The sequence below is a fragment of the Indicator indicator genome, chromosome 14 (assembly GCF_027791375.1).
Source record: "Indicator indicator isolate 239-I01 chromosome 14, UM_Iind_1.1, whole genome shotgun sequence".
Classification (NCBI taxonomy): domain Eukaryota; kingdom Metazoa; phylum Chordata; class Aves; order Piciformes; family Indicatoridae; genus Indicator; species Indicator indicator.
This window is the reverse complement of record NC_072023.1, coordinates 10,770,566-11,049,826: the sequence shown is the minus strand read 5'-3', so window position 1 is coordinate 11,049,826 and position 279,261 is coordinate 10,770,566. Positions and strand designations below refer to the sequence as shown.

Below are 279,261 nucleotides of genomic sequence, written 5' to 3'. Positions count from 1 at the left end.
GTTGGGAAAGGATCCTAAGGTTTCACCCTCATGGTCCTACTGGAAATGTTGCACTAAGAACACATTCACAGTTTCAGGGTTTTTTTCCCCCTTAAAAATAAGGCAGAGTGAAAAAAATTAAAGTCTTTGGAGAGTCAGTGAGATCCTTGGAGGATCAGAGGGTTTGGGTTTTTTTGGTTTGGTTTGGTTTTGTTTTCTGAGACTACTTGGGATGGAGCTCTTTGGAGAATAGGCTTTACAGAGACATTTCCTGCACCTCATTGTTTCAGCCAGGTAATACATATAAAAATGTTACAATGCAGGTGCTCCAAAGGGAAAGTGTGTGTAAGCCAGGCTATGGGACAGCACCACCATATGTGCTACCTGGCACATTATGCATGTGAGACAATATCTACATAGTTAAATCATATCCCTCTTTTCTTTCTTGATTTTTTTATCCTAGGTTCAGTGTGACAAACTCACCCCCTCATGAAAGATTTGGCAGCTCCCTCCAAGTCTTGAACCCTATCCAAGTGATAATTATATCTGTTTGAAATTCAGGAGCCAAGAAGTAGCCCCCAGCCACTCAACAAAGGCTGCTCCAGCGCTCCGAGGAAGCGGTGCCGACACTTCCCTTCTCCTTGTCTGCCTCCTGCTGAAACACATTTGCAGAGTTTCCCAAGCCTCTAAGGCTTTTCCAGAGATCTCGTGGAACCAGACCCAGTATCTCATGAAGTATCATTGCATGCAAAGACAAAGAGATACCCTCACAGGCATAGTTAATACAGACAAACCTTAATGGCTTTTTTTTTCCCCCTCCAGTTGCAAATGTATAATTAATCTCAGTTCAAATTTACGTGTTTGATCTGCTTCTTTTAGGCTTCAGATATCTTTGAAGGAAGGGGAAACTGAATTTGGATTTGATTTGGAATACGTAGGATATACTCAGTGTTTACTTGAGCAGATCCCCTGTGCCCAGTGCTGGTCAGATATGGAGGTCTCCTGGCTTGCAGACTTTGGGCAAGAGGGCAGGGGCTGAGGTGCTTCCCGAACTGGGCTGCATGATTCCCTTCACCTCAAGCCACCATTTCTCTGGGGCTCCCATGAGTGGTGAAGGCACCTGCAACCCAGTGGTGGAAACCTTCTGCAGACAAGAGGAGCTAATCCTTTTGCAAACAGACCCTGCAAGTCCACACTCCTGCAGTAAAAGAAATGAAAGGCACAGAGATGAAAAACATATCCACTTCAAACAGGGAAATTTCCATTTGAAGTGCTGTCTTGAGTCAAATCCTCCCCAGAAGCAGCAGCACTTTTTTCCCCCCCTCAGTAGCGTGTATCAATTTCTTCCAACAACACTTTTGTGGCTTCAGGATAAACAAGCCCAACTCCATTGGTATTATATTTTACAACTACAGACAGACCATGGAGATTAAAATCCTTTGGCTGAGTCACCAAAGATGGAGCGGGGGAAGGTGGGTCTGCTGGACTTTGTGAAAGGAGGGTTGGACACAAAACAAGTGGAATCCAGCCTTTCATCCAGGATGCTGACATGAAGGGTGGGCCTTGCCCCATGCCAGGAGGAAGGAGGATGCAGGCAGCAAGGGCAGGGCTAAGGGGAGACTGGCACAAAGGGCCCTGTGTGCCTCAGAGACAGCAGATGTGGCTTCTTGCCCTTGCATGGCAGCTGCCCTGGGGCTGCGGAGGCCCTGGGGCTCTTCTCACTCCTTGTGGTGCAAGATTGTGGTAGTTTTAGGCTGTACCTTTGACATTTTTTCCACAGATTTTGAACAGAAAGTGGTAAAACGTAAATAAATCACTACTGGGCATAAAAAGGAAAATAATAATTTATCATTTCCCTGGCAAACACGAGTAGCTGAAGAAGAAAATAATTTCTGGTTGATCCACAAGGGTTTTGGTTTGTTTTGTTCTCCTGCTGGATACAAAGGCTTCCCTTAAGTGTTTTCTTCCCTAAAGTGTGACATTTTGGTTTGATCTCCAGATTTTTTTTAAGTCCTTCATGAAGTAAAGTGAAACAAAACCCTCATGTTGACACACACTGCTTAAATGTTTCTGGATGAAAACTTCAGTCAAACACTGTCCCTTTTTCCAGACCACCCTCCTTTTGCACCTTCTCAGCTAAACCCCTGAGGAATTTCATCTGAAGTCTATATGAATAAAATATGCTTCAGCAGCAAACCCAAAATCTGGAGGAAACCCACCCTGTGGCACCTGGAAAACTGCCTCCACTGGGAGGATAGCCAGAGGGATCTGATTTTGACTGCTGGTGGAAATCTCTCTGCTTAAGTTTGCCTCATGCACAACTTCAATCCCTTTGTTCAACAGGAACTGGAGCTGTCCAGAAGCTGCCACCAGATTATTTCCTTTTAGCATGCATGCCTTTTTATTGCATCAGATTATGGGTTTGCACCTCATCACCCAGCCCAGCCACCACTCCTCCACACTAGACATTACCCTTAAAAGTCAGGGAGACAGGGGTAATTCTGGCCTAACACTGGGGCATTCAGCAGAAGTCTTTCAAGACCATTTTTGTTGTCTACACAACTGAAGGTGTCAGAAAACTTTGTAAAATTGCTTCACACCCAGAACGTGTTCAGAGTCTAGATAAAGGAGGGTTAAAATCCTACAGGACTGCCCCAGCCCTTTTCCTAAATATCTTGCTCCAAGTGATACTGGTCCCTGCTGAGACAGGCTTGTAGAATCCCTAGAAGACTTCCCTACCTCTGCAATGGGCATTAATGTTAAGACTAACTCAGTTATGAGCTCCCATTTCTCCTTTGTGGATCTATTTTTCTCATGGCTTTTTTTTTTTTTTTTTTTTTTTTTTTTTTTTTGTGGGGGGTGGGGGGGGGAGGGGGGTGCTAGAGGGGGGAGGCAGCAGCATAGCCTGGATGCTCAGCAGGGCACTTCCTTTCCTCAGCAGATTGGTCAGATGCTGGGCATTGCATGGGGTGACTTCAGATTGCAGAAAGCAATTCTGGTCTCCCAGGCTCTCCTCCCAGCAGTTCTTGTCTATATCTCACCTGTTTACTAGCTTTAGCCTGCTCCCATGCTGTCATCTCCTCTTGCAAAAATAAATCCAGGATGCACCTACATCAAGCCACTCAGGGAGGCTTTGAATGTGAGGAAGGAGAGGTTGCATCTTCACCCTTGTGATGGAGACACTGGGACCCAAACACCCCTTTGAGCATCATGATGCTCTTTCAGCTTCTGTCCCTCAGCACATGAACACATGGAGATGGCAAACACAAGGCATGTTAAGCATTTCACTCTAGGTCCTATATCCTCAGAACACAGACGAATTTAGAAACCTCACTGGCACTGAACTCAAGGTGAGGACCTGTTGCAGAGGCTCTTCTTTGTAGCCAGAGGACTGTGAGTAGCTTTTTTTAAAGTTTTGTAATGACTGCCTGAAACTCTGAACAGCTTACAACGTCTTCTGCTTTCAGTTTAGATTGTCAGAGAAACGAACACTTCGTTCCAGCAGTCGCCAGAAGCTGCAGGGGAAGTCAGGCATGCAAGACAGCGATGTGCCTGCAGGGCTAGCACGGAGCATGCTCTGCAGGGAGGCACTGCCCTGCTCAGCAACCCTCTTAGGTGTAGAAGGAGATGATCCCTGAATCGGAGCTTGGTGTTTCGATACGAAGAGACCAATAAAAACTGAGAGTAAAGGAAAATATTTTTATCCTTGTTTGCAGACAGGGCATCGAGAGGCAAGAAAATGCAGTGACTTGGCACAAGTCTTGGACAAGTCTGTGATGAATAAGAGCACTGAAAGCTGTTCTCTGGAGATGTACCCAAATGCCTCAGCCTTACACCGAACTTTTCTCTCCAGGAATGATTCTGCGACAGAGAATTCACTTTCTGCCCAAGGAACAGGGAGAAAAAGAAGACAGCAATGGTGCTGCTATTGATAATCATCAAATGGTTTGAATTCCTGCCTGAGAGACAAGGAAATGAGTATTTGTCTCACAAACAAGCTTCATGTTTTTCAGTCAAGATAAAACTTCTGCATCGTCCACTGACCATTAAAGGAAGAGCTTGAGAGGTCTGGCAGGAAGAGCAGTCAGAAGCTTGCATATCTTCTGAGCTAACAGGATTTGTGCTGGCCTTGCCCAGGTTACCTGGAGCCCTGGGATTGAAGTGGGGAGAGATGGGGGGGACAGGAGTGACAAGCCCTCTCCAGCACAGTGTGTAGACCCTAGCATGCCACATGCCTGTGAACAGGGGTCTCCTTCTCTGCTTGCCCCTCTGATGCCCAGCTGGATGCCTGATGGACACTGCAACCCCCCCAAGGCCTCTTCCCTTATGGGGGATTCTGTTCCATGGAGGTGCCCACTGGGGCTGCAAGGGCAGGAGAGCACACAGTGCTGCTTGTACTGCCCTATCAGCACCCAAAGTTACCTCCTGCCAGCACAACCCTATGTGCAGCATGGGCTGGGCAAGGAGGTTTCCATTGGTGAAGTTTCCCCTCTGCCCTAGAGCTAAGTCTCCCCACCACAGGCTTTGGCCCTGCAGATGCATTGAGGTTTATGCCAGGAGGGAGGTGGACAAAATCCTTCCTGGGCTAGGCTCAAAATATACAAATACTCAAAATGGAGAAGAAAATACCTCCCCCCCCCCCCAAAAAAAAAACAAAAAACCAAAACAAACCCAAACCTTAGAATAAAGTGCTCATCACAATCCTTTTCTGAATCTGCCTGATAAAAAACACTATTAGAGGTGAATGGAGAAAATCGCTTTAGCAACAGCTACAGTATAAATACTCTCAGGGGAAAATAATAATTTATAGTCATACTTTTTTCTTCCTCATCCAAGAAGTGGTTAAGGATTTGGCAGGGCAACAGTGGAAGAACTGATCAGCCTACCTATGATTTTAAAGCTTGATAACTTGTCTGTGAATGCCACAAATTTATATCCCAACAATAATAAGCATTAGTCAAAAGTAAAATAACCAGTTTGCCTTTTTTTTTTTTTTTAAGGCGATTAAAAGCACAAACAGGTTACAATTCTTAAAAGCCAAAGGCTTTGTAACCAGGTGATTTATCAGTAAGACATTCCTCCAGCTGGGAAACTCACCTTTGCCTTCTGCTTAGAACTGTAAAAAAAAGTTAAGGAATGTTATTACTTTTTTGTCAGTATAACCTAGAGCCTGCTACCTGAGGACTGAACCAGAAACAAAGCACAGTGCTGGTATCTGGAGACTGACTGCTGCAACCTGAAGGGCTCATAGCTGCTTGCCACAGGGAGCTGCTTGCCACAGGGTGTAGGGAGGTTTTGGTGATTGGTCTGTATCCTTCCCTCTGCCATGGGCATCAAAGAGCAACAGTTTGGGGGTAGAAGCACACTTGGGTGCTGGTGCTGACACAGAGAAGTTAAGGCCGAGGTCTATGCAATCCCTCACACACTGCAGGCTAGGCAGGGTTCAGAGATCCAGATGCTCTTCCACCATTTCAAGTACTCTTTTAGCTTGCTTTTTGTTTCCCTTCCTTCCCCCTTTAATTTTGTCATGAAACCTTAATGCCTTGTCCTCAAGTGTGCATATTCACATCTGCTGGCAGGCTGCTGTTCTCCCTGGGTGGCTCTTCCCTACAAGGGTGCTCAGGTTGACAATCTCCTACCACTTAATTGACTCAAGTAATAAGCTGCTCTAACACATCAGGGCTTGGACCTTATCATACACACACCCACTGCCACATCTTCCCCTGAGGGAGCTGCACCCTCCCCTCCCCTTGGGTGCCTGGGGGGGCTCCCTCCCCATCTATTTCGTCTTCCCCTCCCGATGCTTGGCATGGGAACAGGTTCCTCGGGTTCGCACATCAGAGGGAAGTGCAAAAAGCTTGACCTACTTGACTTCCCAACACATGCAGGCTTCCTGGAGCTAGGAATGAGAAGGGAAAGAGCCTGGGCTCCCACCTCACCTCCCCAACATGAAGCACAGCTTGTGCAGGCATAGAAAAAAGGGATCAGTGCCTCAGTTCCATCAGGCAGCAAGGGAGGGAAGGAAGGAGGAAAACATTTTCCCCACTTCCATCCACCTGCAGGGCGAGCCTAAGCAGGCAGCAGGGTAATGTCTGTAGTTCAGCTGGGGTGGAGGAATGGGGGGGAACAGCAATCCAGGCTGCTCCTGGCACCTCTCTTTAGGAACAGGCTCCACCACAAAAGGCTGATTCAAACACCTCAGGATGTGAGGGCAGCCCAGCCTCTGCATGTCTTCTGCTAAGCTAGTAAATGTTAGATTAAGCGCTGTCAGATGAATCTGTTTCCCTTTCCTGGTCCTAATCTCTGCAATTAAAACTAGTGATTATTTTGGTTTCTGAACTTTATATACAATGTGGACCATAGCAGTTTCCTGCTTTGGGAACAAGGGTGCAGTAAGATGGGGATGTGCTCAGCACCACAAAAGCCAGGAGCAGCAGCATCTCAGACTGGGGGTGCTTGGTTGGTGCCTGAGAAGTTATTTATCTACCTGGGGTCTTTTCTGTGCCCTTTCCTCTCCCATCTCATGTACCTGTCAGTACTCCCCTCATTCACTTCATTGAATGACCCCTATCCTCCTGTTATGTATTACAAATAAAACAAAACATACCACCAGAAACCACATAATTCTTGGTGGTTTGCAGGTGCCAGGTTACCATCTTCCCCTCCTTCCCACAGTGCAGAGGATGCAGCACCTGTGCCCAGTGTTGCCCTGGCTGGGCAGCTGCAGAGATCCTGCTTTTCTACCATACACCTCCCACAGTCACCTCTCCAGGCAGAAACCCAGAGGTGCTGGGGCTCAAAATCCCTTGCCCTAGGACAGGGCTCAAGAGAGCAAAGCAAATGCCAGGTACAAGCAGGGCCCTCTGCTTAACTGCAGCCTTCCTTCTGCAAACAGGGGAACGTGTTGGCACATGCTGCAGGAGAGATATTGCTTTGTCTGACTGCTTTGAAGACTGTCAGGTGGAGGGAGAAGAGGCCAGTTAAGTGTGTTTATGTTTGAGAGGAACAAAGGACAGCGGAGGAGAGGGTGGGGGTGCCTCTGCCAGAGATGTGTCAGAGATCACTTGTTCCTCCTGGGCCAGAACACCAGCCTGGGACCACCAGCAGAGGAGGAAGCAGGGAGAGGAAAGTTAGAAAAAAAAAAAAAACCTCCCAGGACTTAGGATGGTGGTAAACAGGTTAGAGACCAGGCTCCCAAGCAGTGGGATGTGTGATACAGCACAAATACACCACAGCAGATAGCACTGCAAACCTATACCTTGCTGGGTCCTGGTTTCCCTTGTGGGAGGCTGAGTTAGGGGATTTAGAGAGCTCTGGAGCACACAAAGTTTAACCAATTGAAAGAGGAGGCCATCAGCTGGACTCCAGCTCTGCCATCTATTACAACAGGTGAAACTCTATGGGGGGAGGCTGCCTTCCTGGAGGGGTCTCACACAGCCCAGGAGCTGAGTGCAGCTCCTACTACTTCACACCAGCAAATGGCACTCCCCAGCATGGAGGATGCATTTAGAGGACTTCATGAAAGAGCACCCACCAGCAACAAAAACCTGAATGTTTTTCTGTTTGCTATTTAATGCTATGCTAACAGTGACAGGAACCACACCTGCACAAGCCCCTGAGCACACCATGAACATTCACTTACCTGCAGGAGATGAAGCATCACCCAGCTTGCTGTTGCTGCACAGCAGCAGTCCCTGTAGCAAGTCTTGTGAGCATAGAGAGAAGGAAGGTGCCACTGCAGCCCCCACCAGAGATCACAGTTACAGAGTGTTAGGGATTGGCAGGGATCTCAAATGATCCTCTAGTCCAATCCCCCTGAAACACCAGGGTCACCTAGAGTAGGTCACACAGGAATGAATCTGGGAAGGATTTGAATGTCTCCAGAGGAGATTCCACTACCTCTTTGGGCAGCCTGTTGCAGTGTTCTGTCACCCTCATAGTGAAGAAGTTTTTCCTTATGTTTACATGGAGCCTCCCATGCTCCAGGTGGCACCCATTGCCCCTTGCCCTATCACTGGATATCACCAAGAAGAGCCTGGCTCCATCCTCCTGACAATCACCTGTTACATCCTTATAAACAGTAAGGTCACCCTTCAGTCTACTCTTCTCCAAGCTAGAGACCCAGCTTCCTCAGCTCTCCTCACAAGGAAGATGTTCAACTCCCTTTATCTGCACTGGACTCTTTCAAGCCTTGCCCTTCTTGAACTGAGGGGCCCAGAACTGGACACAATATTCCACAATATTCAGCAAGGCAGAGTGGAGGACAAGGAGTACCTCTCTTGGTACCCCTTCTAATACAGCCCAGGATGCCATTGGTCTTCTTGGCCACAAGGGCACATCACTGGCTCATGGTCATCCTTCTGTGCACAGGTATTTCTGAATTCCCAGTAATAATCCATGAAATCAGATATAGTTCAAAACCCACACTGGTTCTTTGGTGTCACCAAAAATGCTTCTGCAGACCCACTTGTATTTCAGCACATTATTTTTAATACTGTGTGCCTCCTCCACCTATCAATTTTTTCACATGTAGTTTTTGAAATGCAGGTTTAAAAAGGCTAGTGGGCAGCCCTACTTGGAGAAAAAAAAAAACCAGATTTGCTTAAACATAGATGATTTTCTAATTCAAAGAGGCGGAAGATCTATTTTTACTCTTATTTTTTCACTTGGTTAGGAAACCAGCATTCTTCTCCATACAGCATAATATAATAACTGAAGTCTTAGTAGTAGCTTTGCAACAGGAAACCAAAACTGACAGCACTTCTTGCATGTTAATGCATGAATGGTGATGATTAGAAGACTTAAGGCATACACATGGATGCACTTCCACTGTACAGTTGTTCTGTTTGTGAAAAAACGAGGTCTGTCTCTTAACAGCAAGCCATCTGTGTTTTGAGAAATGCTTATTTTTAATTATGAATGTTGTAAGAGTTCCCTAGCATTCCACATCAGAGAGTCTGAAATATTTATAGACAGAAACTCCTGCATAGAACGTCCATGTCTGCAGATGATTTGAGACCAACAATTCGTCTTTCGGTTACTGGAGGCTAATTCACATTTCTAAATAAAATGATTTTTGTTTTAAACTCAGCAACTATGTCTCAGACCTGGCATCCTGGAACAACTCCACTGGAAAGAGCAGGGAGAAAAAAGAAACTGTAAAGTCAGAGCCACAAGGACTCATACCAGTGACTATTACTGCATATGCTGCTTCTGAACGTGCAGCAAATACAGTATTTGAACTTTAGAAATCAAAAAGCACAAAGAAATTATCACAGTAAAACGCCATTACCCCTCCTGAGATCAACAGGTTTCAGCTAAGATCCTAAACTTAAAGGGCTGTTTCATCAGAAGGCACTGGAGTCCATCAATCACTACCTGCTCCTTTTACGTGAGTCCCTGGCAGGGCTCCACTCTTTGCTTTGAGGTTTTCTTTTCCTCCCGCTGCCCTCTTGTGTCTGCAATACAGGCTTGCAGGCAAGCTTCAACTCCTAGCCGGTGAGGTGAACCCAGCAAGTCCTCAGAAAGACAAATTTGAGCTATCACACTCTTTGTCATAACCAAGCTGAGGCAACAGCGTTGTCTTGTCCCTTTCTGGCACCCTACAAGTAATTCTGCCATCTGCACACTTCCTTGCAAGATCCATCATCTGAAGTCACAAAATGTGATGGTTTTCAAGCTCATGTACATACTTAAAGGTGGGACATCAGACATCTTATCTGCAGAATAAACATGACACAGTGCAGTGGCCATCTTCCCATTTTATTTGTAATCCCCCAAATAATCCAGTGGGGATGGGCAGCTTCTCCTCCACTCTTGGTTAAAGTATGTAAAAGAAACATCAGAAGTCACCATCATACTGGGTCCGACCCTGCAATTGGACCTGCTTAAATCAGAGCTGCAGGACAGTGAGCAGGTGTTATCCAATCCAACCTTAATATGCTTAGGACTTTGCAAAATGTTGGATTAGCACATCTTTAAATTAAGTCATAACTTTTATTGGGCAAACAAAACCTCTCAAGGCAACATGCTGAGTCTCACTAGCATTTCCACAAGGCTGTAGAACACCTACTTGTACTGAGCCAAGTATACCAGGTGGTGCGTTAAATGGGAGAGGATGGAGGAAGAGGGGAGGACTGTGCCTCAAGCCTAGCTAGTCCCTCGCACCCCAAGCAGGAGACCACTCCCAACTCCAGATTTCTTACCTGATTGCCAAAAAAACATGCAACATTATAGACTATGCATAAAGGTATCTGCAAACAGAACAACCTCTCCCTGCCCAGAAGCACTATACCCTGCCTATCAGAGTACTTCTATATGCAGAAAGAGCTCCAGGCACTCAGGTGTGGAGACAGCAGGTCTGGTTCATACACCATCTTTGCTGATGGAGTGGTCTTGCAGCACAGCAATGAGTGACAACTCAGCAAGTCTCAAGTCCTACCTGCAGAATTATCTGACTGCATGTAAAAACCAAGACTTATGTATTTCTTTGCCCTTTCCTCACAAGAAAATAACACCATACAACAAGGAGTGGCAGGGCATTAATTATGCCTATGAGGTGTTGAAAACAGGGGTTTCCTCAGCTGCTCTGTTTCCAGAACAAGGATGGGATATCTGAGCATTCTACAGAGTCCAAGAGGTATGGGAAGATGATGGTTCTAGTCAGTTCTGTGTAAGGCCTGAAGATGTTGGTGTGTTTCTTCTGCCTTGTCAGTTCCTAGCCTTTTATAACAGCAATAGGTCTCAGTTTAATGGCTTTCTTGCTGATGCCAGCTGCATGGCAGGTGTTAACTACATCTGTCACATTCTTGTAAGACTCTGGTGCCTGGAGGGGGAAGAGAGGAAAAAAAAAACAAACCAACAACAAAACTATAAACAATCCAAAGGCATAGGATGTTAGATGTAGGCTTTTGATATCCCCTCTTCTCTTTGCAAAAAATAGAATCATATAAATTGAGGGTGCAGAAGTAGGTGAATATATTGAGAATCTAGCCAACTTATGTATCTAAGAAATCTATGAGACACTTAGCTTCCCAAATAAACTTTCACTGTATTTCAGATAAAATACTAGCTATTTTGGTTCAGTTTTCCCTATAGCCCACCAGTATGTGAGAACACAAGCCTTACTGTCTGGCAGGAAGTCACTCCAACTTCCTCCCTGGAGACTGCCTTTAAGATTTATCTTCACTGCTCCATAGGGTTGAACTCTAGAGGTTCCCCCTCTAGCATTCTGATAAGGAAGCTGCTCTTGAATAGAGACTTTAACGGGATCAACATGTTTGTACAACACCAACACCCACAACAGCATAGTTCCAAATGATTAACACCCTTTTCTATGAGGGAGGTTGAGAATAGAAAAGACGTATTATTGTGTTAACACAGAGGAACTAGAAATCATAATATTTAAAGTTTTCTAGCCATTTAGAGTTCTCTTCTTGAGCAAATATAGGAATTCATCTTAAAAGAGGTGGATCTCTCATACACTGCTAATAATCTACACTGCAAAATGAGTTTAAAGCTGGGAAAGCATCACTTAAGAAGAGAATTCAAAAACATAACTACTTTTGTCATGTTCACACAAAGACTTTCCAGGGTTGATCTGTATCACTAGGCAGAAGCAGAAAAAGAAATACACTCCCCAAAACCTGTCAAACACATGTCCCCTTTCAGCAAGATTTTAGGGACTGGGAAGACTTCACATTATTTTCAAAAAAATTGGGTAGCACCATTGTGAATTGCACAGGCTGCATGTTCACAGCACTAGTGATCACCCAGCACTGCAAAAAATCAAGTCAGGGAAGGTCATTCAACCAAGCAAGACCTCCTTTTGCCTCTCAGATAATGAAGTAGCCAACTCACTTCTTCCATGACCAGTTTGGGAGAAGCAACACGGATGGCAATGCCCATGTCAGCCAGCTTGTCCAGCACATCCTGAAAGTCCAAGTTGCGTCGAGATTTGGCTCGAGACAGCGCACGACCCTAGACAGAAGTTTTGTCAGTTCTCATTTTTGTAGCTGTTTGGAAAACCAGAACTTTTTCATATTAAAGAAAAACATTACTACATTATAAGCAATGACAGAACGGCTAAGGGCACAAACTAAAGCAAGCCAGAAAACAGGAAATTAATTTAGACTTTAGGTGATGGGCTTCTGCAAAATCTGCTATGGTATGATGGCTGGGAAAGTTCCATGTGTATAACATGCAAGTCTGCAAATTTCTTTTTACCCAAACCACCTGTCAGTATTCAGGACTCAAGAGTTTTACTGGAAGCTATTTATCCTCCTCAATCATTCTTGTCTCACACTGTAAGTAACATCTTCTAACTACTGATGGAGAGTCTCAGCATAGTTAAGCCTTCTTATTAGCTCAAAGATAGCAAAATTTGGTAAAAGGAGCTCATTCTCCACATCTTCATCCTAACCTTCACCTTGTATAAAAGAGTCTTCCCTCAGTCTTCTGCAATAGTTAAAACTATTCAGTAAGGGACAGAGAGGACTTCAGCCTGCAGTCACCCTGGACTTGGATTACTGTGGCAAGGCTACTCTCTACTTGTATAACCAACAGATGAATCATATACTGGACACCTTTGAACAACTTTCTCTGGATGACAGTCCCATTAAAATCCCTTCCTGAAACGACTTTCTACTTACAGCTCCATGGCAGGTAGTTCCAAAGGTCTCAGTCATGCCTTGCTCTGTGCCAGTAAGAACATAACTACAGGTGCCCATAGTCCCGCCGATCAAAACAGGCTGTCCAGTCAGCTGTGGATGCAAACAAGCATTAATTCACCAAGAAAAAGCCTGAAGAACTCATTCTTAATAAAAGTCTGAGGGGAACCACGTCTCCAGAAAACGATGTCACATTCCCATTCCCTCAGAGCAATGCCTCCTTGCCTCACATGCCTGGTATCCAGAATTCTGGAGAACTAACTGCACTGAAATATGAGGACCAGCAGATCAAAAGACTTGTTTTCAACACAGACAGACAAAGCAAACACTGATGCCTGCCCTAAGTATGAAACATTTACCTCCTCTTGTTATCTTAGAACCTCTGTGGGTGTGGAGCAGAAGGAGCTCAGTGTCCCACACTGAACACACAAAAAGTCAGAGTATCACCATCCCACTAGGTTTCTAGTTCTGTTAGCTGAAAAAAAGAACTCACAGCATTTGTCTGTCTGTCAGAGACCCTAAAACTGCCCAATTAATCCAGAATTATCTTCTGATTTCCCTTTCCCACAGCTAAACTTACTTGATAATCAACAGCAATAAGAGGATGGTGTGGAGGGAAGGCCCTGGTTGATCCCTTTCTGTGCACCAGCAGAGTGCGCTCCTTTCCATCCACTACATGCTGCTCCACTTTGGCAATGTTGTGAGACACATCATAGATAACATGCATATCAAGGTCATCTGGGGTTGTGTTGAAGACTTTGGCAAAGGCCTAAAAAGAAAGCAAACCAGCACTTGAAATACAAGATGATAACTGCTGTGAACCTGTGGAAGATTTACAATCTTTTTAGGAATCAAAAGCAATTAATCTACCTGAAAGTGTTTCTGACTGATAAGCCAGTGACCTAAACACTTGGTGTGGCAGGTAAGAAATTTCAGTCTACTTCAGCCACAACAGAACTCAATACAAACCACAGTGCTGAGTGTCACAGAACTGGACAACCTAGATTGTTTATTGGCTCATTGGCAGTTTTAATGATGGAATTCAATCAGATATTAGCCAGCCAAATTCTTGCAACTCTCAAAAGATGGCTTCAGCAGCTTAAGAACAATTTTCTTTGTATCCTCTTCTTCCAGTTCAAGGCATTTTCTAAAATCCAGCGATGCTGAGAGGTTTTAGATGGATTGGCATGGCTGCAGCTTTGGGTAAATCTCTCCAGAAAACCAAGTTTAAGCAGCACAAAAATGAGAACTACATTAAGTAGTGCAGCTATTCTGTGTTCCATCTGTCTGGCATAAAGCAGAGGTGTGCCAAAGTATCAGCAGAGACAACTCCACTCATACCTGTCTCGTTAGGAAAGTCATAGAAGAGCGGTTGACCCATGCGTAGTTTCCTGCTGCTGCCATTCCCTTCAAGTAATCCTGTCCCTCTGCAGAGGCAATCCTGGCACAGGCCAGCTGGCGATCATTCACTATGATCTTGTCCCGTTTCATAGCTTTTTCCATAGCCACCAAAGCATCTGGGAAATAAATGCAAGTCTAAGTGAGTTCTTCTTCTTGTTTCAATGTGTGAGATTACCATGCAGGACTACAATTTATGTCCTAAAACTGAAGGCATCTATCAACTGAATGGTGAAACCTATGGCTTCTTCTCAAATGCAAAAGCGAGTAAGTGGCAGAAGAGCATCAGTTGTTGGCTAAGAGCATTCCCTATGACTATCTTCAGAAGGAAAAGTTAAGAACCTCAGGTATTCTGAAAGACTCAAAAGTATTTACCACTTAGACAAAGGCAGTTCAATCTAGTGCTAAATTCTAATAATGCCAGCACTTCACTTGGGTTCAAAACAGTAAAAGCAGATGTAAAATCTTTTTTGGGAACCAAAAATGTAGTCTCTTCTTTTTCTGCTACAGGAATGTCTGCCTCTGTTACAACAGAGATTATGGACTCACTGTCCTAAGCAAGTACATATAAAGACAGGTCTGCCACCAGAGGATTCAGTGAACGTCACCATATTCTCTGATCACAGAATAGTATTTAGTTTGGAAGGGACTTCTGGAAGTTGTGTAATTCTATCACTTGCTCAAAGCAGCAATGAGGTTGCTCAGGGTCTTGTTCAGTTAGGTTTTGAGTATCTCCAAGGATGCTGGCTCTACAACCTCTCAAAAAAACGTGTTCCAGCATTTGACCACTTCAATGGTTAAAAATACATGACAATTCTAGTACCTAATTGGAATTTCCCATGGTCTAGCATAAGTCTGCCATCTCTTATGCTATCATCATGCAGCTGAATAACATCAAGATCAATACAAAAATCAAGACAATTAACCCAATGGTTTTAAAGTTATCATTGCTGCAAGATTGGAGCAGACAAAATTCAAGGCAAGCCTTGTCAAGGGAACTCAGAATAAGCTCAGCAATGACACCCTAAGAAATGCTATTTGGTGCTGCAGTTTACTGCCAACAAGAAGACCAAGCTGAGGAGTTTGCTTCACTCCAGGTCTGTACACCAGTCAGATCGTACCTGTGGCAACCTGGTGGCCCAGACCTCTGCTGCCACTGTGGATCATCACGCACACCTGCCCCTTGTGGTCGATGCCCATCTTCCTGGCTGCATACTCGTTGTAAATGTCATCCACAACCTGGATCTCGGCGTAATGATTTCCTGCTCCCAGGGTTCCCAGCTGCCAATCACAACGTAGCGATCACACAATGCTCGCAAAGCAGCCTTGGAGACAGCTGTGGGAATACGGGCAAACGGAACTCTTGGAACAATCACAGCACTCCTGAAACATAGCCTTACCTGAGGCAGGCCCCTCTTCTTTGCTCTTGAGGAGACCTTGTTGGGGTCAGCCTGCAGCATTCTTCCATATTCCTCACAGTGTTCCTTGTCCTCTGCCCAGGCATAGCCTTCCCGGAGAGACCAGTCCACACCCATCTCTAGTGCCTCTTCCAAATCCCTGCAATTATCAAACACCTACATAAGATGGTTATCCTTGGATATACTTAAACCACCACTGGATGTGGCCATGAGCTGCTGATGTAACTTTTATGTTAGACCTACCTTCAGACTTAGCCCTCCTTCCTGCAAGGAATTTAACAAGATGACCAAGAGAAACCATCCAACCTAAACCATTATGTGATTTTATGATCAACCCTCAACTCCCCTAACAAGTCCAGCTTCTTAATACAACATGAAAATGAATCTCTACAAATATGTTCAATTTCGATAGGTCATTACTTTTTCCTTATCATAGTGTGGAAAATGTATTTTCTCTCCCATCCCTTTCAAAAAAATACCTTTACATTCAAGGAGGTTTTCTGTCAGAAGAAACAAGAACCTTCCACGAATTTTTGGTTATTTCAGGGTTTTAAATAGCTGACTTTGTGCACTGATGACTGTAACAGTTCTCCTGGTGAAGCACACACACAGGAAGAACGCAAAGCAGTTTGGAATCATTTTTCCTTTCTTAAAAGTGTCTTTGCTGACAGAGAGTATCGCTGTGAACTTACACCTTCTTTCTGACACAAGACACTGATGATTCTGTCATCAAAATAAACATCCAGAGATGCCCTCTCTAGTGATGTGCACAAAAAGTCATTCTCTTACTTGGCATTCATGGGGATGACACCTTTGGAGCCGACACCAACAGGAATGTGGTCAAACATAGCCTGGGCAAGCTGCTCCTTCACAGGCTGCACGTCACTTTCATCCAAATTTGTACGTAGCAAGCGGACACCGCAGTTGATGTCAAATCCGACACCACCTAGACGTGGAGAAAAAGCCTTGGGGTTAATACAGAAAGCATGTGCTACTGGTGACAGAGAGTACTGCTGTGAACTTACACCTTCTTTCTGACACAAGACAGAAGTGTATTAAACTTCATTTTAGTAGATTTACACGAAGCCTTGGATTGCAAGACAGCCAAAAAACGTGGTCTTGCAGAGAAAAACTTGAAAGCTCTTGAAAAAGCAACAGTTTTTCAGTCTTGAGCCTATGATGTGCAGGGCATAGCTGTACAATTGCCTACAGAGCTCTGTGTTTACAAAATTGCTCCAGCAAGTAGACAAAGAGAAGTAGATGTAATTATAAAGCATACTGTCCACAGAAAGCAGAGAGGATGTTCTTACTCTTCAGAAGAAAAGTGACAGGTATTAGCATGGCTACCTGATCCAAGATGTTTCAGAAAGAAAGTCCTTTTTGAATCTTCACTTGAATAAATGGTAATTAGTGATAATGATTAAGTGATAAATACTTTCAGGGAATATTAAACTTCAGTGCTTAGTGTTTAGCTTAGCTTTTAGGTATTAAATAAAAATAAATACTGCAGGGCAAGGTCTAATGTGAAATTTATTTACTAGCAAAGGTTCTGGTATTAATTAGTGTCAGAGTGGGGATACCAGACTAAGAGATATTGCATTTGAGTCAATCTGCCTGAAGGAAACCCAAAACGTGAATATCATGTGTCATGAAAACCACAATAGCATCTCCAGACCACCAGTAAATAAAGACACAAGTGTTCATTAAAAAGACACACACATTTTAAGGTGGTATTTTTAATAAAGCATAGAAAACATGTTTTCAAACATTGTTCAAAGGAAAGCAACAGTTCTTTATCAACCTGGTGAAAACAAAGTTCAAAGTCTTGTGCTCTCCCTTCAAAACTGGCAGGGTATTATAAGCCCAAGCCAAAACCACAAGGGCAATTCTCACTATTGTTTAGATGTTTTCAGTTTAACCACCTGCTCCATAAAGATTTTGAGTGCATAAATTAAGCACCTTTTAACTTCATACAATTCTCATGTTTATTTTTTTCTTTTTTTTTTTTTTTTTCCTTTCCTTTTGGGTCTTACATATAAAGTACTATAAGGATCTGCCACTTCAGAAAATATTTTTATGCCATTCCAGGTATTTCTCAGTGCTGGGTATATCAGTCTTCCTTACCTGGTGAAACCACTGCTTCAGGATCATTCATATCAAAGGCAGCCATGTTGCCAATGGCAAACCCATAGCCAGAATGGACATCTGGAAGACCTATTGATCTCTGAAAGAGAATGAAAGAAATGTTAAAAGTTTACAAAACTCTATGACTCTATGTTGCACAGGGTCACCTCAGTTATACTCTGTCTTGTGGCAAACAAATGTATTAAAGAGACATAGATGGAGTAAATAGAATTCAGGTACAGCTACAGGACAGATAGTCAAAGAAAGCAGAGAACACATCTCACCCTGAAGCAAGCACCTAGTGGCTAGTCAGCTGAGAAGCCTTCTTGGTTCCACTGACTAGATCAGAAGCTGAGAACACCTAAATGTAGGAATATGATCTCAAACTGAATTCTAACCTAAGTTTTTCTTGGATTCAAAAGTCCACGCATGAAGGTAATAACTCACAAGTAGCATAAAGCAGAGGCTTAAGAGTGAAGATGTTTGTCTTTACCAAGTTCCATCTAGAGACACCTGCAACATTTAAATACTGTAAGAACATTTAAATACTGTAAGAAGGGAAGAGTTCAGTGCTATGGAATGGAATCATAAACTAGTCAGCATTTTCTCTTCATAGCTGCGTCATCAAATCTTGACCAAAGATTGCACCCTGCAGGCAGAAAGAAGTCATCCTTCTAGAATGAGATCCTGAGAGGACAGGACAAGATAGGAGCGGTGTCACTTTAATTTATACAAGAACTCTTTTGATTGATCCTCTTCTTATTACTTCTAACTTAAAGAATCTAAGAGCACGCTTCTGCCCAGCTCCACAAGTCCAAAGTGTATCTAGCCTGACAAGTTTAGATTAGGACAGCACTCCACAATGTGTTTAAGCAGACAACAAAAATAAAAGCCCCAAACGCTCAGAAAGCTGTTAGAAACTGGAACTTTTCAGTATGTGTTAAACTGTCACCATACATTAAAAAGAACAATACTTGGCAGTGGAATTATGTTCTTCTTCTGCCTCCTCTCCCCATCACCAAGAAATCTCTTGGTTTGGAAATAAAAAAGTGAAGATTTGAATAGACAGATGATCACAATATCTCTCCTATGAACTAACAGCCAAAATTCCCATTTCAGATGGTTGTTACCAGTCTAGCTTACACCCCTTTGGTTGACCACTGAGGCGTTTTAACAGCACGACGCAATGCTTTAATTACAGATAGAAATCCAAAACTTTTGCCAAGTTCACCAACAGAAACAAAACACACAAAAAAATCCATTATTTGTCACTTAATATATACCATATTGAACAAGAAAAAGATTATGTCCACATCATACTTATCACTTCTTGAAATGTGACCCAGCCTGCTATTTTCCTCCCATATCATCATATCTGATGCTTTGCTTCCAAAAGTGCATGGGGCGAGGGATAGGAGTTTGACTGCACAGGAAGGCTCACTACCAGCATTAGGGCAACAACATGAATGCAGACAGCAATATATCTTCCTGTGCTCTTCTCACTTCCCCAAGCACTACAGGTCAGCAGAGGCAAATCAAAACAAAACAGACTGTATGAGCCACAGAGGAAAGGTGGTTTAAGCAGAAACAGCAGAAAGCAATGCTACAAAAGCTTCAAGTAGAAAGGCAGTCAATTATGTCAGTGGGTACTTCCCTTTCTGACAACTTAGTTTTATAACCTATCCTTGCAAGCACTCCTTTATCAAAAAACAGGCTCCTAACACAGACTTTCTTGGGAAGAATATTGGTCCATACGCCTTCTAATGACAGAGCTCCCATTTGTAAGGCAATAATCCCTGGCAAACAGGAACAGAAGAAGAGTAAATTTTCAGGGCAGTTACTCACATGCACAATGCCAGGTAATGCAGCCACATTCCCAATCTGTTTCATAGCAGGCAAAAAGCCACCTGCACCTGAAAAAGCAAGGAGAAATAAAAGTCATTAATCTGATAATTTACTATAGCAATCACAATGAACCACTTTCTGAAGAGGTTCCTCAAAACACTGGCAACTCAGAAATCAGCCACCAACAGGTATTCTTAGTATAAAGTGCCTACCATTATGCATGATCTAGTTTCATTAAATAAGTTATTAGGTTGAAGTCCTTCTTCCACTGTGTTAATACCAATGCAGAGCAATCTATGGTAACAGCAGAAGCATGTTATCACCAGTCCAGCTGTCAGATCTGGATCCAGCCCTGTGGTCCAGTGTTGCACAGAACAGACACACCTGACCTACAACCCCCTACTGAACTCTGAGAGCAGGTATTCTGGGAGTGCTCTGGAGCACAAAAGGCTGCTGGCAAGTAGCCAGCAAGTAGCCTCTGATTTGGGCAGAGGACATGATAGAGCTGCAGGCAGCAGCCCCGTGCATGGTCACCAGCTCACAGTGGCTGGCAGGGCAGAAAACCATGAGTTTCGCTGTTCACTGCCTCTCCACGCCTACCAGCTGGGTCGTGTCCTGGGCTTGCTGCAAATGCTCCTGCTCCGACCTGGCCCCTTCAGGGCCCACAGACAGGGTGGTGTGAACCTGGGCGCTCAGTGAGAATCTCGAGGCCACGTCAAGGAGCGTGTGGGAACACTCCCTGGGTCAGATGGCCCCCAACCCACTCCCCTCCACTAGACGCACCTCCACCACGGCAGGCATTGCGCAGCTCCTCGAACATCAGCTTCTCCAAGGCGTCGTTCACGTAGAAAACACCCTCCACCTGCGGGGAAACCTGTCAGGGCGGCCGGCACCAGGTCTGGTGACCTCGCCGGGCCACCCTCTACCCCCGTCAGATGGGCCGCCCCCCACGCCGTCGGATGGACCACCCCTCACCCACGGGGCTCCTGGTTGAGCTCAGCCACCCCAGCACGCACATGCATATTCGGCACGAAGCCCTTCTTGATCCGCCAGCAGTTCTTGTCGATCTTGTCCAGGTACTGCAGCTCATCATTGTAGCTTCGGCTCATGGTGGCGGCAGTCCCGCTCGACAATTCCGCGTCACCACCACTCGTCCGATGGCAGGAACCGACGGCGGCCGCCGAGGGTCACGACGCCTCAAACCCGCAGACGGTGAACGGGAACTGCCTAGGGTCAAACTTCCTCCGCAGGAGCTGGCGGCTGCCAGCACCCCCTGGCGTCCCTCCGCGGAGCGGCTTTTACGCGACAACGGCGCTGCCGTAGCCCGTTCTGCGCGTCCCGGCTGGGACATGGGCGGGGTGACCACTCGCGTCCTTCGCCACGGGTGGGCAGAGGCCCTCTTTGGCCAGCCGGCTTGCTTATGCCCTGTCGCTACCGCACCCCTGCCTCAGGCCGAGCAGGACTCGACACCATGAGGCCTGAAGACGCTCCAGCCTGGCGGAGATGCGGGGTCCCGTCCCGTCCCCAGCGTAGGGCAGGCCCCAGGTTCGTCTCGTTAGGATGGCACCAGGGCCATCCCCCACAACTGAGCTGCTGGGGCAGGCCGAGAGAGGTAGCGGGCACTTGTCAGGTGATGGCATGAAGGCGAGCACAGGTCGAGGCCACGCTGGGGTGAAGGAATTTGGCCTGGCCACCTCCTCCCTCACAGTGCATGCAACTTTTGGTCTGTTTTTGCAAAAGGAACAAGTTTTTTTCACCTACCTCTGGCCAAAGGAAACTGTGTTTGTGCGTGCTGTCCCCCTGGGGCAGGGCAGGACAGTTTTGGCCTGCACGGTATTTAGGTATCACTCTACTGCAGGTAGATGGGTAGAGTTTGCTCAACTACAGCAGTCAGGCAAAAGCTGCCTGCACCTCAATTCCATTTCTCAGCATGAGCAAAACAGCCTTTTGCTGTATCATCTCGGCTTGAAAAGGGCTCCTGCTGAAGAGTGAGAGGCATGGGGATGGTTATGGTATGGGCACCATGCCAGGTGGATGGGGCTTTGCTCCAGGGTTTGGGCCTCACAAAAGCAGCAGAACATAGCAAGACATGGCATCCTCTCCTCTGTTGCTACTAGTTTGGGAGGCCTGAGCCTAAGCATTTCAGGGCAGGCATATCCCTCTGCAGAACTGTGTTCGGATTTGCCAACTAATAAAGCATTGAAAAAGGGGAGAAAGAAAGAAAGAGGGTAAGACAACATACCAAAATGAAGTAAGAAGTACTGTAAGTATTTCAAACCAGAGAAATACTGACAATGTTGGAGGATTGGACTTGTAAGACTTACACAGAAATACTCAAGGAGTTAAATGCATCTAGCCTAACGGATCAGTGATAAACAGGACGTGACAGACAAGCATTTGAAGAGCTGTATGGCAGAGGGACTATCAAAGCAAGAGTAGTGCCACTTTGTCTCTCATCCTGATCTGTTTCTGCATCTTTGTTAAGATTTATGTTTAAAATTTAGTTAAGACGCTGCTAAAATCTTAGTTCCCAGAGTACTCGGGATAGTTTACAGTTTGATTTGATCTGGAGAGGGCTCACTTCATCCTCAGTGCATCATGTTCAGAAGGAAATTATTTAAGATCATTACAGTAGAAACATTAGCAGGCATGCCTGCCCTAGCAGCATTTTGAAAATGTATTTTTCTTTCTTTTTGGAGACTGCGGCAGCTTTCTGGAAGCATACAGACAAGACTATATTTCAATAAAGGCACTAATCTTAAAAACATTTTTGCATCAGTTTAACTTCAGAATAAATAATGCCAAGCATGTGTCATACGTCCTCCTCTGAGTCTGCTTGGCCCTACCATTACACAGCCTAATTATTTTACAGCTGATGACGGAATCACCAGTTGCCACCTCACATTGTCCCTTGTACCCAGCTAGAATGACATTGCCCTTGTCAGAGTTCAGGTTACACACTTCAAGAGAACTAGACAGTTTTTAGCCTTCAGAGAAACATTACTGAAGTTCATGCTTAACAAATGTTCTCTTCTTTAGCGTTTGTAGTGGATATCAGAAGAAATCAACATGTACCCCTGTGGAGAGAAAAACAGTCACTGAAGTGCTATGAATTACAAAATCAAAGTGTGTTTCTTTTTTTTTTTTTCTGTTTTGGTTTTTTGTTTGGTTGGTTTTGGTGGTTTGTTTGTGGGGGTTTGGTGTTTGTTTGTTTATTTATTTCAGAGCAATAAGCCTGCAGAGGGCAGACCATCACAGGCTACTATGGTTATCTGTGGAAAGTGGGAAGAAGAATTGTCTTTCTTCCTCTTCTTATTGACCATAGCCAATATGATGGGACTGGAAGTGGAAACCATAGAACCATCTTTTAAATAGGAATCCCATTTATCTTAATTGGATATAGGAATTCTCCCTAATTGGCCTATAAGGCTGTTGGCAACTGGTGCCACTAAAAGCAGTCTCCAAGCTGTCATATTTTGTAGGGACTGCCTAGCTGGCTGCTGCCAGGCATAGGGAATGCAGGAAAAGATTAAAAAAAAAACAAACAAACTCCTTTGTGTTTCCTTTCCCGAGTTGTGCTTTGGGATTAACCACAAACAAGGATTTGAGACTGTCTATGCAAAGATGAAAATCACTAAGAAGTTGGCAAATAAGTGGAGAAATGGAACTGGCTTCCCCATTTTCTAAGAGTCTGTCAGCAATGCCCTCGTACTCATTGATTGTATAGCAAGATGCTTTATGTTCACACTATGGGCTAGAGCATGTTGCAAGAGGCAAAAAATGCAGGGTGTTTTGGAGAAGAAAAACCAGAAAGCAACAAATGTTCTCTGAAAGCTAAGTAACTACTTCTGACTATGGCCTCAAGTTGCACCAGGGGAGGTTTAGGTTGGATATTAGGAGAAAAATTTCTCTACTGAAAGAGTGGTGAGGTGTTAGAACAGGCTGCCCAGGGAAGTGGTAGAGTCACTGTCCCTGGAAGTGTTAGAAAAGACATGTAGACATGGCACTTCAGGACATGGTTTAGTGGTCATGGTAGTGTTGGATTGATGGTTGGACTTGATGATCTTGGAGGTCTTTTCCAACCTTAATGATTCAATGATTCTGTGACTAATAACCTCAGTCATCATCACTAATTACTAGCAAAATCCAGTCATCTAGGTGCACAAAATTGAACTCCCTTCCCTCTCATATTTCAGCTATTCCTGCTGAATTCAACAGCACTGTATGGATAGCAATAACTGATAAACCCGTTTTCACAGTTCATCGTAACTTTGAAGGCTGAGCAAGCTGTGCATTTGATCACTCCATGCTTCTGGCTCTAATTCAGTTCTAGCCTTTCTTCTCAAAAAAAAGAAGACAAATTTCTTTCTAATAGGATTTTAACATTATTACAGATCTAATTTTAAACTTATTTTAAAGAGCTTATTAGTGCTTAACTCACTCAAATCCAGCAAGTTTCTGGTACAGACAGAAAGTGAATAAATGCATAGTCAAAAAAAGAAAATAGGAATAACTCTTTGATGGGTGTGTCAAAATCTCACCTGTACAATTGTAATGTGAGGTCTCGTAAGGGTAACATTGGCCAGACTGGGAAGAGGGAAGCCTTTTGACAGTTTAGCTTAAAAAAAAAAAAAAAGGACAAACATAATGACTTAGGTATGCATTGGAAAGAACAAGCACCTACTCTTTGATAACCCTGTTTATGCAGAGATTTTTAGTTCGTTTACAAAAATTAACCTCTGAGTCTTCACAAGCAGCTCCATGAGGTCGATAAGAGCCCATTTACAAACAGGAAGAGTTACAGATGCTGTTCTCCTGCCCAAGTGCTGCAAACCAAGGCATTTCATGTTCATTACATGAGCACTACATACTCAGTGATTTCTCCTGAGTGACCCCAGGGATTAATACAGCTCTAGCATTGTTAGAACCTGTTCCCATTTGTCTCCATTAATTAAGGAAGGCAAAGTTCATCTCAGTACAGAGGGCTAGGACAAAGCTATCTCTCTCTCCAGGGCCTTAAAGAAGATTTATGAGAGGCAAGAGCCCTGTGCTGGTCGGACAAAGGGGAATACATTTCACACACTGTGGCTTCAGGCAGGTGTGTAGACTAGGAAGACATGCTTCTAAGTGAAGCATCAGGGCTACCTTGAGTGAGGCAAAGGCAGATGAGTTACGAGTTTCCAAGCCCTTTTTCCAGAACAGTGCCAGTGAGAGGGCAGAGTTACACCCCTTACAGATCAGTCTCCCTCTTCCACTGCTTACTGGCTGATGGTCATTTTTCACTCAAGTTCATAGGAACTGGAAACTTAAGTAGAAAGTCAGCTGGAATTCCTAGAACAGCCCACTCTGCTGGAAACTTTCACCTGACAGAGTGAAATAAAGCTTTACCATTAGCTGATGGAATGACTTCAGTCTGTAAAATGTAAGACAGGATGTTCTCCAGGAGCGAGATCTGCCATGGACAAGAAAACCAAGTTAGCCATCACTTCCTGATAGCAGCAGAAACTGTCATGCCCTAGTCCTGGATGGAGCTAGGCTCATGTTCAACTTCCAGCTCTCATTAAGCCCTGAAGAGTCATAAGATAAAGTGACCTTTGGATCTTAAGTATTTTGAATGATGCAAAAGGAGTAAGATGTAAAAATGCAAAAGGAGTAAGATGTAAAAATGCAAAAGGAGTAAGATGTAAAAATGCAAAAGGAGTAAGATGTAAAAATGCAAAAGGAGTAAGATGTAAAAATGCAAAAGGAGTAAGATGTAAAAATGCAAAAGGAGTAAGATGTAAAAATGCAAAAGGAGTAAGATGTAAAAATGCAAAAGGAGTAAGATGTAAAAATGCAAAAGGAGTAAGATGTAAAAATGCAAAAGATAATGCTTGGACATCATTAAAACCAGTCTGTTTCCATTAATTGCGAGATAATTTATCACAATAGCAAAGACCAGGACAGTTTTAATCCTTTCTCGTTAGCTACTCAGACCTCATTGATTATACTCAGAATTAAATGACTCTCTGCAGAGGTAGGCTTTTCCTCTGCAAGGCTACAACTACACTATTTCAGGCATGCTGAGACCAGTATTTTGGCTACAATTCCACACTGTAATTCTGAGCATCTGTGATGAGCACCAGTGCACCACAAGGAGCAGCTCTGCCTTGGTCCTCTGTATGATCTCTTACCATGCTGCTCTCTCTGGTGCTGTAGTTCAGGTTGCTGCTGTGCATTTCACTGTTAGGATTCAAGAGATTTCTCTGCTTACTGATGAAATATGATACATCAGTGAGGGAAACTACAAAATATCATATTTTCAGAGCACTAACTTGCCCTGAAGGATATAATTTTAAGGCCACAGCAGAGAGGTGGCTGACAGAAGACAGGAAAAGAGCCACCCAGGAATGAAGGCAAATTATACAGAAATCCAAATAAAATTTAGCTGCTTACTCTTTGTCCTTGATATCACTGATATTCCTGGTTTGCATTTCTTATGTGCTTAAACTATCCACTTACCTCAAAAAAGCCAACATTGGAATGGGCTAGAGAGAACTGGAGCCTGAGGGAAGCAAGTGAAACAAGATGAGTCACTAGAAGGAGTAAACACATGTTATTCTAGTCATGTACTGGTCTCTGTGCCCTGACAAACTCTGCATATTCTTAGCCTAAGGGACTTTTGTGAAACCAATGTCTCAATTTCCAGATGGGTAGAACTAGTATACAGAGCTTCTCTCTCTAAAAATGTGGTATGCTAGATGTTTCTGGTTTCCAGCTTTCTGACTTGGGAGTTGCAGTGCCTTAGCTGGGGAATCCCTGCTGTAAGAATAGCAGTGTAGGGGAACTGCAGAAATCCAGATTCTTTGAGTCCTGGGCCCCTTTGCACTTTGCTAGTGGCACAGGTGAGCTAGAAAGCAGTTGCATCTCACCAGCTGGAAAAGGATGAGAGAAGCTCTCAAATTATTCAAGGTCATCATAACTGCCCTGAACACTTCATTTAGCTAGCTCAGAGGGGTAAGTAATGTCAGGAACAGAGAAGTCGAATGAGACCACTGCCCTACAGCAATCCACAGTCCTTGGGAACTATGGTAGTTGTTCCAGAAGGCTTTCTGAGTCCTCTAAATTGTACAAGTACAGCCATACAGAGGGTTAGAGCATCTAATATATAGGAACTCACCAGAGAAAAACATTCATTAAGTTATTGTTATCTGACCATGTGCTTAAACTGCTAATGTTGGGAGGGCTCACACTCCCAAATGGCAGCATGGGCTGGAAAGGATTTGCAAAGTTACCTATTCAAACACAGCGAGCCCATCAGTTTATGGTCAAATATATTTGGAGCAATGCTGGTGTTGGCTGCCTGCAGAAGAAAGAAAACATGAGTTGCCAGACAAAAACCCAAGGACTCTTGCTGTGTTTGTCACAAATACAGAAATACTCTCTTCCAAGTTATGTATAGAAGCTGTTTCATGTAGGTGCAACTTTCTCCCTAGCCCACGGCCCATGCCATGCTTCGTATAGTAAATGTCTGCTCTGAGTGGCACTGACAAGAGCTGAAATGGGGGTAATGAGATTTCCCTAATCAAAGACATTTTCAGTTAAATGAACAAGTTGCCAAGAGGCATGATTCATGCCTGCAGAACTGTCATTCCAGAGAACAAAACTCTGGTTTAAAGTCACTACATGTTTGGGGTTTTGTCCAGCTATAGGAAAATGTTTTTTTTTTTTTTTTTTTGCCATGGAAATGTCCTGTAGGTTAAGTGAGGCCACATGGACACCACCTGTGACTAAGAGGAATCTGCATGTTTAAGTACTAGAAACCTGGCACTTTGTTTCTTGTACAGAGTTTTAACAGAAGGAATGAACAAACATTTAACTCCCAGTTAAATGTCACCTTGTTTGTTGTACTTACCACATTCATTGTGAACAAGGACTGGGTGGTTGAGTCTGGCAGAACAGCAAACACCTCCATGGAGCCCTGAATCTCTGCTATGAAGGAATCTTGCTGTAAGCTGATGATAGGCATTTCAGTAGCCATTAGCTTCAGCATCACTGGGTAGGGCGTAACTGAATATTCTCCTACCTGTAAGGTTCCAGGAAAAAAACAGACAGAAAAAGGCTTTTCTTGTAAACCAGATCAGAATACTGCATTTTCTTATTCTTGAAGCAATCATTTGGAAGCAGTTCCTTAAGACTAGGTTATGGACTGTTAACATTCTTTCAAGCAAGCAGGAAGTAGAGTTTTTCTGTGGTGATAAATTACCAGTCTTGGGCACATCAGCAGTGCAGTGGAAAGTTCCTTCCACTCTAGGAATAGAATTTCTCCTCTATCACTTTGAGAGACATTAAATATTCATTTGTATACACAGGAAAGGAATGAAATATGAATGTGGTATTTAAGTCACACAATAAAAGATTTCAGGAGTCATTCACTTTGAGATTAATCCATCTGATGAGACAGGTTCTTGCTCTGTACTGTCCTCAGAGAAGCCTCACTCTGTCCATCGCCTGAAGAGCAAGTAGGCCTCCCATGTTTATTACTTAGAACAGTGCTTACATTCTGTGTCCTGTTACATTCATCTCTTCTCCCTAAAATAAATGGAAATCCTGTGCATCTGCCTTGTCTGTTCCATAGATGTAATATTTCCTACCATTCTGTTAGCTAATTTTCCTGCATGTGGCCATTATAGTCCCTTCCTAGGTCTTTAGGTAAGATCTTTCTGCTAGTCAGTCACAGGCCAGCAGTGGAGCAAAGACAATTACGCAGGTTTGGGCAGGAGAAAGATATTATTTCTGAGCTGAGGCCCTCCCAAAAGTCTCTCAAAGCAGGACTTGTGACTGGAAGCTTTTTCCTGATTAGAGCTGGTTTTAGGTGGGAACAGCTGTAGCTTGGGCACAATGCCCAGAGTAAAGACTGATATGCAAGATTATGGGCCACATTTACAAATCATTCAGCTCATTTTGGGTGGGAGGTGACAAGTCCCATCTGCTTTGTTGTTATCAGGTATACATGTGCCCATTTCTATAGTGCAAGAGCCCTGTTTACCCTACAAGCCTTTAGGACACACCAGTAGTGATGTGTCCGATACCCACACCAGGTGGTTTCCTAAGAGTTTGTGGAAGCAATGATACTCACCTCAGGAATGACACTTCCAAATATCTCTGTGTTTATATTAAAATAGCTGCAAGTCTGGAGGAAAAAAAAATGAAAAACAAACAAACAAAAGGAAAAAAGAAAAACAAAACAAAAAAACCCCAAACAAACAAAAACCCCCAAAGATACCCCCCCAAAAAAACCCCAAAACCCACAAACAAACAAAAAAAGAGAGAGAGAAAAAAAGTGAGAAAACAAATAATGTTACCAGATTTGACCTCCATGGTCAGTTTTTCTCTAAATGCATTATTTTCATTTCAATGAATCTTTGGTTTTGTACCTCTCAGAAATATTCTTTAGGGACTCAGTATACTTCAAAATGATTCCCAGTAATATGTGCCAAAATACTTCCTGGGAAAACAAATGCTTAATATCATTATAATTAGGGCTGCAAACTATAGATTTTGGGGAACTTATTGAACCTTCTGTCGACATTCTAGCCAAGTCTGCTGGCCTCCAAACCACAGCTATTGTGCTTTGACATATGCTTGGCTTCCGTGGCCCCTTTGAAAGCACCCCTTCCGTGGATACTTTCAGCCTGTAAGACTCCTTAGAAAGTTGCTGAGGAAGAGTCTATGCCTCAGGTCTACAAAAACCTTTCTTGTAGTAAAGCTGCCAGTATTTGGTACCTTGTTCAGTGGAACTAGGCACCCTGCCTGCGGCTTGAAGCATCTGTATAGAGCATAACAAAAGAGCATAACAGTACTTTAGTGTTTCTGATCTACTACCTTAGGACTTCACAGGCCACTTAGCAACTTTATACTTAGAAGTTTTTATGCCATGTACTGACAACTGGCAGGTCAAAGCCCTGTCTCCCGTGATGTCTTGCCCCTCTGACCCAGTTCCTCTGCATCCTACTCACCTCCTCTGCAATGGTGATGTTGAAGGCCCCTGCAGTGTAGTAAGCAAATGAGGAGGTCTGAAAGAAATACTCAGAGAAGGCAAGGTAGAGCATGGAATCACTTTGGTCTGGGATAACAAAGGGAGCTGCCACACAGGAAGGGCCAGTGTGGTTTCCAGATGGGTAGACTGTCCCCTGAAAGTGATTGTCAGAGAGTTTAAAAAAAAAAAAAAAAAAAAAAAAAAAGGTCAAAATTGGACTTTAAAATGACTGCAGAAAATGAAGACTGCTATCTTTCCCCCTGTTCAAGCTATTAATTTGGCATACAAATGAGTACATAGGCTTTGTGGTACATCCTGAAGCCCTCCTGCTTTCAAGCAGGTAGTGAACACAAGTTGCAGAGATTTGACACCTTCACAGATAACATCTGAGATCTATCTTTTGAGATGCTGACCAGCTACTGAAGACAGTTTACCACTTCAGAAAATGAAAGATTCTAAATCAAAGGTCTACATATTGCATAAAGAGCATGACTAAGGCTCCTTCTTATTGTAAAGCTTTCTGCTTTCCACATCTGTAGGAATTTGAATATGAGAACTGCCACCTAGAGCTATCCAATGGTCTCAATTACAAGATGGATCTTAAGACCAGAGGTCTTTCTAGGTTAGAGTCAGCACCAGAACCAATCTGGTCACTTGTGCTGTCAAAAGAATATCTATGAGAGTGAGAGTTATCTCAGGCAATCCTAAAAACACCTATGTTGTCTTTTGCACTACTCATGATACTAGTCAAAGCTTGCACATCTAGTACTTTCAAGTGCATCCAGATAAAATGAAAAGGTAAAACTGATCTGAAGTGAGGAATGTATTTGGAGATTAAGGTTTTTTTTTCTACATCTCTTTTATTAGTTCCCCTTTTCTGTTTAATCTGAAATATTGAGGGTTTTTTGTGTCTTTGTTTTCTCAGCTTCTCCCCAACTATGTATAATTTTTTTGTTGCCTTTTGAAGACTAGGAAAACACAAAGTGCTGAGTTGCTTTGCCCATGACCTTCCCATTCAATCCTCACCTGCTGGATTTAACAGTCACTTGCTTGTATTTTTCCCCCATGACACATCTTAACGTTGGAGATGAGCCTTGGTAAACAGACATGGCATTACCTCTTTAGTCTACCTCAAATCCTTCTTAAAATTGATTTGCTACAAGACCCAGAAGAGCTTGACAGAAGCTGCCAAGCTGGAATGCTGAGACCAGGGTCTACCATACAGACTGACACTGCCTTAGTGTTCCTGCCTCTCATTTCCCTGTTGCCTCTTACCCTCAACCAAATCACCTCACACAGAATGACAATTCAGTTTTTCTAGAATTAGAAACTAGTCTGATTTTAATTTCAATACACAAGGAGACTTTTTCCTTTATTTGAAAGAAACTTTCAGGTCTTCAAACTCAGCAGCACTCCTTAGGCTCCCATGCTTTTTAAGGGCCTTCTGTCTTCCCACTCAGTGCCAGAGGCTTAATTCTTGCTTTTATAGTCTTTGCTCTCTCATCTAACAGCAGCCTCATCTAGTTACTGCAATGTGCAGAAATGTTCCCCTGACTGACTGAAGGAAGAAGTCCCAGATATTAATCAACAGCCAGAGAAAAATGAAGTTGAATACTTTTAATGTCTCCTTTCCCTTCCTCTTTTTGGTTCTAACTTACTTACTCAGCTTGTATTACTCTCTCTTGGCTAGAACTCAACAGCAATTAAAAGAAAAAAGATGTGGCTTTTAAATAATTAATTTTATAACAGGATTGTTAAAAATGATTACAGTAACAAATGCAATAGTGCTTTGAAATATCTGTCTTCTCAGTGTCCCAAACAGCAACCATGCTTGTTGTAGAAATAATAAACCCCATAGCAATTTCAGCTAATAGCTCCACAAGAAATTACCTTTAAGTCCAGGTCAATGAATGGTTGGGACACTGCTGGAAAGCTATTTAAGGAGTAGTCTATCTTGGCCAAATCATCAATTGGCATCAGGACTGTAAGGGTGATTGATAAGAAAAAATACCAATATTAAAAAAAAAAAAAAAAAAACAGAAAAAAAATTTTGTATACTTAAAACTAAGTTCCTGAAAGAGAATGACACAGATTATTCCAAAGCATAGGGAATAACACCACCAGGGACCTCCTAACATGAATTCTGACCTAAGGCTTGATGTTTCTACTGGCATCTGCTTTAAAGCACCTTCTTTACTTTGTCTAGTGTCTTTTTCATTGTGGTCTAACAAAGCCAAACCAAAGCAAACCCAAACCCCAAACAAACACACACACACAAAACCAACCAAAACCCAAAAGGAAATGGCCACACCAATGCTCCAGGGTATAAGGAGGTGTTTGGATTTTTTGTCAAGCAGTTCTGAGAGCATTCAGAGTGCCTCTAGCTTGCAAATACTTTCCCAGAAAGGTTGGAGCCTGATCTGCTTAGATACTTGTGCTTTGCACATGGTACCTGCCCAACACTTTGGGTGTGTTAAACACCTGCAAACCTAACCCAAAATGGTTCAAGTGAGAAGTTTTTTTATAGGAGCTTTTCATTTTGGTAAGTCTGATAGATAAGAAGGGTTTAGTTAAATTTCCAGGCAGGCTAGGAGAGCAGGCTTCAGCTTGTAAAATGCTGTGTGTGCAGGAGGACTCAGCATGAGAAGGAAGGGGCAGTTGCCTTAGCATTAGTGCTGTGTGTCCTCTAAATGGCATTTCAGACAACAGAAATGCACACTGCCACATTTGCAAGTTGAAAATAGCTCTTAAGTTCTTGACTTCTTGGAAATACCATTTTCTGTCCAAGTACTATACCCTTTATTTAACTGTGGTCCTGTAAGCAAGGTAACAGACAGATCAGAGGGCCTGATACTGCTCCTGGAGGTTTTGCTGAGCAGCTGCTAAGAAAGCTGCAGAATTTCACTGAACAGAAGAAAGCATAGTGGAAAGATATCACTAATAACTCACCATTCAGTGATTGGAGGTCTTCATTGATCAGCTGGATCCCAGATCTGATGTTGGGACATGACTGCATGAAAGCACATTCAAGTTATGCCCTTATTAGAATGGACCTGCAAGCACCTCTTTCCTGTGTGCTAGCAAATCTTTCTGCTTATGTGACACACATTACAGCATGCTTTTGAAAATGCCTAACTTAGCCTTTCTTTAGCTAACTGGTTCCCCAAGGTTCCTACTCGGTGCAATGTAAGCACATCCTAGGTCAGAACTGGTTTTAGGCAGCAAAGTGAGCAGTTGTCAAGGACAGCCAGATGGGGGTGACAAAACCACAGCCTTAACAGCACAAAAAGGTGACAGAGATCTCACCTTGGTCTCAAAGAAGAGATTCCAGTCCTGGGGCAGAATCACAGCCTCTGAAGCTCTGTCCCCTCTCAGAGGTCTTTGACAGGTTCTCATCAGAACTACTCACCTCTCTGATATGATGAAGCTTAAATATGTCATACTATCAGGTGATGTACTACAGTGTTTCTGTGCATCACCCAATATGTGTTTTATCTCCTAAGTATAAAAATAACCCCAAACCCAGGATGCTTTTAGGTACACAGTGAGAAACTTATTCTGCACTGGAATAGGGAAATAACCACATTTTCCAGCCCTGCTGCTGCCTTGGTTGAACCTAGCTGTGGACTAGTCAATATCTTAGCCTTGGTCTTGGCACTGTATGTGGAAGCATTTCTGGCTGGCAGAATGCTGACTGTGCTCATCAGACCATAATAGGACTATATCATTTTTCTACTTCTTCTTTTGCCAAGTTTACAGCACTGATTTGTGAAAATCATACTCTTTAACCCCCTCCCCTATGCAATTTGAAGGGCTTACATTAGTGACCAAGCTCCTGTGAATGGGTTTCTTCAGATACTTGATAAAGAAGTTATGCAGGAAGCTAGAGGCAAGGAATAAAGCAATTCATGGGTCAAGTACTGCAGTCATTAACAGGAAATAAGATATCTGTGCAGAACATGACTTTAATGGCCTCTGAGTGTGATATTTTAATGCACAAGGGAGCTTTCTGAAATGCAACAACTATCAGAGAGACACCATTTAAAAAAGAGATAATTTTACCACTAGGCATCTAAGCAATTACCTGCAGTAGATTAGACTTCATGAATAAGGAATTCTTCATATTATTACCATCATGTATGTACAAACACAGAATAAATTAGTAGTCTCTGCATTAGGAACTTCCAATAAGTAAAAAACAATCAAACAAACCAGCCCAAAGCCAGAGTTGTATCCAGACAATGAGAGAAATACAAGAAAACAATGAATGGATGTTATACATGGTTGCAACCAGAAATGCAACAGGGTTCTGTTCAGTTTTTATAGCACTGCGATTGGAGCACTTGAAGCATAATATAAGCACTGCTACCTAGAGCTGAAGGTTAGAGCAGTATTTGGAAAGACTGAGTGCTGAAGGGATTGTTTGATGCTGACTTTATCCTCCAGTTACAGTGTGCACAAAGAGATCAAACGTGGCCAGTTTAAACACTGGAGCAGGGCACTGATTTTCAGTTGTGGTGCCTATAGATGCCTAAAAGCAGTTCTGGGTGTCCTATTTTGTGACCTTATCTCTATGTCATTCATTGAGAGTTATTTTCTCCCAGAATATATACAGATCTCTTCCACTTACCCACTTTTTCCATTCAACTTGATGTCTATGTCACCAGAAGTTGTCCGGCAGCTGGTAAGTGATACTGATGCATGACCTGTGCTATCCAGGGTTGTTGAAAAGATTGCAGTAACAAACACCTTTGAAATGTAAACTGTGCTCCTTCCACTGTCTTTGCTGCATAAAGTAGAAATAAATAACTGAACCCCCCTTATTTTTAACAAATATTCAAAACATTAATTCTTAAACAGACTCTTTTCTGTTCAGTGAAGTTGTTTATCTCAATACTTTCTACTTCATTGGTCATAATGAAAATAGATTCTAATATGCCTGCAAAGAATCAAGTGTTCCACGCAGATTTCCAGATAGGAGTTTTGGAAAATGATGGATTTGGGAAGGCAGATAATTCACTATTGTAAAAAGTATTTTGTTCCGTTTCCCAGACCTGTGCCCACAGCAGTGGGAGCTGGAATACTCCTGATAAAATATAGGGCAAGAGATCTGTACTGGGATCTAGACTATAGATATGAGAAGGGTCAATGCAAATCTGTCAGGATCTGAAGTGCCACAATGGGCTCTGTGCCCTCCTCCCCACCTCTCCTAGGGGTTTGGCAGCCCATGCTCAAGACCACTTCCAATATGGTGAAGTTGTGCTATTTTGGATCATGTTGTTCATAGCTTGCTATGAAAAGCCTAATTGGGGGTCTCTAGGCCACAAGTGCAGATCAGAGACTGCTGTAATTCAATTAGTTTGGCAATACAGATAATGTGAGCTTTGAGGAAGAGGAGAGGGATTTCTTTCTTCTGAAACAGCCTGGGACTAGGAAAGTATGGGATTGCTCTGAAGATATTGCCATTTTCTTCTTAATTTTCCATCAGCTTTTGAACTGTATCTCTTGAAGGCATAGCACAGGCTTTCTAGCAGTGTAGCTGCACTGGGAGGGCTTATTATACTGGATTGTGATCTATCATACTACAGTTTTTCTAAATGTGTCATTAGCTGTCAGGCTGGACAATGACAGCATTCTGCTACTGCATCAATCCTTTACTCTTCACAGAGGGGCTTCTCAGCCATAGGCTCTTTATTAGTGCTCACAGCTGAGGGGCCAGGAGCTGTCTCCCACCAGCAGCCCTGTTGAGAAAGACCAGTTTGTGCTCCTAGGTGACTGCTACAAGCTGTTAAAGAGCACCTTTGCCATGAAAAACTGAACTTTGCATTTTTATCTTTATAATTTCCATCAAGAAAAATCCCAGAACACATGAGGCTGTACATACAACATCCAGGTCCTTATGTTCCAGTTCATATTGATGGTTAGAGAAGCATTTCCAATCACCAGTTTTATCCCAGTCCCAGGCATGAGGGAGATGGAGGCACTGGGGAATTCAACAGCAGTGACGTGTATACTAGAGGGTGAGGAAGATAAGAGGGAGAGAAGAAAAGGAGAAGTTTGTATTTCACAAGTCAGGGTGAACACAAAAGAAGATTCAAATTTCAAGTCAAACACAAATTGCCCCTGGAGAGAATACTTACCTTGAGATATTGTATTTGACATGACCAAGCCCATATTTCTCATAGCCACTCAAATCAGGAAAACGCTCCTTCACCATATTCTGCTTCAGGATTTCCAGCCCAATCTCCTTGGCTATAGAAAAACAATGATCAGTTCAGCTGCCTTCGATATATAGTTACATGCTTCCAGCATAGGAGACAGTATGAGCAGAGAGTCAGAAAGAGGATATCTAATTTGTGATCCCACAGTGTTATTTCAGATCTCATTCCTAGTCATAGCAAGAGTTGAAACTACTGATTCCATATCTGAAATCAAATGAACCTCAATATGATGTACAATGCTGTCAAGTAGCTTACTGGATCTGCTATATTGTGCTGTTATGCTTGCCTTTTCTTTATAGCCCGTGGTCAGGTAATTTCCTTCCACTGCTGTTGTTTCCAAGATGTCTGTTATGCAAGAACTGAATGCAGTACCACCACCAGATTCTTAAAACATCATACATACCATATTCCAACCCCTTCTGAGTGATCCTCACTTTGACTCCAGGGTTGGCACTGAGTTGCCCACTGAGCAAACTTAAGAGAAGGAGATAACAGCAAATCTTCACCATCTTCCTTGTTTTTTTTTTTTTTTTTTTTTTACAGGATCTGTTAATAAATATTTATAATGATAGTAGAAGTTCATTCTATGTCATGTGGTGGCTGTACTCCCTTTTCCCTTCCTGCAGTGAGCCATTCTGACACCAGATTTCCCTCCAGAATGGAAAAAGTTAAAAGCTCCACAACCATGGAAGAGAGGACCTGTTCTGCAAAGCCTGCTGGAGAAATAAAGCTCCCTGGGGTAGAGGAGAAAAGTCAGCCTATTCACTGTCCTAGGGAGTAGAGAAAGCACTTGGGCTACATCCTTCTGGACAAATCCTGTTGAAAGAGAAATGGCTCTGAATTTTCAGTTTTGTTTTATTTTTCTCTGGTTAATGAAATAAGTAGCTTATTTTTCCCCCCAAATGTATGGAGCTCTCACTGCCTCTTGGTAATTCATCAATTGTTACTGTGTCCTAGCACTTTGGAAAAGCTGATCAGCTCATTTAGTCACAGACATAGATACCTCCACTTTAGGAACCATTTATTAAGATCTTAGCCACAACTTTGAGAAGCCCGTTGTGTTCACTCACAACAGTAATGATCATGATTTAAGCAAACTACAAATTTATGAGATAACATTGACTTACTTTTAGTGTAAATTTCAAGTAATCCCATAGAACACCTTTGCCTTTTAGCAAGACTAAGATTTTCTTCTTAGCTGACACAAATTCATTCTATAATTTCATGTGTAGAATGAAATCAAAGTACTGGAAGGAAGTGTATCTTCAACTTATGTATAGCTCTTATATCTTAAAATCTCAAAATTAAGCCAGATTTAGCCACATCTAGCTTTTCCCAACAATATCACTCCACAACAAAGAGTAATCACAATATATTTGTCACCATACCTCTCCTCCAAAGGCTGAAGAGAAGACTTGCTGTACCAGACCACAAGGCTACGGATGCAGCCACAGCTGCTGCTTTTAAAGGGAAGATCTGTGAGGCTGGAGAGAACCAATTGCTACCACCTTCAGCAGTATTACTCACACAGGGAGTGGCTTCTCCACTAATCATTTTCCCAGATATTTTGGGTGTCCTGACTTAAATCTATCACTAATTCCATTTAGGGGATAAGCAGAGGGTAGTGTAAAGTGTTGGGAGGTGTGCTCAAGTGCTGGGATGCTGATCTTGTCGTGACATGCTGCCTTTGAGGCATACCATTTCAGCACTGGCTTTTCAAATGGACCTGAGAGGAAGAAGCCCCAGTGCAGGTTCTATTCCAGTAGTGTCACAGCACTGATACTCATAGCCAGATCTGTATTGTGAAGGAAAGAAATGAATGTGCCATTGCTAGGAAGAAGACATAGAAAACAACTGTCTAAACTCACCTCTGGTGAAATTGGTCAGGATATAAAACCCCTGAAATTATACAGCATTTATATTATCATTTATATATACTATGGTGTGCATATATGGTGCAAATATATAGCATCTCGTCCTTGCAGTTAATACTTTCTATTTCTTCTGCTTTCTTATGCAGTTAATCAGTACTTTAGTTAGCCAGTACCACTAGGCTTGTCAAAGAGGTGATTTAATCAGTTAGCTTGCATGTAAACCAAGAAAATTCCTTCAGGCATGGAGCACTTTGCTGAACAATCTGAGTCTCTTCATTGTGCAATCCATGAATAGAAAAGGGTAGAGACATTTGTCACTCAGTCAACAAATACTCAAACTTTACACGGATTTAACATTCATAGCAGGGAGTCACATGCGTAATAATTTCATTATTTATATCTCTGGCAAGTGAGGATGAATACAAATCACACCCTCAGTTACATAAACCTCTCCTTTACATTTTTGGGCATAAGTTCTGCAGTTCCTTCAAGCCAGAGAAAAGCTCCACTGTTTCCATCCATACAGATCTCCAATATTTATAAACAACTGAAATATCTGAAAACTATCTCAGCTTATCCTCATCATACTCTTTTCACCTTTTATGGTTCTTCTAATGGAGTACCACCCAGGTCAGATAAAATTTTCATCAAAAGTTAGCAAAGACAAAGACTTCTAGAACAGTTTCATCATTTCTTTCCACAAATACAGCATTAAAAGCCAAATATCTGCTTGCAGACACATTCAGATTTCACATTCAAATATACTATATATAGTTTCCATACCCAAATTTTTCACCTTACAAGGTATTACAAAAAGCTTCTAAAAAGACTGTTAAAACATTTCAGTTATCTCTGCTGAACCATCAAGCTTCAGCCTACAAGTGAAAAGGGATAAAGAATGTGATTCCTTTTACCCAATATACAAGAAAACTAATGAGCTTATCAGTATGGCAATCAATGGAGGCTTGCTGCTGCACCTCCACAGATCACTTTGGCTTTGCATGGTTCCAGTTGTTGCATTTGGCTCAGTGCTCTAGTGGTCCCCTTTCCTTTCCACCCCAATTCTCTGCCTCCCCAATTCTCCCCTTGCTCCACGTGCTGTAGGCTGTGGCACATGGAGGGATGTGCATCATTACCATTGTTCTGTCAATTGAGAAATAGCAGATCAAAAATGGTATACTGCCCAGTAGGTAAGTATAGCATGATAGAGGGGAACTGCTGGTGTATACAGTATCCTCTTTAGTCCTAGGAGAAACAACTGCTTTGTTTGTGAACAACAGCCAGAGCACTAGAGCGTGAGCAGAAGTGTTGTGTTAAGCCATGGATCTGGTTTGAAAAGGCCCATCTAGTCATGGCACTTGTTGGTGGATGCTGGAGCATGTGTCTCATTGGAAGAGAGAAGCAATAGGCACCAGATCTTTAGTGCAGAGGAAAGTTCCTGAAGTGCTATCAATGAGGGACACCGAACTATGAAAAAAAAAAAATCTCAATTTGAGTTCTTTTTTCACTTTTCACAGAATACAATGAATTGGAAATCCTGCTGTGATTCTAATGCATGGTTCTAATATTCTAAGCCATGGTTCTAATATTACAGAATCTAGTTCCTACAAGGCAACAGAAGAAAGACTACATTTTTGTCTTGTGTTTAAAAGGGACATCCGGAGTGACTGTGAAGGTCTTAAGCTCCCTCTTCCTCATGTTTGTAGTGAACATCAGTGGAAATCACCAGATGATCCTGAGGGAAGAAGAATGTGAAATTTCAGATGGACATAATCAGGGTCAGTAATGTGAGACTAGCCCATGGTAAGCTCTTCAGCAGGGCAGGGCTACTAAAGGGTTTATGGCTTCTGAACTTTAGTTAACTTTCGAGTAGGTATGGGCTCTGCTGTAAGTTAATACAACCCTCCAAAAGGCTGAGTAACACCAGAGACACTCAGCCTTCTTAGAGTAGTGAGGATTCAGGAACTCATTGCTCCTAAGCCCTGCCGGGGATAGCAGAGCTTTCCTTATGGTGTCCCCATACCATAGGCTGGCATACCCTAAAGAACTGGGGTACTCTTTATAACCTACAACTGCCAGGGGTGGTGGGGATGATGGACTCATTTTTGATCCAAATTTTGGATTTTATACCTAGTGTATACTTACAGCTTTACTATTAGCAACATTAGGACCACCTAAGACAGGATGTGCAGGCCTGCACAAATGCACAGGCCTGAAAAAGAAGTAATATTCTTTAACAAGGAATCGGGCTTCTTACCTGATTAATTTTTATTACAGGTCCAGCCAGGGTAGTATGGGCCAAGTTAAAAGGAAATCCGTTTGCTAGTTTATCTTTGGAAAGGACAAAAATAATTACATTTGAATGTAATAATAAAATTAATTTCAGAAGCATCTTTCTCAAGGAACTCAGTCTGTTTTGCAATTTCCCTTTAATGAACCAGCCTTCCACTTCTCAAGGGAGCTATTATTCACATGTGTTAAGAGGCAAAAAATCCTGTGAAAAAGTTGCATACAAACCTCTTACAATCTCTCATCTGTCTGACACTGGGATCTAACTGCTTTTGCTTCTCTCCAGCTACCTGCCCTTCAAGATCTGGTTTCTGCTGTTTCCCACTCTCATTCACCACCTTCCTTTCAGTTTCCTCTCTACTCGATTCTCTAGTCCTGTTAGTCCCTCTTATTTATATCTATCCCTAATTTCCTGGATCAAGCTCCAGCTCTATTTCCTTTTGCATCCCTCCCTTTCAGTTTCTTCCACTTCTCCTCATCAAAATCTCATTTCCTACCCCAGTGGGCTCCTCACCTCTGTTTACCTCTTAGGCACCTTCTGTACTCTTCCACCTGCTTCCTTCCACCTTCACCTCTTTCTTCATCATCCCTCACTCTATGCATTCCACTGAGATGGTTTTCTACTTTGTTCTGCCTGGGGCAGCAGGTGAAGCGTGAAGGCAGATGGAAGTCAGAGATGTTACCCCAAAGCCCCAAGATGCAAGCACGCTTCTGTGCTTCCTCTGTCTGGATCATGGCTTGACTGTGTGTCAGAACAAGCTCAAGCATGTCTCAGTTCTGCTGCCACTGCTGCAGAGTGTCTGGAAGGGTGCCAAGACTTGCTCTGGCCCAGCCCTTTATCCAAGGACCGAGACTTAATTCCAGCACTCTCCAGATCTAGCCAAATGGACAGAAAGCTTCCAATAACACAGTCATAAAGCTGATCACTCCCTTTTATGGTTTCAGTCTTGCTTTCCCACCAATTATGCTCAGGAACTGCCCACAATCCTTACCATTGATTACTGGGATTACTGTATTCCATAAAGCATAAGACAGAAAATTCTCCATCAGTGATGTCAGCTGTGAGAGGAGAAAATACACTTGGTAGTTAATGGCTGATGCCTATGAGATTGCAACTTGGCAGGGAAGATGAAGGGTTAGAACTGGAGTGACAGGTAAAAATATTGGAACAGAGCTTGGCAGAGAAAAAGATCTTTTGTGGTTTAAACTGCAGCTGAACAATGCAAAAAAGAGGTGTCAATTTTTCTTACAGTAAGTGAAATTGAAGTTGGGGTTTTGTTGTTTGTGTTTTTTTTTTTTTTAATGTATATTAAGTATTTGGGTTCAATCTTGACTTTAGGAATGATATCTCTTCAACCTCATTTCAGCTGCCAGGACTCAGTCCTCAGAAGTGAACTGTTCTCTGTGTGGCAAGATCTGCCCTGCCCTGGTGCTCTGTCTTATGCCACAGTGATTAGCGTCCTCCCTTCACTTGAAGCTGTAGGTTGGGCTGAGCTGCTGCAGAGTCACAGTGACCATTTCTCATTCTGCCATGAATGTTCTAAGCAGTGGCATGGTGTTTATTTCATTCCCTATTTTTGAATTCTCTGTTTATGATGTTTGGTTGAAGCGATTCAAGATACTTTCTAAAACTGAGCTTAAGCCTGACTTTGTACTCCCTGCAACTGCTGTGCCTACTTCATCCAGCTGTGAATTTAGGCTGACTGCCAGAAACAGCTACAAGAGGTGTTGGCCCCATGTCTGCCTTTCTGCTGCTAGATTATAGAAGGAAACAGAATCAGCTAAGATGGCTTGCTAGGTCACACATACCCAGGCAGACATTTCTCTTCGTTTCAAGCAATATTACACAGTAATATCTTCATAACATTTTGAGCCTCTCATGAGACAAAAAGAAAAAAAAAAAAATCACCACTCCAATAGGTATTTCCTCTTACTGGAAAAAACAACCAACCAAACACACAAAAAACCAATCCCCTCACAACCAGAGAATGTACTATTTCAAAGCAGAAGAGTAGTGGCAGATGAAATCCCCAAGACAGACCAAGAACTGTCCAGCAACAAGTTCAGATGAATTTCTTTAATCTCTGAAGTGCTCAGCTACCTTTCCTAGGCACTGTAACCATGAACATACCTCAGATGAGTGAAGAGTGGAATGCAGTAGGGAGAACTGGAGCCTGAGGAAAAGCAGTAAAAGAGGATTCACTATAAAGAATGAAAGTACAAGTTATACACACTGCTTGAAGACTAATCTGTGGAATTTCATACTGATTTTGTGCTAGTTACAGTGATTCAGTGCAGCATTTGCACTCTGACAGCTCTGTTTATGATGCTCAGATATGGCATAGCAGCAACATTTAGAAGGTTTCAAATAAACTACTGGACTTCATGCTCTAACTTACTGTCTCCAACAGACTAAAACAGATCCCTTTAAGATAACCAGTAAATGGAACACTGTCACCTGGAAAAATATTTAACCTATGGAGAGGGGTACTATCACATTGTACAAGAGACATGGCTACTCCACAGTATTACTGTATTTCACCTGTGAGACTTAGACCAACCAGTTGAAAGCATCTTGCTTCCTTGTGAGAAAGAAGGGAACTAATTTTCTTTTTTTTTTTTTTTCATGGTGAAACAAGCATTGTGAGGCTGACACAATGAAGTTCTGCTGTGTCCTAATGTTGGGATTGTTAAGGTTGCTTTCCAAATTTTCCTTGGTTACCTCTTCAGAAGTAATGAGATAATCAACTTCTGTTTGGTTATTGTCAAATTGGCTCTGATACTGGCTGTCTGCAGGGAAAAAAAACAAAAGAGTCTTCTGTGACTGTATACACAGCTAGATACTGTTTTAGATAAAGGCACAAATGCAATTGCTTTTGTGATTGGAAACACAATGTCTAAACTTTTTACTTGGCCAATACATGTAGATAGTGCAGTCATTCGTGAATTTGCTGCCTTCTGCTAGCAACTAAGATTGCATGAGTGGAGTGATAATACTGCCCTGATTGCCTCCTTATCATTAAGATCATTTAAGTCCTTGCATGACTGACAAAACTGGTTCACTTCCAACCTAATGAAAAGATGCCTGGGGTCACACAGAACTATTTTATAACAAACAAGTTGGGAAGACTGGGCACCAGATGGTAACGTATGTATACATTACAGTTTATTGAATAATCACTCAACCTCCCACGTGGAAAAAAGGACTTTAATAAGTTGCTCTCTGCAATTGCCTATTAAATTCTACAGTATGTGGTGCATGTTTGCTCCCTGTGAAATGCAAAACAAGAGTATGCATATTGTGGCAGACCAGTATATGCTATTTTATACTGATCTCTATGATTTTCTAAGGACCTGGAAGATTACTGTGTGATTTGTTCAGCCCCAGCATCGAACGTTATCATCTAGCTCATGTTACTTACTAGATTCCCTGTGAAGATATACTGGGTGGTTGAATTTGGCAGAACAGCAAACACTTCTACACGGCCAGTGATCTGTAGGATGCATCTGTCTGCATTTAAACTGACTGCAGGTGGTGATGTAGCCATCAGCTTCAGCAGCACTGGGCATGCTATTCTGTAACTCAGAGCAATCTGTGGAATTTCAAAGAGAAAAAATATTTGAATGCAGTGCTAAGCTTTTCCTAAGCTCCACTTTCTGAGACTGCATCACAATAAGGTGCTATATACTGATACCCTTGTGAATTAACCTATGTTAAAACCACTTCATTGTAATTACACCAACTGAAATGACAAGATTAGCATTACATATACTCTTAGTTTCAGAGACCACAGAACAAATGATAAAGTTTTAAACCTACTGATATTGAACACACAGAGAGAAATTAAAGGTTGTTCCTGAAAAAAGGTATTTTATGAGGAGAGGATTAAAACTGCATGTTAAAGAACTAAGGGAAAAATTAATGACCCTGACAATACAAAGAATGTGGAAAAGAGGCAGCCTGCTAAAAGAGGACATCTTTTGAAAAGTAGAAAAACTCCTAGAGGACAAAGCTTTAGCTTGCAACACCACAGATTGGAAAATATTAGGGATTTTTAAAGAATCTCATTGCATTTTAATTCCTTGTATCACATTTATAAACTTAGCTACTCATGACTATTACTTCCCACTGTATGTAATATCCAGCAGTAATATATCATGTATCTTTGCACAGAGAAGTCAGGCTACCAATACCAGATATACCACTACCTTCAACAGGAATAAAAGGAGACTGACTGTCTACACTTGGTTTTTAGAACTGTTTCAGAGGCCAAGAGCAAATCCAGCACTCAGAGGGATAGAGAATGACTAAAGCATAGTGTGACACAGTTAGGAACAACTATATCACACAAGAGTTATAATGGGCTAGACATGTCTGTTTGAATCTGGCATTAATCATAAACCAGCTCAGTTTCCTTGTCTCCTCCATACTTTCAGCCAAATGAGCTAGTGCACAGACAATACCCATAAGAAACATTAACTACTACTTTTTCTTAAAAGGTCTGTAAAGGTAAAAGTACTCACCTCAGGAATAAAATCTTTGAATAAGCCGATATTTAGGTTAAAAGTAGTAGCAAGCTGTAAACAAATGAAATAAATGAGATCATTATATCAGCTTGAAAATTTGTTTTTCCTTGGGAAAAAGACCCCACAACATATATACTTTATTTTATATAATCTATGTTTCAATTTAGTAATTCCTTGCCCCAGAATGATTCCTAAGGAGCCCAAAATGCTCTTTACAACAGAAGAGACAGATTTCTCATGGACATGTTTTGAAGCACATACAAGTGAACAAGCATTATTCTTTGAAAGAACAGATGTGGCATCCTGCTTACTTCCTGCCTTTGGACTTTCTTAGATGAATACTCTGAATCTGTCAGAGCCAGGACTCAGAAATCTCATTTGCCCTTTTTGCTGCTGACCACTGTGATGATGTTTATCAGCTCCATATGCGTTATGGGTTTTTATAAAGACCTTAGCACTGTTTCAGTTAGCAGAACTTTTAATGCCAGTGTGGAAACAGCATTTCTCAGAGAAGTCTTTTATGTCCCTCACCCACAGCTAAAAGCTTAGTTTCCTTGTACCTTCTTGCCCCATTTTGCTGCTCTGTGAAGTCCAAGGGTTTATTCTGGCTCTCAACATAGAATTTTTTATTGAACTCTATGCAGCAGGATGTACACTTATTCCTGTCTTGCCCTTTCCTATGAGAGATCCATGAAGAGACAACAGTTTTTAGTTCTTTCTGCCACTCCTTGCACATCAAGTCTCTGATGTTCATATCTGTCATCCTTGCCTAGAGCTGCCAACAAGTGAAGACTTAGGTTTGAGGGAGACTTTGACTACTCTAAAGGATGACATACAGAAAGGATGTCACAAATGCCTCCTAAAAGTGTGATCTAAATCTGTGTGAAACGGCAAACATAATGAGTTAGCCTCCTTTCCTGACTGCTGAGATTTGTCATTCTGTTACATGCAAATTATAATTACCTCTTCAGAGATGGTGATGCTAAAGGCCCCTGCTCTGTAGTAAGCCAGTGAAGCAGACTGAAGAAAATAACTGGAGACACCCAGGTATAGCATGGAATCATCCTGGTTTGGGAGAGCAAATGGAGCTGGCGCAAAGGGAGGGTCTGTGTGGTTTCCTACTGGATAGACTGTGCCCTGCAAAGAGTCATAATCAAGTATTTCTAGTTGTAAACATTTGTATGTGTTAGAATGAATTAGCAGTGGTTGAAAAGAAAGAATTTTTCCTAATTTGAAGAAAAGCTTGACATTAAAGAAAAACTAAAGCAAGCAGCTAAGTTTCTGATATGCCCTGAAAAATCAACAAATTCAGGGTCTTTTGGAAAAATGCAGGAAGGTCTCCATCCTTTCAAAGTTTGAATTCGAGCATTCAAGTGATTATGCTGAACTGCAGCTATGAGACACACAAAAAAATCCTCTGCACCACAGCTTGCTTTCTCTTGCGGCAAAGGTACATTTTTCATTTAATTCTAAGGATTACATTACAGGACAGTCTTCAGGCACACCCCAAAAGCACTGGAAGGAGGCTTTTAAACCACCCAACTCTTAGCTTTGATCCAGCAACAAGTCTTCAAGACCTAGTCTGGGTGCTGCACAGATCTGGGATCTTGGCTTAGTTATATTAAGAAAATAATTCTTCCAATGTGAGAAGGTATGTGAGCTCAGGGCAAGAAAAGTAAGAACAGACAGTAAGCAGTGTAATTACTAACACTGTAACAGTTAATAGCTGAAAGATTCAAGAGGAAAAATACTGCCATGGAAAGTTATAAAAGCCTAAGAAAAAAGTTGTGAGTTAGAAGATGGTAACTCAGAGCCAGCAAGAATCAGCCTGTTCCAAGTAATACTGAAGACCACTAACTTCCTGAACTGACTTAAAAAGACTAATCCAGTATCTTATACAGGTATCATCATGTTAAAGCTTAGCTTGTCAGATCTAGTTAGTTGTAGTAGCTCATAAATAATTGCTTAGTACTTTTAAGTTATGTATATCCCGTTTTCAGAGTGGTTTTTATGCATGGTAAAAGTTGCTTAAACAAAATAACTGAGAGAAAGAGTTTCAACCACAGCTCTAGCACATCTTTCTTAACTGAAGACAGTTCTGAGAGCCATAGGGATGCTTTGAATTGCAAGGACTGATGAAGCAACACCAACTGGAAAAGTTGGGTGTTGCTGAGATCTGTCTTGTCAACAAAGGTGAAAATAGATAAGAAAGGAACTGCTGTGTGCTGCTCCAGGGCTGTCTGTGAGAAGTTTTTTTTTGGGTGTGACCTGCACATATACAAGATGCTGACTCAAAACAAATGCTTTGCATTGCAATCACATTGCTAGCCATTATGGATAATGTATCACTGGTAACAAGATCAAGAAGCAGTAGAAGAGCTGTTTGTTTTAAAATCACTTCTATGCTGTTTATAAAGCACCTCTGAAATAATTTAATTCTAAATGATAGTTTTGGTTAATTAAGAAATGCAGTTAATTTATCAAACAATTGTTTATATCTTGACCAAAATATCTTGTTGATTTTCTAATTAAATATTGGAGAAGCTGAATAAGACTGTAGTGAAAGAAAATTAATCAACACAAAAGAGAACCAGAGAAGTCTTAGAAAGTACACTAATATTAAAGACAAATTACCTTCAAATCCAAGTTAATGTGTGATTTGAAGACAGCTGGAGAACTAACTAGGGAATAGTCTATTTGTGCAAAGGCATCAATCTGGCTTAAGACTAGAAGAATGATGGACAAAAACAAAACAGCTGTTATTATAAAACCACATCACAAGCAGTTATTGTTTAGTTAAAGGCAAAGGCATTATAGAAATTATGAATGTGAAGAAGAATGGTGAGAGAAGGAAGAAGAAAAAAAAAAACCAAACACAGCTTGTTGTAAGGGAAAAAAGTGAGAGTATTCCCTCTGGAAAAGTCACCGATTCCTCCTGGTTTAGGCCTGGTTCTCTTGTTGTTCATAACTGAACACAGTCCTCAGAAATCTCTCCCATGCAGTGAAAGGAGACTCTAGGGATATTTGTTTAGTACAATGGAGGGCACTTTATTGGACAGTATGATTCAAGTCTTTCTATGCAAGGCACTCATGCAACTTCAGCTTGATTGTTATTTTTGATTGGACTGTAAGGTCTGTTCATACTGTATAAAAATCAGATTCCTTCAATATGATAGCACAGTTGGAGTGCCCTTGAGCCTGTTTAGCTATGTACTGTACAAGAAAATGTTATTCATCACCATGATTTTCAATAATATTTGCCATTGCTTGGCACATGGCAGGTATAGGCTCTTTAAGGCAAAATGAAAGTCTGCTTCTGAATAGCAGAACAGGTAACAAATATCCACAATGCAATGTGGAGAGTAGGAACAAACTCTCTGACCGAATTATATGACTTAGGTGAATTACATGAATTTGAATTGGTGAAAACTACAAATATTCTTAGCCTGAGGAAAAAAAACCCCAACAAATACAGCAATAACAAAAGGGGGTAAAAAAAGGCTGTGGGATTTACTATAGAACTAAAAATCTTATGTACAGATATATACTTATTGGTTTTTGGACACGGATGTCTATGGTTTTCATGTCTCTGCAAGAGTGACACAGAATTGTTATTGGTGTAAGGAGAAACATACTTAGCAGGACACTGTCCTCCTGCAGCTTCTTGTTATCTCACTGAACTCAATTTCATGACATGATGTGCTAAATTTATGAGATCTGATGGGGTTGTTTGCCATCTTTTTTAGTGGATTACTGCTAACTCAGGTTTTCTTATGTCCACACTACCAAAAGCATAAAGAATCAGTGCAAAAACATTCACCTCAAAACTTGAAGTAAGTTACACAGGTCAGCTACCACAGATTGAAGAATTACAAGTGACCTGCTATGGACATAGAAGAAATCTAGATATTGAATATAAGGTACATGCAAGAGATCTGGAATAGGTTAAGGTACAGAACAATGGGTATATTTTTCTTCCTTCCTTCCTTCATTTTTTCATACCTTGAACACAGGAATGCTTTGGCATCTAATAAAAAAGGCTACAATTTGAGTACTATGAAGATTATTTAAACTCTGTTATCACCAACTCACCCTTCTGCTTTCTTATATGTGCATCCATCATCTGTACTTTGTATTCAATGTTTTGGCATAGCTATGTGAAAAGAGAGACAAGTCAGTAATGTAAGGCCTGTACTTCAACTCCTCCCTTCACTAGCTGAAACCATCTTTGCAAACTCACGTTTTGATCCAATGTGGTGTGAATGGGCTTCTCAAGATAACCAGATAGAAAGCTGTAGAGCCAGCTGGAGGAAAGGAAATTAACATAATGACCTTTTACCATGGATTGAAACCTTTGAAATATGTATCTGGCAGATGGGGGCATCAATGTCATTTATATTAGTGAGACCTGATTACAGGGATATTGGTAGACTGTGCCATTGGCTGCTTTTATTAATTTGGAAGTCTCAGTCAAATGCTAGAGGTTCTCAGTGTCATAAGAGATATTTAAAAGGCAATCTGCAAAGTAGTGAATGTTCATGTTAACATGTTGATGCTCAGTTAGCCACATTTTGTCTTGGAGAAAAAAAAAAAATATCCAGAAAATCGAAGTGAGGAAAACTATAAGTATTGTTCCATATTCTTCTTTGAAAGTTTTATTCTGAAATTGCAGGTTGGCTTCTCAAAAGGCATAATCAATCTAGACCACTTTCCTATCTGCAAACCTCCATTTGCAATCTTGTATTCTTTAATATTCCCAAATGGCATTTTTTTAACATGCTCTATGTTTAGTCAGCTCATTTGTTGGCAGATGCACACAGAAACATAGATTACCATGCCCAACACACTCTGCAATGGAGCCTGGCTTTGAAAACAGACATTTAAAATCTGTTTTCCTAGTCTTCAATAGTTGCATCCTGTAATTGGATACCTGAAAGTCAAAATTTGAAAAGTGGCTCTTACTCTACAACCCTGCTGCTTCCCACAGAGTAAGTAGAAAATCTGCTGTACATACCTAGATCCTCCATTTAACTCAGCTGTTACACTATGAATGTTCAGCTGGCAATCATGCAGCAAAACGGACAAGCGGCCTGTGCTGTCCCTTGACACTTTGAAGATAACTGCAATAAACAGTCCTGAGATGGACACAGTAATTCCTCCTTGGTCATTCCTACTTAAAAAAAAAACAAACAAACCTCAGTAAAGGAACCATCTGCTTTAAGGAACAGTTTAAGAAACTCCCTGTAAATCAAGTTTGAAAGGACTGTTTGCTGCTATCATCTAGAACGAAGGTTTTCTAGGGATTAAAGTAGATTAAAGACATGCCTGGCATTCAAAACCAGATTATATCCATGAGCTTCCAGGACATGAATTTTCCAGAGTTGTGCAGGATTTGACAAGTTTGCAAAAATGTGACAATTTCACAGCCATTCCAGTCCTTCATGACAGATCTCCTTGAAAGCCTCTGGGACTGCATCAGTAAATGTCAATAACCTAATAAATATATAACTCAGTGGTTCTCCTTTGCATTTGTGTCACTTTCCTCTTCCCTAGCAATTTTCAATAACTCCTTAAAATGTATATATTTCTTCATTCTTAGTCCTGCCCCAAAACATTCATTCTGTCTCCACTCTATAAAAATTCTTTCTAAGACCTCAACAAAGATCCTTATACCTAAATTCAGGCAGGTGTAGGTATTAAAATTGGAAGGTAGGTATTAGAGGTAGAAACAGAGGGATAAAACCATCACAACTAAAAGCTGTGATAAGATCCATCTTACTGACCCAGGAAACAGCCCAGAAGGAGTGGGTTGTCCATGGTCTCCCTTGGAAAGCTCATTTTCAGCTGGGCCTTTTTACTCTGCTATGCTGAAAGCAACATGTAGGACCAGGAGATGGAGGGGATAAAGAGCATAGCACATTCTGGATCTGTCTAAACTGACAGCCATTCACAAAACTTCTATTAAATGCAGCTGCACAGATTATTTCTTCTGCTCCTAAAAAGCAAGAAAAACACTGCACCTCCTAAACTCTACCAAAATGGTCTTTGACCACTTCCACCATGATCTGCTCTGTCAAATCCCACATGCCGGCTCCCTGACTCGCTTGCTGTCTGTGAAGCCTTTGGAGTTTTACACATCTGGGGTCTCTCCAAATTATGGCCATGGCCTCAGCCTTCAGCAAGAGGGAGAACTGTCATTGTGTTTGGGAACAGCTGATTTGCCCTGCTGAACACAGTATCCTTTTCTTCACGATACTGGTATGACAGAAAGAACAAGTTGGGAGCACAGTGACAGAGGTTTCCAGCCAGCAGCACTGAAACTGAATGCAGAACTGCATGTCTGTGCTACTTTGAAATCAGGACATGCTGTGAAACTTGGTGCCTGGTGATCCATCCTGCTATGCTATCTGACTAGCAAATAGAGCAACACCTCCTGCGGTTGCCATTTATTACATTAATGCAAACTGTACACTTTTCTGATATCTCAGAAGTTTTATGCCATCCTCTGGCCTCAAGAAAATCTGGAATATTATATTAAAAGTCTATAGCAAAAATACTGAGATAAAAAAGTGGAGAAATCAGTATGCAACCATGTTACCAAAGACAATCTCATACTGTACAGGCTCAGTTTTCCATAGTGACCTGAATTCTAGTTTCTGAAGTTCTGAATGTTTGGCATTGTGATGGTGCCCTTCTTTTAATAGGAGTACTTTGAGAAACAATATGCACTGTACTGTAGCAAATAGGTAATTAACTACAGTGTCAACCCTCCAGTTATACCACAAAGAAACCTAAAAAAAACCCCATGACCACTGCAAACTCTGTAGTCCTGAATATTCATGTAGTATCATGAAATAGGCAGTCTGGAAAAAAACTGAGCATACTAACAGACGTCTGATGTGATACTTCCCAAAGAGACAACCTGTGGGGTAGAATAATTTAAAACAAAAAAGTATTAGTTGGTAGGGGATGTTTCCATGCTAAGAAGTTTATTCAAATAGATTGTTATTAAATGCTAAAGCATATCTGACCCAAAAAATAGTAACTACCAAGTTAATTTCTTAATCTCATTTGCAATTCTTTTCCCAGAACTGCCTCCCTCCCACCTGCATGTCTCCAAACATTACTTACAGAAGCCATGTGTTCATTCTCCAGTCTGCACTGATTGTAGCAGAAGCATGTGCCACTGACAGACTAATGCCAATGCCAGGAATAAAGGAAGCAGAAGTTTCTGGGAAATCTACAGAGTTAATTCTGAGCCTACAGAATGCAGAAAGGAGGATATTAAACTGCATGTCAAAAGAGTAAGGAGAAGTTCTGATCACTGAAAACCCTTCTGCTTTGAAAGGCAAAGTCTATGCTTCAGTAAAAGAATTTCTCAGAAATGGCTGACCCTTGTATATTTTAGGAAAGACACTTGTCTTTAAAGTGAAGCATGCTTGCTGGGAGAAAACAAAGTGTGTTAAATCCAGATGCTGCATCTATAAATAAATATAGGCTGCCTGAATGCTGGCATTTGCTGAAGAACATCAGTTTCTCTGTGCCCACTCTGCTCCCTTGCCTCAGCAAAGGGCTCTGAGAAGATCTGTTTTTTCTAAACAAAATTGTACTTGAAGATTTCCCTGGCAAAACAAATGTTTCTGACAATCCAGGATACTGTCTTGCAAATGGGTATGCTGAATTGAGCTAAACTGACAATAACCAGGCTAACTCAGTTCAGAAGCAAATGAAGCTGTATTTACCAGCAAAACTACAATCTATAATGAAATGCAATGAATACGTACAAATATACACTATTCACAACATTTACAAATATATCAACAGAAAAACACAACAAATCCCCCTAGCCCCAAAGGGGCTGTGCTTCTTCCCCCCTCCTTCCCCAGACCCCTCTGGCAGAAGGAAAAAAGAAAAGAAGCAGAGAGGTTTGTTAAACTTAGCTTGTCAAGGTCAATGTGCCAGTATGTTATCTGCAGAAAAGAAGCACAGGACCGACAGACTGAGAGAGACTGCCCATACCTTGTTTTGAGTACTGACTCTTAAACATTTTTATCTCTCAAATGGAAGTGTTTAGAATAATCATTATTTTGCTTTCTTACACCCAATAGTGATTTATTTACATTCTTTCACTTTTCTGCTCGAACTTTGTGAGAAGAAATTAAAGGTATAGCCTTAAAACTATTGCAAGTATACATTCCTCATTGTTTCCTGATATCTTGCAGAGATCTCTGAAACAACTGCCTTTAATCTACTTACCTGGGGCAGAAGGCACCAGTTACTTTTAGTTAAAATTACAATAATTTTCCAATAACATTTTGATCAGAAGTAAGGTTGCCTTTAGAAATTTGTCTGCAGCAAGCCAAAATCAGATTATCCACTGGGAAGATCATAGAATCATAGAATCATAGAATCATAGAATCATAGAATCATAGAATCATAGAATCAAGAAGGCTGGAAGAGACCTTAAAGATCATCGAGTCCAACCTGTCACCCTACACCTCATGACTATCTAAACCATGGCACCAAGTGCCACGTCCAATCCCCTCTTGAACACCTCCAGGGATGGTGACTCCACCACCTCCCTGGGCAGTCCATTCCAATGGCCAACCACTCTCTCTGTGAAGAACTTTCTCCTCACCTCCAGCCTAAACCTCCCCTGGCGCAGCTTGAGACTGTGTCCTCTTGTTCTGGTGCTGGTTGCCTGGGAGAAGAGAGCAAACCCCTCCTGGCTACAACCTCCCTTCAGGTAGTTGTAGACAGCAATGAGGTCTCCCCTGAGCCTCCTCTTCTCCAGGCTCAGGGGAGTCCCAGCTCCCTCAGCCTCTCCTCATAGGGCTTGTGCTCAAGGCCTCTCCCCAGCCTCGTTGCCCTTCTCTGGACATGCTCCAGCAATTCAACATCTTTCCTAAACTGAGGGGCCCAGAACTGGACACAGTACTCAAGGTGTGGCCTAACCAGTGCTGTGTACAGGGGTACAATGACCTCCCTGCTCCTGCTGGAGCAAGATGGCCAATTTAAAGAACTATGGTTGGGAGAACTAATTGGAATTTTGAAGATGACATACTAATTTAGGTTAGAATGCGACCTCAAGAGATTTTTTTCCTTCAACCTTCTACTCAAAGCTGGGCCAGCTCAGGGGCCCTACCCATTTGAGCCTTCAACACGTCTAAGGACAGAGAATCCCAAACCTCTTTGGGCCCTTGTTCTGATGCTCCCTGGCATTTTTTACTAACTTCTAACCTGAGCTTTTCTTGGCATAACGTGTTTCTGTTGTCCATGACTCTTTCACTGTGTATTTCTAAGAAGAATCTGACTATGATTACCACTCAACAGTGGAAGACATGCAGTAAGACACATGCACCTCCACCCTCTTCTTCTCCAGACAGCTCTCTCAGATGTAGGAATTAAGGTTGCAAGGATGGTATAATACAAAAATGTTGGAAATATTAGGTTTAGATAAAGGATGCAGGCCCCATCCATCAGAAAGTACACGAAGTCTCCCAGATTGGTATTTCTTGCTCCATGCCATTTTTAAGGAAAAGGAAAAAAAAATGCTCCTGAGCAGCAGAGCTTGTCTTGATAGTAGTATTAAAAGACCAAAGTTTCTGGTTTTCTGTTTATAGCCTATTTGAAAAGCTTGAACTAGAAGATGGAATTGAAGGCTAGGAAACTCCTGGATGTTCCTGGTACAATGATTTTCCTCTGCAGGAAATAGGTATCAAGCCCTAGCCAATCAAAATATTGATTTACTTTTGTAAAAGTCATCTTCCTGCCATATCAGCATAAATATTCTCCTATTATCCCTTTTCCAGCTTTTTCTCATTCAACACAAATTACTTTCACTGCTACAGGTCCTTCATAGTGGCAGATAGTTAATAATGATTCTTCCCTCCTTCCCATCCACTTCCTCTGCTGTCATATACATGCTTACATCTGCCTTGCCCCAAACTGTGAGGCAAACCAACTAAAAAGATACTCAAGGTGGTCCTTGAGAAGGAGGGACTTAGAAAACAAATCAATATCTGGGCAGTGGGAGCTGACTTAGACAGACCACTACAATTTTATGCTGAACAAAGAAAAAAGGCTGTGTACTTATTACTACGCAGTAGCAACACAATAAGATGTTTCACACTAAAACTTTGAAATGTACTTCCTTTACTTACTTTGAAACTACATAGCTGATTGTAACAATTGAGAAATTCTCCTGTCCACTCCAGCCTGGGAAAGTCTCTTTCAATACTGCTTGCTTCAGGAGCTCCATCCCAATCTTCCTGCCTACAAGGGAACAGCGAAAAGCACCTGCCTTGCGGATTGGATTCAGGCACCCAAAAGTCCAGATATATTGCCAGATAATTTAATAACTTTTAACATCGTTCATAAAACTGTGTGATTCTTAAACCCTTACCTAGACCTCCTTCCAATTACTTACACACCTATTTAGAACTTCCATCAGCCTCACATACAAATCAATTAACCACGATCATCTTGTCCCTGAGTTGTATTTCATATTCTAGAACTGTTGTCAGGGTTCTGAATCTGTTACACTTCACTTCACTGACAGTGTAGAAAGCCTTGGAAAACCTTGGTCATCACCATTATTTCAGATTGTGTCATACTAGTTTAATGAAAAACCCAGTTAGGAAGTAGCAGGATGGCTTCTATATGTAGTGTTTACTTACAGAAAAAAATGTGATATCCATCAGAAGTGATAGTTGCTTGTGTACAGGGAGTTATTTGAGGTTTATTGACAATACTTTAAAATGTTTTCTTCCCATTTCTTTCCCAATCTTTTACGAAATAGAAGCAAATTATTATTCCCTGGGAATTCTTTCTTCCAAAGCAAAATACGGGCTCTGATTGAAATAACTTAAAGCTCTCTTAACAGCTGTCAGTGAAGGCAGCCAGTAATCCCAGGTGGAATTTCTCTTGAGGTCCTTGCAGCAGGCCACAGCCTTCAAATCTCACATTAAGGGAGAAGACATGACAGGCACCATGCTCTTCAAATACCACCCTTGGGAGGTGCACTGTTAATGTCTGTTCTTACTGTTAATGTGGAGCTGTGCAAATTTAGCCTGTTCTTTCAGCACTTGAAGGCCATACTGAAAGTCACAAAAACTGCTGGGCTCAGTAAGAAATAACAGGCTGAGTTCTTACTTCTACAGCACTGATAGATCCTTAGGGAATGACTTTTCCTGTGTGTTTTATAAAAAGATATGGAGATCAGTTCTGGTTTGGGTGACTGATGTTTGCCCTGCACTTCTCAATTCCTCAAAAGCCTTTAAAACAATGCTCATACAGAAAAATAAATGGACCTGATCCTTGCTTTCATGTCTAAAGCATAAACCCTGAGCTTCTACTTTTCATCTCACAACTCCATTGTTTACCTGTCAGCATGTTGATTACATAAATGATGATTAATTCTTAGCATGACCCAGCATTTGTTGAATTTGTGGCTGGTTAACCTTTATTACTAATATTAATTCTGTAAACACTTGAAATGCCCTCCATACCCATGGAGTAAGTCTTGGGTAAGACAGTGAAAGTAAGGGAAATGTACTGTGGAAATTGTTGATACTCTGTTAAGGGGCAGAATTATGGCAGTTACTACACCACATCAGATGAAGGAATGGGAGTAAAGGTGTGCAGCTATGTGGCTGTTTTCAAATGGTAAGCTTTTTTCTAGTTATGTCTTATTACCTTCAATTAAATAGTGCAATTTCAATGAGTTTTTGGACACCTTTAGAAAAGAAGCAATTACATGTGCATCTCATTCTAAGAAAGTAGACAGATAAAAGGAATGTTGTAGAAACACCTGGACTGTAGGAGAATGCAATCACCAATGCAAGGATAAAATCACACCTGGGGTGAACAAAAACTAAGGAAATAAATGAAAGAAGAGACAAAAATGAAAGAAGAGACAAAGGGTGTTCCTGATGTGAGGTGACAAAATTAATTTTGTCTATTTTGGTACTTAAGGGGCTTGTTACTACATTGCACCTTTATTAGGGAGCTATATTCTATGCCTAGAGTATTTGTCACAAATTAACTTCTAGCAATGTTAGACATACCATAGTCCAGCCCCTTCTGAGTAATCCTCACTTTAAGACCAGGATTAGCCTCAAGATGCAAGGACATCCAACACAGCAGGAAAGAATACCATGTATATAACATCTTCTCACCTTTGCCACAGAGACCTGTTAACAACATTTATCACAGAATCACAGAATGTTAGGGGTTGGAAGGGACCTCCAGAGATCAACCCTAACCTCCCTGCCAAACCAGGATCACCTAGGGCAGGCTGCACAAGGGTCCATCTAGGTGGGTTTTGAAAGTCTCCAGAGAAGGAGGCTTCACAGCATCTCTGGGCAGCCTGTTCCAGCGCTCCATCACACTCACCACAAAGAAGTGTCTCCTTGTGTTGAAGTGGAACCTCTTGTGTTCTGGCTGGTACTTGTTGTACCTTGCCTTATGACTGGGCATCACCACAGAGAGACTACCACCTTCACCTTGACACCCACCCCACAGATATTTATAGACAAATACCTATATATATATATGAAACGGTGTGGGAGCTGAGATTTCTGATAACTCCGATAGTGCTTTGTCAGGCATTACCTTCTGAGGAGCCTGAATGGTTCTGTTCCATTACTCTGTGCTTTCCCCATACCCATGTCATGGCTGGGTTTATTTTAATGTCTGTCCTACCTCCTGCTAAGTGAGTATGAAAGAGCATTTCCAGCCAAGGAGAAGCAGATCTATCCTTTTTACATGCACAACCCCTATGATATATTGGATTTCTGAGACCAAAAGTTTTCCATCTAAATCAGCTGGTCTAATAAAACACAGTAGGCTGCCCTACAAAACTTTTCTCTCTGTTACACACAAACCTTTGACTTAACCCAAACACTGATTTATGAGATTGACTAAATCAGGTCCCATGAAAAGGGAATGTGGGGGTAAATTCAAAGCACACGTGAGAATTACATGCTGATCTCACAGGAATAGAGAAGGGCCTGCAGCACAGTGAGACTGTGAGTCTCTGTGTGGCAGGACATAAGCACATGACACAATACCAGGCAGTTGTTTCTATAGAGTATAAAGGTATTTACTATTAATCTATATTCATCTATGAGGACTGCTTAGAAGCACTGATGCAGGTGAGGTACCTCATTCTCATTGAATGTCATTGCCACCGAGGAACAGAAAACAGCAATATTAGCCAGTGTTGTGCTTTGCAGTTAATGTGCTCCTGTTTGGATCTTAAATGTATGCCAGGTGAGAAGCTGAAAGAACAATCAACAGAACTGCTATGGAAATAAAAGATGGTAAAATTTCACATTGCTTTCTCAAGCTGACAAGCTTTACTTTTGCATGCCAAGGATGATATTCTTGACTTCATCAAAGCCTCAAGTCTCTGACAGATACTAGGACTGATTGTACAAGGTTAGTCAGATGACTGAGACCGAACTAAGGAACTTGTCAGCTGCCTGATAGTCTGAATCACAGCTGCCAGTAGTATTGTCAGTGACAATAGATGGCAGACAAATTGCTCTGACTTATCTTCAGCAACTGAGCATACCTTGACCAATTCCTTTACATAAATCATTCTCTTAATTATTTTGTCTTCTCAGAGATAGTGCATTTAAGTACTTTAAGTAGAGGAAAAATGATGAGAAACATCTTTGTTTCAGTTTGTGTATCTGTCTCACCCTAATGAAGTACTCACCAGTCCATAGATACCACGTCTGGTTTCTCCTTTGTGAACAGTGCAAAAACTTTCAATAAAACTTGCAACAAAGATTATAGCTGAAATCTGCCTAAGAACTAAGAAAGCTTCTGATGAAAAAAAAAACAATGAACACAATTGTCTTGTATAGGTTTGACACAGCCATAAACCACATTATCTTAAACTGACCAACTTCTGAAATAGAGTATCATCTCTGAGAAAGAATTTTGTCCATGTCTTTCCTTAGTCCTGCACAAAACTCTCCAATTGCAGCCCACAGAACAATTGCTTTGACTTATAAAAATTCAGAAATTAAACTCCAATAGTTAACAAACACAAGATAAACAGTTCTCAAGCATGTCAGCAAATACTACCCAACCTGAAGTCCAGAAGGAGCACCTTAGTTTCATAAATATCTCTGCTGTTACCACAGAACTGGGACTGGATTTTCCAGTGTCTTGCTTGCTCCACTGTTTCTAGTTACTCTGCAGCCCTCTCAAGAACAGGTAGGCTTTCTGCAGTTTGCTCAACAATGCCAAATCAAAAAGGACTTAACAGCTTCATGATTTTAACCCTTCTTATTCACTGATACTCCATATGGAAAATCACCTCTGAGGGAAAAGGGATGTGAAATTTATATGGTTCATAGGTGAGATAGTTTGACAGGAATGCTCAAAGAAACCAGCAAATGATACAGAGAGGAGTTTGCTAAATTACCTAAAGGCAGGTGATCGTCACCTCTCCAAAACCACTGGTAATACCACAAGTTCCTCTTCATGGTTTCCTCCATTCAGTGTGGAAAACAATGCTATCCACTTCCCAACTCAGGAGACAGCAGGCAATCTAGCTTAATGAAATCCTCAAACAGAATCCATAGGAGTCAATGGCCACCCCTGCCTCCATGGATGTGAGTAGGTCTGGAACCCTCCCAGTCTTTTTGAGGCTTTGCAAAGGCACTGTGCTACCACAGCTTTTCCTAAGCATGGCTTGCCTATAGATGCCCTTCATAAGGACTTTCACAGCTTTGGAGCAGTTGCCAGAGTACTACTTATCTGTACCAGGCTGCAAAATAACTTAACATAGCTGCAGTGCCTACCTAGGATTAGTTAACAACCACCTGATGAGCTGATGAAAAACTGCATCCATGGAGTTCTTGTTCTAGCTCTCCACTCCACCCTCAGGGCTATGAACTGCAAGGGTGCTTTTAAGCTGGTCCTCAAGACATAGGGGAAAAAGTAGGAAATACTGAGATCTTGAACAGGAATGCAGGAGGCACTACTTGTGATCTGCACAGATATAGACCTGAGCTGATCGTTTGTGTAGGTCTGTTCTAAGCTTTCTTTGCTTTTCTTCCAGTTGTTTGACTCAATCATTAGTCTCTGTACAACCATTCAGTTACTTTCATGGAGCTGACAGCAGCATGAGGCACTCTCTCAACCTCTGCAGCATCTACCCTGATTTTGTGTAAATTCAAATCCTGTAAGAAGTCACCATAGATTCCCAGAAGGTGGATGCAGTAATCTCACTAAGGAAAATCTGACCCCTTTGGTCCATCACAAAACATAGGAAATCTTTCTCTGAGAATCTTCCCCTATGGGTGGAACCTCTATTTACTACCCAGAGACATACAATTTTGGTCTGGTAGTGCAAAGGTATCAAACTCTGGTTTTGATATGCCACTTCAAAGACTTCTGCTCTGCACACAACTCTCAGCAATTCAATACTGAAAAAAAAAAAAAAACAAACCCAAACCAATCCAAGAAAACATAGGGGTAGCTAAGCAGGTCAGAAGCAATCTGGCAAACCCCAGAAAACCTACTGAAATGATCTTTGCTCAATGTCACCAAGATTTTCATCAGAAACAGACAAGAGCCACATAAGCAAACTTCAGACACTGAAGAATTGTCTGCAGACAGCCAGCCTGAAATGGTGTAAAGCAGAGCTCCACTGTGTTAACTATAAAGCACTCACATAAAATATGAGCTTTTATGAGTGAAGCTGACCACCATCAAGCTGCAAGAAGCTAGAAGGTTCTTTCCACTGGCTTTATTTTGAACCTCCACTGGCACACTTAAAATAATACTTCAGACTTTCACAGGTCTCCTGATAATACTCACAAATACAGAAAGAAAAATAATGGAAAAGGTCCACTGACTCAGAGCTTTATTATGATACTCAGCTTTCACCAAAAAAACAAACCAAAACAAACCAACCAAACAAAAAAAACCCAAAAAGCAAATTAAGTAAATTCCATGAGGTATGTAACTGAACCAAAGAGACCTTTACTTTTTATAGGTCTCCTCTGCCACAGGAAGTTGACTGCAGGTCAACAGGACTACAGCCATACTAAGTTTAAAATCACAGAAGCATAGAATTGTTCCGGTTGGAAAAGATGATTATTGACTCCATTAAACTATGTCCCAAAAATTCATCAAGAGAAACCACTAGGGCTATCAGGAAGTGTTTACTTCTTTGGGTTCTATTGATTGTTTTGCTCTGATCATATGTGGGAGAAAAATCTTCAGCAAAGTACTTTGAGTTGAGAAACCACATTGTCTTTAATGAACATTCTGAGCTGCTGTTAAGGAACTTTCTTTGGTCAGCATACTGCACATTATTTTAATAAATAAGACTTAAAAGGGTGAACTATGCTGAAAATAAAAATTCTTATGTATAGAAGCATTTCTTCAAGCTTCTAAGTACACAGATTTCTGTAGTATTTTCACACAGTGGCCTTTCCAGACTGAGGTCAACACCATACGTGTCCATTGGAATTCTCTTGCCTTCTCATACTAGGGAAGCCTCCTTCAGCCTCCCTAAAAAGTGTGGACTAAGCAGGCAGTGGGAACACAGGTGACTGGGGCTAGAACAAGAGTCAGGTAAAACAGACCACATCCATAGCCAACAGAAAATGGTCATAATGTTGAAGTAGCAGTGTACTTTGGATTTAACTTTCTTCAAGAGAGGAAAGCAGGATTTCTGACAGGCATGGTGCTCTTTATCCCTTCTCATGTGTTCTCCTTTCTATGCTCTTTGTCCCTGCCTTTGCCACTTCCTTCCACTCTCATCCTCTATGTAGATGTGGCGCCTAGCGGAGTTGGCTGTGCTAGGTCAACCGCTAGATTACTTAAAAGTCCTGTCCAATCCGAATGATTCCATACACTGAAGGGAAGAGAAGGAGCCCGGCAAAATCTCTCAACACGGAGGCAGGCAGCCAGTGCGCAGAGACCAAGGATAAGCCACTGAGGGGGACGAGCTATAGCTGAAAGAGCGGGACAGCAATCTGAATAACGAAGGCGAGCAGGAGCAACGGCCACCGCTACCTCCCCTCTACCGACAGCACCGGAAACAAGGGGCACGGTAATTCCTTCCGGCGCAGGCACCGGTTCAGCCGAACACCCAATCATCGATGCAGGCCGGGAAGGGCGGCCCTGCGCGCAGGTCATGACGTGGCACGCCGAGGCACCGATCTGGCGTGAGGCCGGCGGCACGCTGAGGAAACGCCTCGGGCCCCGGGGGCGGTGCCTGGCGAGCTGAGGGGCGGTGCCGCGCCAACCAAAACAACGCCACACCCCGGCAGCCCTTGCGCCTGCTGTCTACCGACACTATCACCGTCGCCGCCACTCGGTGGGGTCTGCTAGGGGCGCGAGGTGGGTGCGGAGAGCCACCTCCGCCTCCGCCATGAAGCTCCGCGTGCGGCTGCAGAAGCGAACGGCGCCGCTGGAGGTGCAAGGGGCGGAGCCAACGCTGGGGGAGCTGCGCGCGCAGCTGCGCTGGGCCTTGCTGCCCGCCTGGGGGTACAGGTACCGTGCGGGGCGGGGAGCTGGGGGGTGGGGGGGCGGGGGGGGGCGGCGGCGGCGGCGGCCGCGCGCTCGGGCCGGCAGGGCCCTCACCACGTGGTGCGAATATTGGGGCGGAGCGGTCCGGCCCGGCGCATATCTGAACCCCTTACCCCGCCGTATCAGTGCTACCCCCTGCTGGTTGGGCGGTGGGTGCTGGCGGCTTTGCAGAGCCGCGGAGCGTATGGGTGCTCCTCCGGCCAAGAGTGTAGGGCGCAGAGGGCGGGTGCTGAGAGGAGGGGGCTAGGGCAGCCTGGGGCGACAGGCGCTGAGCTGCGCCGCCGCGTGCGGCGTAAGGCTTGCGCTGCGAAAGCGCTGTGGCCCGTAGGTGCGTGTGCGGTGTCCCGCAGCGGGTCTCCGCCCCGGGGGCCTTAAAAGCTTGTCGGCATTGAGGCTTTACTCAACAAGGCGCGTTGCTAAAGCTCGTGCAGTGAGACAGGGCTCACCAGCGGCGCCGGCGGGGCGGCAGGTAACGACACCTGCGAAGGGTTTTGCTTCCCGGCTTGTTCGCTGCAGAACGGGAAAGTGAGACTTGGGAAAACGCTGGGCTCTGAAACGCGGGTTGCAGCTCAGTCAGAGTTGATCTGACTTTCTGTGTGGGCTTTACGTTACAAAAAATGTGTGTAGCTTGCCAGTTTTGCAATTCTGCAGTCGTCCGAAGAATCTCTGGGTTTAAATTCAGTAAATGCTTTACGAAGAATTTAGGGCAGCCTTCATAAGAGAGTGAAGTCTGCAAAATCAGTTTAGGAAGCGCCTGCAGAAGGGGCTCATTTCCTGAAGCAGTTTTAACGGGTTTGTATTCACAATCCCGAAATTGGATATGAGTGAAACTCTAGCAGTCTAAGCTGGAGAAATTGGAAGTTGCTGCTTGTCTTGCCATAGCAAGTTTTCTAGCTGATACTGGATAGCTGCTTTGGTTCTAACAGACTGCATTTCTGTTTGGTCATTTTATTTGGTAAATGCTTGCTCCGAAGCATCTTATTGCCCTCATTTACAGCTAGCTTGCAGTAGGGCAGCTGCTGACCTTTTGAAACTTAATATTTTGCTTGATTGGGCGACAAGTTGGTTGAATCTGCAATATTGTCTTATTCCTTAAATAATTTTGGCCAGTAGTTAAGGCTTGTTTTTCTAGGTGTGAGATCTTCCAGTTTGAAGGGCACTTGTTTGCTGTCCTTCTTAACTGTTTTATGAGCAGTCACTGCATTTAAGATATATCAACCACATAGCTACAGCTACTTAAAATGCATGTGGAAACATGGAGGAAATAGTTTCAAGCCATATTTTTTTCCTCACTTTTCCATTAATAATTAACCATATATCAAAAGATTCAGCCCTGTGGCTTAGTACTGTTGTGGTATGCAGTATATGTTTCTTAACTATGCCTCTGTGTTGTTACCCATATGTAGCCAAACATGTTTACTACTTTTTTTTTTTTTCTTTTCTGCTTGTAGTTCTGATACTGAATTTTCAATAACATTGAATAGAAAAGATGCTCTTACAGAAGATGAGAAGACCTTGGCTTCATATGGGATTGTTTCTGGTGATTTGATATGTTTGTTACTAGAAGCAGATGGACAACCCAACCTACCTCCTCTTCCTTCTACTCCTTCTCCACTTCAGAATGGTCGTGAGCCATCCACCTTGATCCCCAACAAAAGTCAGGCCAAGAGTCCAAAAGAAAGGGGGCAGAATGAGCAACCTGACAACCAGAAAGTTCAGGTGGAAGTTCAAAAGAGTGATGAGAGAGTAAGTATGTGACTTGTCCTGTACAACACTGTGCTGGTTTACCACCGCCTGCTCTCACAAGTCCTGCTCCCCCTGCTGCCGCTGGGAAAGAAAGTAACACAAAAAAAGTCTCTGGGTTGTGATCAAGAGTTCACTGGATATGATACGCTGTACAATTACCTTAGCCTATATGCAGAAGAATGCAGCAAAAAGCAGATGCAGCAGCAGAAGTCAGTGATTAAAAGGGTTCTCCCCACCCAAGCATATAGCAGCCCCCAAGCGCACATCAGTCTGCCCAACAGACTGAACAGGAAGCCTCTCATGTTACAATCTGAACTTCAATCCCCATGATACTTTACTCCAGCCAGCAGTTTTGTTTTGAAGCTGGCATGATGGCAGTATGGTATTGAATATCAGCAGCAGATTCAACTGAACCCAAGACAAACACAAGCTGTTGTGTCAGCTGCTGTACTATACAGTAGAGAATCTCTTCAGAATGTTTTGTTCCTTGTCTGATATTTAGCCAATTATTTGAATGGAAATATCTCTCCATTCATTGATAGCTGTGGCACCGAAGCTATTTCAGACACCTTGACTTCTTTCAGATTTGACATGTTTGCAAGATTCAGTGGTTTTTCTGGAAGATGTGCTTTCCATAAGGAAGTTAGGGGGATATTTGTTAACCTGCCTCAGTGCTGTCTTTCTGAGGAAACTGATTCGAGGTACTGAAGAAATGCATCAGGCACTACCTGTCAGAAATGCCGCTGGCATGATGAATGCATGAGGCCTTTATGATGGGTTATAACAATTCCCTGTGATTCAGACATCCTGCCATGGAGTGAGACCTGCTTGTCTTGTGCATGGAGGTTGTGTTGCTGAGATAGATGTGCATCTACAAAGCATTAGCAGAAGCTGTGACGTGTATGCTTTGTGAAGCTGATAGGCACATTTTTTCATATTACTCAGTGATTGTTTTCTGTGAGACATTACCTACAATAATAAAGCAGGTTACAGCTCCTACCAGCTGCAGTTTCTGGGTCCTTTGGTGGATGGAGTCTCCTAGACTAGATGAGACTCTGCATGTACAGCCTAGTGCCATGGTCCATCTCATATGATCCTGTCTGTTATAGTCAGGAGGTTGAGAAGGTGGGAGGAAATGGTCTTCCAACATTTTTTCAAAACAAGTAGTTTTTGGTTTTGGAATGAATTTTGAATACAAAATATTTCCTAATACAACTTTTCTATGAGGTCTTTAAAAAATACTGGTTCAACATATGAAAATTGATTTAGGATTAAAACAATAGAAAGTAATGAAAGTAAGTGTAGTTGGGCGATTGTATATGCAGTCAAATAATAGAACCTTTTCATGAAGGGCTTGCATTATAAATATGAAAAATTACAGAGGCTCTGTGTATAACCACAGTCTCCAGCTGGGGTGCTTGAAAATGGGAGATGTAGAACTTGCATGAGAAACAAGCAGAGTACACTTGGTGCCTGTGAGGACTGGAATAAGCAGGCAAATAATGTTGGTGTATATAGAGGTATAATTTTCTGAAAAAAAGTATGTTTTCCTTTCTCTTTGAAGGCAGGATCCAGCCTAGAATTTCCTTCTGGATTAGTCCCAGAAGACGTTGACTTGGAAGAAGGTACAGGTTCCTATCCCTCTGAACCCATGCTGTGCAGTGAAGCTGCTGATGGTGAAATACCACATTCGTTAGAGATGCTCTACCTTTCTGCTGAGTGTACCAGTGCCACTGATGCTTTGATTGTTCTAGTACACCTTCTCATGATGGAGGCAGGCTATGTGCCTCAGGTAGGTGCACAACCAATCAGGAAACTTCTTGGTCAGTATGAGAAAGCTGTGGAATATCATGGGAACATGTGATGCAAGATACATCTGAAGATCTGCTTTTGGCTTTGTATCTGTCAGCAATAGAGGCTTCTTCTGTAAATTACCTGACCAGTTAGCCTTAAGGCTAAAAGACTAGAGCAGCTTTTAGGTGTGATAGAGCTGTCCTTGTGCTTTTTCAGTCCTCAGCCTCACTGGGACCCAGCTGATAACCTGATTCTCATTTATACTGTCAAACTTGTATAGGTGTTCTTAGATTACAGCACTTCTTGGAAGCACTGCCTTAAGCATCAATATCATCTCAATTGTGTCCTGTTCAAAGGGTGGTTAACAAGGCCTAGATCTGGTGAAATACTGCCTCCAATTCTGTATTGTCTTCAATTGTGTTAAGTTAGGCTTTGATTCCTCTGATCTATGGAGGTATCATGCTTGAGCACCTACGGCAGTACCTCTGTACAATGTAAGAATTCACCTTTTCCCCTTAGATTTTTCACATTTCCATTGTGTGCTTACTAATGCATTGCTGAACATGCCAAAAAGAAAAAAAAAAAAAAAAGACTTGGATCTCAGGCAAGATGTTCAAATTCTCATGGTTTTTCTTGCAGTGAGGCTAACTAAGCACATGTAGGGGGTTAGTTTAGGTTTCTGGTTGACCAATACCAGTTCAATAAACCAGCTACTTTATTTGCCTCCCCATACCATCAAGTATTACCTGAAGAAAATATTTGCCATTGAGAAGAGAGTTTGTTTGTGTCAGTGGGTAGGCTTGAAAGTAGGAAAGATGATTGCTGTGCAGATTCAAGAGGAAAGAGAGTTGATGCCTGTGATTGTTGTGTCCCCCTGTGGGACTCCACCTGAACCTTTTCATGCTGAAATTGAAGAACTGCTAGTGCACTGAGCTTGAAATGCATTCAAAAAAAATCTGATTCTTCCAGCCATGTCAGACCTCACAAGTTCACAGGCAAGGTGCAGTAAATTAACATGCATGCAGGAGATGTCAGAATGCTGGAGCAACTGAGAGAATGAAGTACATGTCTCAAAGAAATGGGTGTGAGTCTGCTCACTGTCAGGAACTGCGTCGGGACAAAAAAATTACTGAACTTCTCCATCAATTTGCTGTTAGTCTTGAGAAAAGAGCATATAATCATGCAGTTACTGTCTGTATCATAATGCACACTGAGACTAGCTAACATTTGCAAGCAGCATTCTAGCATTTCCTAACTTCTCATTCTCTTTTTCATACCTTATTCTTTGTATATTGGTAAAATGTGGCAGTGTGTTATCTCTTCACATTTTTAGGGAACAGAAGCCAAGGCAGTGTCTATGCCAGAGAAATGGAGAGGGAATGGTGTTTACAAGTTGCAGTACACACATCCCCTTTGTGAAGGAGGTTCTGCTGGTTTGACTTGTGTGCCTTTAGGAGATCTTGTTGCTATTAATGGTAAGTCAGTCAAGTTTTTATCCTGCATGCACATTGCTAAATATCGCCATTGTTTAGCAAAGGAAAACTTAAATGCTTTTATGCACTCTGTTTGGAACGACACTTTGATTATCCAGATTGCTGATGGGCAAGAAATGCCACTTCAGAAATGTTCTCTGTTTCTGTGATCATAACAGATCAAAACTTAGGAGCTTCAGCTGGCCTTTTCATTGCAGTCTTGTAAAATCTGTTTCTTATCTCCTGTCATAGGAACTTCAATGTACAATGGCAACCTTTGAAATAGGCAGATTTTCTCCAGCTCATGTTCTTTGCAAGACTTATAAGCAATATCAGGACTACGTATTCTTTAGCTTTTAATGTGTAATCTTTCGTGTAGCACACCATCAGTTTAGCTGTGGTCTCAAAATTAATTTAAGCTATTCAGTCCAGAAAATTTAGGGAACTCCATAGTTTTTTGAAGTGACTTCCATATCACATAGTGGTTGGGGCTTTTTGTTGCTGTTTGTTTGGTTTTGTTGTTGCTATTTTTTTTTATGTTTGTCTGTTTTGTTTGGGTTTGGACTTCTGTTCATGTTTTATTTAGTGTGGGAGTAATTTCACGTTTTTGCAGAACCAGTATTAAATTTGGACTTTACTCCAATTTAAAGGGATCTTTGGTTAAAAATGTTACATTTATTTGTAGAAATTATAACTGATGATGGCAGTATGTACAAGCACATAAGTTTTCTTGCAACATGTACACATTCTGCTTAAATGTTTTAACCAAGTTAGATTAAAGTTAGTTTTGGGACAGTTTAACAACTACCATGCCTGCTGTTTTCATGTAATAGGCTTGTTGAGGCTTTTTCTAGTAAATATTTCTTTAATGTCTGGGTTATAATAATGGCTCATTGTGTACCTCTTTTAGTTAGAAATGCTTGGGTTTGGTTTCTGGCACCAAGATCTATCTTTATTCACTGCTATTTTAAATGCCACTCCCAAAATTTTTGTCTAGCTGCTTGCTATAGTTGCATATTGCTTGAGGGAATATGATCAGGGATGAAAATAAAATGCCTTTGAAGGATAAATCAATAATGAAGTGATCTTTGTCATCTGTGTGTTTTAAATTTTGAAATGTTTTGTTTGTTTTTGTTTGCAGCAACGCTAAAAATGTACAAAGAGATTAAAGGTGTTAAGAGGATACAACTATTGCCAGCATCCTTCGTTTGCTTTCAGGAGCCAGGTATGATTGAGCTAGGATATTCATAGTAGTAAACTGAAAAGTAGGGAAGTCACACAGTGAGTAAGGATATTCTTCAGTAGAGGACCAAATAGGTGAAGAATACCAAACCGATAAAAACCCCAACAAAAACCCAACCAATCTTCCCTGCCAAACCTCCCTATGGTTACCATTTAGGTGAGTCATAGCTTTGTGATAAAAGGAGTTCAGAGTATACACATTTTCTCACCTTTTGCTGTTGAAACTGTTGGAATTTGATTACCTGTGTATGGAAAGAACCTTGCAAAGCTGGAGTCATCTTTTGCCCAAAATGCGTGTTATCTCTGAACTCCTAAGCACGAGTGAATTCCTGGGGTATCCGTGCTGGATTATATCTCCTTTCTGTCTGGCAGTTCAGGACTTCAGAGGCTGGTGCTTGGTCTAGTGGAAGGTGTCCCTGCCCATGGTGGGGGGTTGGAACTAGATAACCTTTAAGGTCCCTTCCAGCCCAAACCATGCTATGAATCTATGATGGTACCTACACTCCTGTTGTGTGACTGTGGTTGTTAACCTTCTTTTTGTCAGAAAATGTACTGACCACACGTCTCTCTCTAGAATGCCAAAATTAGAGGTGAAATTAAGGCAGAGGAGGAGAGGGCTGATAGCTGTGGATCCTTGTAAGCACAGACCTGATTAGCTTTTTGTTCTCTGAAGTTCATGAACTGCTTTGTTGGCAGTTAAGGCTGACTCTGTGTTGCACACAGTGTCCTGGGTAGCCCCAGCCACTGATGTACAAGTCTAAGAGGAAGAATTACTTGAGCTCTGAAATGTCTGTAAAACATCTGACTCTTCTAGCTTCTACCTTTGAGAACAGAATGGGAAAAGATTCCTATCAGAAAAATGACTATTGCAGGCTTTTACAGCATAGGTGCATGTTACACGTGAGCTTGGCAATCTGACAAAGGAAGCTCTGACAGCTTGAGAGTCAGCTTTTTCTCTTAATGGTGCTTTTTAAGGCCAAAGGAAAGCCTGGCATGACTGTTGAACATCTTTGCTGATGAACTGCGTGTTGCATGACTGTTACATTCTGGCTGCAGAGCTGCTCCCATCACAATTACAAGCAGATTAGAGTTCTGTTTACAAGAAAACCATGATTTTTGCTATTTTTATAATTTTTACATTATAATCTCCTGAAGTTGAGGTTTTTGCCTCTTTTTTTTTTGATAGAAAAGGTTGCAGGTGTTTACAAAGACCTTCAGAAATTATCCCGTCTTTTCAAAGACCAACTGGTTTACTCTCTTCTGGCTGCTGCCCGACAAGGTGAGAGAAAATAATTACAACTAGAGATGGTACTTCCATTTTGGAGGACAGAAGGAGGGAGGTCTCACTAAAGTCTTGTAGGAAAAGTGTTAGAAACAGCTGTTCAGTGATTGGTATGTAGAGAGTAAGCATAAAGGAATTTGTACATTCTGAATAAATTATAGTAATCTTTCTATCCTAGAAAATGTTAATAAAATTATCATTTATTTGGTTTAATTTTTGATTAGTTTCACTTAAGAGATTGGAGTGGCTGTTTTCCATGCTTAATGATGAGAAAATCATACCACAATAATTCTGTGGCAGTAGTTCTGTAGCTTTAATCCATTTCTTTGTCAAAGGAGAGAAATTTATATAGCATCATATTTGGAAGTGTAACCCCAGGAATGATCTTCTCAGTAACCATTGAGGGCCCTTGGAAAGAATGGTAGGAAGTAACCTAAGCTGGTGTTTGTGGAGCAGTAGGAAGCCATGCTCTCCGTATAGGTATTGCCATAAAAGGCCTCAGATATTTATACTGAAGACTATTCAACGGAATTCCCTCTAGACTTCAGTGTGGGAAGGTTTTATGTGAAGCATGTGCACTGTAATTAATGTTGTTTTTTGTGGGCTCAAGGAATTGGGCAGGTCTCTTTGCTTATTCCTTTGTTCTATAGCCTATAAACATAGTTAGGTGTGTGGAATGTTTCTTAGGCTTACAGTGACTAAAAGTGGTCAGTATGAAATGCCATTTGCCCTATTTTTTGCACTCTGTAAATAGTTGCAAGAGATCTCTTTTACAAGAAGTCACCTCACAGTGCTTTCCGAGAAATGTGGAGTAAGTGGGGCATCAAAGGGAAGTGGTTTAAAGGGAATATTATAATGTCCATCCTTTCTTTTAGGGTCTTTAGAAGTAGAGTAATTTAATGCTTCTGTTTTCTCCAATTTGTAGCTCTGAACTTGCCAGATGTGTTTGGGTTAGTGGTCCTTCCTCTTGAGCTCAAGCTTCGTATTTTCAGACTTCTGGATGCCCGTTCTCTCCTCTCTCTATCTGCCGTTTGCCGTGATCTTTACGCGGCTTCAAACGACCAGCTTCTGTGGAGGTTCGTCTATCTGCGAGATTTCCGAGGTAATGCCGAGGCACATCTTTTTCCTAGTTACATTCTCATGTGAACAGAGGCATTAGATCTCGCAGACCTTGATCAGAAGCCCCTCAGACAGCCACTTAGGAATTTTAAACACCGTGAGTCAATGCAGTCATTTGTGATGCTAACCAGTACAGCTGGTCAGGTGTCATTCAAGTGGATACAAAGCTTTCTGTCATGAAAACTGATGACAGTCTGCTGAGCTGTTACTGATGAGCCATATAGTTCTTGCCGTGGTCTAGTGCAGACTTCCCTTATCTCCATGTGTTTCCCTGGCTGCCTTTGTGCACTGGCTATTGTAAATACTAGGAAGTGGAGATAAGAGATACTCCTGCTATTATCTCTCAAGAGATTGAAGAAATAAAGTGATTAAGCAGAAGTTCTGTTAGAAGTCAGAGATGGGATAGTATTTCTGGGATTTCTCTACTTAGTAAGTTTTGGAGTTGATGCTTTATATAGAATTGGTGTACAAGTGGATTGTCCTGGAGCTTTATATTATTTTATCTATGAAAAATGTAGTGAACAAAAGTGTTTTTTTTGGTTTTTTTTTAATCTCCTGATTCTTCTGCAAGTTCTGACAAAACTGTGGGCATCAATGGTGTAAACACTCCTTAAAAATAAAATAGGTTGCTCTCTCTAATTATTCCTTCTCTTTGTAGATCCTGTTACAAGGCCTCGTGACACAGACTGGAAAGAAGTAGGTGGCTTTTTAATATAATCTCTCTGAAATTAGTTTTCCATGGCTAATTTGAGGATAAAACACAGACTTTGGGAGGCAGTAGCATTGAGATACATTTTATTTGTAAAGTGTAGTGTTTTGTGTGTGCATATTTTGGTCAGAGTAGAAGAGAACAGCATTACCAAGTCATGTGGTGCATTCCCAAATCATGGGGTAGAGGTCTTCCAGAGGTGTATTTGGTCTTTGGCAGGGAAACTGCTATTCTGGGTTCTAGTCTGGTGAGGAGTGCTTGTTTGAGAAGTGCTGCGGAACTGAATGCAGTTGCTGGAGCTGGAGCTCAGCGCTTGCAGAGCTTTAAAATGTCTTTTTTTTTTTTTTTTTTCCTGTCTGCAGCTATACAAGAAAAAGTTAAAGCAGAAGAAGGAGGCGCTGAGATGGAGGCACGCAATGTTTCTGCCCCCTACACCTCATCCAGTCCCCTTTCATCCCAACCCATTCTATCCTAATCCTTTTCCTCCTAACCCATTTCCATCAAACCCTATCTATCCCCCAATGGTCATTGGTGGAGAATATGATGAGAGACCAACACTTCCATATGTTGGAGACCCAATTAACTCACTCATTCCAGGCCCAGGAGAAACACCAAACCAGTTTCCTCCATTCAGACCACATTTTGACCCAATTGGCTCCTTGCCTGGAGCAAACCCTACACTTCCAGGACGAGCTGGTCCCAGTGAGAGGTTTCCACCTAGGCCTAGCCGGGGCCGCCCCATGGACATTCGCCGTGCGTTCATTTGATTACTGATTTTCCTTCAGTTAGTTTTCTAGTTCCTGATCTTGCTTTCTAACTGCAGGAGATTGCAAATCCCAGGCACTAACGTCTGCCTCTGCAGATTGGGGTGAGAACACATGGGCATGGTAATGTTTCCATGACAAAGGCTGGGTTTGTTTTATGCTTTGATAGTACTGTACCAACTGGCAATGGCACAGAGCTGCAACTTAGAACAGTTTGTTCTGCATACACATCTCCCCATCCCAATAAGATCATCTCTGAAGTGCTAGAGACCAGAAGGGTACCAGCCAAATATTTGCTGCATCAGATAAAGAGCACTTTAAATACTAACCATAGATTTGTCTGTGTTATTTGAAGAGTTTCATTAAATTGCCAGAAAAAAAGTTGTTTCAAATCTACCTGGCTTAATATCTTTATTACCAAAAAAATCTACTGTGTTCCACTTAGAACAGGATGTTACCACTGTTAGAGTAGATGAGTGTAGAAACTTTGAAAAATGACATTTCCTTCTTCCTTTAATGTTTTATTAGGTAAAAAGAAGTTTTACATTGTTACTTAATACACAAAGAATACAGGGAAGGGATTTTCTTTACAGTGGAAATACTGGAACACAAATCATTTTACAACAACTGGGTAAAGACATGCTACAGTGCAACTCGGAAGTCTGAAGCAGAGCAATTTTTACAAAGAACTAGCAGCAAAACTTTGTTTTTTCTTGTTGACTTTTCAAATAAAGTTTAAGTACATGGCTGCGTTTGCTGCATATGAACTAAAAATGGTGCAGAAGTAAATCTTTTCTCCTGCCTGACGTAATTACATAGGCTCACCTGGTTGCAGTGGAAATGGAAAAGTAGAATGATTTCTCACTTTACTGCATTATTAATTCCATTACTTAGGTATTGAAATATACCTTGCCCAGAGGAAGTGTGTTGTAGCATGTTACGAGCACCTTTCAAGTGTTCTCTTATGAACAAATGAGCAACTAACAAGACCACTGTTAAGAGTCTGAGATGTGCAGGTTGATGCTGGAGCTCAATTAAAGGAAGACTAGAATGATGAAACTGCTAGAACTTTTCAGTTCTTACATATTTTGGTAAGATGGGTTGATTTCAGTGTTTCTGTAGAAGTAAATGGTACTGATGATTGTTGTAGTGGCTGATAATGTTTCCTAAAATCCTGAAATTCCAACAGTGGAAACGGAGTGACATTTCCTGTGAAATACAAGCTCTATCAGTAATACTTACATGCTTTTTCAGGTGATATTTTCAGTGATTTATCTTGTTTTGTACAAAATCAGCTGACTCAAGTGTGGTCAGGAAGTTCTGCTATTAACTCCAGTGGAAGTAAAATACAATACTTTATTTTGCTGTCAGAAGTTGTATTGCTTCTTTCTTCCCTTTTCTACTTCACAGAAATGGCATACCAGTGCAAATCCTGATGTAATCAAACACCTAGGAGTGCATTTGTAGAGTCTGGGAACAGTGGTTTCCTTTCAGTACCATTTGAATGTTTGAAGAAATGAGCTCAACCTTTTTACAGTCAACTACTAAGTGACCTGAAGATACTCCTTCCTTTTCTTCATTGTTCCTTTACGTTGTAGTGAAGGTAGGGTGAGCCAAAGATAAAGGAACCTGAGCTACCCTGAACTGTCGAGTTCCCTTTATTCGTAAAGCAGGGTATGAAATACAAAGTGACTATCTCAAGACCAACAGTATAAACCTAGAAGAGAAAACAGAGGGCATAATTTTCAAATACCTGCTTGTTTTATTTGCCAGCTCCAAAGTCAGGTATGTGTGTCACTGCTGTTTATGCACTTTATGGAAGAGAAATCACAGAAGATGAAATGCCTGATGAGCATTTCTTACCTGAACTGTTCTTATGTATCCAGCACTGTTAAAGACTTGCTGCTAACAGTCTCTTGGAAGTAGGTAACTCTTGTCCTTGGCTTTTCTATTCATTGTTTTATTCATGAAACCTGAACCAACCACGTGAAGTAATGGGGTCATACACAGGGGGTAAGATCATGTACCTCCCTGTGATTAGTGAAGAAAACACTGCTGCAGTTATAAGCAGGACTGATAGTCTTTATACAAAACTAATTAGTTGCATGGGACTTTTAAGTGACGTTCCTTCTGAAATACCTCACTGAGGTATTACAAGAAAGTCCAAGTGTCTCTCAGTTGAAAGCAGAATGTAAACTAGTTTTCCAGGTGGTGAATATGAGTGGGTGTCTTAGGTGTGTCCCAGCATTTTTTTTTTTTTTTTTTTTTTTGGGCTGGATCCAAACACACAACTCTTCACGTTTCCTGCCTTCTGTGTGAAGAAAATTAAAGCTTGCAGGACAAAAGGGAAGCTCTGACCAGGTGCTTAGTTTTCACAGCTGTGTGAAAGGGATCCCAAGGCATGGTGTGGGGCACGTCTGCCCTATGATTTAAATGTAACATATTCACCAAATTTTCTGTTGTCTTTTTACTGTCCCTAACTCTGGCTATTATATTTAGATACCCAGATACGTCTTGGGTATACCTTAGTTCCCCCTATAAATGGAGGATATACCCTTCATATTCCCACTCTCTTTTGCTTTCTTAGAATGGAGGGATTTTGGCATCAGGTTGTAACCTGAACGGATGTTGATGCATTTGTGCATCTCCTACTGGCCACAACATTTAGTATGTGAGCATCATAGTTGGAGATTGAAGTGTGCTGCAGAATATTTATAGGGCACAGTATAGAGTTTCATCACTTGGGAAATCAACTCTGTTTTCATTAAAGCATTTCTGGGCATAGAACTGAAGATGCTTTTCAGGAACTATAGGAATAACCAAGTTCAGCTGAGAGTGCCTGTTGCTTTTACTTGTTTTTTTGGAATCTGGTGCTAGGAGGAGGGGAGGTACCATTCTGTTTGCTTGTTCCTTGAAAGATGTCAGCTGAGACCTTACAGGCAAATGAAGAGATCTAAGTCACTGCTGGATATCAGGTCAACAGTGCTATCCTGTTACTGCGGTCCACTGGAGAACAGCCCTGCTGTGTTGAAATGCAGCATCAGCAAATGATCCAACCGTTGTGGTTTCTGTGATGAACCGAGGTTGATTTATGGGGCCTTGCCTTAGTAGTCACTAGGTACTTGTGTTTTTGTGTAAGTTGTGCTGGTAAGAGAGAGAGAAAAAGATTCAGGGGATAGAGCAATTGAGGATTCTGGCAGTAAACTTCTGTCTATGCATCTCTAGTGACCGTTTAGTAGAGAAAGACATAAACCACGCTGAGGGAAGTGTTACAGAAGGAAATCCTCTCCCATTAGGGTTGTATTACCTCTTCTCCATATAGTGGAGCCTGTTAATCTGCTATTGTTTTTGCCAGTGGGACAGTGCTTGCTCAGAGCCGTTTGTCACTCTTTTATTGCTGCTGGAGACTGCAAAACAGCAGGGGCTGTTTTTCTTCTCTATGTCATGTATTTATGATGCTACATTGTAAACTGTTTAGCAGACCTGGAAGGACAACAGAGAACTGAGAGAAGAAAATAAATCATCAGAGAATAAGGTGGTTCTGTAATACTGAACTTGAGGTATAAATCACTGATCCAGATGAGTCTCTTGAGAGCCTCCCAACCTGGAAAAGCTGTGCTGTTACTTGCCTGAAAGTGCACAGGTCACAAAAGCCATTATATGTGTAATGGCCTGCTCAAGGGTAGGTCTTACAGGGCCCAGATGACTGCATTGGATTTAGATATTCATTGCAGGTACTATGCAGGAAGGAATTCCGTGTTTGGCTTCATTCCCACCAGTGAATCATAAGATCCAAGATGTCAAATGCTGCTGTTGCTTTTGCTGCTTTGTGGATCTGCCTGTTTAAGCGACAGCAGAGATCTGTGCTTTTAACTCAAATGTTATTAACTTGCTGACCTCTCTGCCACCCTGGGCATTCTTAAGTGTCATCAAGGTGGAGCTGCTAAAGGAAGCACAAACCCAAAAGTCTGGCCTTGAAGCTGTATGCATGGCTTGTGACTGAAGTACTTGACAAAACTTGAAGAAAAGTCAAGGAGGTGGGATGGGAACTGGCGCCTGCATTAAGTGTTTTATAAATAGAACTAGGAGGGCAGAAGGGGCAGGTTCTCAGCTGGCAGGAATAGGCACAGATAGACTGATATACCCAGGGCAGTTATTTCAGTAGTGAATGCAGCTTGTGCCATTCCTGGGTTTTGCCATGCCCCTGTGCAAGCTTCAGTCTGTGTTGCAGGCTTTAGAGAAAAAGCACACCTGGCAAAGATCCATTTCTGTCTTCTCTGGAAGAATAATTCTTGGGTGTGGTTGGGGAGGACTGATACTGATCATTATCTGCTTGGGACAGTCCCATACATGGCCTTCCATGGTTTAGTGTCTCTGGATGGACCCCAACTCATCTTATTTGTAAAGGATAGTTTTCTTTTTCTATTGCAGGTTTGCCACCTTGTATTCAATTTGCACTCACCCCAGTGAAGTCCATGGGAGTTCAAGAAGGGAGATAGGATTTTGCTCCATCTCTCTGTCCACTTGGTATTATGGAACACTCAGCACACAAGTCTGTGCACTTCATCAGCTCTGCTATTAATTAAGCTTGTTCCTGGGGGATGTACTTAGCCAGATGTGATCAAGTCAACAAAGTGCTTGGAGTTTAGCTGGGGTTTATCTGGAATTTGTGTGAACTGTGAACATGAATTCTGGTGTTTCCAAGGGCAGGGGAATGAGTTGTTCTTTTTGTGTGGAAGGTTCATTTCTCAGATTATTTTTGAGCTAAAGCTACAGGGTTAGAATGTGATATTTTTCTTTCAGAACTCAGGAATCACATGCAAGGGACATAAAAACAAGGCATGAAATGTGATGTTTTATCTGCTATGAGCAGAGAGATCTGGAATAAACTAGCAGTTCATCTGGATGACCTGCTCATGTGATCTTTGGTGCTTGCTAATGCCTGGTACTGTATTTAATTTGAATGTAGTTTTGCTCTGAAAAGTGACTTCTTACAAAGCTGGTATCATGAAGTTCCAGAGTTCACTGTGTTTCCATGCTCAAACATGCTTACTTTATCAGTCAATGAATACTTATTCTTCACTCTGTCTTTGCACATGTGTTTCTGAAACAAACCTATACATTTTTTTTTAGCTGAGTCTCAACAAGGAATCAGTAATTGGAAGTTAGCAGTTGTATTGACTATCTACAAATCAAAATGAATTCTCTTTTACACTGTTGTAAATGTTGATTCCACAGGGGTTAGCAAGAGTAAAATTTGCTTTACAACTCAGTCATTTGAATAGATGTGATAGATGAACAGTGCCACTTCTATACAGTCAGTTTTCAGACCATTACTAGAATATTTTCTGTGTATTAAAACAACTCTAATTTTCTGAATTCCCTTTACCCAGGTGTTAATTGTAAATCACTGGGTATCACTGGGAGTATTCCAGGAGGACATCAGTTATGTTGATAGGAAGAGTGAGGCCTGGCAAAAGCACAGACCCAGCTGCAGGGCTGTTAATCGGAAAACAGGCTAGCGAATGATTTCCTCAGGTTGCGGATAGTCTCAGCTTTTGCTTCGTCCTCGTTGGCATTTCCCCGCTGAGATGACTCAGATATGCTGAATGTGTTTGTCAGGGACTGCGATTTGCTGAAATGGAAAACAGAGGTCAGGCTCAGCAGGAGAAGGTGGCACTTCAAAGCTGGTTGCTGATGCTTTGTGTTCCGTCACACAAACAAAGCCAAGGATAAAAGCCGAGGTTAGCAAGGAGAATCTCCATATGCTAAGACATCCTGGAAGGGGGGAAGGCAGTGGGGGTGAATGAGGATGGGACATGGGTAGGTGGCTCCAATATCACAGTACAGACTAGTAAGTGTTTATGAATACATCTGACTAAAAGTATGCAACTGCCTTTTGGTGATGCTGTTGTGAGGAACAGTTAAGTCGTTTCACTGCTCGTACAGAAGAATGGATTCATACTGAGGGCCAGCTGTCTCTCATCACCAGTACCATGAATGACGGTCCTGTCTTTTCAGATGTGTCAGCATGAGAGGTTCAGCAAGTTGGTTGCCTGCAATGTGTGCAGTTGCTTGCCCTCCCTGGCATGTCTGCCCTTACTGTCAGCTGTGTTATGCAGGTCTTTTGGTTGGCTGCACTGCTCCCATTTGGTTTGTATCTGTCCGTGTTTTAAGTTCAGATCACTGTGCTTTTGAAGTAAATCTCCCATTTTTCCTTTTTACCATGCTTTGTCCCCAAGTGACAGTCCTGATCAGTAATAGGTATTCAGCACAAGACCTGACTCTGAATTAAAGTTCCTGAAGTATGTATAGTTGGCAACTGCACCCTTACCACTAACATTTTGATCCTCAAGTACACGGCTCTTGGTTTGCCTTGCTAATGCAGACATCATCACTGATAGCCTGCTCCAGAACATTACTCCTCTTCTGCATAGAAACTGCCTTCTCATTCCTAGCCTATGTTTTTTTCTGGACTGTTCATATCAGTTTGCTCTTGTGTCAACACCAAATATTTTTTTGGCAGTCTTTCCCACCATGGCCAGACAGATATGCTCCATGAAGGGTGTCAGAAAACGTTCCTACAAAAATTCCACAGTAATTCAGTGCTGGATCTGAATTATGTTCTGCTCCAGAAGAGAGCATAAACATAGTCACCAACTGGAATGTTGTATATATGATTAGGGCCACTTTCACTATGCATTCACCGTGCCATTTTGCTACCAATTGCAAAAAAATTGCCTGCTAAAGAACCTTGTGTGACTCTTGCATTCAGGGAACATGAAGGAATGACTCTTGTTGAACTTTGTGTAGAATAACATGCTGGAGTGTGCATGCTGCTGGGAAGGTAGTGGCTGTGTTGATATGCCTGGGGTAGACCATACAATTAATAACAAGCACATGGAAAAAAGTACAACTTGTTCTTCCTGACCACAGGTCAGCAGTGGCCTGTTATGCCTAGACATGTATGCCACTGAAGTTGCCCACAGCTGTCCAGGCCTTTGTCCCTGGGGACTTACTGCCTGACAACAGATGATATGCCTTGATGATAGCTCAGGCTACTCTTTTGACAGCCATATTCTCATATCTACATATATCAGTGGGTTAACAGAGCACCTACTTCAGATGTGGGTGTGGGGTGGCTTGCTGCTTGGACGTTTCAGTGGGGCTTGGCTGGTTAGGAGCTCGGCCTTGAGCAGGAGGTCTAGGTTGCTGTGGAGGGAAAACGCCTGCCTTGGAAGCTTGGACTGGGGAGGACCCGGTTGCTGATCGGACTTGCTGTGGAGATCCAGGGGACCTTTGCTGCTGAGGTGAAGTGGACTGGGGACTCTGGGGCTGCTGTCCTTGAGGAGAGAGCCGCTGCTGTGGAGGTGCATTTGTCCGTGGAGGCTGAGATCCCTGAGGCTGGCGTGGTCCACCTGAAAGGGGGACATGGACATAAACGTGAGGAAGTGCATGTGGTGGACAACAAGCAAGGAGCATCTATATGGAAGAATGGGGTTTGCTAAGACTCTTCAAAGAGGCTTCATGCAGAAGGATAATGGAAAACCTCTCTTACAAGCCTAAAATTGGTGTCATGCCTATCTCTCTACAGTTGTTGTCCATTTCTCTACCTTCTGGAGTACAAAAGAAGATCTACCACTCTCCCTAAAGGGAGTCACTTCAATGTGCTGTACTCTTCTGTGTAACTAACATTTCTTACCCTTGGCAAGCACTTTCTGCATTGGAAAGGAAGGGTCACTGGAGAACCAGCTCTGCAGAAAATGAAAGCTCAATCTGCTGGTTTAGATCAGCAGTGTCTCCATAGGCTCAGCAGTTTGATGTGTCTCTATATAACCTATCACTATCCATGAATCTGTTCCAGCAGTGTCAGCAGGTGGCTTCAGATGTATTGGTAGCAGACTCTGAAAACTGAAGAGCATGTGGAAAACAATGGGATGTGACATGAGAAATTTTTGGACATGACAGATAGCAGTGTGAGAAGCTGACAAAAGTTACAGATAGTATTGTGAGGGCTGGCTGGATTTCACAAGTGATGAAGGGGGAGTTATGTGAGAAAAAATTTCACAGAGAGTTGAAGGGGAGTAGTAGAGACAGATGGGATGTATTGTGCTGCAAGGCCAACAGTTCATATCAGTTATACCATGTAACACCAAGATTACAATAGATGTTTTTAGTATCAGGAATGCTAAATTTTGGATACTTCAAAACCATGACCAACAAGGGAAAGGTAATTAAAGGTGAGTGTTAATTTGGTAAGAGATTGGAATGGAGAAAGGAAGGGACAAAAATGGCAAAAAAGGTCTAATTGTTTATGTGAATTGAGCAGTTGAGGTAGTCTGGGTACCCATGGGGCAGCCCTGTGTTTCATTGCCTCAGTGTAAGTCAGGGCAACAAACCAAAACTGTTGTTCCGACCAAGCCACACCAGTTTCTGCTGTCAGGAGGAGCTGGGTGTGTGTTCTTGCTGACAGAGGAACACTTGGGCAGATGGGTCAATGATCAGCTTGGTGTCTGTTCTAGGCCTGACAGCACTAGTATCATCCCATCACTTCTTAACACTTGTGCACAGCTTTGTGCCAACACAAATACTCTCTCTGCCCAGAATCCTTCACCAATACCAGTTCAAGTGTCCTTGTTTAGTTGAGCCAAGTTTGACCAGCAATATCAGCAGGACCTGTACCAATTTTTCATCCCACTTTCTGAGCTGCTGCTTTAACAGCACACTGAATTTGCTTGTCAGTGAACCGGAACATTAGAGTAACCTTTTATTTAAAGGTAAACCGATAGATCTCACAGTTGATACTGACACGCGACCCAAAGAACTGTACCTTGGGGAGGAGGCCGTGGTTGGGACAGTTGTCCAAGCTGAGGTCCAGTCTGAGACTTCACTGATGCAGGCTGAACTTGGGGAGGCTAGAGGAAAAAAAGCCATTCCAGTTAATAGAGAGTCCCCAAAGAGAAGCCCTGAGGTAATACAGGAACTGCGGAGTCATGAAGTGTTCCTTAAATACACACACACACAGAGGCAGCATCTGGCTGGTAAAATCTCATGGGACTGAAATGGAGAGCTGAGTAATAAAGTGCACAGAAGTTGTTTCCTCACAGGGAATAACAATGAAGTTACAGTTTAGAATGTTTTTAGGCTATCAGGAATTACCAAATGTGTAAGGCCTGAGGGGATCTCTTAGTCCCATCTCCTATTTTGGACAGTTGCCAGCACCAGATGTGTCAAAGGAAGGAGGGATGGAAGCATGGAAACATCTATGGAGCAATCATCTCTTTGCCCTAAGGGATCTCCTCTTGATTGCTAATAAGCAAGGGCCAGCTTCAGCCCTGAAGCATGAAGTTTATTATCTGCTCCAGAAAATCTTTGCGACATTTTCACGTATTTTTTGTTGATATTTACAACCAGACCCTTCAAGGCTGGCTCAGCTCTCAGACTCACCACTTTTCCCATTTCTTAAGTCCATTGCTTTGTTCTGAGTTTTGAGAACAGTTCTCACAACCTGCTCTTGGTAGACCATTATTTTGCAAACTTTTACTGCCCTCTCTCTCATTCACCTCCTTTCTAAAGCCTTGCAAGAGACTGAATCCCTTTGGTCCCTCCATGGGAATGTTTCCAGGCCCCTGACTGTTTTCATCACCCACTTCTCTTTCCCAGCTTTGTGATTCCTTCTGCAGATGCCAGAGGCAGTTCTGCTTACATTATTCCAGACAAAGAAGTATCTGGGTTTTCTGTATATATCAGCAGCTCATTTCTCCTGTATCCTAATTTTTTGCTTCTTTCATCAACACAGTCATAGGCTGAGCAATGGTTTTCATTAGCCTGCATGCAACAGTCTTTCTCAAGGGGAACGGTTAGTGCCACTGGCAAGGTCTACATCTTATTTATGTTCTCCCTCTCTCTACCCTCAGCTTAGCTTACCTTTCAGTCTTCTATATGGAGTTTCATTTGCTGGTGTGGTGACTTATCATACATAGTTGTGTCAGATGTTCTTCACTGCCATCCCTGGTCCTGACTAGTGCAAATAAGTTGGTGCCATATGCACTTTCTTCTCTCTCACGGTTTATTCTTTTTGACAGCTATTTTAATAAGCAGATTAAGCAACACAGAACCATTGCACAAAGGGCTGGTCCAAAGTTAACAAAAGTCTGAGTAAACCTGTTGCACAAAATTGTTTATGAAAGAAGGAGAAGCTGGAGACAGATAGGCTGGTACTTGCTGGATTATTTATGTGGAGAACACAATGATAAAAGGGGTCTTCAAGGCTTCTGGAAGGTCAGGAGAATGAGCTAAGTGATTCTGGAAACAGGAAAAAATGTTTCATGGTTGGAAGCACTGAAATGAGTTTTTACTGACTAACATGAATGCAATGACGTTACCAGCCTGTATTTTGCACTATTTATCTAGGACTTGCAAAGGTACAGGGAGGACCATCTGGGAATTTTCCATTCATGGCTTCTGATGCTGCATTGTTTGGGACACTAAATCTTGGCTTGGTGTTGGTGGAAATATACTGTTCTAATGCTTTGAGACAGCCTGATTAGACCAGTCAAAGAACAGAAATCCTGTCTCACATTCACCTCTATGGCCTTTGCCTAAAGTCAACCAAGGTTTCTCAGAGATGAAGGGGTGAAGGTCAGTCCAAGGTCTTCCGCCTTTGAAAAGGAAACTAGAGGGAAAGAATGGAGTTGGGGCAGAGAGGCAAGGGGATAACTGCAGTTGTAGCCATGAAACCAGATTTAATGCTGTAGGCATGAAAGCAAGTTTGTCAGTAACATCCTGTCTTGGGCTCAGACAACCCAATTATCAACATGACCAGTCTTAGTATCCTTTAAGTATCCTCTCTACTAATTGTTTGCAAGAATTAAAGTCTCTCATAGTTATGTTTTTATCAGAGGACAGCTTTTGTTCCACAATGAAACTTTGAGCCCCTGCCTGCTTGATTTCCTTGATAGATCATCTGTTACCTTGCCTAAGGCTTTTTGAAAATTTAGCTACATTCTTTTGACTGATTGCTTGTTATCTACCACTATGAAATAATTCTCAAAGAAATGAGGGGAAAGAATCAAAAGGAAACGAATGGGACATTCTTATTTGAAGAAAAAATAAAGTGCTAGATGCTCTTAAGTAGGAGTTCTGGTTATTAGTCTTATTATTCTTATATTATTGTCTGAGATAATTCATTAAGGCCCACAATTACTTGTCTGCATTTTTCTACATCCATGTTACAACTTTTTACAAACATATTTTGTAATTTTTGTACACCAATCCTCTATTTCAATGAAACTGCACATTTTTTCTTGGCAGCTTAGTCACTCCCTAAGTTTTTTTAAATATCATTCATTACAGATTTAAACACTGGTTTTGTTCTCTCCCATCTTTCCAACTGGGAAATACTATATCTAGTTTAAGAAGTTACTCACTTTCAGCAATTAAATTTACTAGAATCACCACACTGTCTTTGTTGTCTTCCTTTCTCCCTTAACTTTGGATGATCCATAGAGGCCACCAATTCTTTGTCAGGGTTCCACCTTCTGATGAGCTCAAAGAGTTTGTTTCATTCCTCCCTCTATCTGCTCTTCAAAATCAATTTCTATCCTTTTTGCATTTCTTTTTATTACTCTCAGGATGGTGCATAAAGGTATTTTTAAATGTCAGATTTCCAAATTTGGAAGATATTTTTTTTCTCTTTATTTTGTACGTCCTCTGTCACTTTGCCACTTAACCCTGGAAGTTTGTCTTGTGTTCCTAGTTAAGGAGCAGATCAGACAAGTATATGTGCATTCTGTAAACCAGTGGTCTCTCAAATAACGTTCAAACAGTTTTAATGTTAGGGAGTTGGTTAATTTTCTCACTTTGTGAAAATCATCTTTTTAAACTGCTCATGTCACACTGTCACTTTTAAATACTTCACCTGTCCCTTGGACATCAAACCTAATTGGAGATATTAGTTTTCTGTACCTGGGTGATTCTTAAGGCTAGGTGAAGGTGCTGCCTATTGTGCTTTGATTTTGCAATCCCAGGAAGCAGACACAGAGATGAGGAACTCTTTCTGTGCTATTTGACTTCCTTTGTGATAGATGTAGCCTCACGTTATTATGATTTTTTACATCTTCTGGCAATGCTGAGCACTCAGTTTCAGAATTTGTCAGTTTTTCTTGATCCAGAGACTAGTACAGACAGTTCCAATAATCTGTACAGATATTTTGTGCACACCCCTAGGACTCCAAGAGTTCACGTTTGTATGCATTCAGTACTGCTGTCTTTGTATTCAGAATTTTCTTCATTCAGTGGAAGTCTTCACCTGTAGCTTTAGTTTTACATCTCATTGGCTCTCATGTAAGTACTTCTCTCTGCATTTTTACAGTTGTGTTATAGCATTATGATAATAATTGTATCAGTTTCTGCAATATTAATTGTACCAAGTTCTTTATAGCAAAAAATTCTAGTTAACTTGTTTGTGATTTTCATTTTCTTCATTTTGTAAGTTATATTTTTGATGAAGACCCTTTTCTTATTTAACTCTTCTGTTTGACACCCTATGTCTCCAAGGCTGTTTTTTTTTGGGTGTGTTTATGTTCTTATTTTGGTCCTACTTAAGGGCTTCTGTAACTCAATCCAATTCTGTACCAGTATATTACAGGCATGGAAAACAGATACATCTGTCCATGTTCTCAGTTTCTGTTGCCTTCCCCTTTGCTCTCAGTTTATACACTCTATATGTTGGTTATTTCAGATAGCAGTTGTTGATTCCACTTTGGCCAGAGTAAATTCTGCCCTTTCCATATTGCTTTCCCTGCCTCAAAACATTCTTAGTGTCTATTAAATGTTTACCCCCACACTCTAAGTAAAACCTGGAGTTACCCCTCATGCCAGGGATCTGGTTGAGCAGGAGTGGGCTGTCTGTCATGTGACAAAGGTAGAAGTTGTAAAGTGCTTTCTCCTATTTTTTGTCGCCAGTGGAAATGGAAGCTATTCCTTGCACTGCAGTCAGTATCATCCCTCAGCCTGCTTTCTCTCCTGTCTTTTCTTTTACACAGATTTCTTGTCCTCAAACCTTCATGCTGGGTTCCTGCGAGATACTGAAAGAGATGTAGCACATACAGCTGGAGACACAGATTATGTTCTGGTGGGTTTCATTTATGTAGAGCTGCCACTGGGAAATACGACAATAAGGTTAGATGCATATGATACTGAAAATGAATGTACGTGAAAAGCACCAAGGGGTCAGTTTAAATGCAAAAATGTCAGATTCTTAATGAATTTAGCATTGGTTAAGTCTCCTGATGAAAGGAGTGAAGGGCATCTCCAAAGAAGAAAGGAATGGAACAACTCTTGGTGGAGATTCCCACTTTCCATTTTGGAAAGCATGGATTTTAAACAGGGATGCAAAAACTGGAATGTAACTTATCCTGAGGGGTGAGGTTGGTCATTACAAGCTCTTCTAAAAATGGCTGTCTTCAATACATACCTATGAATTTAGCAAGCCAGAATGTCTAAGATGCATAGCCAACACTACTTACTAGCGTGATGCTACAGTTGTATGGAAGGAGAGAAATGGAGAGACAGAGGTGTTTCTTAGGGGCATCCACTTCAAAGAGTCTATGAGAGACTGTTCAGGTCTTTGAGATGTTTGACTGTCTGACACCCACAGGGAGGAGAGAGGAAAAAGATTTCAGCAAAACAACTTGGCCATAAAGTCTCTCTTTGCTCATACCCAAGGCCGCAGTGGTGATGGCGTAGATCCAGCAGTGATGGCAAGTTGAGTCATCTTGGAAACCACCAAATCAGCTATAAGCTGTCTATCCTCTTCCACATGCTCTCCAATAAGGGGCATTGAGCTGTCCATAACCTGCCAGAAGAGGAAAAACCAATAGTTATGAGGAGATTTCATGGTGGCAGATGCCTGTTTCCACTCATCTCTCACACCAATTTTGTCTCCACAACATTGTCCCCACCTTGTCACCAGTCCCCTCCATGCTGAAACATGCCTGACTTTCCTAGGTGTGGGATTTTGCTTAGTTTTTGCTGTTGTAAATGACACATACTTCCCCTACTCTCCATCTTCCTTCCTTTCATAGCTTGGAAGCCAAGCCAAGCCTTATGGTGTCTAGAGGCTTTTGAAATCAATTAAGCACAAACTTGCTTCTTCACATGTCCTAGGGTGATGCTTCTCATGGATGAGGTCTATCTGGCATTGTCTTACAGTGTTTGGGGGTGACATCGCAGCAGAAAGAGGGAAGGGAAGCCTGAGGAGATGTGAGCAGCAGGGTCTGAATGAAACTGGGAGACATTTGGTATTAATTAGTGCAAAGCACTGCACCCTGAAAGGGGAAATAAACAGCACAGATGTGTAATGAATAGGATATCACCAAAACAATAGCACCCAGTGCAGGAAAGTAACCTCATTCTCTTCTTGCCCTCTTAATAATTGTTGTGATACAACTATTTCCTAAGCAAGTGCTACCACTGTGCTGCAAAAGCTGGAAAGCAAAACTGCGTGGATGTAGGAAGGAAACTGTCAAGGGGTCTTTGAGGTAAGAAATGATGCTACAACAACAATAACAATGAAAACACATCAGACACTCAGCTGTATAGCAGCCCTAACCATAGTTTTCAACAGTTCATCATAAATCAAATGCTTTGCAAACATTAGCTAAATCCCACAGGAAGAACTGCACTATGACGAGGTTAAGATTCAGCTGGAGTAAACATAATTGTACCAAAATATCAGGAGTAGAAGAGTTTATTTTATTTTACTTTTATTTTTAAACCAAACATTAACCCCCCCCCTGGAAATGCAGAGTTAAAGGTTGCATTGCTCAAGAAAGGCACTGACTCATGCTCAGATAACAATCAGAAGTGCACTCCACCCTGGCAAGGCTTGGGGAGCCAGTCTTGGAGTGAAATGGAAAGTTTTGCACCCTTTTATTTTAAATTTAAAGTCGAATAAATCAGTGAGAGGAGTTCACCGAGTTTGTGCTCTTGTACATTCTTGCAGGAATTTGGATTCATTTTTATGGGCGTCTCTTATGAATGCTAGAGGAGCTGCAGAGGAAGTTTTAACTGGAGTTGGCATGAAGAGTGAGTTGGTGTTTATAGCCATGGCCTGTTTGACCCAGGAGGTGAAAGGAGTAGCTCAGAAAGTTAGATGGTAGTGCTTAGCTAAATAGACAACGTGGCTTTTCATTTCGCTGCCCACTTTGCTGTTTCTCTTTTGAAAAACGAGGTGAGGAAAGGTGATGTTCCCAGCAGTCTCAGGGAACAGCCAGTTCCCGTCTGTGTCTGAGTAGCCAGACGCACCGAGGAGTCCTTCAGCAGGTTCCTGCACAAGCTTCCCTTCCCTCCTCTCCCACCTTAAAAAGAATCTCATTTCATTTAGCAATTCCAGTTCAGGGTCGTGAAAAGAGGTCTCCCAGCTCCCCGCAACGCGCCATGGATCTGTCTGACCACTAGAGGATGCCATTACTCTGCTAACAGGATGGCCAGACAAGCCTAGTTCGTGACTCCACCACCCTCTCGGTGAGTGACTTGAGGTACAGCTCTGGCCAAAATATCCCAAACCTCTAATTTTCCAATCTTAAGGGTTGTTTTCCCTCATTTCTGTGGTAGCAATGGCTGGAGAGGAAGAATCTGTTTTATAAAACAAAGGGGAAATGAACCCTAGAACAGGTCGCACTGGTGAAGGTGCACCAGGGATGAGAGTACCTGCTGTCCTGCTGTGTAGAGTCTGCCTGGAGAATGTAAGCTGTGGGAGGTTGCAAATACGGGAATGAACAATCACATGCATAAGGGAAGGCATTTGAAAATGGCAATGATTTCTCTGGGCAAAATGACACAGCCAGTTGTTATGGAACTGAAAAGGAACATGAGAGGTCACCTTGTCCTCCAGGAAAGGGGAATTGCTCTGGAACTGGATAGATGCAAAGGTTAATTCTGAAATAAATGAAACAACTGAGAGGAGTATGTGAATCACAGACAGATTGCACTCATCTCTTCCTGGGGAGATCACAGAACAGCTGGGTAAGACAAGAGGACGTTAGCACACATGGACCCAGCCTTTGTAGCTGCCCAAGGTCAGTAGCTGCTTCTGATGCAGCGGCTGTGGCCTGATAAGGTGTCCGAGGAGGGAGCGGAAAGTGACCAGACAGAGAAAAGCTTCAGGAAAACCCCATCTCAGTCCTTCTCCTGTGCCTATCTGACACTGAGGCCTGAAAGCTGGATTTGTTATTCCACGCTCTGATGTGTGAGAGGGGGGTATTAGGTGATTTTTAGGGAAGGAAGGAACCAGATGATTAGACATATCAAAAGAAATGATATGACAGCAAAGCAGGAATGGGCAAGGCTTCTTGCAGAGCCGCAAGGATTATGTCTTGTAACGCAGCTTAGCTGTATGGCAGGTAGGGCTTAGCTGATCCAGGAGCAAGCATAGATCACACGGATCATTTTACTTGTCCTTTACTAGCTCCATATTTGTCATCATAGCAGAGATATGGAAAAGGGTTAGATAAAAAAAAAAATGTTTGAGAGGGAGAGAGAGAGAGAGAAGAGAGGTTATTAAACCATACACACTGCTGAACTCTTGAGAATCTGGCTGCTAGTAGTGGTACTGAGCTTGCTTTAAAGCAGGGCGGTGGGGGGGAGAAAGTAGCAGCATTTACTATTAAATTTGCATCTGTCTTAACAGAATGAAACTCTGAAGAAATCTCTTGAACTTTCAGAAGTTTTCAACATGAGCCATGACAATGACATGTAAGCGTGCTACTGTTTTGAATGGCTACTAGGTTTTGCTGTTTGCCACAGGAGAAAGAAAAAAAAAAAGAAGCTCAGGGAACAGCAAATACCATGGGTGCAAGAGTACTCTTGTGCTATGTTGGTAACTCATCTGTCTTAATCTGATTCTGTTTGCAACAAACCACTGTGATGAATGTCAATTCATGGGACTGCCCACCACTACCTCTGCAAATCTTTCCTAGAGAACTGCTGTGCACTGTGAAAATTAATTGCTGCCTGCAATTGCATTGTGCAAATTCCTTATTTGTTCAGCGCAGTTAGGCGTGCTTTCTTCCAAAATGTCAAAGCACACTGCTCCTTCTTACCAAGAAAAATACAACTGTCTCACTGTCAAATAACTTTTTTTCTCCCAGAATCAAAAGAAAAAAGCAAAATAAAGGATCAGTTTCAGACCAAGAAAAGTACCACGGGAAGTAGGCTGGAGGCAATTAATTACTTGTCAGTATCTTGCTCAGATCTGCTTAAAGTAGAAAAGGTGCCTGCTTGGCTTTGTTCTGCTCTTTTTATTGCACCCCTCTACTCCTTTCCCAACAATCTCTATCAGCCTGGCATTTGAAGGCCTGCTAGATGTTGGTACATCAGGCCTGCTCAATCAGGTTCTCCAATGGGATAATTCGGCATGATCCATCTGAAGCTGTTGTGTTTGTCCTGATCTGTGTCGTATTAGTTCTGTTGCTTTTTACCTTAATCTCAGAGAGAGGAGTATTAGCATGAATTTCTCTGTGTGCAAGCTGATGATGGCTATTAGCATCTGGATGTGCTTTTCATCCAGTTAGTCACACACAGGGGCAGATGTGAAAACCCGGAGGTATACCCAGACAGAGGCATAAAACCCTTAAGCACAGAATAAGCCATATCTGCACGTACATAGGCTTATGTGCAAGAATAGAGGCAGGGATATGAAAACCACATCTCATGTCTGACATGAGATCATGTAGAGTCATCTCAAGCAAGACTGTTTCCTTGCTCTTCCCTTCTTGCGTGTGCATGGAGATATAAAGGTGTGCAGCAAGGGAGACAAGTCTGCTCTGGGAGATGCTCGTCTAGGTGCTGCTCTATTGCATATAGAAGCACAACCATCAGCTGTGGCCCCATCACTGAAGGAAAGACAGAGGCTCCCCAGTACTACTGGCAAGCATACTTAGATCACATGGACTTTGACAGGTCACTGTTCCCAGGAGAACAGATACATAATGCAGGAATGAGCAGTCGCTGAAGGGCTCATGTGGTTCTCATCAGCGTCCCAACCCTCAGCGGGTGGGACTGCTCTCCCACACATAGCTTTCCAGTGTGTCAGCACCTCTGCATGAAGCTGTAGGCTGGCTCTGCTCATCTTCCTCAGCTTGTCCATGCTGGTGGAGTTTACAGCAGGTCAGATGCTGTGCCTTCTTGAGTCAAATAGTGACAGAGACACTTGCTAATTTGCCAGATTTTCTCTCCCCTAGAGCGTCTCTTAAATTTCCACTTTGATTTTCTGGCCAGATATTTTCTTCTCTGCCCTGTTAGAGTGACCTGAATGTGCTATTTACCCTACTCCCACGTCTGCCTTCTGGCCTGGCAAAGAGCACATTGAGCTCTCAGAGCCACGGTGTCCAGCTCTGAACACAGAAGTTTGTAGTCCACACTGCTCATAATAATTCTGTGATGCTTTGTGTTGCTGGTCTGTTATTGTAGTGAATGCTGATTAGGCAAAAGATTTTAGAAAATACACCTGTTTGGGTTTTTTTCTAAATTAAATTGTTCTTGCTACTTACGGACTTTTTTTGCTACACTCCCACAATTTATTTCACTCTTTTAAATTAGATGCAGCTAGGATTTATTTATTTTGAATGCTGACAGTGACATTTGCAGGCTATTTTGTGCTTGATAAGAAGGTGGCTTCACACCTGTCTCATGCTAGTAAGGTTCTGTACCATGGGGATTTATCAGCTGGAAATGTGTGGCAAAGCAGTCTGTGGCTCTCCATTTGATCAGATGGCTCTGATCAAATAAGACCTCTCCTATGAGGGCAGGCTGAGTGAGTTCATCTTGGAGAAGAGAAGGCTTCAGTGAGACCTTATAGCATCTTTCCAGTACCTGAATAGGGTCTACAGGAAAGCTGTAGAGGAGTTATTTACAAAGGCCTATGCTGACAGGACAAGGAACAATGGTTTTAAACTAGAGCAGGGTAGATTTACATTGGACATTAGCTCTTCACTATGGTGGTGAGACACAGCAAGGGCTTGCCCAGAGAAGTTGTGGAAGTGTTTTAAGCCCAGGCTCAATGAGGCTTTGAGCAGCCTGGTCTAGTGGAATGTGTCCCTGCCCACGGCAGGTGAGGTTGAGGCTAGATGATCTTTAAGATCCCTTCCAACTCAAGCCATTCTATGATTCTATGATTTTCTCTCACAGTTCACGTTGAGAAATGAAGTCACTGACACTTTGCTGCATATATGCCAGTTTAGCTGGGACTCTAAATTGAATTTTGAATATCAGTGGGCCACAGCTTGGAGGATACATACAGTGGGGCATGGAACAGAATTGACTGCTGGACCATGCACACAGGATTCAGCAAGCACATTGGTGCATGTGAACTGTGAGGGAGTGTATTTGCAGATAGACTTCCCAAAAGAGATTTGTACTCAGGTTCCCCATGCTCTCACCTCAATGATATAGTCTTTTCCATCTTTACTGTGGACAGCTTTGACAGCGCAGATGTCAAGACCTCCAAACATTTCTGCGCAGGCATCCGCCCAGAGTCTGTACCTGCAGAAACCACAAAAGCACAGCCTAGGATTAGCTGTCATTGGATAGCCCACCCAACAGAGCCACTTACCCTGCTGTCTGTAGGAGCACAAAAAGATTCAGGAGCCCTTTTCATCACAAGGCATACCTCATATGCTTTGCTGCATCATTGCCTCCACCTCTTGCACAGGAGATGGAGTGGAAAAAAAAAGGATCTTGCCTAAGGTTTCCCTCCGTTTCAGATTGTTTCAATCCTGCCCTCAAAGCTACCTTAAAATGTTTCGTTCCCTCCTTGGTATTTACATTAGATTTTCAGTTGGTTGTCATTTAGCCAAGCTATAAATATTTAGCTCATTTAATCTCCCAGTAGTGTTGGCCCCTTAGCGTTTGTATTGGCTTTGCCTGAAAGCTCTCCATTATGCAGGCAGCTTTCTCTGATAAGATGTCCTGCACATTTGGGCTGGAATATGATTGCAAAGTGAGTGCAGAATTTAGCAAGTGGTAGCTACTCCCTCCCTGATCTGTAACCCAGTGGCTCCTGGTTTTTACAATTTACTCTTTCAGTTCCATCCTTTTACAGTCTTCTGCCTCCCTTCCATCCCTTGGGCATTGCTCCTAGCTAGGCAGTTGCATCACAAGGACAAGGCACTATTTTTTTAGAGGGAGAACTACAAACTGCAGCCCTTTTCTCTAGCCATCCCAAGATGGTACTGTGAGCTGGTGTGAGCTTAGCTATCCTGGTGTCAGAGGAGGAGAGAGAATGACAAGAGGCGTATTAAGGGGGCACTGTATCCCCCCTGCTGTGGAAATGAGGAGGGAAGGAGGTGGCCTGGTTTTATTTCCTGTGCAGCTGCACTGCAGTCCTGACCATTTCAATAAAAATAATAATCTCCAAACAGCAGATCTGTAAAGCAGGACTATGAAAAGCTGTAGAGAGGGGAGGCAAGGCCACAGTCTCATGAAAACACTGACATTTTGCAGACCCTGCAGGGACTGGAAAAAGAACTGTTTTGAGCAAGTTTATGTCCTTGAAGCCAGCCAGAGTCCCCATAGCTTGACAATACAATGATCAGCTTGTGTGAACACAGTGTGTGTGGGAAGAAGCAAGAATATGGACTTTCTCCAGCTCCTTGTTATCTCTCTTCAAACATGGTGCCCAAACCTGGACAGACTTAGAATTAATCATGATCCCAACAAACTGGAGGTATAATCTGAAAAATCCTTAGATTCACTAGGGATGAGTGTCTACACATAATCTACTGGTTTTATAAACCTATGAATAATTTACTTAAATAGAATGGAGAACAAGTGACTTGCTAGCAGTTCTGCAGAACAGAGTCTGGGAATTACAGCAAAGCATACGTTACCATGAGTCAACAACGTCACAGAGTTGCAAGATTAGCCAATATCACAGTGACCTGAATATACAGAAGCACCATCTGCAGATTTTACTTTGTAAGATGCATGAGGCAATCCCTTCTGCTCTATTCAGCAGTTAAAAACATTAGTCAAAAGTGCCCACTTTTGGGAGACTAAAGCAAAAAAGTGCTTTCAACACTGACAGATTTTTTCCCCTCTGTTGAGCAGAATAAAAATGCTTTTCTGTTCCTGACTCTCATTAGTAATGTACTTAGAATAACTTCTTGTTATTTCTTATTTTGTGCTGTGACTTTTCTGGTTTTATACCTACATGGTTTGTGCTCGTCTGCTTCACCTTCACATGCTGGTCTTTTTTTTCCAGTGGTTACCTTCACTAAAGATGTAATGATTTAGAAATGTTGCTCTCTAGCTGTACTTTTAGCCTGTTCTCCAAAATTGGACAGTTTGCCTTTGTGTCCTTAATATATTTTAAGGAAACACTTGGTCTTTTAAAATCCTTTATCCAGCCTCTTGGGAGACCTCACTTACCAGTTCTCTCAGTTAACCAAAGTCTGAAATAAAGTTCCTCCCTTCCAACCCAAGAATAGCTGATACTGTCTTGAAACTCTCTTCCTTACCTCTCTGTCATTGCAATCTGTTCTAGCATCGCAGAACCCGTGTTTGCCTTCCAGTTTCCAGAGATGGACGTCCTCCTAGGAAAACAAACCCAAAATGTAAGCTGAACTTGAAAATACACTCCTGCCCCATTCTCCCTCATACTGTAGTCCTCATTCTTGACTCAGTGCTTGTACAAGAGGGGATGAGGTGATGTTCTTCCTCACAGAAACCTTTCCATGTCCTACCTCAGCAACACTTCATACAGGATATGTTGTTCAGACTTATGAAAAACTGAATGAGGAGTCAGACAGGGAAACCTCCAAAGAATCTTGAGCATGCGTCCAACTCTGTGAGCACCTAAGGCTGAGGAGAGCTGAAATGTCTGTAGAAGATCTCTGAGCTAATCACAGAATCACAGAATGTTAGAGGTTGTAAGGAACCTCCAGAGATCATCGAGTCCAATCCCCCCTGCCAAAAGCAGGACCACCTAGGGTAATCTGCACAGGAATGCATCCAGATGGGTTTTGAAAGTCTCCAGAGAAGGAGACTCCACAACCTTACTGGGCAGCCTGTTCCAGTGCTCTGTCACCCTCACTGTAAAGAAGTTTCTCCTCATGTTGAGGTGAAACCTATGTTCAAATTTGTATCCATTGTTTCTTGTCTTATTACTGTGCACCACTTTGACTGTTGTGTGCCCTTTAATAGTAAGGTCAGTGTTAGACCCTCAACCTCTCCTTTTATTTTGACATGGAATTCTTAGGATTACAGTTTTGAGTTCTGTAATATTTTCTGAACACTTAGGTTCAGAAAACTGCCCTGCAGTGGCAGATGGCATCCACAATCCCATCAGTAATGATGAGAAATTCCAGAGTCTGATTAGTGACAAGATGATTGGATTTAAGTGTTTGGAAAATGTACCTGGCATACCAAATGTAAGCAGCTGTGTTGGCCCTAAGAAAACCAAACCACAGCAAGGAAACTTGAAGTGCAAAAGATCTCAAAATGAAAACTCTGCTTTAGATGTTGGGCTGATTGGTTTGACTTTATGCCTACACATCTCCAGCCAATATTGGGCATAAGATACAAAATATATCTCTCATCTGTATCTCTAACTTTCCTGTTAGGGAACTTTCCTGGTTTTAAATGGAAAAGCTTCATATGAAGCCCTCTGAACCAGTCACCAAATTCCTGTACTACAGTCTCTGTCAAGACCACTGCCTTTAAAGCATGTTTGGGCGGGTCAGCAGTCAAGAGTGCCACCAAATTCAACTGAAGTGAAAAGAGACACCACAGGCAAAACCCTTTCCTTAAGGGTGCTCTGCTTCAACCACCTTTTTCTTAGAAACTGAAAGTAAAAGTGCTTTCAATCACCCTAAACATCAGGAGGGCACAAGAGTGTACAGTCAGTATCTTAAGGGAAAGGACCTTTGGCTTTTAGAGATCAGTTGATTGAACAGATCTGTGACCAAGACACCCTTCAGCTTTGCTTAGGGTAAGTGGATAGACTAGCACAAAAATCACAGAATCACAGAGTGGTAGGGGTTGGAAGGAACCTTTGGGGATCATCTAGTCCAATGCCCCTGATAAAGTAGGTTTGCCTAGATCAGATTGCACAGGAACACTTCCAAGTGAGGTTTGAAAATCTCCAGAGAGTAATACTTTACAACCTTTTTGGGCAGCCTGTTCCAGTGTGGCAGATCATGATCTGCTGGTGTCCTATACTCACCCTCTTCCAGGCTGGGCCATTTCAGTCTAAAAATAGCTCCAGTTTGGACACAGTTGATGTCGTATTCCCTACAGAGAACAGTGAACTGCATTTGAGGTGACAAGATCAGAAGTCACACTCATGGGACTAGAAGGGAAAGGCTATTACCCTTTTACTAAGAGCTAGTTGCAAGGAATATTCCACCTCTGAAAGTCAGCAGCTGCTGACTTTATTCAAACATTTCCTGAGTCTTAATCCTTCTGTTTGCCCCCAGCTGGGGTGAGGGTAGAAGCATAATTTCTGCCCAAATTTCCCCTGCTGCATGAGCCGTATTTGTGTTTTCTTTTCACCAGTATTACAATGACAGTCAGAAACATTTGGTGGAATTTTAGGCATGTATCACATGCTGCTTATCTGCTGCTTTGAGACTGGCCCAAGGCATAGGCTAAGTAGGTGTTTGTTAGTACTGTAGATCTGGAGTTACTACACTTAAGTCAATGGGAAACTGAACTCAAGTCTTGGGTCATGGGCTGGAAGGAAGTGCATTGAACATCTGGGGTGGGGAGGAATGCATGAGTCACCCTGCAGCATCCTCCCTCTGGCAGATGCTTGGTGCAAAGTAAACACATTCTGGAGAATTCTGATACACAGCCTTCTCTCAGAAGCAAGGGGGCTTTTAAAGTCTATATGTGTGTGTGAATGTATAAAACTGGTGGGTAGATTCCATGGTTCACAGATCAAAGCAATTCAGTTAGTATGATGCTACTGCAGATGCTGTAATTGCCTTTAAGGCTGAGATTTGCAGGCATGACTGATTTTGAGTCTTCTATTTGAGAACTTTGTGACAGCTCTGATATTTTGGGTGTTTTTACCTCTGTTCTTGAATGTAGTAGGGACTTAGTGATACCATAGAAATACCCTTTCATTCAGTCTGATGTTGGAACAGAAGGAAGAAAGCCTGATGGGACTGACTCTCCCAAACTCACATCCATAGAAGGCTCTCTCAATATAAACCAACCTTCTGAGTTATGAAGTCACTGGGTGATTTTGTTGCTTGCTTTCTTTGCTAATAAGCTTCATTTCTCATTAAGGTGTTCGTCATTCATGGCTGTTTTAATGTGAAAACCATTTTCATTTAGTAAACAATTGTTTGCACATCTCTGTTCCCAAGTGGGATTAGCTCTTGGTGTGATGCTTTCTTTCCTCATTCATCTGGTATTATTTCTGATCTGCATGAGTGCATGGTGAGTGCAAATAATAAACAGGGAGAGGATATGTTCAGGCTAACTGGGGCTTTGTTTCACTTAGAGGCAGGCTCTGGAGCCAAGGCTGGGTAGGTTGGCAGGAACAGGGAATTTTAATTGATATTTTAAACCTTCCTTCCTGTGGCCAATTTGAACCAGACTCCCTGAGATGTTAATATAATATTAGGCAACTGTGCTATTGTTGATCTGATCAGATTTAAAACAAATTTTCTCTCACTGAGTTCACATGAAGTAGTTGAGCATCCCACAAGTCCTTCCTATGAAGAATGGGACTCAGTCATTATCTAGTTTACTTAAGTATCTCTGTGCTAGGAATCCAACCAGGAATTTTAGGCAAGTATAATTGAAAAATATGTGACTGTGTACATTTGATTATCTCATTTAACTGTGTTTCACTAGAAACATAGCTAATTATGTCCCAGGGATTGTGAACATGGACCCAAAACTCGCAGTCTGGTAGCTGTTAGGTAACACATGAAATCTATCTATTGACCTGAAGAATGTACCGCTGGAGCTGTCTACTTGTCCAAAATTTTGTGGCTTCTGGAGAATCTGTGCTATTTGGCTTTTCTAACCTACTGGTTTGCAGTAAGAAGAAACAGGTGTCTTACTGACTGAAGTGGTTACATCTTTAATTGAGCTTGACCATTACTGAAGTTTGGCTGAACACTTTCTAAGATTTTTAAACACACCAATGTCGAGGGTTTCTTTCATGCCACCTCCTTCACTACCCCATGGGGCAGGGAGGAACCTTGGGGCACCCACAGAAATGTCTGTCCTTCTCTTTTCCCTCCTTCATATGCTTCAAGAAGCACACATGCAAACTGCCCACAGAAACCCTGCATGCTGGCCAGGCAAGGCCTTTCACACCCAGTGCTGTGTGTTCCTCATGTCCTCATGTGACTGCAGTGCTGTGATCTCCAGCTGGGGAGAGGATGGGGTGTTGCTATGGGTTGGATGCCACAGGACTTCATGAGTTGCAGCTGGCTCAAACTTTTTTATTGTTTCGCCCAGGTGGGAAGGAGGTGGGTTCAGTTCCCACCAGGGTACTGGTATCTGAAGGGTTTTGTTGGGAAGGATGAGACCTTCATGGGAGAGAGGTTATAGGTGATGGCAGAGCACTGTTGGTATAGTAGGAACTAACTGAATCTCAGAAACAGTTAGCAAGAGATTTACCTTCCAGAAACAATGAGTGGACAGTGAGTAATGGAGAATATGGTTGGTGGATGTGGCATCTGGGTTCAGAGGTGGGAGAAGAACAGCAGGGCTATTCTTCAAGGAAAATAAGTCAGCTTCCTACTCCTGCCCAGAGCAGACACTGGCTGAATCACATCCACAGCACTGTCTCCCCTCTGTCTCACTCCCACACAGCCATACACTCACATGTACGCCTTGTAGTTGCTGCCGATTTTCTGGATTCGGATGTCGTACTTGGAGTCAATGAAGGGCTCGGTGGTGGCATAGGTTTTTGCCATGGCTACTATGCTGGCCATGTCCCGGAAATCATGCTGGTTCTCGACTTTGACCTTGATTGCCAAAATCCAGTGAAAAAGTGACAAGAGCAAAAAGAACAGCAATACTTTGTGAGCAGAAGTCATCCCCGCACCTGAACAGTACAGTGTCAGTTCAAACCCGTGCAGATGAAGCTGAGGGGAGAGTAGGGATTGTGTGATTTGATGAGTGAAGCTCCCCAGACCAACCTAATGCAAAGCAAATCAACCCCTTTCTCCTTCCTCATGCACAGGCCTGGTAAACCTGGCACCAGGGAGGTAGCTAGACCTTTGCCCAGATTGCTCTTGATAGTTGCTGCTGCTTCAGAAAAATATTAAATCGTTTAAGGGTCATTACTTTGTTCAAACGTTGTGCCATGGATGAGTTGAATCTGCTGCTATTATTCATACCAGTGGTCTCATTTAACAAGGTTTAACAAGGCCAGCTGATGGGTTCTGCACCATGTAATGCTACAGGCTCGAAGAAGGTTGGTTGGAAAGCTGCCTGGCAGAAAAGGACCTGGGGGTGCTGGCTGACAGCTGGCTGAACATGAGAGAGAAGTGTGTTCAGATAGCCAAGTCAACCAATAGCATCCTGGCCTGCATCAGGAATAGAGTGGCCAGCATGAGTAGGGAAGCGATTGTGCCCCTGTACCTGGCACTGGTGAGGCTGCACCTCAAATACTGTGTTCAGTTTTGGGGCCCTTACTATATGAAGGGCATTTAGTTGCTGGAGTGTGTCCAGAGAAGGGCAAAGAAGCTGATGAAGGGCCTGGAGAACAAGTCTTATGAGGAGTGGCTGAGGGAACTGAGGTTGGAGAAGAGGAGGCTGAGGGGAAACCTTCTTGCTCTTTACAACTTCCTGAAAGTTGTAGTGAGGTGGGGTTTAGTCTCTTCTCCCTAGTATCAAGTGACTGAAAGAAATTACTTCAAGTTGTGCAGGTTTAGATTAGGAAGAATTTCTTTACTGAAAGAGCAGTCAGGATTTGGAATAGGCTTCCCAGGGAGGTGATGGAGTCACTGTCCCTGGAGGTGTTCAAAAACACGTAGACATGGCACTTTGGCAAATGAATTAATGGCCGTGGAGGTGTTAGGTTGACAGGTGGACTCATTGATCTTCGAGGTCTTTTCCAATTGAAACAATTCTATGATTCTATGAGAAGCTGACTTTTCACTGATTTGTATTCAGTTATGAGAAATGCTCTGTATCTTATAAAAAATCAATAAACTGAAAGAAGGACCAAAAGAGTAGAAGATCTAATGATATGATCAAGTCTTTGCAAAAGCTCACTGATTTGGGGAGAGGAAAACTGAACAAGCAGGTAACAAGAACATAGTGGACAGCTGAATCTCATTCATATTATCAATCCTGACCTTTAGTCTACTGGCGAACACTTGTCTGGTGCATCAAAGAAACTCATGCAAGTGTGGTTCCCTAGAGACAGATGGATGCAGGGAGGGTGGATTAGTTGGTGGAAAAAGGGACCAACACTGTGTAAAAAAGGTGAGGAAGTAAGTGACTTCTTTTTTGTATTACCTATACTTTGTGGTTTACTAACACTTAGAGATCAGAACTGGGGACCAGAACCCTGCTTTGCTCAGTGTACTCACTCGTGACAACAGACTCTGCCCCATAAGAGAGTCCCAGTTGTGTCAGTGTGTGTGTGTGTGTAAAAAGAGGGTGATGCCAGACTAAGTGGAGTCAGCTGAAGGAAACTCATGCAATGGTATTTGGTGTTTCTTTGCAAAGAACAAACAAGTGGTTTTACATATCTGCATTCAACCATGAGAGGGCAGGAGCCATCTTCACTAGAGAACAGAGCAAGCTTGTTTCTAACCTGGTTGACTCTGTTAGACAGTTCTGTGTAAGGGCCAGCTGTAACATGAGCCAAAGATGCAGCCACATCCTGGTGCAGAAAAGTTCTTGAGAAATGGACAGGTTGTGGGAAGGTGAAAAGTGCAACTAGTTCAACCCAAGACCATTTCTAGATGCCTGAATAAGAAGAAAAAAGACCTGGTCTTTGCTGTTTGTTTTGCTGAGCGCCAAATACTCCTAGACCTCTGCACTTTTGCTTTGCTGAAAGCTATGCTCTCACTATTTAGGGATCAATAAGAAGGGGAGCAGAGGAAGGTGACAGTCTGTGGGGTGGTAGGATAAGCAAAATGAGGGAAACGACAATCAGAAAGGGGAAATGTAGAGGTGACCATTGCACATCATCCAGGAGAAGCAGCTGTGTCTGGGCTGTGTTGTTCTCTATGCCTGAGTGGGGCTACATGTCATGCTGGCTGCTCCTGGCAAGACAGGGCAGGGTGAGGTGGTAGGAATGTCCCAGGGAGCGCTTTACACGGGGGGAACCCCCAGCCTGGGCATAGCTTGCAGAATATTGGGGGTAACAATGCAGGATATGTTGGGCCTGAGTATTTTTGTTGCGTAGATAAGAGGTGAGCTGGGCTGAATGACATCAAGCAAAGAGAGTCCCACCCAGATGAGATGACTGCATGAGGGACTGCATGGGCAGGCAACACATGGTATTATGATGTATTCTCCTGGACCTCTTTGGCAGTGGGAAAAGACAAAAGCCATGATATAATGACCTACTTGGAACAAAGTAATTTGTGGGATCTGAAACAAAGTGCGGCACTTGTGCAACAGATGTCTTTGGGCCCCAGCTGGAACGTTTGCATTCCCAGCCAACAAACATCTATCTCAGAAGTAGAGGAAGGGATGCTGCTTCCCTCTCCAGATTGAAATGAGACTGTATTGTTATTGCTAGAAAAGAGCTGTATGCTCTTCTGGTTAAATGGGATTTTTCCTCAAAAATACAGCATATTATTGAAAGGAAGGGCTCATTTCTTCCTCCTCTTCATCACCCCCTCTTTATGAGGAGAGAGAAAATAATTTGGCCTGAGGATTTTTGCTTGGATAAATAAGCAGTGTCACCAAGGACAGAAAGTAAGAAATGAAAAACAAAGATGATTCCCACAGTGCTACACCATTGTACGCAGTCCTCAGGAAACAGTTCTGCCATCTCCCCTAGCCAGTGCCAAAGCCCTTCCCATGGGTTTCTCAGAGAGAGCACTTCACACTGGTCCCCTTTTAGGAGATCACAGCCTTATTTCCCATCAGACACCAAAATAATCACTACACCAAAGCTGAAATTAGAGCCACCATTTGTTAATTGTTAGAGCCAGCCAAATTTGACAAAATAACAGCCGTGCCCTGGGTTAATGCTGGTTTACTCCAGAGTACAGCTATTACTTCATAAACAGGAAGCACTCAAGTTACAGTCAAATTAGATTTATTTTTCTGCCTTATCTCTCAAGCCCACCATTTTATTAGCTTTCTACTTTTGAATTTTGTATAATTCGTTTCCTCCTGCCTTGTAACCTTTTCACATGTCAATGAAGTATCCATTCTCCTAATTGGAGGAAAAACTCTAGAGATAACCAAAGCCAGGGTGGATGTAGTGTGACACCAAAGGGCATTTATTCAAGAAGGGACTATTGAAAATCATTCTAGAGCAAACAGTTACCAATTTATCTAGTAAGAGCTGAATATGTATTCTAAAATGGCAGGTTGGCCTATGCATGAAACAGAAAAGAAGCTGGAAAGAGATCAACAGGAAGCCATTTCTCTCTCTCTTTGTGCCTTTTTTTTTTTTTAAAACCTTCTTAGGGTAAGTGCAATATCCCATTAGCTGCACAGAGGAGTGCAAACATCACATACAAACACAGCCCTTGCCCTGGTGGCCTGTTTGCTTAGCTGTGCTGGCTGTTTGAGCAGCAATAGATTCATTCTGGAGGCATCAGCTGCTGCTTGCTGTAGCATTTTAGTGACCTGTTGTGAAGAGTTTGGTCCAGTGTGTTGACAAATGCCTTTTCTGAGTAAGAAATCTCCCTGGGATAGTCCCTGCTTCCCTTCTGGCTTTCTTCTCTAATCCAGGCACTGGTTATGCCATAGCATGCTCCCTGTTCCTTCATTGGAGAGGGGAGTCTAGCTGGATCCCTGGGGAAATACTCACACAGATGTGACTGACCCTTTGCCCTTTGACGGCATCTCAGAGGCTGATGATAAAAGACCTGCAACTGGCACCTGTTTCCATTCTCAACCTGCCCAAGAGGCACTGATCTTCCTGCCCTTGGCTGGAAGGTGGTTGGAAGGACATATCAAGAACAAACATTTCTGCCCCATCCCTGCTGTGGACCTTCTTTTGAGGCCTTCCTGCAAGACAGGATTTTGGAAGATGGATCCTGGCTTTGTTAAAAACCCATCATGGATATTTTCCATGCAGTCTGAGCCACTGCTGAGCACAGCTTCCTGAAGCAAAGGACCTGGGTAGATATTTCTGCCTTCCTCTCTCTTGTAGTTCTCAAATCTAATGTCTCTTGTATATGCCAGATGTTCCTGGACACCAGTGTCACAGGATTATGGCACTCCTCTCATCTTTAACTTAAGAACTGCAAAGGATTGCCTTATAGTCCCCTTTTCCTTTCATTGGTTATGTGGCCACATGAAAACGTTGTCAGACAGCCCAAGTGGCAGAATTATAGTAGTCTGCTAGGGCTGCCCTAGCCTTGCTTCTCTGGGTGTCATCCAGAGTTAACCCTGCCTTACAGGTTAAACCCACACCACTTTGGAGATGGTTTGCAATAGCAGTTTTTGTGTTCAGCTGGAAGGTAACTGTCCAAGGCTGAGCCAGGGCCGGGCTTGGCAGTGTGATGTTTGACTGAGCCTTAGCAGGCCTGTGAAAATGCACGGTCTGAGTGTTTTCTCCAGAGAAATTGGCATGGCCACACAAAACTTGTGATTTTTTGTCCATTTCAACCTGTGCTTAGCCTTTCTGTAGTGACTTTACCATTTTTGGGTAGCAGGTCTTCAGGAATGTCTCTGCACAGAGAGTTTCCCAAGTCTCTCCTTTCCCTTAACCCAAATTATAAACCCCTTCTCAGAAAATATCTGATTCAATCCACACACATTCAGGTTAGGCCTTACTTTGACCTACCTCAAAATAATAAAGACACAGGAGATTCTGCATTTCCTTATTACTCTCACACTAAAGTTCTCCAGATGTTACTCTACTTTTAACGCACTGAACTTTGCAATTGCTGCTAACTTCCTAACAAAGACCTGCTCCCAGCCCCAGGTGTTGGCAGGCCTGCATCATTTACCATTTTCTGTGTCCAGCAAAAGCTTCCAGACTGATGTGCAAGAAATGGGGATGCTTTTGCTATTTTGAAGATGGGTGGTACCTCCTTGCTCATGAGTCAGTGGGAACACACTGATTGGGCTGCTCCGTTATGAATGTTACATGTCAAGTCATTATTTGTCCTCTGTAAAAGAAAATATTTGTTCCTTGACAAACCAAGGCAGCCCTTTCCCCTTCCTTTCCTCTTTAGCACACTAGATTTTCAAAGCTCTCAATTTTGGAACATTCTATTTCCAGTCCCGAGAGAGACAAGGTGACGAGCTGTCCTTCCTGATAAAAAGCTTGCAGTATTTTTACATTACAGAGTGGCTCTGTTTAGTTTGTGCTATATTTATACCAGGGGGGGAAAAAAAAATTGTAGAGAAGTCTTTCCCATCCAGTAAAAGAGAAAATAACTCTGACCACATTATTATGAACAACAAGTTTTTCTTCTACAATGTAATAAATTTATCTGAGCCAGGATTTGTACTGGGGAGGTGTTTTCATAATTATAGAGCAGAAGGGGACAGGAGGTGACTCTTCAACTGGCCTAATTAGAGAGGTCTAAAAATAAAGTAAGAGTAGCAATATGTATATTTATCAAATCCATATAAATATATATAAAGCACACGAAGAGATACTGTTTTCTCTCTCTTTGCAGAGCTGGCAGTTGCTTCCTTCTCATGATCTGATCAGGAAGAGGTGAAGAGGCTCTTTGAGTGAATTTGTAGTGCTGGGCACTGTTCCTAGGGCACTTTAGGGTCATGTTAGCACACAAATGGCAGATATTAACACACTCAGAGCTTTATTCTTCTCCATGGGCTCTGGCATTATGAGATCCGGAGTCAGGAAGAAGTGTTATTCTTTTCTCACTGTAGTGCTCAGCCTGTTCAATAGAGACTTCCAATCACTTCTGGAGTAGTTAGGCTCAAACTACACAAGCTGCACAAAGTGCCTTGACCTCTTAGGAACTGCTGGGTAAGAAGCAGTTCAGTTCTGCTCAGGGAAGGACATCTCAGTGTACCTCTGTGGCTTCCCTGAAAGTGTCCTTGAGTACTATCAACCCCATGAAGCTGGACAAATTAAATACAATATGAGGGAGGTCCTTCTTTGCCAATTCCGTTGCACACCATTGTCTAAGCAGTATTTCTACAGATATTTTGTATCGATATGGTATTGGACTAGCAGCATGCAGAACACTTGATCTTAATAGTGCCAGCAAAACACTTCCAAGTTTTGGAAGGAGGATAAGATGATCATGGGACAGGCTGAGGGGCATATGTCCTGTTTTCAGATGAGAGGATTTCTGAGGCCCCATTGCCTCTGTGGGTGAAGGCTGTTCCTGGTATCTCTGTTCAAGTCAATAGAAGGGCTGTTGTTTCTGGGTTTCTCAATGGAAATTCCAAAAGATGAGTTTTACTGCAGATTTGCTTTTCTTCACCTCCACCTGCACTTCACATGCACTTATTACTTGGCAAGAGCATTCTCATCAGTAATGGTATACTGCCATCCCTTTTGGTTCTGACCTTGAATGCTAACTGTTCCTCTTCCAAGCTAAAGACAGTCAGTAGAACAGTTATTTTTCATTTTAGCTACAGAGATTCTCTGTTCAACCCACTGATTAAAAAACATGGTTAGTGAATTTTGGGGAAATGTTGTAAAAACAAACAAAATGTGAAAATGAAAGTCTGACTGTCACAATGATGCTCTTTCTAGCCATTACTTGAAAATAATAAATAACACTTCTTGTAGTGCCAAAAGCCTTATGAGTGTGAATTAGCAATAAGCATCAGGTAATTATTATAATCCCTCTGGTCTGTAATGCAGAGAAACAGAAGAAGAACTGTGACATGACACAAATCTCCCTGCAAGTCAATGGTGGAGCTCTTTGGGGAAGTGGCCTTTTCTGTGTCCAGAGTTCTGCTGGCTCCTAGCCACTGCCTCTGTACAAAGAAAGAATAACTGTGTCCGGACTTCCTATCTTTGCTCATTCTTCTAAATCTTGATGCCTCCCATTACATGTGATTTTATCATTAACAACAAGAAAAATGTAAGTACTTCCTTGACAATTTCTGCTGGTATTGAGATCATAATCTGAATGCTCTCATCCTTTGAAGCACCCATTATAGGTACAAATACATGGCTTGCTATCTTGGCATCCTTTGTTGCAGTAAATACTATTTTTAATACTCACAGGTGTACTTTGGCTAGAGGGAGGTTATTTTATCCTTTGTTTCTCCACCCACTGCTTTTATACAAAACATGACCCGATGCAGGTGCCTTATTAATATTTACTTTCTTACACTCATCTAAACCCAAAGCAAACCTCTCTCTTTTCATATTACGTGTATGTTACAGCTAAAGATCTGCTATTTCCTGCTATCATCTCTGCTTCTGAAGACCCGTACAAAGAAACCCTTTAGCTCTCTGTAATCTTATCACCATTTATTGCTTTTACATTATGATGGCTAAAGCTACCACTGTGTCTCCTGGAAACTTGCCTTTTCTGAATTACTTAATTGGAGGTTTGAGACTGTTTTTTAACCTGTAAGTGTTAATTTTCTGGTATACCCATAGTCTGCCTATCTGTATTTCTCCTCACATTTTCTGTGATTTCTTTCTGTTAGTCCCACTTGGGCTTGAACCTTATTGTCTTATAACCAAATTTGTTACTTGTCTTTTAAACCAAGTGATTTGTTCTTCAAAAAGGCTAATTTAAGTGGTCTTAACTTTCCTTCAGGCTGCTTGTGGCTGGAGTAGGGCCCAAACTAAAATCATAACATCAACAACCCTTCCTTCCTGTGCCTTCCTCGTCTACTGAACAGAGCAGTGTTGAATCTCTGTGCCCAAATCCACATCCAGACTTTGCTAGTAGTCCCTAGTAAACTTGGCCTCAGACCAATTCTTTCTTCTAAGACGCTGGCTGTCAGCCTATCTTCACCTGGAATGACTTCCTACTTACCTTCTGTGTACCACTGCATGCAGTTGTGCCTGGAGTTCGAATAGAAACCCTCTCCCTATAATTTGTGAGAGCGAAAATCAACATCATTAAAGAATAAAAATGGAGGGAAAGTGAGAGGTGGAAGAAAATCTGGTGTGTGGTGCAGAAAACAATAGCAAAATATTCTGCTGAGAGTTTTGTCTGGAAGCACTGCTAAGCCTGGGGTACTTTTCTTTGATTCTGCCCTCATTTCTGTAGCCACTGAGGGTCCCTTGTGCACAAGAGAGACACATGAAGCCCTCCCTGCATTACAGGTGAAGTTGCAGATTAGTTAGACACTCAGGATTGCAGGGTCTCAGAGAAATGTAAAGCTTTCTTCAGGGAGAGGTTTCTTCCTCCTGATTTGTCCTGACTAGATTTTGCTAAAGAAATCCTACCTAGAGACATGTTCAGTGGCTCACTCTACAAGCAGCTCTAGGCTGTCTGTACTCTAATTCAATGACACCTCTGCCTGTTTAACGTGTGCACCACCAGTATTCTAACAAACATTTCCTGCTTATTTAAATGTTTGTACTTTGATGCTGAAAGCCAACTCCACCACTAGCCTAGGGATTTGAACCCACTTCCTCTCCAGCAGCTAGCATCCAGTCAGGGGAACTTGCAACCAAAGGAAGAAAGATTATGGGAGTTTCCATGTGCAATCCAGGAAGCCAGAAAGAGCCTCTGTTTCCAGAACACAAGCAAACAAGCTGTACCAAGTTTAAGTTTGACATCTCTATATATAATTTTCAGGCAAAGTATGAAGCTGGGAGAAGGTCTGTCTGCTTTAGGTAAGCACTGTGACAGGGGTGTCAGTTATGTACCACCCATTTAGATTCAGAGATGATGTATTAGAATTTCTTGTTCCAAATCAAGTTTTAGACAGGTGAGAGTATGGTTTTTAAAAGGTATATGCAAGAAAGAGGAGAATTAAGTGCAGCTGGAATATGCTGCTGATGCCTCACTGAAAGAGGAGCCCAGTCACCCCAAGAAACAGGGGCTGCTAATTCACTGGGGGAATAAAGATCCCAGAGAGCCTGGGAAAAACAAACAGGTCCTTCTGGGGAGTGAACTGTTTTTCAGGATTCCTTGGCAGGCAACCAACCACTCTGCTTTGTAAGGTCTTGTTCTTCCTTGGAAGGAGGAAAAAAATAACTGAAGGGCTCCTATTTTGTTGAATAAGGTCATCATAATGTGCTCAAAAAGACCAGTGCCACTGCTCCTCATTGTGAGAGTTATGGGGTGTAGCTGTACATTACAGGTGCTTGAATAAACAGCATTACCACGTTCAGGAGAGCAGAAAATGAATAAATGACAAGCCTAATGACTTCAGCCCAGCCAGCTTTCCCCCCACTCTTCACAACCCCCCTTCCCACATCCCAGACGTCCTCTAACCCAATACCACTGCTTGTCTCCGGGTGCGTGACAGTGGAAAAAGGCCTTTTCTCCCACAGGAACAGCCCGTGCAACCCAGATAGGCTGTGGGGAGGTTTAACCCTTTTGCTGGCTGGCCACACTCTCTGTTACAAATACTGGAATGCTGTGCCACATGTATGTTTCTGTTAAGTGAGCTATACATATTTTTTCCTTTTACTTACCTTCCCCATTCCAGCATGAGCATGTCCCAGCTTGACCACCACAGGGAAATTCGGAGTTGTGAGCTGAAAGACAGAAGAAGGAGCTCCTCATTAGTTATTTTTTAACCAGCCTCTCTATCTGAAATAGTTTACTTTTATTTAGTAGCTTTTATCCCCTTCCTGGATGTCGATGGGAGGATTTAAAAATAGTTAAATAAAGATTGTCCATGTGGTAGGATAATAAGCACTGGGATCCATGTGATCAGAAATGCAAACCAGGCAGAATTCTTCTTCTGATCCACTTTTGCTGCCTGATAACAGTAACCTCTAAAACCCTTTTCATGTTTTCCCATTGCTTTTCCTCCCATGTATGTGTGTACACTCATATGCGTGTAAAAACAGCTACAGCTACAGGCCTGAGTAAATGAACACTTCAGTATGCTGAAAAACATTCTAATTGTGAGAAAGACAAAGGTTGTTTGTTTTTTTCCCCCACACAGACTGCTCTGGCATTTAAAATGAGTGTGAGCAGTTCTTCAGCAGCTCCCGTTTCCCTTCCATTAGCAGTGGTGGGGGCAAGGAGAGAGAGAACAGGGGCCAACGCTTGGGTGCAACTCACAAAGTCCATCTATTCATAAGGCCTCTTCCTCTCTAACTTCAGAGGTGGGTGTAGGGAATAAAAGAAAACAAAGAAGGGCTGGAATCAGCAATAAAAATAGATGAAAAAAATTATGTCATGTCTTGCTTGGTGTTTACATCAGGCAGGGTCCTGCCATCCAAACCATGCAAGCGTGTCTTAGTGCACATGTGGGATTTTACTGGGAGAACTTCAAACATCATCTCTGCCTTCTATTGCTTGGTTTGATGCTCATGCAAGGGTTCACTTGGAGTGATTGGCTGAGACCTGTCTAGCTGGGCTGATAGGAAGTGCACATGCCAGGAGTAACCAGAGTATATACACCACACCTCCTCTACACCTCTGCTTGATACCTCTGTGATTTTCATCTTGTCCTTCTTGTCATCTAAATGTTATCCCTTCAGTACATAGCCTGTTTTTTTTTAATTGCATATTTAATTTTCTTTGATGAGAATTCTTTTAAAAGACTTTTTTGTCTTTATCCAAATGCCTGAAGTGACGATCTCTATTCATTAAGCAGTTAACCTGGAGATCTGGCAATGGTAGGGAGCTGTTTTCTGACAGATAAATGGCTCTCCTATTTATTTAAGTTTGAGAATAGATAAACAAATTGTTCTTGTGCTAATTACCAATTGTCTGTATGGGCAGGCCCTACGCCCTAAAGATAGAATAGCACTGCAGACTCCATCTGTGGCAGCTCACTATAAATAACAAAATTAGTAATGAACACTGCTATGTTTTGCTATTCAGATGCTTATATAAAGAAGTGTCACAGGAAAGGGGAACAGTGAGTGCAGCATGTTCTCAAACAACCTGTGACACTTGCGAGGACCTTCAGGCAGAAAGCTGCAGAATCCTCTTTGGACCACAGAAGGGCACACAGCTGCAATAGCTCACAGTCCTGGCACAGGTGGGGACCAGAACCTGCTGTTTCAGAAGAGGTAAGAGACTGTGATAGGTGGCCCTCCTGAAGCTCCACAGTTCAGCACATGTTCAGGCACAGGAGTTTGTGCTCTATTTCCCCTTCACCTTTCTGGCTGATTGTAAGAGCCTGAAACTTAATTTGCTGCTGGCATAAATGAATCAAATGGAGGACTGCACCTGAGGCTTACTGAAGATGGGGATATGGATGGGCTGTATCAGGCCTTTAATGCTGGAAGATGAAAGGTAACCTAGCAGTAAGGGCACCCACCTGCTTAGGCTCTGGGAGACCTGGCTCACTTCCCAGTTCTGTCATCCATGCCCCATGCACACTGTTTGAGCCAAAGTGCTTGCAAGCTCTGGCCTCTGTTCCCTGTTTGTGAGCGGAGGCAGCAGCTGTTCCTACTGCACAGGAAAAGCAAGCTGCATGCTGTGAGCCATCCTGACACCCTGGCAAGGAGGCCAAAAAAGTGTGCATGGTAGATAATGTTGTATCACCAGCTCAAAGCAGCTAGAGGCAGGAAGTGATGACTCTGCTGCCCTGTTTGTGTACCCTACCTGTGGGTTTTGCTGGGGGACCCTGGTTCAAGCATGGAGCACAGAAGTGGGAAGCATCTGTTTTCCTGTGTACATGCAAAGAAAGTTTGGGATTCAATAAACAATCCAAGTTTACTGCTAGCCTGCAAGAAATCACTGGCAATGACAGTTCTCTGTGCAGGCCTCTCCTTTCCTCTTCTTGGAAACATGAGCTCAGCTTTCTTGGTAGGGCTTGGTCTGATCCCACGCAGGGGTGACCAGCTGGTGCCAGAGCATGCTGGAGTCACAAGCCACTTGACCTGGCCAAATTGCATGGGGTTTGGTGTGAAACACAGGTTTAGACTTTAAATGGGTGGCCACCTTGCTGGGAAAACTGTAGCTGCACGAAAAGGCTGGCTCATGGTTTGCCAGGTATCTGCTTTTGCCTCTGAAACTACACCAAAATTCTGTGTAAGTGAATTTGCCTTATGAGAGAGAGCAGCACATACACTTAACTTCATTTTATAATAAGTTTATCTAGTGACAATGGAGTGTCCTTAGTCTGTGCTGAAGTTAAGTGGAGTTGAAAGGTCTCAATAGTTCACAGGACTAAAGCAAGTAGAGTCCATAACCATCTGATAACAGAGCTTGGAAACCCTTGCTGAAGTGGTGGAAGTAGGCTGAACTCCACTGGAGTCAGTGGGGATACTCAGAGCTTCCACCTGAGTCCTTTTGTGGCTTGAGTCCCATTTCTGGTGCTGCTAAGGTGGCCAGCCAGCATCCTTGGCAAGTACCCAGGTAGACATGGAAGATGAAGAAAGGGAGAATGATTTATACACACGGCTCTGAGGCGATTCACACACAGACGTGGTAAGATGTTCTGGGGTGGCCACAGCCGCCACAAGGGCAGAGCCCTGAGATGAGTGTTTACACATACTTAGTCATAGGTTTCCTGGGAAATAAGATGCCTATAATCAAATGATAGCACCAGGTTTTAATAAGAAAAGCATGTTTTTACCAAAATCATGCAACTAAATATGTCTCTGTTTTTCTGTGTGTTTGAGTTGTAAGGACCCTTTTGTTCTTGGGAAATGGGGAAAACCACTTTGATGCTTTTAAGATGTGCATGAACTCTTGACAGGACAGGTATAGAGACAATCTCTGCATGTTTTGGGCTATGACCATAGCACTGCAACTAGTTCAGAGATGAGACACAGGGTGTTAGCTCGTATGCATAACTCAACCCTTTGAATTAAAACCCTACAAATGCATTCCCAGAGACTGTTACACAAAAAGCCTTGTTACACAAAAGCAAGGTTTTCATATGCATCTAGAACTTGGTGTATGAAGATGCCCATTTAGAGTCAAGCATGAATTTGAATACTGAACAAGAACTCAGCAAAGCTGAGTGAAGGGAGATTTTATTTCCAATTTACAGCAGTGGTGGCCCAAAGTATAGAGTTTTAGCCCTTGATTTTACGAGCTCTTCTGTGTGTGAAGGGTCACTGCAAAGATCACTTTTCAGTTAATGAGTATTTTGGCACTGGTGTGTAAAAGTGAGTGCTGGTATGCATACATTAGCCTTTATTTGAAAACATGTGGTTGTAAACTATGACACTTTCCCCTTCACGCTCTGTCCCACTTTCACCACAAAGAAAGAGGTTTGCAGTACTCCTTGTAAATATATGAAAGGTTTCTGCAGTTATTACTGGTGGAGCAGTAGAAAAGTATTGGATCTAAATGGATCTGAAGGGAGGAATCTTAGATGAAGCCTGATCTATCCCATAAACAACACGCTTTCCACTTTTTTTTTCACTGAGATCCTCAAGACAGCTGCTGATCTGTGATTTTGTGTACAGTTCTGTAAGTCCAAGTCCATAATGCAAAATGTCTCTTTTGATTTCCTTCTGCCATGTGCAGTTTTGTGCATTAGTTCACATTATGCATCTCATCTCATATGATGTACTTCCAGTTTCCAGTATAATTCTTTCATCTGCAAAGACTTTCCAGTCAATACTAAAATGAATAGTACAGGTTGCAGTGACATCATGGATAATATTAGGTAGGACCTGGGGAAATGGGAACATTAAAACTTTGGTCTCTTGGCACCAGAATTGTAGTACCATATGCTCTGGTGTTTTCAATCAGGCCAGAAGCCCCCGTAGCACAAGGTATTGTAATCTTTGTTTCACCCATACCCTAGAAGTAATACTGTGATTTTTTCAAGCTTTTGTACTGTAAAACTGACCTTTCTGTTTATTTATCTGCCTTTACTTGTATGATGACAGAATGTGTTCTAGGTGAGTACCTAACGGATTATGGGAGTGCTGTTCATGCACTTAAGAGGTAAATGCTGAAAGTTATGTGTGTGGCACTTCCCTGGTGTCAATTAAGTTGGATGAGCAGTGAATATATATAATTTCCTGTAAAAGCAGGCAAGCTGATTCAAAGCTACAGGAAAGAAATGATGTCATGACATGATGTCATTGTGTTTATGGAACTGTCTTATTGAAAATCTGAGCTGAAAATCAGCATTGGTTGCATGCCAGCCCTGCTGGGCATGGCAAAGTCAGGGCCATATAGTGAAATATGGAGGTGACGCAGTAGCGCTCCCTATTATTCACTTATTCGTGAGTTGATGTAATCACCAACTGCATGCAGCATGGCTTCCTCAGTGGATTAATACTGCACCCCATAGAGTTTTGTGGTGGCCCATGACTGTGACAGACAAGTTCTTCCCATCTGCTGCTTTCCAGATCAGAAATAGTATGAGAAACAAGAAGCAATGGTGGCAGAACATGTTGATCAACGTTGCTAGCATTAACATCTGTGCTTTATTAAAGACACATGATATGGATTCTTTTAAAACACATACATGTGTATCCATTACTGTATTACAATTATAGCACAAAGAAGAAAAAAATAATAAGCTGGGGAAAGAGGGCCTATGGTACCAAGGCAGCTCAAGTGAGACCTGAGGAGGAGTAGGCATCCTTGAGGGTCACTGAAGGAAGGAGAAGATAAGGGTTATGATGAGAAAAGTGATGATACTTGTGACAGGAGAAGTTCAATAACAACTGAATCAAGACAGCAGGACTTGAAGCAGTATGGTGATTGTTAGATGGGATGGCAGCTGGCATACAACAGTGCTCCTTCTAGCAAAAGAGGAGACAGCATATAATTTTAGGATGTGTTAAATTTTACAGTGCTCTGCTGAGCTGGGGTGATGAAATCAGTGCTGTGGATGAGGTGGATGATTTAGTCCACAGTAGTTTCAGTAACAGGCAAGGGAGGCTTATAAAATCAAATGGGAATAAGCTAATACACTTGATGCAAAGCACTGTGAGGGTAGAGGCCAAAGTTTTAGCAAGAAGGCTTTGGAGGTGGCATAAAGAACTGGCAAGGATGGGGCTGTTTATTACAAGATTTTGTGGGAGAGAAAGAATGCAATAATTTGAAAGGGACCTCACTGCTGCAGGTCTGGATATCTGCAAGAGCAATGGAAGAACCAGGAATGAGAGCAAAGCAAATGGTTAGATTTAAGAAGCTTTAGAGAGATGGATTTTTCATTTCATTTAGCACTGGAGATGAGACCTCCAGCTTCAGGTAGGAATGAACGTAGAGAGTAACTAGGTAGAGATATTGCATACATCTTTTTTTGCTACTAACTGAAGTCAGCAGTGTCTTAGGGAGTGAAGATACCTCAGGGTGGTAAAAAATTATTTTTTGATTCTATCATTGCTTTTAAAAGGCACAACACAAAAATTAAACCAAACCAAACCAACTAACCAACCACAGAAAAACAACCAACCCCAAAGAAAAAAAACAAACAAACAACCAAAACACAGCAAACCCAAAACCCCCCAGAAAACCCAACAGCAAGATGACTTAGTCCCCACATCCTTGAGCAAATAAACCACAAGCCAATGTTACAGGGTTTATACCACTTGCTGTGGTTAGAACAGGTCATGGAAGTGAGTAGAAAAGGTTAAGCATGAAATGAACCTTTTCCATTAATTCCCTCTCTAATATTACTTCTCCTTTATAAGCAACAGGATGCTTTTGTGTTCCCAGTAGTCCCCCTCAGCATTTGGATGATAAGAGTGTGAACATCTGATATTATTCTAATGCTCTTGGAACTTCAAGTGTGAGATATCAACATATTCAAATAAGCAGATGCTCAGCAAAAAAAAAAAATGTATTATGTATGTGTAGGCATCTGTGCATGCTTATATTCACACACATACCTATCAGTCCTGGTCAGTAAATCTGCAATACCACATCAGAAAATAGGGGCAAGTTTTTAAAAGGTTCTTATAAGTACATAGACAATTTTAATTTCTTAATGTGTGATGTTCACTTAGCCAGTATTTTGCAGTGTTGCCTTTAGGGAAGCCTCTTCTTTTTCCTTATTTGCTGGGAGAGTGACTGCATTCCCCCCAACTCCTTACATTGAAAAATTCTTTAAATATTTTTTTTCTGGCATGCAATGAAAGAGAAGAAGAAACTCATAAGACTCCTCTTCCTCTTGATCTGAATTGAGTATATTTAGCTTTGTTTTTCTCTAAACAGAAAATTCCATTTCTCACAAACACACTGCAGAAGGAGAGATGGTGAATATCAGTTGTTGACAAAGTGGGGAACTCACTAGAAATTTTCTTTTGGTGAGTTACCTTTGGAAAAACTTAGTGCCTAAGATGTGGTAGAAGATACAAGGAGACATGGGGTGGGGGGGAATGCTGTATGAAGTTATACTGGAGTCTTCAAAGCTGTTCTCTCTTTCAAGAACCCCTGAAGTTCACAAGACGTTGGCCAACAGAGGTCTCTCTTTGTACAGCAGGCTTGACAGTTGCTTTTTTTGGGGCAGACTCTGGATTCTCACTGAATTCAAAACAAGCAGCATGGGGTTTCTTTGGAGAGAACAAAACTTCCCTGAACTTCACAGTGGAAAACAACTTTTAGCAACAGGCACCATAGGAGTAATTAGGTCTCATTGAAGTGGATCATTCCTCTGTTACTGCTAGTCTCTTAACCTCAGCATGCAGTCTGCTGCAGGTGCTTTCCTGTCTCCAAAGTGAATATAGTTCTCACCCCAGCTTTTACATAAAATGAAGCTGCATGCCTGGACTGCAAAGCTCAGGAGAATCAGACATGATTCCAAGGTCTTGGTTGTGATTTCACAGCCTTCTATAGCACCTTTGAGAGTGGTGCAGTTATGTCAGTGTAAAATGAGAAGATACTCCTAGTCTTATTACTGTATTTATCAAGATATATTCTACCTGACCCAGAAATGGCTCTAATGTCTTGTTGTAAGTCTCATGCTGTTGTAACTGTGCCAATGACCCTGTGCAGCCTTGGCTGACATTGCCATGTCAGATGCCTGAAGGAAGAGGGCCACAAGCAATGAGCCATGGATGCAGCCTAGTACAGAGAACAGGATACCATGGTCCACTGGAATATCTGAAACACCCTCTGGGCTCCTGAAAGCTGCTGGGCAGTGGGTCACTGCCTCCTTCCTTCTTGCCATTCTTCAGCACTCAGAACTATAGAAATAGCAGAGAGAAGCAGGAAGTCACAGCTGCACTTTTTGGAAAGATCCCTGGTTTATTTCTATACTTTTTAAAAAGTGCATCTTGATGAATGCCCCAGAGCATAAGGTACTTAGAGAAGAATGAGGAACATGAGAATTGTTACCCTGCAGCTGGTATCTCAAGGTATGTCTATACTAATAAACAGAGCAATGACATAGCAAGGACAATGGCCCTAAATTGCCTATGCTGTTAAATTGTTAGACTGATCTCTGGCACATTCTGACTCTAGCCTTCTCCCCAAACAATTCCTCAAACATGGAAACCAGTCTAAATCTGCAGTCATACACCACAGGATACTCTGGAGGCTAAAAGAGCTTGATAACATGGTTGGGGTTGGTTCATGCCCTATCTTTGTATGCTCTCCCATTAGTGTCTTAATCCAGTTGTAGAGACAAATGCTCTATCTCATGTCTTACAATTCCCATATATATTTTCCACTGATTCCCTTTTTCAGACTAAATTCATGGTGTGTGCATTTTCCACCTACAGCCACAGGTAATTACACTAGATTTCTTTTTTCCAGTGACCTGGAAAGTCGTGTATTACCTCACGTGGGAAATATTTATGCTATGGGCCCAGTTTGTCCTATTTTACATCTAAGTCTTATTTTCAGTGTTTTGAGCCCTTAGGCTCATGTAGGAATTCAAATACTTCACTAATGTGGCCTGGAAGTGAGATAACCATCCCCTACTTTTTGTGCTCTGGGACATAATGTGGGGAGTAAGTGTCTCCAAAGCCCTATGGACCTACTTCTTCCATGGGCTGCATATGGAGTTGAACACTGGCAACAGCTCTTCTGAACCCTAAAGTTGTTGTGGCATATTTTGTGGGCATCTACAGCAGGTGGGGCCAACTATGAGCCTTTTTCTTCCTACGTGCTTGTTCTCGTGCTTCACAGTTTCAAGTTTCTTTCTCCAGATAAAAAAACTTCTGTGTTTATCCAGACTAATTTTTGATTCACGTCAGAGACACTGAAGACATGAAAGGCAGGCATTGTATCCTATGATTGAATTATCTCTGTGTCCCTTGAGATTTCTTACAAACTTTCAAATTACAGCATTTGGTAGGAGCCAAAAACTATAAGAAAGGCTTGATCTCGTCATATCTCCAAACCCAGCAGTTTCTCGGGAAAGAAAACGATGCTTCAAAGTGCAAACTTCATTTTGCAAAATGGAAAGTGCCATGTTTCAACAATCCTGTGAATGAGCACTAATTCACCTTCTTTCTTTCCTTTCTTGTTTGGTTGGTGTTTTTTTGGTGTTTTGTTTTGTTTCGTTTTGTTTTGTTTTAAGTCCAAAGGGGATATGAAATGAAATGCTTTCAAACTGTAAACCAGAAGTTTTTCTGACATGAATTTTACTTCTCCATCTTCCATTCTTAGAGATTTTGTCTTTGAGTTAGGGAAATAATCCAAAACCATGACACTGCTCAAACTGAGAACCCCCTTTCCTATATAGGCTTTAAGTGCATGAGCCCAAAATGTCACCACATGGGTACTTGTCCCCCCTCTTGAGGCTTACTCCATGAGATTATACACAATCCTGTGCCATCTGTTTCCTAAAGCCGTTAGGGCTTCTAACGAAGTGGAAGAAACAAATTCAGTGGGTGCCCTGTGCAAATATCCTATATTCAGACCTTGTCTGTGGCCAGAGTGCTAGCCAACAGCCTAGTCTACCATTAGGTGTCAAAACCAGCTGGGAAGTTGAGCAGGCTCCATGCAGGACATAGGCAGTTATTTTCAGCTGGGAATGGCTTCTGTTTATATCTTTGCTAGCTGTAACAAGAAAAGGGATCCTGAAGTGAATGCATTCAGGGGAAGACAGAAGAAATCACTGCGTGGATCAGCTGTTTTCATCTTGCAACCACCACCTCAGTGGCATTTTTCCTTTGCTGAGCCTGCACGTTGATGTGTCGCAGGCTGCGGCAGCCAGGAGTGGCAAGCAGCACGAAGCAGAGAAATTCCTTTTGGAGTAATACATAAATCTTCCTCTTCAGCTTGGTCAGGCCTGGAATGGCAAAGGGTGCTGTGGTCTCTGTGACCTGCTCTTTCTGTTTTGCCTAGAGAGAAAAGGTTTGCCTTTCACTGGAAAAAGATTTCACTGATTTCATTTGTGAGGCAGTATCTTCAGTTCTTTGGGATAAGTGAGATGAATGCGAGTGAGCTGATCCACACCCAGTACAGAAAGGCATTTGTTTCTTTCCCAGGCACGTTACTGAGGCTGTTGTGGGATTCAGGTAGGATTTTGGAATGTGGGCAGAAACCTGCATGAAGGTAAATGGGAATGAGCCTGAAAGAAGGACATTGGGCTCACACCTGTCACTCTAGCTGGAGGCACAGCATGTGAGGCAAGAGGAGCAGAAATATTGCTTGCCTCCACTGCCTGTTGTCACCGAATGTGCTGTCCCTCCATCGTGACATGAGCATCGTGCTTGCCCAATGGCAAAGTCTGAAACTGGTTTGGACAAATGGGTACTTGTTTCCTTGTTTCAATTCTACCTTTTTAATTCCCACCAGACTTCATGTCGTTCAATTAGTTCCCAAAACTGATTGCTGAATTCTTTCAGAGTGGTCCTGGCTTTATTTCTTACCGAGGAAGTGCCAGCACCTCAGAAATGCAGCAGATGAACTTTGCTGAGCTTCTGTGCTGAAAAAATGGTTGCTATCTAAATATATAGACCAAACTTCAGGGAAGTTTGCACTGACAAACAAAAATGTGTTTGCTCTGTCAAAGAAACTAAATAATCCTTTAATCTATTTAGGACTACTCAAAACCTGTAAGATAAAACTTAGTCTCAAGTGGGAGAAGCCAACTGAGCTTTACACTTTATTTGCTTTTTTTTGTTTTGTTTCTTAAATTCTGAAATCAAAGAGAAGTTTTGCATACATTTATCCTTGTGGGCTTCTCAATTGATGGGTTTTTACCCATCGGTTTTGGGCAGGACAAGGGAGAAGATGTTCAAAACTTCCCTTGCAGAGATGGCTCAGCTAATTCCATGCTCAGAGAGGAGCAAATGTCCAGGCTGTGTGTTTGTATATATTTGGACTTCAGTAGCAAGAATCTCTGATACTGGAGGTTGAGGACAGACTACTATTTCATATGCATTTTGTAGACAGCCCTAATTAGCTAAAGTAGTTTGTCTACATCATAAATGTAAAGCAGTGCACACTGAATTTGTCTCTAATTGTGGCATTGCTGTGGTGATGGGTTGCAGACTTTTTTTTTTAACTTTCTCATTAGTACTTAGCTTTAGGCATTTGTGAGAAACCACAGCCTGCAAAAGCTCCCACTCTTGTCCTCTTAATTTTGACTCACAACATTTTAATGGATGAACAGAAAGGAAAGAAAGCCTTTGGTTCTCATACCATTCAGCCAACCTCCGGCTGGCACTGGCATTGTTTGGGAACCCTTGTGAGGATGAAAGCAAACTCTGTACAGATGTGGCCTCTTCTGAGACTGCTCTTTGAGGCCTGTTGATTCCCAGAACAAAAAGCACGTGAAGAGGGAGACTGGCAGGGGATTTCCATGGAGCTCTGTAAGGGAAGTTATTTTGAAATGATCTTGTACCACAGGGGGCTAGCGATAGTCCTTGGTGGGAGGGGTTCTCAAAAGCACGAATGCTGCTGTGACCCTTTGTACTCAATGAATTTTGCCATAACTTCACCAGGACTGAAGCTGGCACATCTGCTCCACACAGTGAGATGCTGTGTGGAGATCCTTTGGGCCAACAGGCTCATGAAGTACATCGTGGTGCAGGCTCACTACTTCGCAGCTGGGAAATGTAGAGGTGGATGAATGTGGCAGAAAGCAAGCCACATGTAGATGGCTTATGCAGGGACAGATTGATTTTTTTCTGTTCTCAGACCTTTCTAGGGAGAGAGAGAAGGGCTATCATACATGGATCTGCTGTTGTGTATTTTTGGACCTTGGTCTCCACCTGTGAGAAATTAATGGGGTGAAGCCATCTGGTTGGGTATCTCTGTGCCTGCCATGAAGACATGCTCGTGGAGCACTTATGACAAATTTTGTCCTTTCTTCCTAAACCTTCACACAGGGAGTTTATGAGGCATGATATGCAAACCCTGCCCCATGAAAGGATTAACCAGCTCTCAGAAACTGGGAGTGGTAAATGAGGTCCCTCCTGAAACTAATCCCACTATGAGTACAACCGTTGATTAAAATGAGGCTTTGGATGGTAAAACTGTAACCGGGGCAGGAAATTTGATTACATCCATCGAGCCCTCTGACTTCATGCGGCTAATGCTGTCCTGAACTCATCACTATGGCAGCATGGCATCTCACACGTTAAGGCTGAAACCCTGCCTGCACTGAAGGCAATAGGAGTTACCTCATTCATCTCAGGGAGGCTATGGTTTCTTTTGCAATGTCTGGTAAAGAATGTTTATCTCAAATTCCTCTCCCACCCTGAGGTATTTTCACTGTTTTATTGCTTGATGATGCAACTTGCAAGCAGTCTTGTGAGGATGGCCTTTTGTGCACAAAGTTGAGGCCAACTGAGAGTAGGAAGGCAGCTGAGAGGCTATAGTCAGTCACCCAGCTGATGACACAAAGTCCCATGGGGACATGGACCAAAGCTGCCTCAAAGCATGCCCATGGCAGGGAGAAGCGAGCTCATCTGGGAACTTGGAGCAGTGCTGGGAAAGCTTGGAAAGAGGGTAAACAGCTGACACCTCCCCTCTTATCTCTTCCCACACATCTGCAAGGTCACAAACAAGATCATTAAGCAAAAGCTGGGACTCTTCCTCTCTAGGGTGGCACAGCAGCACTGTGCCACAACAGCGCTGGCCTGGGACCATGGGTCTTGTTTGCCCCAAAGTTTCTGGGTTGACAAGGTAACACTCAGAAACACAAATCATTTCTATATGTGATTGCTTTCTTTTATGTCATAAGCTAATTGCTTCCTTGTACCACAATGTCTTCCAGCTGTTGGTCTTTATCTGTTCCTGTGTTTCTTCTGCCACTCTGGTGCATCAGTAATTCAGAAATGGTTCCCACGTTTCCTCTGCTACTTCAAAAGGAACAAGAAAACAAAAATACTCTCAGGCAAAATCTGCTTGCTCCTAACTGTATTCTCCATATGAGAGGCTCCAAGGTCAAATTCTGTAAAATATTACCTATCAAAAAGGTTACTTTGCATTTGCTGATGCAGAGCTTCTTGGTGACGCTGCACGTGCAGAGGCTCAGAAAGAACCAGGACAAGCTACGCCATGCAGTCTGTGGCAAACTCAGCTTTAATCATTTATGTTGTGAGACTACTTGTCCAAGCTTACAAAGACTGCCCTTGTCTGGGAATAAGAGAGAATGGGGACCTTTTATTTTGTTTATAAAATTTGATGTGATCCTTCTGTATCTCCACTAATAGATGACAATAATTATATTGAATTCAGTCAGATTGACTGGGATGTTTAGAGATATGCTTAAGTGGTACACAAGAGTAAATAAACAGCCAGAGATCAGATTTTCAGAGCTGCAAGCAATCCATGCAAGAGGTGAATTAAACAGGTCCTTCTTCTCCAAGCACAGCCTTGAAACACTTCCTAACTCCCAGGAGCAAATTTACAATTATTGTGCTTTCAAAACATAGAGTAGTGCATCAGTTTTAAGTATTTTTAACTGCAAATAGGTTATGAAGAGAAAGCAAAGAGGCATGAGGAGTTGCCCAAGGAAGTGGGTGAACTTGGCAGTGAGGTTCAAAGCTGACCTTTGCAAGAGCTGTATTAATCACTGGCTAAGATAACATCTGACTTATAACTTCAACAGAAGACAGGCAGCTGAGTTTATGGAAAGAGTGAGGGAGAATATTTCAGTGGATTGGGAGGAAGAAATGGAAATGGCTTTATGGGGTAGGTGTGAATTGCTGGCTCAATGGAGTGATGAAGAGTCTTTTTGCGTTAATACTGTGTGAGTGCAACAGGAGGCAGGTGCCCATGGACACCCTGATCCTCAATTCCTGCTGCCCTCCTTCACTTACAGCTTGTTGATGGGAAACAGAGATGTGAAGAATTAAATACCCAGGTGCAAACTGAACCAGCTGTGAACTTCAGTGACCTCTGTTTCAGGCTCATTAGTTTGATCTGTCTTGGTACTGTCAGCTGGTGGCCAGAATTTTTCTCCCAAGGAATAGCCAGCAAGAGAGGTCTATTGATTGCATGATAATGTTCATGAGCAGCGTGAATTGCTTCATGCAGTTTACAATGCTGTTGGGCAAACGTATCTAGCAAGGAGCAGGACAGATTTAAACTGTGTATTAAGATTTTATAAAGCTAAGGTTTATGCTGAGTTCAGATGACATTAAGAAAGCTTAGTGTTATTGATATCCTCACCATTTTCTCTCTGTGGAGAGAAATTGCCAGTGGAGAACGGGTACTTTGGCCCTTTGAGTCATGCTCAGGGCATGAACCTTACCACCATTATGTGGCATTTGTGTTAGCAGCAGTGCCAGATTGGGACTTTTCCTCTTCTGTGAACGATTGGCACCCTGAGCTCATGTTAGATATATCTCAGTGACATTTGAATAGGATGGTACCATGTACATCAAGTGAAGAACGGGGTTTTAGGCTGGTAGAAATGTGCCTACATTGAGACTTTGTGCAAGCAGAAACGTTGTAGGCCTTTGTACTGTTCTGTGGAATGGAGAAAGTCTCACAAGATACCATGTTTTTTAATAATGAGGGGCTTAATAGTGGTCATAGATTACATTGAAAACCACTCTGTGTGTTGTCAGGTAATAAGGTAACAGCATAAGCTCATCATGCAGTAGCTCCTGCTCACCCTCTTTTCTGCAGATACAGCCTGAGTTGCCAGGTTTGGAGAAATAATGGCTTAGGTCTAGGGTTCAATAGAGCTTTGAGAAAACAATTCAGCTAAAGTGAGCACTGACTGAAAGCAGAGGGCACCTCCTCTGGTGAGTGCTACTCTGGTGCTGCTAGCATAGGGCTGAGATCTTCACTGTGCTAGGCATCCTACAAAACTATAAGGCCAAGACCCAGACACCCAAAACAGGAAGGCAGGCATGTGCAATGTACTGGGAAGGTGGTCAGCACATATGAGTATACATCAAGTTGTGATAGAAAATTTCCACTGGTCTTTATTAGTTACTAAGCTAATGAGGGGTAGATCCTTCTAGCCTGGTGTAACCACTTCTGAGAGTCACTGTTTGGTAGTCAGGAGCCATTCTGGGTCATCTCTAGGCACATGGAAGAGAAGGTGGTTATCAGGAGTAGTCAGCATGAAATCATGCTTGAATAATCTGAGCATTCTATGATGTTGTAACTGAATGCAGGGAGACCAGTGGAGGTAGTCTACCTTGACCCTAGCAAGGCTTTTGACACTGTCTCCCATAACATCCTTGTGAGCAAGCTCAGGAAGTGTGGAATAGAAGAACTAACAGTGAGATGGGTTATGAACTGGTTACACAATAGAGTGCAGAGTGGTGATCAATGGTGCCAAGTCCAGCAGGAGACCTGTAACTAGCAGAGCCCCCCAGGAATCAGTGCTGGCTCCAGTCCTGTTCCAGAGGTATTTTTTGGACCTTTTTGGTGGTTTTTTGCTTTGACCTATGATCAATATATACAATTATAAATTAAACTCAGAGCATATTACACTGAATGCTGTGCAAAACATACCCTGCTTTAAGCATTTACAGTCAAAAGACACAAGATGAAGGAGAATGATCTTCATTCTGGGAGTGAAGAACTGAAACACTGGGAGATGAAGTGCCTCCCATGGATTAAACAGGCAATCTGTGGCAGAGCCAAGAATAAAATCCAGATCCCACTAAAAGAACCTAACCAAGAACATCCTTCCCATTGAGCAGTTTAATTAACGTAAATTAAGGAGTAGGTTAACTCAACATGTTTTAAATTTTACGTATGTACTTCAGAGAACACAATAACTACATTTTATAATCTAAAAATAAAGAAACACATATGTCTGTCAGAAAAACAACAGGCACACTCACAAAATAGTTAATCCCTTTATTATATGTTGTGTGAAGTCCTTCGTTAGGACTAAAATAGTGATGTGAAGTGAAAGAAGAAGGCAAAGAACTCTCTCCTTCTGTGCTAGTTTATTAGAATTATAAATAACCCTTCTTTTAGGTCTGTGCTGTCTTAGTGCCAGGGCTCTGTGTAAACAGAAGAGCCAAATGACTGGTTCTTTAAGCACAGATTATGTCAAATCAGCCACATTCTCAGTCAGTGCAGTGATGTTCAGCAGGCAAGAGGCAGAGCTGAGAATCTGCTGTCACCTAATAAGTACATTTGAAATGGTCCAAAAATGGAAGGAGTCTGGAAAGCACCTGAGCCCTCCCATGCACTGAATTGGAAGATGAGATCAAAAGAGATACAATAGCAAATCCCAGTCAAGGGGAAGATGCCTTTTAAGCTCAACAACAAATCTGTCTAGTCTTTGAAGCTGGCTATAGTGAGAATTCCTCCTTAAAATTAAGACCCTGGAATAATGTAGGAAAGCTACAGATGAGTGACAATAGGATTTAATGAGTAAAAGAGACAGAAGAACTGATTTGGACCTCATGGGAACATTCACAGCGCCTATTTTACATGCAAAACACTTGCACTGAATTAAGCTAAAGCAATGTAAGCCAGCTGGAAACTGATCAATGGGGCTGATGCTTACAGCAAACAAGAGGTTATTTTTCAGAGGCTGCATACCAGCCAAGGGCCACGTAGCCCTGGTCAGCACAGATTCACGGGGAAGGTCAAAAGGCAACAGCTCTTGTGGTAACCACTCTTGCAACTCATTATGCAAGCACAGCCGTGTGTCTGTATATCACAGCCCTCCCAGACCACAGCATCACCACCCCTGACAATAGAGTACTGAGCTGGAGGCAACTACCCCTGCAGATGAGAGTGTACAAGTTGGAGCTCGGTATTATGCTAGAAGTTGTATGCATGACCAGGTCAGTGTAGAGCACAGGATGAACAATTTGCAAGTCTTCTCTGTTGGTGCATGTTTTGTATATATATCAGCTTTTGCTATCTTGGGGTCTCTTGTGCAACTCTTTTCCCACAGTTAAAGTGAAATTAGAAAATTTGGCAGATGTCTGGCTTTTGTCTACAGATTTGAAAAGGCACAACACTCTCTTCCTGTGACATTGCTACCAGTATGACACAAGCTCTGCTCTGATTTTCACTGAGGCAAATTTATGCACTTTTTTCCTCTGTGAGGAATCTCAGTAAAATGTCAGTAATATTTGAAGCACTCAGCATTATGTTGAAGATTGTACTTTGAGACAGGAGCTCAGCAAACTGGAACCTGGTGGCTGCATCCTTCCAGCCACTGTATCCTTTCCAGGAGAAACTGCTCCTGTTGCTCTCTGCTTTCCTTCCATGCTCAAAGCTTGAAGGCCTTTATAAAGTCTAGACAAAGCCTACTCCTATGCCCAGGTTCATGTTACTAGCTGCTGCAGAGATGGGAATGAGAGGCTGAGTAGAGAAGGCCTTCATCACACTCCTCATGTGACTAGACACCTGTGAATCTCACTTTTACCTTTGCACCAGCAAATTTTGCAATCAGTGGAGAGAAATTGGAGGTTTTCTGAATTGTCCAAACTATATGAGACATGTACAGCAGAGAGTAGCTGTTCCCCAGTAATGTCTGTATTTCTCCCCAGTGATCAGAAAGACAGTGATGGTGACCAGGTCAAATATATACACCTGCAGAATACACAGGACACACATCTGCCTTTGATTAGATGAATCCTGGCCTCTGAATGAAATTGATTTTGAGAAACACCCTGGTGCCCACAGGTAAAAAGGCTAAGAAAATGCTCAGCTAGGAGTGGAGTCACTGAAACCAACACCTTACATGAGCTGATGCTCCACAGGAGTATAGAGGGTAATTAGACAAAGTTTAGGGCTTTGCTGTTTATCAGTAGATACTGTTGGTCAAGGAAAAGGAGGAGCTGGGCAGTGGTGATTGTGTGTGGATGTGTGTGTCCATCTGGTTTCCACTGCTAGTATGTGGCCCTCAGTGATTGTGGGAAATGATACCAAGTGACTCTTCAGCTGAATGCTTCTATGAAAGAGGTGGCTTTAACTTTTACAATAGCTGGTGCTAAAGTACTGGATGCTTTTAAGAATTTTGATTTAAACCTAACATCTAAGACTCACCAGGATGCTGTATGATGGGAATTTGAAGAATACTGGCTTCCCCAGAAAAATGAAACATGTGAAATATATGTCATTAAAAAATATAAAAATAGGAAAGATTACAAGGAAAAATATATCAGATTTTGTGGTTGTCGGGGGGTTGAAGATTCAAGCTCCTTGCTTTTGAGGAACTGAGTGTCTAGGAAGAGAGCAAACATGGCTGGCACCTGAAAAAAAAACAGTCAAAATCTGCTGGAGGAGACAGAGTTATTTCTTGGAAATTCCATTACAATTTTCCAGCCAAAGGAAGTTGCCTCATTCAGACTAAAAGCCATGTAAGACAGACAGTGCTATGGTGCTGCAGAGGATGTAGGCCTTTACAAGACAAGAGACTGGCAGCAGGATGGTACATTGAGCATGGAGCTGCCATCCTCATACACCAGCACACAGATCTACAAACAACGCAAGCCAGGACAATAGCTGGCATTTGGAAAAACCTTCAAAACCACAGTAATTTCTATCACTTTCCATTACCATCTCCAGCACAGACAAGGAGGACAACAGCACCATGTCCTCAGATGACTCTCCATGGGACTGGTGAGCAGTGCTGAGGGGGATTAAAGAACTACTGCACCGAGAGCAAATGAAATGCCTGCGCCTTGCATGCAGTTGTTGGTGCAAGCTGAAATGTTGCCAGGAATGTTAGCACAGAAGGCAAAACCATAGGCAATCAACCATAAACAGATGAAGCTCAGGACTTACACTGGTGAGCTAATTTCTATCAGAGTTGTGACTAAACTCATGGGCAATTAGCAAATTGGAAGAAGTGCAGTTTATAATCGTACCGAAGGAAGAAAATCATCCATGAATAAAAACATGCCACTCCCTTCATCTCATTAAAGAGGTAACTCACCAAAGAGGCAGAAGATCAAAACAACTGAAAGAGAGTTTGAGGATATCTTCCAAGGGAAAGGGAACCTGTTAAGGCTTGCTACATATACTGAAAGTGCAGGCCAGTCAAGTGAAAACTCCCATAGCATGGGAACGGTGGGTCAGCTGATGCAGTCTGGCATAAATTCCTTTATGTTGGAGAAATGAGGCATTTATTTCCAAGACAGCCTTACTAGACAGACATAAGGTGATTATATTGACTTTTGCTAGATCTAGTTACCTGGCATAGCTAATGACTAAAACAGCACCACAGTTTCATGGATCCAAGTTTAAGTAGTCTGTGGTGAACGCAGTATGAGATGATTTACTACTAATGCAAATTCATATTGAGTACAACACATTGGTAGAAGGCAATATGAAAATAAGAGTAAGGAGGTTAACTGTGACTTACATTTAGCATTGCTAAACTAAAGGATTGTACAGAAGATGAGTGGTTTGTCAGCTACAAAGATTTCCTTCAGCAAAAATCTGAAGAAGTACAAATGCCTACAGTATTAGGAACGGATGACACCAAAGTCTGGTGCACCTACAAAGAAACAGAGGAGGTAAAACAAAGCTTTAAGAATCAAGGTCCTGAAACCATCCACTCCTACATAAAACCAATGTAGATGATCTATTTGAAAAAAACCCAAAAACCAAAATCCACCACCACCACTAAAACCTGTGGCAAGCAGTAGTGAGATTTGAAATGGTAGCCTTGAATTCATGGAGCTGTGGTAACAAATGGGCATTTGGTTTCTACAAGCATAGGTGACTTCTCCAATTTTTGGAAGTGACAGAGAGGTGAAGATCACAAAGTCAGCTATTTTGCTTTGGGAAAGTCTTATAGGTGGGGATGATCAGAGCTGGCTGAGGCAGCATCCTAGGTTATGGCACAATAAGAACAAACTCAGGAGTGATCATCAGTAACTATGCTGGTAGTTTTGCACTGATGGGGATTTTGGGAAGATCTATGAACTCCACAGGGTGCCTCAGAAACAGACATTAGTTACCTTGCTGCATACATGTAACTGGCATTCTAGATTAATCTTTTTTTCTTTCTTTCTTTTTTTTCTTTTTTTCCTGGCAAAGACGTGTATGGAGAGTTGTACTTTTAAGAAGTTTTCCAAAAGCAAGTGGCAGCAGCAACTACCTTGGTCACAGGCACATGTTATGCATCAGTGGACAGGAGAAGATCCAGGCCCCAGTGAAGTGTGCTTCCTTCAAACAGGATCACTTTATGTAACTTCTGAACAACAGGCACAGCTCATTCAGGAATACTGTTTACTGCTGCTTAGTGAGAGAGAACTGCCTCAGCTGGCATTCAGGATAAGCATCTCTTGAAGTCAAAATAATTTTGCAATTACTTAGGAACTGATTGTACTTTCATCACAATACTGATTTGCCAAAAGATCACATATCAGTCCAGTATAACTTGGGGAAAACAACCCAAAAAAGTACTTGAAATGTAAGGTTTCTGTGATTTACAATGGCTTATCTTTCTGTGGGAAAAAAGGGGCATCAAGGCAGCATTTTCTAGTGGAAATGTCAAACAAAAGCAAGAGCATTTTAAATAGTAGGAGAAGATTTACCTTCCTTTAAATGCAGATTTCCCCCCTCCCCCCCCCCCCCCCCCATGAAAATACATTAAAACTGTGTATTGCCATTACTTTCTATGAAAAGCAGTACTATTGGGACAGTCCAACTCACATGGTATTTCTAATTTCCTAATGGTCCATCTGCAATCTCCTTCTAGAACTGAAGTCACTGGTGTTATCAGAATAGCAACAAATCAACAGTGCAGATCTAAGAGAAGCATCTGTGAATGTTCCAGGAATCTCAATGCAGCTGGATACAAGCATTTATAATTGTAAATTTAATTAGGCCTCAGAAGTTCTTTTGTATCTAATGTCCATTTCTGTGGTCTGGGCCTTATTACTTTTGGGGCAGAGATACAAAGCATTGCAACTGCATTGAACATAGCTGAAATATCCTTTATTTTATCAAAGCATAGCTTCTAATTTCCAAATCCCTTTCCTTTAAAACGCTATAAACCTCAAAATGTCAACAGCAAAAAAAAAAAAACCAAAAACAACAGGGAACAACAGGGACCTCTTTAAAATAAAACATAAAATTAAATTTCCTTCTGCCATAGGGTTCTCCCATCCCAAAAAGGGAATAGTGACATTGGTTCAAGGTGTCATCCCCTCTCTGAGTCATTCAGCTGCACAGAAAGGAAGGGAAAGGGAAAGCATTTAGAATAGGTCTCCGGGGCTTTAGCCCACTGAATTCCTCCTCTGCATACAATCTCTGGAAGAAGCAGAGGAACCCCTTGAGCAGGAAGTGATTCAGAAACATACCAGGGTCTGTTTGCAGTGACTCACAGCACATCAATAGCAGAATTGTCCAGAGACCTATAGAATGCCAGGACTCTTTTTATACCATTGTGCAACCACAAGTACCACGAAACATGTGTTTCCTATCACTCAGACCAGCTTTATGCTAGGCTAATATATATTAGTCTGTCTAAGTGCATGCTTGAAAACAGCCCTGGCCTTGGATATATGTAAAATGTTTCAAGCTCAGGCATATTGTTATTGTTGTTGTTATTATTATTTAGATCACAGGTGTTTCTCTTGGAGATTGTATGGATGCAACTACAATTTGTTCTTTGTTTCCAACAGACTGCACTGTGTAAATATATGCACTTTGAATGTTACATATGTTTAACAGCATCTTTTATGAGAAGGCTCCATGCAGACACACCATTAGGTCTCTGTGGCCAGTCATGGTGTTCTGTGACACTGCAGCATTGTCAGAGTGGTGGTGATAATAATCAGGCTGTCTATAACTTCGTATGATACTGGTTTACCTTCGAAAAAACTGCTTGTGGTGACCATTCAGGCTGCGATATTTCACCCTGAGTGACTTCCTTAAGATGAATATAGGGCAAATTTCAGGTTAATCAGGAGGCTAAATACTCTTACACATACCCTCACACATACAAGCAAAGGAAGAATACTCATTAACATGCCCATAACGAAGAACAGTCATTAACTGCTCTGTGCAAAACTGACAGTTCCAGCTATGAAAAAAAGCCAGTGAAGTGTAGCAGTCGTTGGATTTCATTATGCTTATGAAAACTTAGTAAAATGTCAAACTTCTGGTACCTGCAGTTAGCACTTGCTCAGCACAGTCTTGCCAGGCCTCTCCAAGAGTCTGTCTGTATTGAGCATGTTGCTGAAGTGCAAAGGCTTACCAAGATCTTTCCTTGCAATTGCAAGTTTCAGGTGCCATAGGTGCTGAACTGAAACAAGAGAGTCTGTGGGTGTGGAAACATGAACAAACAAATATAGAGAAGCAAATTACTTTGTGTGAACTGATATGTAGCAATTATTCCTGTCCATTCTTACTCTGCATAAACAGGAGAGGAGGTAATTTGTGGCAATCTACCCTTCAATAAAAGGCAAATAAACTGCCTTACATCCACAGCATGGTAGGAGTTGTCACGCAGACATTAAAAGCTGGTGGGCTGGATTCATGCACGGTGACATTTTTGTGTATCTGTCCCTTTTTGTGTGCATACTACACTCCCTGTGCTGGGCCAATGTCAGGGCTACAGCACTGCATGTGAAAGTCATGGTTGAAACATAGAGAAGCCAAGAACCAGCTCTGGAAGGAAGGACTAGATTTGGGCAGGGAGCAATGGTAACTCAGATAAAGACACTGAGATTGAAGACTGCTATGGAAGAGAGAAACTATAAATAAAGGTCTGGCTGGATAAGAATAAGGATGGGATTCAAGAGCAGAATAGATGAGGACAGTGGGACAAAAAGTCTATATGAAGAGACAGCAGATATATGACTTGATATGCAGAAATGAGGAAATAAAGGAGTGGCTGGGCATGGAGCTATGGACCAAGTAAGAGCAAGGTATGGACAAGTGTCTTATGGAAGGTAGATATCTCAGATGTATCAAGGTGAAACAGAACCAGGATGGACTGGAGAGAGAGTCTGAAAAGTGGTGCACTTTTCACTTTTCACTTTTTACTTGGAGCCAAGTATCTGGGGAGGGAAACTGCAAGAAGAAATAAGCACAAGGGCAGAGTATTGGCGGGGATAGGAGAGAGCATGGACAGAGAGCTGGGGATAAAGGCACTGGACAGGTCAAATCAAGCCAGTGGGACTGGTGGCAAACACTTGGTGGGCAAGATGCTTACAAAACAGGAAGAATAGGACAGATGTTAAAGCCGGCTGTGTGAGGAGAATGGGACTTGCCTAAGGAGCCAGGATAGGACAGATCCAGCATGAAGATACAGATGAACTGGAGGGAGTGGGGAAGAAAAGCCTGTCTCCACTGTGACCTTTTCCCTTCAGAGTCCAGAGTGGATTTTAAACATCCTGAGGGCTACCAGTTCTCTCCTAATAGAAAATATTTGCAAAGACAGCTGGATGGTCACAGGTGGTGAATGTGAACACATGCCTGCTCTTCCTGAAGTGCAGGTCAAAGTACCAGCCTTGGTGAGTCATGTGTGTGCTAACACATGGCTGCCAGAGGGATTTTTTCTTTTCCATTTGCTTTGTGGTAAGCCTAGGAATCACCATGCCCATATACCATGTGAAAAGAGCCTTATTAAGGTCAAATAGTTAAGCCCCCACACTTTAGGAAACACAACCATCGTTTCCCTTCCTCATACATAAGCAATATGAATCAGTCTTTAATTATGTAACTGTGAGTTATTTTTTCCACAGGTCCCCTTCAGAAGGGTCCACCAGGTAGACCTGCTCTGGTGCTAAATTTGGACTTCAGGAGGAGGTTGTTTGTAGAACCCCTGCTTCATTTCTTCCAAAAGTCAGAAAATGAATAAATTATGAGTCAGGGAGAGCAGAAAAAGAAAGAGCGCTTTGATGATTAAGGTACCTGAAAGGCATCTTAGTGAATTGGATTCTGTCCCTAGCTGTGCCAAAAATTCTGAGAAAATCCTTTAAATCACACTTCTCTGTAGGAATTAATGTTTTGTCTCTCAGTTTTTGACCTTAGTTTGCAACACTGGAAATTGACTGGAAAATGTTTCATTTTTTCTGAAATTAACTCCTCAGAATAGCGTCTTGGACTGAATACAGTTACAAATATGTTCCTGAGGAGTAAATACCACCTGTAAAAAGAATTTTTAATCCAGTGGGGAAAAGTAAAGTAAGAATCTGCGTCTGTGGGTTAAAGCTAGGCAGATTAAGATGAGGAATTTATCATAAAGCTTTAACAGTTAGAGTAATTAATTTCTCCTCAAATATCAAGCCAAGCTCTATATCATAGAGTCATTTTGGTCAGAAAAAAACCTTTAAGATCATCAAGTCCAACCATTCTCTAACTCCATCAAGTCTAGTGCTAAACCATGTCCCTTAGTACCACATCTCTGTGTCTTTTAAACACCACCAGGAATTCAACTACCTCCCTGGGGAGCCTATTCCAGTGTTTGAAAACCTTTTCAGTGAAGATGTTTCTTCCAATATCCAATCTAAATCTCCCTTGGTGCAAGTTGAGGCCATTTCCTCTGTCCTATCACTTGTTACTAGAGAGAAGAGACTGACACTCACTTTGCTATAATCTCTTTTCAGATAGTTGTAGAGAGTGATAAAGTCTCCCCTCAGCCTGTTTTTCTCCAGGCTGAACAACACCAGTTCCCTCAGCTAAGAGGGAACATCTCTTGAGGTCTTCAAATCAAAACTAGCTACCTTCCTATACTACTCACTTTATACGTTGGATAATCGTGAATTATTGGACTAATTACAGAGACAAGCAAGTGAAATGCATCTAGGTCTATAAAATACAGGAAGCTAGACTCTGTGACATAACAACCCTTATCTTTACTGATACAAGTGCCAGGCAGCCATGGTTGCAGCTGAAGTCAGTGGACAGTTCTCCATGATTATATAGAATGCCAAATAGTGCTACACAGACAGAAAAAAAAAAAACCAATGTCTAAGGCATCTCACTTAAGACCCTTAAATATTGTACATACTTTTGAACTTTATCTCTTACTAGCTCAATTCTCCATGTGTAAAATGGGTCTGATAATCTCCCCTTAATTGGAAGAGGTGTTTTGAATGTGCACTGATTATTGTTTGTGAAACTTCAGCAATGGGAAGCACCGAAATGCACACGGGTGAAGGAATAACTCTCACTTCAGGACAGCATTTGAACAGTGTCAGACTAGCAGACAAAAGGTTCTGAGAAGGTAACAGCTCATTCAGTAAGAACTGGGTATTGAATGAGGCAGAATCCTTGTTAAAAATAAAATGAACCCAGTATGTAATCTAGTAATTGAGGACTGATAGATGCAGAAGCATAAGGGAAACAAATGAAGTTGCACAATCAACCCTGATTCTGGCATTTCCAAAGAAACTTAGGATTTTCAGCCTGATTGTGTCCCTCAGCTTAAAAGCTGACACATCCTCCATAGGACACAAAAGTGATATAGTAACATACATAACTGCAGCATGACATATATTCAGGTAGGGAGAAACCTGTCACAGTTACACAAACCAGCAGCCTAATCCCAAGTATTTCCAAGTCTAATGTGAGTCACAAAGACTGGAAAATAGTGGAGAGTGAAGCTGATGGATCCTCTGCAACTGTATTTGGAGAGCAAAAGTCATCCCAGTGAAGGATAGGAGAGATATGATTAGACAAAGGATAGATTATGTTGAAGCAGAGATGTCAGTTACCATGTGGGTAAGGAGTCAACACCTAGAAGGCGATATGTAACTACAAAATGATCCTAGACTACATGGAGCCTCTGGTTTTGTCAGAGCCCTGAGCTCATTATTGGCCCTAATGACCCTGATGCTTCACCTGTGGCCCACACCCATGGGGGCCCAGGAGCTCTATTTAAGCTCAGCCCTGGTCATTCACTTCTTGCCTGAAGTATGTGGAGGAGCACTGGTCTCCTGTATGCCCACAGCCATGCCCCTGCCTATCTACCTATAAAGCACAATGAGCTGCACCTCAACGTGTGGATTGGCTTCCCAGCTTGATTCCTGAAATACTGACTTCCTGGCTTGGCATCGGACCTGTCTCATCACCATAATACTACATTTTGACCTGAACTTTTTGTTGGACCTGGCTGTCTCCTCTGGGTCTGTTCTCACCTCTCTCTGGCAATGTGGAACTGAGACCTGAACAGTAAGGCTCCTTTGCTCCTGGCTCATCTCCCTTTAAGGATTAGCCCTGTCTTTGTTGATCTCTGACAAATTTATCCTGGTGTTTGGATGTCAGGTGTTCCAGAGGGAGCAGCTGCCTTGCCAGCTGGAGCCAGAAAGCACTGTAGCAAGTCTGAGAGGGAGGGAGAACTCTTCAGCCAAAAATAACTAATTTAATTTTTTAGCCATAACAAAAGTTTGGTGACTGGTAGCTGTATGTATGTGACTAAGTGTGTGCACCCAGAGCTCTAGTCAGGCTGCACGATGACATCAACTCCAGGAGGGTGCCAGCAGCCTTTCAGTCATCTCTTTGCTGTTGCTTGCCAAGAGTTGTTGATGCTTCCCAAAACATGTGGTAAAAGAAGCCTCATGCATGTTTATATTCAAAGCAGGATAAGGGCCTGCCCTTGACCAGGCTGCCACAATGTGCTTCAGAGTCTGAGTAAAAACAATGCTGCTTTGACAGAGGCTCATTTCTGATGGTTGGTTATTAGCTGGGTGGGGCTCTTCTCCATCTTGGGACTTTGCTGTATCTATTTATCTTCTATGACATTCTGATATCTGAGGAGTCAAACTTAAAATCAAGTTGGGAATAAAAATTGTCAAAGTAGGACTGACAGGAATAAGGTCTTATGCTTGAAGTCAGCCTTACTGAGTGATTTGTGAGGGCTGGACCTGCACAGAAACTGTGTTTAAGCTTTGTGGAAAGCACTGCATGTCCTCTGCCTGTTTCCCAGCAAGTGTAAGTGCTGTCATTATCTTCCATGATAGAGATTAACAGTAAGGAGTTTGCTTTGCTTTACAGACATTGTAATTAATACCAACATTGGCCAGATTCTAACTACTGAATCAGGCTTTCATTTGTGAGCTGAATAGCTGAAGTATGAAGGGGATGGTGACCCAAAAGCTGAGGAGATGGAGGTCTGGTAGGGGCAGTGTCCCCTCTCACCATCTTTGGAAGCAACTGAAAGAGGCTGACTAAGTTGGTAGGCTTGAGCCTGTTGAATTGGCACATTAGGTTTTATCATGAGATAAGTTAAGATCAAAAAAACAATCCAAGTTCTAATGTAAAAAGGAGGGATATTATAGCTTTGAATTCTGTCTGATGAACTGGGTAAGCCAGTACCTAACTGTACCTAAACATGCACAATAAGATTTGGAACATCCTCATCTTAGGCAATAGCTGGTACTCAGACAGTGAAATTTCACCCTAAGAATGGATTAGACCATGTCATCTAAAATAATATTTCCTTTGGAGAGAATGGAGTATGAATGTGTCTCTTAAATTGTGCATCTTCGTGTTAAAACACAGATGTTACTGAAGATTAGAAGTGGCTGTCAATGCAGGTGGCCAGCTGCAGTAACCTGTAGAGATGATTAATGGGTTGAGAGTGACTGGTAGAAGTGGCTTGGATGTGCTGTGTGGTCAGCTGAAGCTGGGGTCAGGCCTTGCTACCCAGCTGTGACATCCTCAGGAACAGGCCAATAGAAACTGTGAGCAGATGTCTCTACAGCAGCACTAGCAGCAGCTTCACCAAGTACTGAGAGGTCTTGAAATAATGGTTGTGTTATAGGAAAGGGCTAATTGATTCATCCAGCCCTCACAGTGCATTATTCTGTTTATTTGTACTGTCTTCCCTTTCTTCAACAATGTGCTGTTTTGGTAAGTTTTTAGATTCGCCATATGGCAGCAGGGAGGCTGAGCTCTTTTTCCATATTTTGAGGTGGGAGATTCAGCTGCTGTTTGTTAGAGCCTTAGAAATTGAGCTGTACCATTTTGCTGCCAGCCCAGATTGTGCAAGAGGGTTACGCAACCTTAGCCTCTCTTTGAAATGATTCTTTGCTCCAAGAATGAGCTTCATTTCAGAATGTAACTAAACAAGGGGAAGAATGGCACTTTCAAGGAATATTTACCTTATTAATGGCTTTCAGAGACTTCAGGAAGGAAAATGTCCTCATCAGCTCATAAGGTGTAGAAAAGTGACCAATTGATAGGACCTTAGTTTAGTAAATACTGGAAAATTACAGGTGCTCTGCTGATTCTGGGCTTTTTTCTGAGTTCAGCATGCGTGGCCAAAGGCACCCCTCCTACACCATGCCTTAAGAAACACATTGAGTCCATCATCTCTTACCACTTATTTTGAGAATCTCCCCCAGGGTCTTGCTTCTTTGCCCCGTGGGATTTATGGTTTATAACCAGACAGGCAGAGTTGCATGAAAAGCAGCCTCCTGAATTTGGTAGCAGTACTGCGTTCAGAGCTGAATACAATGAACAGATGCAGTTAGAAGGGCACAATGACAAGCGTCAGGACAAGTGCACAGCACAGGATTGTTCTCAGTGCAGCTAATTCCCACTCAGTTGTTATTGTCTTCTGTAGAGGGCAAAGCCTCACTGGGTTCTCTGGTCCTGGAGTCCTTTTGTAGTGGTCAAGACCTTTCCATCTCATTCTGTTTCCCAAAACAGACACTCTTCCACTAACTCCAACTTCTTCACTCAGTTAGGAATGAAAGATGCCTGCCTTGCACAATAATTGCTTTCAATAAGGAAACAGCAAGTTCACCATACTGCATTACTGTACTTAGTGGACACTGTCTTTTCTTGCTTAATATGAAAAGCCATATGCCCTGTGTCATGGATTTTACCCTGATTATTCCATTTCTGATAGGAAACCAGAAGCCTTTTTTTGGTCAGTCTTTTTCTCTCAGTGTCTTTGCACCCACTTCTGCAGATATCTACCTTCTGTCTTTGATTCTAGGCACATGCATGAGTTGGGCATTATTTATTAACTAAAACCCCCTTTGTGCATTTGTATTTGTGTTTTGCTTCTTTTAGGGTCAGCTTTTAACATGTCTGTAAGGATGCAGAACTCTGCTGGTAGAAGGAAAAATAATTTTGGTTCTAATACTCTGGGATCTATACATTTCAAGTCTAGGGTCCAAAGAGACAAGTGAATAAAATACTACATGCTTATACTTGATTTTATTTCTCTCAGTGTAGACCTAGTGGTGCCAAGAGAGTTCTATTGAAATTAGGCAGTAAGATAGAGCTAATTATATTTACATTTGGTTTTGTCTCTTCTTGACATTTTGATCAACCTCTGAAAATTTCAGGCTAGAAAGCAATCTAATCAGCAGCAGGGTCAATTTTAAAACTATTTTCTATATTGAAAGTTGATGGTATCAGCCTTAGGAGACACCACTGATAAGCATTTGAATATTGCCACTTGTAAATACTTTAACATATCAGACATAAAATTCTTCTTTTTTCACAGTGGGTGGCCAGAAATAATTCAATATTTGGAGGTTTTTCTGCTACAGTGCAGATGATACAAATACCAAGTGCCAACACTTAAAATGGGTTTGCACTGAATGGTAGTAAAAATGTCTGTGCAGGTACTGCTTTCAATGGCAATAGTAGTAGCAGCAGGCATTTAATGCTATTCATTTAAAATAATTACTTTTGAATGTAGTCTCTGTATCTGCTAACCATTGCTTTGTCCAGTCTGGTTTCTTCAAATATGTGTTTGCTAGCTGGCTGAAGTGAACATACCCAGCCTGAGGGCCATTTTAGAGATATTTGCAGCTCAAAGCATAATTTGTTACATCACACATGTTATTCTGTAGTTTCCTGGATGTCAGAAACTACAGAAATACTTCAAAATTAAAACAGATCAGGCAGCCAAAAAGTCAAAGAAAGGAAAAAATTTATAGGCAAGGAACCGAGGATGAGAGATTAAGCAGCCTGCCAGTGCTTACAAAGGAAAATCTATGCTAGACTAGGAATTGGACCCAGACATCCTGAATGTCAGTCCAGCCCTAACCACAAGACTGTCCCTCTTCTGATTCACAAATATTATTGCAAATTAACCAGTGGTTTTCTGAGTTTTTGTGATTCATTAGTCATAAACAGTGGAGTAAAACTATTGCAGTCTTTGTAAAAATGCAACACCTTGGGTTTGTTTTTTTTCCTTTGGTACCACTCAGCCTTTTCAGCTAGAGGGTAATTGACTGAAACATGGGCTGTGTGATTTGGCTTTTAACAGAATTAGAGATACTTGTCTGTTTTTCATCGTTCTGTGCACGTAGCTGGGATTCTCACAGGATGCTACTCCATGATAAAGAGACTAGGCACATGGCAGTAGCATTTTATGTACCGGAGGGAATGAATGACTCTTGCATTCCTGTCACCTGAATAAGTGCTTTTGTCTCATAGGTACAATATATACATCTGGGACATAAACATGGGCTTCCAGAAACCTTTTAGATGACAAAATCTTGTTTGAAGCCAATCGTCCCTTTGCTTCAGGGTTTTTGGGGCAATATCTTTTTATCATGGGTGGATACCTCTGAAAATCTCTTTATGGATCACAGGATGGTTAGGGGTTGGAAGGGACCTCTGGAGATCATTGAGTCCAACCCCCCTACCAGAGCAGGACCATAGAATCTGGTGCAGGTCACACAGGAATGCATCTAGATGGGTCTTGAAAGCCTCCAGAGGAGGAGACTCCACAACCCCTCTGGGGAGCCTGTTCCAGTGCTCTGTGACCTTCACAGTGAAGAAGTTCCTCCTCATGTTGAGGTGGAACCTCTTGTGCTGTAGTTTATATCCATTAGCCCTTGTCCTATCACAGGGTGCAACTGAGCAGAGCCTGTTCTCTCCCTCTTGACACCCAGCCCTCAGATATTTATAAACATTTATTAAATCCCCTCTCAGTCTTCTCTTCTCCAGACTGAAAAGCCCCAGGTGTCTCAGCCTCTCCTCATAAGGCAGTGCTCCAGTCCCTTAATCATCTTGGTAGCCCTCTGTTGGACTCTATTGAGTAGATTCCCATTCCTCTTGAACTGGGCAGCCCAGAACTGGATGCAATATTCCAGGTGAGGTCTCACCAGAGTAGAGGGGGAGGAGGACGTCCCTTGATCTGCTAGACACCCTCTTCTCAATGTACCCCAGGATACCATTTGCCCTCTTGGCCACAAGGGCACATTGTCGACCCATGAATACCTCGTTATCCAGCAGGACTCCCAGGTCCTTCTTCTCTAGCAGATCACCTCCCACTGGTGCAATTTATTATTCCTTCCCAGATGCAGGACTCTGCATTTATCCTTGTTGAACCTCATTAGCTTCTTCTCTGCCCAGCTCTCAGTCTGTCCAAATCTTGCTGAATGGCCACATGGTCTTCACTGGTATCAGCCACGCCTCCCAGTTTGGTTCTCAGGATGAAGCCAAAACCCCCAAAAGTGTCTCTGACTATCAAGAACAAGTCTTGCTCTCAAGACCTATCTTAAGTGTAAGCTTTTAAAATCCCACATTACTGCCTGGTGAGGCACTTTCTGACTAAGGACCAATTAGAGAGAAGTTGGTTTTGCAGCTGATTCCAATGTTATGCCAAACGAATGCACAAGTCAAACTCAAGTTCTACCTGACCATGGACAACTTATAGCCAGCAAAATAAATGCGAATTGTGTTGCTGGGCTGAGGAACTCTAACTTACTGCTCACTGTAATAGTGCTCACAGTGGCTAACAGGTATGCACTGATGCAAGTCAGTGCTATGATATGAATCTATCCAGGCAGTGAACTTCAGGAAATCCCCTTGTCAAGTCCACTGGCTAGTGACCGTAAAGAATCACAGAACAATAGATATTGTGGTTGAAACAGCTGTTGAACTCATCTGGTCCACCCACTTATTCACACAAGTACTATTGCCAACACATCATTAGGTTAGCCCTAACTTTGAACAGCTGAGTCCTGAAAACTGCCTAAATTGGGCATTCTATGACCTCTGTGGTCTGTCTGTTCCGATGCTGCACTACCCTCATTGGAATTTGTTTCTTACTGTCCATCTTAATGTCCCCAACCACAATTTGTGGCTGTTACACCATCGTGCATCACTTGACTACACAGCTTTTGTCCCCTGCACAAGGCATTATGGCTGTTTTCTCTGGACGAGCTAGCAAGTGACACCACTGCCGGGCTGGGGATAGCCAAGGCTGGTTCCTCAGCCCTTATCTCTGTTTATTCGGCTGCCTTATATAGCTCCATATACCCTTATGATGACTTGCTGTAGTGAAGAAAGCTGCCCTGCCCTTGTTGATCTCCCACATCCCCAGACCTTGCTTTTGTTCCCCTGTGATGGCCAATTCAAAGGCACTAAATATCTCCCCAACAAAAAGATGAAGAAGCTGGGCCACAGAGACAGCTTCCAACAGTCTGGTATCATCTCTGTCCTCTAATATAAGCCTCTCCAGGGAGAAGGCTGTGAGTACAGCTTTGTCACTGGTTTCTCACCACCTACCTCCCATGCTAGTGATTCCTTATGGCCTTGGGGATGAAGGGAGGGAAAGTTCCCTTAAAGTCAGGAAACTATTGCAATGAAGTGACTTTGAGTTCTCCATCTTTTGGTTACTTACCTCATGGCATTTTAGTGAGAGCCAAAGAATCTGTTTTCCATTTGCTGTACTTTTGCCGGAGTCTGTGCTTGCTCTTTGAACCTACAGGAGCTGGAAACCCATTAGAGGCCTGAGAGGACAGGGATTCAGTGCCAGCCAGCACATTCCTCAGCTCCTTTCATCCTGCAAGAGGAGAGTGCTGCTGGCTTCTCCAGAAAGAATATGACTACATTTTGTTCAAATTTAAGGCTGATTTCAGGAGTAATTCTACCACTCACCTCATAGTTATCATTATTGCTGTTATTTGCATTATTACCTTTATGGCTATTATTGTCACTAACTCAGAAATACCTGTGATGGAGAGGTCATTACAGAAAACACCAGTATGAAGCCTGCCTTTCAGTATCTTGCAGACTCAAGCAAGATATATAATAACTAAAAAATCCAGGCTAAGGACATGGTGTATCTCGTTGTGGAAAAGTGTTGGTTGGGGCTTTTAAGGATCTTCTGGAAATGAGAAGGCAGCATACTGAATGAGAAATAAGAGCTGCCTATTTCAGGTAGAAAAAGTAAGAAAACCCTCCCATCTTTAATGATGCAGCTGCAGTGGCTTGACTCAGCTTAAGTTGGATTGGTATGTTGCTGGTTTAGCCTGGTTGCACACCCTCTCTATTCACTGCAGATAATCTTCCAGTAAGAGACTTGCTGTCACTTTGCTTCAATACAGTATGCCCCACAACAGCTTTCCACTGCACAACGCCCTTCAGATAGCTAACTGGCTGTGGCTGAGTCTGTTGCATGGATTCTTGAGTGTGAGAGGGGAAAGTAGCAAAGCACAAAGAAGTAAGTGTAAGCCCTAGAAAGTGCTTCTAAGAAAACAAAGGTAGACTAGGGTAGAACTGGAGCAGGAAGGCACAGATGTTCTGAGCCTAAACACTGAGAATGAGTGGCTCGGATCTGATGCAATGGAAGAAGGAAGAGAGAAAAGATGAGTTTAAAAATGACCCAGCTGGAGTCTGTTATTTTAGCAAAATTGACAACATCCAGTCTCTCTGTGCCAGTTTTTGGGCCCTCTGGTAGTTTGCTCAGCCCCACTCTAGTTACATGAATCTTCAGTAAAGCTGATATAATTGAGCTAGTGAAGAGTTATCTCAGTGTGTAGGAGGATAAGCAAAGTGGGTGACACTGTTGTTCCATCCTTTGCTGAAATGGTCTCAGGTAAGTCAACAGGAGACATGAGGATATTCCACTCATCATGCATCTGTCAGAAAGGCCTTGAGACTTCACTGAGCCCTAGTGGAGGGAGCTAGACAGACCTGTATATGCAGGCCAGTAATGGCATCTCTCAGTGATGGCAATATTTGATGAGGAACTGTCACCTCTTCTATGTATTTCTGTTTACAAGAGAGAAAAAAAAAAGAGTAATCAACAGGCTCTGCAGCTTAAAACAACAATCAGCTTCTGAGAATGGGGATTCATTTACCTCCAAATAATCTAGCATGAAAAGCAAGGAGAAAGCATTTGTCCTAATCCTTGGTATTGACCAGCTAGCTATTGCCTTCCTTACTCATCTTCTTGCAGTCCAGGTTACTTTAAACAAGGACATATATCTCATACAAAAAGCCTGAATAAAAACTTGTCAAAAGCACGTCAAAAGTTAGGAAATCTGAGATTGAAGTTATCTGGGCAACATTAGTGCAGATGGGTTATGTCTTCATTTCAAAGTACACAGACTGCTCTTTCTCCAGACAATTCCTTGCTCCAAGGGCAGGAGGGAACTGCTCTGAGGGCTGCTCGTGGCTGTGAAAGCCTTGCAACAGTTCTCTGCATCACCCCTTGTCTCAACTATTACGGAAAGTAGATGGTGGTCACCAGAGGAGGCAGGGGACTGCAGAAAGGAGCAGGAGTCATCATGGGACAGAAGCAAAGGACTGTTGCCCTCCAGAGCTGGCCAGTGTACCCAACACTGCCACACCACTCCAGTGTGATGCTGGGCAAGTTTCTTCATGTTAGATTTTCTGTGAGTGATTGTGACACAGCTATCCCTTGCTTTCTGGATGCTTGACCTACCCTCCAGTCCTAGACTGTTCTTTTAAGGTCCAGAAGGATTAGTTTTAATATGAATTGATTCCCTGATCCTATTTGGAGAACAGGCCCACAAACAGCTCTGCGTGTGTGCACATGAGTGTCGGGGAAGGTGAACTGCTGCAGGGTGAGGGTGGGAAGATGTGGGCTCTGGTGACAGAGGTGCAAGCTGCCAAAGCAACCGCGGAATGGTTGAACCACAGCTGACTTGCAAAAGGGACTGTATGCTTGCAACTGCATCTGGGTTTTGTGATTTGAATGTAAAGTGCTGCAGAATGTTGTGAAAATCCAAGCCCATGCCTTTCTATATCAGGTGCACAAAATCTTTTGACTCTGCACTTTCAGCAGGCAGCCTCTCATCTACAAAATACACAATACCCACCGTAGTGCTGTCAAAACAAACTTGTTGATGTTTCTGAAGCAGTTAGATAGGATATCTTGCTGAACACCATGAACTCAAAAGGGGTTTTAGTTATCCTACTCTCAGAGCACAGTTTAAATCCTGTGTACTAAAAAAGGTCTGTGTCCATCCACTGAGCAGAAGGATAAAGTTAAGTATGATTTTTTTTTTTTTAATTCTGTGGCAGGAATCGTGTGAAAGAAATTATCTATATTGCAGGATTCAGAGAAGGGAAATGAAAACTTGAGAGGCAACCCTTGTAAGGCCACTTCCTGGAGGCATTTCTGGGCTTGCAACTATAATAGTATTTGAGTTTAGTTTTTGTGCTCAAACTGTACATTTACAGTCATCTTCTTTTGCAGCCTGCCAGTCCACGCTGACTTAAACTTTCTTGACAGAAAACATTTTATTGTTCTAATTAATAATCAACCACAATCTCAAATAATGCAGAGCAAATCTTGTATATAGAAGCCTTGTTTTGGAATAAGTGGTTTATTTGATTTAGCTTCCTTTGATTTATTTGTCCAGGAAAAAAAATATGAAATATGTGAACATCTCTCAGCAACTTTATATTCTACAGGGCCTTCTGGATGGGCTTACTAGCACATCCCTGAAGAGACAGCAGGTATGTATGGGAGCTAAAGTATGTCTGAAATTGTGGCTGATGGCCTGTTGTCAGATTTTTTTCAGAAGCTATGTTCAACAAGTCTTCTGATGTGGCAGCCTTTTATTGCAGGAAAATATTATCTTTTTTAATTGGAATACAGAAAGAATGTAATAAAAATAATATTGTAAAACTTTTTTGTAGTTGTCGTTGTTTTCTCTGCCCTCTCTTAGGTTTCTGCTCCTTGTTTACAACTTGGAAGGAAAGGAACCAGATTCTTTCACTCTGTTAAAGGCTTAACCTAGGTTAATGCAGCAGCTTAGGATTTTTTTTCTTTAGTAATAACCAGCAAACAAAGCTAAATCCTTTTGGAAAATAACAAATTTAATCGGACAGGCAGCTTTGCACCAGCTTCCGCCAATCTACTGCCCACTGCAGAGGCACCAGAACCAAGGGGGCCACAGCTGGTCTCCAAGGAGGCTGGCAGTGCTCCAGCCTGGGCCTGCCCAGCAGATAAAGGTTGGAGCCTGTTGGGAACGTGCAGCGAAGTGTGTGACTGTCCCATTGGTGCTCAGTGTTGGGAAACTATTACAGGAATGTGTAGTTCAACAAGCCTCTACACACAAGCTTCTGTTTTTCCCTTGAGATAAGATTTCATATTATGAATTCTCAGGGCTTCCCCTGTTTTGCTGGGCAGAGCAATCCTGGCTTAACCCAGCAAAGGATGGAAGGGGTCCATAATACGGGACACAGGCAGGCCTTGTCACCTGAAGTACCCACAAGCCATCTGGCAATACATTAGGGAAGAGTTTTAAAAAGCAGGGAACTGTCACCCTTGGCACAGCTATCCATGCAGAAAGCAGACTTTAGCTCATGTAGTCCCATCCATGCTAAGTTCAGGCTACCTGAGCTGGGTGCTAGCAGCAGGACAGCTGTAGCAGCTCAGAGCTCCGTGCAGGCTGCAAAACCTGCTTAGTGCCCTGGGGGAGTATGATTGCTAATAGCTGTACCATGAACTCCATGGCTACAGTTATCAGCACACACACCAGATAGTTTAAGGCTAGTGCAAGCATGTCTGCATGACCCTTTGACTGGCCTCTGATTACAATGACACTGTATGCTTAGCCTCTACGTCAGTCCCCTCCTGCCCCTCCCTGCTGGCTCCTTTGAGGGACCACTAAACACACATAACACATTTGTGAAAGGAAGGAACAGCACTCCCCAGCCTCACTCAGAAGCTAATGGAGAAAAGCCTTGTTCAAACACAAGTGTAAGAAAGGCTTCAAAGTAATTGTCTTGAAAATGGCTGGGAATAATTTCTTTCTTTGCCTCAGAGCTTTCTTTTTCTTTTTTTTTTTCTTCTCTCTTTTTTAATGTAAATACTTGCAACAATGGCTAATTGTCGGAAAAATGTAAGCTATTTCAGAGGGATTCTTGTCTGCCCGTTTCTGCATTCCAAACTTTTGTCTCCATAGCTGAGGTCTTGGCTAAATTATATAGCTCCATGCTGAGCTAGGTACTACCTCTCCAGAACTAGCCTGTTGGGACTAAGAAGCGTTCTTGTTAAAAACCTGAAATAAAATGATCTGTTCCAAATGACTTATTCTTGGCTCTGGCAGATAATTATGTATATATGCCCTAAGTTACATCAGCGTGGAAGTAATAGATCACAGGGAGCTTGTAGTCTCCTATATGTTACTTGCACATTAAACCTATGGCCATGACATCATTGCTTTTTTTTCTGGGCTACAGTGATGTTGTAGCCAAAAAGAGTAACTGAGAACACAACACATTGTTCCTTTTAGCTGCTAGGGCCATACTGAATTTGTGAGTCACCCTCGGCATGCAGGGGTGATACATCCAGTCTACAGTGTCACTAATTCCCTGCTTTGAGAAGGGAATACTGCCCACTCTAAGAAAACAGGCAAGGGGCAGGAAAGGATTGGAACTGGTTACAAACTCATTACCCTTTCTGAGGTCATTTGTCTGTGGCACAGCTATAACAGTAGGATCTTAAATTATTGCAAGCAGGGGATTGTCTTGAGGCTTATATGGGACAAGTATTATTTTGTGGTGATTCCTGATGAGATGCTCAAGCTGACCACAAGACACAAAGATCTTGGACACAATGTTTTCCTTTATGTTTTGTTGGCCTGATGAAAGGAGGCCCAGAAGAATGAAGAGATAGAAGGGCAGGATTGCTCTGCTGGCTTCAGTTAGATAGAAAAGGAGCTGAAAAAAGAAAAGTAGAGGCAGGCCTAATACCTGTACATTCTGATTTTTACATGGTAGCACATGTGGTAAGATTTGTGTAAGAAAACAGCAACAATCTCATTATAAAAATCAGGACAATAGAATTTCAGGATAACAGAATTCCAGTTAAGTGTAAAAACTAGTACCCATAGCAGATGACCACCCTTAGCTTCATGTAATCATTTGCAGTCTTGGGAATTAAAAATACAGCAAACTAGAGGGCCAGAGAAGCTTGTTTAGGAAGTTGTCTTTGAGCAATAAAAAGCCAGGGCCCACTGAGAATTAGGAGTGGCTGGCAGGAATTGCTGCTAACAGAGTTAGAATGGCTACAAGAAGCAGCAAGCCAGTGGGACTGGTCAGCAGTTCCCAGTTCAGCTCCAGCTTCAAAGAAAGAAGCCTTTGCTATCCAGCAGGTGAGTGGCAGTGCCTCTAAACTGTCAGGTGTCAAAGCAGCATTTTTAGAGCAGGGGGAAGCAATGGTCTTGCTGTATCAGTGATGTCAGCAAGCAATGAGAGAGGATTTTGTCAAGTATCACTGGAAGAGTTGGTGGATGCCTGTTATTTTGTTGATGTTCCTTTGTCCTTTTCTTCTTTATCTCCAAAACAGTGCTGTTCTGCTAAGCCATTTATGATTTGTGACCAAGGAAGTGGAGCTTTCTGAGCACTCAGTTAATTCAGTTTTTCTCGGGTTGGGCGTGGTAACACAAAATTCTGTTTATCAGTGACTCTTAGAAATTGAACTGAGTGAGGAAAGCAGCTTATTACTTGAGTTCTTTGCAGATTTGGTGAGTCTCTAGGGAATGTCTGTGTGAGGAGCCACTGAGATTTTGGTACTATGAAACTGAGGTATTAATTTATATATAGGAAAAGTATAAAAGCCTTGAACACTTGACAGCATCCTAGCCATGCCCACCACGTGTAGTTGCAGTATGTGAAGGTGTGTAGGAATCAGATATAAAATAATCCATCTGAGTGGCAGCCCAAGTCTAAACACAATAGCTTGGACTTCAAGACAGGTTGAACATGCCCAGGCAGGATGCCTGGGTAAACATCCAACAAGTGAAGCACATGCCAACATTGATGCACTATGCTTCAGTAGCTGGGCTGGCTAGGTGTGCCCCCACTCTGTCATGTCTCTGAAGGATAGTGTGAAGGTGTTTTGAGTTTGATCTAGGAGGACTAGGAAAGCAAAGAGGTGCACTGTGATCATGCCATCAGTGTTACCTAGAGCCATCAGGAAGGCTTTTTACAGCCAGTCCACAACCATCTGTGAAGCAGCTTCTGTTCTGATGGCCACTCTGGGGACTGTGCATTTATGGCAATATAAACAATATAAGCAGTATGAAAATATTTGTTACATTTGCAGACTTTGCAGTCTAAGACTGCTTTTAACTCATGATGATGAGAACAGCCTGGTATGATCTTTAACATAGCAGACTGCTCTCAAGCTTGAGAGGCTCTTTCAGCAGTAGTCCTGGCTGGCAGAAACCAATTGAATCAGGGAGAAGGGAATACAACTAAATTCCAGCCTGAGGCTGCCCATACAGCCCTGCAGGAACCAACTGCAAAGAAAGGATTATTTGGGGAGATAGATCCAGATCTTGTGATACTTGTTGAAGAGGCTGTTGCCAACCTAAAAACAGCAGTCCTCTTGAAAGGCTATCTCCCTATGAAAGCCACCTTTGTCTATTCTGCCATCATCCTTCGTGATATTTGTACATGGACCCTAGTGTTGTCTGCTCCCATGGAAGCTGACCTCTGTGTCCTGCTTGAGGAGCTCCATTCTGTCTATAAAGAATTCCTCTGCCAGCTCAAGAGTTCTTACTGGTATAAAAATTGCCAGAGCTGCCCCATTTGCATAGTAAGTGATGCGTTGGCACCATGGAAGGGACAGGCCAGATACACCTCAAGAGTTTCAGATTCCTTACAGAGACCAGGCTAATAACACAGGTAAGAGAAGGCTGCAGGGCATTTTGGACTGTGATGGTACTGGTACTCCAGCCAAGACTGACTAGGTTCCAGGACAAGCAGGGAGCAGTCCTTTCCCTGATGCTGTCCCTGCCTCACCCTGGACAAGGGCTGGACGCAGTGCTGTATCCATCCCACTCTTTTGCTCCAATATTATTCAAATAGATTTGAATCTATTCCCATGTTATTCCATTCACAACGATTTAACCTATGCCCACTCTTCTCTGTACCTGCCAGAGGAAAGTGTTTCCTGAAGTCTAGCCCAAACTACCTTTGCCTTTCATCTTGGTGCTCTTCTTTGATCCCCTTCAATGAGATTATAAGGTGTCTGACCTTCTGCATCTTTGACTTTCTGAATTCCTTCTTCAGGATGGTGTGTTCTGCTTCTTTCCCACAAAGTGGAAGGCTAAATGCATAAAATGCTACAGAGAGCCTTTGCCTCCACCCAAAGTCTTGTTTTTCAGTGACGCACACCCTACTCTGCTATTACTTAATAAAAAGTGAAGTCACTACTTTCCTCCTCTTCAAAATGCTCCACCCTCAGTCAGGAGGTCTGCTTCTCCACCCTTTGGCAAAACAGCTGTTTGGGGGTGGAGGTGAGTTTAGGGGTGGTGTTGACCAACTTCTCATCTGGGAAAAGAAAAACAAAGAAAGAGAGGGGGGGAAAGAAAAAAAAAAATAAAAGGACCAGCCTTGTCAAAAATGCTGCTTTCGAGCTGAGAACAGCCCTGACAGCCTTTCCCCCTTCAGTGCTTGTGTGTATTTCATGTAAGCACAAATGAATTCATCTCAGTCTGTGGGTCTAGTGTCAGATGCAAGGAAGAGCATGAGCACTGCACACCATTTGGCTGTTCTTTATCTGTCTTTTGTCTTCATGCTGGTGGGAAGATTTCACTGGAATATTCACTCTCTGCTTTGGCAGATAGGAAGAGGCAGAGAAGTTGGTGTATACAGGTGGTGTGATGTACAGCTAAGGTTCCCTGCTCCGCTCAGACTAAGCAGTATGAAGGAACAGTGCTCCTAGAAGCTGGCTGCAGCTGCATCATTTTGATTTACCACTATCAGGGTACATGCAAGTAGCCCAGAAGCTGCCCTATACATGTGTCAGCATCCAGTAGTCTCTTAGGGAACATGTGCCAACTAAACATGCCCGGAACACAATGCGGTGCAGCCACTCTTCCTTCCCACCCTTGACATGCCCTTCCTGGCATGTTGGTGGCTATTCTGGCTGGCTGCTGGCTGCTGACTTTACTGCTTCAGAGACACTACAGGGGATAGAGTCCTGGGTTGCATTCTCCATCCTTGGAGGAAAGAGTGTTGACATCTGGGGACACAACATCATGGGAAAGGCTTTTGGGGAATGCATTCGCTCCAAGAGGGGTCACATCCCTCCAGATCCTCTGCCTTCAAAAGGCAAAGTTTGCACATCCTCAAAAAAGAAATTGTATCATGCAATGAAGCCCCCCAGAAATGTGCAGGAAACCTGTCATGGTAGGAGAGCCAAACTTTTCAACTACTTCATGCAGAGGGTGAAAACTGGTAGGCACCACTCCTTTAAAAGGATAAACAGATGGTGAAGGACAGAGTGCAAAAATACAGGGTCTGACAAGTGAGAAGGCAGCTGGTAGGTTCTGTGGTCAGGGTGACCAGCTGTTCTGGGTTTGAAGAACTGTACCTTCTTCCAGCTTTGTTGGGACTGCCTGAGGAGCTCTCTGCATGTGTAGCTACCTTTCTGCCATCCCCTGATGTAGCCACTCTATACCAGTACATGGCTTTTGCTGCAGTGCACAATTTATATGCTAGTTGCTGTTTTCTTCCTTTCTCAGCTATAGTTTTGGCTGAAGCAGCCATTAGCTTTGCTGTGCTAACCCAGATGCTTTATGATTATTCACTCCAAAATAATCAATCAATAATCAATACTAATGTGCCAGGTGCTACACAAAAATGGAACAAAAAGATAGTCTGTCTCCCAGGGGGACAAGACGAGACAGAGTGCAAAGAAGTAATGAGCTAATACTAGTTAGTGTCAATGGTCTAGGACTTCAGCTTTGCCATTGTTAAAGAGCTCACATTCTTGTGTCAGAGAAACCATATTTTTGGGAAGGTTCAGTGGAAATGGTTTTGGGATTCTACCAAGGTCCTCCCAGGATTCCAGTTTTCTTAGTTGCAGCCTCAAAGGAATTTACAGCTGGCTTGGGCAGAGCTGGAAGTCTCCACAGGAAGGATTTTGTTGATATTCAGTCTTTGGAGGACAGTGAGCTTTTCTGTGAAGGGCAACAAATATATCTGGCTATGTCCACAGCACCACACCCGCTGCTCCTCCAAAGCAGATAGAGTTTCAAGAACTCACATGACTATGTTCATCTGCCCAGGGATTATTAGGAAAACCTGTAGATGGTGTGTGTGTAGGGGGCAAGGCTCTCTCCATCCACTCCTTCAGTTTGGAGAGGACTTATCTCCACCTGAAAGTTAAACAAGCTGCCAACACTGCTCTTAAAAATAAAGGGGATCTTCAGCAATCAGCAGAGCTCCCAGGAATCTGTGGGAAGCCAAAGACAGTATGAGATGGCCACTGTGCCCCCACATATTCTCTGCTCAAGGCTGGTCTGGAGCGACTGCAAGCAGTCTGTCTGTGCCTCTGCTAACAGTGATGCTGACTGTAATGTCCTGGTTGGGTCTTTGTAGAGTGGAAAACAGCCCCTTGTGCAGCATAGCCTCACCTGGGAAATCACCTGCAGGTACAAGGAGGAGCAATGGGCAGCTCATAGGTCTGTCTTATATGCAGACTGACTGCTACCTGGCAGCTAGAGCACAGTGCTATAGGCAGTCTTGTCCAAGATTTTCTAGTCAGTCTTTTATTTCCAGTCCAGCACAAACCCAGGGCTGTCTGCCCAATTACTAACACAAATCTGCCCTCTGTCAGCTCAAGAAATAGTGCTCTTCTGTCCTTGAGGGCCATAGCTGCCTTTTTCTCCTCCTAAACAGCTTCCTGGGATTCCTCACCTGATTTGAAGCCTTCTTGAATCTGTCAACTAAAAATAAAGTTCCTGATCTGATTTCCAGGGCCTGGACTGGGTTTTCTAACAGAACAGAGCCAGCATCTCTTCCAGATCCCTTAAGGATCCATATGCCCTTTTACTGTCCTCGGGCCCACACATGTGGCTCTGAGCATAGACTTTGGGGCTGCAGGGCATCCTCTAGAGATTTGTATGTGGAGAGAAGGAGAGAGGGAATCCACAAGAAATGTGGGGAATGAAAAAGGCCACCTATTGCCTACGTTTCTGGGAATTAGGAGGAGTACTACACTTTTTACCTTCTTTTTGTACCCTGTGGTGCCTCTGGACATCAGATGCATCACAGACTGCTGAGCAAATTCTGTGGAAGATAATGAATTGACATAAAATCATCACAGGAGTGTAAAGCAGGTAAGATTCAGACCTCCATGTCTGTGGTATCTGCACTATGAATGTCACATGCTGCAACCTCCTTCAGTCCTGGCATCACAGCTTTATTGCCACTGTGTTCGTTTTGAACCCTCTCTAATGTGTACTCTATGCCCTCTGTCAGGGACTCACTCTGCCTGTTATATATTAGTACAGTGTCTGGGACAATGTGGTTTTGGTTTTCCTACAGAAGAGCAATAATGCCAATAAATAATGAAAGCATGTTGGTCGTAGTCTGCATAGGAAAGGCAGTGTCCATGGGATGATAATGTCTCTGGTGGTTATCATAAAATTTTCAAGAGTAAGTCATTCCCCTCATAGGCTTTGAAAAAACCTCACAAACTTGGTATGCTAAGAACTTCTAATATGAATTTATCTCCCTTATTTGGAAAAAAGCAAATTATGCTTCCAGTTTCCTGATCCCACTTCTTTTTTTTTTTTTTATATTTGACCTGCAGATTAGAGGTTTTTACGTCATTTGTCAGCCCACAGAGAGTGTCCCAAGGTTCAGTGTGTGTGAAAGATAGGAAAGGGACACTAGGAACAGGCCAACCACAAACAGCTAAAATTAGCTCTGAGAACTGGAGTACTGAGGTCTCTGAGGAACACTGGTCAAAGAAAGAAAATGGTTGTTTGGCAAACTCCCATTTATTCTACTGCCTTTGTGGACTCCTGGCTCACATCCCTGCCCAGACATCCTATATGGCTATTTAAGAGGATTTCCCCTACCCTTTCCCCCTCCACTGGCCATCATTTTCCTCTTTTGTAACTGCAGCATGGAGTAATATGGAATTCCTGCTCCACCAGCAAGATGCTGAGTAGAAACAGGAAACAGAGGGGCTATACAGAGCTGAGCATCTGTGACAACATGGATGTCACACACACATGCAGACAGGGATGCTTCTCACATATGGCAATGATCAGCAGCTCCCCCTTTTCTCCCCTTCCCTCTTCCCCTGAAGGGCTTACAAAGCCCTAGAGGGGCCAAATATCAAGTTAGAAATAGTCTTTAGAAAGCACGGCTGTGTGAGGCCTCAGTTATCAAAGAACATGTTTTCTTGCATAAGTCTTAGATTCTCTGAGGCCAGTAAATTTGAGACTGTAAATCTTCACGTGACCAGAGCATATGGCCTTAGAGTAAGACATGGAGTGAATTACAGAGACAGCCTATCTTCTGCAGAATCTGATTCAGGGAATCCTTTGAGAACTATCTTTTACATTCAGCCATTGGCATGGCTTTAAAAGCAGCCTTCCCTCTTCCTTCCCAGAAATGCCTGACAGAATAAAAGTTTTTTTTCTTTTTTATTTTCTTTTTTTTCTTTTATTTTTTCTTTTTTTTTTCTTCTTTTATTATTTCTTTTTTTCTTCTCTTTTCTTTTTTCCTTTTTCTTTTCAGTACCACCTTCTCCCCTTTTGTCCTTCCTATTTTCAAAAGCCTTTTCTGAAAATAAAACTGAATGGCTGTGTCTACCTGTCCTCCAGATTGTACTTTCAGGGCAGAAAAAAAATGAAAAAAAAAAAAAGATTGTTTAAAGTACTCACATTGATACTTGTGGAAACACCGTAGAGGAGCTGGAGGCATTGTGTAAGCTAAGGAACTAAGAAGGAAATGCTCTTGCATTCACCAGGAATAAGTTTTTACTTCCTCCAGCCAGGTTTCTGCTATTTGCTCATAGCCATGCACAGCTAGTGCTCTAGTAGCCCCTCTAGGTTAAGTTGCCATTATATATGATGTTCAGATGTGAAGTATTATTCTGGATGAGGAAATAAATTTCAAATGAAATAAGAAACTCCCTTTCTAGCCTGCTTCTTCTCATTTCATGAGGCAGGCTGTGCTCTTTTTGATGCTGCTGCTTTTTCAGCACAATAGATTCCTTGAAACAAAAGTAACTTTATGTAAGTATCAGTGGTACTGCTTCTAAGAGCAGAGCTAAAGAGAGGGGTTTTCTTGTTCAGGGCATGGGCTCAAGCTTTGGTACCTTGATAGCTCAACTTCTGGTATATTCAACAAGTTCCTAGCTCCTACTGGCTCTAGGTAGCTCATTACTGTCACTGCTATGCATTGAAAGTCTTTCTTTCTGAGTATACCAGTGGAATGCAAGTAAATTCACCACACCATGTGCCTCATCTTCAGAAGAGCACCCCCACTGTGAGCCACCACATTGCTCTTGCTACAAATAGAGAAATCAAAAGAAGTTGGACTCTGTCACTGGGTTTTAAGCTTCTCCTAATAAAGCATGTGATCATAATCCTAGACCTACAGTCCCTGGCAAAGATACTTTCATTCAGCACAAAGGAAAAACAGAAGTTTGCTCTTTCTCAGCTTCATTTCCAGGTGTGCTGTATGTGGTTACAGTTTAACTCTCGCTGCACCATACCCATTATCACTCGCAATGAAAAGGAAGTCCAGGTTACTTTGCTAAATGAACAGAAAGGTTCTATAATTACACTTTGTATTTATATTATATTATTTATTATTTGTATTTATATTATATTTATATTATTTATATTTATATTATATCTTTCCATACTTCTGTGTCCCCCCCTGAAACATCCCTCAGAAGCACACACCTAAGGGATAGCTCAGGGCCTTCAGATTAAATGGGAGCATGACCTGTAGACTGTTCCCTGTGTCTTCAGTGGAGAAAAAAAAGTATTGTTTTCACACATCCCTGTTAAGTCAAACACTGATCTTGTCACTCCTGATGTTAAGACATTAGGAGTGGAACTCACACTGCCAACTGGAAAAGGTCATTGATAAATGTATTGCTCTCCATTCAAGATGATGATGTTGGTCTCTTCTCACAGGTAATTAGCAATAGAACAAGAGGGAACAGCCTCTGGCTGCATCAGGGGAGATTTGGACTGGACAGTAGGAAATGCTTTTTCCCAGCAAGTGTGGTCAGGTACTAGAATGTGCTGCCCAGGGAGGTGGTGGAGTCCCCAACCCTGGATGTGGTTAAAGGTCAGTTGGATGTGGTGCTTGGGGATGTGTAATAGTGTAGCGTTCTGGGTTGGACTTGATGATCCCAAGGGAATGTTTCTGTGATTCTGTGAAGAGCAATACAATAAACAAATGACTGAGTCCTCACTCCAGACTCCAGATCCACCATCTCCTCATCTTTTGTCTCACATTGTATGCTGATATTTATGGAGAAAAATTCCAAAAGAGGGAGGAAACAGAAGTGCTGCCTTTTGCTCTGGAGAAGAACAAGACTTGTCCTTGAAATCTTACATCAGAAATCCCCCAGCTTCTGCTGGCTGGATCCTTGAGTCTGTGGGGGAAGGCCCTGCTGTAAGTGAGCAGTGAGCTGCTGTTTAGAATACAGCATTTATTTGGGATTACACAAATGAAAACATTGAAAAAGACAATATGGATTTTAAAAAAACCCTGTGCCAAGGCAATGGTCTCTGTTGGGATGTCCACAGAAGAACTGCTGCTCACTTTTGACACCTGTGTACAGATGTGCATGACAGGAACTGCTGAGTTTGTTCCCTGCTGGGACACTGCCCTCATCACTAGAGCCTGTTCTTGTTACTAACACCTTTATTTGGAGTTTCAGAGGAGAAACAAGTGAGATCTAGCTAGTGGGGATGAGATGACTGGCTTATTCTTGCAGGAATTTTTTGCAAGTTGTGCAGGAAGCAACAAGAGCCATTTTTACTGCTGCTGCACTTGTTCTGCAGGTAAAGAGAAGACCTTCCTTCAGAACTGGCACTGTCTCCACTGTCTCATTAATGTAACAGAAAGAGAAATGCCAGCCCCCTGGTGCTGCTTTTTCTGCTTTACACAGGTATGGTTATTTCAGAGTATACTAACATGCTTTAAAACCAGTGGCACATGCTAGGGACTAGCTGGCCTACAGGGTATAGATGGACTGCAGCTCTGTTAGCCTCAGGATGGTCAAAGAGATACAGGATTATTGTCTCCTGTCTGGGATCTTTCTCAACATCCCAACACTCACACAAGGATATGAAGACCACTGTAGTCTGACAGTGCTTTCTGATGTGTAGAAAGATGATGCTGGAAGATGAGGAAGCAGGTTTAGTCCATGTTCTCAGAAGGCTGGTGAGAGGCAGAGGGGTGAAGGGAGAAGGATCTGGTCACTCTACATGCCAAAAAGGTCATATCCTTGAGCTAGTCAGCTTCCCTCCCAAGATAGGCTGTATTAGCCATGGCTGTTTTCACTGTGAGAATCCAGACCAATTCTTGTGAGAAGACCACAGATGCAGCAGTCAGTCACCCTCAATGACAAAACTGGAAAACAGGAAAACTAAATTCTGGACTGTGCCAGGAGGAGTGAAAAACAGCAAGATACTCCCTTAGCACTGCTGAGCATAGTAAGCATCATCACAGGGAAAGCCACTCACTGTGAGCAGAGAGACCTGCCAGCCTGCCAGGCTCCCTCTCTGTTGCTAAACATCAGGGAACTGTTTGGACCCCCACAAATACATCCAGCAACTGCAGTGGCCAGTACTTAAATGCAAACCCTCTGCCACAGAAAGACACATTTCCTGTACAGAAGGAGGTACTATGAGTAACTGATATTACAGTGAGAAAGATAACATGCAAATTCTGTCCCACACTTGAATTTGGGCAGAACATTAAGGCTACAGTGAAAGCAATGAGATCGCTGATGACCACAGCAACATTTAAGCTCTCACCTCAGCAAAAGGAAGGGTTGCCCCAGAGCTGCTCATGAAGCCAATGCAGGGAGCAGATATTAGTGCTTGTCTGTGTCTAGCTCTCCTTCTTCTAACTGCTATTCAAGGCCTCTACAGAGATACTGTCTTCTTCAAGTTTGAAGCATCAAACCTTGATGGCAGTCATGATCTGCTCATGAACTCTGTTGGCCATAATGCCATAGAGCTGCCTTAAAGCTCTCCTAAAAATGTGAGGCATTCCAGTCATTTTAATTACTGTGTGTTGCATAAGCCAGAAACCAGTTCATACAAAGGAACAACAGAAAAGTGATTTTCAATCGCTCTCACTCCCTTCTCTGCTTAGTGTGAACTTCCAAAGCTCTGGGAACACCAGCTCTTATTACCATTTGAAGCACTTCATCTATTGGAAATCTCTTTGTTCGGTCACTTAAAGCTATTGATGCAGTTCAGAAGGGTTTAAAAAAGAAAAACAAAACTTCAGTATGGAAATGGTTACAGTAGCATGAAAGCAAAGCAAGAGAAATGTGGAAAACTTATAATAAACAAAAATGAGAGAAAATTAATTGCTTGGAACGACACACAGGCAGGTAGAGCCAAGCAAATCACATTGTGTACTCCCCCCAGACTCTGTCAGACCATCTAATCACAGCCTACTGGCTTGAACCCTGCATGGTACTGAGCCCTTTGGCCCTGATCCAGAAATGCACTTAAGCTTATATTTAACTTTGTGCATGCAAATGGTCCTGTTGACTTCTGTAGAACATTTTGTGTGCCTTAGTGTTTTGCTGGACTGGGGCCAAAGAGCGCAGTCATGTGCAGGAAACATTTAAACGTGATAAGGCTGTTAAAAGATATTTCCTGGTTGCCCTTCTGCAGCTGATGCCACATCATAGCCTGATTGGAGGATCCCCACACTACTGAGAGGATGACTTCATATTCTACAGTCCTGGCGACACATGGTGCTTATGGTCTGCTCCCAGGCTGGATGCTCTTGGTATGCAAAAACTGTAAAGGATCCTTGAAGACTGAACACAGTATAGGAGTGTTAGAGCTGATGAAGGCTTAATGGTGTATCTCTAATTAAAAGCTTGGGAATGGGATAAAGTGTTACCTATATCTGGCTTGCAGACAGGAAGGTGACGCAATTCCTTTGCAGCCTCAGAGAAAGAGATCAAATGATTTTTTTTTTCATATGTATTTATAGAATCAAAGACATTTTTGAAGAAAGAGTCTTCTTATTTTAAGCAGCATATGAAGTTCACTGATAAAATGGAGGAATTAATAGAGGTGGAGTTTTTCCAACCTTTTTTCACACTTATAAATCATAGCAAACACAGACTTTTAAACAAAACAATCTTCTCAAGGGACAGTCTCAGAAAAAAATAAAGATGACATTGTGAAAAAGAAATATAAAATTAGTAAACAGGAGAATCTTTTGCTGATGCAACTCATGACCTCTGTGTGAGATGGCATGGGTGTACTGCCAAAAAAGGACATCAGATAGCTCCAACAACACATACCCTTTCCTACCTGTTGCATAAAACCAGAAATACAATGATATTGCCTAGAGGGTATGATGCTGAGCTGGTGTAAAAGAGATGAGGCTCATCAACTTCAATAAAAGTTTTTAGGACAAAAGAAGGCTTCTGAGCAACTTATCAGGTGGATAATTTAGAATGCTTAATGGCAGAACTCCATGCTTATGAATCAATCAAGTTACTGTTAAAAAGTTAAAGTGTAAAAAATGCCCATACTTCTGAAGCTTTTAAAAGTAATATATTGTTAAGGAGATGGCAGGAGTGTTCACACCGCAGGCTGAAATCTTGTGACTTCATTCATGCCATGGTCAGTTTTAGCCAGCTAAGGTCTGGTGATGAACTGGAGTGTTAAGCTACTACATGTGTCAGGGATTTTTTTTTTTTTTCTGGTGGTGGTGGTAGCACTAGGGGTGTGTGTGTGTGTGTTCACTTCTCTCTCTTTTTTTTTTGCCTCCCTCCCTCTCTCCCTCCTTTCCTTCCTCTCTCCCTCCTTTCCTCCCTCCCTCCTTTCCTCCCTCCCTCCTTTCCCTTCCTTCCTTCCTTCCTTCCTTCCTTCCTTCCTTCCTTCCTTCCTTCCTTCCTTCCTTCCTTCCTTCCTTCCTTCCTTCCTTCCTTCCTTCCTTCCTTCCTTCCTTCCTTCCTTCCTTCCTTCCCTCCTTCCCTCCTTCCCTCCTTCCCTCCTTCCCTCCTTCCCTCCTTCCCTCCTTCCCTCCTTCCTTCCTTCCTTCCTTCCTTCCTTCCTTCCTTCCTTCCTTCCTTCCTTCCTTCCTTCCTTCCTTCCTTCCTTCCTTCCTTCCTTCCTTCCTTCCTTCCTTCCTTCCTTCCTTCCCTCCCTCCCTCTCTCCCTCTCCCTCCCTCTCTCTCTCTCTCTTTGGCCAGCAGTTCCTGTAGTTTGATGAAGCCCCTTCTGTACTATTTACACGCAGATGCTTTTGTCTGTTCTGAAGCAGCCAGCAACCCTCACAAAGAAATCTGATCAGAAAGGAAGGAAATATCTCTTTAGTTCATTTACAGCAACATCTTATGCCTCTTGAAGGAATATCCCAAAGTGCTTTTATCTCAGTCTCTGCAGCTAGCTCTGGATAGTCCTTTCTAGCCACAAAGCAGGACTTGTGGAAGGAAAATGATGTTGTTAATATGCTCCTGTGGTAAACTGCGGTGAATATCTGTGGAAGCATAAGGTAGTTCTCTCTCCTGAAATTTAACCGAGACACCCAACTTCACATCTTTCCTTTTCCGAAGAGTCAGATCTTCGGATGTCGTGAGGAATCTAGCTTCATCCGAGAGAAATGCAACCATCTCTTGCAGCACAGTGCCCCCTAGCACTGTCTCCACACATTCATATGGAATGGAGGGGAGGCCACTTTTGCTCAGTCAACACCTGCAGGACATGGTTTCTCTGGGAATTTTCACACCAACTATTGACCCAGCCCAGTCATGCTTAGCTTGTGGGATCCGACATGATCACAGCATGAAACAGTGTGGCTGCTCAGTAAAGCAGAGAGATCTTTAATTGTGTTCAACAGTGTGTTCTTGGTGGAAGACTGGAATAACACAGATTTCTTTATTTGGTGACATTAACCAAATGTGAACTCTAATTTTCTCATATGAAGATCAAGGTCTTAATTTTCTCTTTCTTTCTCTAATATGTTTTTTATGGTCATATAAGGCTGAGAGTCTTGTCTAGGTGAAGGAGCTGACTGCTAATTTTTGTTTTATTTTTTCCCTTTTCAGTTTCTCCCATGCAGACAGGGCATAGAGCAGGAATTCAGATAGAGCTCTCCTTTCAGTACCTTTACTGACTTTCTTTGTTGACATTATCAACATTTTCTCATATAAACACTCAGAATCCCAGCCTGGCTCTTCCAGAGTGGACTTTACTGGTAAGTCTTGATGGAGACAGCCTAATATCAAATATCTAATACATTTTAAGAGAGGATAATATACAGTATCTCTATTTACAGATGATACAATGAATGTATAGGCAGCTTAAATGATTTAACCAAGGCCTCCAAGCAGGGCATTGGACAGAGTGAGCTTTTCTGAGTATTATTTGCACTCTGGTTTCCATGCATGAAATCTACCTTTTCAGTGGTAAATAATTGTTTTTATTGTACAGTAGCTGGTCCTGACTCAAAGACCTGCATCCCTTCTACTATGGAGAAGTTAATGTCTTTGAAAAAGAATCTATAAATGTCCAAAAAGCAGGTAAATCAGCTGAGCCCTAACTGACTACTTCAGGCAATGCCAATATATGTATTAAAAAATTTTCTGGATCACCTGTCAAATAATGGTATAAAAGATATTGGTAAGCTTTTCCACATGGCCTGCATGTCATCCCTTCCAAATAGATGTGCCTTGACCCTGCAACAAGCTATGGCACTCCTTTTCATCCCCAAATGTAATGGCAGATTGCTTCTCTGGGTTATACATGGAAAGTGAAGTAGTTTTTGTAATCAACACAAACTTAGTTGGTCACACTTCCATGGCTTGGAGGGCCCAGTGTAACTTCAGTAACTTCTAGCCTCCTTCCTCTGCCTTGTCAGAAACTGAGAAGATGATGAAAAGGTTTGTTTTTTTAATCTCCTCTGTATGCGTCCTGCATCTGTGTATTCTCATCACTCTTAGCATTCACACAGTACCCAGCATCTGTAAAGCTTATTACAATGCATTCTGCTTGCTGGTCCTCAAACATACAAGGAAGTTGTTATTATAGAAATGAAGAAAAATACCCACAGGAGTTTCTTGGCCAGAGAGTGAAGGGAGGTGGTGCTGGAACTGTGATTATAATCTAGTTGTGTGTGGGCCAAACTCACTCTTATTTACGCCACTGTCAGGTTATGGAATAACTCCACTTCTCTCTGGTACTGATCTGAGATGTTGATAGACCAGGTGTATCATGATGTTGGTGATATCAAACTTTTTACAACAACAAAATGAAAAATGAAAGTGCCAGACACACCTCATATTTCTTCTGCATTACTCTGTCAAGAGCAGTGGAGTCATTCCTTGTTTACATCCAGTGAGACTGAAGTGACAGTCCAATCTGAAGGGTTCAGCTCCAGCTCTAGTACCCTGAGCAGACAGTCCAAGCACCTAAGGAGCTTTTTGCAATAGGGTTTCTCATACTGCAGTTTAGGGTCAAACAATTCAGACACTAACTTGCCTGAATGAAATGTCCCGTTTAATACCCTGCTGTGTATGTACTATATATATATATGGCCCATTATCACCTCAACACCATCCAATTTTCAGAGTGTGTTCACTCATACACATTCCTAGGAAGCTCCCATCACTATTATCCCCTTTTTACAGTCTGGGATTCGAAGCACAGTGAGGTAAAGCTGTCACACAGGTTGTCTGTATCACAGCAAAGGGCTTCCTACTGTTAGCATTGTAACCTTGATCTCTACTAGCAACACCCATCTTGAAGTTTTGTGTACTGATGCTTCAAATAAGCACCTGTGTTTCATATGACTGGAGGTTTTATTTTATATGGATGGTATGATTAAAGAAAAGGTGTAGGCAGGCTGTGCTTCACCCAGATGGACCAGAATTATAAATCTAAAGACTTAGCTGACTATTTAGAAATTTAGGACAGCTGGTCCCTGGCCTTTAATACCAGCATAATTTATAACTAGACATGCTTAAGTCTTGTAAACCCCGTGGAAAGTACTCTGACATTACATATACTGGTTTGATACTGTGATTAATCACCCCTCAGTCTCCTTTGCAGGATAATAAGGCTGTCTGCATCTTGCAGCTGGCAGTCTGCTTCCTTACGGTCCCAGCTCTTCTATAACATTTACATTTCTACAGCTGATAGAAATCTACGGTTCCAAAGGGGGATAAAGGAAAGCAAAACAAACAGGACTTTTCTGTAAATTCCACTAAAGCTGCTCTGCTAAAATACACTTCGAGATTAAACGTTGGGAGTGCCCGAGTAGATATGACACTGCTTTTTCCAGCTTGGTCTTAGCAGTTTCTGATCCTTTTCTGACCCAAAGCCCTGAGAAGAGGAAGTAATGGTGGTGGGGTGACAGGGGCAGAAGAAGCTTTTGAGCAGGATTAAAACCTGCAGGATGAAATCCTGCTTTACAGTTCAGCTAGGTCTTGTCCTTCTTTTCCTCTACCCTCTTTTCACAGCCTATTAAAAGAGGAAAAGGAGCAACACGAAATACTCCTCTTGCGTTTTCTGATTGCTGTATGAAAGCGCTTTAGCACGCTATTTCACCGCTTATAGCTTAAAAGCAGCTTGCCACAGCCGAGTAGTTTTCAAGGGAAACAGCCCGAGCTTTCTAAGTGAACCATGAACCCCGCGCATGTTTTCCAGATGCCTCTTCTTATCCTGCGGAGCAGAGGCAGGTGCTGACCGGGGTGGCGGGGAACTTTTCGGGGCCGCAGACGGCGGCGGGACAGAAACTCGCTGATACCTCGAAGGTACAACTAGCTTTATAAAGAGTCTGAACTCCCCCGGAGGTACTAGCGGCGGGGGACGGGAACTTCTCAAGAGCAGCTGGAAGGGACGACAGGCAGGGAACGGCGACTTCTCGGAGCTGCCGGCTACCTGCGCCGCCGGCCGCTGAGCACCCCACCGCCACCCGCACGGCGCTCCCCGCACTATTCCGTATAAGGCGCTGAAGCGGCGGCCCCGCCCCAGCCCGCTGGCCTCTCCCGCCGATGAGGTAATGCGGGGCTCCCATTGGTCCGGGGCGTGATCGAGGCTATAACTCCACGTACCGGGCCGCCGCTGTGCAGCGCAGCTTTGCACGGCTCCGCATCGTGCCGCACCCCTCGGCCACCGGGAGCTGCAGACTTGCCGTGCCCTTAGACTCGCACCGTCCCACCGAGCGAGGGCTGTGCTGCTGACGCTAGCGAGAGACTGAGAAGAGCAGTGTGAGGAGGCAGGCAGGTCGCGGAGCGTGGGCTCTTAGGAAGTGAGAATAAAGTGAGGCGAACGAAACAAGCGGCTGCCCTCCTGCTCCGCAGAAGTAAGGAGGCACTTCGGAGGGCAACATGACGGCGTGGCTGAGCTTCCTCGTCGTGTTCCTCTGCAGCTGGAGCCTGCGTGACTTGGTGGTGGAGGCTTGCACTTGTGTCCCCATCCACCCGCAGGACGCTTTCTGCAACTCTGACATCGGTAAGTACCGCGGGCAGGCGGCGCCTTCTCCTCGCCCTTCAGCCGCCGCGGGGTGAAGCTGCCCGTCGGGGTCGGGAGGGCTCCGTGAGGGAAAGATGAGGCTCCTCTCGTGAGCAGGCAGCACCTGCCCCGCTGCAGCGAAGCCTGCGTGTCTGGAAAGTTCTGCGGCACCCAAAGGGGGTGCGGGCAGCAGTTGATTTGTCACCACAAGTAAGCAGTGAAAACAGAGGAAGGGTAGGTTAAAGTGGTGAGGGGTGACTTCACCTTTCAGGATGGGGTATGGCTCTGCATACATCTGGGGTGCTAAGAGGAGAAATGTATGGTGGCAGACCTCTGAAAGGTGGTGGGGAGTGAAGGTGTGCTGTGGTGATGGATCCTGTTGCATGACAGTGGGAGCAGCCTCTCCAAGAAATACTTCAAAGAAATCAGTAATTATAAGAGTGGCCTGCTTCCTACAGCAGGACAAAAACATAATTGGGGTGTGGGCAGACAAAATTTCTTCCACAACTTGGTGACAAATAATAGGAGATAGGATTAGGACTAGTTCTCTCAAGCCAAGAAACCACCTGCAACGGTTGGTGTTGGAAGGGGCAGCTCAGATAGGCTTGTGGTGCTGCACCAGTAACTTCAGGAGGGGCTGGAGAAGCAGGTAGCAAGTGTCTCCATGCTTTTTTGCATGCTAACATTATGATCTCTGCAGCTGTGGGAGGTGTGCAATCATGCATACTTTTTGGAAAGTACATTTTTACTGGATTCTGGTTGATGCCCTCCACTATGGGTTTTGGCATCCCTCAGGGACTTCACTACGCTAACTTTAAATAAGGGACAAAGGGAATACCCATAATCTCTGAGAAGAAGGTATTAGAGACTCTGGTCTTAAGTTCTTTGGTTTGTAGCCAAAGATGGTTAAGCAAATAGGGTTGGTTGATGCTTGCTAACTGTCCTGTGGCAAAGTATATGAAATCAATCAGTGGTGTCCTTTGAGTTAATACAGGACACATGTGCACATAACAGTAAATACAGGCTGTGACTTCAGAAACCATGAGTGGATTGTGTGAGTGAAGTCTCCTTGCACCTCCGTGAATTGTTTTAGTAGCACAGTGTAAAAGGCATTAGGGAACTTTGCAATGCTGGTGTCCACACAGTACTAACTTCAGGCAGAATCTGCAGAGAAATCTTCTGGGCAACTACTATGAAGTCAAATAGAAAATAATTCTTGTGACAGCAGAACACCCATTGCTATGACTCCTGCCAGTGAGTCTTTCAAGTTAGCTAAGTTTATTGGCAAAAAAAACCCCAAAAAACCAAAAAACAAACAAACAAAAAAAACTCTGTCTTGCCTTTAACTCTTCTACAGAAACTGCAGTTATGCCTGGTTATTCATGTCTGGTTTGTATAGTGTATCTGCTCTTGAGTGCCAAAAAAAAAATTCCAACATGTTGAAAGTGCTGAGGAGGTTACAGTTTGCTTCAGTGATGATAGCCTGAAAATTATTTATAAAATAATTTTATACTGGAGAATTCTTCCAGGAAGCATCAGTATTCAAAGTTCTGTGGCCAATCCATACTTTGGATCAATGAACGTGCCACCTAAGTGGCCCTTTCTGTCCCAAGTGAGACTGGGAGCCTATTTGTCCAGAGCTAAAGCTGATGACAGCATGTGGGCTTCATCACCTATATTTTGAGAGGGTGGGCTACTAACATGCTCAGATTAGGTCATGTTATGTTAGGTTAAAGGTAATTTAGAGTTTAATTCAACTTCTTAAAATGATGTTAAGTAAGTTTTTGTTATGAATGCATACTGATATATGTTTGCTAAATGCATAAGTGACTGGGGCTATGGTAACGTATGAAATTTCATATAACAGTGCTTCTAAACTCTAGGGCACAAAGTTTCTCAATTCCTGCTCTGATTGTCCAACTGAGTTTGAAGTCATCTCCTTCATTTCTGCTTTCTGTGTTCAGGACTCTTCATTACATTATGTCCTTGGCTTTGCTCTAGGACATAGTATTTAAAAAAGTTTGTCAGTGGGGCTGTCATGCTTTCAGACATCATGGCAATGCAAAGGAGGAGAAGCAAAAGGGAAGGAGTGTTCTAATAGAAGATTGAAATGCAAGTTTGCTTGAGACCACAGTTCTGTGTGATGGGCAGAAGCAAAAGTTAAATCCTTAGGTTTGCTAGAACTCTCTGGAAAATGTGATGATGTTTCTGCAGGCTGATTTTAGTAAATGCTGTCATGTTCCTTATGTGCTCAAAAAGGCAAAAAAGTACACTGAAGCTTTCTGGCTCTGGAGGAGTTAACCATCTCCATGGAAACCGATGGCCGTGTACTAGTGCAGTGTTTAGACAGGCTAAACTACACGCTGGGTTATAAAACACATTGTGGGGAAGAAAGGGACTTGGCAGCAAGTTTTTATCGCTCTTGAAACTCCTGACAAAATACCAGCTCAAAAGGGAGGAGTCAATGCAGTAAGGGCTGGAGCAAAAAAGCTTAATAGCAAATAGGTCTTAAAACAATAGAAGAAGTTAAATAGCTAGGTGGCAGCCTAGGAGAGGTTTTTCATCTTTAGAAGCACTGGATTCTGAAGATGCAGAAAACTTAGCTTAGAAGTGTAATGAAAACTCTTACTGTTAGTCTTTCATGCCTAGCCAATGAAGTCCTACTCTCAAGTTTATTCTCTTCTCCTTTAATCTGATCTCACTAGACATTTAATTTTTGATCTCCCCGTGGCTCAATTCCGATACAGCCTCCCAACTCTTCAGTCATTAGAAGGTTTTAATCTTTACAGAAACAGATGGTCAAATAAGCCCATTGGGAAGGGCAAGATTTCAATATGTACATCAGTTGAAAGTGGAAGTTGTGGTCTTCTGAAGGAAACTTGGACTCCATACACAACAATTATTTTTTTTCCTTATTAAAAAGAGGAGGTGGGGGAGGGAAGGGAAAGGACTACTGCCAGCCTGTTCACAAGGGGTCTTTTCACTCAGCGTGAGTGTTCCAGCATGATGAATGGAGAAGAAGTGAAGAGGTGTGTCTTATCTGGCCCTCTGAGGTCAATCAATAATAAAATTGCTGTTTTAACTCTTGGCTTTCTTTCTTTAACTGGATCAATAAGTGCCAGAACAGGCAGTACAATAATTAGACAAACAGCAACTGCTATGACTTGCCATCTGAACTTTGCTTCCTCCACTCCTGCCCCCTGCCTATGACCCCTTCCAGATGTGAGTATTTTTCTTTTGTTTGAATTAACAGACCTTTTGAAAGAACAGACACCAGGCATGCTTTGTTCCATTGTGACAAAGCTGTGACATTTCCAGCTGGACATAGCTAACATGAAAAGGGCTTGTTTGTCCTCTTTTTGCAGGAGCAGCAGGAACTTTTGAGCTTGGCTGCTGAATGTTGCATTCTCAGGTTTGGAAAAACACCTCCTTCCTGGCCCATTCTTTGCCTTACCTCCCCTTCAAAAAAAACCCCACACATAAAAAAATAATAAAACCCCCACAAACAAAACAAAAAGCAACAACAACAACCAAAACCCCAAACAAACCAAAAACCAACCAACCAAAACCCCAAACAAACCAAAAACAATCCCAAACCAAACAAAACCCAACCAACCAACCAAACCCAAAAAAGGTTGTGGGAAGAGAGAGAGGCAAACCAGCGATAAAATACTCTGTCCACTCCATACCTATCTTACTTTCATCTTATGCACATACTTCAGAAAAGAGCTGTGGCACTACAAGCTATCTCTTACCCGAGTTCAAAGGACCTCGAAATAACATTCCTTTCTGTAGTTTGTGTTGGGGGAAGAAATATCTGATTCAACAAAGATTCTGGTGGGCAGTGTTCCTCTGTGTTCCAAATAACCCCGCTCTTCCTGAGTGGGAGTTGGCAAGCTTTGGGGAGGTGAGGGTAAACTCTTAGAGTCTCTCAGTGCTAAGGAAGCCTTCATTTCTCCATCCTGCCATATCTGTAGTACTGAGTTCATGACATCTGTAGTGGCTAACCTCCTTTGAACTGAGAATATGGTATGAGAAGAGCAAGAAACAGCAGAGGAGGAGAAAGCTCATGCTTAGAATCATAGAATCAGTCAGGGTTGGAAGGGGCCACAAGGATCATGTAGTTCCAACCCCCCTGCCATGGGCAGGGACACCTCACACTAGATCAGGCTGGCCAGAGCCTCATCCAGCCTGGCCTTAAACACCTCCAGGGATGGGGCCTCAACCACCTCCCTGGACAACCCATTCCAGGCTCTCACCAGTCTCATGGTGAATAACTTCTTCCTCACGTCCAGCCTGAATCTCCCCACTTCCAACTTTATTCCATTCCCCCTAGTCCTATCACTACCTGATAGCCTAAAAAGTCCCTCCCCAGCTTTCTTGTAGGCCCCCTTCATATACTGAAAAGCCACAAGAAGGTCACATTGGAGCCTTCTCCTCTCCAGACTGAACAGCCCAACTCTTTCAGTCTGTCCTCATAGGAGAGGTGCTCCAGCCCTCTGATCATCCTGGTGGCCCTTCTCTGGACACCTTCCAGCATGTCCATATCCCTCTTGTAATAGGGGCTCCAGAACTGGACACAGTACTCCAGGTGGGGTCTCACCAGAGCTGAGTAGAGGAGGAGAATCACCTCCCTGGCCCTGCTGGCCACACTTCTCTTGATGCAGCCCAGGCTCTGGTTGGCTTTCTGGGCTGCAAGTGCACATTGACAGCTCAAGTTGAGCTTCTTGTCCACCAGCACCCCCACGTCCCTCTCCTCAGGGCTGCTTTCCAGCCACTCACTGCCCAGCCTGGATTTGTGCTTGGGATTGCCTTGACCCAGATGCAGAACCCTGCAGTTGGTCTTGTTGAACCTCATGAGGTTGGCTTGTGCCCACCTCTCCAGCCTGTCAAGGTCCCTCTGGATGGCATCGCTTCCCTCCTGGGCTTGTTTGGCCCAATGTCTAAGCATCTAATTGAAAACCTGCTCCTTTTCTTTCACTGTTTTTCTTGAATTGATAATTCTGCCTTCTCACTAATAAGCTAGAATAGATACACAGAACAACTGGAGCATAGGTGAAATTTTGAACATGTATCCCATGCCTTGAGGTCTGTAGTGAGGTCACACGTGCTGTCTTATCCTTTAAGGCAGACAAGAAAGGTCTGCCAAAATAATTTAAAAGTTAAAATAAGCAGCTCTAACTAATTATTATACCAGTCTTTCGAGTGGAATGTAAACCAAACTTTTGGGTTGCATGTCATGATAATGGTTGCAAAGGTGTTGTATCCACTTTGGAATCAGGCTTTTGGAGAGGAAGTAATGATGTGGTTTCATGTTTAGACTGAACTTCCCTTTGAGGCATTTTAGAAGCAGGAAATCTGAGAAGCATTGAATTCCATTATACATGGGAAGAAATTGAGGAGATTTGTTTAGCCTCTATGGAATTCCAGTGTTGATGGTAAAAACTGTGGTAAAAAAGGGTGTTCTGTGTGCCTGCTCATGTCTTCTGACAGAAAGATGGCCATTCTAAACTGAGTTGCCATATGTAATAGAAGCAAAAAATACAAGTTGGTTATTTGTTGGTTATTTTTAATTAAAATTCATAGCAGAGTAGAGAGTTCCCCGGTGTGGGATCTGGAGTTTGTCACTTTTCCAAAAGCATGTATTAAAAAAAAAATGTGGTGGAAATTGCTGTTTGGACAATGTAGTGCAGAATGTTATATAAGGCTCCTTTGGTATCTTTTTCCTATTGCATATGCTACTCCAGATCTCCTGCAGGAAGTAACTCCAGCAAGACCTCTGAGCCAGAGGAGAGCCAGATGTTTTAACCTTGAGCCTTAGAGCTCTTTGCTTTATGGTGAAATTTCTTGTATTCTTATTTTCACTGTTTTCCCACCTGTTTTGAGAACTCTCCACCTGTCAACTGCTTCTCTAGTGTTTCTGGGAAGAAGTGGGCTGGTGGGAACATAGTTATCTACAGCCATATGCAGTACTAGCATTTTGTAACTTAGCAAAAGTTTTCATCTGGGGTTGGGAAGGGCCTGTTTTGTTCGTGCCTGTTTTTCAGGATGAGCAGATTTGATTGTTTCACTGTAAGAGAGGTGGCACGAGGTGACGTATTCATTCTCAGCTTCAGTGGAGTTCACATTCTCCAAGACACTAAACAGAGTTAGTCCTGCTCTTTCAGAGTCTCTTAGCTATGGCAACTGGATTGGAATCTGATGAAATGGATCTCTGTACTCATGCATAATCCCACTGATGGTCATGGTGGGTGGGCCCAAGAATCTTTAGTAGGAGCACTCATTGAGTCACCTTGGCCGTAACTTAATTTTGAAGTAATGAAAACTTAGTTTTTCCATGTAACAGTATTTCTTATTCTTCACTGCTCCAAGGCCATGTGGTACTCTTATGTAGCATAGCCAAGGGTACATCACTGAAGAAAGGAGCCTGTTTGGTCTGGATAGGAAGTCTTGTCATCAAATGAAACTCCCACTGGATGCTCTCTGGAAGTTCATAAGAGCCAGTAAACCTGAGAGGACAGCTTGGTTTGAGGTAGCAGGCAAGGGCAGGCTCACTTTTATTGTCAGCTCTGAACCAGACTAATCTGAGGGACTAATTTCAGTCATAATATCTACAGTGTGTGTGATTGAGTTTCCTTTCAATTATGAGATTGGTTTTGTTTGTTTTTTAAATTATTGTTCAAGACAAAGAGACACTTGCTCTGATGCACTGCTTGTTGCTGTGTGTAGACTCTGAGGACATGGTGCTGTCTTTTACATGGTGCTGTAAACTGGAAGCAACTTAAATTATACTAGTGAAATGATAGTAATGTGAGAGATAAGAAAGGAAAATTGGGCCTTCAAGCAAATGAAGAGTTCATTAAAGGCCTACTCTAGCTCATCCAAACCTCTGAAGAACTTCCACCTGCCATTTGGAAGTGTACTTATTTGACTTTATTGGACTGTTAACTGCTCTTTAACTACACCTTAGGTAGCCTTCTCTGAGACAAATTCGATCAGAGCAGCTGTCTCATTTGGAACTGTTGTAAGATTGTCTTGACTTTTCCTCAGCTTTGTAGCAGTTGTTGCAAATAGGGCTGAAGGTCTAAGTACTTGAAGCACAGAGGAGGAAGGCATACTGCAAGGGCTTTATTAAAAATAATCCTAGAGTTCTTTCTCTAGAGCAGCTGATTGAAAGAGCACACCAAAATTCCTAGTGCTCTACTTGCCGCTGATTTTGCTACCAACATTGTTTGCCCATAATGGGCTAGGTCATTACTTAAAACAAGGTTTAAACTGGATTTGCTTTGGAATACTTGAGAAAACATGGCTAACCACTGATTTTCAAATTTCTACTATTTGAAAGTATTAGGCTGGTGCTGGACCTCGGGTAAATGACGCCAAGGTGGGCTAAATGGATTTACACCCTCTAATACAAGATCTAAAATCTGACCTGGCTATCAGTGTGGAAGGGAAATATCTTGTGTAAAGCAGGTGCAATGCCACTAGTCTCAGCAGTATTTCACCATCTTGTATCAGAGTTGGATTTGACTTGATGACTTCAGGTTTTTAAGGTGAATGTTCTGAACACTAGAGAACTTAAAACTGTAATTAAAAAATGCCTTAACCCTCTATTGTAATGTGAAGCAGTTCGCTTGAGTGACCAGAGTAAAGTTTTAGTGCATTAACTGACAGTGTCTAATAACATAAAAATGCAAGCAGTTTTACACAACCCTGATTATTTATTCGGAATTGCTGCCAGCTAGAAAAAATTCTGGGAGTCTTTTGGAAAGAAGATAGAAGTCTCTTGAGTTGTGAGCTGGTAAAATAAATGTTGACGATGAATAGTCCAGATTCCTGCTAGTGTTTATATTAGACCGTTCCAAAGAGCAATTTCAGCCCTTGGAAACAGTATACAGACAATAAAACTCAAGTTAAATAGCAAAGAGGCACATATGCAAAAAGTAACATCAAACCTCATCAAGTATCAGCTGTGGTTTGCTTGAGATGTAAAAATCTCATTTTTATTTTAGGAAGAAAGGAGATGATCTGAGGTGTCCCTCCTGGGACTGAAATGCATCAGAAACAAGTGCTTGGGGAGAATGTTGAGCAGGTCATTGTCAGCTCCAGGATAAGGTCTTGGGTTGGGCTAGTTTGCAACTAGTGGTCTGCATCGGTGGGCTCGGCTCTGAAAGATTTTGTCTTTGTTCCAGGTCGGGGAAGAGGATGATCACAGTAATAGGCTCAATGGGAGAAGATATTTAAGAGCTGTAGGAGTGGCAAAGGCCCTTCAAAGATTAGTCTTGCAGTACAGGGGGTAGAGGGTTACTAGAGAAAGGAGAAATCTGTGTGGAATCATTGATTTTTAAAAACTAGATACAGGTTGTCCAAGCTAACAGAAATTGTTAACTGACATATGATAGGCCACTCCATCTGCAACTGTGTGAGGTATGCCCAAGGTGGATCTAATCCTGCCAGAAGAATGAATGGGTACTGTGGCTGTAAGGAACATGTAAGCAGGAGAACCCACATAAAACAATCTGATGCTCTACTGATTGGTGTCTAACAGCCTGTAGCGTATTAATTGCTGACTGATAATCATGGCTTAGGCTTTGAAAAAGCCTGGCTGGGTGGACTGGCTATGGACTGAGCACATGCACTTTACTCTGGACCCTCTGTGATTCTAGCAGAGCTGTTGCCTTCCTCCATTCAGATGAATGCAACTTTCCTTCAAGTGGCCCTTCAGGAAGTGCAGGTTGCATGGGTGTGCATGTGGAGGGCTTGGGCTCCTTTTATTTTCGCCAGGTGAGTTACAAGGAAAGTACAACTTAGCTGGAAAACGATGCAGGTTGTGTAGCAGGAGAAACAAATTAAATTAAACCAGGTGTAACATGCTGTCTTAAGGTACTTTTGATACATATGATGTAGCAACCTGGCCTACTGCAGTCAGGAGATAAAAGGAGAGCATGCAAATGCCAGAGCCATCATTGTTCAACACATTATTGATTCTGGACAAAAATACACACTCATAAAAAACCCACAATCTTCTTTTACCCATCTGTTGTTAACGTTTCAGAATGTTGTAACCCTGCTGGTTCTTAAGTGCTAGGAACTATTTTATTGGGGAGGTAAAGAAAGGTATATGAAAGGGCCCAAAGATAAAAAAAAAAAAAGACCCTGTAGGGGTCCCTGAAGGGAAAATAATTTTCCCTTCTTAATTCCTTGACTTTGACATGAAAAGGCCCAGGTTTCTGTTGGCCTGTGTGATCACCACTGCTCCAGCAAAGCAGATAGAAACTGCATCAAATTTGCACATTGCTTTACACAGATAGTAACAGCTGCACCAGGTGCAACAACATGAAGGCAACATTTTATTACTTCTTGCTCCCTGGTGGTTCATTAAAAAAAAATAAATCTCACAACAGCACACAGGAAACAGGAGTACTTTTCCACGGGGCCATGTTCAAAATGACCCAAGCTCCTGCTGGCCTAGACTGAAGGACATGAATTTTAACTCCCTCATGCTGCACTGTAATTACTGTATGGGGACTTCAACATCTGTTTCCTTTTCTCCGTGTTTCCCTCAGTATTGGGTGTTACTGCAGTGCAGCCCACAGGGAGGCCTGCTGGCATTATGTTAGTCTGTTAATTTTCTATAGAAGAGCACTGAAGCATTTCTTCAGACAACAAATTCAATCTCTCATACTCAGTGAATATATGAACAAGCAAAGATCTTGCTCCTCTGACATTTAATCAGCCTTCTCAAATTTCTTGGGTCAGCTGTAAATAGTGAGCAGGTTTTGTTGTTGGTCTCCAAACAGTTAAAATATAAGAGGGGAAAAAAGTATTTGCTTATACCAAGACAGGAAATCCACAGAATTAAAAACTTCCACTTGACTTTGAAAGACAGGAAATAGCCGGCATTGGAAATGCAGGAGGTAAAGGAGGAGACAGCCAGAGGATATCTGTAGAAAACCAGTTATTCCCCAGGCACTTCTCCTTCAGCTGCACCTTCTTTCAGGGGAAGGAGTTCCAGGTTGCCTCCAGTGTTGTAAGCCCTTCATACACTTTCCAAACACCCACCCCAGTTTCCTACTTCCTGCCCCTTTTGACACTGCTGTAAATATCCTGCCTGCCTTTCATAGGTCTAGAGAAATGCACATTTCAGATTAAAGGGGACTGAGGTGACAGTGTGAAAAAGCCTTTCGATCAGCTCTTGTGAAGTACACAATTGCTAGGTCCTCTGCTTTAACTTTTGAAGTGTGAGGTTGCTGGGTCTCCTGCTTTAAATTTCCCTGGCAAAAGGAAGGGAGTCCTTTAAGAGTGAAACAGTCTCCTTGTTTAGCATACTCATCTCTGGTCTAGAATACATGGGCCTGTTTCTGAGTAAATGATTTCCTCCAATAAATAATATACTATACATGGCACAGAGCAAAAAGTTGAAAAATTTCTGGTATTTGGGAGAAGGGAGGGTGGGGAAAAGAGGTTTAAGAAGGAACAGGAGATGCTATTTGAAGGACCACACTGCATGGAAAAGTACAGCACTTGCAATAATGAGTGTCTTAAATGCAAAGAAGTGAAGAGAATCAGTCCAAGAAGAAATAAAATGAAGTGACCCTTGGGGCACTTAAGGAGCCATCGTGTACAGTACTTCAATAGCCACAAAATACAGGGCTCTCCCTTAGCATCCTACAAGGCAAAAATGACAAACCCAGAGAAGTGTGGGAAGAAAAGAGCAGCAGTTCCTGCACAAGAGCCTCAGTATTGCACAGGATTCTGCTGAGGGTAAGGGCAGGATGATTTCTAAAGCCCTTTGTTTTCACTTCTAAATATGAAGAGCAGCACCTGTCCCTTTTTTGTCTGTTTGTTTGGTATTTTGTTGTTTTGTTTGTTTTTACCAAGGAGGTAGGGGATTAAGGATTTAGTTGGTTATTTCCTTAGAGGATCAAGATGAAAAGGAGACTTCAATGTCTGTTTCCATCTTTTCTAAAGACAGTATATTTTCAAGAGAATTAAGCAGCTGTCCTGCTTTTTCCGCCACTGTGTAACAGTTTGCAGCTTCACAGAGAAGTACAGAAATAGAGGATTCTACAATATCCTAGGTGTCACTTCAAGAGACCCCAAATCATCATAGGAAGGTTTTAATGAAATAGTATCCGTTCAGAGAAGATCAACTAGACCTGGTGGCAAATAGCCAATGACCCTTACCAGTATGTTGCCTTTAACACCTTTACTTTGGAACAAGCACCCTGCAACAGAACCTGTGATAGTGAGTTCTGTGCATCATCCAGCTAGGCTGGAGTACTGGTGCTAATAAAATATACCTCCCAGAAGCCTGATGTAGAATAGTCTTACTTTCCCATAGCCCCCTTCTGTGGTTGTCATCCTAATTCCTCGTAGTTAGAGATTGATTCAGACTCTGCAGTGTAAAGCTCTTTCCAAAACTCCTTAAAGGCATTTGTTATTTCAACTCTGGAGTCTATTTTTGTTATCAGTATGAATGTCTCATCTACCTCCCACATGCATTCTAAACTGCAGCTATCTTTTGAGTTTCCCAGTGTATTCTCGTTTGCTCTTTTTCTGTTTGGCTAGGAGGCCAACAGGATGGGAATCATGTATTTACTTACAGTTTGTTCTGAGAGGTCTCCTGACACCAAATAATTATGGGACTATAAAGCTAGGACTAATAAATCCTTGTGCTGCCGAGGAATCCTTGTGTTGTGTGATTTAGCAGGAGCTTGCTGGAGTAGCACAACAGGCTTAATCCCAAGGAGACTTGTAATTTCCAACAGACTGACACTTTTAAAAGAGCAGCAAGCCAAGTGGGAAGCAGGTCCTTACTGGCCTTTATTCCAGTGCCATATTTAAACTGGTTGAAGAAGTAGTGGAGATTGAATGAGGTAGACAGCACCTGTGTATTTGGCTGGACGGGAAACAAAGCTTTCACTAGTACCGGAAAGTTTTCAAGCCAATAGGTTCCTTCCTGTCAGTGCAAGATCTCATGTTTGTTTCTGAACATCCTTCTCTCATACCAATTTCCTCCAGTACTAATGGATGTTGGAAGAGGTAGCATAAAGGAAAGCACTGGGTCTTTCTTTCCCTCCTGTCTCAGAGACTGTTTTCCTGTTTGTCTTTTATGCAGTATGGAAGCTTGGGCCATTGATGTAAACTCTGACGTTCAGAGTCCCCTCTCCTGAATTTGACAACATTGCCTACACGCATCCTGAGTAGTCTGCCTTTCTGACAGAAGGACAGGAGAGGGAGCAGAACAGGATCCTAGGGTGATGTTGTCTTAGCACACCTTTTTCTGCTGGTTCTGTATTTGTTATCACACTTTTTTCTGCTGGCTCTGTATTTGTTCATCAAGCCATCATCAGGTCAGCACATGGCAGGGTTCCTTCCAGCATATATTCCCCGATGCATGTGTGTGGACCAAGAGGGCAAAATCAACTTAAGTTGTTACGAAATACTATCTGTGGTGTTGCATCACTAGGTTACACTGTTGAAAATACAGAAAAGGCATGTTTTGTTAAAAAAACCCTAATAACCCAGAGCCCTGAGGGGAGGGAAGAATTCAGATGAGTTTACTGAGAGGAACTGCTCTGACTTCTTTCTCTGATAAAATCCATCAGAGCTCACAGTACCTCTCTTAACTTGGACAATTAGAACCAATATATTTTGAATTTTTGAGTATATCTTTTTATTCTGTTTTTTCCTCTTGAGAACATACCTGCTAAGGTTGCTGCAATGGTGGTGGCATCATAAAAATACTGAAAATCAGCACCAACAGGGCTATAATGGTTAAAATAAAATATTAAAAAAAACCCAAAAAACAAACAACTTGTTTCTGTATCCCCAGAGCAATTTTGCTTGGCAAAGACCAAACACTGAATGGAACTATACACTCATGAGCTAGCCACACGTTTGCCTGCCAATTTAATAGCAAGAGTGAGCAAGATCGGTGTTCCTTTCACACAGGAAAAAGAGCAACATTTTGGTGAGATTTCAGTGTAATAATGGTGGTTTCAGTCCTGTTTTGGTTTTAGAGTGTGTTGGATGCAAAGCTGCAGCTGACAGGATCAGGCAGTACCAGTGCTGTCTGCAAAAGCAGTGATGTTTCAACTATTTAAGGTTGTATTTCTTCCCTGCCCTGTTTGGAAGGTGGCAGGGGAATCCTTACTTGTCTTGATGCATTTTCACTCTAGTCCCTTACCAGAAAATGTGACTGCAAGCTGTGGCAATAAGAATGTAATCTGTGGCTGTTTTGCATAGTTGGATGAGTCGCTGTTGTTTTTGTTTTTAAGCCAACTTGTGACTCTGAGGCTAGTGTTGCTCCAAACCTTATTAAGAGCAGTCCTTGTCACTTTAGAGGTTTAATCTTTTCATTATTATTCATACATGCACGTTATTGGATTTACTAAAACAAAGTTGTGCTTTCTCAGCTTCCTTGGTTGCAGAAGGAAGCAGTGGAAAGCAATGGTGTGTACCAGCAGCCTGCTTTTGTTAGCTGGGCTCTGCTTGTCCCACAGGATATTAGAAACGGACGTGAAATTGTACATTGGTAAGCCACACCTCTGAGTTTTCTCAGGGGAAAGAAGCCATGTAACTATTCTTAGTTGGTATATTAAGTGTGAAATTAAGCAGTTCCAAGGGGATGAACAACTGCTATTCAGAAGGAGTGCCTTTGTCCTGTCTCCTCAGAGTTACAACAGTTCAGTGTTCTTGACTCAAAGTGTTTCCCTTGGGGTAGTGGAAAACCAGAGCCGAGCAAGGCTACTAAAAATCCAGGCTTAGACGTGTGCCTCGTGTGCGAGTGTGTACATCTTGCGGTTCAGTGATGACCCTAATGACTTCTTGAACTTTTAATGACAATGCAGCTGTCTGTTCATGGTGCTAATTAACCCAAAAGCTGATCCCTCCCTCCCCCTCGTTATCCATTCTGTGGATGAGATGTGAAAACAAGAAGACGACTTTTCCCGTGCCCTCAGGACTGCCTGAGCCTGGCAGCAGTGACCCTGCTTGAGTAGAACTGAAAGAGCTGCTGCGCAGTGGCTCATGCTCCTTTTTAAAGGGTTGTTAAAATTCCACCTTCTCCCCTTCCCTCCAGTTCTCTTACAGTTTGGAGCAAAGGCACTTAGGGGAAAACAGCTGCAGGAATAACTTTCTTTTGGAAAGGCAGAGACAGCTGTTCAGTTCATAAGTCAAGGGATTCCACCACTACTTAATCTGGGCCTGATCCTGCTCCGGTTAAAATTAGTGGAGAGATTCCCACTGGGTTCAACAGACAGTTGAAGGAAGCTGCTTCAGGAAGCAGCCTGCAATCAAACAATACTGCTTCAAAATGTTGGAAATGGCCAGAAAGGAAAAAGAGAGTAGGAAGGCATTTGTCACAGAGTTGACTTGCTGACTTGCCTGGAGTCTCAAAGTACAAGCACTCAGCAGGCCAGTGTTTTGCTTGAGGAACAGGTTAAATGTGTGGTATCCTAGGCTGCTTTTAAAGATCTAGTATGTCTATGATCATTTACAGTCTGCAGTGGTGACAGCCTTTTATTGGCATAGTGAATTAAAGGACTTATCTCTGATGTTGAATGCTTATTTTAATTTAGATACTGTTTGAAATCATAGGGGATAATGGCTCACTTTTTGAAATGGTGCCAATTCTCAGCACCTGCAGCTCTCATTGGTCTGAATTTACTTGCTTCTGAACATGAAGGGGAATAAAAATAATTTATTCTTGCTTCTGTAATTAGAGCTTGTTGTTGTCACCTCTGATTTATAGAGGGATCCAGAAACATTCTGGATAAGGTCAGAATTTCTGTTCCATGGAAGAGTTTTCAAATAGTGAAAATTTATTCAATCTGAAATGTGAGATAAAATGAAAGTGTCAGTCTTGAGGCATGTAGTTTCCAGGAAAAAAAAAATAGTGATTCTGATGCATCTAAATCTAATGTTTTGAAGGATTAATTAAAAATGTCCTTTTTCAACAAATATACCAACATTCAGAGTTCAAGTGCAGTTGGAGAGAAATGCTGATTCTGGATGATAATTAGCTTCAGCATTCCTGAGTGAAAAAATAAAAACCAATTTTGCCAAATTTGATGCTTTCCTTAAGAAATTCGTGACTTAAGTAAAGCCTCTTTTGCTGACAAGAAGAAGGATTTCTAGAAACATTTCTACCAGTCCTATCCCTGATGGTTAGCCTTCCAACAGTAAGTTCTGAAAGGGCTGATTTTGATCAGGTTACACACTACCTCTCATGTTGGGAGAGGTTCCAGTTCATTAGTTCTCTGGAGTTTACAGTTAACTTTTTCTGAATGCTGAGATATCCCTTTAAAACACAAATCTATATACCCTTCCTTTGCTCCAGTCCTTCACAAGAGGCAGTTCTTGCGTTTTCTGCATTAATAAACAAACAACTTTGTGGTCATGCTGCTAGCAGTGGACTGAGACGAGGTATTTCCCCTTGTGTTTCTGTTAGTTCCTTCCCTGTCAATGTTTAAACATGCTTACACCTGTGTTCCAGGTGTGAGCTGAACTGGAGCCTTAAAAAGATGGCTCCTGAGCAGGGGGTGGTTCATTGCTTTGCCAAAATAGTCTGTTACAGCAATATCTCAGGACACCTAGACAGGCAGGAAGCAGTCAGGCTTGGTGTATGCCCTGGAAATGATCATCCTTGTCTGTAAACATTCAGCAGCGCAGTGTCCAGAGAGCTGTTGCCTCCTAAGCAGTGAATGGGCCTTAGAGCATTCAGAAATAGCAATCACTGTGCCAGGAGGCTGTGAAATTGCAATCCAGCCGTAACTTGTGAACTTCTGCATGGTTTGGTGTTTTATCTTTTTCTTTTTTTGTTTTGTTTGTATTCTTTTTGTCTAAAAAGTTACAAGGACCTCTAAGAAGTGATACTAGAAAGCATGCTTACTGTCTCCAAATTAGAATTTTCTGAAAGTTTTTGGTAGTAATACTTTACAAAGCTCTCAAGCTCCAGTGGCACAGCCGAGCTGACTGGTAGGTTCACTTGGAGTGAATCTCCTGAAGATTTATATGGTCAGACTCGAGTACTTCCACACACAACTCACTAATGTATGTGTTAGTCTTGGATTTGTGTAAATGTCTGTTGTACAAAAGAAAGTCAACAATTGGTGGCAGGCAGGCACTGTTAACTAGTGTATTCCCAGTGGTTACAGAAGGCTAGCTAAGAGTCCTATCCAATTAATACTTCATTGGGAGCACCTGGATGCAGATGAACATCCAAGTAATGACACACAAATTCTGGAAATCTCTTCTGATTATGGCCTATGGCTGCTCGTGAACATGAGATTCTGATGAAAAGTTTGATGAAGGAAGTTTATGTAATAGAATGGTAACAAGATGGTGATATTTTTTCTCTTTCCACTGAAGTTTTTATGAAACAACTTTGCCTAGTCTGTCAGTAGGACAGTCAGGATCTGAGAATTTTTTTGAAGAACAATGGTAACTGGCTGGTGGCTGCCTACCCTTTCTGCTGTCAGTGCTCTGTGTCATTGCAAAGGGAAGATCCTGTGTCTTCAGAGCCAGAGGATGTACAGTGTGCAGTATTTGTGTTACTCATGTAAAGAATCATCACTGATAGATGTTCTTAGACTCCCAGGTCCTCTCATGTCCTGTTTTTGGCTGGGATAGCATTAGTTATCTTAGTATTTGGTATAGTGCTGTGGATTTAGAATGAGAATGTTGATAACACACAGCTGTTGTTCACACTCGATGAGGGGCTTTTCAGCTTTGGGTACCACTCCATCAGTGAGTAGATTGAGGGCTGCTGGAACTGGGAGAAGACACAGCAAGGACAGCTAATCCAAACTGTCCAAAGGGATATTCCATACCATACAACATCATGCTTAGTATATGAACTACGTTGAAAGCTGGCTTGGGAGCTGTTACTCAGGAACTGGCTCTGCATTTGTTGGTGGGTGGTAAGCAATTGAGTTGTTTATATTTAATGATTACTATCATTATTATTTTCTCTTCTTTTTCCATCCTATTAAACTGTATTTGTCTCAATTCATGGATTTTTTTTTTCCCCCCAATTCTCTCTGCATCCCACTGGAGGTGGTGGTGAGTGAGTGAGCAGCTGTGTGGTGTTTAGCTGCCTCCCAGATTAAACTATGACATCTCATTGCCTATTTCATGAGGTGTCTCATATCATACTCTTCACACTTTTTACCTTACTCCCACAACAAGTCTTTCTAGTCTTAGATATCCCTTTGAAGGTCCAAAATGAAGGATGATGTTTTGGAACACAGTAATTACAGGGCACTACATGGCAACCTGGAAAGTTCTGGATTGATGGGCGAATAGGTCAGTGTGAAGTTTGTCCTCAGAGTGTCCTGACCTTGACCTGTAGTTTGACTGGTAACTGTGGTACATGAAGCTGATGCAAGACTCGTGGAGGGTTTCTATTTGCTTTAATGAGCAGTGAATCAGAATCTGAGCGCTACACACTTTATATGGTGCTCAGAGTAAATTCCTGTAGCTAACCTCAGTGTTAATGACAGTGGTTACATAGTAGACATCAATAAAATGGGCAATTAGTAAATTCCTTGTGTGTGATGGTAAACCAGAACTGTGCCATGCAGATGTCCACTGTATGTGAACAGTCTGCAGAGGTTGTCAGCTTCTGAATAATTTGTAATAGTTCAGGAATGATGGGCAAAGGTACTGGCTTCTCACAGGAGAAACTGTTGAATGCAGGTTTAATTCCAGGGTCTGGCAGGCCTAATACTAGGTTCTGTCAGGTCCAGTGTAGACAGAAACAGCAGAACAGCACATAATAGGCCTGACCTAGTTATGTATGTATACCTCTTTGGTGTGGGCAGCTGCTTAGCCTATCAGTTGAATGCAAGTTTTCTAATGCAGGAAGGAATTTGCAGGCCCACCCAGTACCCGTGAAATCTATACATGTTCCCAAACAGTTCTTCCTCTCTAGCTCCTACGTGCAAATTTGAGTGTAAACCATATGATCAGTGGAGTGCAGCTTCCTTGCAGAATGCTGGCACTTGTCCCAGCTGGGTGAGGTGCTGAAGCAAGGAGAGTCCTCTGAAATAAGATGCTGAAGCAGGGAGTGTCCAGGCCTGTGGCTTTTGATACTCCCTGTTTTGAAAGGTTTACATGGGCTGTCAGAGCTGCCCTATTTCTAATGTACAGAAGGAAATTGCTTTCAGATGTTGTCCTTTAGCAGGACCCTCCTTCCTCCTCCTGTTAGACCAGGATGTGAGCTGTTGGTGTGTTCATGAATTGCATGGGGTGTTAAGACTAATAAACAGGCAGATCTGGCCGAAGAATTTTCTGTTGCCTCTTTGAAAAACACAGTGATGAATTTATTATGCTTGTTAACTCTGAATATCCCACAGGGAAAATTTAGCACTAAGGAGCAAAGACATGCCAGTTCTGTGTATCTGGCTTTGCAGATATCTCACTGTTCTGTGAAGTGTGATGTAGCATTTACCATGTTCAAGCCCTGGACTTTTGCTGTATATATATTTGAGTGCTGGATCAGAGCATCTTTCCCTCCTTCCTCTTTCCTTCCTTCCTTCCTCTTTGTAATGTATGTGAGCATTGTCTTGGCTGCTTGGTGAAGATATCTGGTTCTCAGAATAAAATCACTATCAAGCTGCAACACCACAGTTTGCAGTGGGAATGACCATATCCCAGTAGAGCAACTTATCTACAGCTTTGCAGGCTAAAGGCTTTTCTTAGCAAAATTGAAATTTGGGAAATTTGCAGTCAGAAAGAAAAATAATCAGACAAAAGGGTGTGTCTACACCGCCTCTTCAGCCTCAAATCTCTTCATTGTGTACCCATTTTGATGTTGCTTTTACACATGCAGCATTTGAACAGACATCACATATGAGGACTGTATATTACTCTTGCTCAGGATCAACAGGGCTTTGTTCTTTAATCAGAGCCCATGACCTCAAGGAGTAAAAGTTTGCCCTAAGTGAATCAGGATGGGATATCTGTGACTGTAGTAGGTTCCCTAAAATACCACTTGATCCATTTTAGTCACTTGTTCTTGTAGTTTATTATTATGATCTATGGAAATGGAACATCAGCCTGTGTTGCAACTGTGTCAAAAAATCACAGGCAAAGGACCTGTTTTCTCCTTGCAGAGGCTGCTCTCCTAACTGTACTTCTTTAGGCAATCTCTCTCTCCATTTTATGCTCCAATTTACTTGCCATGGTACTGCTCACTTGATGGTTTGGGAAATGATCAATGCCAGATGCACATTCCTTTCAGGCAGTAAATGCTTCTGCAGCAGTAAGTCATGTGCACCAGCTCCTTGTTTCATTAAAATCGCATATGGTTTCCATTTGCCTCTAATTGATCTCACTTCAGCTCTGCCATAGTCTCCCAAGTGGAATGCTTAGACCTGTGGCTCTTTCAAACAATTCCAAACAGCAATGATAAACCAGAGCCTTCTCACTCTCAGCCTGGCTTCCCCTTGTCCTGTATGTACGGGGTCTAGAAATACTTGATCTTGGAACTGAGGACTGAGTTAAGTCTTATTGCACAAATCTCATGCAGTCCAAAAGACAAGGAAAAAGGTGTTTTGAGATGAGCATTGTCTGACCAACTTTGAGTCATACGCTGGTTATTTTTATCCACTGTTGTAAGCTGGCTTTTGAAATGCTTTTGTGTGTTGGTTTTGACAACCATCTTTCCAACACTCCTAACCTTAGCTGAAAGCAGTTCCTTCTTTGGCAGTTGTCAGGCAAAATACACTCTGCTGGAAACATCCCTTTGAGAGAGGTGCAAGGTACCTCTCTCCTGCACTCTGTTCATTAGGCACTCCTTTGCCCTTCCTCCACTTACATCACTTTCCTTTCCTTTCCTTTCCACTGAAACTTACCTACCACCTTTTGCCTTTAGCCTTAATTGAACTTTCAGTAACTAGTTAAAAATCATTTAAGTGGAAATTAAAAAAAGCCTCCCAGAAAGGAGCCAGAAATTGCTAGTTGGCATGAATGGCATTGGTTTCTCTTATTTTACCAGAGGTGTCTCACAGCTGAAGGCACAATTATTATGTAGTCTGCAGAGCCTCTGCTTGCTTACATCTGTAGCAAACCTGGAATGTGATTTGTTGATGCAAGCTGTGAGACTAACTTAGCAATGCATGATCTCCTGTGACTCAACTCATCTCTGCCTGTTCTAGCTAATCTCTTGGGCCTACTTGGCTTCCCTGAGTTTAGTAGATGTAATAGCTTCTAACAACAGGCTTTAAGTTGTTTTTTTTTCTTCCTTTAGCTTCTCTGTGTTTATCACAAGGTATTTCCTGAAGCTAGTTTCCCTTAGCATGAAACATACTATCTACAAATGGATGTGAAAGGTTCTACTTGTAAATGCATATAAATGCATTTTAGAGCTTCCTTTCTTCCTCTTCCTGTCAATCTTTTCCCTCCATCCTCCAACAGAGTGTCTGGGTATGATGGGAAAGCACTGGAATCAGTATCAGGAATTAGATGCAGGGCAACTGAAGAGTCTTCAACCAAAGTGCATACAGGAACTTGAATGAAGTGTATGGGAGAGAATTTCCAAGTTTCTTATCTAACAGAGACCTCTCCATTCTCTCTGATTCTAATGTGTTTCAAATGGAGTTTAGAATTCTATAGGGTGAGAAGCATCTTATGGGGAGGAAGAAAAATGCTTGCTCCTGCTGTCATCAGAAAAAAATTATCCAGTTAATACCCTGCAGGTGAAATGGCAAGCCCAAACTAATTTCTGTGTGCTTTATGCAACCTTGTGTCTTTAATTTGTGGTCTTGCTGAGAGTATTAATTTTTCATACTTTCTGAAGTGATGGGAGGTCTGATGCAATCATAGTTTCGTATGAAAGAGCTGTATCACTCTTTATTTTGCAGTGTTGGAAGTCAAGCATTACAGAGTGTTGTGCAGACTTCTCAGTGGCAAGGAAATCTGCAGGGATGGGGAACCTGGTTAATCTTTAGCAAACGTTCTGCTGTTATACCACAGACAGGGAATGGTTTTTGGACCTGTAAAACAAAGGCCAAAAGTAAATGTCATAGTTTTGGGTAGAAAATTAGAAGGAAAGATACCTGGGTGCCCTGCTGCCTTGTTTTTATTTAGACTTTTATTGTTAGTCAAAATGTTCTAACAGGCTTGCTGGAGTAAGCACAAGGGCCTTTCCACTGTGATGTTTGATGGGTGTCAAGTAGGTGACCTTTCTGAAAGTGCTCTCAGGAGCACTGACTAAAAAGGCAAGAAGTCAAGATTTGGACTGCCAATAATGGAAGCTAGCTTGTTGGTGAGGATAAGGAGATGAAGGGAGCCAGCAGTGAACCTCTTGCTTCACCATCATTTTTGCTTCCTTGATGAGGTTCTCTAGTGATGCTGTGTAATAGCACAGCTGTATTTGACTTCCTGCAAGACAAAGCAAAAGAGATTTGCTTTGCTCTTGTGGCTTTGGCTGGAGGTCATGATAGAATGGGGCAAGAGAAAGCTCATGTGTTTTTTCAGCCTTACTGTGCTTTGCAAGAAGCTTTCAAATTAAGTACTCTAATTTGTGTAATAATTTGGTTATGTAAGTGGAGGTGACTTTCAGTACAGACAGATCATCAAACAGACTGGAAACTTGTATCTATTTTTCACCCTCTTTGTGAATCCTTTGCTGTCATCAGCATTTCCCTTTCTGTTCTGCTTTGCTCTGGAAGTGGGGCAGTGGGTGAGAGGCTGTTTCTTGTCCCCCTTCCAAAGCAAGCCCCACCCACTTGCTGCTCATAGAAGTCTACAGCCACCAGGCAATTTAATAGAGCTTTCCAAGAGGCTGCACATAGTTGGGCCAGACTTCCAGTCCAAAGGACATAATCCAGTTGTAGTTATGGCCCTCTGTTTTTAGGGAGGCCAAGAGTGTTGCTAATAATGGCTAACAGATCTGCTGGGGAAGTGAGAAAAGGAATGTGGCTTATGAGAGTGAGCAAGACAGACAGTTATGTCTTTTTTTCCAGCACCATTAGCACCAATGCTTGAAAATCTGTGTGGAAAAGAAACCTGCCTTGACCAGGTTAGGAGATGCCCCCATGAATACCAGAATAAACTAGTACCTCAGTGGTGTGCTGGGTATGCTCAGGAGTCCTGAATGTGACAGCTGCCTTAGCCCTATGTGATGTGAGCCCTCCAGCTTGTACCAGCACAGTAAGGAGTTTTTGTGACAGGCTGAATGAGAGAGCTGCTAGAAAAGTTGGTAAACAGTAAGCTGCCCCTGGAAGTATAGTCTTGTAGGAAGCCTCTTGTATAGTCTTTGGATGACTAAAATGTCAGCCTTCCTTGGCATGTCCCATGTTTAGTGTCAAGGCAACGTTTCCAAGTGCACCATTCTAGTGGAGGTTGGTTTTGCTGTCCAGTTGTTGGTGTAGCTGGTGGTTTCAGGATAGAAGGAGCCTTTCTTCAGCTTCCTGGTCATGTTGCTGCTCCCCACATATTTTATTTTGCTGCTATTTGGGTGTCAAAGAATGGACAGGGCCAATAACTTGGCCCCTGTGTCCCCATTAGTAAACAACATGAATCCTCCATATCCTTCACTTAAATGCAGTAAGTATGCATCTCGACCAAATTCCTCACTTAAAAGTACTTGTATTGCACACCAATAAAATAAATCCTTGAAGCAATGAGAAGTATAGCACTTGTTGCTCTCCTCAGCCACTCATGATAATTTGTCCCAAGGGAAATGGCTTTGGAGCAAATGCTGGTCCCTAAAGGGGGTATGCCTCCACTTAACGTGCTGTTTATGGATGGCAGCCAGCCCACTTGCATGAAAGCATCTGATCCTCGTGGTGCAGTTGGACACACAACTGGGATTAGTGGTGTTAGCTTCTGCATGCACCGCTGCCCTCTGGTTATCGGCAGGTGAGATTTGTGATGGTGTCACCATCTAGTGGCTGGCCCCCATAAAGGACACAAGCTGGACTCAGCTAAGGCAGCTGATACCTTTGCTTTTCAATTGGGAAAAAGCTGCTACACATAGAGTAGCAAGTGTGTTCCTGGATGAAGGGACTTGGTAATTACAAGTCTTTTCACCACGTTGTTTCCTCAGCTTGGCAAGTTCTTGTCATAATCTCACATGTCCATTTCCCTCACATTGGTCATTGCTTGTTTGTTTACTCCTTGCCTAACTCTTCTGCTATCTCAGCTATAAAGCCAGTCTCCTCTTCTACTCCATATCTTACCTTTAGGCCTATTCTTCTTATGAAACCTTAAGAAAATAACCTCACAGAGGGTAAGGGCTGAAGGTGAAGAGTACTTGAGTTACATACATCTACATTTGGGCAAATACAAGTGCATAAAGGACCTTCTTCTCTTATGCCCATACTGATTTGCTTGCCTTTGTAAGACCTCATCCAGTGACATTTGGAAAAGATGGAATTGTTTTTGTGTAAGTGTGTGTGTATCCATGCATGTGCAGACAGTTGCACCATGCTAGAGTGCTAGTGAAATACAAAGCATTTGCTAGTCCTGTAGCAAACCTGAGCCATCTTTCTTTTCCTAAGCACTAAGCCTGCTTACATTAAAAAAAAAAAAAAAAGAAGGGCTGAGGGTGCAAGGGAAAAGAATTAAATTAATAATTTGTAAGTACCTTGCTGTTTTCTCCTCTTCAAATCATGGCATAGCTGCCATGCTTATCTTATCAAAATTTATATCCTCATCTAATTTAACTTTTCATAAATAATTACAAATCACTCATGAGACCTTGCCAACTGCTTCAGTCCCACAAAGTGACCTGACTTGAAACCCCAAAGTACTGAGAAACATTCATCTTGAAGTATTTTCATAGGCAATACATCAAAGGAATTGTGGTTTAAAAATATGCAGCTATTTTGGTGACCACTTGTGTGGGATAAAGTTTCCCATCAGTAATAGCAAGACTGTAATAGAGTTTCAAGGAGAAGGAAGGAGTTCAGAGGAGCAGTCACAGCACCTTTTACCTCATTCTGCTGCAGCAATAGGAGTCCTCAGAAGTAAACAGTTGACTTTGTTAACACAGATTGAATTTGCAGCAGAAATACCGTAAATGTCTTCTACTTTGCAGAGGGTGAAAAATTCCTTTGGTAGGTATACATGACCCCCACTCAGTTAGGAGCAATGTGCTTTATCTTCTGACTAGATGTGAAGAGTGGTCCAACAGTACAGCTGGTGAGTGGCAGTTTGAAGGAGCAAAGATAGGAACTGGGAAATGTGTGGCTGCAGATCTGCAGCTTGGAGCTGTGTTCTGGGCAGACTCTCATGTGGAGGCCTAGAGTGATGAAGCTGGACATGAAAGAGCAACCTCTGAGCAGTTCTGTCCATCCAGCATTTCTCTTCAGTTAACCAGATATATCTAATCCTCAAGGGGTGGGATTTTAAGCTTCACAAAGTACAGGAGGTAGACTTGAGTTGGAGTATCCTCTGCTTCTTGGCCAACAGCTTGACTTTTCCTTTAATATGGGAATATTGGGACAGAATAGGTTCTTTGTTCATTCCTAGCTTTTTGGTAAAGGAAGAAACTTACCTAGAAAAGTTACTGTCTGGGTGATAAAAGCAACTTCTCTGAGATGCAGAGTGGTTGACCTATTTACAACAAGCTTGAAGTGACAGCCCACACTATAGCTTCTCATGTTTTTTTTACTAGATGAATTTACCAGGACAGTTGTTACTCTCTAATTTTGCTGGGAAACAATAATATGAAAATGCAGATCCTTCCACCTGCCTGCAAGAATAGCTTTAGTTGAAATTGTGATACTTTTATGTGCTAATGTAGATATGCTTTTGGAATCTTTGGTCCTGTGGTGAAGCTGTTGATTAGTCTGTAAATCAAAGTTAGTTTCTTTCTGAAGTGGCTGTGCTACTCTGGCTAGAAGTGAAAGGGCTGCCAAGCCAGCAGTAAAGCACGTGAAGAAAATGGGCTCTTAGATTTTAGGGGGGTGCCTGACATCTCTTAAGTTGTGTTCTGGTTTGGAAACTCTAGTGTTGTGCAGTACTGCTTTTTAGTGTCTTTCTTATCGTTGTCAACAAGATAGAAGATTTCATTGTTGATTTCAGATGTCTTGGGCAATCCACATTTTTCAGTTTCAGTGTGTCAGATACACAGTAGATGAAGATAAGCCTTTCAACACTGTGTTTCATACTCCAGCATTAGTGAAGTGCCCTGGAATTGATGAAGCCTTGAAGAAATTGTTTCTCATTGACCCTTAGGTAGTCTGTTTTTTGTAACTGCATTGCTGGTTGTGGTGGCTGGGGCAACAAATTGGAAGAGCTTAGTCCTCTAGGTTCTTCCTTCAAAGCCTGAACAATTTGTTAAATAGAAGTAATACTATTACGCTGGCTTTTACTTCCATTGGATAATAGAGGTTACCAAAAAAAAAATAAGAATGAAGTTTTACACTCAATGAATGAAAGTTTTGTTGGCCCTTTGAATTGAAGCCAGCAAGACTGTCTTACCTAGGCTTAAAATTTATTAGACAAGTCTGGCTGAAGCATAGGGTATAGATCAGAGCAGAGTGAGTTTGTCTTCATTTCACACCATCCTTGTGGAAAAAGCTCCAGGAACTGATGTGTATAACCAGACCTGTCTCTTTCTTTAAGTCTGTTCTTCAGATTATTCAGAAAGCTGGGACAAGGTTTTTGCACTACTAATTTGGTCTAGGTATTGAACAAAAACTTAGCCTCTTCTTTTCCCCACTTCTTCGTGTTTGAAGTGTACATGAGCTAAAAAACAACAAAGTGCTGGTTGAATGTTTTATATACCTAGCAAAATGGATGCCTGAAGTGTGTCGCTGTAATGCAAATAATAACTCATTGTGTTTTCCTGCTTGCAGAGGAGTACCTCCACCTTTTTGTCTCTCCCTTCCATGCCTTCCTGCCTTTTTAATGAATTGTTTTCTGTGATGCATTTATATGATATATTCCTCAAAGCACAGATGCTACAAAAGATTGCTGTGAAAGCAGTACCTCTGTCTGTGCAGGGGGTTACAATCAGGGCTTTCATAGTCTCAGAGGAAATGATGTATGTGGTCCGTTTTAGCTGCTGGATTTCAGTAGTCTGGAACCACTGGGCCATATATTCAGCAGATGTGCATTGTTTGCAATGGTTCACCAATGCAAGCTTTATGCAGAAGTAGCTGATGTTCTCTCTTCCTCAAAAAAGGAGTGCCTGAGGGATTTATGTCAACTATAAATTGTCAGTCGTGTTATGAGTATGTTGCTGCCTTTGAATTATTCTGCTGGAATAATTTGCATAGCCCTTGGAATGGGAAGCCTGATGAGTAAGATTTTAGGTGGGCTTTAAATGGTCATATTGTAATTTTGATTGATGGAATTTCAAATTCCTTGGTTTATTTTTTATTTTAGTCCTGGTGTTTGTACGAGTGGCATTTGGGGTACAGGTTTTTCTAACAGTGATCCTTATCCTTCCCAGAGTTGTTGCTCTTCAATCTTATTTTCTGTAGCTTGTGTAAAAATTTAAGCCACTTCTGGTGCTTGATAATGTGATAGAATTGCTGTAGGAGAGTGGACTTTAAGTGAATAATGTCTGCCCTGGCACTAAGCTTTGCTCATCTACTGAGATGAACAGGTGACTGCAGACCTTTTTGAAAGATGATTGATGGAATAATAAGGGTTTCTGTGGAATACTCCAAAAGTAGGTGAGCAGGAGAACTCTTACCTTAACTACTGGCTGTAAACCCCTCATTAGATTTAGATGAGGGATTTAACATCCTTATCTATAATGGCTTGGGCTCATTTGGCATTGCTGTGGGGTCGAGGTATCTGTGTCAGGCTGGATGCTGCATACACACCTGCACACACCCCCTCCTCTTGTGTATCCAGAAAGAAATAAAGAGCAGTGCATGTAAGGTCTGATGGGTCAACTGCAGTTTGTCATCCAGGTGGTTTCTGGCTGGCCTGGCAGCTTTCACTGTAGATTTGATGGTTGCTGAACAATCTGGTTTTGCACAATAGCCGTTTGCTTAAGGTTCCCATTTGTTGGGAGTTTTGTGGTATCTGAATGGTGACAGCTGTAATATGGAATATTCCATTGTGTTCCAATATACTGTGTTGCTGTGGTTATTGGGAAACAGAAGCTATACACTGGACACTCAAGGAACAATTTAAAAGAAGTATCCTGTTGAACATCATTCCCTATGTTGATATCTAAGATGTTAAATACGAAAGTCATGCCAATGGCTTGATACAAAGATTTTAACCTGTCTTGGACCCAGCTGTAGCCTGCTTTGCAGATTTTAGTGTGATTTCAACACAAATAATGCTTGTTTTTATTCTTCATGCAGAACTGGATTTCCTCTGAATAAATTCTTGCTTTGGCCTCCCATTTTCCATGCCTTTGCTAGGTGTGACGTTTAGTATAAATTGAAAAGAAGGTTAGCCTGGAGTTCTGTTTTATTTCACAGAATGATTTACCTGTTTTGTGGTTTTTTTTGTGTTTGTTTTTTTTTTTTTCTTCTGAAGTGGAGAGCCTAGCCTCAATGTTGCATAAAGTTGTTTACAGTTTGTTGTATTTTTCCTCTTTTCTGCCAGTGATCAGAGCTAAAGTTGTGGGGAAGAAGCTGATGAAAGATGGACCGTTTGGAACGATGCGATACACGGTCAAGCAGATGAAGGTATGTTTGCAGATGTTTCACACAGGCTTGCAGATATGGTAATGCTTCTAATTAATATGTGCAATTACAAACAGAGTTTGCATACTTAGAATAATAGCACCTCAACTGTCTGTATTGATCAGCCAGAATGGAAAGTAACCAGGAATTGGTAGAAATTTGCCTGGGGAGGGAAATGGAGCAGAAAGGATCATTCCAGACATACAATGCTGAATACTTGAATTCTTCCTTTATTTTTTAAATTTCTGGTAGTAAAAGGTGCCAGATGGGCTTCTCTGGATACTGGAGTTCTGTTTGTGTTCAACACCTAGTGTTAGACTGTGAAAATGCAAGCTTTTCCATGCAGCACTTCCATTAAATCCAAGATGTGGTCCAGGTAGGGGGTCTGCCAGCCTTGAGAGAGTGGTCTTTCATCTCCTCTTTCCTTACATTCTTTGTGACCACCAGTTAAAACTATGACATTTTTTTCCATGTACAGAAAAAAATGAAAGTTGTACAGTGAAGTCTTTCTATAAAACTAAATAAACCACTGCAGCTTTCAAACAGCTCAGAAGAGTTGTTAAGTACTGACACAAAGGTGAAAAGAGGTAGATCCCCTACATCAGTTGTCTGGTTTCTCTGGTTCTTGTCTTCAGAGCTCTAATTCTTTGCTGTACAAACTGCACTCAACCTGCTGCTTTGGATTTTTTAGTTTTTTGTTTTTTTTTTCTTTTTTCCCCCTTAAACCAACCCTTTGTTATGTAATGCTAAAATTCAGCCCTAGATTGTTTTTCTTGGCTATGCCATTCCAGTCATAAGACTGGTTTATGTCTTTAACAAAAAAAAAAAAAAAAAAAAAAAGGAAAGAAAGGGAATGGAAAAGCTTGGCAGAGACTGCAGAAATCTGAAACATATTAGACAAAGTAAAAGTTCAGAAAAGAACCAGTCATTTGCCTGCCTTGTAACAGTAACTCTCTTTATAAGGCAGTTTATAGCTAAGCACGAAAGCTGGGAGGAGGAGAGGCAAAGCCTGTTTCATAAGCTGTCGCAAAACCGCACACAGAGCCAAATCTGGGCCTGGCATGGCTCTTCCACTAGAGTGGAATGCTTGCACTCTGAGTAAGAGGGCATGAGGTGCTGGGCTTAATCTCCTTGATATTATAAAATAGCTTTTAAGATTCAAAGGAAAAAAAAAATCTATTTGGTGGTTAACTCGTATTTGTAAAAGAAATAAAAAAAAAAAGGTCACTGGTTATGTTGGCACCAGTGAGACAATGCTGCACTTTTTTCTTTTCTTTTTTTTTTTTTTTTTTTAAAAAAACTTTAGTTTTTTCTTCTTTGACAGTCCCTGGCCTCATCAGGCTTGCAGCACTCTGTGCTGTTCATATCCAGTTTTGTCACTCTCCAGCTCAGCAAGTATACTGCATTTCACAAAACTACTCAATGCCCACAAGTCCCAGTGGCTTCAACTTCTGTTTTTCTGATTTCATCCAGATCTTCCCAAGACCTCTACTTTTCTCTTCTACTAAGAGTTTTGTACTTCCTGTCTAACACATGACCAAGTTCTGTTCATGATCTACAATAACAGTAGTCCCCAAAATTACTTCCTACCCTTTACCAACTGTACCACTAGCCTCTCTCCTGACTAATGATGCTGCTTGCCCCCTGGTCAGACAGTGAGCTGCAGTGTCAGATCGCTGGAACAGCATTAAGCCTTCCTCCTCTGACCCTAGGAGCTTGTAGCAGTGTCTCTGCTTCAAATAGAAAAGGATTCTGTGGGTCTGCTGGCATTTGGGGGAACATAAGCCCAGACAAGGTGAGCATGTTGAGTAGAGCAGCGACCACTTTTTAGTCAACAAACACCATCGTGTCAGTCTTTAAATAAGATGCTTGAGCCTGTCCTGGGTGTTTTCATTGAGTTATTCTCCATCAGATACTGCAGATACTGCAGGAATCTGCCATGTCCTCCTGCTGAGAGCAAAAGAGAACAATTGCCTTTTTACAGGAGCAGTTCCAGAGTGTTTTATTAGGAAGCTGCTTGCCCCAGAAAAGCAAGAGTGATTTTGAAGGGGAAACCGTGTTCTTCAAACTGCCTCTATGCCTGCTACATAGATAGTGGGCTGGTGAGATGTTGCATTACATGTTTAACTGTGACCTTTGGCAAGAAGGAACCTGAAGCAGTCAAAGTGCTCAGTAGAACTGGAATGTCCGGAGGACATAGTTCTTGATAAACAAACAAACCAAATGTCTTCTTTGAAACCCTGCTGTCTTTGCTGAGCTGGAGACTTCAGTCTAAAGAGGAATTCAGCTCCGTACAGTGGGGGAGATCAGAATGATACAGCAAATCTCTCCCTTCCTTGCCCCAATGAAAGCTGACTGTCCTCCTGATGAAAAGAAAACTGAGGAGGCTTATGGCTCTGCACAGCTGCATGGGAACAACTCTAAAGATAAAATTAACATGTCAGTGGTTTTTGACCACCTATAAAACTGTATGCACCTGCAGTTGAAAAATAAACAAGCCATTTATCAGAGTGCACTGTGAAAAGCACTGAGCGCCTTAAAATGCAACAAACAATCTTTGTATTTCTTACATGGGTTCCTTAGAGTTTGCTGTGGCTGATTCTGCTCTAGCTAATGCTCCTTAAACGCGTTGCTGAATTTCACAATTAAACCAGCTTGGGTCCTGGAGTGGAGCACAAGGTCAGCCCACAGGCATAGAACAGTGCCAGGCTTTCTAGTGTTCAGCCTTGTTGTCTGAAAAGGCCTTGTGCTTTTTCAAGCAACCTCTGCCTCCTCCCACTGCTTTCTTAAATAATAATTTAAGAACATTTCAAGATGACATGTTGGAATCTGCACAGGATTGGTCTAACCCCTGCGTGTTCTGTGATACTGTAGCGCGTTCTGAGAATGACCCAAACCTATTTCGGGAAGCTGCAAAGGAAACAAGGAGATAAGATATTTCACTCCATGTGCACAAATAGCCCTGGTTGACCATGGCAGCACTCTGCACAGGCTGCCAGAAGCAAGGAGGCTTTCCTCGGTTTGTTGCTAATCTGTAAAACGAGTCTAAGAGGTGAAATGTGATAGTCCGAAGAGGAAAGAAGTGGGGTGGGATTAATTCAGTTTAATTTTAGACAGACTAAAATGAGATGTTGAGTCTTTCCTACTCTCTTGATTGTCAATGGAGAGAGACAGGAGCCACCAAAGTGTAATCCAGCCCACCAGTCGTAGACAGCTATTTTAGGATGGGTTGAGTTGTTCTGGAGGTGCCTGTTCTTGGCATTTGACCAGAGAGGATGATTAATTCAGGTGGAGCACCTCAATTTTAGGTAGCTGAATGTTAGGCAGGATTACTTTAAACCTTGGAGTCTAGTGCAAGCTCACATGGGAAGGACAGGAGGAGAAACAATGTATCACAGAGTGAATGTAGTCATGCAACAGGAACCATCAGGAAGATTTGCATATGTGTTTCTGAGGCAGTATGGAGGCTGCTAAGGGGAATGCTGACACAGCTGGAAATAGAGCGGCACTGGCAAACACCACCGTGTGCTGCTTGCTAATAACTTTGTTCCCTGTCATTATGCTTCTGAAAATATACATCTGTGGTGACAGGGGGACTCTGAGGGTAGCAGTTAGGAGAGAGGCTAGCTTTTATGGTTGGTTTTCTTCTGACTGGTCTAATAGCACTTCCAGGATATTTTGTGTATCCAGAAATAATCCTTAAGGTATTGTTCTGTTTGTTTTGAGAGAAGGTATCAGTAGGAGATTCCCCCTTCCCAAATCTTCTTTATCTTCCCCTGAGAACCAAAGTCATGGTGAATTTTCTTCAGCCATCAGAGTATGTGACAGGCCCTGTCTGCTCCCAGCACTGGGTCAATTAGTGTGACAGTTGCTAGTATCAATGAAGGTCACTGAAGGATGAGCTGAAGTGCTTTTTGAGAAGCTGCACATGCTTCCTTCAGCCACCCTTACAGTGGTGTCCTTGATGGTCATGTGGACAGGAAATTAGGTCCAGAAGCTGAAAACCCCAGTTCAGTATGACTAGTTACTTCAAAAGCAGTCATGTTGAGCTTGATGGTGCAGCAGATGAGGGAGGAGTGACAGCTGTGAAGGTCCCATAGGAAGGGTCTGAGCAGCTTCTCAGAGCAATTAGTTTAGCTTATATTCTGCAAAGGGGAGACTGTGCTTAAAGTGCCTCTGTGCATGTGTAAACTTTATAGCACAGATACTTAATTAGCCCAACACTACTTGGATGTTAGCATTCTGAGTGACAGATCACTTGTACTGCACATGCAAAGCATACAACTCTCTGCAGAGTAGATAATTCCCTGCCTGGAGAGACTGGGGAGCCCCAGCTGTTATCTTAGCTACTCTTATCTGCTTAGATACTGTAATCATAGCTTCTTGGTGTGACACCCATTAGAATAGGGTCTGAACATGTGAACTGTGTTCTATGTGTTTTCCTCATAGTACCCTGGGGAAGCAAGGCAGAACTGTTCTGCAGATGAGGAGCAAAAGTGTACTGAGGACTAAATCAAGAACAAACAATATGCTTGTGCCAGAGCCTAGATCTCTAGCTGTCTTGAGCATAATTGAAAACTATGAGTAGATAATCCTATACCCAGAAAATTTAGGGATAAAGTAGAGGGTATGCAAGGTTCAGATCTTTCATATTCAGTGAAAGGCTTTACTCACTTACAGAGGCAATGGTGTATTCCAGAAGTGATCTGTGGGCTGGGTGTAGAAGAAAGGATGGAAAATGCAAACTCTTTAGCACTCTTTTACTGTACCCAGCAGAGCTGTTACTGAGTGGTGATGCTGGTATAAGATTGTGCTGATTTGGAATAATACAACTAAGGAGAACAAAAACCTGGCAGACATTCCATGGATGCCCAGAAGATAGTTTGACCTCTCAGCATAGCAGAAATAGTAGTAGTTTTTTATATTTTTATATGCAGTATTTGGTCTAGCATGAAATCCATTAAATCAACAGATGTTCTTTCAGAAAGAAAAAGGCTTGTTGTTTCTAAAGGTAGTGGGGGAGTAGTGAAATGCTCTGGAATAACAGGGGACTTAAGGAAATAGAATATTGCATGGAGGAGAATACCACAGCTTAAGTGGTACAGCAGCAAGGATCTACAGCTCTGGGTTAATTGCTTGGGGTTGGGTTTTTTTGTTTGGCTGGGTTTTTTTGCCTTGCTTTAGTATGAGGCACTGAGTGTGAATGTGCTCTGTGACAGAGAAAAGGATAGGCTAGGAAATACTGTAAAGGTAACCAGATTTTAAAGATGAAGTTTTCAGAAGAATCCTCCTCAGTGTTTCAAAAATAGGATGTGTTTGATTTGGTCCAACGTACACGTGCAGCGGTTGTTTCATTGCTGTGCACAGACTTCATTATTCTACTAACAGATGGACATGAGTTTCCCTAAATTGCAGTGGTAAGGTCAGGTCAGATAGGGACACATGCTAATTTCTGACTGAATCCAACTGCCAGTATGTCTGTGGGTTCATATTTCAATTAAACTGAACTGTAAGAAAGCTTATGAAAGAGGAGGAGTGTAGAGGGCTTATGTGTACATGATATTTTCTTTATGGTACTCATCAATACTGAGCTAATTTTAGGAGATGGGGTAGAATTCTATTTATATATTCATTTAGTTAGAGAAACATTAAATCCTTGCTGAAGTCAGCAGGAGTGGCATATGCTAGGCATTTGAGAAGGTGGTGTCTGGCTTGGTGACTTAGGTTGAGCGCCAAAGGTTTGAAACTCTTAGAGCAGCAACACTGGAAAATAGGCTCATTGTTTCAAAGAAAAATCCCTTAGTTTGGAAGAAATTGTTTAAATCACATGAAGGAGAAAGATTCCAAGCCTGAACTAATTTAATTTCTCTGTAATTATGAGCTATAGAAGGGAAAGAAACGTCCAGGAAGTTGGCAGAGCTTGCAGTGTTGGCGCTTTGCTCACTCAGTGCCACTGGAACTAATGCGAGTGGGGAAAGAGTGGTCCCTGTGCTGAATTGCAATGCTGTGTTAGCAGGTGGATATTCTGCTTTACCACCAGCAGAATTCCACCAGAGTACAGCTAGTGCCACTAGTTCTTCACTCTTGTAAACACTAAAAGTTCACTGCTTACCACCACAGTCTAGAAATGTAGATCTGAAAGAATCTAAGTGAAAAGTTGTCCTTGTAAGATATCTTAAAGCATTTTTATTCTTTCTCTAGATGTACAGGGGCTTCCAGATAATGCCACATGTTCAGTACATCTACACAGAAGCTTCTGAGAGTCTTTGTGGGGTCAAGCTGGAAGTCAACAAATACCAATACCTGATTACAGGTAAAGGACAGTGTACTTTTTCATAATCAAAATGTTCTGTACATACACTGGCTAAGGACATGAGCAGCTGCGTAGACAGCTCTGTATGCATCTTTCTAAGTGTTAAGATTACCAACAGTATTTTGCTATTCAGTACTCCTTAATGCTGAGAATCATTTTACTCTCTAGATTGCTGTCTCTTTCCTAAAGTATCCCTTATACCCAGTGATGTTGTGACAAATATGCCATATGACAGTCCACAGCTGTCAATTCATACCTGAGCTGGCATGTCTGCTGCAGGGAACTGATTGCTACTTGGGTATGCTAGAAATGGACAGTCCCTTTTGGAATGAGCTGGAGAAATGTGGGCTGCTGAGATGGGGCAATGCAAGGAGATAGAGATGTGGCAGTTGCCAAGTGTTTCTAGTAAAGGTGTCAATTCACTTTGCTCTGTGGTTGAAAGGAACTTGACAACATTACTCACCTGCATGTTGCTGGTACTTACAGCTGGCACAACACTTTTAATTTACAGAAATGTTGTGATCTTGCTGGCCAGAAATCCCTGAACCAGTTAATAAAAAGAAAGCAGTTACTGAGCAGTGACTGAAGCCAAACATATTGAGAGCATTAGCAATCTCAGGAAACGAGAAAAGTGCTAACTTGTGACCATGTCTCTGTTTTCCAGGCCGTGTGTATGAAGGGAAGGTTTACACTGGCCTGTGCAACTGGTATGAGAAATGGGACCGGCTGACTCTGTCCCAGCGTAAAGGACTGAACCACCGCTATCATCTGGGCTGTGGGTGCAAGGTAAGTGCATCTCTCATTAGGTGCTGGTAGGACATTCAAACCCTAGAACTCCGCTTCCCCTGGCTGATGATACCAATGATGCTGCTGAATAGCCAGAGAGAGAAACAGAGGATCATAATTTTTACGGGGTGAAAGTAGTGCTGAGACCAGAGAAGAGACAATCTAATAAAAATGCAGTCTGTGCCTTTTTAATGCCCTGTTGGAGCTAATTGGGGTTAGGCAAGGCTCTCAGAATCCATGCAAGAACCATTTGCAGGTGAAGGAAATCAGGTAGCAGAGGTTTGGAGAGATAGGACCAGCTGTTTTCCTGTATAAACGTTTAGATTGCTCAAAACCTCACAGCCTGGCACTGGCACTAAAATGTTTGTTTGTGGGCCCAGGCCTACGAAAACATAGAATCAGTCAGGGTTGGAAGGGACCACAAGGATCATCTATAGTTCCAGCCCCCCTGCCATGGGCAGAGACACCTCACACTAGATCAGGCTGGCCAGAGCCTCATCTAGCCTGGCCTTAAGCACCTCCAGGGATGGGGCTTCAACCACCTCTCTGGACAATCCATTCCAGGCTCTCACCACTCTCATGGTGAAAAACTTCTTCCATAGACACAAGCTCAGCTTTTCTGCACCTGAAAAGCCCTTTAGACCCTGTGTATGTGAAGCTAAGCACTTGCTTATGTACTTACTGAGCTGAGGCTGAATTTTGGGTTAGTAAGCAAGGTTTAAGGGAGTGGAATTTTGAATCCCTTGTCTCTGATAAAAAGGCATTTTATATAACGTTGTTCTTCCATGTGGCCTGACCTGATTTCTCTTTACAATTGCAGATCAGGCCCTGCTACTATTTGCCCTGCTTTGCAACCTCCAAGAATGAGTGTATTTGGACAGACATGCTCTCCAACTTTGGCCACTCAGGATACCAAGCAAAGCACTATGCCTGCATCCAGAGGGTGGAAGGTTACTGCAGCTGGTACAGAGGATGGGCACCTCCAGATAAAACGATAATCAATGCCACAGATCCTTGAGCATGCTATCCCTTCCTTATCTCCCCTCTCCCTTACTTGTGGCTGGTCTTCCTTCGGACATTAACTCTTACCAGATGATGATGATGATGACAATGAAATTAGTGCCTGTTTTCATGCAAATTTTAGCACTTCGAACACTTAAAGAAAATGGAGAGGGAAAAAAAAAAAGAAAGAAAAAAGTCTGTGCTACCTTACTGAATTTGTAATCACCTTTTCCATTTTTGTGATACCACTCATTCTGATCAGACAACATTTGGGAGCTTACTTTTGCACACCAGAGGGAAAAATGGGAGGGGGAAAAAGAAAAAAAAAAAAAGGAAGAAAGATGGAGCTCTTGCTCTCTCTTACATGTATCATTAGCTGTGGCAATATAATCTCTATTTTTTTAGGAAAACAAAGATCTGAAAACTCTGCCACTTAGGCACTGTACTCTTCTATGCGCTGGCTTCCTGTTACTCCCTCCTCATGCACTAAGTGCTGAAAATATGTGGACAAATCTATTTGAAGGAAAACAGGTTTCATTAATCTGATTGGCAAATGAAACAAACTGAAAAGAAACCCAGCCTAAACTCTGGAAAAAAAAAAAAGATGTCCAAAATAAATCCTCCTATATGGGAAAGATTGGCAATGTGATTGACTCCAGGAGGGTGAGAATTGACCTGGTGCATCTGACCATAACATCTGGTAACAGCACTGTTTGACTGATTGTCCTACCTAAGTCAGTCACAGTCTGAATGCAACAGCACATTTGAAATTCTGGCTTTTCCTTGGAACAAGAGAGAGACTATTTTTGTATTTTTGTTGTTGTTTAAAAAAGCCCCATCCCCTGTGTTTTGGGAGGTAAATGCACCTACAGCAGAGCAGAACATCCTGTTTTGAGCAGCACTGGCTGCTGAAATTTTTGCAGCTTAGCTTCAACAGCAAAACCAGCTTGTGAACACCTTAAACCAAACAGATGCAAAAATGCCAACTGTAAATCAATCACATGTAAGAGGGAAAGGGGAGACTTGCTAGAGCTCTTACTATTAAAAAAAAAATCTATTGCCAAAATAGTGTTTTGCTGAACTAAGATGTATATACATATAATGACATAAGCTATTTTTGTCAGGATGTGGAATTTCTTTTTTTTTTTTTTGTGTTATAAACAAAAGAATGGTTTGTTTGTGTTTTAAAGACAGAAATATTGACATTCCGAGTCAGTGAGTTGTTTCTAAGATATTCAAGCTCCAGTGTATCTGCAGTAGTAGCTACAGTCATTGTTTCCTCTGTATGTCCTTGCATCACAGTTCCTCCTCCTGCAGCTACACTAGCTGGGTTTGTTTATATAGTGAAAGGAAGTGTGTGTGGGGGCTAGGCATGGAAAAGTGGTCTCCTAATAAGTGCTGGCTGAGATCATAAAATTTCAGCTGCCCAGAGGATTACTTCTGTGTCAAGTGCTGTGTTTCCCTCTAGGCACTGTTAAGCATAACTGCATATGCTCATGCTATGTCCTGCAGTGATGTGGGAGGAGGAACTTTACTGTCTTGTGCTTTGCTGTTGACTGGAGAAGTTTTTTTGTTTTGGTTTGGTGTTTTTTTTTTTTAATTAAGAAAACTATAATATAATTTTTCCTATCAAATAAAAGTATTTTAAGTTTTAATGATGGTGAAGAAGGGGTGCTGACAAAATGGGTGACTGAGGTTTGGATGGGGAGGGCTTGGGCAGGGAGATTATGCTTAACTTCATTTTTGTATTATTATGATTATTTATCTTAAGTTTCCATATATCTTCAGTTCATTCCACTTAGAAAGCAGAGCTGCCACCGGCAGGAAAAAGTATTGCAGTGATTCCAGCTTGGGGTAATACAGCATTTTACAGTCAGTGACCTCAATTACTGAGAGTTGTTTGGGACCTCTTTGCCAAATGGAAAGGAAAAGGTGGCTGAGATGGCCCCTGATACGTTTCTATGTTCCTTGTGTGCTACCAGAGCTCTGTGAGAGGTACATCCCATGAAATGCCGTGTTTGCTAGAGATGTATTGTTGCAGCAAAAAGCACATAACTTGCTTTCTAACATGAACTTGGAAGGGCATTTTCAGAGGTGGTGTAAGAGGTGCCTGGGTCTGATGTGTTTTGGATTTTTTTTGTCAGCAGCTCTGAATGGCATGGCAGCACAAAACACATTGAAAGGCTGTTGGGCTTGGAACACTTCTCAGAAGTCCTCTTCCCTGTGACTACTCCTAAATTAAGGGTTGGAGATAAGAGGGAGAGTAGGGTGCTTTGCAGCATCCGTCATAGGATCAGGTGGTGTGTCAGAAGGTTGCCCCTTTTTGCAGAATACAGGGTTGGGTTTTAGGCACAGTGAAGCAATCTGCAAGCTGTGCATGGCTGATAAAAATCTCTGAAGGTCACTGAGGGCAGAGTGAAGCCAGCTTTGCCAGCCTCACTGTTTGCATTCTGTGGAGTTGGCATCACTGGAGATGGCCCTCCTGAAGCTCAAGGCGACTTTGCAAAACTGGTGTCTCTTTGAGCTGCAGCCACCTTTCACAGCTTTGGAAGGCTAAATGAAAATGCTCCTTGATGCAGTGAAGTGTTGATTTGAATTTTCATTAAGCCGCAGCTCTGCATACTTTACTTGTCACTGATTCATTTAGCTAGCTGAGACATCACAGTATTGCACTCGAATTATTGTGAAAATATTTGCATTCTAATACTATGAGGACTTGTGTCCCTAAGTAGGATATAATGTAGCTATGTGCTTTGTAAACAACAGGTGTGTTATCAGAAAATGAAGTGTATTACCTATTTTATACTGCAGACAGTAAAATATTTCTGAGATGCAGACAGCTAAAGGGGCAGGGGTGGGGGTTTGGTAGCAAATCTTTCCCCTTGCTGTGTAAGGAAACAATTGTTAAGGCTTTTTAAAATGTGGAGCCAAAAGGAGGGGGAAGAATCCAGTAAAAATACATTTCTTTTGGGAGGCTTCTTAGTTTTGTTTCTGTGCATTCTATCAAGGACATGTATTTGTTGGGCTAAGCTTTAGCTTGTCCTTGGGTTAAGAACCCAGCTGAAGGCTCCCTTGAAGTGGGATGGAGCCATTAAATGCATTGAAAAGGCTCTAACTCAGACTCAAAACACTTCTTCCTTTCTACCTGCTCTCCTTTCCTTTGTCTTACTAAGTCACTCCTGCCTGCCAGTGGGCAAAACTCTCTCCCTCGTTACAGCAGACAATACAGTATGTGGGAACACCAGCCATGGAGATGTGAGGAGGCAGGTGTGAAGTTCTCCCCAGAATGCTAGGCTGTGGAGCATGGCTCACAGCAGCACAAATACCTTCCTGTCACCTCTGACATGCTCCTTGCTTCGTCCTATAAGCTAAGGTCAGAGGAACTATTAGTGGCACAGCTTATGTGAGCACACCGTCTGGACATGCACAGGATGAGAGTTTCTCCCTCCTTTCCATGCTTTAAATATAACAACATTATTAGAAGTACTTTTTAAAATGCATAGCTCATTTCTAGACTGTTGCTGTTTGCTGTCTCATTTATAGATATTTTTTCTTATTTGCTTCAGAGTGTTTGTTTTTCTCCTTTAGCATTAAAAAAACTATGAAAAATATATTGAAGGTTTAGCAAAGTTGGATGTGATTTTCATTTCCCAAAATGGAGGGGCAGAGAGCAAGAGACCTGTGCATGGTGTGCCTTGAATAAAGTCCTGGTGTGGGAGGCTTCTCCTTCCCCTGTATGGGACAAAACTGCCATTTTAGGTCTAAATTTCCCATGTTACATGGCCCTTTAGTTAGGACTGTTCTAAAACCTAAAAATATCACTGTATCCCATTCTTCCTTGGCTGGAGTGAAATTCTACCTCACAGTGATGGGAAACATACTGGGTTTTTTTTCTATAGTAAAGACTGTTTGAAGGAAAGTCCTCTATGGGAACAAGTTTCCGTTCTTTCAGATGCCTCTGGAAGTGTGTCTTATAAATTATAGCTTAGAAGGGCAGAATGAAATGCAGGGAACTGCAAATTAGTATTACTTCTTATATATTTTTTTTCCCCAGTCTTGAGAAAAATCTTACAAATCCACAAAACATTTGCTGCTGCTTTGCCTGTACTGGCTTCTCCTTCTCTCTGACACTGTCCTTCCTTCATAGAGCCACTCTGCTGTTCCTGATAGTCATGGAAACTTGGGGAGGGAACCAAACTCGTGTGAAAAATCTTTTCCAGAAGGAATGTATTTGTTGCTAAATTTTCTAGCACTGTTTACAGTTTTCCTCCATGTTATTTATAAATTTTATATTCAGTGAATGTATATTGTCTTTTAAGGTAATGTTGCATAATGTTCACTTTTTATAGTGTCCTTTTATTCTAAACAGTAAAGTGGTTTTATTTCTATCACAGACATTCTGTCTCTGCTTCACTTATATTAGTTTTTGTCCACTTCAGATGCACACAAATTCATTTGCAAGTGGATGTATTAATTTCTTTCCTTTTCTTGATAATGTTTTATTTGGCCCAAAGCAGATATTCCACCTTTGGCAATTCCTGTGCTTTGGCAAAGATCCCTTGGGCAGCTCTTCCTTCTTTTTAAGAGGTTGATCTCTAAGAATTGTTGTTGGGGTCACAAGCCCAGGAGAGGTGAAAATTGCTTCTGAAGTGAATGAATCCTGCTTTTTAACCGTCCGTAGGGGGTCACTACAGAGCAAGGCAGTCATCATGGCTTAGAACAGGGCCATTAGCAGGGCCTTAGAACAGTTGCCAGACTCATCACTGGGTGGAGGGTTGAGAGGCACATGCCTGTGACAAAGGCAAGAGAGATGAATCTTTCTGATCTTTTCTGCTGTGAAATGTCATAGTCCTCTCTTTAGGCTTATTGTTTCAGGCTGGTTAAAAATGCCATGTCATGAGAAGGAAGCTTTCAGGCAAAATATTTTCAGCTAAATTAAAATGCTCATGAAGATGAGCCTACTGCTACAAGTTTCCTCTCTCTCTCACTTTTATTTCAGGAAAATCTCTTCCCTGCATAGACGAAAGATTTTTGTATCCATTCTCTGTTTAAGTCAAAGGTTTAGAAAGTAAGTGTTGGAAAGCTGTGGACATAGAAGAATGAGGATCTCTTATGTGAGAATTTCATTGCAGCCATCAAAGGATCACAGCGTTTTTTATGAGTGCTATCTGGTATTGCTTGAAAATGCCTCCAAGAAGGGGAAGAAAAGGGGAAAGGAGAATCATTATATTCCCACCTGAGATATGGATAAGCACAGTGGGCAAGCAACTTTCACAGGTACTTGGTGAAGTGATGACTGCACTGGAGCTTGCCTGGTGTCAGCACTTGCCCTCTCAGTCCCCCACAGCCCAGGGTATGGTGAAGATGCACCCAAAAAGATCTCAAGAAGTTAAATAGATTCATTCTGTGAGGCAGACCCCCCACCTGGAAAGAGCTGGCCTGAATTTGCCCAAGTAGATTGTTGCTTGTGTAAATATTTGGAAAGCAACTGATTTAAACCAGATTATGCAAGCTTGCACATCAACAATGGTGTTTGTGTTCAGATGAAATGATCTACAGTTTAAAAAGGTTCTTGTATTCTTTTGGAAGTAAGCAATAGCATCTCTAAGTAGGTGATCAGTTATAAAGATGACAAATATGTGAAACCAAAGTACAGTGCTGGTAACAAATGCATTTCCATGCTGAGGGATCAAGAGTCACATTTCCAGATGAGAAAAATATGCTAAGACTGCCAGCTAACATATTTGCAATGAAAACCTCAATCAAATCTTCCAGTCTTGAAGTGATGGTCAGACAAAGTCACAACTGTTCTGAAGGAACATGTCACAAAATCCTCTTTATAAGATCAGCAGGGATTAAACACAACAGATTTTATCAACTCATTTGTCTTAGAAGTCACCAACCAACTGTCACACAGTATTTAAGGATCACCCATTGCTCTGTCTTGAATGGTAATGCAGCTCTTACCACTGTGTTACTTCACAGCATTGCACGTACCTTCATAACATGCCTGTGAAGTAGCACAGGTAGGTGAGGTAGGTGCTATTATCCACACATCACAGGCAGAGAAGAGAGTATTGGAGTGGAGAGAAGGACCAGCATTCCAAGCTATTCAGGTGCCTAGTGAGCACTGGTAGGATTTCTCACAAGAATCCAAATGAGATTTCCTTTTTGAATTTTGATACCCCTCTAGGTACCTGTATCCACCATCAGGTACTACACTCTAGTATGCATTGTGGTTGGCCCAAGCTGCTGCAACCAGTGTGTGAGAAAAGAGGGGTTTGACTGATTTTGAGCCCTAATCTTCAGGCTACCAATGTTGCTTAAGTTCACTATCAAGCATGGGAAATAATCTCAGCCAGCCAGTGGCTCACATGTGGGTCATGGGTAACACAGAGTCTCAACAAACCTCAGTCAGGTAAGATGGGCCAGTAATTTATGGATGCAAGATGGGAGCAAAAAGATCATGAACTCCTGTCATCCTTTTAAGCCAGGGAAAAAACAAGAGACATGAGCAGTTCCAAACAAAGCCAATGGCTTTCCCGTGTTCTCCAGGACTAAAGGCACCTATGCAGATCTCTTTGGAAGGTGCCCTGTGAGTTTGGTATAGTGCCCAGTAGCAGCACAGGGCACTGAGTGTTTAGTTGATGGGAAGACTAGATGCTAGAACCACTGTGCAAATGAAGCATTACAAGCTGAAACAAACTCTGTCAAGAACTCCAATTTAGATTGAATACCTGCTCAGGCTGATGTTTCCTGGATGGCAACCATGTGACAGACCAAGCAAACTGACCAAGCAAACTGACATTGTGAAACAAACATCTCTTATGGCCCATGTCCCAGATTGTCAACATATTTCAGACAGTTACAGAAGGGGTACAGGAGGGGAAAAAATCCACTCAATCTGATTAGAGTGATTCCTTGCTCTAAGGGATGAGCTTTTGTAACTAGATTTTACACTGGATTTTTGCATTGATTTTGAGTCTCTACTCATGGTTCACTTTTTTAGGGGCCATACATGATTTGGGGGAGGGCTGGGCAAGAAAAGGAAGAGGTTCACATGTAGTGGTTTCTGCATGTTGCTTTTTAGTTAGTAATTATCTGTAAGTAAAATGGAGTCTCTTCCTAGCATGTCACGCACCCAGTCTGCAGTTGCTGCTTCTTCCCCATCCACACTTGCATCAGAAGAAAGCAAAGGTACTCACCATCTGCTTATGGCTTGGGAAGAATGTTTGCTCCACGAGAGGGAACTTCTCTGGACCCAGCGAGTTGAAGATTTTAATGAGCTGAGAGAACTTGGGGGTAAGGGAGGGGGAACAGAAAAAAACAGACACAGTGAATGTCAGTAGTTGATTGTGTAACAGGTAAGTGCTGGCAAAATGTTCTGATACTGGTGAAGGGACAAGAGAAACATGTTATTATGCCTTTCCCTGCTTGCTTGCTTGACCTGAGAGCAGCAAGAAAGTATGAAGTTGCTGTATTTACCCCAGGGTTACTCCAGCCTGTGTACACAAACCTTGCACTAAGAGAGCAGAGAGGGGGTTCAACAGCCAGAAGGGGATCAGTTTGGGTTTAGTTACAGATCTGCTATCAGCAGGCTTTGCTTTCCAGATGTGACTGGGGAGAGGGTGGAGGTCCCTTCTTGGCACAGTAAAGGGATCAGAGGAGTGAACAGGCAGGAAATCAGTGGCATCATTCCTGAGCAGAGATGAATCAAAGCTGTCCCTTGCATCTCTGCTCCACAGCCAAATCAATGCAAGGCACGTTTATGTATTGTGCTGAAGAGAAGGAGAATTGATAAGGGACAGAGAGGACTAGATGGAATGTCCAGTGCTACCTGGTTTCAGTGTCAGACCAGGGAAGCATGAGCCCACTGTTTATCATAACAGGACTGGGTGTCAAGAGGGAGGGGACAGGCTCTGCTCAGTTGCACCCTGTGATAGGACAAGGGCTAATGGATATAAACTGCAGCACAGCAGGTTCCACCTCAAAATGAGGAGGAACTTCTTCACTGTGAGGGCCACAGAGCACTGGAACAGGCTCCCCAGAGAGGTTGTGGAGTCTCCTTCTCTGGAGGCTTTCAAGACCCATCCAGATGTGTTCCTGTATGACCTGTGCTAGATTCTATGGTCCTGCTCTGGCAGGGGGGGGGGTTGGACTCGATGATCTTCAGAGGTCCCTTCCAATCCCTAGCATCCTGTGATCCTGTGAACATTTATTAGAAACCAAGGGTCTCCCAATATGCCTCATGCATAGCAGGAGTAGGGTGAGATATGCTACTTCCTGTCCCATCTACCAGTGAGGTCTGAGGGAGTCTGTGAGGGCAGTGTTTAGAGAAAGCAGAATGTAACATCAATGGGGAAAGCCACAGTACTGGCATTTTATGTATAAGGGTGAACATTTGTCATTGTCCTCACCAGTCAGCATGAACTTCACATCATCACTGTTATAAAATGGTTATTGTTCAGGGTTGTGCCCAGCCAGACATAGTGCTCCCCATGGTAGGATTGACTTTTGATTTCTCTTCGGGTTCCAAAACCCCAACAGAAAAGTAGCACAGAAAATTCCTGCTTTGCTTTGGCCATCTGTGGAGTGAGCAAACTATTCTGTATGTGGCCTGAAGCCACAATGTTCAATCATTGGTCAGCTGGAGAAACCCTTAAAAAGGTAAGAGAGGAACTTAATAACCGTGACAGAAAGTGTTGCTGAAGCAGGCTTGATACACCAAAGAAAATGAGGGGATATATATCTCAGAAACCTTCTGGCTCTCAGGATCAACTTAAATGGTTCACAATCACACATCTAGCCATCCTGCTTGCCCTCTGGAAAGGTACAGCCCTGTTACCATGGTCAATACTGAACTGACAGTGGTGTTGGTGAAGTGGTTAGGTTGATAGCCTTGCAGAAGGGGGAGTAAAGCTGAAAGAATAGCTTTGTTATTTTCGTGGATGTTAAGAGAGTAAAATGATTTGAGATTGCTCCACAGGTAAGAAATTTGGTCCCTGCTGAGCTGGTAGATGTGTCTGAATTCCCCATTGATGTCCTAATTGCAAAGTAACTTAGAAACTGAATTTAGATTCCAAGACCCCTAGAATTTGGTGAAATAAAAATAGATTAATAAAGGCCTCCACTCTGGACCAAGTCTCACTTTACATAAGCTCCTTCCAAGTTTCCTATCAAAGCTGAGGATACATTCACCTCGAAGGAGAACATTGTGTCACCTGAGAGAAGTAACACATGGATTAAGGGAAGGGAATGAAAGCTCTCTTTCTTCCTGATCCCATCAGCTGCTTAGTCTTACATGTTCTGAGCATTTCTGAGCAATGACTGATGCTGGTAAATGTACCAAATAGCAACCCTAAAGTTAAATTGCAGATAAAGATAGAGCTACTGAGAATGTTTGCTGCTGAGTAGCTGCATTATAGCTTCTATCCTGGTTACCAGGCTAGTCTAAGTAAAAGCATTGCTCTATAAGAAGTTGAAACTTCACTTGGTGGTGAAGAAGAAATAGCCCTTTAGGAGTTAAGGGGTGGTATATGTGTAAAAAGGATGCAGCCAGTGTGCAGAAGTTTAGACTGGAAGATGTGTACCAGACCCAAGCCACATGGTGAAGGGACAACTCCCAGTGGATTTGCAGATAAAGAATCATTTTCCTAATCTTGTAGGTCAAAATGTGGTGTTTAAGAAACCCAGAAAACATCAAGAGGCAGCACATCCCATCACTAACACCTCGCCCCTACACACACACACACACATGCATCAGCAGATAAGAGAAAAACTCCCTGCATAGAATAATTGTTGTTGGCAAAGAGGATATTGATGTTGTGGAAGGAGGATAGCTTGCTTCTCTTAACTACTTGCACTAGACCTGCACATGCTAGAGAAGAAAAATAAAGCCCTGTTTCAACTAGCAAACTGAGCAAACAGGGCTTAAAAGTTAAACGGAATGAGACAGAGACAGAAACAGGAAGAAAAACACCCTGGCTGATGGCAGCATATGCCCCTCACTGCACCAGCATGCAGCCCTGGTGACCTATGGACACTCTGCCATTGAGGTGACACATGCTTATCCTAGGAAAACAACTCAAATGAAATAACTGGAATAACTCTGCATCTGACAAACAGCATCCTGATTTATTGCTTGAGCTTCCTTTGAAGCATACAGCTCTTTGCTGCTGAAACAGCAAGTGTTTCAGATGGATAGATGAGAGACTTGGCCATCTGGGAGCCTCCTCAATGTCCCAAGCTGCAAAAATGTCTGACATTGGTATTGACTCTCATGGGGCAATTCCCTCATTTTCCCTTTTTTTTTTTTCTTGGCAGTTGTTAGGGATGGGATATTACTAAAGCAACAATAATATTACATGGTACAGCAGCCCCCTAGGTATCTGATCTAAGAGCTCATGTAATACCTCCCAGTTTATCTCAGATGGACAGTAACGTTACTGTCAGCAGCTCAGCTAGATTTAATGGCTCCTTCCACATTTTGGTCTCAGTTCTAACTTTCTGTGGTTCCACTGTGGTTTCAGTGAGATTGTGTTCAAACCAGAGAGCAAGACACAGGGTAAGGCAACGTGGCACAGCCTGGCCTTAAGTACCTGGAACAGGTACATAAGGGAGATGCCCTACCTGGCTGCTTGGGCATCAGAGTTACTTTCAGAGAGTCTTCACAGAGAAATAAAAAGATCTGCTCAGAGGACCTCAAGGCCTTTTGCATATTTTGAAAGTGCTTAGGTTATCAGGGAGCCTATATCCCTTGACAGTAAATAACAACTTGGTTGAGAGTCTCCTGGATGCTGTAGGTGAGGAGACTGCCTTCAAGACTTCATATTTCCTGCAGTCTTACAGATGCAAAAGTTGCCTCTAAATTGTGGCCATTATTGCATGCAATGCAAGTACTACTCTGAGCTCTGGCCCCACTGCATTTTGCATTGGAACTTTTATAACACAAAAAATATTATTAGTGGTTGAAGCATTGTGTTTAGGGTGCTTGTAGCAGCATTTCTCAATAATTCTGGGATTGCCTTAAAACTTTGGTTTCTTAGATGTTTCTCGTCATGTGAGATCCTCCTGAATGTGTCTGTTCCTTTTTCAGAAATGTCTGTTTCAAACTGTGCCTGTATTTAATGCAGATTTTAACCTTTGAAGAAATCTGTGTGTTGCAGTACTGGAAAATGTAATCATAAAATGGGGCTGCATGTTTGAGTAAACTCAAGCCCAAACTCAGCTGACTGTAATTAGAGCTGCTGAGAAAACACATTGTTGCAAATTGCCAAAGAAAAACAGTCTCGCTCCCACCCCCCTCCACAAAATCGTAAACATTTCTATGAAATGGAACCGTTTTTGGAAAAAAAAAAAAAAGGGAGAGTGAAAAGCACATTTCCCCAGGGTGTTTAGTTTCATTTCTTCATGTATCTCAACTGTTTTGCTTCCAGTAATCTGTGTTATGCAGATCCCTTATTTCAAGATGCCTATTTTGCAATCAGAGTGGAACATACACCAAAGAGGTCTGTCCCTATCTCTCATTTCCCAGCTATCACAAAATCAAGATTTTCTGATTCTGCTGCCAGTGAAGCTTTCTGCACTCAAAATGCCCCACTGCACCCAGCTTCAGTGGCACCCAATACCAGCTCAGGTCCCATCTGAGCTCTTAGATTACTTACTAGCATGACAGACATTGGTTTTGGGGCTGATATGTGTGTGTGTGGGCAGTACAGAAAAGAGGCACTTTGCAAACCTGTTTCAAGTGTTTACAAGTGGTTTCCTTGAATCCTCTGGGAAGGCTGTCTGAGCCAGCTGTATTCCCTGTGAGGAAAGCATGGCACAACCAGACCCAGAATAGCTAGAGCCAAGTTACTGGCAGAGCCAATTTCTCCCACACTGCCTTGCCAGCCCTGCTCTTTCTTTTCTGTTTTCTTTTTCAGTGTGCTGAGTTTGTTTTCTTTTATTTTAGATACCTAAAAATAGGTCTGTCACATCTTGAGGCCCCTGCATACCATCAGAAATGCAAATACAAAGCATGAGTTGAAAAATATCAGCCCCAAAATCAGATGTGATAGGCCACATATCTGTTTTCCTCAGCAAAAGCCAGTGTAGGTGAGGAGACTTTTTTTCTGGTCACTGAGGTGACATGCTTGTATGTGTAGGACCAGCTGTGAAAACCAATGCAAAGGTGTGTTGTACGGAGCCTGCTACTGATTCTTCTCTTCCTCCCCTTTTAGTTTCCAACAACCCCTATCATTCCAACAGGGACTGAGGGCAAATATGCATCATCCACCTTTACAGTGATGGAAAAGTGAGATTTTTCTCACTGCTCTCATTACTGCACCACAACACTTTTGGAACAGATGGGCCCTTGCTTTTAGTCTCAATGTAGTTCCCAAATGTCCTAAAAGGGGTGAAAACTGAGAAGACCATGGCTATTACACTGTACCCTGGTACACTGGTAAGAAATGAGTCAAATCTGACACTGCAGAGTCATGGAAGTAGAAGCCTGAGTCGTTACAGCAGGAGTCAAAGTACCAATCAACACTAAAGACTAATAGGGTATTTATTCCAAGAGAAAAAGAACAACAAAAAAGGCCTTAATTATGTAATGAAGAAGATACTTACCACTTGCTATAAACATTTTGTCTCACTCTAAGTTAAATCTGTGCCATGAATAAGGGGAATTTCTAAAAGCATTAAAATGTTTGCCATGGGGGGGAATTTTTGAAAGTTCTGTCGCCTTGCCTCTGCTTTGGATCTAGGACAATGTATGTAGATTTCCATTCTGGGAGCATCAGTGAGCAGAGACAGCACTTGAGGATGAAACTGCTTGGAAGCCTCAAATGTGGACTCCAAGATGATATCAATATCTGACTTCTTCCTGCAAGTGCTATGATGGCCAAGCTCTACTCCTCTGTCTCTCCTGCTCCTGCAGTTCCTGATGACTTAGTCATAAACCAGATCTGAGCATCTATTACAAACTTTGATTTAGGACTGAGACAAGCCAATGATAATATTTTTTAAAGATTTTTCTGAGATGTCCAGGTGAACAGCACAAAATTTGAACAGATGAAGGATGGTCCCACTGCAAAATATCTAAACACTGTCCTGTTCTCCCCAGGAGCTCACTTAACACAAGGTATTTCCAAGGTGCAGTCTCAATGAACCAGCACTGTATGATAATCCTGTATTTCCTTCTGAAACTGATGAAAAACATCACAATTTCCCTTTTTCTTCTGCCTCTTTCCAAAGTCTTTGCAATTCTTTGTTCCCTTTTTTCCCCCCTAGACCTAGGTGTTAAATCATCTCTCTACCTTTTTTCCCTTTCATCTTTTCAGCTAATCTCCTCACAACAAAGCACCCCCAAGAAAAAGTAGAAAGAGAAAATGAAAGCAAACAAGAGCAGGTTGCACTTCTCAAGAAATGGATAATCTTAGTCTTAGCCTGGGGTACCTGGCTATCACAAGTACACATCTAATAAAAGATGCTAGAAATAGCGTAGTTAAAGATGCTAGAAATAGTGTAGTTCAGATACCCTCTGAACTTCTTCTTTTAAGATAGTGTTGTTGTGTTTTGTTCAAAAAAAGATGTCCTACTATTGATCTGCTGTTATTAGTTTATTGCTATTCATCTACTCTGCCTTCCAAGAACTCTGTGTGTTACTGTACTGTTGGCTCTTCAGACACATTAGAGTGTGGAACAGGTGAAACATCTTGCCCACGGTGAGGAAATACCACCTTCATATTACTAGAGGCTGACAAACAAGCAATTCTGATGGCTCCCCCCAGCCAGAGTTCCCAGCTGGATTCCTAAGGTTGTTTAGATGGTGACTTTTAACCAAAAGAGACAAATTCCTATGAAACAGACTGGAAGCTGAGTTTGGTGCTTTACTGGTACCACACATCTGCTTTGCAGTGCTGGTATGCAGTACAGCTGTATCATCACTTACCACCCAGGGCTTGCTGCAGAAGTTATAGATGGAATAAAGGGAATTGACCGTGTGGACGCCACCGTACTGCAGGCCAATGATGAGGCTGCGGAAGTCCTCTCCCAGTGCCATGCTGTAAGCATGCTGGCGGACCAGAACAAAGTCTGGCTTGAAGGATCTGGAAGAGATGGAGGGAGTGATGTGTTACTTTCAAATGCTCAGCAACACTTCTAGCCTCTCTCTGTTTCTTCTCCATCCTCCCCCTTTTCATTAACACATATTGCTCTTCTTTGCTCCTCTCATCAGCAAAGGCAATGAACCAAACAAAAAACTCCAGTTGTTAAAAAAAGGAAAAATCCAACATAGCTGCAAGTGTGAGAGTGTAGAAACAGGCCAAAGAGATTTGCTGCAGTTTCCATGTCACTCAAGCATGCACAGGAACAAGCCACAGGCAGAGCCAAGGGTGATAAATTCACTGGTGGGGGGATTCTCTTTTCCTTGTGAAAGTTTGGCCATGTTTGGCAAGCTTGTTGCAATGTGCAAGGCAGATGAGGGAGCAAGTTTGTTTCCTGATGATTGAATTCGGTATTGAAGCAATGCCCAGTGGGTGGGAAGATCATGAGGGATTTCAAAAAGCTCTTGTACACATCCGTACATCGACATACATCCCCCCCTTTAATCAGTTTACTACATATGCAGCACATCCCGGGCTCTTAGGGCTATGAGTCAACAAGTAAAGGGCAGGCATGGTAATGTAATTAATCAAATGAGCAGAGCCCCTCATCCAGTGTTGTGACTCATGACATGGACTTGCAGAATATTATTTAGCAAGACTGGAGCTGGGACTCCTAGGGTTCAACAGCAGCAGCTCTCAGCAAATGCAGAGAAGTGAGGCCCTTTCTAGGTAAGCCAACAGGCAAGGGATTATCTTTCAAACAGACAGATTTTGTTCCTTGCTAAAGCTATGTCTTCAGAGCCATTCAGGAATCTCTGGAAACAGCAGCTGGAAAGAAACTATTCCCAAAATGGAGCTCAGCAGTTCATTCTTGAAGGCATGGAAGGGGCTTTTCCACTGAAACAGGGCATTATTCTATACTCTAGCAGAGGTTGGATCAAGGACATTGGAAAAATTTCCATGCTGTATTAAAGATTTTCAGAGAAATGAGCTCTGTAAGCAGGTCCCATTACCTCACTACCCTCGAACATTTTCCTTGCTAAGAGACTATAATTTTTACCTTTGGATATATGAGCTGGAAATACTTTGGGTTTACAGCCCCTATTTATATTTCCATCATTCTGGCAAGGAAATTTGAGATGGTGACTCTGGGCCAGATTGTGGCAAAAAGCACTGTATACAAACCCCAGTGCAGCCTTGTTGCTTTAATGCTGTTCGTTTTGCTTGTTGGCCTTGGACTTTTGTTGTCGCCTGAGACATGGCGAGGAGCATGCTCTGCTTTTGTGATGCAAGAGACCGAGCTTTGGAAAGGTTGTGATTCCCTCCCATGGAGTGTTTTTAAACCCAGGCATGTTCCCTAATGTACTTGGCACCAAAGGTGGTGCTTCCCTCCAGCAGTGAGATGAATAATGAGCGTTGGGAGGGCTGCGCTATCACTGTGCAGCTGATTTATGGACCTCGTGGGTGTCAATGGGGGGTGAGGCAAGCAGTGACCCCCTGCTGAGAAACAGCAAGTGAATACAAATCTTGGAACGCTTGAACCACTGCATTTTGCTGGATTTGCTGTGTTGAAAGTACCCCAGAGACACACAAAGGTCCTCAAGAAGGATTACTCAGCTTCCTAGGACCAGGACATGGTATCTGTGCTAAGTTACTAAACAGTTGTGGTGTCTGGAAGGACAAGAACTTCAGGCGTGTCCTTCAACTTTCTGGGTGTATGAAGAAAAAAAAAGAGTCCCTGTTACATCTTAAGTCTTTTCCAAGGCTTGACTTAAAAAACAGCACTTACTGGAGCTGCACAGCAATGGTTCAGACCATTGTTTCAGTCTCTCCAGGGTTAATGGCAGTATTTGCCCTTCCACATCTCTCTCCAGCACCCTGGGCAGGGAGCTGGTGCTGTGGTGGGGAGGAAGCATGCAAATGAGCATGGCCAGCTCTGGAGGAGGGGGAAGGACACACAGTGGCTGGGAAACTGCCTTCAGTGGCTTTACTTCTGCCAGCCAAAAGTTGAGGGAAAAAAAAGCTCATGTCTTTTCAGGTCCTGGCAAAGGAAGAGTTTCTGAACTTAGAAGATGGACACAAGAATACAGATTTAATGTAAAAAAGCCTGTTTTGAAACTCTGTGTGGTACGGGAAGGCAGGGCGCTCTCTCATGCTGCAGATGAGGAGTGGATCTCTAAAGTGAAGGTGGACACTGAATCCCTGTTTTGAGCTGCAGGACAAAGAGGATGTTCCCATGGATACTGAGAACAAGGCAGAGGAGTGCAGGGCCTGGGACTAGCTGCGAATAAACATCAGCTGGAGTGCCTTGGAGAAACAGACAAGTGGCAAGATGTGAGGCGAGGCGGGCAGTAAAAGGGAAATGAATAGTCATGGTGGGAGTGGTGACATGAAAACTGCCTAACTGGAGGTTAGGGGGAGACAAAAGTTAAATTGTTTCACATGAGGATTCTTGCAGTTTTGGTAGAAGATTACTTTTTCAAGCTCATTCTCAGACTGTAAAGCTTAAGCTAACATAGTGAGCCTTGGATTTGGAACAGCTAGTTTGATACCACTCAGTAACATTGCCCACTACAGAAACTTGAAATCTTTGGTAGACAGAAAAATTAGGCAGAAATCCTACATTTAAAACACTGTTGCCAAAATCTTTGGGGTAACCCAGACACTGTAGCACCTACTATGCTGAGCACCCAAGTCTGTCAGGACGAGGGGAGCTATGGTGGGAGCATGTACCTCACCTCTCTACTAGACCTGGACTGTGAGTGGTCTTAAATAAAATTGTGTCTAGAACCCTTGCTAGACAGGTCATGGGAATAGGTTTGGTCACAGAAAGAATATAGAAAACCCCACTCAAACATCTGATGAACAGGGAGATGGGATAGGCAAATGGAACTAAAAGCACACCACAGATTTTAAAAGTTGCTCATAAACTGTGATCTATGCAAGTGCAGTCTCCTTCCTGGGCTGCATGGCAGACATCTAGCTGAAGCTGTGAACCTTCTTTAGCGTGATAGCCAGATGGATTAAGCTTCCTGGAGAAAGCTGGAGCCTGTCTTTGACCACAACTTTTTTACAGAAGCCCTTTCTCAAACCCCAGGAACTCAGTTCTCATTTAGAGTCTGGCTTCCAGCACTGCCTGGCAAAACAAAGGCTGCTAAAATGTGTGCAACGTGCTCCCAGAGTGGCACCCAGATACAGGAATCCTTTGTTTAAAAAAAAAAAATCCAGGAAACTGGAAAAATTTCATTTTCAGATTAAAATAGCTGGTCAGATTTCCTTTCCCTCTGCCACACACTGCATGAGCCTCTCAGTGCTCCAAGTAGTGCTCAAGTGAACTGGCCACCCCCAGATTAAAGCAGCTCCCTGCAGCTTTTCTCCCTTTGCAGCAGTTGTCTCCTTGCCCCAGGTGCTAGCCAAGGCTCATGGCAGCTGCTCAGCCTACCTCTCCTCCTGGCAGTTGTGACTGGCCAGTGGTTACCAAAGTCAACCACCCCTGAGTGATGACAAGTGTCTGGCTAGGAAGCAGCCACTTCTGAGCCTGGGCTATAGCACAGTGGTGCAGGAGGCTTATTTGTATTTAACCAGCTCTTTTTTCAACTTATTTCAATGCATTTTAGCAGCCTCTTTCTTTGTTAGTGGCATTGAGAGACAAACCTAAGTATAAAGGATCCAAAATGCCTACTAATAGGAAGAGATCCGACTGCAGGATGTAGTTTCTTAGGTTAGACACACACACCCTTACATCTGTGGCATTAGCTGCCTTGGGAATAGTTTTGTCTGAAATGAGGGAACATAAAACAATTTAAAATATTTCTGATGTTAAATATAGAAGTTAAATATCTCAGGAGGAGCAGAAGCTATTCTGGTGACCAGATGTCTAATTTCTCTAATTATGAGAAGAGGATCAGCTCTGAAAAGATCATCAATAAAATTTCCCTGTAAAAAGCAGGTCCCTGGCCTGCTCTGAGGATGAGAAAATGATGGCAGCAAATCCTGATGGGAGGTCTCATGCCTTAAAGTGATTCCTATTTCTTATTTCTGCGTGTAGCCTTAACTGTGGCTTGCTTCCTGCTCCTTCATCTTTTCTCACTGAGGCACAAAAAGCTTCAAGAGCATGAAGAAAGAACACACAAGAATAGATTATGTTGTCAAAACATCTTTGAATGATCTCTTCCACTGTGAACCTGCAGCCAAAGGCTAGGCCTATTTTATACTTTAGCACCATGATGGTTTTAAAGAAGGATGGGCTCTCCTGCTCTCTTTCTTGAAGACTGCCAATCTTACAAGACACTTCAGCCTTCACGTCAATAGAAATAGATCTTCCCTGACACTGAAGATGCAAATCCTTACTTCAGGTTCTGTCTACTCTCCATTATGCAGGGCAGCTTTATACAGCTTTCTGACAATTCCCAGTGGCCAACATGTTTTGACTGTGTTATCTCCAAAGCCTTTCCAACCTGCTTGGTATGACATGGAGGGGAACAAAAGTGCATAATTAAGCAATATGATACAACAAGTGGTGCATTACTGATAATTAATGGAGCCATCAGGCAAGCTTCTGATGCACAAATCCAAGGCATAAGTGGCTGCAGCTAACTGCAGGTGCAGCAGGACTTGGCCCTCTCTGCCATTCTCTGTAAGAAGGCTTAGTAAAAACCCATGTAGAAAGGAGATGAATTAAGGCAGACTGGAAAAACAAAACCTGAAAAAGCCAATCAAGACTGAAACAGTCTACAACAGCCTTTAATCATTCTTGTGTTCAGTCCAGGATTAACTAATTAATGAGTGCTCTAGGGCCTGGCTTCACATTTTTTACTGGAAAGAGTTACTGTAAATATGAAAAGAGCCAGGGAATAGTTTAGTCTCTGAGATGCTCCCCACCCTGGTCTGCTCAGAGTGACTTTTGCTTTTTGGCAGCTGCCTGCAAGCCAAATGTTTTCCCAATAACTGTCAGCATCCTGCCTGCATGTCGGCTGGGCACCAGCTGCTGAGGAGGTGAAGGGGGACATTATTCATCTGGGAGATCAGTAAACCCTGAAGGGAGAAGCAGGCCTCCAAGCAGCTGTTTAGCAGCAGGAGCTGAGGTGGAAGCAACTAAGAATAAATACACAAATAAGCACACCCCAAGCTCTTTTCCTTTTTTTTTTTTATCTCCTGCTGAGGAAAAAAAAAAGGGGGCGGGGGGGGGGGCGGAGAATGGAAACAGGCAGGTGAGAAGCAGGGACACATTAATGAAAGATGATGGTAAATCATTCCCCATGTGAAAAAAAAACTCTTGGTTTATAAATATTTACTGGAGATGTTAAATTGCCTCATTGTGTAACTGCACCTTGCCAAGGTCTACCCTGTTTGACACCTTGTCCCAGGCCTTTGTCTCTGCAGGGTATTTTGGTAAGGGAAGTGGTCATTTAGCACCTTGGTGTTTTGCTTATAAGGTTTCATGCTGTTACACCACTTCTCCTCTACATTTATAGATTACCATGCCTTCAATGCAAAACTATTGCCCAAAATACATAGCACATATTGTGCTATATCAAGTGGCACATCCTGTGGAAGTTGGGAGAACCATGTGCTCAACATATTTTTCTATCTGACTTCTAGAAATCTAAACTCTCCCAATTAGTTTTGGCCTTTTTTGTTTGTTTGTTTGTTTATTTTTTCTCCCAGCTGCGTCTTCATAGAAATTTGCAGAATTTTGGTTTGGAAACAACAACAACAAAAAATAGAAAAAGGCATTCTAAAGACAGACTCCAATTACATCAAGAGTTGAACTGAAGACAGGAACTAGACAGAGCCTGAAGTTCCTCTGTGACAAAAGCTTCCTGGAAGATGAGAAGCTGGAAAGAGACCTACTGCCTACCAACATGTCCTACATCAATATCCAGGAACAGTAACTACTCTCATGACCTCCCTGGATATTATCCCTGTAGAACTGCAAGAAACCACCAACTCTTGTGAATGAATAGTCCTCAAGAGACAAGAAGATATCCATCTCCTGCAAAATGCAGCTACTGTGTGATAAGAAAACATGCCTCTTTCAGAAAGCAGATTGCCAATGGCACTGTGAGGCGAGTGAACCCACTGGGATGGAAGAAATGGCAGAGATGGGCACAGAATAGTGTCCTTACTGGACTTTGAAGAGTCTTGCAGCACCCTGGAGTAGGTAGATCTTTTTTAGCCACAGTAGATATCTCCTGAGTTCTGCAAACTCAGAACAGTTGGAAAAACATTGCTGGTCTGGCCAGTTTCTTCCCTGTTCATCCCATGTAAAAGATTTGCTTCCCTCCAATCCATCCAGGCTGTGATTGCACTGCAGCTTGCAGTGCAAAATTTATTCTTTGGGATAAAAGCACTTTCAGGTCTTGGTGTATTTGGGATGGTGATTCAACAAGCTGTCCTACTGTTATCAGAGTGCAGAGCATAGCAGAAGCACTGAGTCAGCTGAAGCCAGCAAGAAAGTCAATGTTAATTAAAGGAATGAATGGACTTGTATGGAGCAGTCAGAACATTCACTGACCCCACCACAGCTGTGAGTGACAAGGACATATTATCCATGGCAAGAAGGGTAAGGCACATACCTTCTTGTACAGACTGGCAAAATTCAGACAAAGCCTGTAGGACTAAACACCACTCCATGGCAAAGCTCCCTCCCCACAGCGAGGCTCTGCTCACAGCACTCAGCTCCTCTTTCTCTGCTGTCAGTTTTGTCACTCCTCCCCACTTGCCAGGGCCATTGGTCCATGAAGTGTCTACCCCATTTTAGGTCTTGGGCATCTCCTGGTCTATGAGCTGTTGCCTGTACTGTGGTATTACAATGAATCTGCACATCAGTGGTATGGCTGCCACTGTGGTAGGTCCCATGCAGACACAAAAAATGTGCTTTCTCCCCTGGATGATCAGCCCCAATGATAAAAGCCAGCTCCACAGGGAGACAGGAGATGAGAGGAGTCTGGTGCATGATTAATTTATATCCTTAAAAGTCTGAAATGCTCCTAAAGACATTAGTATTCCCCACGTAAGAAAGTTGTCCAGATTTTCAACATATCCCTGCCTTATTCCCACATCTAATAGAATTAATAGCTGAAGGCTTGTAAAGCCCAAAAGTCAAACACAGAACTACATTTAATCTAATGCAGAGACTGAGATCATAGTTTGGGAGTCTAAGTGTTGTCAGAAGCAGACAGCCTAAATTCTCATTTATACTAAGACATTTTTATAATGTTCTTAAAGCATAAATGCACCTCCGAGTGGGTACAGTGCCAGCACTGACAGCCCCTTTGCACTGTGGAAATATTGTTATAAAGGGCCCTTTGGAGAAATGAAGACAGGTGAAAATGAAAATCCCATCCCTTATATCTCACCACAGTAGGGATGACACAGCCCACGAGGTCTCTAAGGCAAATTAGTCTCCAGACAGTTGACTCTCTTTGTATGTGTGTGTAGACCTGAGCAAAAGCAAGTTGTGCACTGAAAGGATGAAGAATCCCCCCAAGTCTTTTAAAAGCAGGCATCAGTCTGTGCTTGTTTTTACACACTGCTTAGTAGCCCAGGCATCACACTCAGAAAGGACTCTATTTCTCCATTGAAGGAGTTGCTATGTTTAAGTTGGTGAGGAATCCTTTGGGATGAATAAGTGCCACCTCATGCTTCTCATATTTAACTTTCCACTGAGTAAGCTCTGGTGTCAATTTAACCCAAAGAAGTGCTGGGGTAACAAGGATCAGTGTGTGGGAGGTTCCCCCACTGCCAATCCTGTCTGAGCCCAGCACTGCTTGGAGTTCCCAGCTCATCGCCCTGTGCTGTTTTCAGTCAGGGCACATGTTACAGGGCACATAAATGGGAAAGTGGTTGCTAGAAATTGCACAAGATACTCCATGGCTAGCTCTTTTTCTTCTAATTATGAAGTAAATGTGCTGAACAGGCTGATGGAGTTGTTGCATACCACGGTGGAACTGGGGCATAACCCCCAGTTTTTTAGATTTTTAGATTATTGTCTCTTTAACCAGTAGCACATTTCACTGAGACGATCAAATCCTTCCCCTCACACCTACAGATGTAGCTAAAAAAGAGGAGATAGAGACCTAGAATTTTGTTACTGTAAAATTAGATTCTGAGAGCCACACTTGGTTTAAAAATCAGGAAAGCAAAGTAATGCCTGGCTACGGTTTTGACATTTGCTAGCTTCCTTTCAAGATAAACAGGCTGACACTCATGGAGGACGGTATACTTGCAGTTCCTTGCTCCTTTTAATGGACAATTATGCTTCTAAACATCTTTTTTGGAAAAAAGCCACTTGCCTGAGACAAGTGAGAAATGTAGGGCTTCAGCGAGCGTTACACCTTCTTATTAAGGGATTTATTTTCCAGGTGAAAACCCACAGTTCTTTCTTGGTGCAGTTTATATCAGTTGGCACATGGTCTAAAAGAATGCCTGAACTCCAAGGTGTCAGAAAGGATCAAGGAATAAGCAAAGATGTAAAAAAGATGCAAAAAAAAAGGTAAACATGCAATGGAATGTCCTCTGTGTAAAGAACTGGGAGACCTACTGTAAAATGACAGAATTTTAATAGGCTAATAGATTGTTTAATAGCTTATCAGTGAACATAATTTCAAACTGCAGTTAATAGCCCAGTGGTTGCTTTTTTAAAATTGTTATTATTATTATTATTAACATTATTATTAACATCATTATAATTATCACTATTATTAACATTGTTATTATCTTATTAGTAGTGGTACTACTACTACTATTACTACTATTTTTGTTGTTATTAAATGTTGTTGTCATTGTTATTATACTTGTGACTGTATAACTCGATTCATAATTAACAAAATGCTAATATGTGATGGAAAAGAGGTGCCATCAGCAGCAAGGTTGGTTCACACATGTGAGTTAGAGATGTTCTCTGTGGCATCTCTGTTTGGCTGGGCAGCCCAACAGTGTCTGCTGCCAGGCAGGACACAGATACTGGCAGGACTGGGGGGGACTTGGAGTTTGCACCCATCTGAATAGGCTGAGGAGCCTCCACAGAGCTCAGTAGCAATATGCTCTTCTAAACTGAAGAAGAGTGTTTGTTTCTGTAACTTCTAAAGTATTGGTAGGAGTGGAAGTTGGCTGGCCTGAGCTCTTAAACTCATTGAGCTGGGCAGGACAGAAGCATTTCAGCACAGGCTGTAAACAAATGGCTAGTGCTTGGAAGGACTATAACTAACCATGGATAACACATGCTGTATAATTTGGATATTCAGATAAGTATGTATCTGCCAAATCCACTTCCCACCACACAAATGCACGTGTCCTTAAACATGCACAGAGAAAAAAAAGAGAAAACAGAACTAATGCCATTCATAAAACTGTGCACTTTCATATATAAATACCCGTGCAAAAGGGCTAGCTGTGATATCTACGTATTTACTGCAAGCAGAAACATGAACACCGTGCCCCAGACACTCTTGTGAAATAAATTTTGTCTTCAGTTTCAGTTTAATAGCTCAAGATCTTTCTGCCAGATGTACGAATGGCTTTGAGAGGAAAGGCACGGGAAGGAAAATGAAGATGTGATCAACCTAGGAAATAGTTCTTGGGAAACCTTCCAGCATCGTCAGCAAGCAAACCCTAGAGCACATTAGCAAGGCACACTGTCTGATGGATGCTCCAGTGGCTGGTTCATGGGACATATGCTTTGTTTCACTGAGAAAGAGACATTTATGGGATGAGAGAAAGTGAATGGACGTAGCAGACTCAATCCTAGAAGTTTTTAGCAGAGGCTCATGAAATTGTACCAAAGAATGAATGGAGACTTGTGGAAGGACTAAGAGCTGTCAAGACCTGAAATGAATTGATGGGCAACAGTCTTAGCTAACTGACAGTGACAAGTGTTGCTTTGCACTGTTTAGACTGGAAATGACATTGTTAGAAATTAAACCAAGGCCAGCATACTCAGGATTGCTATTTGCCAGCTGTTCTGATTTTTTTCCCCTTTTTTAACATCGCTGAATGCTTTATTATCTGTCTCTATTTCTGAACTAGAAGCAAACAGACAAAAGCATTGATTAAGTGTTTGAATAATATTAAACTTAGAAACACTGTATAATCCAAAAAGCACAGAAGAATTGTACAAAAGAAGTAGGAAGGCTAGAAAAATGGATTAGGAGTAGCAATGAGATTTCAACAAGGAAACAAGTTTGCTTGCAATGATTGAAGTTATCGAGTAATACTAGTAGGGACAGAAATCTCCTTCAAACAGAGATGTGGTATTACCTCTGAGAGAAACCACAAGGCAAGGCTGGAGCATTGAGAATCTCTGATAAAAAAAAAAAAAAAAGGTGCTATTTCAGGTGCAAATCAGGCTGTGAAGATTAGGATCACGGAAAGACGTTGTTGCGATTGCAAGAACAGGCCACCTGGAACTGGAATTATTTCATCTGGAGAAGGGGAGGGTGAGGGGAGACCTAAACCAGGTAAGCTAATGATTGCAAGCCACTGTTTACAATGGAGGCTGGTTGACACAGAAGGAGTGAAAAATCAAACTGGCAGGCATAGAGGGTCTAGACTGGAAACAACGACTGTATGTCATAATGTGCAGCTGAGACCTCATACAAAACCACCGAAGTCAGGTCGGTCTTTCCACCACTTCTAGGAAACCCTGAAGCCATCAGAACTGCACTGCTCTAGGTCAGATACCAGTCAGACCCTGAGGTCATCCTGCTTGTCCTGACATTGCTCCAGAAAGCCTGATTTTCAAGACAAGCTGGTGCTCCTCACCTTACCACCTTAGTGCCGTTCCTCATGACTTGCATGTCCACCATGCAGCCTCCTGTGACATAAGCAGCTAGGTTCAGCTCAGAGAACTCGGCCTGGAGTGGAGCAAAAGAAAAGAGTATTACTTGAGGGCAGCAGAGACAAACACATGGACACAGATGCAGAATTGTCTTTGCCTGGAATGTGCCTTTCCTTTTTTTTTTTTTTTTCCCCCAAGTGAGGCAATGGAAGATCCAATTGCAGCTGATTTGCCCTGGAGAGACTGCAGAAATATTTACAGCTCCCACACTTGGGGTCTATGATATACAGGATTAGGCTTATTGCAGTAATAACTACTGAAGGAACTAAGAACAAGCAAGCCAAAAAATGCATAGAGGAGACAACAACAATAAGAAAAAAGAGGTAAGGTCATTTGAATTCAAATTCCAAGTTTCCAGTTGGAAACATCCCTTTAGATTTATGTCTGAGCTGGCTGTCATCCCACTGGCCAGCTATAAACCTAATACAGAAGATTCAAACCTAAATAGCTAAATAGCTAAAAAGGCTCATTATGTTCCAGGAAGGTGATAAGCAGAGAAACCCACCTGATGAGGTTTACTTATTAAGATTTTAACTGCTAAAGGGTTAGCAAGGCTGGGTAGGCTATTACCAGTACTGCTCAATTACTAAAACACTTCATATTTTAAAAGAGGTGCAATTTACATGATCCCAAAGTTTAGCAAGGAATATTTAAGCTATGGATAGCAAAAGGCAAAGTGCATGGGGTTGATGATGACTGCAGCAGGTGCCTGTGAAAGTCAAGACACAAATTACAGTGATTAACTGGGCAAGGAGTGTAACAGTCCTCCCATATTGCCCCTGGCTCTCCTGCCTCTCAGACAGAAGTGCCAGTGAGACTTGAAGGTCTCAGGCCACTCTCAGTAGGAAGAGGATGGCAGGATCAGCTGATCAGTACTCATCTTGGGCTCCAAATCCTAAGTGTTCTTTATCAGCAAGAGACCTTAAACCAGAGCAGCCTGTTACTCTGCCATGTAAGTCCTCCCTTCCCAGCACAACGCAAACATACCTGTATGGATTCAGGATCCCGGATTTAAACTACTGCCTGTGTATACACAGACACATATACTAAAGTTTCAATTTTTGAGACATAAAATTTAGCCTTCTCCCTTTGAACAGCTTTCCTCCCGTTTTGGATATTAGGGAAAAGTTCTTTGCAGAAATAATGGTCAGGCATTGGAATAGATTGTCCAGGGAGATGGCGAAGTCACCATCCCTGGAGGTGTTCAAGGAATATGTGGACATAGCACTTCAGCTTGTGCTTTGAAGGGCTATGGTGGTGTTAGGTCAACTTGATAATCTTGATAATCCTAGATGTATTTCCCAACCAAAACAATTCAATGATTTTGTTGAGATCCTTGTTCTATTTAGTGTTCTTCAGCTACTTCTACTATCTGGGAACCAAAGATAGTGCTGGGAACAACTTCTATACAGTGGGGGAAAAAGAAAAAAGCCAAAATAAAAGAGCATGTGTTTTGTCCTCAGGAATACATAGGAAAATGTTGCCAATGGAGAAGTAGTGCACCTGTAAATGCTAAGAGACCAGATGACAAAAGAAAAAGTCAACCCCAACTTTCTTTTTAAAAAATCCACATCATTTTTAAAGCCATGACCTGATGATGTAATGAGATTTTATGTCTGTGGCCCTGTGTATCTTCTTAAAGCAACACCTTACATGATCTTACATCATTGTAACTCCCAATTACAATGAAAGAAAGGAAATTCCTCTTGTTGTTGAGAAATAAATCCTGCTTCAAACACATACACACACACACAGAGGGAATGGCAGTGGTTCAGGTGACTGGATGGGTTTTTATTATGAGATTGCACAGCGTTGCCTTGATCACAATCATGCTTCTTCAGTGATCATCCTAGATCAGAGATCATAGAATATGTATATCTAACAGGCACCTGTATTTCATACATTTACAAATTCTCAATAGATACAGTGAGGGGGGAGACCACCTTGGGCTCATCAAGAGCAAATACCCTGGGTACCATTTGTGAGCTCCCCAGTGGGACAAAGCAAGCTTGCTAGCTTACATGTGTGCTTGAGAGACTCTTATTACCTTGGGAAATGAAAGGATGGGTTTCCCACCTTTGTGTCTGTGTATGCCTCAGAGATGTCCCACTCTGAAAGCAGAGTGTTACTGAGCTGGACCTTCACCTTTTGCAGTTGAAGGGATGTATTATCTGATGTAAACACCAGAGCAAGACAGAGGAGTTTTAGGTCTGTGTTCTCATGGCTTCATTCTCTTCTTCTGTAAATTTTTCCATAATGGTTTTTGTACTAAAGACTTCACATTTTACTTGCTGGGGGTAAAAATGAGCAATCTTCCTTTGATGGCTGGCACTTACAGTCCAACTAAGTTGGTCTGACAGGCATTGCCCCAAGGCAGTCAGACCAAACAAAGCTGTGTTCAGACACCTGACATCCAAATAGGCCTGGGAATCCCCTGAGCTGGTAAGCACTCCATACCAAACTGCCAGGACCAATTTCAGACCTGGTAATGTCACTATCCAGAAAAAAGGGAAAAAATTTCCTTTGGCAACCGTTGTCTGGGGCACTCAGGAGAGAGGAGCAGAGAGAAAGCCTAGGGTAGCTATTTCATGCCCAGAATATCCAGGTATATGATCACAGCTGAGGGATCTAATCTTTTCCTGGCAATTGCTCCTGCTGTAACAGACTAAGTTAAGGACCATCGTTGCTTTCATGTGGCTGCTTTGTCCCATCCAACAGGCCACTGCTAGCTGGTGTTTGGAAGAAGGCTGAAAACTTCAGTCAGCAGAAATTGTTTCCTGTTGATTTTCCAGTGCTCCCTGTATTTTTAACTTTGTGGGTTTTATAGCCTGATGACTTCCCTTGGCTGGGATTTCAAGTCTGAGATCATCTCCAGCCTGAGTTTACCTTGCAGACAAAGAGGTCTTTGAAAGCGGCCGGTGCAGATAGAGTGACAGGTAACTATGCATAAACCAGGAGAGCACAGCTCCTCTTGGCCTTGCAGTCATCTCCAGCAGGACTCATCCAATAGAAGGCAGCATTACATTAGCCTGATGATGTATTATACTCACTTTGCAATGGTGCCAGTGGCTGCAAAACCACTCAGGGCGAGAGTGAACCATGAGTGACAAACGTGACACAATCTGCCTTGAAGATTAATGCAACACAGACTGAGGGAGTAAAAGTATTTTGTACCTCTGTGAGGCCCAGATCTGGGAGGATGCTCACAGATGTTTTGAGGACAGTTCTGTTAGAAATGCCTACTTATTTCAGGTATTCAGACTCAGAAGTCTCTCCAGGTCGTTTGGAATAAACCTGAAGCTACTCAGTTTCTCCCATCAGTGTTCTCTAAGTGCTAGGGATTTTTTAGGTGAGCTGTTTCATAGTTTCTGTTTGCTGAAGAGACAGTTCCAAATGCCATCAGAACTGATGGCCCAAAAGGTGCTCACACAGGTAAAGGCATGTGGACCTTCAGCATCAGAGCTGTCTGTAGCCCAGGAGCAGGCATCATAGTTTCAGGACTTGTGAATGGCTCTGAGGAGAGCTTGTGGAAGTTGTGTGACTGTTTGAGAATTGGAGCTCTAGCAAAAACACATTTCTAAACCTTTTGATCCTGGGAAAAAGATCAAAAACATGAACTCTATAAAGGGAAATTAAGAGAAAGATATCAAAGATACTATTTATGTAATAAATTGATGATTTTTTTAACCATTCTTGCTGTTTCTCCAGCTCCTTTAGTTCATGACTTCTGAGTGCTTGTATGTGGCAAAGCTATGAGAACTGCTGTCACTGTTCTTGAACTGCTTTTTGGCTTTCACTTGGAAAAAAAAAACCCCTTAAATATGTAATGAATAAAAATCATACAGTTATTTGATGAGAGGCTAATTTCCCTCTCATGACACATGGGCCCATCAGGTTCTGCCTTTTGAAAGGACCACTTTATGCCACACATGAAAAATACCTCTTTAGGACAGGAAACACAAAGGAGCTGGAATTCATGATTTGTATTACAATTATCTTCTGTGAGTGCCAAGCACAAATTTTTCCTGACAATGCTGCCAATAGAGTCATAATCTATACCACAAGACTTTTCCAGAAACAAATACATAGAAGTTCACTGAATAATCACTCCATGAAAATAAACCAGGCAGGGGGAACAAGTGAATGAGCTGTGCAAGAAGAATGCGTCTCCGACGGACAGACAGACCCACCTCATCACAGCAGGAAATGGTGGGAAGCAGATGGGTGGACAGACAACAGGAATAAAAATTTAGATGAGCTTCTTGGCCTTGTCACTCCCCCTTTACCCTTTTCACCTGCCTTTGCCATCAGTTTCCCAATGCCAGGAGAGATGAATACCTGAAGGAAATGTACCCCAAAGGTGGCACTTCTCTACGAAATGCTGCTTGCTATTGCCAGCTGGGTTTGTCCTCTGCTATCTCCCTCCTGGGCTCTCAATGGTCAATGTAGAGCACAGGACTGGAAAAGCTCACCAGAACCATAGGGTCTTAACTCCTTGCTACTGCAGGCATCACGTCACGAATTTTTCCCACCAGAGCCATAGGGTCTTAACTCCTTCCTACTGCAGGCATCATGTCATGAATTCTTCCCTTAAGCCAGTGTATTTATTAAAAGTGGCTCTGTCATCTTCAGCCTCTGTTTAATAAACAAACTCAGCTCTTTCAGCCTCTTCTCATAGGTCAAGCTTCCACGACCATCCTAATGATCCTGCTCTGCACATCTGCTTTGTGGCCTTCTCTCTCCTGGACAGGTGGCAAGTGTCCCACTCACCTGTGCATCATCACTTCCCACAGTGCCATGGTCTGTCTGATGGGTCTATGGTTGTCCAGATCTCAGCCCTGTCTTTCCTGTCCTTTTAGGCTCCCAGCCTGGGTGTGCTGGGAATTTATGGCCATGTGGCAACCCCCTTGAGCATGGAGCATGTTTAATGCCCAAAGAGACCCCCCACTAAGGGTATGTTATGACCCACAAGGGAAACTCCAGAGTCATATGAATTCCTTAGAGCATGGGAAGCTTAGTTTTCTCTGGGAGAGAGCAGACAGGGTGGGAAAAGATGTGCTGAATTACTACCAGTATCCTGTAGTGATGGAAAACATTCAATAGAGCATAAGGGTTATGGTATAATTCCTTCCTCTTCTCAAATATGCAGTATTTCCTAATGCCTTCTGTCCCCTGGCCAGTGAAGGACTGAGGAGATAAAAATAAAATTAATTTTAGGGAGAATAAAAGCAATGTGGTCAGCTCCTGTGGCACTTTAAGATTTTTTCTTTAAGCTCAATTTAACGTTAGAGGCATTAATCAAACATGCCTTTAATTTCTAAAGACATTTATCTAGCATATTTATTTCTAGAGAAAAGAACTGGAGATGTATATGCTGCAGTTCTCAAGCTAGAAATTACAAAGCAAGTAAAAGCAATAATAGAATTAAAAATCCAAGAACCTCATTTTTAGCATAAAATAGCAATAGTATTTTTAGACTCAGCTATTCCTTAAAGATTAGGGGTTTACCCACATGGTGTAAGACTTAAACCATCAGGATTTTAATGCAAATAGGTCAAAAAGATTTTCACTTTTTGATCAGTGGATCATTCAGTCTTGTGAGTGACTATCATTGCTGCAGAAGAACTTGTAGTGGAAAAATACCCAAATAATCCAAATGTAATCCAAACTGCCTCTGAAGAAAATGGGGTCCTGATTCGGAAGAGCACTTGCTTCCCACCACCCCAGCTCTCACTCAGTCCTGTGCTTCTACCTCTGCAGCCAGCAAGGAGAAAGCAGTGGTGTTGCCTGCCTTGATTTCAGTCAGGGGTGGGCAATAGTAAATTGCCCAGCCTCTAAAGCATATTAATAAATATGGTTTGGGTGTTACACTGAAGATTAGAAGAGAAGAAACAAAGATAGAAATGAAGCCAGGCCTCACATTAATTGTAATGAAGGACAGAAGACAGCAAAGACTAGAGAGGGTGTACCCATCAGTGTCCCTGACAACTCCCTCTCCTATTCACCGGCACCAGGTGGTGCCCACAGTTTCTCTTGTCTCTTACAAATGACAGAAGAACCTAGATGAAGAACCACAACCTGGGGGTCGTATCGAGGTAATGCAACACATTTCTGTGCTAAAGAACCAGAAACCTTTTGAGAGTCCATAAAACCCATTTCCAGACAAGCTGAGACTTAGAAAAGCAGCTCCCTGAGGAGCAGGATGGCATTTAACAGTCTCTTCCCTGCAGATTATCCAGCGTCTGAGTATCCTGAAACTTCTGCCTGTTTCTCCAATTTGGCTGAAATCAGCCAATGCCTTCCACAGTGTTGGGTGTGGGGGATAGGTGGAGTGAGACAGTATTATTGCATACGTCTTGCATTCCTTGGATGACAGCCAAGGGGGAGAGGCAGCTCAGAGAGCTGGTAGGGGTGTTTAACCAGATTAGATAACTGACTTCCCGCTGCTGAGAGAGGGAGAGACAGTGCTGCTTTCAGCACTCCTGCTCCATTACAAATAAGTGATGTCATGACTTAAAAAAAAAAAAATCACCTACTATCCTGTTCTGCTTCCTCCAAAGATTGCAGAAATGGCTTGCTAAGAAGGAAATAAGATGTACTAGAGATAGACATGAAAGTTAAAAAGCAACCAGTCAAACTCTTTTGTTTAAACTAACAACAGAACATCCTTGCAAGAATGGCAAAAAAATCTAGCAGGGTCAGAAAAGAAATGGGCAGTTGGTTTTTCCCAATGTGGTTTTTCAAGAGTATTTAACATTTGGGTATTTCCTTTCCCTGCTTTTTGCCATTCTGGTTTTTTTTTTTTTTGTTACTTAGTTTTTCAGAGCAAAAGGGTTTTCTTCCTATAAAATATAAAACCCCCATTTCCTAAGGCAGAGTGAATTTCTGGCAGAGTCAATACTGTGGTTATCTTAAGCAGGATAAAATGGAAAACTGAAAAACTAAATGAACTTACTGAGCAGACCAAGCAGCACAATAGGTGCCTGAGAGTTGAACTGTGATATGATACAGAGTTAATTCAGAACTGAAACAGTCAGGTTAGGGCTTGGGTACCATGGCACAGCCTGTGTGCCGTTTATGGGCCACGTACAGTAGTGAAGATTGGTAACTCAAAAGAGAAGAAGCTGGGAACTCAAAAAGAAAACTGTAGGCCAAGATGGTAGACACAGTTATTCTCTGGTTGCCTTTTTTTCTTTTCCCTTCTCTAAGGAGACAGTAGAAGAATATTTGTATTTCAGTTTAAGAGGGCCCATGTTCGGCTTCAGGGGACCACAACAATTCAGGCTTCTGGATTGTGCTTGTGGAAGAGGATGAAAAAGCAAGGAAGATTCCAGACAATCAGGGTAGGGGCAGTGAAGAAAAATTCAATATCAAGAAACACTGAGGGATGGGCAAAAAAGAGAAGGGTACAAGAAGCCAGAGTTTGAAGAAAGCAGTGCCCCTATCTTGGCCTCAACAACGTGCAGAGGGGCCTGAGGTCAGATTCAAGGACTGTCCATGACAATGCAGCTTCTGTATTTCCCTTGGCAGACAGTGATCCAGCTGGGGAAAGTGATCATCCCCTCTGCTTTTGAGGTCTGAGGGAGTTCAAGAGTAGTTCACTGCCCACTACGTGGAGGCTTGGCTGCCTGATCTGAGGGGCAGGGAGGGGATGAGGGGAAGCAGTCAAGACCCTTGTTCATTGTTCCTCAAACCTCCTACCCATTGCAAGGGGTCTGGCAATGGTCCTCCCTAGCACAGTTACACTAACCTTATGGTCTTTCCTTGGTGCCTTGTCTCAAATATTCAGCCTATGATGTGAAGGATTGCAAGAGGCAGACTGTGAAAGTCTCCCTGAAAGAATACTTGGGGATTGTGATAAGCTACCCAGAGACAATGGCAAAGGGGAATTATGGGTTTAAGCCATCAAGAAGCAAAAATCCCCTTCTGCACTTCTCCACTCACTGACCATTTGAAGACAATTCCTTTGTAAGGATCTGAAGTGCAATAACATTTGAAGAGAAGGACTATGACGGGAAAGGAAGAGGCTGGAGGTTTAGGAAAGGATTAACAGGTCATTTTGAAGAGTACCAGCTCTAGCTTTGAAGCTGACTCTGCTCTCAGCAGTGGTGTGGATGGATTCAGAGGTTTGAAGACCAAAATATTACTCAATTCCATGCTTTCTGTTTGAGAATTGTGGGTTTTTTTTTTTCCTTTTCTTTCTTTTAGGACATTTATTAAGGCAGCCAGCAATATAAAGATGTTGGTAAGGAAGTGTGATTGAGAATTGTTCTTGCTAATACCACCCAGTTCCGACAACTGTGATACCAATAAAAAGAGGAAAATGAAGTGTTCATAAATCACAGTTGCAAAAAAATTACTTGCTAACTTTTCTATTCCAGACACAGCCTTTCATCTAATGTGTGTGCTATGTATAGAGATAGGCAACTGGGCATCACCTCTTTGAAAAGAGGAGAAACACCTTGCCAAGGGCAATTGGTACTGAGAAATTTTGTGAAATTTTTCACAACCACTCCATTAATCATAGAATCATAGAATGCATCGGGTTGGAAGAGATCCTTGAAGGTCATCTTGTCCAGCTCCCACTGCAGTGAGAGGGACACCCTTCAGCTAGATCAGGCTGCTCAGGTTTGATTCTGAATGTCTCCAGAGATGGGGCCTCCACCACATCTCTGGGCAACTTGTTCAAGTATTTCACTATCGACATTGTAAAGAACTTCCTCCTAATGTCCATCCTATATCTACCCTGCTCTAGTTTAAAACTGCTGCCCTTTATCCTACTGCTACATTGTAATCAGAAATATTTCCTCTCCAGCTTTCTTGTAGACCCCCTTCGGATACGGAAATGCTGCTATAAGATCTTCCTGGAGCCTTCTCTTCTCCAGGCTGAACAATCCCAACTCTCTCAGCCTGTCTTCATAAAAGAGGTGCTCTAGCCCTCAGATCATCTTTATGGCCTCAGTGTGGACCTGCTCCAGCATGTCCATGTCCTTCTTGTGTTGAGGATTCCAGAGCTGGACATGGTACTCACCAGAGCAGAGTGGCAGAACCACCTCTGTTGACCTGTTGGCCTTGCTTCTTTTGATGCAGACCAGGATGCAACTTGCCTTCTGTGCTGCAAGTGCACCTTGTTGGCCCATGTCCAGCTTCTCATCCACTAGTACCCCTAAGTGCTTTTCTGCTGGGCTGCTCTTGATCTCATTATCCACCAGTGTGTATTGGTACTGAGGATTGCTCTGACCCAGGTGTAGGACCTTGCACTTCACCGTATTGAACCTCATGAGGTTCACCTGAGCCCACTTCTCCAGCCTGTCTAGATCCCTCTGAATGGCATCCCATCCCTCAATCCTGTCATCTGCACTACTCAGCTAGATGTCATCAGCAGACTCAATGAGGATGCACTCATATCTCTCTGTCTACATCATTGATGAAGATACTGAACAGCACCATTCTCAATATGGATCCCTGAAGGAATCCATCTGGACACTAATAATTCCACAAACACTCACACATGCATTTGTGCACAGACACAAATGGTGCAGAATCAACGGGTTAAAAAGACAAATTATCAGGCCATTCAAACAGCATCCACCAGCTTTCTTTATCCCTCCCAGCAGTTTTGTAGCCCTAATGAGTATAAAACAAGCCTATGACACTTTCAGGATAACCATCTCATCACTGCATTTTGCTCCTCTTATGCCTGCTTTTAAGTTAGGTGCCATCAGATGATTATTAACAATCATTTCTACTTTCACAAGAGCATCCAAAGTCTCAGTCCGCACTGGGACTTCATTTTGGCAGCACAGAGAGGAGGGGACAGACTCCAACATGAAGAGTTTTCAGCTGAAATGAATGGCTGGTGCCAAGGCCAACAGAGAAACAGAGAATTTTGTGCAGTGCCCTGCAAAGCACATCCAAAACCAGGCTATGAACCTCCTTACTGTTCCTTTCAATGGATGAGAAGTTTTTTAGCATGTGTAGTTAATTTGCAAAGGTTTTAGGCTTAAATTAGGGTAAGTCAGAAGACATACAGTTTGCATCTGGAACGCAACATTACCAATGTATACTGTGGCATACTGGCTCTGCATCTCCTCAGGCATATATATGGGCTGTGAGGTAGTCTTTCAATGGAAGAAACTATAATCCCATTGCCAGAGCAGAAAATTTCATTTTACAATGAAATAGTGACTGATTCTGCAAAGGTAGTGAGGATAAAGGGGTGGCCCAATAAGATATTTTCCTTTAGAGTTTCTACAATTCTATAAAAAAAAGATATCTTCTATCTCCTCAATAGTTCCTTTCTTCAGGAGAAGAAACATCCACAGATTATGTGTCATTAAGACCTCAGTCCTGTCTACACGCATTTCTTAGAGCCAAATTTAGTTGTCACTGACCTGTTCCACTCGGATATCAAATTCTCCATTCACCTTCTTCCCTTGAAAATATTTGGCCCTGCAGAAGAAACAAGAGAGACAAACATGGTTAAAGAAGATTTTTTGGCTTTCTTTTCACACTGTTTTGCTTCTGCATTTCCCTTTTTGCTGCAGGATTTCTATCCGGTTCACAGCATGTTTTCCTAATTCCTATCTTCTTTCAGCTTTCTGTTCCTGAACAAACCTGCCAAGCCAGATGAAAACCACATTGGAAAGTTCCTTCAAGGCTTGTGACTTTTTAATTTTATTTTCAAACCGAAAACCAAATGCTCTCCTAATCTTTTCCAGAGCAACACCTCTAATCAATGATTCCTTGGTATATCATACTTAATACTCAACCTCTATTCTGTAAAAGAAGGAGAGCAACATATGGCACAGCATTGGAAACTTCTGATGTTGAGCACAGATCTTTAAGGCTCTTCTCTTTATTACTGCAGAGCTGCTTTTCAATTCTGCGTATCTTTCTGTTGCTAATTTAGAGAAACAATATCTGCATCTACAGTGTCACCAGTGAGGGATCTCTTCTCCTGAATTGAGAAACTGTTATTTCCTTTGGAGTTGAGCAGTCATGAGAAGCACATATACCTTCCACCATCTTTGCTCCTAGCTGCACATACTACGCAGACAAAACACTCTCAGAATAGGTTGCTCCTGAGTGGGGAAGGTTGACACAGGAAAAGATCAGGCAGTTGTAGCTTTGTATTAATATTTGTGCATAATGCCACTTACATTGATTAGTCAATTATTAGTCAATTAGTCAATTGCCAATATAATTTTCCCTGTGAATATTTTCCCCCATACTTGACAGAAGGATTTGTAGAACATCGAAAATGCAGCTGAGCCCTGCTGTTTCCAGAAACAAAGTAACCCTCAGCATTCTCTTTCCAATTGGCAAAGAGAGGACAGAATAAAGAAGTAAAGGAAAATGAGGGAAAGTCAGCTTTGCTCCCTATTTTATAGTATTAGCAAAATAAAGGGAAGCTGGCTCACATTTTTACTATGTGTCTATTAGTGCCAAAAAAAAAAAAAAAAAAGGACAGACAGTAGAAAGGAAATTTTCCCCATGGCTGAAACACGACAGTTTTCAGCTGAATGGTCCCTACCCCCAGAAATGGGAAATGTAAATAAAGAAGTTGTTATGTTTTGTCATTCTGGCTCAAAAGTTTTCATTTTATTAGAGAAAGACATTAAAAACGTCAAAAGTTTCCTGCTTCATTCTAATGAGGATATCTGAAGACTGGATCACACTTCTCTTCTCAGACAGCACATCCATCAGCATGGTGTTAATAAGACCTCTGCATAGATGTCAGAGAGGGACAGTGTAGCAGCCAGGTGTGACCAAGACTAAGTGGCTCAAACAACTCATATGCAGTACAAAAAGCAGAGATCTGACCATTTTCCCTCCCTTTTATGAATTCAGGAGTGTAGCAGAGAAAAAAATGCGACTGGGCAGACAAGCTGAGACATCATGCCTCTAACAATAAACAGGAATGTTAACTGCACTTAATAATTCCATCATATTTCTGGAAGCATGGCTCTAGAGGGTCTGGCAACATTCCTCACTTCTAAACATTGGGGATGTTGCTGGAACCAGCCTCAAAAACTGGAATAAGCTTTAAGTGGGCCCATGGGAACTGGTCTGAAACTTGAGGTGCACTATTCACTGTTACAAGCTTGTTTTTATTCCCAGCATGCTCATAATATATATACTCCTTACCCACATTTATGAAACACACTTCCTCCCTCTATGGCCTCTCCTCTTTGCTGACCAGCTGATTGAAAACTCCTTGGTGCTGCTTTGCTTCAGCTTGTAATGAAGTGTGATTAACCAGTCTTCAGCCCTGTGCAGATGGAGCAGAGGCTTCCACTGCCTAGTCCAGGAAATTAGCCTTCACATAGTTAAAAAATATTCTCTCTCCCATCTCTACAGTACTGGCTCTGCTTATGGATAGTCACACAGAGGGCACATGGAGCAGAAGGAGTCACTGGAATAGAGCAAGAGTCCTCAACTTAGACACTGCATGGGACTCTCCTTCTTATCCCTTTTCCTATGTCTCATCCCATGCCTGAGATAACTTTCTTTTAACAGCACAATATATCACTTTCTTTCAAAGACAGCCTCCCAGGAGAGTTAACCTGCTCCAAGAGTCTGTGAAGACTACAGGTGCTAAGCAATTTGCAGCCAAATATTTTGGTCAGCCCATCATTTTGACACAGCCTGGGGAAAGAATGAAACACTTCTTACTGAAACATCTCTGAAATGGAGTGGTGTTTTCAATTCACACCTGGGGTTTTGGAGCCCCTGGGCATTAGAGGCTATCATGATGAAATGAAAAATGGCTTTAGCCTCTCCTTGGAGCCCCTGAAATTTCAAGCAAGCTGGATTCATTGCTAATTCTGTGGAAATATCATGATACCCCTGTTGCACGAGGGAAACCCTTTCGGTCAGTAATGTGCACTGTATGAAATGGCCTCTGCTCCATACAGTGGACATGAGATGGAGAAAAGAAAGACCAGGCTGCTCTGGTGGGGATGCAGGAGAAAGACAGATGGATGTTTCTGGCAGGTGAGGCTATGCAAGACCTCCCTAAAAAACACCTGAGCAAGGCTCTTCCAGACCTCTGCCTAGGAAGCGACATGCTGCAGGGTTATCTAGGCAGCTTGTAGTACAACAAGAGAGCAGTACCTAGAAATACAGTCCAAAGCCATTCTGGGGAGCTTCAGAAGTGTTCCCATTCATCCCCAGCCAGGCAACTGGCAGTGATCAGAGATGCAGCTCATTGCTCCAGGAGCAGCATTATCTGGTATCCTCTAGCTCAGGAACACCAGCCAAGGCATTGGCCACACAAATCTACCCCCTGCTCCTGGGCAGCCTGCAGCACTGACCACTGCTTGGCTGATTATCCCTTTTATTTTAAAGCATGTCAGATGTTCAACCTACCAGAACACAGCATTATAATTTGGCTAGGCAGGGTGCAGATGGGGTGGTGCGGTTCCTGTGATCTCAGTAAATGACCATGTAAACATGTTTTGACTGAAGAAAACTGCAGGGCCATGTTCAAGAGCAGCTCCTGGGTGGGATTTACAGTGCTAGGCAATGCATTCAAATGTGGCTGCATTGGCTGGGAGGGAGGAAGCACCATAATAAAGAGCAAAGGTCTGCCATAGTTCCTGGGAGAAAGGCTGCCTTGAATCCCCCCCTCTTTGTAAAGGAGCCACATGCTCTGGAAAAGAATAGATTTCCTGGGTGCAAGGGCATCAAACAAACATAACTTCTCCTTTCTGCCTCAGCCTGACATGACTACAGGGCCACAAGAAACCTGATGCCTCTTCTTATGAAGTAATTTGGAAAGAATAAAAACTTATTTTCCAGAGCTACCATGAAACAGTCCCAGTCTGCACAGCAGCTGTGGCTGATGGAAGCATATACACAATTTTCTGTCACATATGGAGTGCATCCTTAACAGCACCAGGGGAAAATCAGTGATCAATTCACCTCCAGTTACCTACATAAAAGCTAATTCACAGAAAGTCCATGTGGAACATTTGTGTCCTTAGGTGTTTGCAAAGCATCTGAGCAAGAGATGCCAGCACTCATCTGAGAGGGCAAACACAACTGTAAGACACTCAAATACCAGATTTCATTTCACTGCTGTCACTGACAGACAGGACAGCTTTTAGTGCACCTGTGCAAGTGCTGCCCAAATGCTCATGGTTTCTCTGCACCTTCATACTAATACCCATATTCTGCAAACACAAGGATTCAGTTCTCATGGGGTTCAAAGCTCTGTGTCAAAGCATTTGCATGTCACCAGGTCCAGGGCAGGGAGAGCTGGACCAGCGGGTTACAGGGACAGGAAGCCGGGGCCAGCCTGCACCCCTGTGCTGGTCACGTCTCGTGGGAAAACATGGCACAAGAGAAGCAACTCCCACAAATGGAGTAGAATCTTCCAGGATCAGCAGCAAAGGGCCAAAACTCACAAGCTACTTCTCTTAGGAGAGCACAGAGCATCTTGCAATTTCTCTCTGTCTGATAAATGGCTGCTTACATCTGCCTTGTTCTCTTTCTGCATTAGAACAAAAGGAGGTGCAATGAGTGCTTAACCCATCAGCCTGAGCACAGGAACTGAGGAGAAGCTATTTGTGCAGATCCTGTACTGTCTTTCCTGGAGTTATTTCTTCTCCCTTCCCTCTTGTTTGTTTGTTTTCTCTTGGTGTAAAGAAGCATATTGAAACTGCTTCAGAGGACTACTTCAGTGTCTAATTCTGGATCTGTGGGAAACAGAGAGATCAGGGATGCAGCGAGGGACTGCACAACTTCTGCCAGGCTGGAAAATGCTCTGCACAGGTGAGGAACAGAAAAAGAGGCCCAGGTGTCAAGCATCAGCTAGATAAATTGCTCAAGCAGCTCTTCCCAAGGTACAGGGACACTAGAGAGCTGCCCACGTAAATAAATGGATAAATATCCATGAGTAAATTCTGTGAATTATTTCCCTGGAGTCACATTATACATACTTCTCTCAAGACCCTTGGGAAAATGAGACATGTAATTTCTTTCTGGATAAGCTTAGAAAAACAAGGCTGAAGCTCCCTGAGTTGGATGTGGGGGAACCTCCTCAGGGAGGGAGAGGGTTAGCCACTGTATGAAATCCCCATGTCAAAGGGCCTGGGGGCCCAAGTGATGCACAAGGCACTCACTGTATGTCCGCATTGTCTCCTTCATAAAAAGGGCTGGGACTGGGAAAAAGGAGACAGTTTCCAGGATACTGGCCAGCAGCCACTGGAATGCCCAGACCGCCCCCCCCCCCACCCAGCCCCTACACACTATAAAGGCAGTGGGGATGGGAAGGGGGAGGAGAGATACATTTGTGTCCTTTTTTCTTCAGGGGTGAAAACAAGGAAGGTTTTCCTTTCAGGAACCAGCCCTCAATCCCTTCACCATCTCTCCCCAGTTTAACAGTTCCCAGCTGCAAATAAGAACTTTTGAGATGGTCAAGTCCTGATTGCCCAGAGCATAGAGAGGAGAAAAATCATCCACAAATAACAAGGTCTGCAACCTACTAGAGCTTTTGTCTACATCTGCTGTGACCCAGAGACCTTAGTGCACTGTTCAGCCGTGAGATGGACTGATTAGTAGTTGATATCTATTCTGTAAGGGCACCTTGGGGCAGGGTTGGAGGGTGTCAGGATGCTGAAGATAGTGGGTAAGCATGACAGATGTGTGCTTTGACACTTCAAAATATAAGGTCTGACTTACAGGTTAAATGGAGCAAAGGCAAGTGCAGAAAAAAGGAAAGGGCACCTGCACTGTACGGAAAGATAGTGAGGGGCCAACAGATAAACCTCAGTTTGGGGCTGGGTCAAAAGGTAACTCTAAATAGACTTTGACTGGAACTCCACAAAAGTTTCAGCTCCAGCCCATGGGTACACTATGGCTGTGCTTAGCCCCATGCCTCACCAGGAGGAGATCATTTTGCACTCGGTGCTGTTACCACCTGGCTCACTGGAGACACCAGCTCAAGAGTCAGCCCAGTGGTGCTGCAGGTAGGTCCTTGGTTTCTGAGGTCAGGCTGTGGGAACAGACTGCTTTTGTTGCCTTCTGGGAAGAGTCACAAGACCCAGCCCACTCTGGTTACTGTAAAACAACCCCTGAGGCATGACTAGTTAGGGGATGGCATCAAGGAAGGAAATGCCTCTCCTAAAGAGGTTCATATTGGGCTGTGATGGTGGCATCCCACTTGGGGTGGGTTTTTTTTTTTGGATAAAGGAAGTCTTCGTGCTGAGGTCCTTGATGAGGTCTGAGGTCTCATCCTACACAGCTGGAAGGATTTTCTGATTTTCTTGGCTTGAATGCACACAGAAAGGGAAGCTTTGGGGCAGGAAGGGAGAAGGTTTTTTCAATCTTTTGTGAGTCCTCCCTTTCTGCCAGGGAACTGAAGGACTGCTTTTGAGGGAGACCTGGGTTGGCAAGCCACCAGCACTTCAGTGATCACAGACTCAACCATTCAGGCTACTCTTTCTGTTCAAGGAACTATGGAGTCCCACACAATACTGGCCTCCCAGCATCTTCCTGTGCCACCTCCTGCTCGTGAAACACGGGTAGTCAAAACCAGCACCCCCAAGAGAAGAGGTACTAGGTGGGGCAGTGCTATTGCTTTTGAGTATGGCTTTCTGTGTGTTTCTGAGCTGTCAAGGGAGGAAGGACACTTTGCTATAGGTCTGATCCCCAACCCAGGCTACATCACAGTCACATTCCTCCTGGCCACAAAGAGGGAAGGGGGAACCTGGGTGAGGAGCAGGGTATGTGGTGGTGGTGGGCAACACCAACAACTTGAGGCAGCACATTTATTTTGCCTGTTATCAAAATAGTCCACTGCTGGAACATTTCCATGTTGCTCAATGTAGATGGTATGGCCTGGAGCTGTTTCTAGGGGGAGCATTTTTTGGAGGATTGTGCAATATTTTACTCCAGCTCACTTCTCCCTCCCTGAACTTGAGGAGCAGGGGAACCAACTAATTCAAACTAAGACAGAGGCAGGGCTTCTGGCTTTCAAGCAGAAGAAATCTGGCTCACAAACCTTGAGAAATACATCTGAGGGATTTCTTATTTTTATTTTTTAATATGTACAGGATGAGGCAGGACATTCTGAGGTTAAATTCTATGCATTTATAGGAACTCTGGTAAAGCAATTAAAGTCCCAGATTTGACTTGCATTAGCATATTTATAACCTGGTGGGGAATGTTTTCCATATTCCTTGTGTCTATTTTTGTAATGATACTAATCCTTTACATTTCTGTATCACCTTTCATTTAGGAGGACTAGATCCCAAGCTGCTTTACATATGCAGGACAAAAATACAGGCAGACATGTTGCTGATATACCTAAAACAGATTGGAGAGTGATGTGATAAATGCAACTTATTGAATATCTTTGACAGCCTTTCCTCCTTTTCACCCTTTTGCCTATATGATAGGAGTACAGAAACTCTTCATGCTGCTTCCAAACCTGTGCATACACACACATTTAACACAAACTTGCCTCCTCTTTCCCTGAAATTCCATTTTATCCTCAAGTCACTTTTGGCATGAATAATATGAACAGAAATATTCAGTCCTGGGTAGAGATGGCAAAACAATGGAAGTGTAAGTTTTTTAGCCAGATTTGTGAAAACATAAATTTTACTCCTAAGTTTCACATAGTTTCACACAAGTTCTGAAACCACAGACGGTCACTTCTGTGCAATAAAACCTAATTCATAATCATTTATTGCCAGTTACCACCATGTTAGGTGATTCTGAGCTTCTTATCAGGACATAGATAAAACTTTGCAATTTAACCTGCAAATTCCTGAATAATGATAATAAAGATAAATGAGAATGAAGTCCAAATGTAAAAGTTACTCTAGAACTTATAATTATATTTATCTAAGTACATAAATATTCTTCTGGATGGAAGCCTTAGTATATAATCTTCAGCCTAGCAAAAGCATGAAACGACTCATGTCACACACTGAACATCTTTGCAAGGGAATTCCTCGCAAAAAAAAAAGGAGTAGGATTTAGGAAGTCCCATATTACCAAGATTCAGTATTAGACTGCTATTATTTGACCAGTTATATTTTGGGATGAATGACTTATTTAAGGCTCAATATTGTCGTGTACTATTAGAAGTAAAAATAGTTTTATTTTAAATAAAAAAGGATTGATAATTTCCTCTGAACAGCATCAAATAGTAAGCCTGTCAGGTCAGCCCATAATTAGACCTGAATCATGACATTATTGTTATACAAAGAACCATTTCAGAAGGGGATTTAATTCAGAATTAATCACAGTTTTTCTCTTCCTTCATCTTTAAATTGTTGAAAACAGTACGTCCAGACAGATTTCATCGTAAAGTAGATCGGAAGACAACAATAAAATTTTGTGTCTCCTAAAATATCTTCTGTGCTTGTCCTTTTCTGTGAAACAGGGCACAATACTCATGTGTACAGCTGCTGCACATAGGGCAAATGTATTTTGTGCAAGACAGTCTATAACACTGTTAGCACTATAAACAGCCTGAAATTTGGTCAAAACACACCAATGGCTTTGAAAAGTGGCATGTGATATTTTCCAAATGCAACCAAGATATCTAACAAATGCAACAAGAACAACTTTGTTAAGCTGTCTGGTCAGAAAGCAATGTTTTTAGCATATGTTATTAACAGGAGCCTTAGCTATGCTTGATCACTTCTCAAATAAGCTGTTTAAACATGAAGCATTAGGCTAGAGAGCTGAGTACATTTGCAGAGGATGGGGGTTAACAATTCACAGGACTAAATCCTGTTTGATCTGCTGAGAAATCCAATCCAGCAAAAGTATGATTTTACTTAACAGCATGTCAGGCTAGGGAGCTGCCAGAGGCGGGACATTTTCCTCCCACTTGGGGTGGTGCTGCTGGAGCTGGCACATCTGCCATCACATGGAGTGCTGCCATCCCCCTTACTCATGGTCCCACTCTCCTCTGCTGTGTGTTTTCATGTGTGCTTATCTGCATGTATTCATGTCTGGGCTACTTTTTTTTTTTCAGGTAGATGCTGTAGGTGAGTTATGGATGCATTTTTGAAGCCTCCAAGGCACAGATACTGCCTGTCCAACCCACATAACAGTGCCAATACACAGCTACAATCACTGCCATAGGTGCCAATACGCAGCTACATTCACTGCCATAGGTGCCAATACATAGCTACAATCACTGCCATAGGTGCCAAAACATAGCTACAATCACTGCCATAGGTGCCAATACGCAGCTACAATCACTGCTATAGGTGCCAATACGCAGCTACAATCACTGCTATAGGTGCCAATACGCAGCTACAATCACTGCCATAGGTGCCAATACATAGCTACAATCACTGCCATAGGTGCCAATACACAGCTACAATCACTGCCATAGGTGCCAATACGCAGCTACATTCACTGCCATAGGTGCCAATACACAGCTACAATCACTGCCATAGGTGCCAATACACAGCTACAATCACTGCCATAGGTGCCAATACACAGCTACATTCACTGCCATAGGTGCCAATACACAGCTACAATCACTGCTATAGGTGCCAATACACAGCTACAATCACTGCCATAGGTGCCAATACACAGCTACAATCACTGCCATAGGTTCCAATACGCAGCTACAATCACTGCCATAGGTGCCAATACGCAGCTACAATCACTGCCATAGGTGCCAATACGCAGCTACATTCACTGCCATAGGTGCCAATACGCAGCTACATTCACTGCCATAGGTGCCAATACACAGCTACAATCACTGCTATAGGTGCCAATACACAGCTACAATCACTGCTATAGGTGCCAATACACAGCTACAATCACTGCCATAGGTGCCAATACACAGCTACAATCACTGCTATAGGTGCCAATACATAGCTACAATCACTGCTATAGGTGCCAATACACAGCTACATTCACTGCCATAGGTGCCAATACGCAGCTACAATCACTGCCATAGGTGCCAATACGCAGCTACAATCACTGCCATAGGTGCCAATACACAGCTACAATCACTGCTATAGGTGCCAATACGCAGCTACAATCACTGCTATAGGTGCCAATACACTGCTACAATCACTGCTATAGGTGCCAATACACAGCTACAATCACTGCCATAGGTGCCAATACGCAGCTACAATCACTGCTATAGGTGCCAATACGCAGCTACATTCACTGCCATAGGTGCCAATACACAGCTACATTCACTGCCATAGGTGCCAATACGCAGCTACAATCACTGCCATAGGTGCCAATACACAGCTACAATCACTGCCATAGGTGCCAATACGCAGCTACAATCACTGCCATAGGTGCCAATACGCAGCTACAATCACTGCCATAGGTGCCAATACGCAGCTACAATCACTGCCATAGGTGCCAATACACAGCTACAATCACTGCCATAGGTGCCAATACGCAGCTACAATCACTGCTATAGGTGCCAATACGCAGCTACAATCACTGCCATAGGTGCCAATACACAGCTACAATCACTGCCATAGGTGCCAATACGCAGCTACAATCACTGCCATAGGTGCCAATATGCAGCTACATTCACTGCCATAGGTGCCAATACACAGCTACATTCACTGCCATAGGTGCCAATACGCAGCTACAATCACTGCCATAGGTGCCAATACGCAGCTACAATCACTGCCATAGGTGCCAATACGCAGCTACATTCACTGCCATAGGTGCCAATACACAGCTACAATCACTGCCATAGGTGCCAATACACGGCTACAATCACTGCTATAGGTGCCAATACACAGCTACATTCACTGCCATAGGTGCCAATACACAGCTACAATCACTGCCATAGGTGCCAATACACAGCTACAATCACTGCTATAGGTGCCAATACGCAGCTACAATCACTGCCATAGGTGCCAATACGCAGCTACAATCACTGCCATAGGTGCCAATACGCAGCTACAATCACTGCCATAGGTGCCAATACGCAGCTACAATCACTGCCATAGGTGCCAATACGCAGCTACAATCACTGCCATAGGTGCCAATACACAGCTACAATCACTGCCATAGGTGCCAATACACAGCTACAATCACTGCCATAGGTGCCAATACGCAGCTACAATCACTGCCATAGGTGCCAATACGCAGCTACAATCACTGCCATAGGTGCCAATACATAGCTACAATCACTGCCATAGGTGCCAATACACAGCTACAATCACTGCCATAGGTGCCAATACACAGCTACATTCACTGTTATAGGTGCCAATACATAGCTACAATCACTGCCATAGGTGCCAATACACAGCTACAATCACTGCCATAGGTGCCAATACACAGCTACAATCACTGCCATAGGTGCCAATACATAGCTACAATCACTGCCATAGGTGCCAATACACAGCTACAATCACTGCCATAGGTGCCAATACACAGCTACAATCACTGCTATAGGTGCCAATACACAGCTACATTCACTGTTATAGGTGCCAATACACAGCTACAATCACTGCCATAGGTGCCAATACACAGCTACAATCACTGCCATAGGTGCCAATACACAGCTACAATCACTGCTATAGGTGCCAATACACAGCTACATTCACTGTTATAGGTGCCAATACACAGCTACAATCACTGCCATAGGTGCCAATACACAGCTACAATCACTGCCATAGGTGCCAATACATAGCTACAATTACTGCCATAGGTGCCAATACACAGCTACAATCACTGCCATAGGTGCCAATACACAGCTACAATCACTGCCATAGGTGCCAATACACTGCTACAATCACTGCTATAGGTGCCAATACACAGCTACATTCACTGTTATAGGTGCCAATACACAGCTACAATCACTGCCATAGGTGCCAATACACAGCTACAATCACTGCCATAGGTGCCAATACATAGCTACAATTACTGCCATAGGTGCCAATACACAGCTACAATCACTGCCATAGGTGCCAATACACAGCTACATTCACTGTTAGAGGTGCCAATACACAGCTACAGTCACTGCTATAGGTGTCTCCAAGGGCTGCCTGTCAAAGTTAGGAGCACAAGGGAACCATACAAATAGTGTTTTCCTCTTGTGCATGTCCTATATGTGGCTGATTCACTGTGTGCTTTCTTGCCACGCTCTAGGAGCCAATTCTTGGAGAAAGATGGAAAATTTGTCAAAACACTGCCATTTTCACAGAAAGCTGGGTGAGTTTCCTTGCTTTTAATAGAACATACCTTTCCTTTACTGCTGCTAATGCAGAAAGCAGCTGATCATATTCTGTGGGCCTTACATTATTTTTGTAGTACTTTGTTGTTGGAATAAACTAGGGAATTTTAATGCATGTTAGGACTGATAAGGATTTTATGGAGGAAGACAGGCTATGGATTCCTGGGGATACTCTTCAGTTCCTCCAGACCTGTGAGAAAAGTTAAGTGCTATACTGTGTCATCAGAAGCATAGCAGCTCCTTAAAAATAGAAAGGACTGCCATTTGTCACTTTAATGTGCATTCAACATGCACTTGCCTAGTTGCATCGTTGGAGCATTTCGTCATGCTCTTGTGCAACACCTCATCCTAATCCACAACTGCAGCTCTTTCCCTCTACTCTAATACAAACAGTGATGATAAATTAATGTCTGGTTTGGCAATATTGCTACAATGTGCAATTATGAGAAAGTTGTTTTCATTTAGAGAAGAGAAATCAAATGGCAGATTCCACTGTCTCTTACCCTTCCTGTCTGTGGACAAGCTAGTCCTTGTTGTAAAGCCCATGTAACTTGCTACAGGGAAGGAAGCATTGTGGAAGTCCCTCACCCTTAAAATAAATGTAGCTCTTCAATAGTTATTTCTTGGGGATCTTTTATAGTGAGTTAATTATTTCCAAAGGAGAAGGAAAGGTTTCTTGAAAACCAAGTAGAAAGCTTTCACAAGTAGCAAGAACCAGAGCAGGCAGAAGTGAAACGCATTGCAAACATGATGCTTCTTCCAAACCCAAAAAACACCAGCATAGAAGTTACAACAGGTTTTTGTTCACCCTCTGTAGCCCTGGGATTGTTTCTATACATGACACAGAGTGGACAGCCAGAATCCCTGGATAACCAGCTTCTTCAGCTGTGCTTTCACAGGGCAAACACTGCTGCCTTGGGCTGGTCAGCTTGAGCTCATGTAACACCCTGGCTGAGACCAAGAAGATGACTGGCATTGCTCAGAAATACCTCACCAAGAATAAACATGCACAGAGCCACAGAGACACTGCTCTCCAGTGGTGCTCTCAAGGGCTTACTGAGTGTCCTGGAGATGTGAAAATCAACTGTCAAGTAGCACTGCTGGCCTGCTGAAGTGGTTGCATCGGTACTGACTCTCAGAAAGAATTACATGCTACTTTTAGGCTGAGGAAGTTTCTAGGCATGTGTTTCTGTCCATACTACAAAGAACTATGGAAGTCTGTGTTTGGAAGAGCCAGTATGTTGTTTCCTTCATTTTGATGTCATACATATGTCACAATACACTCATAAATACATATACCTTGCATCAGTGCATACCTGTTAGCCACTGTGAGCACTATTACAGTGAGCAGTAAGTTAGATTTCCTCAGCCCAGCAACACAATTCGCATTTATTTTGCTGGCTATAAGTTGTCCATGGTCAGGTAGAACTTGAGTTTGAGTTGTGCATTCGTTTGGCATAACACTGGAATCAGCTGCAAAACCAACTTCTCTCTAATTGGTCCTTAGTCAGAAAGTGCCTCACCAGACAGTAATGTGGGATTTTAAAAGCTTACACTTAAGATAGGTCTTGAGAGCAAGACTTGTTCTTGATGGTCAGAGACACTTTTAGGGGTTTTGGCTTTGTCCTGAGAACCAAACTGGGAGGCGTGGCTGATACCAGTGAAGACCATGTGGCCATTCAGCAAGATTTGGACAGACTGAGAGCTGGGCAGAGAAGAAGCTAATGAGGTTCAACAAGGATAAATGCAGAGTCCTGCATCTGGGAAGGAATAATAAATTGCACCAGTACAGGTTAGGAGGTGATCTGCTAGAGAAGAAGGACCTGGGAGTCCTGCTGGATAACGAGGTATTCATGGGTCGACAATGTGCCCTTGTGGCCAAGAGGGCAAATGGTATCCTGGGGTACATTGAGAAGAGGGTGTCTAGCAGATCAAGGGACGTCCTCCTCCCCCTCTACTCTGGTGAGACCTCACCTGGAATATTGCATCCAGTTCTGGGCTGCCCAGTTCAAGAGGAATGGGAATCTACTCAATAGAGTCCAACAGAGGGCTACCAAGATGGTTAAGGGACTGGAGCACTGCCTTATGAGGAGAGGCTGAGACACCTGGGGCTTTTCAGTCTGGAGAAGAGAAGACTGAGAGGGGATTTAATAAATGTTTATAAATATCTGAGGGCTGGGTGTCAAGAGGGAGAGAACAGGCTCTGCTCAGCTGCACCCTGTGATAGGACAAGGGCTAATGGATATAAACTACAGCACAAGAGGTTCCACCTCAACATGAGGAGGAACTTCTTCACTGTGAAGGTCACAGAGCACTGGAACAGGCTCCCCAGAGGGGTTGTGGAGTCTCCTCCTCTGGAGGCTTTCAAGACCCATCTAGATGCATTCCTGTGTGACCTGCACCAGATTCTATGGTCCTGCTCTGGTAGGGGGGTTGGACTCAATGATCTCCAGAGGTCCCTTCCAACCCCTAACCATCCTGTGATCCTGTGATCCATACTAATTTTGTTCATCGCCCTTAAAACCTTAGAGAAAGTGAAGACAAGGGAGCCTTTGCAAGCAGCATTACTGGGTGTCTGCAAGCTTGTAGACTGAGGTAGACAGCTGGGAGAAATAAAAGGGTTCTCCCATCATGTGTAGAAATTGCTACTTATAGACAGCAGAGGAACAGCCAAGACAGCAGGATGAGTGGAGTGCTTACATGAACAGAGATGTGAAGACAGCATGGGTAGCCATATTTCCTCTTTGTATCCCCCAGCTGCTGCTCCCTGGGCAAGTTCAGTTCACAGACCACGAAGTCTGCATGACAGAACAGCAGCTGGGAGGTATAAAGGCACAAATTTGAATGCAGTGTGTATTTCAAAACATGAAAACACTGCCAGAGTCAAGCCCCTCTTCATCCTTTCTGCTGCCCAGACTACCTTTAGCACCATTAATCTCAAGGAAAAACAAGATTGGCCTTTGAGCTAAGGCTTTCCTCTCTGTTTACAGTGTTTGAATTAAGCAGTGCTGGCTAAGCCTTTGATGGTAGAGCTGTGCATCAGAGACACTTGCATCCCCAGCTGGAGGATGCTATGTTAAGGGACTGCCACCTGGCAGCATCTTCAAGGAACTGCAAAAACACTAAGCAGATATGGAGGTTAGAGAGCATCAGCCTGGGCAATTGGAAGTACATCCAGGAAGGAGAATTCAGAGATGAGCCAGACTGGTGCTGCTGCCTGAACATTCTGGCATTAAGAAGCTGATACTGTGCTAAAAAAACCACTAGATCAGCAAATCATAAGGTTATCAGGGACTTTCCCACTTAGTTAAAAATTGTTTCTCCTTTTAGAAAAATCTCACTTTTTTCAATTCAAGTTGGCTTTAGCCAATTCAAGTTGGCTAAAGAAGCTTGACTTAGTTGTACTCAGTCATTGCCCCATTCTAGCTAAGAACTAAGCTCATCCTTTGTGAAGATACACCCAGGGAGACATGTCCCATCTTGTCCCCACTCTCCTGGGAATGACAAGTCCAAGAGTGGCAGTAAATGAACAGTGGTGTGGGATGAAAAGAACAATAAAATAATCTCCCCTGCCCAAGACCTGTAACCTAAGTTTCTTCATTTGGAATTCTTCAATATGGTCCTCTTGCCTGTGCTACTCTCCCCCTTTTTCCTGTGTTGTGACAAGCTGGCAGTCGAAACAAGAGCATCTCCTCAACACATGCTCTAGATTTTCCCCCATATAAGTCTCTTGGTCAGCTTGCCTAAAGTTTCCTGAACCAGCTGACTTTGAAAGGGAACACAAAGCAAGCAGTAAGTTATTTCTCTGACATTTCAGAAGACTTCAATTGTCCTACCCTTTGGAAAGTGACCTCTGCTGACCAATATCACGGGCAACAAACTTCTAAACTTTTGTTTGTAAATGGAGACCTGCATGAGCAAGACAAATTTAGGGCTTAGCTGAGCCTGAGAGCCTTTTGCCAATAGTTGCAATGCTTAGCAGGGAATTCGCTTGACTAGTGAATGAACTTCAGTGATTACTATTGGTAGTAGTAAGCTTGGGTTATCTTTTTGTAATTTATCTACAGGTTTGCTTACAGACAAAAGCTCAAGAGAGATTGAGGTCTGGAGAGATTGAGTCCCTTTTCATTTTTAGAGTCAGTACAAAGAGCACACCAAGGTTCTGAACTACATTACCACTTCAGCTGTGATCTCTCAGTAGCACTGCTAGATGCCACAGCTCATCTAAGCCTGCTGAACCAAGAATGCCCCACGTGTGCTTATATATTTAGTCCATGAAGAAGTTTGCCAAAGAGTACCAAATAAACATTTCTTTTTGTTTTCAAGAAAGATATGAGAAAAGCCCACTCTGCCATTTATACAAGTCACCAGACAGACATCGACCTGGGGCCATAGTTGGTGACCTACATGTGAAGGCACCTCTTTACCCTGCTGCAGATGCCCCATGCTTCCCAGATCCCTCTCATTCCCCAAATTCTCTGTAGTTGACTTCAACAGGAAGGATCATGATGACTTACCAGTCTGTGTGTGCATCATCGATCACCAGGAGGATCTTGGGTTTCTGGGCCACAGGTGTGGGGCTGGTCGAGTGATCAATTAGACCTGCAGCTGCTTGCGTGGTTTGCTTCATGGCACTAGAGATGGAGCTGAAGATGCTGGTGCCAGCAGAGGAAGAGTGCAAGGGCTGTGGTGGCTGTGGATGCTTTCTCTCCATAGCAGGAGAAACCGGGGAGCTGGTGGAGTTGTCAGGGCGCTGCAAGTCCATCATGTAGCCGTTGGGCAAATTAGCTACAAAACTACTGTCTGAGAGACGCCGTCGGAGGAAATTCATGGCTGCGGTTGTGTGGAAAATTTCTGAGCAAGAGCAAAGCTAAACAGCAGTATCACCAGTCCCAGGGAATGTTTCTATGTGAGTTTAAGGTACTTCCTTGTAGTCCTAAACTTCCTTGTAGTCCAGGTAGGCAGGTTTATCCCTTTGAAATCCTGCTGGAGAAATATGCCTTAGTTCTTCAACTGTATTTTCTTTCTTTCCTGTGGGATGAGAATCAAAGACATATATGTGAGATACATACTGTGAGTCTCAGAAAAGAAAAAACTCTTTGGACCTTTTAAAGGCATATTTTAATCAACAATGAGAGGTTAAAGGACTACTGGTTTCTAAGCAGCGTGCTACACTGGTGCCACCTAAAAAACAGGACAAAGCATGTTTCAAGAGTCTTATGCTAAAACATTTTCTGGTCAGGGCAGACCAGCTTGCACTGTCTTAGGGGCCACCAATTCTCTAACTGTTCACTGTGGGGAAAGAAAAATTATTCTGACTGTAAACGCTAGTTTTCAAAAGGAAGGCAGCTTATTTCTGGTATTTTCTGTGTTAGAAATAACACATGGAATGCTTGTTACAGAATAACCAATAAGAGATCCAGCAGGGTAAATATTTGTATCACCTTTGGCAGGCTTGTAAGCAAGGCTCTGAATTTAAGGAACAATCATCCTAAACTGAAATAGTTTGTAGAAAATAAATAGTGGAACAGATAGAGTACACATCTTGACCAAGTTCAGTGGCAGCAGCAAACTACTTGCCTCTCTTCCTGCTGTTCTTGGCACTCAAAATTAGGCTTGAAGTTAGGTGCATGCTGGTGGTTGATCAACACAGGAGATTATGGATTTTACAAGTTCACTTGTAGGATTTTTGCAGGTACTCAAATTTAGAAATTTGGCTGTCTAGTCTCTATCTACTTTTATTTTTTTTTCCGCTCTGTTGTTTTCTTTTTTGTTCTGCTTTGAGAAGAAAGTGACTTAGTCTGCTCATCTTTTCCAGTATGAAAAGGAACACTGTGAAATAAAACTATCTGGCTCTTCTCCCTTGATTATAGTATGATGATTTTGTTTTACCCAGAACATTAAATTTTTCAGTAGTTACATAATTTATTAAAAAAAAAAAAGTTCACCTGTAAGTACAGCCCAGAAATGAGATTTACACATTCATTTCCCAAGACCTTTAACCTGCTGAGACAGCCTCTGAGTCTTGACTAGAGGCTGATAGGTGGGATTCAGGGGGAAAACAAATTAAAGAAACATATTGCTGGTAGAACATAAAAGTTTTTCAGGACAGACATATCTGCAACAAAAGTGAGAGTTACCCCATTCATCAAGTGTGATGAGTCACAGGAATCCCTGATATCATCATTAAATCATGCCCCACCCCCTTCAAACCCTTTTCAATGAGCTCCATACAAATACTTGCCTTCATGTGCCTGGTTTGGCCTCCCTCATGGCTCATACCCTTGTCCCAGTTCCTGATTGCTTCCTGATGGCAGGAAACTGTTTACCCCTTGTTCCAAAAGAGCTCAGCCTCTGTGAATCTCCCTCCTGAGCTGAACATGGAACAATCAAACAGCCTCCTTAAAATAAGCTCTCATTTATTTTCCCCTATAGAGATTTATGAAGCTTTGGAGACAGAAGATTCAGACCTGTCTAGGTCTGTACCTCTCAGCACCCAAAGCCTTAGAAAGCATCAGATGAGCCTGCCTGGAGTAAATAAGCTACAAAGAGCTCCTTGGCACATGTGCCCCACATTGGCAGATGTTCTTCCCCCAGGCCTTGCCATCCATCACCACTCTGACCCTATGGGGACTGGACCTGCTCAGAGCAGAGCACTCTCTGCTGAAGCTGCTGACATTGACTTATTAAAGCAAATTTTTCTTTTGATTCCTGAACCCTGTCAGGCTCCTGACTTTGCTGGAGCCGGGACGTAGTCTTTTCCCAGGGAACAGCTCAGAAACTCTTAATGATTTCCTGCCACATTTACAGTTGATAACATATCTTGAGGCATTGTGCTGACTTCCCGCCCGGTCCTGGCACGCCCGGCGACTGCACAACATCATGCACTGCTCAGCATCTTAGTAGCATCGACTGTTTATGCAGCAGTTGTTTCAAAAACCTGGTAACATACAGCATTCATGAATTATAAACTAGCATAATTCACCCACAGAGCACTCAGCCTACTCATGTCCTACAGCAGTAACCGTGAGTGCCAGCAGACAGCCATCCACTGTTACCTGTTTGGGATGACCAGAATGTAGAGCCTGCAAAGACACAGGATTCATAGACTGCAGGCTGGGTAAAAATGTGTTGCACTGCCCTCTGCTCATGAATCTGTGCTTTCTACCTTGCATTAGTCAAATCAGAAAAATCTTCTTGCTTTAATGACAGTCTACTCAAGAACAGGTCCAGTCCTGGTAAAGAGAAGCATTACAGAAATCTATCTACTGTGAGAAGGGTTCCAACTGACTATCCCATTATTGTGTACAGCAATTAGCATTCTCTCTTCGAGGACCTTGGCAAAAACTGGCAAGGGCTGGGACATAATTTTGATACCATTCTTGGGAGAAGCTGTTTTAGCGTGAGACATCTGCCCCTTGTATGCTTTGCACAGTATTGCAGAGAGCTGCTGGTTCCTGCTGTGGCAGCTGTCAGCCACGGGAGGGAACCTGGCCCCAGCTGTAGAGGCTGGACACGGCTCTTCAATCCAGAATCTTTGGAACAGGATCTACCAGGACTTGTATGCTCTTGAAAGTGTTTCTCCTCCATCGCCAGGTGCTTGCATGGCTGCTTCCTTCTCTGCAAGCTTTTCACTCCTCAAAAGAACATGAGCTACTTGCAAAGCATCAGTCAATAAAGCAATGGGCAAATGTCTCTGCAGTGTGGAAAAGAGGCATGGATGTCCCACAGCTGAGAAGGGGCAGAGTATCCCATGATGCACCTGGAAAGCACACCAGGACTTTCCAAACTGTGCCCTTCAAGGTACTGTTTACAGCCAACAATTTATCATACAAGGCCATGTCCACTTGCCTCCTGGACACTTTTAAAAAGCAGTATTTACAGGCATCCATCATTTTTTCCACCAGGGGTTTGGTAGTGGAAGATGTTGCCCAGAGGACACTGGGAGCTGGCAAAACTCTCTTGTCAAGGGAATTTGGGATGTAGCACTAAGGCTGGCTTTTCCCTCTGCTGGCTGGCATAGCCTCTGCTTGTTGCAAAGACTGGGCTGTGTGCCGTTGGCTCAGGAAGGAAGGAGAGGAAACCTAAGCAACTGATGTCACGGGGAAATCTCCCTCCAGCAAAGCAAAGCATGTGGAGGCTAAATTCAAAGAGGATGACACAGCTGCAGCAGGGAGCACTGCCTGGCTCTGCTCTGAGATGGAAAGAAGCAAACCCACCATGAACTTTGATGCTGGGTCTTTCAAAGTGATGGTGTAGACTTTCCTTCTCTCATTATTAGTTGCTTTGCTATTAGTGCCACCACAGAGATCTCTGCTATGACAGCAGTGTAAACTGCCAGCAGATTCTGTTGTTTACTGGAAAACCTCATGGTCTACTTCTGCATCATACACACATGCAGTTATTTAACTTTCAGCAGTAGATATTTTCATATAGGCACAGACTGAGTAGGTTAGGAGTTTCCTACTGCACAAAACTCCCCGTGGACATCCTTGGGGCTCAACAGGTCAGGCCAAATACAGCTCTGTGCAGCTCTCACAGCATGCAGCTCTCATGCAGTGTGACATTCACCCAATGTACGTACAGATCCTACCCTAGCAGGAAAGCAGGACTGTAACTTCAAAAGCCAGGAGCCAACACCTCTTTCAGAATCAAGACAAATCTACTAAGTGATATTTCATCACTTTAGAGCTACAGGTAGGAGAGCTGGTGGCTCTACACTATCAAGTTGCACCTCGCCTCTTTGCACAGCAGTGTCTTCCTATGGCTCACAGAGACGAGTCACCTACTTAATGCTGTGCCAGGCACAAATCCATCCATAAGCAGGCTTGTACCACCCTTCATAGCTGAAATACAGCCCACAGGCTGCTTCCAGGTTGAGGCAGCAACTCCAGTTGTGTTCCTCAAGCTGCAATACAGCAGGTGGTGCACCACCACACAAGAGTAATCTGCCACTGTCTGAAACAGCTGCTCCTGAAAGCTATCTGGGAAAACACACAGTGACCATCTGGGCTGTAGAGCTGGGCTGTATTTCAGGATGGAGAAATAATAAACAAGGCACAGAGTAATGAGTCCTGAAGAAAGACAGCCACCAGGAGGGGGAGAGGAGAAGGCAGAAGCAGAAAGTCAGGGAGTAAGCAGGAATCAGTTTAACCAAAGAACAAAGCTGGAACACATGGAAATCCCAGCAATTAGAGCAGTCAGGGAATCAAAAGGAAACAATGTGAGCAACTAAATGACCCAAGGGCAAGGTCAATTAGAGCCGACCTTGAAAACAGCAGCAAAGAGTCTGGCACTCTCAGCCCCATACTAACATGCAGTTAAACTTCCTGGCTGATTATTTTTGGAAGGGCAAGGGAGGGTAAGCAATCTGCTCCCTCAGCACGTTGACAGCAGCCAGGCACCTACCTGTTTTTTCTCAAGGATATAATCTGCAGAGATGCAAGTTGTCTCAGAAAATCTGTTGATGTGTTAGAAAACAAGAACAAAACATTCACTTAAACTGCTTGGCAGATTACTTTCTAACATGAGGTAGCACCCAGAGCAACCCTAAGTAAGTTGCTGATATGTGTTAAACTGTGCTTAGATTTCCACTTAGCTTGCTATCTGTGCCATCAGGTAATGAACTGACACTACCATGCCAGTCTGCATTCCTGCTCTTGACAGCCTCAACAGAGCAATGCTGGGGGTGGCAAGTTGGCAAGCCAACATGAGCAGCAATAGTAGATATTATCCTCCCACCTTGCTATAAGAGAGTTGACCACTTGCTTCTGGCCTGTGATGGATGGAAATATGAGGGGATGATCCTCACCTGGTGCTCCCTCATATTAATTTTGTAGCTAGCTATTAGCATTTTAAGATATTCCTGTGTGTCTCTTTCTGCCTTTAGGCATACTGACATACTGTGGGAGCTGATTATTTTGGAGGAACAGCCATGTTAGGAAGCTCTAAATGCAGCTAAATATAATTTTTAAAAAAGAGGAAAGCAAGAGATTTTTTTATTATTGCCAAGATTTCAGTATTTCACCCTGAATGGCTTAAAAAAAAAAGTCACAAGCTTGGCATAGGATAAGAATTGAAAGCAGAACAAAACAATTGGTTCTGAAATTAATTAGAACTTTTGTTGGGTTTTTATCTAACCACAGTTTTGGATTCAAGAGACTCACATGTTCAAACATTTCTTGGTATTTTTCAATGCAAGCTGACCTCACAGAAACCAGGAATTAAAAGGACAGGGGTGAAAAAATAAATAAAGAAATAAAAGGCTACCCCACAGTCCCCCCCACATTTTTTTTGTATATGAAGTTTATACAAAAACTGTAATGGTTGGAAAAACTGAGTAACAGTGGAAAGCAGAGAGTTTCCATGCTGGTGTTCCCTTTGCAGAGAGCTTTTCCAAGCATCAGCAATGCAGTACAGCTGTATTGTTGACATTGGTGGAAATTTTCCAAAGCACGTGAAACTACAGCACAAATTCCACCTAAAATCAGAGTGGTTTGTGTATGTCAGTGCCAGAGACACTGCTGGAAATTGTGCTTCTGCTATGACTGACACGGGCAGAGCCATGCTGTTTCTTTGAGGTGGTTGCAAGAAGTCAGGACTCTGAAGCTGGATGGGGCGGCAGGGCAGGGGAGCAGAGATATCATGCTGTTAGGACAATAATGCTACCCAGAGTCTGAGTTCTCTGTTACAGACAGCAGCTTGCCAGAATTTCGCTTGCTTTTAAAATTCTTTATTACCTTTCACAGCAGCAGATACTTCCATTGGAAATGTGCTCTTTAAGGATTTTTGCAAGTCAGTGTCTTGTGCATCCAATATCTCTGTTTAGAGAGGTCATCAGAGGTGCCAGGAGGTCTCTTTGACAGAAATAAATCATCTTACAATGTTCCCTGTGCTTCATTAAGCCACTGATACATATAAAGGTGCACAAGTTTCTTGTTTTATTGCTGCATTCTTGTAGACCTTAAAAAGTCTTCTCTGATTTCTTGGGTGGCTATTTAACTGAAAAGTCCAGGCTTCACAGATGTTATTATTATTTTATTTTTATTTTTTTTCATTTTGCAAAGCTGTCAATACTTTCTACATAGCAGTTTCACCATGGGAGGTTTGCCTTATCTGGTCCTGAAGATAATGGCTTCGCACATACCAAACCGAGTGTAAATAGGACAATTTCCCAAGAGCTACACCCAGCATAGAAAATAAATCACTCTGTTTCCTCTTCCCTATTACTTCACAATGGCAGGCAAGGGAAAGAAGTGGGATTATAAAAAAAAAAAAAAAAAGAGTCTAAAATGACAAAACATCCTTGTAAGCTCATCAGGCTTTCAAGTAAATTGCAAAGGAAGAATACTAAAGCCGTGAACAATAGTGAAAAATTTTTTACTGAAAAATAAATCTGACTATTATGATAGTACTGTATGGCATCAATACCCCCAAGAACCAATTATGATGTGCTACTTCTTGGAAACAATACATTATTTCCTCATTTTACTCTCACTGTGATAATCTCACTGGCACCTAATGGCCACAGTGTTGGCTCACTGGCAATATCCCCTTGTCAATGAGTTTAGGGATGCCATTCGTGGCTCATCCCTGTTCAATATCAATGCTTGCTTATCAGCAAAGCCAGGCCCAGCTCAACTAGAGCAGACAGTATGGGACAAAAAAAAATAATTCCTGCACTAATCCTTAAATACTGTAGAGTCATCTTCATCTGAATATCACTTGAGTTGGCATACTCTCTGAGTTTCTTGCTTCCCTAGAGTGTGTTGTGGTCATCCCCACCCTGAGAAATAGTGACACTAATGCTTCCATTAATGCTAATATATACATGCCAAAGTGGTTCCTCATGATTATACTCAAGAAAGGCAGGAGGCAGCAGTACAAACTGGATAATTTGTAGAGATAAATGCTCTGCATATTAAATGGATGAAATTGCAAGAACGGCTCTCAAGCCTCTGTTCTTCTCCTCCCTAGTCTTGGATCTGATGCATTTCATGTTGTGTGTTTGTGAGACATGTTCTAAGCTTCTTTCAGGAACTGTCAAAATCCTGATTTCATGGTGATAAGAATGAAAGTGGCACCAGACATGCCATTAATAGAGCAGGGATTTCCTTCAGCCGAGACATGCGTTGCTTTGAAGAGTGCTGATCTGAATGAAATCATGAAGCTGGATATATTTAATATGTAGGGCCTGCCAATATGCATTAGAGCTCACCCAGATAAAAGATGCCTTAGGGACTGACAACTCACAGGTTCTCAGAGGAAACTGCAGCAGCCTGCCCAGTGCTAATGGGGCTCCTTCCTTGATTATGATCACGTGCTCTTCCTCATCCATATGCCATTTTCTTTCTACTGTATTTCAATTCTGCCACAGTAGAGTGGACATTAAACAGAATACTCTGTTACTATAGAGTTAACTAGATATGTTGGGGTACAGGTCATGGAAGGGAAGAAACAATTCAGTAGGAGGTCATAATATATTATTTATAATTAATTATAAATTAACTGATGACTAGAAGAAGGATTTTCTGCCTGGAGCACAAATTGTATTACTTTTCATACATTTATAAGAGAAAAAATGGATGGCATATTTCCAAGTAATGTATCTTCAAACACAACTCTGTAATTCTTGCACCAACTCTTTGAACTAATTTCAAAATGCCACAGAAATTAAATTTCTTTCCCAAATTTTCTGTGCTACTGGGGGTTGATAACTTTTACTTCAAACATCTGAAGCATCTGTAGTGCTAGGATATTCCATCTAAGTTTTGCTGCCACTTGCATCCACTCTTTCTCCCTCTTGCATCATTCCAGACACCACCATATCCCAGTTCCCCTGATTTTTCCCATAGGGTGAGGAACCCCTTATAACATTTGAGGTTTACTTAATCTGATGATGTGAACAGCAGATATCTGGAGAAATAAAGCCTGTAATTTGCTTTCTAACCATACACACTCATCTCATGTAGATGCTCTTAATATAAAGAGAAGAGTAAGATGGGAATTCGAGCAAAGTTACTGATTTATTTTGAAGATAGAAAAGAAAGACAATGTTTCACTGCACTCTGGGGAAGATTTCTGACACAACTGTAAAATAGCTTGATTCTTCCACATGATGCAGAAGTGGTAGGAAATTGACTGGCTAGACTATACCCTGCAAATCAGGCAGAGAAGATAGTCCTGAGGTTTAGGGTGACAGGTTGGACTCGATGATCTTTGAGGTCTCTTCCAGCCTTCTTGATTCTATGATTCTATGATTCATCTGGAGCACTGTTGGGGTTTCAGCTGGCTATGTGTGTCTCGGGGTCTGTGATGAACAATTCCAGGACATGTTTTTCTTCACTTTTTTTTTTTTTTTCCATGGTTACTGTTCAATACACGAGGACACCAGAAAATCTGTGTGAGTTTGTGTAATACATCCCTTTGGAGTGTACCATGTACCCACATACTTCTCACCCCAGCAAGAGTGATAATCCTTTCTGTCAGAGCAGGACTAAGAACCCCAGCTCAGTGCCCAAGCCCCCAGGTTCATAAAGGTCCATAGATATGAAGGCTTCTGTGTTGAAACTGGCCACCTCCTAATAACTCCATGGCTGTCACAGAACTGGTTGAAAAAAACCAGACACCAACCAACCCTTGGATACAACTTCTTAGCTTCAAGATTTCAAAGGCTGACATGCATGGCATAGTGTTAACTAGAACAGACTGAGGAAGCATGTTTAGTCTCTGCAACTTTGCACAAGGCTACATGCTCATGGAGCCTGGTGTCCCCCTGTTAATGCAACCAGACAAATTCTGCTTGTGCTTGCACTTGGATATTCAGTGTTTCCCATAGGCTTGAGCTAAAGTGCAGAGCTGATCTTCCTGCATGTTGCAGAGTGGCAGCCAGTGCACTGAAAACCAGAAAACATTATTCTCTGTTTCAAAAGGTAACCAATCTCACAGTTTCTGTAGATGGAAAGATTCCTTTCTCTGTGTTTTTTCTTATGGTCTTTTTACTTTGAGCAAGTCCCTTAATTGCTTTGTGCCTTAGTGTGCCTGATGGTATATTGATATTTCTGTCAAAAAAAAGAGTATGTAAAGGCTAAATTGGGTCAAGTTTGAAATAGACTGAGATGTGCAGTGATATAAATACAGATTGCAGAGGTGTTCTGTAAAATACAAAGTATGGTAGCTGTTTAAAATTAAATCTACCTGAAAACTGTATTACTTTTTAACATGGAAGAATATACAGAGTTCTCAGCTCAAATGAGAATTGCTAAAGTGACCAGAGTCTAGTTCTGGGCTGATCACTGCAAAAACTGTTGCAGATACCCAGAAGATGCTAATTGTGTAAGAAAGTAGTGCATTGGTGATCTTTTATAAATAAGCCAGGATAAACAAAAGGATCTCTGTCCCCTGTCCTATCTACTCTGATGCAAACATCTATCCAAACATGACTCAGTGACTGGTGGAGTTATGAAAAGCTAGTGCCATCACTCAACTCCACCAAAGCAGTGGATCACCTTCATATGTTGCTGGTAGACCCTGCACATCCACATGCATTTTCCCAAGAGCTGCAGGAAGAACCCTCTTTAAATCACTTCATATGGCTTTCCACATGTAAAGCCAGGGAAGGACAAGATCATATTGTGAGTGCTAACAATCATGTATACTGCATGATAACAAATAGATAGAAGTCCTCCACTATTACCAATGTAATGACTTGCTCTCTTCTTGCTTCATTTCCCCATCATTGGTATATTAGTATCTCATTCCTGAAAGAGGATAATTGCTTCAGATCTTTTCAATTACTACCAAAGCACTGCAGAGTGCTCACAAAAAATCAAATAGATTGGAAGACTAGGATCATTGAGCTTAGCCTCCCACATAGTGAAGCCTGTGGAATTTCTCCCAGCAACTCCTGCTATGAGTTTATCAATTCTGATTGAAAAAAAAAAAAAAGAAAAAAAAATATCCAAGGCTAGTTTGTAAATACTGATTGGTGTGGTCCAAACCAGCCCTGCATCTGAGCTATCAACACTGCAGCAACAGGAAAGTGGCAGCTCCCCTGAGAGCCAGGGAAGAAAACAGTGTTTAGTCCAGCTGTGGTGATCCCTTAACTTCAGCAGGGACTTCATGACCACATGATACCCCAATGCAGAGACACAGATGTTCACAATGTAAAGCAACAGATGTCTCCTGGGCAGCTAGATCTTGAGCAGCAGCTGCTGATGGTGCACTTTCTGTAGGGATAGTCAGTGCCTGGCAGCAATTCCTACCTCAGCTGATTTTTCAGTTTGTGCTGTCCTGAAGATTGAACAAGAAACATTGACAAGTGATGCAAAAGAAGCAGGTGGTTTGTGAGCCTTCACCCTGGCCTCCCTCTGCCTGTTTGTCACTGGGCCTCGTGGTAGAGCCTGACCCCTGAAGCAGCTGCCAGCCATAGTCCCCCACGATTTCTTTGCTATCAAGCAGCAGCAAGGCTTCAGACTTCAATCAAACTTTTGGCCTCTGCTGGCATCTCAATGCAGTCACAGTGCCTGCCTGATGTTCTTTAATACTAATGAAGAAGCAGCAGCAGGAACCTTCTGGCTAGAGAAACTGTGGTAGAAAACCTAGTTAGTAATTGAGTATTCCCAGCTAGTAAGTATAACAAGAGCTCTGTGTTAGCAAAGAAACCTGAGTTTTGCCAAGAGGAAGCAGAGAACTTACTGTTAGTTAAAATGGATACCATAGCTGTATTCTGGTTTTAAGAAGTTCTCTACAGAGGCTCACAAAAATATGTAGCAGATGATTATACTACCTCCCCTGCCCAGCTGCTAGCTCTGACCATGAAACAGGCATCCTCTATGCCCTGTTTAATTTTTTTTTCTTACTTGCCCATAGCCCTTGATGCTCTACCACTGAAGACAAAAAAATATGCGCTTAGGAGGTTAGACAATTAAAGTTTCTATTAATTTTACACTATCTTTTCTGCTCTGGGAAAATATCTTGGTCTTACAGCATCATGTGAAGGTAACCAGCTATTGCTTCTATTAGTCCAAGGTGTAGAAGGCTCTGGAGAAAGTTGTAGCTATGTATGCCTCACTAGGAATTGAACCCTATTGGTGTCCTCTCTGATTTCAAACCAGGGGACAGCCACCTCAGGAATATCACAAAGTCTTCATCAGATCAGAACCATCTAACAACCAGCTGGAGAGAAAGGTAGACTGACAGGGGCAGAGCTGAAGATGTAGGCTCTTCTGAATGCAAACACTAAGGGCTTTTCATCCTTGTGGGAGGAACTGCAATGGCTGTATGGGAGGAATTACCGTGCAGGGAGACATACAGAGCCATGTTAAGAATGGTGTGGTTGAAATCTTTTATATTTGCAGGAGCTGGTTGAAAACCAGACTGCTCATTTCAAAGACGTTTTGCCACTTCGAAGAAATTTTTTTGCACCAAAAGAGCACATCAAATAATGCAAAATATCTTGCAACACATAAATGTTGTATCAAATATCCCATTGGGCTCTAGGCTTTGTTTTCCAAAAGATGGCATTTTCAGAGCCAGTGAGCTGTGCTCTTTCAGTGGAGAGATGCTGCACTGAAATGTTGCTGGCTGACTACTTCTAACAGTGGGGTTGAAGGAGCATTCTGAGGTTTGGATATCACAAGTTAGGAGCATGTTGCTATTATTATTTATTCCAGGCAATCAAAGCTGGCCACAAAATTTTTCTATCCAAAAGAAGAAATACCACAGCAATGCAGAACCTTGTATCTTATAGCTTCCTCTGACTGATGCATTACTTTCTCTGGAACATTTACCAGACTCCAATATTGTGTGCAAGTTAGCAGAACAGAGCACACAAAAAAACCTCATGATGCTACTTATTTCACTGGTAAGTTTCTCAGAAAGAAAAGTCAGTTCCTTCCCTTCCAGCTTAAGCAAAATTCTCATCAATTTCAATGGGATTCTCACTGAAATAAAATAATCTTGAGGTTTGGATCTGATCCCTCTCTCTTTCTGACTGCAGTGAAAAGCAGATGATCTTGCATGACTGGCATGACTTTTGTGGGAAGTGCCAACCAGTGGCTTCAGAAGATCTGCCCTGGGTAACTAAAGGCAGCATCCTGCTCTTTCTATAGGTTACTCCTAGGGAGGGGACAATATGTATGCAGTCTAACTGTGGGGCTCAGCAAAAGAGGTGGCACTTCAAGACAGAAGCATGACAGGTAAAGCCAGAGGACTGTGAGACATCAAAGAATCTTCCTGGGAAAAGCCTTCCTGAACACTAATCGGGATTGTCAGCTCTAGCTCTAGACAGGCGCCAAACTCTCTTATGCCTCTTGTTTCTTAGGAGCTGGCACATTGAATGGTCTGAAGAAACTCTCATACATGAATCTGCCCCTGTGGGGAACAGCAGGGGAAGCCCTGACTGAAAGGCTCTCTTGAATTATTAAGGTTGCCCAGAGTAAACCAAGGTAACCTTCATGTTAATTCCTGTCAGCCTCTTTGAGTTTTATTCTAAAAGAGCACCCCACCCCCCTAGGTCGCCTACTCCTCTCTCTTCTGTTAAAAAGAAACTTCACAAGGCTGCAGAAGTAGGAAAGCCTGCTCACAAGATTAACTAAATACACACAGGCCTATTTTAGATAGATGCATCAAGCTAAATGCAGCAGCCTTCAGCTGCTGGAGGGAGTGCAACATTTCACTCAAACCCTCTTACCAAAGCACATGAATGCTTTAGCAACCAGAAGGAACCACCAGCACTGAGTTTTGTCGTTAAGCAGCACACCTGAAAACTTTGGAGCTAAGGAAAAAAGAATAAAAAAATTCCTAACTTGTCACATTATTTGGTCAATCCCACTTCAGAGAACAGCTGGATGCTGAGCCTGTTCCCTGCCCACACGATGTGTCCATGGTCCCTGACAGCTGTCACTGATGGGCACAGTGTGTCAGAGAAGCATGCAGTGACCCAGGGAGAGAAACATCCAGTCCATCACCTCTGGGACCATTTGATCATTCTTTATCCCAAATGTCTTTTTTTCTCTCTTTCTTTTTTGTCCAGTGCACTACAGCAGTGGCTATAAACAACTGTGTTGTGCTGTTAAGTTGAAAGAGGAAATTCCTGATATTCTTGATCTCTTTCTCCAAGGAGGATCTATATTTTCTAGCATCTTCCCCTGGAGTTCATCAGCTTATTCTGCAAAGTCAAGTCAAAGTGTTTCTGCAGTCAAAAATGTCTTTGAGATATTCCTGGGCTGCAATATACTACAGGGCTATTCAGCCTTACTCTAAGCCCAGCAAGTTATAGATTAAAGGGGGGAGGAAGATGACAGCATAACAGATATGTTAATTCCATTACATAAAAGAAAACAACCACACAGGGTCAAGATAGCTGACACTAAAAATAATACATTTTATCTAAAAAAGGACTGTTACTATATCTTAAGGAACAGATTTTAAAGGTCTGAATCATCTTGGAGTTGAATGTTCTGCTGCTATCAGTTTTGCTTTTCTAACAGTCCTATCTAAATATGCTTGTGTTTGCTTATGAAGCTAATTTAGTGTTGGTGAAAGTCCTTCTAGATTAAAAATATTTTGCCTTAGCTACATAAGAGGTATGGAATAAGCATTTCTGGCTTTTTTTTTTTTTTTCCCGTTTGGTTTTTTTACACCACACTTGGAAGTCCTGCATCCCAGTTAAGTGGATGGGAAAGATGCATCAGTTAGCCTCTTATTCTTCTCCAGGTAATGTGAATGGTTAACTACCACTTTTACCAAAAAGGGGTCTGTTAGTATCCTTTCTTAAACAGCCTTGTGGTTTTTAAAGGACTAGAACCAGCAAGTTAAAAAACACCCCACAACTGTTTCCTTCTGTGTTTGTACCATTGTCAACTACATGTAAAATTAAATCGTAAATTAATGCAGTGCTTGAGGGAACACACTTTTTACATTCAAGAGAGATGAGCAGCTATTTCAAACCATGAAGATATGTCTGAAGACACTGGTTAGCATCTTTTAAAGGAGTTGGTATGCGTATGGTTGCTCCTGTGCATGAGGAGAAATGAGGAATGCTTTTCCATGCTTTCTAGTTGAAGTCTACAGGAAAGAAGTGCTGGCTCTGGTTTGTGCTGAGAGCAGGAAAAAATTCAGCCAAACCCCACAATGTCTGGCAAAAATGAAATTTCTTTCTTCCAAAAAAAGGCACACTTTGTTCCTATACCCCACTTCATAAAGCTCTTCACCTGTCTCTTCAGTCCTTCCATTTCCCTCTCTTTAACATGAACTCTGACTTCTTTTTCCAACCCATAGAAAGATAATGCTGATGATGTTTTCCAGGATGGTGTATTGTACAGCACAGCAGCTGTCTGTCTTGTTCACATCTGAGTCTGATAGCTGACAACAAAATGTAATGTGCCTAAAAAACCATCTGCAGTTACTCTCTCAGAAGTGATCTGGAGGTAATACTCCCAGTTTCAGAAAGCCTGGAAACAGAGTCTTCCCTATTTCATCCAGCTGACTTAGTTTCCCTTCAGTGACAGCTCACCACCAGCCATCCTGGGAAGCAGGTGATTTTTTCTTCCCCTTTGTGTCACTCTGGTGCCAATGCAGAATCCAGCAATACAGTGCTGTCACTGGGGCAAAAGATTATTTCCACCCCAAAGGCCACATCACAGACTCTTTCTCACAGTTTTATAAGGCTTTCTCATTATCTTTTCCCCCTTTTATAGGCAGGCCATAAATTAAAAACACGTGCCCTGGGCCACCTTTTCTGTGGCCAATGTAGTCTGCTAATGACAGCAAAATTGTACTGTACCCCTGCTTTAGTGTTTGATCTGCCCAGGCACAGCAGGATAATTTCTCATTAAATAGATAATAGATGAGTGTCTGGAACCTGACAGTCATTAATACAGACATCGTTAGTTCTGCATAATCACTTAATTATCCTCAATAACCATATTATAGATATATATGAGACTACACTACTGAACTGGTGACAGATCTGCTACAATTTCTGTTGTTTGGCAGCATTCAAGAAAAACTCTTTGCCATTTTCTAGTCTCTACATGAAGTAGGAAAATGAAGAAACAAGAAACCAGGAAGGATGGGAAGAAGTGAAAAATTATCCAGAATGGAGAGACAGCATGGCTCCCTCAGTGCTTAAAGAGAGAGGAAACCATTTTATCCCACAAACAACAGGCATATCTAGACACTGGAAAGCTCCCATTTGGTCTTACCACTCTGTTTGAAAACTTATGATCCAGGGCTTTTGTACACCTCTGGAGACTCAAGCCAGCCAAAAACACAGAGGCCTGAAGGGAGGAGAAGAGAAACATTGGAGTGAGCGAGGGAGAGGGATACATGAGGCAGAGCAGTGACATTGTTTGAAAAAAAATGCCCTGGGGGCTTTATTTGACATTTCAAATTAGCAGTGTCACCTATCAATAGATTATCAGATCAAGTTGCTTCACCATTATCACCTATTAATTGTCTCCAGGCCAGGGCAGCAATTTGTTATGCCCATTTGGGAATTGTGGGCTTGTTTGCTTAGCTATTAAAGTAGTGGGGAAAGGATTTCTAGCCTAAGACCTTCAAAAAAGAATAAAATATCCTGGATTGTTTACTGCAAAACTCAACATCTGGAGAATTCCCAGACTGATTGAAAAATGATCCTGCACCCCTACAAACTGAACAGCATCCTCTCAAGGGGATAGCCACAATACAATACACCAGTCACTGCACAATAAGAACCACACTTTTTTTTTTTTTTTTTTTTTTTTTTTTTTTTAAGGAGGATACTTGTCTTATGGGTTTTGGTGGTAGTGGTTTTGTTGGTAGTTGGGTGGAGTGGTTCTCTTTTTTCCTTTTTTTTTTTGGTGGTAGTTTTTGGGGGGTTTTGTTGGTTTTTGTTTGTTTGTTTCCCTTGCTGGAATGTGCTGTGTAATTGACTTAAATAGAAGGAATTTGGGGAAGGTGGAATGAGATTTATAAGGTGGGAAAAGTTTGATATAAATATTAAAAGTAAAGCAACAATCCTTATTATAGAGGAGCTGCCAAAATTTAGTGTTCTAGGGTAAAATTTGCAGTACTACAAATCCCATAACAGCACTTGCTCACACATCACATTCCCCCCCCCCCCAAATCCCAGGAAAATAAAATAAAATAAGGGGAAGAAGGGAGGGCCAGAGAAAAATGGCTGAAAAATGGTTGAGAGAAGCATGATGTGGAGGACACAGAGGCTAGTTTGTTGTAATTAGCATTAACATCAATAATGAGCACAAGTTGTGCATCCCATCACGCCTCTCATTATTAGTGTACATAACCTCCTAACCTCCATCCAAGAAAATGATATCATTGTATGAATTAATCATCTGGGCAATTAATGGCAAAAGTAACCTCAGGTTTCCAGCACAGTCTCTGGCACCAGTGAATTGGCAATGACGTAAGCTTCCCTGGGAATACGCTGGCGTTTTGCCCATTTCTGAGCCTCACTGCTGACTCTGAGGGCAGAAGCAAACAATGTAGTCACCCAACCAGAGATAAATGCTGCAAGTGAAGGCCAGGCTATCGCCACGGCAGCATCAGAGAGATGCTGCTTCTGCCAAATCTCCTGTGTGCCTCTCCAAAGGAAGATGTGTATCCTGAAACAGGTAACTGCTAACGGCCTCCTCTGATGCACGGAGAGATGGACTTTCCAGGTGCACCAAATATTTGCCCCCTTTTCAGTAAAGAGAGTCTTCTGCTCTGCACCTATGCTAAAGCTATGCAACCTTTGGCAGTATGTGAATTAGCAGGTTACTTAATTATTTTTCTCTTGCTGAGGCAGAAATAAGGGGAGAGAAGTTTTGGTAGTGAGGAGTTTATTTTCAGACTGCCAGGCTTGTTTTGCTTCATTTCTTACCTCACTCTGTTTCTGTGAGTGCTTTGAAAGTTGGAGTCAAACTCAACTCTGACCTTGTTTTTTCTAACTCAAGAGGAATTGGGAAAGGCTTGAGAAATCAAGAGACAAAACCCCAGCAGTTTAAGGTATGTGCCCTGTCTTAGACGTGTTTTTCAGTGAGCTAATCCGGGTCAGATGAGGAGAGTGTGGCTCTATCCTATGGGAATCTGAAGCATGTTCCCTTTGGGTTTTCCATCACCAAATACAAATAGTCTCTTTAAGGTGGGGCCTTTTTGTATCTCTACCAAGTGCCTCTTCAGTCTGGCTTGAGATACGTGCACAAGCTATGAGACAAAGTGGGTCAGACCCAACCCACTACCCCCAGCAGCACATCCCTGAGACTTTAGGAGAGCTCATGGAGATGATTTCTGATGGGACTATCAGTCATCTTTGTATTTTCACATCTTGCAGTCCCATGAGATAACAACAGAAGAAGGGAGTTTGGGTAGGAGAAAGTTGACCCCTGATATAAGAAATTTAGGGTTAGCGAGGAAGGACAACTTATTTAGGCAAACAAGTTTGGTTAATCCAAAGACAAGCCATTTTGTTGCTTCTCCCTGAGGGGCTTTCTGCCTTATTGCTCTTGTTAGAGGAAGCCTCTGGCTATTGCTTTCTGAGCAAGCAGGAAAAGGATTCCTCCCTCCACAGTCATCATAAGAGTTAGTTTCCAACTGGGATGAGATATCCACAGGTGAGCAACATCATTGTCTCAATATCACTTTCCTCTGGATCCTGGCTTAAAAAGAATGAGATGGTGAAAACATATGAGAAGGAGCTTAATCTGTTAATGCCTTACAGCAAGCTGGGATCCTCACTCTAGTTAGTGACCAAGCTAAGGTTACCCAGCTCAGGACAGCCTTGTCTTAAAAGCTTGTGGCGATGTAAACTGCAGAAACGTGATTGTAGCATCATCACTGCAAACAATGTTCCCTGTCTACATGGCTTAATGCCACTTGTCACATTTGCAATTCAGCTTCCCCCACCTGCTCTGTCTGTTTAGCAGTCACTTGTTATCAGAGCAAAGGCAGTGAAACAAAAGGAAGGGCAGAAGTTAATTTGCTTGATGTGCTCCTGCTCTTGCAGATAATGTTCATTTGGGGGCTTTAACCTGATCCTCAGAGATGCTCGCCCTTTCTTCTCATCATCAAAAGGGATACAGCAAATCTGTGGAAGCAGCTCAGTAGGTAATCACTCTAGCAGCAGGCAAACAGGATAGTTTGATCATCAGTTCTTCTAAGCAGACAGAAAACCTGTCCTAATCCCCCATGCTTGCTTTCCAGGTGTAGCTGGCTCAGCAGATAGGATTAATCCACTTTCCTACTCACTTGCACTCTCCATGTTAGAGAATCTGATTACACAGATTGCTTGCAATTTATCTCCACTTGCCATGACTAATGCTCCAGTCTGACCTCCTCTTTCCCATTTTCACATCTCACTGCAGATCTGATACATGCACAGACAGATGCACACACACTTACTCCTGTTGTTGTTTGCAAACAGCTCACTGAGAGCCTCAGCACTTCCATTTTCAATCGAATCAGAAAGCATTACTGCTTTCCTCCACACTGCCCATGAAGTAATCTCTCCCTTTTGCCTCCTCTCATTAAGTGTACAATGCTGCCCTCTCCACACAAAACACAGGCGTCTCCATGCAGACATGCACAATGAACATGCAATGGTATAAGCCTCTGCAGCATACGGAAAGACAAAGGCACACGCTACATGCGCTGAGCAAGTGCCACCACACGCAGTCCTGTTCCCTCCAACCCCTGCAGGGGAAAACATCGCCTGCAGAGTGCTTTCCTATTAGCAAAAAACCTCCCTGCAGCATAGGGTCAGCATACCATCCCAGCAAATCCTGATTCCCGCTCATCATTCCCTTACCTTTCCTTAGTCTGCTAATCCAGGGGCCCTGGACCGATTTGCTTTCCCTCCTGCACACAAACTGCCAGTCCCTCCTGCTTCACATTCACAGCACACTAGCAGGATTCACCGTCATCCCATTCTGCTGGATCCTTATCGCCCTATTGGCCAAAGCCAGACAGTAAATTCAATTAGGCTCCTCCTTATAACTATATTATCACAGGAACAGGATGAATAATTTAGTAAAACAACAAGGGTGTGCAGGCTCCGGTGTCACAGACTTCACCCCCACTGGCAGGCTTTTATCAAAGAGAGGCGGGTAAAGGAACCACAATCTGCCACTCTCTTAAAAAGGAGACCTTAGACCACCCACTTGTATTTCCCATTTCATCCCTCTTGCTCTCCTCCCACTAAAGCCACGGCATTCCCTTTTTATTGTTGCACATCCATCCCCAGCCCATAACACAGTATTTCCCTGGTCATCACTATGTCAGTGGATGAAAAGATTCCTGTCCAGGCAAAGTGATGCTGCAGCACATCAAACACATTGCCTTCTTCCTGAATGCAAGTCGGGAGAAAAGAATAAAACAGTTCTGCAGAAGGGAGTGACAAGACAAGCAGATCATAAGGCAATGGAAGAGTCTGCCTTGTATCATGGCATCTTCTGTTCAGCAACGGCACTGTCATCCCATCGGTTCAAACTCTCAAAGGATGCAAGTACATGGTTCTGGAAAGAGAAAGGCTCTGCCTGGGGACTGTGATTTCACATGCCTGCTGTGGGAGTTTGAATCCCCACATCAAAACAACACATCAAAGTGGCAGTTTCCCCCTAAGCCAAATGACTAAGCTGTTCTGATTTGCTGTCTACTTTTTTATAGTTTGGGGGTTTTGTTGATTTTTTTTTCTTTTTTATCTCCTGATCAGAAATTTGCAGTGACAACTAACCACAGCCACATTCACCAAGAAGTAGTTTTCCCAAAATTAACACTGCTCTTTTTCCTCAGGTAATGCTTTGTTTGAAGAATTACAGAGCACTGCAGCTTCCCTTAATAAGGCTGCCAGTCAAGCCTCAGACTACCCCATTGGCCTGAAGAGTTTTTTGTTGTGAGACTAGTGCAGGATGAGGAGGAGCTCATTGGGACAAACCCTCCTATCCCCAGATCAGGCTGAGCAACCAGCAGGGCTTTTAATGATCATTCACAGCAATACTGAAGCTATTGTTAATCCATGTCCACATGCAGAGTATTTACAAACAGCCACATCATTCCACCGTAACCGAAAAATAAACAAGCAGGATGAAGAAACCATTCTTCTCTTAGAGGAGCCTCTGTGTCTTTGAGTCCAAGAAAACCCTTTGCACTCTGCTTTTCCTGTGCTAATATTTACTCAGCAGAGTCTATATACCTACTATCATAATAATGTGAGGTTCAAATTTGCACTGGAGCGCAAATTCCTTCCAGCAACTCCTACACCAGCTCTCAATTTGGCTCATCTCCCAGGATTGGCTGTCTGGGTAGTCCTTACCTCTGCCTCTAGAGGCAGTAGGGACAAGAGGCTGAAGCCAAGCCCTAGCACCAGCATAGCTACAAAGGCAGACCACCAGTAAGAGATCAGCAGTTTTCCTAAACATAGTGTATTATTTTTAGGCACCACCTTCAGAGTAAAGGATTGTCAGGATGCTGAGCCAATGCATGGCTATTGCCACCTTCTAAATTGCTAGGCTGTCACAGTCCCACTGCAGGATGGAGTCATTCTGCCTTCCCCAGAAGAACAGAGCACAGGAATGGTGGTGGTGCTTTTGCCTTTCCCACCAAGTTCATGGTGATCTAAGGTGAGAAAAAGTAAATCTCAGTCAAGTTTTCATTTTTGTTACAGGTTTGTCTGCCACCAAAAGAGATAAAACTGCCCTCCTCTTCCTGATGATGTTTTGCTTTCGAAGAATGGGAGCTGCTGTTTTCCTCCTCATCCTCTTTCTCTTGCAGCCATCCAAACTTTTAAGAGCTTTTGTGTAAAAGGAAGCCTTGAATTATGCACTTGGTGATAGCTTCAGAGCAATTAAATTAAGCCATGTGGCATTTTGCCCAATGTCACTAGCAACACTCAGGATGTTTTAGCATCATTTATTGAAGAGTTTTTACACGGTGCTTTCTTAAATCACAAAAAGAGAGCAAATTAGGCTGTTGCTATGACAACCATGGAATCTGCTCAAAATTCAGGAGATGCTGAGGAGGGGTGAGAGCTTTTCAATGGAGACCTCAGCATCATGAATATGGTCCTTCGTTATCAAATCCCTTTCAAGCTAATTCCTAACATCAAAGTCTTCCTAACAAAGAGTTTAATAATCAGGAGCAAAGCTTTGGCTACAAAGGGCACAAACTGACTGTCCCAGCACTAATGGAAATTTGCTTCTGGTGAGAAGTGCTCAGCTGAGTGATCCACAGAGTAATCACAGAAGTGGCAGCAGCAGTACATGAACAGGGCACAAGGCAAGGTGGGAGAAGTGACAGGAGGCTTCAGCGTAGACAAGCACTGAACAGAAAGGCAGATTGTGATGCCATGGTCCAGTCAAGGTGAATGACAACATTCACAGAATAGATGGGGAGGAAGAAAATGAAAGGTGCAATCACTTCATCAAAGTCTTTTGCCAACCCCAAGAATTTGGTTAAACAAATAAGAGAACAAAATGGTAAGACAAAATGCAAGGTGCATGGTGTCAGAAGTAGCTGACAAGCTGAGCAAATGGAAGACAGGCTACAGGCAAAGTTCTTTTGCAATCCTTTTAGGATTGTTGAATGTTTTCCATAAAAGCTGATTCTTTGTGCAATTGTTTTTTCCAGCTGAGTATATTTTTCTCTTGCAAGCCTTCTAAAAAAAAGAAAAATCACTATTTTAGTAGAAACATTGCATTGAGGTGTTTTGTTTCTCAGTTGCAATAGCTGAAGTATTTCTGGATGAAAACAAAGAACATCTCTCTGGAAAAAAATCAGAGAGCTTTGTAGTTTCCATGGAAGGCCCCTCCTTCCTCATAATTATTTTTGATCAGACAATTTATTGCTGTAGTAAGCTTTGGTTTTGTCTTTTAAAATGATGCCTCACTGGGCATAAGCTAGGAAGGGAACAATAAGTGGGAGCATATTCAAAGAAAAAAATTAGACACACAGGCAAACGGAGTAAATTGTGAAAGTTTCTCCCTTTCTCTCTTCATCCTCAGATGAAAGGAAATGTGTTTAGTGAAAAAAAATCCAACCAACCAACCAACCAACCAAAAAATCAACAAGATGCAACTGAGAAATTTAGGGAGAGATATATGATTGTATTGTTTTGAGCGTTAAAGTCCAAGTAGGATACTTGTCAGGACAAAAATGTACATACTACTGAGATCCAAAAGTTCAAGAAATCAAGAAAAAACAACACTAATAACAAGTATGCATCATCCAGGTATAAGCACCTGCATATCTAATGTCCTGTTCACCCTCTAAGTCCCAAGACTGATTGACAGTGTGCCTTACTTGGGATATTGTGGCAATGTTGTAGCACCTCAGGCTGGAGGTATTCATGGGGCCTTCTTCCTTGTGCCTAGGTACCACTTTTGTAGGTTGATAATAAGATCCAGCCTCTGGTTGGGACTGAACATAAACCAAGTGTTTAATTGGTTATCTACTTGCAAATGAGCCTGGCATTTTCTTTTCATACCCCCTCCCTGCCCTCCCTTGCTATTTTGCCAAAGCCTTGTGAAAAGCATAGCAGCAGTAGGAGGTTGGGCTGCACATAAGCCATGTTGGCTTGGTTTTGGCCCACAATACACAGCAAAGATGAGAAGCTGATGTGAGCATTTCTTCATGCTGAATGTATTGCAACGTTCTCTTTGACAGCTGCCAGCTTGGCACATATGCTTTGGGCATGGCATAATGGCAGCAGAGGCATTCAAGTGGCAGGTTCCACAGAAATAAATTTGAGGAATAGAGGACAGAGTGAGAGGGAGAAGGAGGAAAGGGAACTGCACAGTAAAACAGGAATAGGATCCTTAGAAATATCTGGAGTTCTGTTTCCTGAAGGGAGATGCTTTTGGGACAAGCTGCATTTTACCTAGTCAGAATGAGACATTGTCCTGGAGTTTCAATGCTACTGCATATGTGTATGGTAATCTCAGTAGGAAGCATGTTATCACCTCACTGAAAACATGTTCCAGTGTCCCAAACATACTCCTAATTAAAAGATTTTTTTCATTCATTGGGGGTTGGACCAGATGACCTTTAAAGGTCCCTTCCAAGCCAGTGCATTCTATGATTCTTCAGTAATAGTGATTTGTTATTTTAATAAAGTTGTCAAGACCTTCTAGGCATGTCTTAATCTAGGAAAAAAAAAACCCTACCAACCAACAAAAAAAAAAAAAAAAAAAAGTCCTTCAAGAAAAAAAAAAAACCAAGAACAATTTTTTCTACTGGCATTCTTTACTTCAGTAACATTCCTCTATAATTAGTTTATTGGTTGCAGTGACTTCTTGCCACCTCAAACATCATAGCAACATGAGGTCTTAAGAAGCCGTATGTTATCCTGCTGTGCTATTCTAACTCAAGAAAACACAAATATCATCTTTTTCCATGAGGATCTTTGAGTAAGACTCTATTTAATAGCAATCAAATCAACTTTAAAAACACAAGTATGCCACTTCTTTGCCAGACAATCTGCTCTGTTTTGCAAAATATTTTTTCTAGGCTGTGGAAGCTTCCAAGGTGAAAAAAATATTCTTGGGTACTGATGAGACAGGTTTCTCCCTCCCAAAGGTTAGAAAAGAGACATGTGCCCTAATTCCATGTCAGCATAGGTAATATCACAAAGGTTCTGGCACTTGTTTAGGATGCAGGGAACAGAGGACCCAAACCTGAAAAAAAAACAAACTGAAGACTCATTTTTGACTCATCTCTAGGGCAGAAAGTAATGGCACCAAGAGTTTACCAGCTGTTCAGAAAAAACAATGCCATTATACTTCCTGTATAAATTATTCTACCATATAGAGATCCCTGTAACACTGAACTGAAGACTGAATGGATGACTGATGATCAAGACACTCATCAGAAAGTGAGATTCACATCAGTAGCTTGCAACTCACAGAGCACAGCATTGACTTCTTTCTCTCACACTCCTGTTGCCTGTGAGATTATTTTCATCCAAACTACAAATCCTGGTCTGGACATGTTTAACTGGAGATGGAAACTTCTGCTTTTTGCTTTGTTGTTGTTTGTTGTTTGCTTTCTTGAACAAGAAAAAAATCAACTTAATCTCCCAGACTTTTTTGCTCTTTTGACAACTGAGGAGAGTATCTGGTACAAAACCTGTGGTTAAACATCATGTTCAGAAGGGACAGCTGAATGGAATTCTTTGGTTTCCATTGAGCCCAAGGGCACTGCTTGATATCCCTATGTAGCTAAGACACCACAAGTAAGCTCTGTGCACTGACCAAGTCTTGTTTCTTACCTCACCTACCCCCATTCAAGAAGAACAGTTCTGGTAATGCCAAAAGATTCTCATTAGGGTGAAACTCATGTAAAACTAAAGCAGGACCCATCCTCCTTACCTTGAGCAAACAAACACCTCAAAAGGGCCAGAGCAGATGACCTACTGCAGTGGAGCAGCTCAAGACAATCAAGAGCTGATTTGGCCAGTTTGCAAGAGATAATCTGCTTCTTCATGTACCTTCATGCTTTCACATCCTCCTCCTCTTCCCTCCTCCTCCATTTCCCGGTTGCCAGGCAACTACAGAAAGGACTGGAGAGCTTGCTGGAGGAAAACACCCTGTAGGACACTGTGTGTGGGTTTGGGTTTTCTCTCCTAGACAATACTCAAGGGCAGAGTGGTCGTGCCTTCAGAGGCAAAGTCTCACTGTGAATCATTGCTTTGCATGAGCACTGGTTGTAGGATAAGTAATGTATATCCACAAAGAGCCAGACTCCAGGCTTGCTTCTGAGCTTTTTTTGAAGCTCAGCTGTTCTCCATCAATTTTGCAGATCAACAATTGAAGGTGCTCAAGCATAGAAACCACCAGCCTGTACAGCAGATTTCACAATACCAGATATCCCACCAGACAGTTGTTGCATCATTGAGGATCACTGATGTAGCTGGCCACAGCCATATGTTTACAGCACTGACTTAACAGCTGGTCCCATAGGGCAAATGCAAAAGAAACAACATTTTTTATTAGAAATCTGTTTGCTTGTAAAAGCTCAAGCACTTTTGGATGAGGAGTATGTGAGATCAGCCACTAGAAATGGAAGTTAAATGCCCTGGACTGGACTCCACAAAGTCCTGTGGCCAGGACTCCCTTGGTGTGGGGGAAGCCATCTCATTCTCCCAGGACTATCCAGCTTTCTTCCCTCAGGCTTTATAACTGAGGGATAAGCCTCAAGAATATGAATAAACCCCCTGATGTTTGGGTCTGATGTTTGGAGCTGCAAAAAAGAAGACCTGCACTCTGAGATGACATCATTGGTATTTCAAAACACAATGCAGTTTAAAAAATGGCAGCATCAACTAAACACAGGTGCAAAGGCAGGTAAAAAAACACCTGAAAGTTAGATACAGATCGCTAACTTTACTTTCAAAACAAATTTAAATCTGCAAGGTCTTATCCTGTGTAGGACCAGATCTAAAAATAAAAAGAAGAACAGAAACTTTCTGTTTCAGCAACTTTAAAATTGCTTTTGCTTCCTGTAATCCCACTGAATTCTCAGTGCTTTTCAGTGTTTCAGGCATAGTTTTGAGACCCTATTACTGCACAATGAAATCTGATTTTAACCCCTACCTCCATATATCATGCCAGAAAAGCCATCTTTGCTAAGCAGAGATTTCCATTTTCATTATCTAGTGTTCTGACTAACATGATAAAGGCTGTACCCTGAGGCCATTCAACCTAATACATTCACTACAGACTCTGACGTCATAGTTTAGAACTGTATCCTCTTAAATACATAGCCCAAATATCTTGGAAATTTCCAGACTTCCCCTCAGAACTCTCCTTCCCTCTCTGCCCTTCTGAGTACTTGCTATTTCTTTATAGTCAACAGACAATTAATTGCTACTGATCTAAATGGCCCAGCCATAACCAGACCTACATGTTGCTTTCAACTGGAAGGAGAAGCACTTCTGTTTCACCCCCATTCACCTCAACCAAGGCTGAGTTTCACTAGCAATGTGATCATTTCACTACAAAGCTCCTACTCTGGGTTCTACTGTTCTTGTTTGAGCCTTTCTTAAACTGTACCAAGCCTTCAAGTTTAGAGCTTAACAGCAGCCATAAGAGGCAGACTTCTCCTTTGGCTCTCTAGCAGTGCAATGCTGATTTTTGACACTGTTTTGTTTGTTGCTGTTTTTTTTTTTTTTTTTTTTTCCCCTGTCACATCCAGCTAAGGTCAGTTTGGCTTGCTGCCTTTTCCACTGAGGTTTGAAGTTCAAAGCAGTACTCTGTTGCAAAATATCAGCAGTACCTTTGCAGTTCTTGGAGTAGAAAAACTGAAATTTTGAGTGATTATGAAAAGGAAACAGGGATTTAGGAATAAATTTTTGCTGAGTTGTCCCTTTCCTCCATTTTTTAAACACCACTTAGAGTTAGCTTCTAAGGGTAGAAAACCAAACAGATATTCTGATTAAATGCTCATTTCAGTTTTCTAATAACAAAGTACTCCTGTTCTTATGGGGAAGGTATGGATGAGATTATGAATTCTGGTGACTAATCCTTATTTTTTTTTTTAAATGGTCTACCCCTTTGCTGGCTCTAGAGGGAAAAGTCCTTAGGATAAGGAAATAAGGTATGAAAGGATTTTCCTCAAAGAAATGGATTGGCAGGATGGATGGACACATTTTTCTGCATGATACAAAGATCTCAGCTATACACATTTGTGCTGCAGCATCAGCCATGGCAGCCCAGCTGGACTCTGGAGAGAGGCATATTTGACATTATCACAAAACTCAGGACATTTCAACAGTCAGGATGAGGTGAGAGGAACCAGGACAGGGCATAACAAGGGTGTAGAGGGGAAATTGTGCAGGGAGAGTAGCAGTGAACCAGCAGGGTAGAAGGCAGATGATGTGGAAGTACTCTGGTTTAGCCATGCAGGCTCCTCTCATTTGAGGTGATTGAAGCCTTGCACTATATGGAAGAAAAGTGAGAGAATAAATTCTTTTGCAAGTGCACACACCCTAGGGGAGTATTTCAAATAGCAATCTGCAGTAGGCAAGAAACCACTGTATCTAAGTACAGGTCACTTCCCAGGGGTATGGGAATCAAATAAGAAGCATCTCATAAGGTTGTAAAATGAAGCTACATAAAACAGTAACAAAACCATCACGTTTTAATTTAGAATTAAACCCTGATTGAGAAAAGAGCCAAAATATGAACATGTTCCCTAACACTGATAGCTAAATGCCTTTCTCAAGACAAGTTAGAAGAGAAGAAGATAGCAGCAACAGGCTGGAATGAATTCGAGAAAGCTGGGCAGTGATACTGCATCAGGCAGAACTGCAAGGACCAAATGACATAGCAGGACAGCATAGGTATTGGCCACTATTCTCATTCAGTACCTTTGGTATCTCCTCTGGTGTATCATAAGTAACATAGCTCAGGGTAATTTTGGAAACAGCCTGGTCTTCTTTAAGGATAATTTTGGAAATAGCCTGGTCTTCTTTGAGGATAATTTTGGAAATAGCCTAGTCTCCTTTGAGGATAATTTTCTGGGAAGGAATAAGTCAGTCACCACTAACATTTCATAGGGTATGTCCATGGAGCACCTAGCACCATGTGGGGGTGTCTATAGTAGTTCAGGCCTGCATCCTATCCCAACTGTGTGAAGGACAGGGTCAGAAGAGTATGCTAGTGCAGCTCAAGTCTTCCTGGTCCTGGAGCTACTGCTGCAGCCCCAGCTCTGGTGTGCCCACAGCACAGTGCCCCGTGCCATGCACGTACACTTCCACATTCTTATAAGGCAGCAGCTCTGCCTTTAGGGACTGTGGTACAGATTTAGACTGTTTACAGTCTTAGTAGTGAAAAATGTGCCATATGGTATGTCTATAAAGCATGCAAGTGGTGGGCAATGACACCCCATCATCCTCACTGGTTTTCTGCAGCACTGTCCTGCAAATACATTTAAGCAAAACCACAAGAGAGCACTTTCAGCTCAGACTGGCTGCACAGGTCTCTACCATTGATGGCTTCCCTATTTCTTAATTGTTTCTAATTTTGATGCTGCCTAAATAACCTCCTACCTAAATGACACAATGACAAAAAGATGGATGTATTTCCCATTTAAAAAGGTCTTAAATTTATATGTCCTTGGTATGCTTCTTCTCTGGTTCCTTGTGTTTTCTGGATTGAGTGTATCTGGACAGATTCAAGATTTCTATACCTTCCAGACCCAGGACTTTTTCCCAGATACCCTTAAACATCTCAGCCAAATGCTGTTTTCCACATAAGCTTATTTTCTCTTCTCTGGTTCAGTAGTTTCTAAGAGACCCCATTGAGAAGGAAAGACAACACTAAGAGCCCCAAATGCTGTGACAATAGTACCTGTTCTCTCCTTGTGAGCACTGCAGGGCAGTCTCTGCCCACTCCATTACCCAATATTTGACTCAGAGCAGAAGTTCAAAACCACCTTGCAATACACCCCCAGTACAACAGCACACTAAGCACTGTATTTTATTTATATTTTCTGAAAAAAAGAGCTGCAACAATTTATTTGTGCTGAGACTTCTTCTCCATACATATTTATGGGGTCTGTTTACTCAAATAAAGCAATGTGTGAAATTCAACAGACAGAACCTCACAGAGAAGTCTTCTGTCTGCTTTAATTAAAGAGAGAAGGAAAACACCCAAGATTCCTCACTGCAGTGGAAGTTAAAAGGATCAACAGGAACCACTGTGGGTGGAAGAAGCTTCTATATTTTAATGACTTCTGACATGTCTAAGTCCTGAAGGCTTTCAAACCATTAGGAGACAAGGAAGTTCACTGTGGTCACTAGACAGATAGATACTGTCACAGATTATGCACTGCCAGTTGTTAAGGAGGAGAAAAAAATGGATCAAAACACCTTCTGCTTCAAGGAAGGAGAGAAAAATAACACACTTTTAAAATTTCATTTATAGAAGCATATGATTCTCAGGATGCAGTGGATGATGGCAGAGCAGCCCTTACTCTCAGTTAAAGCTCTCTGGTTCTAATATCACAAGTAAGAAACAAAGAAAAAAGCCAAATCTTGGAAATGCTGGTCACAGAAATAGACCCTACCTGTGCAAAAGAGAGGGATTCATATGCAAGAAGAACCACCACCTACATTCCCTTCCACTTTGTTTGGGTTGAGGTTTGATTTGTTTACAGTATTTAGAACTTCTTTTTAAGGAGTTGCGTGAAATCTGGCAGACACATAACCTCTTTGAACAACAAAGAGTTTCCTGCATTAATGAAGGAAGAAAGCAAGCCAAGAATT

General features: G+C 42.5%; 6 protein-coding genes across 7 annotated transcripts; 2 read left to right on the top strand and 4 right to left on the bottom strand.

The window, feature by feature from the left end:
• Positions 1-9,711: 9,711 nt before the first annotated feature.
• Positions 9,712-20,541, bottom strand: RTCB (RNA 2',3'-cyclic phosphate and 5'-OH ligase). The gene is made up of 12 exons (XM_054386720.1): positions 20,449-20,541; positions 20,216-20,294; positions 19,433-19,500; positions 17,588-17,687; positions 16,253-16,409; positions 15,446-15,602; positions 15,167-15,326; positions 13,989-14,164; positions 13,228-13,416; positions 12,630-12,740; positions 11,839-11,958; positions 9,712-10,804 (listed from the first exon to the last, which is right to left on the bottom strand). Exons 1-12 carry the CDS (start codon positions 20,539-20,541, stop codon positions 10,697-10,699), a joined length of 1,518 nt encoding a protein of 505 aa, XP_054242695.1. The 3' UTR covers positions 9,712-10,696.
• A 1,926-nt stretch (positions 20,542-22,467) lies between these two features.
• LOC128971324 (BPI fold-containing family C protein-like) lies at positions 22,468-36,180 on the bottom strand. Its single transcript, XM_054386832.1, has 15 exons — positions 36,075-36,180; positions 35,591-35,702; positions 35,335-35,463; positions 34,081-34,236; positions 33,270-33,333; positions 32,400-32,460; positions 31,341-31,432; positions 29,431-29,604; positions 28,551-28,604; positions 27,327-27,497; positions 26,707-26,774; positions 25,934-25,976; positions 24,821-24,884; positions 23,974-24,050; positions 22,468-22,509 (listed from the first exon to the last, which is right to left on the bottom strand). Exons 1-15 carry the CDS (start codon positions 36,178-36,180, stop codon positions 22,468-22,470), a joined length of 1,413 nt encoding a protein of 470 aa, XP_054242807.1.
• Positions 36,181-39,223: 3,043 nt separating this feature from the next.
• Positions 39,224-56,568, bottom strand: LOC128971476 (BPI fold-containing family C protein-like). Its single transcript, XM_054387047.1, has 15 exons — positions 56,430-56,568; positions 54,525-54,636; positions 51,493-51,621; positions 49,376-49,531; positions 48,602-48,665; positions 48,454-48,514; positions 46,996-47,087; positions 45,325-45,498; positions 44,359-44,412; positions 43,257-43,427; positions 42,557-42,624; positions 41,966-42,008; positions 40,827-40,893; positions 39,803-39,876; positions 39,224-39,280 (listed from the first exon to the last, which is right to left on the bottom strand). Exons 1-15 carry the CDS (start codon positions 56,566-56,568, stop codon positions 39,224-39,226), a joined length of 1,461 nt encoding a protein of 486 aa, XP_054243022.1.
• Positions 56,569-61,768: 5,200 nt separating this feature from the next.
• FBXO7 (F-box protein 7) lies at positions 61,769-73,384 on the top strand. The gene is made up of 9 exons (XM_054386546.1): positions 61,769-61,890; positions 63,378-63,672; positions 65,237-65,464; positions 66,800-66,941; positions 68,080-68,163; positions 69,367-69,459; positions 70,388-70,564; positions 71,240-71,277; positions 71,653-73,384. The coding sequence occupies exons 1-9, from the start codon at positions 61,769-61,771 to the stop codon at positions 72,055-72,057; spliced, it is 1,584 nt and encodes a 527-aa protein (XP_054242521.1). The 3' UTR covers positions 72,058-73,384.
• A 4,172-nt stretch (positions 73,385-77,556) lies between these two features.
• SYN3 (synapsin III) lies at positions 77,557-249,846 on the bottom strand. Of its 2 annotated transcripts, XM_054387008.1 has the most exons (14): positions 249,533-249,846; positions 233,212-233,269; positions 222,742-222,833; positions 220,519-220,521; positions 211,824-211,980; positions 205,093-205,182; positions 107,780-107,842; positions 97,909-98,051; positions 93,576-93,650; positions 91,497-91,599; positions 85,778-85,912; positions 80,885-80,969; positions 79,175-79,472; positions 77,557-77,689 (listed from the first exon to the last, which is right to left on the bottom strand). In XM_054387008.1, exons 1-14 carry the CDS (start codon positions 249,844-249,846, stop codon positions 77,557-77,559), a joined length of 1,749 nt encoding a protein of 582 aa, XP_054242983.1. The 2 variants fall into 2 exon arrangements, with proteins under 2 accessions (XP_054242983.1, XP_054242981.1); XM_054387006.1 differs by lacking the exon at positions 220,519-220,521.
• On the top strand, positions 162,046-198,188 carry TIMP3 (TIMP metallopeptidase inhibitor 3). The gene is made up of 5 exons (XM_054387009.1): positions 162,046-162,169; positions 189,707-189,789; positions 195,988-196,099; positions 196,764-196,885; positions 197,706-198,188. The coding sequence occupies exons 1-5, from the start codon at positions 162,046-162,048 to the stop codon at positions 197,901-197,903; spliced, it is 639 nt and encodes a 212-aa protein (XP_054242984.1). The 3' UTR covers positions 197,904-198,188.
• Positions 249,847-279,261: the final 29,415 nt, after the last annotated feature.

Excerpts from the sequence above, each read along its gene's own strand:
- RTCB (XM_054386720.1), bottom strand. The coding sequence starts at position 20,541 with ATGAGCCGAAGCTACAATGATGAGCTGCAGTACCTGGACAAGATCGAC. Across the intron at positions 11,959-12,629 it reads GAACTACCTGCCATGGAGCT|GGTCGTGCGCTGTCTCGAGC; the intron begins GTAAGTAGAAAG and ends ACTTCTGTCTAG. Across the intron at positions 10,805-11,838 it reads CCAAACTGGTCATGGAAGAA|GCACCAGAGTCTTACAAGAA; the intron begins GTGAGTTGGCTA and ends TTCCCCCTCCAG.
- LOC128971324 (XM_054386832.1), bottom strand. The coding sequence starts at position 36,180 with ATGGTGAAGATTTGCTGTTATCTCCTTCTCTTAAGTTTGCTCAGTGGG. Across the intron at positions 35,464-35,590 it reads GTCAAATACAATATCTCAAG|TATACACGTCACTGCTGTTG; the intron begins GTAAGTATTCTC and ends CTCACCCTCTAG. Across the intron at positions 26,775-27,326 it reads CCTTGTTCACAATGAATGTG|GCAGCCAACACCAGCATTGC; the intron begins GTAAGTACAACA and ends TTTCTTCTGCAG.
- SYN3 (XM_054387008.1), bottom strand. The coding sequence starts at position 249,846 with ATGAATTTCCTCCGACGGCGTCTCTCAGACAGTAGTTTTGTAGCTAAT. Across the intron at positions 98,052-107,779 it reads CTCATGCTGGAATGGGGAAG|GTCAAAGTCGAGAACCAGCA; the intron begins GTAAGTAAAAGG and ends TTGGCAATCAAG. Across the intron at positions 93,651-97,908 it reads AGCAACTACAAGGCGTACAT|GAGGACGTCCATCTCTGGAA; the intron begins GTGAGTGTATGG and ends TTGTTTTCCTAG.
- LOC128971476 (XM_054387047.1), bottom strand. The coding sequence starts at position 56,568 with ATGTTGTTAACAGGTCTCTGTGGCAAAGGTGAGAAGATGTTATATACA. Across the intron at positions 49,532-51,492 it reads AGAATGAACACATGGCTTCT|GAATGACCAAGGAGGAATTA; the intron begins GTAAGTAATGTT and ends TTTTTTAAGTAG. Across the intron at positions 44,413-45,324 it reads GCATCACCATCTCTGAAGAG|CTTGCTACTACTTTTAACCT; the intron begins GTAATTATAATT and ends ATTTGTTTACAG.
- FBXO7 (XM_054386546.1), top strand. The coding sequence starts at position 61,769 with ATGAAGCTCCGCGTGCGGCTGCAGAAGCGAACGGCGCCGCTGGAGGTG. Across the intron at positions 69,460-70,387 it reads TCTGGCTGCTGCCCGACAAG|CTCTGAACTTGCCAGATGTG; the intron begins GTGAGAGAAAAT and ends TCCAATTTGTAG. Across the intron at positions 71,278-71,652 it reads GTGACACAGACTGGAAAGAA|CTATACAAGAAAAAGTTAAA; the intron begins GTAGGTGGCTTT and ends TCCTGTCTGCAG.
- TIMP3 (XM_054387009.1), top strand. The coding sequence starts at position 162,046 with ATGACGGCGTGGCTGAGCTTCCTCGTCGTGTTCCTCTGCAGCTGGAGC. Across the intron at positions 196,100-196,763 it reads ATACCAATACCTGATTACAG|GCCGTGTGTATGAAGGGAAG; the intron begins GTAAAGGACAGT and ends TCTGTTTTCCAG. Across the intron at positions 196,886-197,705 it reads ATCTGGGCTGTGGGTGCAAG|ATCAGGCCCTGCTACTATTT; the intron begins GTAAGTGCATCT and ends TTACAATTGCAG.